The sequence below is a fragment of the Varanus komodoensis genome, unplaced genomic scaffold (genome assembly GCF_004798865.1).
Source record: "Varanus komodoensis strain SLA01 unplaced genomic scaffold, ASM479886v1 scaffold147, whole genome shotgun sequence".
NCBI lineage: Eukaryota > Metazoa > Chordata > Lepidosauria > Squamata > Varanidae > Varanus > Varanus komodoensis.
The window spans coordinates 11-287,765 of record NW_025335429.1 but is presented as its reverse complement, the minus strand read 5'-3'; the positions used below and the strand labels follow the sequence as shown (position 1 = coordinate 287,765).

At 46.1% G+C, this 287,755-nt stretch overlaps 5 protein-coding genes and 1 long non-coding RNA gene across 7 annotated transcripts; 4 read left to right on the top strand and 2 right to left on the bottom strand.

The window, feature by feature from the left end:
- Positions 1 to 27,376: 27,376 nt before the first annotated feature.
- Positions 27,377 to 29,477, bottom strand: LOC123020258 (protein NYNRIN-like). Its single transcript, XM_044423706.1, has 3 exons — positions 29,322 to 29,477; positions 27,847 to 28,640; positions 27,377 to 27,434 (listed from the first exon to the last, which is right to left on the bottom strand). Exons 1-3 carry the CDS (start codon positions 29,475 to 29,477, stop codon positions 27,377 to 27,379), a joined length of 1,008 nt encoding a protein of 335 aa, XP_044279641.1.
- An 18,058-nt stretch (positions 29,478 to 47,535) lies between these two features.
- Positions 47,536 to 51,664, top strand: LOC123020256 (anionic trypsin-1-like). Its single transcript, XM_044423705.1, is given in 4 exon segments — positions 47,536 to 47,735; positions 48,448 to 48,701; positions 50,281 to 50,417; positions 51,515 to 51,664. Coding segments are annotated over 4 exon segments (741 nt in total).
- Positions 51,665 to 51,757: 93 nt separating this feature from the next.
- LOC123020257 lies at positions 51,758 to 57,911 on the bottom strand. The gene is made up of 3 exons (XR_006414036.1): positions 57,749 to 57,911; positions 56,228 to 56,502; positions 51,758 to 52,307 (listed from the first exon to the last, which is right to left on the bottom strand). It is a non-coding gene; the product is annotated as an uncharacterized LOC123020257 (long non-coding RNA).
- LOC123020255 (cationic trypsin-3-like) lies at positions 55,395 to 61,671 on the top strand. Of its 2 annotated transcripts, XM_044423704.1 has the most exons (6): positions 55,395 to 55,434; positions 56,122 to 56,139; positions 56,266 to 56,410; positions 59,006 to 59,259; positions 60,303 to 60,439; positions 61,495 to 61,671. In XM_044423704.1, the coding sequence occupies exons 1-6, from the start codon at positions 55,395 to 55,397 to the stop codon at positions 61,642 to 61,644; spliced, it is 744 nt and encodes a 247-aa protein (XP_044279639.1). In that variant the 3' UTR covers positions 61,645 to 61,671. The 2 variants fall into 2 exon arrangements, with proteins under 2 accessions (XP_044279639.1, XP_044279638.1); XM_044423703.1 differs by lacking the exon at positions 56,122 to 56,139 and having other exon boundaries at positions 56,251 to 56,410.
- Positions 61,672 to 67,431: 5,760 nt separating this feature from the next.
- Positions 67,432 to 88,302, top strand: LOC123020254. The gene is made up of 7 exons (XM_044423702.1): positions 67,432 to 67,487; positions 67,841 to 68,398; positions 77,985 to 78,026; positions 81,561 to 81,893; positions 82,902 to 82,922; positions 85,482 to 85,588; positions 87,736 to 88,302. The coding sequence occupies exons 1-7, from the start codon at positions 67,439 to 67,441 to the stop codon at positions 87,745 to 87,747; spliced, it is 1,122 nt and encodes a 373-aa protein (XP_044279637.1). The 5' UTR covers positions 67,432 to 67,438; the 3' UTR covers positions 87,748 to 88,302.
- Positions 88,303 to 167,970: 79,668 nt separating this feature from the next.
- On the top strand, positions 167,971 to 283,040 carry LOC123020253 (ephrin type-B receptor 5-like). Its single transcript, XM_044423701.1, has 16 exons — positions 167,971 to 168,077; positions 184,714 to 184,778; positions 187,460 to 188,156; positions 233,381 to 233,536; positions 234,106 to 234,444; positions 270,265 to 270,389; positions 272,222 to 272,384; positions 273,299 to 273,413; positions 274,604 to 274,659; positions 274,743 to 274,862; positions 275,933 to 276,180; positions 278,651 to 278,866; positions 279,477 to 279,626; positions 279,748 to 279,941; positions 282,024 to 282,179; positions 282,858 to 283,040. The coding sequence occupies exons 1-16, from the start codon at positions 168,005 to 168,007 to the stop codon at positions 282,964 to 282,966; spliced, it is 2,982 nt and encodes a 993-aa protein (XP_044279636.1). The 5' UTR covers positions 167,971 to 168,004; the 3' UTR covers positions 282,967 to 283,040.
- Positions 283,041 to 287,755: the final 4,715 nt, after the last annotated feature.

The window sequence follows — 287,755 nt, the reverse complement described above, 5'->3', positions numbered from 1 at the left end:
GAATCCTGTTGTAGACGCTGTACCTCCATGCAGGCCTCCGTTTCCGCCCGTTCCGAGCACATTCGGACGGCTGGAGGGCCGCCCGGAGGCCAGGATTTCCTGGATCCACCTTGACAGAGGGGCAAAAGTTGCCCGGAAAAAAGGGCGATGCGCGCACCTAATCCTGTTGTAAACACTGTCCCTCTACGCACGCCTCCGTTTCCGCTCGTTCCGAGCGCGTTTCGACGGTCGAAGGCCCGCCCGGAAGCTGCGCTTTCCCGGCTCCACGATGAAAGATTGTCAAAAGTTGCCCCGAAAAAAGGGCGACGCGCGCGCACCTAGTCTTCTTTGAGAAACTGTCCCTCTGCTCAGGCCTCGGTTTCCGCCCCTTCTGAGCGCGTTCCGTCGGTCGTAGGCCCGTCTGCAGGCCAGGATTTCCTGGCTGCACCGTGACAGAGGGGAAAAAGTTTCCACGATAAGAGGGCGACGCGCGCACGTAGTCCTCTTTGAGATGCTGTCCCTCCGCGCAGGCCTCCGTTTCCACCTGTTCCGAGCGTGAACCTACAGTCAGAGGCCCGCCCAGAGCCCGGAATTTCCCGGCCCCATGCTGACAGAGGGGCAAAAGTAATATAGAACACAGGGCGACGCACACGCACCAAGTCCTCTTTGAGACGCTGCCCCTCCACGCAGGCCTACGTTTCTACCCGTTCCGAACGCGTCCCACTGGTCGGAGGCCTGCCCGGAGTCAGTGATTTCCCGGCCCTACGCTGACAGAGGGGCAAATGTTGCCTCGAAAAGAGGGCGACGCACGAACGTAGTCCTCTTTGAGACGCTGTCCCTCTGCGCAGGCCTCCTTTTCTGCACGTTCGGAGAGAGTTCCGATGGTCGGAGGCCCTCCCAAAGGCTGCAGTTTCCCGTCCCCACCCTGACAGAGGGGCAAAAGTTGTCTCGAAAAAAGGGTGACGCGCGCACTTAGTCCTCTTTGAGACGCTGTCCCTCTGCTCAGGCCTCCGTTTCCGCCAGTTTCGAGCGTGAACCTACAGTCGGAGGCCCCCCCAGAGTACGGGATTTCCCGGCTCCACCGTGACAGATGGGCAAATGTTGCCTCAAAAAGAGGGCAATGGGCGCTCGTAGTCCTGTTTGAGACACTGTCCCTCAGCGCAGGCCTCCGTTTCCGCCCGTTCTGAGTGTGTTCCGACGGTCGGAGGCCCGCCCAGAGCCCAGGATTTACTGGCCCCATGCTGACAGAGGGGCAAAAGTTATCCTGAAAACAGGGCGATGCACGCGCACCAAGCCCTCTTGAGACGCTGTCCCTCCACACAGGACTCCATTTCTGCCCGTTCCGAGCACGTCCCGACGGTCGGAGGCCTGCCTGGAGTCAGTGAATTCCCGGCCCCACCCTGATAGAGGGCCAAAAGTGCCTGAAAAGAGGGCGACACGGACACACCTAATCCTCTTTGAGACGCTGTTCCTCCGCGCAGGCCTCCGTTTCTGCCCCTCCTGAACGCTTCCTACATTCAGAGGCCCGCCCGGAGCCCGGGATTTACCGGCCCCACGCTGACAAAGGGGCAAAAGTTGCCTCGAAAAGAGGGCGACGCACGCACTTAGTCCTGTTTGAGACGCTGTCCCTCCTCGCAGGCCTCCGTTTCCACCCGTTCCGAGCATGACCCTATAGTGGGAGGCCCGTCTGCAGGCCAGGATTTCCCGGCTCCACCATGACAGAGGGGCAAAAGTTGCCTCGAAATAAGGGCGACGCGCGCACCTAGTCCTCTGTGAGAAACTGTCCCTCTGCGCAGACCTCGGTTAACGTCTCTTCCGAGTGCGTTCCATCAGTCGTAGGCCCGTCTGCAGGCCAGGAATTCCCGGCTCCACCATGACAGAGGGGTAAAAGTTGCCTCTAAAAGAAGGCGACGCGCGCACGTAGTCGTCTTTGAGACGCTGTCCCTCCACGCAGGCCTCCGTTTCTGCCCGTTCCGAGCGCGAGCCTACAGTCAAAGGCCCCCCCAGAGGCCGGGATTTCCCGGCTCCACCGTGATGGATGGGCAACAGTTGCCTCGAAAAGGGGGCAACGGGCGCGCCTAGTCCTCTTTGAGATGCTTTCCCTCTGCCCAGGCCTCCGTGTCTGCCTTTTCCGAGTGCGTTCCGACGGTCGGATGTCCGCCCGGTACCCGGGATTTCCCAGACCCATGCTGACAGATGGGCAAAAAAATCCCGAAAACAGGGGGACGCAACGGTCAGCGGCACGTCGCAACGGTCAGCGGCCCACCCGGAGTCAGTGATTTCCCGGCTGCACGTTGACAGAGGGCAAATGTTGCCTCGAAAAGAGGGCGACGCGCGAACACAGTCCTCTTTGAGATGCTGTCCCTCCACGCAGGCCTCCGTTTCCGCCGCTTCCGAGCGTGTTCCGACGGTTGTAGGCCTGTCTGGAGGGCTGGATTTCCCAGCTCCACCGTGACAGAGGGGCAAAAGTTGCCGCGAGAAGAGGGCAACAGGCGCGCGTAGTCCTCTTTGAGACGCTGTCCCTCTGGGCAGGCCTCCGTTTCCGCGCGTTCCGAGCGTGTTCCGACGGTCGGAAGACTGCCAAAGGTTGGGATTTCCCGACTCAAAGCTGAAAGTGAGGCAAAAGTTTCCTCGAAAAGAGGGCAACGAGCGCACGTAGTCCTCTTTGAGATGCTGTCGTTCCGCGCAATACTCCGTTTCCGCAATTACCCTGAAAACTGGGCGAGGCACGCGCACCAATTCCTCTTTGAGACGCTGTCCCTCCACGGAGGCCTCCGTTTCTGCCCGTTCCCAGCGCGTTCTGACGGTCGGAGGCCCACCAGAAAACCAGGATTTCCCGGCCCCACGCTGACAGAGGGGCAAAAGTTACCCGGATTAAGGGCGACGCGGACACCTAATCCTGTTGTAAACGCTGTCCCTCCACGCAGGCCTCCATTTCCGGCGTTCCGAGCGTGTTTCGACGGTCGGAGGCCCACCCAGAAGCCGCAATTTCCCGTTTCCACGAAGACAGGGGTGCAAAAGTTGCCCCGAAAAAAGGGCGAGGCGCGTGCACCTAGTCCTCTTTGAGAAACTGTCCCTCCGCGCAGGCCTCGGGTTGTGCCCCTTCCTAGCGCGTTCCATTGGTCCTAGGCCCATCTGCAGGCCAGGATTTCCCGGCTCCACCATGACAGAGGGGTAAAAGTTGCCGCGAGAAGAGCGCAACGGGCGCACGTAGTCCTCTTTGAGATGCTGTCCCTCTGCGCAGGCCTCCGTTTCCGCCCCTTCTGAGTGTGTTCCAATGGTTGGAGGCCCGCCTGGAGCCCTGGATTTCCCGGCCCCATGCTGACAGAAGGGCAAAGGTAATCCCGAAAACAGGGCGACGCACACGGACCAAGTCCTCTTTAAGACGCTGTCCCTCCACGCAGGCCACTGTTTCTTCCCGTTCCGAGTGCGTTCGGATGGTCGGAGGTCCGCCCGGAGTCAGTGATTTCCCGGCCCCACGCTGACAGTGGGGAAAAAGTTGCCTCTAAAAGAGGGCGACGCGTGAACGTAGTCCTCTTTGAGACGCTGTCCCTCTGCGCAGGGCTCCATTTCTGCACGTTCCGAGCACGTTCCGTTGGTCGGAGGCCGGCCCGAAGGCCGCGATTTCCCGGCCCCGCCCTGAGAAAGGGGCAAAAGTTGCCTCGAAAAGAGCACGACGCGTGCGCATAATCCTCTTTGATACTCTGTCCTTCCGTGCAGGCCTCGGTTTCTGCCCGTTCTGAGCGACTTCCGATGGTCGGAGGCCCCCCTGAAGACCAGGATTTTCGGGCCCCAAGTTGAGAGAGGGGCAAAAGTTGCCCTGAAAATAGGGCAACGAGTGCAAGTAGTCCTCTTTGAGACACTGTCCCTCTGCGCAGGCCTCCATTTCTGCCCGTTCCGAGTGCGTTCCGATGGTCGGAGGCCCACCCGGAGGCCTGGATTTCCCGGCCCCCCCTGACAGAAGGGAAAAGTTGCCCGGAAATGAGGGCGACGCGCGCACCTAATCCTGTTGTAAACGCTGTCCCTCCGCTCAGGCCTCCGTTTCCGCCCATTCCGAGTACGGTCCAACGGTCGGAGGCCCGCCTGGAGACCGGGATTTCCCGGCCCCATGCTGATAGAGGGGCAAAAATTACCCCGAAAGCAGGGCGACGCACGTGCACCAAGTCCTCTTTGAGACGCTATCCCTCCACGCAGGCCTCCGTTTCTGCCCGTTCCCACCGCGTTCCGACGGTCGGAGGCCCGCCCGATAACCGGGATTTCCTGGCTCCACGCTGACCGAGGGGCAAAAGTTACCCGGATTAACGGCGACGTGCACCCCTAATCCTGTTGTATACGCTGTCCCTCCGCGCAGGCCTCCGTTTCCAGCGTGCCGAGCGCGTTTCGACGTTAGGAGGCCCGCCTGGAAGCCTAGATTTCCTGTCGCCACGATGACAGAGGGGCAAAAGTAGCCCCAAAATAAGGGCGACGCGCGTGCACCTAGTCCTCTTTGAGAAACTGTCCCTCATCGCAGGCCTCGGTTTGCACCCCTTACGAGCGCATTCCATCGGTCGTAGGCCCGTCTGCAGTCCAGGATTTCCCGGCTCCACCATGACAGTGGGGTAAAAGTTGCTGCGAAAAGAGGGCGACGCGCGCACGTACTCGCCTTTGAGACGCTGTCCCTCCGCGCAGGCCTCCGATTCCACCGGTTCCGAGCGCGAACCTACAATCTGAGGCCAACCCGGAGGCCGGGATTTTCCGGCTCCACCGTGATTGATGGGCAAAGTTCCCTCGAAAAGAGGGCAACGGGCACGCGTAGTCCTCTTTGAGACGCTGTCCCTCTGCGCAGGCCTCTGTTTCTGCACGTTCCGAGCGCTTTCCGATGGTCCGAGGCCCGCCCGAAGACCGCGATTTCCCGGCCACACCCTGAGAGAGGGGCAATAGTTGCCTCGAACAGAGGGCGAAGCGCGCACTAAGTCCTCTTTCAGACGCTGTCCCTCTGCGCAGGCCTCCGTTTCTGCCCTTTCCGAGCCAGTTCCGATGGTTGGAGGCCCGCCTGAAGACTGGGATTTCCCGGCCCCACTCTGACAGAGGGACAAATGTTGCCCCGAAAACGGGGCGACATGCGCACGTAGTCCTCTTTGAGACGCTGTCCCTCCACGGAGGCCTCCATTTCTGCCCGTTCCCAGCGCGTTCCGACGGTCGGAGGCCCACCAGAAAACCAGGATTTCCCGGCCCCACGCTGACAGAGGGGCAAAAGTTACCCGGATTAAGGGCGACGCGCGCACCTAATCCTGTTGTAGACGCTGTCCCTCCACGCAGGCCTCCATTTCCGGCATTCCAAGTGCGTTTCGACGGTCGGAGGCCCACCCAGAAGCCGACATTTCCCGTCTGCACGAAGACAGGGGTGCAAAAGTTGCCCCGAAAAAAGGGCGAGGCGCGTGCACCTAGTCCTCTTTGAGAAACTGTCCCACCGCGCAGGCCTCGAGGTGTGCCCCTTCCGAGCGCGTTCCGTCGGTCCTAGGCCCATCTGCAGGCCAGGATTTCCCGGCTCCACCATGACAGAGGGGTAAAAGTTGCCGCGAGAAGAGGGCAACAGGCACGCGTAGTCCTCTTTGAGACGCTGTCCCTCTGCGCAGGCCTGCGTTTCCGCCCGTTCCGAGTGTGTTCCAACGGTTGGAGGCCCGCCCGGAGGCCACGATTTCCCGGCCCCACCCTGACAGAGGGGCAAATGTTGCCTCGAAAAGGGGGCGACGCGCGGACTTAGTCCTGTTTGATAAGCTGTCCTTCTGCGCAGGCATCTGTTTCTGCCCGTTCCGAGCCACTTCCAACGGTCGGAGCCCACCCGAAGACCGGGATTTCCTGGCCCCACGCTGAGAGAGGGGCCAAAGTTGCCCAGAAAAAAGGGCGACGCGCGTGCACCAAATCCTCTTTGAGACGCTGTCCCTCCACGCAGGCCTCCGTTTCTACCCGTTCCCAGCGCGTTCCGACGGTCGGAGACCCGCCCAAAAACCGGGATTTCCCGGCCCCACGCTGACAGAGGGGCAAAAGTTACCCCAAAAACTTGGCAACGCACCCGCACTTAGTTCTCTTTGAGCCTAAGTCCCTGCGCGCAGGCATCCGTTTCTGTCCGTTCCAAGCGCATTCCGATGGTTGGAGGGGCGCCCGGAGGCCACGATTTCCCGGCCCAACGCTGACAGAGGGGCAAAATTTACCCCAAAGATAGGGCGAAACGCGCGCACCTAGTCCTCTCTGAGACGTTGTCCCTCCATGCAGGCCTCCGTTTCTCCCATTCCGAGCGCGTTCTGACGGTCGGGGGCCCGCCCGGAGGCCAGGATTTCCCGGCTCCAGCGTGACAGAGGGGTAAAAGTTGTATCGAAAAGAGGGCGACCCGCGCACGTAGTCCTCTTTGAGACACTGTCCCTCCGCACAGGCTTCCGTTTCCGCCTGTTCCAAGCGCGAACGTACAGTCGGAGGACCCACAGAGGCCGGGATTTCCCGGCTCTACCGTGATGTATGGGCAACAGTTGCCTCAAAAACAGGGGAACGGGCGCACATAGTCCTCTTTCAGACGTTGTCCCTCTGCGCAGGCCTCCGTTTCTGCCCGTTCCAAGTGCGTTCCGACGATCGGAAGCCCGCCCGGAGCCTGGGAATTCCCGCCCCATGCTGAGAGAGGGCAAAAGTAATCCCGAAAACAGTCCTACGCACACGCACCAATTCCTCTTTGAGACGCTGTCCCTCCACGCAGGCCACTGTTTTTGCCCGTTCCGAACGCGTTCCGATGGTCGGAGGTCCGCCCGGAGTCAGTGATTTCCCGGCCCCACGCTGACAGTGGGACAAAAGTTGCCTCGAAAAGAGGGCGACACGCGAACGTAGTCCTCTTTGAGACGCGGTCCCTCTGCACAGGCCTCCGTTTCTGCCCGTTCCGAGCCATTTCCGACGGTTGGAGGCCCGCCCGAAGACCGGGATTTCATGGCCCACGCTGAGAGAGGGGCAAAAGTTGCCCCGAAAAGAGGGCAAAGAGCGCAAGTAGTCCTCTTTGAGACACTGTCCCTCTGCGCAGGCCTCGGTTTCCGCACCTTCCGAGGGGGTTCCACCGGGCGTAGGCCAGTCTGCAGGCCAGGATTTCTCGGCCCCACCCTGACAGAGGGGCAAAAGATATCCTGAAAAGGGCGACGCGGACACACCTAGCCCTCTTTGAGACGCTGTCCCTCCACGCAGACCCCCGTTTCCGGCTGTACCGAGCGAATTCCGACGGTCGGAGGCCTGCCAAAAGTCCAGGATTTCCCGGCACCACGCTGACAGAGAAGCAAAAGTTTCCTGAAAAGAAGGCAACACGGACACACCGAGTCCTCTTTGAGAAGCTGCCCCTCTTCGCAGGCCTCTGTTTCCGCCTGTTCCGAGCTCGTTCCAACGGTCGGAGGCCCGCTCGGAGGCCGGGATTTCCCAGCTCCACCATGACAAAGGCGCAAAAGTTGTCCCGAAAAAAGGGCGACACGACCGCACCTAATCCTCTTGGAGATGCTGTCCCTCTGCGTAGGCTTCCGTTTCCACCCGTTCTTAGCGCGTTCCGACGGTAGGAGGCCCGCCCAGAAGCCCCGATTTCCCGGCTCCACGATGACAGAGGGGCTAAAGTTGCCTTGGAAAGAGGGCGACGTACGCGCACCTAGTCCTCTTTGAGACGCTGTCCCTCCAAGCAGGCCTCCATTTCCGCCCGTTCCGAGCGCATTCCGACGGTCGGAGGCCCGCCAGGAGGCAGGGATTTCCCGGCTCCACGATGACAGAGGGGCTAATGTTGCCCTGGAAGGAGGGCGACGGGCACACGTAGTCCTTTTCAGATGCTGTCCTTCCGCGCAGGCCTCCATTTCCGCTCGTTCCGAGTGCGTTCCGACGATCGGAGGCCTGCCTGGAGCCCGGGATTTCCCGGCCCCACGCTGACAGAGTGGCAAAAGTTACCACGAAAACAGGGCGACGCGCGCGCACCTACTCCTCTTTGAGACGCTGTCCCTGCAAGCAGGCCACCATTTCCACCCGTTCCGAGCGCATTCCGATGGTTGGAGACCCGCCAGGATGCAGGGATTTCCCGTCCCCACGCGGACATTGGGGCAAAAGTTGCCTAAAATAGAGGGCGACGCCCGCAAGTAGTCCTCTTTGAGACACTGTCCCTGCAAGCAGGCCACCATTTCCACCCGTTCTGAGCGCATTCCGATGGTTGGAGACCCGCCAGGATGCAGGGATTTCCCGTCCCCACGCGGACATTGGGGCAAAAGTTGCCTAAAATAGAGGGCAACGCCCGCAAGTAGTCCTCTTTGAGACACTGTCCCTCCGCGCAGGCCTCCGTTTCTGCCCGTTCCGAGCGCATTCCGACGGTCGGAGGCCCGCCCAGAGTAAGGGAATTCCCGGCCCCACGCCGACAGAGTTGCAAAAGTGGCCCCGAATAGAGGGCAACGCCGCACGTAGTCCTCTTTGAGACGCTGTCCCTCCACGCAGGCCCCCGTTTATGCCCATTCCGAGCCTGAAGCTACAGTCGGAGGACCCCCTGCAGGCCGGGATTTCCCGGCCCCACGCTGACAGAGGGGCAAAAGTTACCCCGAAAACAGGGCGACGCGCGTGCACCTATTCCTCCTTGAGACACTGCCCCTTCCCGCAGGCCTCCGTTTCTGCCCGTTCCGAGCGCGTTTCGACGGTTAGAGGTCTGCCAAAAGGCCAGGATTTCCCGGCACCACGCTGACAGAGAGGCAAAAGTTTCCTGAAAAGAAGGCAACACGGACACACCTAGTCCTCTTTGCGAAGCTGTCCCTCTGCGCAGGCCTCCGGTTCCGCCCGTTCCGAACTCGTTCCAACGGTCGGAGGCAAGCCCGGAGGCCGGGATTTCCCAGCTCCACCATGACAGAGGGGCAAAAGTTGACCTGAAAAAAGTGCGACAGGCGCGCACCTAGTCCTCTTTGAGATGCTGTCCCTCCGCGTAGGCCTCCGTTTCTGCCAATTCGTAGCTCTTTCCTGCAGTCGGAATCATGCCCGGAGGCCGTGTTTTCCTGGCCCCACCATGAGAGAGCGCCAAAAGTTTCCTGAAAAGCAGGCGACACGCACTCACCTATTCCTCTTTGAGAAGGTGTCCCTCCACGCAGGCCTCCATTTCCGGCCGTTCCAGGCGCGTTCCGAAGGTCGGAGGCCCGCCCGGAGACCTAGATTTCCCAGCCCCACCCAGGCAGAGGGACCAAATTTGCCCGGAAAAAGGGGCGACACACGCACCTAATCCTGTTTTAGATGCTGTCCCTCCACGTAGGCCTCTGTTTCCGCCCGTTCCAAGAGCGTTCCGAGGGTCGGAGGCCCGCCCGGAGCCCGGGATTTCCCGGCCGCACGCTGACAGAGTGGCAAAAGTTATCCCGAAAACAGGGCGACCCGCGCGCACCTAGTCCTCTTTGAGACTCTGTCCCTCCACGCAGGCCTCCATTTCCGCCCGTTCCGAGCGCATTCCGACATTCGGAGGCCTGCCTGGAGGCAGGGAGTTCCCGGCCCCACGCCGAAAGAGGGGCAAAAGTTGCCACGAATAGAGGGCGACGCCCGCACGTAGTCCTCTTTGAGATGCTGTCCCTCCGCGCAGGCCTTCATTTCTGCCCATTCCGAGTGTGTTCCTACATTCAGAGGACTGTCCAGAGGCCAAGATTTCCCGGCCCCAACCTGACAGAGGGCCAAAAGTTGCCTGCAATCAGGGCGATACGGACACACCTAGTCCTCATTGAGAAGCTGTCCCACCATGCAGGTCTCCGTTTCCGCCCCTGCCGAGCACGTTCCGACGGTCGTATGCACGTCTGGAGGCATGTAATTCCCGGCTCCAAAGTGACAGAGGGGCAAAAGTTGCTTCGAAAAGAGGGCCACGTGGGCAAGTAGTCCTCTTTGAGACGCTGTCCCTCCGCGCAGGCCTCCGTTTCTGCCCGTCCCGAGCGCATCGTACAGTCGGAGGCACGCCCGGATGCTGCGATTTTCTGGCCCCACCCTGACAGAGGGCCAAAAGCTTCCTGAAAAGAGGGCGACACAGACACACCTAATCCTGTTTGAGACACTGTCCCTATGCACAGGCCACCATTACCACATGTTCCGAGCGCTCTCCGACGGGCGTTGCCCCGTGTGGAGGCCAGTATTTCCCGGCTCCACCGTGACAGAGGGGCAAAAGTTTCCACGAAAAGAGGGCGACGTGCGCACGTAGTCCTCTTTGAGACCCTGTCCCTCCGCGCAGGCCTCTGTTTATGCCCGTTCCGAGCCAAAAACTAGAGTCGGAGGTTCCCCCGGAGACCGGAATTTCCCGGCCCCACGCTGACAGAGGGACAAAAGTTCCCCTGAAAACAGTGCGACGCACGCACACCAAGTCCTCTTTGAGACGATGTCACTCCACGGAGGCCTCCGTTTCTGCCCGTTCCGAGCGCGTTCTGATGGTCGGAGGCCCACCTGCAGTCAGAGATTTCCTGGCCCTACACTGACAGAGGGGCAAAAGTTGCCTCGAAAAGAGGACCACCCAGACACAACTAGTCATCTTTGCGACGCTGTCCCTCCAGCCAGGCCTCCATTTCTGCCCGTATCGAGCGCGTTCCTACGGTCGGAGGCCCGCCCGGAGGCCGAGGTTTCCCGGCCCCACCCTGAGAGAGGGGCAAAAGTCATCCCGAAAAAGGGCGACGCGGACACACCCAGTCTTCTTTGAGACGCTGTCCCTCCACGCAGGACTCCATTTCCACCTGTACCGAGCGCATTCCGATGGTCGGAGGCCCGCACAAAGGCCAGGATTTCCCGGCCCCTCAATAACAGAGAGGCAAAAGTTTCCTGAAAAGAGGGCAACACGGACACACCTAGTCCTCTTTGAGAAGCTGTTCCTCTGTGCAGGCCTCCGTTTCCGCCCATTCTGAGCTCTTTCCCACATACGGAGGACCGCCCGGAAGCTGGGATTTCCCAGCTCCACCATGACAGAGGGGCAAAAGTTGGCCCGAAAAAACGGCGACACGCATGCACCTAGTCCTTTTTGAAACGCTGTCCCTCCGCGTAGGCTTTCATTTCTGTCCGTCCGAGCTCGTTCCTGCAGTCGGAAGCATGCCCGGAGGCCACGATTTCCCGGCTCCACGATGACAGAAGGGCAAAAGTTGCCCCGAAAAAAGGGCGACGCACACACTTAATCCTCTTTGAGATGCTGTCCCTCTGCGTAGGCCTCCGCTTCTGCCTGTTCCGAGCACGTTCCGACGTTCGGAGGCCTGCCCAAAGACCGGGATTTCCCGGCCCCACCCTGACAGAGGGGCAAAAGTTTCCTGAAAAGAGGGCGACACACACTCACCTAGTCCTCTTTGAGAAGCTGTCCCTCACGCAGGCCTCCATTTCTGCCCATTCCGGGTGCGTTCCGACGGTTGGCGGCCCGCCCCGAAACCTGGATTTCCCAGCCCAACCCTGGCAGAGGGGCAAAAGTTGCCCGGCAAAAAGGGCGACGCGTGCACCTAATCCTTTTGTAGACGCTGTCCCTCCATGTAGGCCTCCTTTTCCGCCCGTTCCGAGCGCGATCCGACAGTCGGAGGCCCACTCGGAAGCTGCGATTTCCCGGCTCCACGCTGACAGAGGGGCAAAAATTACCCCAAAAACTGGGCGACGCACGCGCACCAAGTTGCCCCGAAATAAGGGCGACGCGCGCACATAGTCCTCTTTGAGAAACTGTCCCTCTGCGCAGGCCTCGGTTTCCGCCCCTTCCGAGCGCGTTCCGTCAGTCGTAGGCCCGTCTGCAGGCCAGGATTTCCCGGCTCCACCATGACAGATGGGCAAAAGTTGCCTCGAAAAGAGGGCGAAGCGCACACGTAGTCCTCTTTGAGACCCTGTCCTTCCGCGCAGGCCTCCGTTTCCACCTGTTCCGAGCGCAAAACTACAGTCGGAGGCCCCCCAGAGGCCGGGATTTCCCGGCTCCACCGTGATGGATGGGCAACAGTTGACTCGAAAATAGGCCAACGGGCGCACGTAGGCCTCTTTGAGATGCTGTTCCTCAGGGCAGGCCTCCGTTTCTGCCCGTTCCGAGTGCGTTCCGACAGTCGGATGCAAGCCCGGAGCCCGGGATTTCCCGGCCCCATGCTGACAAAGGGGCAAAAAAATCCCGAAAACAGTGCGACGCATACGCACCAAGTGCTCTTTTAGACGCGGTCCCTCCAAACAGGCCACTGTTTCTGCCCGTTCCGAGCGCGTCGCAACGGTCAGAGGCCGCACGGAGTCAGTGATTTCCCGGCCGCACGCTGACAGGAAGGCAAATGTTGCCTCGAAATGAGGGCGAAGCGCGAACGTAGTCCTCTTTGAGACGCTGTCCCTCTGCGCAGGCCTCCGTTTTTGCACGTTCCGAGCGCGTTCCGATGGTTGGAGGCCCGCCCGAAGGCCGCGATTTCCTGGCCCCACCCTTACAGAGGGGCAAAGTTGCTTCGAAAAGAGGGCGACGCGCGCACTTAGTCCTGTTGTAGACGCTGTCTCTCCACGCAGGCCTCCATTTCCGCCCGTTCTGAGCCCGTTTCGACGGTTGGAGGACCGCACGGAAGCCGCGGTTTTCCGTCTCCACGATGACAGGGGGCAAAAGATGCCCCGAAAAAAGGGCGGCGCACGCACACCAAGTCCTCTTTGAGACGCTGTCCCTCCAAGCATGCAAGTGTTTCTGCCCGTTCCAAACGCGTTCCGATGGGCGGAGGTCCGCCCGGTCTCAGTGATTTCCCGGCCCCACGCTGACAGAGGGGCAACAGTTGCCTCGAAAAGAGGGCGACGCGCGAAGGTAGTCCTCTTTGAGACGCTTTCCCAGGCCTCCATTCCGAGTGTGTCCCAAAGGTCGGAGGCCTGCCAGGAGTCAGTGATTTCCTGGCCGCACGCTGACAGAGGGGCAAAAGTTGCCTCGAAAAGAGGGTGACGCGCGAAGGTAGTCCTCTATGAGACGCTGTCCCTCCGCGCAGGCCTCCGTTTCCGCCCATTCTGAGCGCATTCCGACAGTCGGAGGCCTGCCCGGAGACTGGGATTTCCCGCCCCACATCCTGCCAGTGGGGCGAAAGATGCCCCGAAAAAAGGGCCACGCGCCCACACCTGGTCCTCTTTGAGACGCTCTCCCTCCGCGCAGGCCCCCGTTTCGCCCGTTCCAAGTGCATTCCGACGGTCGGAGGCCCGCCCGGAGGCCGGGATTTCCAGCCCCACCCTGACAGGGGGGCAAAAGTTACCCCGAAAACAGGGCGACGCTCGTGCACCTAGTCCTCCTGAGACGCTGTCCCTTCCCGCAGGCCTCCGTTTCCGCCCGTTTCGAGCACGTTCCGACGGTCGGAGGCCCGCCCGGAGGCAGGGATTTCCAGGCCCCACGCCAACAGATGGGCAAAAGTTGCCTGGAAAAGAGGGCGACGCGCTAACGTAGTCCTCTTTGAGACGCGGTCCTTCTGTACAGGCCTCCGTTACTGCCCGTTCTGAGCGCGTTCCGATGGTCGGAGGCACGCCTATGTTCCGGGTTTTCCCGACCCCGCCCTGACAGGGGGGCAAAAGTGGCCCGGAAAAAAGGGCGACGCGCGCACCTAATCCTGTTGGAGACGCTGTCCCTATGCGCAGGCCTGGGTTTCTGCCAATTCCGAGCGCTTTCCCACGGTCGGAGGCCTGCCCGCAGGCCGGGATTTCCCGGCCGCACATTGACAGAGAGGCAAAATTCGCCCTGAAAACAGGGTGACGTGCGCGCACCTAGTCCTCTTGGAGATGCTGTCCCTACGCACAGGCCTCCGTTTCTGCCCGTTCGGAGCGCGGTCTGACGGTCGGAGGCCCTCCCAGAGGCCGCGATTTCCTGGCCCCACCCTGACAGAGGGGCAAAAGTGGCCCGGAAAAAAGGGCGACAAGCGTAACTAGTCTTGTTCGGGATGCGGTCCCACTGCGCAGGACTCCGTTTCCACCCGTTCCGAGCACGTTCCGACGTTCGGATACCCACCCGGAGGCCGCGATTTCCCAGCCCCACCCTGACAGAGGGGCAAAAGTTCCCTCGAAAAGAGGGCGATGCGCGCACATAGTCCTCTTTGAGACGATATCCCTCCACGCAGACCTCCATTTCTGCCCATTCCGAGCGCGTTCCTACATTCGGAGGCCGGCCCGGAGAATGGGATTTCCCGGCCGCACATTGACAGAGAGGCAAAAGTTTCCCCGAAAACAGGGCAACGCGCGGGCACCTAGTCCTCTTGGAGAAGCTGTCCCTACGCTCAGGCCTCCGTTTCTGCCCGTTCCTAGCGCTGTCTGACGGTCGGAGGCCGCCCGGAGGCCGCGATTTCCCGGCTCCACCCTGACAGATAGGCAAATGTTGCCCCAAAAAAGGGTGACGCGGACACGCCTAGTCTTTTTGGAGACACTTTCGCTTTTTGCAGGCCTCCGTTTCCGCCCGTTCCGAGCGCGTTTCGACGGTCAGAGGCCCACCCGGAGCCTGGGAATTCTCGGCCCAACGATGACAGAGGAGCAAAAGTTACCCCGAAAACAGGGCGACGCACGCGCACCAAGTCATTTTGAGAAGATGTCCCTGCATGCAGGCCTCGGTTTCCGCACCTTCCAAGCGCGTTCCGACGGGAGTAGGCCCGTCTGAAGGCCAGGATTTCCCGGCCCCACACTGACAGTGGGGCAAAAGTTAAACCGAAAAGAGCGACGCGGACACGCCTAGTCCTCTTTGAGACGCTGTCCCTCCACGCAGTCCCCCGTTTCCGCCTGTACCGAGCGCATTCCGACCGTCGGAGGCCCGCCCGGAGGCCGGGATTTCCCAGCTCCACCATGACAGAGGGGCAAAAGTTGTCCCGAAAAAAGGGCGACACGCCCGCAACTAGTCCTCTTTGAGATGCTGTCCCTCCGCGTAGGCCTCCGTTTCCGCCCGTTCCGAGCGCGTTCTGACGGTAGGAGGCCAGGCCGGAAGCCCCGATTTCCCGGCCCCACACTGACAGAGGGGCAAAAGTTGCCTCGAAAAGAGGATGACCCGGACACACCTAGTCCTCTTTGAGACGCTGTCCCACCACGCAGGCCTCCGTTTCCGCCCGTATCGAGCGCGTTCCGACGGTCAGAGGCCCTTCGGAGGCCGAGGTTTCCCGGCCCCACCCTGACAGAGGGGCAAAAGTTATCCCAAAAAAGGGCGACGTGGACACACCCAGTCCTCTTTCAGAAGCTGTCCCTCCATGCAGGCCTCTGTTTCGGCCTGTATCGAGCGCGTTCCAACGCTCGGAGGCCCTTCAGAGGCCAAGGTTCCCGGCCCCACGCTGACAGAGGGGCAAAAGTTTCCTGAAAAGAGGGCAACACGGACACATCTAGTCCTCTTTGAGAAGATGTTCCTCTGCACAGGCCTCCGTTTCCGCCCGTTCCGAGCTCGTTCCCACAGACGGAGGCCCACCCAGAGGCTGGGATTTCCCAGCTCCACCATGACAAAGGGGCAAAAGTTGTCCTGAAAAAAGGGCGACACGCGCGCACCTAGTCCTCTTTGAGACGCTGTCCCTCCGCGTAGGCTTTCTTTTCTGCCCGTTCCGAGCTCGTTCCTGCAGTCGGAAGCATGCCCGGAGGCCGCGATTTCCTGGACCCACCCTGACAGAGGGCCAAAAGTTTCCTGAAAAGAGGGCAACGAGCGCACGTAGTCCTCTTTGAGACACTGTCCCTCTGCGCAGGCCTCCGTTTCTGCCCGTTCCGAGTGCGTTAAGATGGTTGGAGGTCCGCCCGGAGACCTGGATTTCCCAGCCCCACCCTGACAGAGGGGCAAAAGTTGCCCGGAAAAAAGGGCAAACGGCGCACCTAATCCTTTTTTAAACGCTGTCCCTCTACGCAGGCCTCCGTTTCCGCCCGTTCTGAGCGCGTTTCAACGGTCGGAGGCCCGCCCAGAAGCTGCGATTTCCCGGCTCCACGATGACAGATGGGCAAAAGTTGCCCCGAAAAAAGGGCGACGCACACGCCCCTAGTCCTCTTTGAGAAACTGTCCCTCCGCTCAGGCCTCGCTTTCCGTCCCTCCCGAGTGCGTTCCGTCAGTCATAGGCACGTCTGCAGTCCAGGATTTCCTGGATGCACCGTGACAGAGGGGAAAAAGTTTCCTCGATAAGAGGGTGACGCGCGCACGTGGTCCTCTTTGAGACGCTCTCCCTCTGCTCATTCCTCCGTTTCTGCCCGTTCCGAGTGCGTTCCGACGGTCGGAGGCCCGCCAGAAAACCGGGATTTCCCGGCCCCGCGCTGACAGAGGGGCAAAAGTTACCGGGATTAAGGGCAACGCGCGCACCTAATCCTTTTGTACACGCTGTCCCTCCACGCAGTCCTCCGTTTCCGGCGTTCCGAGCGCTTTTCGACAGTCGGAGGCCCGCCGGGAAACCCCGATTTCCTGTCTCCACGATGACAGAGGGGCAAAAGTTGCCCCAAAATACGGGCGATGCGCGTGCACCTAGTCCTCCTTTAGAAACTGTCCCTCCGCACAGGCCTCGGTTTGTCCCCCTTCCGAGCGCGTTCCGTCGGTCTTAGGCCCGTCTGCAGGCCAGGATTTCCCAGCTCCACCATTACAGAGGGGTAAAAGTTGCCTCGAAAAGGGGGCGACGCGCGCACGTAGTCCTCCTTGAGACGCTGCCCCTTCCCGCAGGCCTCCGTTTCTGCCCGTTCCGAGCGCGTTTCGACGGTTAGAGGTCGGCCAAAAGGCCAGGATTTCCCAGCACCACGCTGACAGAGAGGCAAAAGTTTCCAGGAAAGAAGGCAACACGGACACACCTAGTCCTCTTTGAGAAGCTGTCCCTCTGCGCAGACCTCCCTTTCCACCCGTTCCAAACTCGTTCCAACGGTCGGAGGGGCGCCCGGAGGCCGGGATTTCCCAGCTCCACCATGACAGAGGGGCAAAAGTTGACCTGAAAAAAGTGCGACACGCGCGCACCTAGTCCCCTTTGAGATGCTGTCCCTCTGCGTAGGCCTCTGTTTCTGCCCATTCGTAGCTCGTTCCTGCAGTCGGAATCATGCCCGGAGGCCGTGATTTCCTGGCCCCACCCTGAGAGAGGGCCAAAAGTTTCCTGAAAAGCAGGCGACACGCACTCACCTAGTCCTCTTTGAGAAGGTGTCCCTCCACGCAGGCCTCCATTTCCGCCTGTTCGGGCGCGTTCCGACGGTCGGAGGCCCGCCCGGAGACCTAGATTTCCCAACCCCACCCAGGCAGAGGGACAAAAGTTGCCCGGAAAAAAGGGCGACACGCGCACCTAGTCCTGTTTTAGACGCTGTCCCTCCACGTAGGCCTCCGTTTCTGCCCGTTCCAAGAGCGTTCCGAGGGTCTGAGGCCCACCCGGAGCCCGGGATTTCCTGGCCGCACGCTGACAGAGTGGCAAAAGTTACCCCGAAAACAGGGCGACCCGCGTGCACCTAGTCCTCTTTGAGACTTTGTCCCTCCACGCAGGCCTCCATTTCCGCCCGTTCCGAGCGCATTCCGACGTTCGGAGGCCCGCCCGGAGGCAGGGATTTCCCGGCCCCATGCCGACAGAGGGGCAAAAGTTGCCTCGAAAAGAGGGGGACACGCGAACGAAATCCTCTTTGATACGCTGTCCTTCTGCGCAGGCCTCTGTTTCAGCCCGTTCCGAGCCACTTCCAATGGTCGGAGGCCCGCCCGAAGACCGGGATTTCCCGGCCCCACACTGAGAGAGGGGCAAACGTTGCCCCGAAAAGAGGGCAACGAGCGCACGTAGTCCTCTTTGAGACACTGTCCCTCTGCGCAGGCCTCCGTTTCTGCCCGTTACGAGTGCGTTCCGACGTTCGGAGGCCCACCCGGAGCCTGGGATTTCCTGGCCCCATGCTGACAGAGGGGCAAAAGTTACCCCGAAAACAGGGCGATGTACGCACACGAAGTCCTCTTTGAGTCGCTGTCCCTCCGCGCAGGCCTCGGTTTCCGCACCTTCCAAGCGCGTTCCGACGGGAGTAGGCCCGTCTGAAGGCCAGGATTTCCCGGCCCCACACTGACAGTGGGGCAAAAGTTAAACCGAAAAGGGCAACGCGGACACGCCTAGTCCTCTTTGAGACGCTGTCCTTCCACGCAGTCCCCCGTTTCCGCCTGTACCGAGCGCATTCCGACGGTCAGAGGCCCGCCAAAAGGCCAGGATTTCCCAGCACCACGCTGACAGAGAGGCAAAAGTTTCCTGAAAAGAAGACTACACAGACACACCTAGTCCTCTTTGAGAAGCTGTCCCTCTGCGCAGGCCTCCGTTTCCACCCGTTCCAAGGTCGTTCCAACGTTCGGAGGCCCACCCGGAGGCCGGGATTTCCCAGCTCCACCATGACAGAGGGGCAAAAGTTGTCCCGAAAAAAGGGCGACACGCCCGCAACTAGTCCTTTTTGAGATGCTGTCCCTCCGCGTAGGCCTCCGTTACCGCCCGTTCTGAGCGCGTTCTGACGGTAGGAGGCCAGGCCGGAAGCCCCGATTTCCTGGCTCCACAATGACAGAAGGGCTAAAGTTGCCTTGGAAAGAGGGCGATGGGCACACGTAATCCTTTTGAGACGCTGTTCTTCCGCACAGGCCTCCGTTTCCGCCCGTTCCGAATGCGTTCCGACGGTCGGAGGCCTGCCCGGCGCCCGGGATTTCCCGTCCCCACGCTGACAGAGTGGCAACAGTTACCCCGAAAACAGGGCGACGCGCGCGCACCTAGTCCTCTTTGAGACGCTGTCCCTCCAAGCAGGACTCCATTTCCGCCCGTTCTGAGCGCATTCCTATGGTCGGGGACCCGCCAGGAGGCAGGGATTTCCCGGCCCCACCCTGACAGAGGGGCAAAAGTTGCCTCTAATATTATTATTATTATTATTATTATTATTATTATTATTATTATTATTATTATAACATTTCTATGCCGCCCCTTGCCGAAACCCCGGGGCGGCTTACAACACGATAAAATACAATGAAATACAATAGCACATAATAAATTACCATTAAATATAAAAATACAAAAAATACATTGATTTATAAATACAAAATTAAAATTATCAGTATAAAATAAAAATATAGGAGGAGAAAGAGAAGGAAGAAGAAGTTGCCCAGGCCCGATCATATGTTTTAACAATTGAAATGATGTTTAAATAAAAAGGTCTTTACCTGGCACCGAAAAACCAGTAACGACGGTGCCAGGCGGACCTCTTTGGGGAGTGAATTCCATAGGTTGGGCGCCACTGCAGAGAAAGCCCTCCTCCGGGTACTTACTCTCCTAATTTCTTTCATGGAGGGTTCCCGGAGAAGGGACTCTCCCGCAGATCTCAAAGGGCGGTCGGGCATACACGGACATAAGCGCTCGTTCAGGTAGCCAGGACCCAAGCCGTTTAGGGCTTTGTAGGTCATAATCAACACCTTGAATTGGGCCCAGGCTTCAATGGGAAGCCAGTGAAGCTGACGGAGGACTGGAGTCATGTGAGCATAACGCCCCGTCCCCGTCAGCAACCTGGCAGCTCTATTTTGCACCAATTGAAGTGTTCGGACTGTCTTCAGGGGAAGCCCCACGTAAAGCGCGTTACAGAAGTCTAGGCGGGAAGTCACCAGCGCGTGTGTCACCGTCGCCAGGCAGTCGTACTCCAGGTAGGGGCGCAGCTGATTAATCAGCCGAAGCTGAAGGAAGGCGTTCCTCGCTACCGCTGTCACCTGAGCTTCCAAAGAAAGCTCTGGGTCGAGGAGTACTCCTAAGCTGCGGACCTTATCCCTAAGAGGGAGTGTTGCACCATTCAGGACCAGGTCAAATCCACCCTCTCCGAAACCCGATCCGCCAACCAACAGGACCTCCGTCTTGTCTGGGTTGAGTTTCAGTTTATTGGCCCTCATCCATTCCCTTACCTCGGCCAAGCACCGGTTCAGTACAGCCACTGCCTAAACCTGGATTAGTGGAGAATGAGAGGTAAAGCTGGGTATCATCAGCGTATTGATGATTCCGCAGCCCACACCTCCTGATGACCTCTCCCAGCGGTTTCATATAGATGTTAAATAGCAGAGGGGATAGAATGGAGCCCTGTGGTACCCCATGGCATAGCTGCCATGACGTAGAGACATGGTCCCCCAGCACTACCTTCTGGAATCGACCGTCGAGATAGGAGTGGAACCACTGCAAAGCAGTGCCTCCAACCCCCAATCCCGCAAGTCTATCCAGAAGGATACCGTGGTCGATGGTATCGAAAGCCGCCGAGAGGTCCAGAAGAACCAACAGGGATGTACTCCCCCTGTCCTTCTCCCTGCACAGGTCGTCGTACAGGGCGACCAAGGCAGATTCAGTACTGTACCCGGGTCTGAAGCCGGACTGGAAAGGATCCAGATAATCAATTTCATCCAAGAGTGCTTGGAGTTGTCCCGCCACCACTCGCTCCAACACCTTGCCCAGAAACGGGATGTTGGCCACAGGTCTATAGTTAGTGGCCATCTCTGGATCCAGTGACGCTTTCTTCAGGACCGGTCGTATTACCGCCTCCTTTAAAGGGGCAGGCACTCGACCCTCCCTCAGAGAAGCGTTAACCACTTCCAAAATCCAGGTCCCAATCCCGTGCTTGGAGTTATTTATTAACCAAGACGGGCAAGGATCCAAGAGGGCGACGCCCGCAAGTAGTCCTCTTTGAGACGCTATCCTTCCACGCAGGCCCCCGTTTCCGCCCGTACCGAGCGCATTCCGACGGTCGGAGGCCCGCCAAAAGGCCAGGATTTCCCGGCACCAAGCTGACAGAAAGGCAAAAGTTTCCTGAAAAGAAGACTACACGGACAAACCTAGTCCTCTTTGAGAAGCTGTCCCTCTGCGCAGGCCTCCGTTTCCACCCGTTCCGAGGTCGTTCCAACGTTCGGAGGCCCGCCCGGAGGTCGGGATTTCCCAGCTCCACCATGACAGAGGGGCAAAAGTTGCCCCGAAATAAGGGCGACGGGCACGCACCTAGTCCTCTTTGAGAAACTGTCCGTCCGTGCAGGCCTCGGTTTGTGCCCCTTCCGAGCGCGTTCCGTCGGTCGTAGGCCCGTCTGCAGGCCAGGATTTCCCGGCTCCACCGTGACAGAGGGGTAAAAGTTGCCTCGAAAAGAGGGCACGCGCGAACGTAGTCCTCTTTGAGACACTGTCCCTCCGCGCAGGCCTCCGTTTCCGCCCGTTCGGAGAGCGAACCTACAGTCGGAGGCCCCCCCGGAGGCAGGGATTTCCAGGCTCCACCGTGATGGATGGGCAAAAGTTGCCTCGAAAAGAGGGCAACGGGTGCGCGTAGTCCTCTTTGAGACGCTGTCCCTCTGTGCAGGCGTCCATTTCCTCCCGTTCCGAGTGCGTTCCGATGGTTGGAGGCCCGCCTGGAGGCCGGGATTTACCAGCTCCACCATGACAGAGGGGCAAAAGTTCTCCCGATAAAAGGGCGACACGCCCGCACCTAGTCTTCTTTGAGATGCTGTCTGTCTGCGTAGGCCTCCGTTTCCGCCCTTTCCGAGCGCGTTCCGACAGTAGGAGTCCTGCCCGGAAGCCCCGATTTCCGGGCCCCACCCTGACAGTGGGGCAAAAGTTGTCTCGAAAAAAGGGCGACGCGCGCACCTAATCCTGTTGTAGCCGCTGTCCCTCCACGCAGGCCTTCGCTTCCGGCGTTCCGAGCGCTTTTCAATGGTCGGAGGCAAGCCCGGAACCCGCGATTTCCCATCTCCACGATGACATAGGGGCAAAAGTTGCCCCAAAATACGCGCAACGTGCGTGCACCTAGTCCTCCTTTAGAAACTGTCCCTCCGCGCAGGCCTCGGTTTGTGCCCCTTCCAAGCGTGTTCCGTCAGTCGTAGGCCCGTCTGCAGGCCAGGATTTCCCGGCTCCACCGTTACAGAGGGGTAAAAGTTGCCTTGAAAAGAGGGCGACGGGCACACGTAGTCCTCTTTGAGACGCTGTCCCTCCGCGCAGGCCTCCGTTTCCACCCGTTCCGAGCGCGAACCTACAGTCAGAGGCCCCCCCGGAGGCCGGAATTTCCCGGCCCCACCCTGACAGAGGGGCAAAAGCTGCCCCAAAAAGAGGACGACGCGGACACACCCAGTCCTCTTTGAGACGCTGTCCTTCCAGGCAGGCCTCCATTTCCGCCCGTATCGCGCGCATTCCTAAGGTCGGAGATCCGCCCAGGGGCCGCGATTTCCCGGCCCCACCCTGACAGAGGGGCAAAAGTTGCCTGAAAAGAGGGCGACACGGGCACACCTAGTCCTCTTTGAGACGCTGTCCCTCTGCGTAGGCCTCCCTTTCTGCCCATTCCGAGCGCATTCCAATTGTCGAAGGCGCGCCCAAATTCCGGGATTTCCCGGCCCCACCCCGTCAGAGGGGCAAAATTTGCCTTGAAAAGAGGGCGACGCGCGCACTTAGTCCTCCTTGAGATGCTGCCCCTCCGCGCAGGCCACCGTTTCTGCCCGTCTCGAGCTCGTTACTGCAGTCGGAAGCATGCCCAGAGGCCGCGATTTCCCGGCCCCACCCTGACAGAACGGCATAAGTTGCTCTGAAAAGAGGGCCACGCGGACACACCTAGTCCTCTTTGAGATGCTGTCCCTCTTTGCAGACCTCCCTTTCCGCCCGTTCTGAGCACGTTCCGACTGTCGCAGGCCCGCCCGGAGACCGGGATTTCCCAGCCCCACCCTGCAAGAGGGCAAAAGTTGCCCTGAAATCAGGGCCACGCGCGCGCACCTAGTCCTCTTGGAGACGCTGTCCTTCCGCACAGGACTCCATTTCCGCCCGTTCCGAGCGCGTTCCGGCTTTCAGATGCCCGCCCAGAGGCTACAATTTCCCGGCCCCACCCTGACAGAGGGGCAAAAGTTGCCCCGAAAAGAGGGTGACACACGCGCCCCTAGTCCTCTTGGAATCGCTGTCCCTACGCACAGGCCTCCGTTTCCGCATGTTCCGAGCGCATTCCGACATTCAGACGCCCACCCGGAGGCTGGGATTTCCCGGCTCCACCCTGACAGAGGGCAAAAGTTTCCCCAGAAAGAGGGCCACGTGGACAAACCTAGTCCTCTTTGAGACGCTGTCCCCCGCGCAGGCCTCCATATCCGCCCATTCCAAGCGCGTTCTGATGGTCGGAGGCCTGCCCGGAGGCCGCGATTTCCTGGCCCCACACTGACAGAGGGGCAAAAGTTGGCCCGAATAGAGGGCAACGCGGACACACCTAGTCCTCGTTTAGACTCTGTCCCTTCGAGCAGGCCTCCGTTTCCGCCCGTTCCGAGCGCGTTCCGACAGTCAGAGGCCCACCCTGAGGCCTTGATTTTCCGGCCGCACCCTGCCAGAGGGGCAAAAGTTGCCCCGAAAGAGGGCCACGCGGACACCCCTAGTCCTCTTTGAGACGCTGTCCTTCCTCGCAGGCCTCCATTTCCGCCCGTTCCGAGCGCGTTCCGACTGTCGCAGGTCCGCCCGGAGACCGGGATTTCCCAGCCCCACCCTGCAAGAGGGGCAAAAGTTGCCCTGAAAACAGGGTGACGTGCGCGCACCTAGTCCTCTTGGAGACGCTGTCCCTCCACGCAGGACTCCATTTCCCCCCATTCCGAGCGCGTTCCGACGGTCTGAGGCCCGCCCAGGGGCCGCGATTACCCAGCCTCAAACTGACAAAGGGGCAAAAGTTGCCCAGAAAAGAGGGCCACACGGACACACCTAGTCTTCTTGGAGACGCTGTCCCTCCGCGCAGGCCTCCGTTTCCGCCCATTCCAAGCACGTTCCAACGGTCGGAGGCCCGCCCAGAGGCCGGGATATCCCGTCCCCACCCTGACAGAGGGGCAAAAGTTGCCCCAAAAACACGGCGACGCACGCACAGATAGTCCTCTTGGAGACGCTGTCTTTCCGCGAAGGACTCCATTTCCGTCCGTTCCGAGCACGTTCCGAGGGTCGGAGGCCCGCCCAGAGGCCGCAATTTCCCAGCCCCACCCTGCAAAAGGGGCAAAAGTTGCCCTGAAAACAGGGCGATGCACGCGCACCTAGTCCTCTTGGAGACGATGTCCCTCCGCGCAGGTCTCCGTTTCCGCCCGTTCCGAGCGCGTTCCGACGTTCATAGGCCTGCCCAGAGTTTGCCATTTCCCGGCCCCAGCCTGACAGAGGGGCAAACGTTGCCCCGAAAAGAGGGTGATGCTCACGCCCCTTGTCCTCTTGGAATCGCTGTCCCTCCACGCAGGACTCCGTTTCCGCATGTTCCGAGAGCGTTCTGACATTCAGAGGCCTGCCCGGAGGCCGCGATTTCCCGGCCCCACCCTGACAGAAGGGCAAAAGTTGCTCCGAAAAGAGGGCCACGCGGACACACCTAGTCCTCTTTTAGATGCTGTCCCTCCGCGCAGGCCTCCATTTCCGCCCGTTTCGAGCACATTCCGACGGTCGGAGGCCTGCCCGGGGGCCGCGATTTCCCGGCCCCACCCTGACAGAAGGGCAAAAGTTGCTCCGAAAAGAGGGCCACGCTGACACACCTAGTCCTCTTTGAGACGCTGTCCCTCCGCGCAGGCCTCCATTTCCGCCCGTTCCGAGCACGTTCCGACGGTCGGAGCCCTGCTCGGAGGCCGCGATTTCCCGGCCCCACCCTGACAGGGGGGCAAATGTTGCCCCGAAAACAGGGCAATGCACACGTACCTAGTCCTCTTGGAGACGCTGTCCTTCCGCGCAGGCCTCCATTTCTGCCCGTTCCGAGCACGTTCCAACGTTCAGAGGCCTGCCCGGAGGCCGGGATTTCCCGACTCCCAACCTGACACAGGGTTAAAAGTTGCCCCGAAAAAAGGGCGACGCGCGTGCACCTAGTCCTCTTTGAGACACTTTCCTTCCGCGCAGACCTCCTTTTCCGCCCGTTCCGAGCACGTTCCGACGTTCGGAGGCCCACCCGGAGGCTGCGATTTCCCAGCCCCACCGTGACAGAGTGGCAAAAGTTGCCACAAAAGTGGGCAACGCGGACACACCTAGTCCTCTTTGAGATGCTGTCCCTCCTCGCAGGAATCCGTTTCCGCCCATTCTGAGCGCGTTCCGACGTTCGGAAGCCCGCCCGGAGGCTGCGATTTCCTGGCCCCACCCTGACAGCGGGGAAAAAGTTGCCCAGAAAAGACCGCGACGCGGACACACCTAGTCCTCTTTGAGACGCTGTCCCTCCACGCAGCCCTCCATTTTCGCCTGTTCCGACCACGTTCCGACGGTTGGAGGCCTGCCCGGAGGCCGTGATTTCCCGGCCCACACCCTGCACGGCTGCGATTACCTAACCCTGACAGTGGGGAAAAGTTGCCCCGAAAAAAGGGTGACACCCATGTTGTATGCCGCGATTTTATGGACGAGACCAGAGACTGGTTTGAATACCCGAGAGATGTTTATTTCCCTGCAGGAACCACATTCATTAGAATGCGGTCTCGAGCAGGGGGAAAACAGTGTTTTTATACTCTTTTACACTTATGCTTGAATGACAGCGGACAATAGGGGAGCACGAGGGGATCAATGGGAGAAAGTTCATTTGCACATTTATCATGCTAAAGCAAGCAAGCAAAGGTACAAGGGCATAACGTCTGCGGTGATACTGGTAATACTGGAGCGTAGCCTGCTTTGTTCTCAGTCTTGTGTAGCGTGCACATCCGTGTTAGTGTCCTTGTTCTCACGCGAACAGGACGCGAACAGGACACTCTAACAATGCTTATTACTTATTACTTGTGACGAGCCATGCCCTGGCTGCGTGGTTGATTATGAGGGGGGTTACAACATTCCCTACTGGTGTTTTTGGGGAATCGAATCATCGAGACAGTGAGCCGCTGGCGGTTGGCTCTTGTAACCACCACCCTGCCCCAGATATCTGACTTGAAATGCCAGTACTTTTGCAGCGCTAATGTGCTGCTGGACAAGGCGGGTGACCCAACTGAGCAGAAGGGGCCCGAAGACAAGGAGAACTAATACCCCTAAAAGAGGTCCAACGAGGGAAGAGAGCAGGCTTGTCAGCCAGGGGGACCAGTTAAAAAGGCGCTGATACCAGTTGGAACCCCCCTGGTGGTGCCTTTCTCGGTCCTTTAGGCGAGCTTTTACTAGGTCTAGACTGTTACGGATGATACCTGAATGATTTGCATAAAAGCAGCATTTTTCTTCCAAGGCAGCAGATAAGCCGCCTTGTTTCAACAAAAGTAAATCTAGTCCTCTCCTGTTTTGGAGGGCCACCTCAGCGAGGGAGTCAAGGGATCGTTCCAAGAACTTGATGGAGCCATGAAGCTCCTGCAAGTCTTTATCAACTTGTGCAGAGAGGTGGAATATATCTTGGCTGCCTTTTATCAAGGCTCCCACCCTGACAGCCGCTGAGCCTGCGATGCCCAGCCCAGCTAAAAGAGGAGCAAGGAGGGGCCCAGCGTGCTGGACGCGCGAACTCAGGGAAGCAGCCACGGGAGTCATGTCTCCGTCGGTGAGAAAAACCTTCAGAAGCACGAGAGTAAGAATACAAATATCCGACTGAGGAGTTTGTGTAGCCTCAGGACCGGAGGGTTTTTGGAAAAGGGTGGAGGAAATGCACGGGGTAAGGCCAGATCGGCAAGCGAAAAGAGTCCCATTCGGGGCTGCTAGGAGGTAGGGGCTTGCTGTGGGGGTAAGGAGTAAGGTAGCAGCACATCGTGGATCATCGTGGGGCCCATCAGGACCCGTGACACAGGCCTCTTGACCTGAGAACTCCTCTAATGTTATAGAGGGGTGGAGCCCCCATGGGCAAGCGCTCCCATAATTTTCCGAGGAGGAGATCTTAGCAAGGACAGAAAAGGACACATTTACTCCTACTCCCATGTAAAAAGGTGGCTGAGGACTCAGGCATAACCAACAGGTCTCGGTAATGTTTGGGTTGGTCCCATTGAGGACTTCAAAAACTGTGGACACTAATGTAAATGAGCGGCTGGATGAGGGTCGGCTGGCAGCTCGGACCGGAGCATGCTGTGTGTGAACGTCAGGGATGTGGAGAGTGGGGGTCTGAGGGAGGGAGAGCCCGGTTAGGTCCCACCGGGCCCCAGGGTCGTGAGATAACCCGTTTCTGAACCGTGAAAAGTATGCCCGGATCAGGACCATACAGATTCAAGCACAGCCCCCAGGTTTTACCTTTTATCCAAGAATCTTCCCTGCCTCGCTTGACCTTGAGGCTCAGGGGGTTACTTTTGCCGGTCCTCGCACGGCCGGCCTGCATCCTTTTTACCGCGAGCCAAGGATCCTTATCTTGGCCTTCCAACCAGGTAGCAAAAGTCTCACAACCCCATCGGGCGCAGTAGAAGTTGGGCGCGCCACCGCACGCGGGGCTCCTGATGGACAGCCGTAATATTGCTCCTGTGACAGTTTCTTTGCTAATGTATCAGTTCTGTACCCATAACCCCAGACCAGGCATTCCCCCCCCCCCCAGTGTGTCCACTGAAAAGAGGCCCGGGTTGGTCCACCTGGACAGAAAGAGTTGGCAGAGACCTATGCGGAAGTCCGGGGTGGCATTCTGGGTGTGAGTCATGACGGTTGCTACTGGTGGAGAGGCCTGCCAATCAGTCCGCAATGTCCATTCCATGGTAAGTGGCTGGTGTGGGTTCGGCAGGGGGCAGCCTATTGGGCAGGCGAGAAGAATCAGGAAGGCTGCCCAGAAGAAACCCTTTTTAACTTGACCCTCAGAGGGTTTCCGGTTTGGTGTACTGTCCATTTTTCCGAGGAGGCTGGCGAGGCAGGCTTTATCTGAGTCACGTGGATCCAGTGGGGTTTCTTGGCCAGTCTTACCACCGTGGGAGTGGAGAGGATCATCTGGAAGGGTCCTAGCCACCGGGCACCTAGTGTAACAGGGTGAAAGTTCTTTAGCCAGACCCAATCTCCCGGGTTTACACGCGGGGGAGGGTCGACTGCGGGGTCCGGAGCCTCGGTAGTCCCGCCCATGTTAGACTGAACCTTTCAGCGAATATCGTGTCGGACGCGATCGAGGGCCTGCAAGGACTCAAGCAAGTTGTGGTTAGACAACTCAGCGCACTTCTCCTCTGCCAGGCGAGGGAGCAGAGGAGGCGGTCGCCCAAAGACAATTTTGAAGGGGGTGAAACCATTCCTATACGGGGAACATCGCATGCGTAGGAGGGCAAATGGGAGGAGGTCTGTCCAGGGGCCGCCAACTTCAAGGGTGTATTTTGTTAAGGTTTCCTTTAACGTTCTGTTCATCCTCTCTACCTGTCCTGAGCTCTGCAGTCTATACACACAATGCAGCTTCCAATCAATTCCTAGAGACTTGGCTACCATTTTGGAAGTTTGGGCGATGAACGCCGGACCATTATCTGAACCCAGAGCTAGGGGTACACCAAATCTGGGTAAAATTTGATGCAAGAGAGTCCGGGCAACAATCAAGGCTGTCTCCCCCTTCGTAGGGAATGCTTCGACCCACCCAGAATGGGTGTCGATGAAGACCAGTAAATAGCGATACCTACCTCGGGTAGGTTTTACCTCAGTAAAGTCTATTTCCCAGTGCTCTCCCGGCTGGGATCTGCGATGGTGAACGCCCGGGGTGGTGGAGGGCCGGCTAGGGCCAGCGTTAACTCTTGCACAGGAGGCGCACCCGGAGGTTATGGAATCGGCCAGAGTCGATAGTCCGGGCAGGTAGAAACGGGGTCTGAATAGCTGACAGAGTTGGGCCGTTCCCAAATGTGTGGCTCGATGGGTCTGGAGAAGAAGATCCCACCCCAATGCTTGGGGGAGGAAGATCCTTCCATCGGGATGTTTCAACCATCCTGCCTCAGTCTCCGAGCACTGCAACTTCCTGCCCAGCTCGATATCTTCCTGCAAGTAGGTTGGTCAGTCCGGGAGAGCCCGTGACGGCATCTGAACCGAGAGAATTTCGAGAGCCCCTCCTGGTCTCAAGGCAGCCTCCTTTGCGGTTCTATCTGCGAAGTTATTTCCCTGCGAGACCGCCGAGCCATCCCGTTGATGCCCAGGGCAATGAATTATAGCTATTCATTCAGGTAGCCAGAGGGCATCTAGGAGGGACATAATTTCATTTGCATTTTTAATGTCCTTCCCTCCAGAAGTTAGCAGCCCTCGCTCCCGATATAGTGCTCCATGGACATGAGCCGTGGCGAAGGCGTATCAGCTGTCCATATAAATGTTGAGAGCTTTTCCCTTCCCCCACCGGAGGGCCTGTGTCAAGGTGACAAGTTCTGCCTTTTGTGCTGACATGCCATGCCCCAGAGCCTGTGCCCATATTACCTCCAAACTGGTGACCACCGCTGCTCCCGCATATTGAATCCCGTCCTTTACGAAACTGCTCCTGTCTGTAAACAAATTGAGGGCTGGCTGTCCTAGCGGAACGTCCGTCAGATCTGGTCTGGTGCCGGTCAGGGAGTCGAGGACTTCAGCACAATCATGTGTAGGACTCTCGTGTTGATCGTCTGGCAGTAGGGTCGCTGGGTTAAGGACCGCTGTTTTGGAAAAGGTGACCCGCGGGGGGTCTAATAAAAGTACCTGGTACTGAGTCACTCGGGCGTTGGAGATCCACCAATCCGGAGGACTGCGGAGGAGGGTTTCCATGGCGTGCGCCCCAATGACTTGGAGGCCCTGGCCCAGGGTCAGTTTCTTAGCCTCTTTCACCAGGATCACTGTTGCAGCGATTGCTCTCATGCAAGTGGGCCACCCCACCGCCCCTGGGTCTAGTCGTTTCGACAAATATGCAACTGGCCGCCTCCATGGTCCCAAAGTCTGGGTTAAAACTCCTTTTGCTATACCTCGAGCCTCGGCCACGAAGAGTTGGAAGGGTTTCTTAAGGTCGGGTAGGGCTAGAGAAGGGGCCGTGGTAATAGCCTTTTTTAAGAGCCTGGAATGCTGATTGCTCAACCTCAGTCCACATAAGGGAGTCCCCTTTTCCTCACGTGCTAGTATAGAGGGATTTCGCTATCTCGGCAAAGCCGGGGATCCACAGCCGGCAGTACCCTACCGTGCCCAAGAATTCTCTGACTTGTCATTTAGTCGTAGGCGTGGGAATATTCTGGATTGCTCGGACTCGGCTGGCTGACAATGTCCATTTTCCCCCGCTTAGATTGTATCCCAAATAGGTCACCCTCTGACTACAGATCTGTGCCTTCTTTATCGAAACTCGATAACCCATAGAGCCCAGAGCGGCCAGGAGGTCTCGGGTTGCCTGCAGGCACGCAGGTGCGGACTCAGCCGCCAAGAGCAAGTCATCCACATATTGCAAAAGGGTAACCTCGGGGTGGGTTTCCCGGAAAGGGAAAAGGTCTCTACTCAGCGCTTCATCAAAGAGAGTAGGGGAATTCTTGAACCCCTGCGGCAGCTGGGTCCACATAAGTTGACCCGAGAAGCCCTGGTCCGGGTCCATCCATTCAAAGGCGAAAAGGGGCTGGCTCACCGGAGCCAGCGGTATACAAAAGAAAGCGTCTTTTAAATCCAAGACCAAGTACCACTCCCGGTCTGGTGGCAGCTGGCTGAGTAGTGTGTAAGGGTTTGGCACCGTTGGGTGGACAGTCTCTACTCGGGCGTTTATCTCACTCGGGCGTTTACCTCCTGAACTGGCCGGTAGTCTTCGGTACCGGCCTTTTTGAGGGGTAACAGCGGGGTGTTCCATGGCGACCTGCAGGGTACTAAAATTCCTGCTTCCGACAGTCTCTGTATATGTTTACGTATTCCTGACTTTGCCCTGGCTGGAATGGGGTATTGGGGCTTCCGAAACGGGGTGGCCGAACTGTTAACTTGTACTACGACAGGTGGCTGATGAGTCGCCAGCCCCGAAGGGTTGTTTTCGGCCCATACTCCTAGAATCTCTTTTTGGAGCTCTTTTAAAGCTTCAGAGGGGCTTTCTGGCACCTGACTTTCGAAGAAGAGATACTCGTCTTGCAAGGGTACCGTAAGCAGAAGGGCAGCAGGCTGCGGAGAGCCCAGGCTGAGGTGGGTGCCGTCCTCTTGGAAGGACACTGAGGCTCGCAATTTTCTTAGGAGGTCCCGTCCCAGGAGGGGGAAGGGACATTCGGGGATTACCAAGAAGGAATGAGTTATAGTCCCTTTTCCCAGATCAGTCACACGAGCTGAAGTCCAGGGGTACGCCCTGGGTTGCCCCGTTGCCCCTATGATCTGAGTCTTTTCTTCAGTAAGACGGCCGACCCCCTCCTGGAGAACCAGGTGGGATGCCCCAGTGCCTACCAGGAAGGTAGTCGGGCGGCCCCCCACAGTTAAGGTTACCAAGGGCTCTTGGGGGCCCAAATTGACAGAGTCCTGGCCCCTTCAGTCTTCCTCAAGAGTGAGGAGACTGTTTCCCTGTGGGTTCACTTTCTTCTTACGGGGACACTCGCTTTTCCAGTGGCCCATCTCCTTGCAGTAGGCGCATTGATCCTTTTCTAGGCGGGGGCGACCCCCCTTCCTCTGTGGAGCCCCTCGATTCCTGTCGCTAGTTTCCTGCATGGTCGCTAGGACGACTTTGGTTAATTTCTTTGTGCCTGCAACTTCAGGGTCCTCATGATTATTAAAAACCTTCTGAGCTATTTCGACTAGTTCACTGAGATTCTTCCCTTCAAAACCGTCCAGCTTTTGAATCATCCTTCTAATATCTGGGGCCGACTGTGTGACAAAGGCTATGTTAATTGCCCTGGCGTTCTCGGGCGCCTGAGGGTCTATAGGTGTGTATTGCCTATATGCCTCAAGTAGGCGTTCCAAGAAGGCGGCAGGGGATTCCCGGGGGCTCTGAACTACCTCACTCACTTTAGACAAATTGGTGGGTTTCCGAGCTGCTCCGTGGAGACCCTGCAGAAGAAATTGGCAGTACCTGATCAGCGCCCCCTCCCCAGCGACCGTATTTGGATCCCAGTTGGGTCGTTGGGCTGGGAGACTCATTTCCAGAATAACCGGGTCAGTGGTGGGTTGGCCGCCTGTGCCCAGAATCTGCTTCCGAGCCTCAAGGTGAATCCGATCGCGCTCCTCGGAAGTAAAGAGAACTTGCAAGAGCTGCTGGCAGTCATCCCAAGTAGGGCGATGGGTATGAAAAATTGTCTCTAGCAACAAGATCAAGCCTTGTGGTTTTTCAGAGAAAGGAGGATTTTGTAGCTTCCAATTATACAGATCACTTGTGGAAAAAGGGACATAAACCATAAACGGACGGTCCACCCCCTGCGCGGGGGCAAGCTCCCGGAGGGGCAACGGAGTGGAGGGCTCAGGGCCAGGATCGGGGGAGGACGGCGACACCTGTTTGTCACCCTTGCCCCCGGGGCCAGAGGACTTCGGAGGAACAGGTGGACGGGGGCTGTACGGAAGTCCGCTCTGCGTTCGGGACGGACTGGGGGAAGTGTGGGGCGGGCTCCCGGAAGCCTGGAAATTTGGGGCAGAAGGAGGCGGCCGAGTCCATGTGTCCAGAGCGTCCTCCGGCCCCGTCTGATCATCCGTGAGGATGTGGGGCTTTGAGGATGGGGTGAGGGGTGACCTGGCATGGGTCTCTTCACCCTTTTTAACCATAAGGAGAGACGCGCACCAGGATCCTGGGAGTTTCCGTTGACACCATTTAATGTAGCTAGGTTTTGTCTTGGCGATGTCCAGCCACGTCTCTATGTATGGAATCTGATCTGGGTGTCCGGGACTCCCAAGGATAACAGCCTCAACATTCCTAATCAAGATTAAATCAAAAGAGCCCTCTGAGGGCCATCCCACGTCAAAAGTGGTCCACTCTAATTCACAAAGGGTCCAGAGGGTCCCTGGCTTAACGGAGACCCCGAATCCTGAAGCCCTCTTAAAGAAATCAGAAAAGTTATTCAAAAGATACTGCAAAGGGGTGGTCGGGACAGACTGGCCCTGCCCCATTTTCAGGTCCTGTAGAAAGATTACTCAAGTGTCAGATCAACAAAGCCTGGTTAATACACACTCTCAGGGGCAAGAACACCCATCCACGCCCTTGCTTTCAACCATGCCCTGAAGAGGACAGATTGGTGTGGCTGCGTGGGGGGTTCTATTTCCTGAGGAACCCCAAAACCCGCTCTGGGCTACGCTTTTACCTCCCAGGAAGGGGAACACTTTACAATACAAACAGACAAGACAGAAAACACAGAAAGCAACAAGACAAACGGCAAGACGGACAATCTAAACAAGCGCACAAACAGGAACTGCAGCCGGAAGCGACGTCTCACCCCAGACCGGAAAGTAGCCCTTACGCTGCGTCCAGCAGGCTTTTCTTTCCTATACCAGATCTGCAGATATTCAGAACAGATGGAGGGTAACCGCCGTGCGCACTTACCGGTTACTCCTCTCTCAGCAAGTCAGACGTCCCACCGAACCGGGGTAGAGGCATAAAATGCCTATGGGCCTGTCTCTGGTGTCGGGGGGAGGCAAGACCTATAGTCTCAGGATCTCGCTGGGGCCTCCAAATGTTGTGTGCCGTGATTTTACAGACGAGACCAGAGACTGGATTGAATACCCGAGAGATGTTTATTTACCTGCAGGGACCACATTCATCATCATCATCATCATCATCATCATCATCATCATCATCATCATTATTATAACATTTCTATGCCGCCCCTTGCCGAAACCCCGGGGCGGCTTACAACTCGAGAAAATACAATGAAATACAATAGCACATAATAAATTACCATTAAATACAAAATACAAAAAATACATTGGTTTACAAATATAAGATTAAAATTATCAGTATAACTTAAGTAAATAAAAATATAGGAGGAGAAAGAGAAGGAAGAAGTTGCCCTGGCTAGATCATATGTTTTAACAATTCAAATGATGTTTAAATAAAAAGGTCTTTACCTGGCACCGAAAAACCAGTAACGACGGTGCCAGGCGGACCTCTTTGGGGAGTGAATTCCATAGGTTGGGTGCCACCGCAGAGAAAGCCCTCCTCCGGGTACTTACTCTCCTAATTTCTTTCATGGAGGGTTCCCGGAGAAGGGACTCTCCCGCAGATCTCAAAGGGCAGTCGGGCATATACAGACGTAAGCGCTCGTTCAGGTAGCCAGGACCCAAGCCATTTAGGGCTTTATAGGTCATAATCAACACCTTGAATTGGGCCCGGGCTTCAATGGGAAGCCAGTGAAGCTGATGGAGGACTGGAGTCATGTGAGCATAACGCCCCGTCCCTGTCAGCAACCTGGCAGCTCTATTTTGCACCAATTGAAGTGTTCGGACTGTCTTCAGGGGAAGCCCCACGTAAAGCGCGTTACAGAAGTCTAGGCGGGAAGTCACCAGCGCGTGTGTCACCGTCGCCAGGCAGTCGTACTCCAGGTAGGGGCGCAGCTGATTAATCAGCCGAAGCTGAAGGAAGGCGTTCCTCGCCACCGCTGTCACCTGAGCTTCCAAAGAAAGCTCTGGGTCGAGGAGTACTCCTAGGCTGCGGACCTTATCCCTAAGAGGGAGTGTTGCACCATTCAGGACCAGGTCAAATCCACCTTCTCCGAAACCCGATCCGCCAACCAACAGGACCTCCGTCTTGTCTGGATTGAGTTTCAGTTTATTTGCCCTCATCCATTCCCTTACCTCGGCCAAGCACCGGTTCAGCACAGCCACTGCCTCACCTGCATTAGTGGAAAATGAGAGGTAAAGCTGGGTATCATCAGCGTATTGATGATTCCACAGCCCACACCTCCTGATGACCTCTCCCAGCGGTTTCACACAGCTCACCATTTCTGTCCATTCTAAACACATTCCAACGATCAAAACCATGCCAGGACACCTCGTTTTCTGAACCCTAACCCTACCCTGGAACAGATCCCTAACCCTAATTTAGGAGAAAACTTTCACTGAAAAATGGGCGATTTTCAAAAAGTCTTCTTTGAGTAGGTTTTTCTGCACCGCTCACCATTTCTGCCCATTCTAAACACATTCCAACGATCAAAACCATGCCAGGACACCTCGTTTTCTGAACCCTAACCCTACTCTGGTACGCATCCCTAACCCTAATACAGGGGTAAAGTTCCACTGAAAAAAGGGCGATTTTCAAAATGTCTTCTTTGAGTAGCTTTTTCTGCACAGCTCACTATTTCTGCCCATTCTAAACACATTCCAACGATCAAAACCATGCCAGGACACCCGTTTTCTGAACCCTAACCCTACCCCGGTATGCATCCCTAACCCTAACATACGGGAAAAGCTCCACTGAAAATAGGCAATTTTTAAAAATCCCTTGGTGAGTGAATTTTTCTTCACTGCTCAGCATTTCTTCCCGTGCTAATCACATTCCACTCCTCAAATTATTCCAGGACACCTCATTAACCGAACCCTAACCCTACCCTGGTGCACTCCCCTAAACCAAATATAGAGGAAAAGTTCAACTGAAAATTAGACAATTTTTAAAAATTGATCGTTGAGTGCATTTATCTTTGCTGCTTAGCAGTTCTCCCCATGCTAAGCACTTTCCAACCATCAAATTCAATGAAGAACAACTCATTAACTCAACCCTAACCCAAGCCTGGTGCACTCCCCTTACCCTAACATACGGGAAAAGCTCCACTGAAAATAGGCAATTTTTAAAAATCCAGCGGTGAGTGCATTTTTCTTTGCTGATCAGCATTTCTGCCCATACTAAGCACATTCCAATCCTCCAATTCATTCTAGGACACCTCATTAATCGAACCCTAAGCCTAGCCTGCTGCACTCCCCTACCCCTAATAAAGGAGAAAAGTTCTTCTGAAAAGTGGGCAAATTTAAAAATGCATCATTGAGCCCCTTTTTCAGCGTTGCTCAGCATATCTGCCCAAGCTATTCAATGAGGTGTCCTGGAATGAATTTGAAGGTTGAAATATGGTTAGCATGTGCAGAAATGCTGAGCAGTGCTGAAAAAGGAAGTCAATGATGGATTTGAAAAATTTTCAAAGGAACTTTCCCCCTATCTCAGGGTTAGGGGAGGGCACCAGGTGAGGGTTGGGGTTCGGTTAATGAGGTGCCCTGCAATGAATTTGATGATTGGAATGTGATTAGTATGGGCAGATATCCTGAGCATCATGGAAAAATGCACTCAAGGATGGGTTTTCTAAAATTGCTTAATTTTCAGAAGAATAGAACCCTTTTATTATAGTCGGGGGATTGCACCAGGCTAGGGTTAGGGTTCGGTCAATGTGTTGTCCTGGAATGATTTTGATGGTTGGAATGTGTTTAGCATGGGCAGATATGCTGAGCAGAGAAAAAAAATCCACTCAACGATGGATTTTTAAAAATTGCCTACTTTTCGGAGGAACTTTTCTGCTATATTACCGTTAGGGAAGTGCATCAGGATTGGCTTAGGGTTCAGCTAACGAGCTGTCCAGGAATGAATTTAATAGTTGGAATGTGATTAGCATGGGCAGAAATGCTGAGCAGCGCAGAAAAATGCACTCAAGGACGGGTTTCTACAAATTGCCTTTTTTTCAGGGAAACTTTTCCCCTATATTAGGGTTACGGGAGTGAATGAGGCTAGGGTTAGGGTTCTCGTAATGCGGTGTCCTGGATTGAATTTGATGGTTGGAATGTGCTTAGGATGGGCACAAATGCTGAGCAGCAATGAAAAAAGCACTCAACGATGGATTTTTAAAATTATCTACTTTTTAGAGGAAATTTTCTCCTATATTAGTGTTAGGGGAGTGCACCAGGCTAGGGTTAGGTCAACGAGGTGTCCTGCAATGAATTTGATGGTTGGAATGTGATTAGCATGGGCAGAAATGCTGAGAATCCAAGAAAAATGCACTCAACAATGTATGTTTAAAAACTGCCTACCTTTCAGTGAAATATAATCCTTTTATTAGGGTTGGGGGTGTGCTCCAGGATAGGGTTAGGGTTTGGTTAATGTGGTGTCCTGGAATGATTTTGATGGTTGGAATGTGATTAGCATGGGCAGAAACTCTGAGCAGCGCTTACAAAGGCACTCAAGGATGGATTTTTAAAATTGACATTTCATAGGAATTTTTCTCCTATATTAGGGTTGGGGGAGTGCACCAGGCTAGGGTTAGGGTTCGGTAAATAAGGTGTCCTGGAATGAATTTGATGGTTGGAATATCATTAGCATGGGCAGAAATGCTGAGCAGCACAGAAAAATGCATGCAAGATGTATTTTTAAAAATTGCCTACTTTTCAGTGGATGTTAACCCTTATTTTAGGGTTAAGTGAGTGCACCAGGGTATGCTTAGGGTTTGGTGAATGAGGTGTCCTTGAATTATTTTGATGGTTGGAGTGTGTTTTTCATGGGGAGAAATCATGACCAGGGCGAAAATATGCGCTCAAGGATAAATTTTTAAAAATCGCCTTCTTTTCAGTGCAACTTTGCCTTTATATTAGGGTTAGAAGCGTGTGCCAGGGTCGGGTTAGGGTTTTGAAAATGAGGTGTCATGGTATGATTTTGATGGTTGGAATTGGCAGAAATGACGAGCTGTGCCGAAAAAGCTAGTGAAGGAAGGCTTTTCCAAAATCCCCCTTTGCAATGACATTTTACCATTTATTAGGGTTAGGGGAGTGCACCAGGGTAGGATCAGGGCTGTGGTGATGTACCTATGGCACATGTTCCACAGTGGGCATGCAGAACCCTCTCTTTCCTCATGCGAGGCAGGTCACCCCAGCTGCCAGCATTGGATAACAGCACACATCGTGGCCATGCCCATGCTCGGAAAGGCGTAGCAGTGCCAGGCAATGATGTCATGAGCACCGACTCATTAGCCATGACTCATCTGAGCTTTCGCATGGCTGGTCAGTCCGCTGCCATGGGTGTGTGTGTGTGTGTGGTGTGTGTGTGTGTGTGTGTGTGTGTGTGTTTGCTTGGACCAGTTGTGAGTTGCTCTTTCTTAATTAAAACCTAAATATTCAGTTTTTATTGCTGTGTTGGCACTTTGCAATAAATAAGTGGGTTTTGGGTTGCAGTTTGGGCACACGGTTTCTAAAAGGTTCCCCATCACTGATGTAAGTGTTCATGTTTGTGTTCATGCTCTCTCTCTCTCTCTCTCTCACACACACACGCACACACACATACACCCTCTGGAGACAGTTCATTGGCAGTATTCATAGGGAAATTTGGAAGGTCAATTAATTCCTGGCATAGAGTTAACTGTTGGAGAAAGTCTCACATGTCAGATTCTGCATGGCAGCGAAGAGGAAAGAGCGGGGCAGAAGAGAAGAAGGGAGCCATTGCTATGTAATAACCATTGCTTGCTTATGCTGCCCTCCCATTAATTCTGATTGCTTCTTTATGCCAAAGTCAATTGCAACATCAGGAGGCAATGCTGAGAAACTAAAATCTGGAGCTGACAAGCTCCAAAAGATATTTAAGTTGAATACATAAGCTAATTGAGAAATAAAGGTACAGTCTCTGGAAAGTTTCTTTCCCTTCAGGGATAGGTCAAGGTAGTTTGTGTGGAGCTGGGCCAAGTGTCCCCTTTCAACTTTTGTGAGATGATTAAATCCCACAATTTAAAGAAGCACCATTAAGTGGAAGAGAAGTGACAGAAAAATGAGGACTAGGGTAGTGCAGTCTTTAGTAAATTTGAGGTGCCCAGGTTTGTCTTTCTTTTTTGTTCCTTTACTGAAGAAAACAGCTTGCTTCCTGCTTCAAATAGAATATCCCAGTTTTAAAAAATCAGTTATCTCACTTCTGCTAACATGCTTCTATATTCAGGCAATATTGTATTATTCTTATTCTTTTGAAATATTGGCAAGAATCCTTTTAGTGCTCATTGAAAGACTGACCCAAAAGAGGAAAGAAATACAAAGTAGCATGTGGAAAAGAAATGAATATGGTTCTAAAAACAGCGAAGGCAATATTAAATAAATATTACAAATAAATAGATGGGGGTTTTTTGGTAAATCTTTAACACATGTAAGCTTGCACATTCTGCAACCCTCCCAGAGAAGACACCCATGTTCCTGCTTCCGTTCCATCACTGTGTGCATGCAACAACATGTGCTGGGAGGTGGCAGGAAGGGCAGGGAAATCAATGGGCAAAGAGGGCTAATTGTTTTTGTGCCCAAGCGAGCTGCTTGTGCCACCTGATGGGTGAGTCAGCTCCTCTGTGCTCTTCCACCTTGTCTCAGGCCTTTCCCCCCACTTTTGCTATGTGTTTAGAGTGGTTAGCCCCTTAAACATGGACTGTGTGAACCACCCAGAGAGTTTTGGCTGGGGAGTGTTGTAGAAATAAAATTAATAATAATCAATATGCATTAAAAACTAGGATAAAGAGACAACCTCTTCCAATATTATATGCCTTAATCACTTGATGGTGACAGGGTCTACCACAGCACCTAACTGTCTGGTTCTCCAAATTACACAGTGTTCCTACAAGAGAGATCTTGCAGCTTAAACCCATGTGCTGTAAACTGCTCTGAGGTACCTTTTGAGATACAGTCAAGCAACACATGGACTGATCACATAAATACACAGTAAGGCCAAATGGCAAACTTCTTGCTGATAGAGGAACAGGTCTGCAGGCAGAATCATGCGACACAAGCAACAACTGGGCTGTGGATTGCAGCATAATTGTTGTTGTGTGCTGCATGAGTCTGTCTGTGGTCCCTGTTGCTTCACGTTAGGGTGGATATTAAAGTCTCACCAAAGCAGAGGAGTCGCATCGCAAAAACTAGAACACACAAGGGAGCATCTGTTTGCATGCCATTTGCAATTACAAAGATGTGTATAGGTGCAATTTCTCCTTTAAAAAATAGGTATAAGCTACCCAGAAGTACCATCTAGCTCACCACAGGGGAAGGACAGATGGAATGCCCTGTGTGCCTGTCCAGAAAGTAGCTGTGGCTGGGAGGCATCAAGGTCTGTGGTCATTTTCAAATAGATGGGATCTGAGCTAGCAGCCACTGATCAAGAGAGGGCTCTTGGGATTTTGGTGGCCAGCTTGAGGGAAATGAAAGCACAAACTCCATAATAGGCATAATTAGGAAGAGGTTGAAAATGAAACTGCAAATATATCATCTTGCACAAACCTTATACAAATCTTGCTGTGACTGCAGTTAGAATATTGTGTACAGTTCTGGTTACCACATCTGAAAAATGGCATTATTGAGTTGGAAAAACTGCTACTTAAATTATCAAGAGCTTGGAACAACTCTCCTATGAGGAATGGTTACAGAAACTGGGTTTGTTTACCTTAGGAAAGGGTGACTGGGGCAATACATGACAGAGATTTTTAAAATTTTGCATGGTGTGGAGAAAGTGGAGAGTGAGACCACTTCATACCAGATGTAAGGCTCATCCCATGAAACTGACTGATGAGTCTGCAGGACAAATAAAAGGAAGTACTTCTTCACACTGTGCATAGTTAAACTGTGGAATTCATGGCCCCAGGAAGCAGTGGTGGCTGGCTTTAAAAGTGGATTCACCAGTTCAAGAGGAAAAGGCTTTAATTAGCTACTGTCAGAATCTGGGATGCGGGTGGCAAAATAACAGGCACAGGTACCAGGATCCAGGCAACTAAACCAATACCTGAATGACAATCTGTGGGCAAGTCAAACAGGCTGAGTTCAGAGCTGAGGGTAATGGAAGCACGAGGCAAGGTACAGTCCACTAGATAATAATATGGTCCAGGCAGGCCATGAGTCAGTAACCAATGAAGCAATACAAACAGGAAAAGATACCTTGGCATCAGGACAGGAGCTAGGAACAAGGTTCAGCTGCAGGAACTCAATCAGCAACAACCAGGAGGCAAGAGGTACCTCAACAAGTCAGAAGACTATCATTGCTAAGGTAGCTTCTGGAGGGAAGAGCTAGTTCTTATATAACTCTTCCTCAGAAGGCCCTGGCAGCTGTAGGGGATTGACAGAGAAACCCTGCAACTACCAGGGCTGCTATTCTGGTGCTCAGCCAGCAGATGGAGCCCTGTAGCTGCCTCAGATCCTCACAGCTACCAGACTTGTTGGCTATGTGTTACTTGCCCTTATCAAAGACTATCCCTGCATATACTGGTTGCTGAGGAGCTTGGGCAGGTAAAACTGCTGCAGCCATCCAGCTTGAGGAATCCTATGGACAACTGGTTTGCCACTGGACTGGATCCATCATAGCTTTTCTTATGTTCTTATGAATTGGGAAAGTGAAAGGAAGCAACATCTCTTTAATGTCTTTGCACTTTTTTACTCTTCCAGAGTGCCACCTGGAGGTTATACAACAGAACAGCAGGAAAGGAAATTATCCTCATATAGTGCCTAGATCTTGAGTCTGTGATGGAAACAGGTGCAGCCAAAAAACAGCCTGTTTAGAAAAGCTGTAGGATAGAGTTACACAGAGTCTTTGAATTCACAAATCCTGGTGCCTGGGCAGAACAAGTGGTGGGTGGGCAAATCTGGAACACCACTGTGGTGAGACCGGGGAGATAGGTGGTCGAATGAGTGGCAAGAGTTTTCCATTCACTCCAGAGATTGAAGAAGACGGGTGTACTGCTGAGCTGAACCAACAGCAGGGTCCTCTTGCCTCTCAGGTTTGAAACAAGAATTCCAAGTGGCAGAGGGTGTTGCCACAGAACAAAGACTGGCATTAGCAGAATAACTGGGGGATCTGCCAATGTGAAGAACTAAACACAGAACAATTTATTTAACTCAGTCTGAGGTAGAAGGGCCAAATAACCACTCACATGATGGGATGTGGCTAGAAGTGTGTGTGTGGATCATAGAATCATAGAATAGTAGAGCTGGAAGGGGCCAGGAAGGCCACTGGGTCCAACCCCCTGCTGTTGCAGGACATCAGTTTACTCCATCCCACTCAGATGGCTGCCCAGTGTCTTTTTGAATGTCTCTAGTGTGGGAATCTCCTTCATGGATCACTGCCTTGCTGTGGCGAAGGGGTTTGTGTAGCTCAATGAAGCTATGAGCTATGCTGTGCAGGGCCACCCAAGATGGACAGGTCATAGCAGAGAGCTCTGACAAAATGTGATCCACTGGAGAAGTAAATGGCAACCCACTCCAGTATCTTTGCCAGTTCCGGATGTATCTGGTGGTGAAAGGAAAGTCCGATGCTGCAAAGATCTATACTCCATAGGAACCTGGAATGTAAGATCCATGAATCAAGGCAAGCTGGATGTGGTCAAACAAGAGATGACAAGACTGAACATCAACATCTTAGGAATCAGTGAACGAAAATGGACAGGAATGGGGGAATTTAATTTGGATGACCATCAGGTATACTACTGTGGGCAAAAATCCCTCAGAAGAAATGGAGTAGCCTTCATAGTCAATAAAAGAGTAGGAAAAGCAGTACTGGGATACAACCTCCAAAATGACAGAATGATCTCAGTTCGAATCCAAGGAAAACCATTCAACATCACAATAGTCCAAGTCTATGCCCCAACCACTGCTGCTGAAGAGGCTGAAGTTGACCGGTTCTATGAAGGCCTACAACACCTTCTAGAATTAACACCAAAAAATGATGTCCTTATCATCATGGAGGATTGGAATGCTAAAGTAGGAAGCCAAACGATAACCAGAATAACAGGTAAGTTTGGCCTTGGGGTACAAAATGAAGCAGGGCACAGGCTGGTAGAATTTTGTCAAGAGAATACGATGGTCATAGCAAACACTCTTTTCCAACAACCCAAGAGACGACTCTACACATGGACATCACCAGATGGTCACCACAGAAATCAGATTGACTATGTGTTCTGCAGCCAAAGATGGAGAAGCTCTATTCAGTCAGTAAAAACTAGACCAGGAGCTGACTGTGGCTCAGATCATGAGCTTCTTGTTGCAAAATTTAGGCTTAAATTGAAGAAAGTAGGGAAAAGCACTAGACCACTCAGGTATGACCTAAATCATATCCCTGATGAATATAAAGTAGAGGTGACAAATAGATTTAAGGAATTAGTTCTGATAGACAGAGTGCCTGAAGAACTATGGACAGAGGTTCGCAACATTGTACAAGAGGTAGCAACTAAAGCCATCCCAAAGAAAAAAAAATGCAAGAAAGCAAAATGGCTGTCTGAGGAAGCTTTACAAATAGCTGACAAAAGGAGAGAAGTGAAAGGCAAGGGAGAAAGAGAAAGAAACACCCAATTGAATGCAGAATTCCAGAGAATAGCTAGAAGAGATAAGAATGCCTTCTTAAATGAACAGTGCAAAGAAATAGAAGAAAACAATAGAATAGGGGGCACCAGAGATTTCTTTAAGAAAATTGGAGATATAAAGGGAACGTTTCATGCAAAGATGGGCATGATAAAGGACCAAAATGGCAGGGACCTAACAGAGGCAGAAGAGATTAAGAAGAGGTGGCAAGATTACACTGAAGAACTATACAAGAAAGAGCTTAATATCCCTGATAACCACGATGGGGTGATCACTGACCTCGAGCCAGACATCCTGAATGTGAAGTCAAATGGGCCTTAGGAAGTCTGAGCAACAACAAAGCTAGTGGAGGTGACAGTATTCCAGCTGAGCTATTCAAAATCCTAAAAGACGAAGCAGTTAAAGTGCTACACTCAATATGCCAGCAAATTTGGAAAACTCAACAGTGGCTGCAGGATTGGAAAAGGTCAGTTTACATTCCATTCTCAAAGAAGGGCAATGCCAAGGAATGTTCAAACTACTGCACCATTGCACTCATTTCACATGCTAGCAAAGTGATGCTCAAAATCCTACAAGCTAGGCTCCAGCAGTATGTGGACTGCGAACTACCAGAAGTACAGGCAGGATTTCGAAGAGGGAGAGGAACTAGAGATGAAATTGCCAACATGCATTGGATCATGGATAAAGCTAGGGAGTTCCAGAAAAACATCTACTTCTGCTTCATTGACTATGCTAAAGCCTTTGATTGTGTGGATCACAACAAATTGTGGCAAGTTCTTAAAGAGATGGGAGTACCAGATCATCTTATTTGTCTCTTGAGAAACCTATATGCGGGTCAAGAAGCAACAGTGAGAACTGGACACAGAACCACTGATTGGTTCAGAATTGAGAAAGGAGTTTGGCAAGGCTGTACACTGTCTCCCTGCCTATTTAACTTATATGCAGAGCACATCATGAGAAAGGCAGGCCTAGATGAATCACCAGTTGGAATTAAGATTGCTGGGAGAAATATCAACAACCTCAGATATGCAGATGATACCACTCTCATGGCAGAAAGTGAAGAGGAACTAAAGAGCCTCTTGATGCGGGTGAAGGAGGAGAGCGCAAAAGTTGGCTTGAAACTCAACATTAAGAAAACTAAGACCATGGCATCCGGTCCTCTCACTTCCTGGCAAATAGATGGGGAAGAAATGGAGGTAGTGACAGATTTTATTTCCTGGGCTCCAAGATCACCACAGATGGGGACTGCAGCCAAGAAATTAAAAGATGCTTGCTCCTGGGGAGGAAAGCTATGGCAAATCTAGACAGCATACTAAAAAGCAGAGCCATCACTCTGCCAACAAAAGTGCGTATAGTCAAGGCTATGGTTTTCCCAGTTGCAATGTATGGCTGCGAAAGCTGGACCATAAAGAAGGCTGAGCGCCGAAGGATTGAGGCCTTTGAATTGTGGTGCTGGAGGGGACTCCTCCGAGTCCCTTGGACCGCAAGGCGATCAAACCGGTCAGTCCTAGAGGAGATCAACCCTGACTTCTCTTTAGAAGGCCAGATACTGAAGATGAAACTCAAATACTTTGGCCAACTAATGAGAAGGAAGGACTCCCTGGAGAAGAGTCTAATGCTGGGAACAATAGATAGCAAAAGAAGAAGGGGACGGCAGAGGATGAGGTGGCTAGATGGAGTCTCTGAAGCAGTCGGTGTGAGCTTAAGTGGACTCCAGGGGATTATGGAGGACAGGAAGCCTGGAGGAATGTTGTCCGTGGGGTCGTGATGGGTCAGACACAACTTCACAACTAACAACAAGTGTGGGAATTATCACAGAGATATTAGCACAGAAAATGAGAACATGAGGAAGATGGGGTTTGGTCCAGCCTTGTCTGGAGGGTTATGTTTGTATGGAGAAACAGTGAACGCCTACATTTTGGTCCCTGCTCCTGATCTCCTCCTGTCCCTACATTTTCTCTTCAGGATTCCCTTCTAAAATTTTGTTCATGTTACTTGCAACAGTAGTTCTTCAGGGTTAAGTTACTTGCATAGCTTAATGTTTTGTAGCGGAGGGTCATCTTTGCTCTCTTACCCGTGAATCCATGCCAAAGCACAAGATGTCTTTTCTCACTCTGCAGTTTAGGAAGTTGGGGGTTTTTTTATCCATCAAGCATTTATTATTGCTGCTTATTTATCCATCAAACTTTTGTTATTGCTGCTTATTTCTCTAGGTTTTGCCTAGTGAGAATGAGGTCTAAGAAAGCTCTACCTTAACTATCGAATCGGTTTTCAAAAATCGCTTTGCTCTGTCACCACGTAGGTGCCACTGCTTCTCTCCTCCACGAGTCCCTGAGGAGCAGCTCTGTTCAGTGAACCGCTGTGCTCCATCAGCATCATCAAACAGTTCACACAACTTTGGCCCCAGAATATCTCCTGCTCCTTCTTCAGCAGAATTCTATCACTACAAAATGACTATAAAACTAAAGGAAGAGGCATGAATTGAGGACTGTCATTTTTATTATCCAGACATAATACTCTTATACAGTGCCTGTGCCACACTTCTCCACAACCCATCTGGTGTTGTGTGTTATGTTGTTTTCTTTGATTGACATGTGATTATTCGGGATTGTTACCTTTTAGGGGCCTTCCTGCTCATTCTGCTGAGAGGGATCCTGGACTTCTGCCCTAAATGTACCCCTTGAGTTGTACCCCATTACATATGTACCCCATTAATGTACCCCATTACTTATTGAGTATGTAATGTAAGTTTTGGAAGCTGGCCGTCTCTATCCCGCCTGGTCCAAACTAAGAACAAGCTAGGCAGTTTGTCAATTATGTCCATGCTGAAGTTTTCCAGAAGGTTCCAGAGCACATCTAGCACCAGGCTTAGCTGTAGCAGAGACCTGAGAAAACAGAACCAAGAACGGCACATACAGGAAGGCTTCATAATAATCCAAGATGGCAGACATGGACTTAAGGTTCAGCACAGCGGCAGATGGAATGGCACCTCACGCCCAGTTCTTTCCGTTGCTGGACATGCCTCACCTCAGATTCAAGGCCCCTGAAACTGTGTTATCACTCAGGGAACTTGATGTGTGTTTTGGTGGAGCTTATGCAAGGCCCTGGGAAGTGGGCAGCTGCTGGGACCTTGGGTGAGCTGATAAGACCCGAAGGGATGTATAAAATTGGGAGATTCCTTTGCAAAGTCCTGTTCCACTTTAGAACACCACCAGCAGACACCATGAAACTCCTCTTGATCTTCGTCTTCCTGGGAGCAGCAGGTGAGGTTTTCTAAAAATACATTTGATTCTCTTACCTTTCGACATTGGTATTGGACGCTTAGGCATCGAGCACCTTGCACAGCTAAACAACTGTACTCTATCAGGTCCTAGGCTAACTTTGGTTTGTAAACCATTTTTGTTTTTTCTCACCCAAACTTGGTGCACAATCTTTCAATCTACTTATTTGTGCTTATGCCACTAAGTACGGATTACAAGATCAAGTACCACACCATGTTTGTTTTCCTTAAGGAAAGTGAACAATCCACCCAGAAAAAAAACTAATTGGATTTTGTGCAATTATTTTGGCTTTCCTTTCAATTCCTTAGATGATCTGAGCAGGATCATCACCTCACCATCCTTTGAATTTTGCTTTAGACAAGATGGTCTGACAAGAATGGTGTGCGCAGGCACACATCAACCCCATTTGCACGTGACAGTGGCCAATTGTGATTTCCTTAATTTCCCTACAGCTTTCTGGGTCACGTACCACACCAGACGTACTTCCACCTGTTGTTGAGGGTGTAACTTGAGTGGCTCGGGGGGAGATACAACTCTCTCACCCCCAACACACCCCACCACCACCTCCCTCAAGACCATTTGTTGAAACTATTTACTTTTTTACCCCACAAAACAGCTGTAGCAGCAACAGCAACACAAGGTCTATCCTGCAAGAGCTTTTCCAAACAAAGAAGCTGATCTTTTGGCAACCAAACCCGGCATGTAGGCTGGCTTTTATAACCACTGAGGTGCTACACCAGTTTTCCCAGAGGCACTGTTGGGGGGCAGGGCCAGGATGTGGGTGGCCGGGGACAAGACTAGAGTGACTGAGGCAGCAGGACCAGGGCAGGAGAACTTCAGGCAAGATGGACTCCAAAAGCCAGGTTTAACGGTAGGTCCACATCTAAACCCATGTCTGGGCTGTATCACTTCAGACTAAACACAATGACTCACATGTTAGAGTATCGCTGTGTGCAAGAACACTCTAGCGCACAGAAAACTGGAACAGTAGGAAGAAGGCTAGAGGCCTAAAACCCCTTCATCTGGACCACTCAGTTTCTTTGCTATTGTTTAACTGGAGCTTTCAGTCATGTGATCAATTAATCCCAACAGCCGACAGCACAATGTTGCCCAGCCCTCCATTTTTTACCACCTTGCTGGAAGGCGGCCTTCAAGGCATTCTTCCCAACTTCCGTCTTGGCATGTTCCATAACAAACTGATGGAGACACTCCTCTCGGAAGCATGGGCAGAGCAAACAGCCATTGCCCTTCCCAAAAGCTCCAACACAGTTCAAAAACATAAAAATATGATTTAAATGGTTTTGATAGCTAAGGAAACATAATTGAAATGTGAATTTAAAGACGAAGATTTTTAAAAGATATCTACAAATATGCAGACTGACATCAAGGCCATGTCCAATTGTCAATAAGAAAGTGTACCTGATTTTTGGGGTATGCAAGCCATTATGCCATTCTGACTCCTTTTGATTTGTCTGCTCTTGGCAGTTGCTGCCCCTGTGGATGATGATGACAAGATTGTTGGAGGATATGACTGCCTGAGATACTCCGTCCCCTACCAGGTATCACTGAATTCTGGGTACCACTTCTGTGGCGGATCCCTCATCAGTGATCAATGGGTGGTGTCAGCTGCCCATTGCTACAAATCGTGAGTGGATGGAGCTTCTTTCTCTGTGACTATTTTGCACGGTAACCAGTAGGAGAAGCCAACCAAGATGGTACATTTTCTATAGTGTTGGACTATGAATAGCCCTGGGTTAGCAGGTGTTGCAGCATGATGAGGACTAAAGAAGGTTTTTTCTTTGGCTCATGCTTGAATAGGAATGTATCTGATTTGCCCTTTCTGGCTTCAATCCAACTTGAAATGAAGTTGAATCCTGAAAGCTGCACATCCGGAATATACTTGAAAATGTTACAGGAAATTACTCCATACAATAAATTTGGAGATGGAGACAGGAAATCTCCAAATTTGCTATCTGTGAAAAGGCACAGCTTTTGCCAGAGCCTTGATGGGGCTCCGGGAGCCGGGGTTGCCTCCAGATGCAGATCTGGAGGGCTCAGTTTAGCTCTGGGTCTCTCAGATCAATGGCCCCAAGCATTGCAAGTGGGACATGCAGTCTCCGTTGTCAAAGGCCAGTCTCCAATTTGTCTGGTGTGCCACTGGGGCCAGGCACTACTTAGGGTCATGGTAATCTGTGATAGGAACTTGCATGGTTGCAAATTTCCCATTCAAAGAAAAATACCACCCCTTGCTAATTGTGCTGTTGGTGGTTTGATCAGTCCTGTGACAGAAGCAGTAAGGCTTGCTTACCTTGAGATGATACGTTCACTCGAAATTGCATTGCATGGTTGATTTGCAGTCGCATGCAGCTGGTTATCGGAGAGTACAACCTTGCTGTGCTGGAAGGGGATGAGCAGTTCATAAATTCTGCAAAGGTCATTCGCCATGAAGGCTATTCCTCTTGGACCTTGGATAATGACATTATGCTCATCAAGCTGGCAAAACCTGTTACTCCAGCCAAAAATGCTGTACCCATCAATTTGCCTAGACATTGTGTGGCTCCTAGGACCATGTGTCTGATCTCAGGCTGGGGCAACACCCTCAGCGATGGAGGTGAGTCTGGGCAAGTTCTGGACAACCCATCAGCTTATGGCTGCAACCTGCAACCCTCAGGCCTGCAACTGGAGATTGTTCCTGTGCTGACATTCAGCAAGATTTGGTAGCCTCTCTATTGGTGTGCCAAGGATTGCCGTCAAGCACACGTCAGCTGCCAGATGCTGACCATTATTTGGGGCTGTGAAAGCCCCAGTCCAGTCTGTGGCTGCTGTGAAAGAGGCAAATTTCATGATGGGGATTTTTCAGACAATGACACCGAGAAGAAATTTGCCCTTATTGCTAGATCCTTACAAAAATTTGTGGCACCACCACACTTGGAATATCATGGACTGTTCTGATCAAAGCATTTCAAACAGGATGGTGTAGATTTGAAAATGTACAGAAATTGGCAACCAAAATGGTCACAAGGCCAGAGCAATGGGTAACACCAGGACTTTGGGGGGCCATGTTTGCCCTGTCTATGCCCACAGATTGAGGGACACTCACAGAATACCCTGGGGCACTGGCAGCAGGAGAAATAGTGCAGATTGGCTGCAATGAACAACTTTCAAAGTTGTTTTGAGGAAGCAGGAAATTGGGTGGGACCGTGGGGTGTCGGGGGGCAGAGGCTGTCCTGGGGCAGGAGGGGCTGCAATGTGGTCCTGGGATTAGGCCCTCACCTCAGAGGACAGGCTACTATCATGGGCCTCCTTAGCTGAGAAAATAGTGGACGCAGGGAACATGGTAAGACGGAGACAACTAATGCAAAGCATGGAGCAAAGGAAGATGGGAAAAGGCCCTTCTCCCTCCCTCATCATAGTTGACAGCAAGGTCGGCTAAGGCAGATGGCAGTAAGTACTTCTTTGTGTAGCGCATCAAGAAACGATGGGATTTGCTGCCGCAAGATGCAGGGATGGCCCCCGGCAGGGATGACCCTGAGGGGGATTCCATTAAGTGAGGAATCCCAGGCTCCCAGCAATGGGGAGGATTCTGGAATTCCCCCGGATCCCAGCTGCAGGAGAATGCGAGCCAGGGCTGCAGTTGCTCCTGCGCCGCTTGCAAGCTTCCCGTGGGATTGTGCTGGCCCTGTGGGAAGGGAACGGTGCACCAGGTGGGCTTTGGTCTGCTCCAGCAGGACTCTGCTTGGGGGATTATGTTCTTCCCTGTGAAGAGGTGCTCCATGTGCAGGTAGGAGACCCCCGAGCTCGGCTCTGCCAGAAAGAGCGCCTTCTGCACAGAGATCCCTTCCCCGGGAACTGCTGTGTGCGGAGTCTTTCTCAGGGTGGCAGACATGCTCAGGGCCACTTCCAGGGACAATGAGATCCTGGGATTGAGCCCTGGAGAACCTTGCTACTAATTAAGTTGTTTCACCAAGCATAAAAGGGCTGCTTTTGGAGGGCTTTCGTGGCACTCGGCGTGCACTTGGCCACATGTACATCTTTCTGTTTCTTATGCCAGTCCAGACATGGCGTCTGGCGCATACTTTGTCAAATGAGTTACCCACACAGCCGGATAGCTCTTGCTTCCCCCAAACTACTGCATTAATGCAGGCCTCTGGAATTTCTTCATTATATTCCTTTCCATTTTGTCCTTCTAGTAAACTACCCTGACATTCTGCAGTGCCTGGATGCCCCAGTCCTGACTGATGCTGAATGTGAAAATGCTTACCCAGGGCAAATCACTAGCAGTATGATGTGCGTTGGGTACTTAGAGGGAGGCAAAGACTCCTGTCAGGTAAGAGCATTTGCCATTTGAGAAGCGTTTCATTGTGTATGTTGGCTAAGATACCATACAGCCGGGCTGATCAACCCAGCATCAGAGGGCAAGGCAACGTGAGATTCCTGCTGTGGTGGAGATCTGGAATGGAGCAGCAGAAGCACAAAGCATTCAAGGCCCCCCTCCTCTTTGGGGAAGGCTTTCCTGCATCCCCAGAGTCAATACAAGCCTAGCTGGGGAGAACTATCCTGGGCTCTGGGGGAATCCGGGTCCGAGGAAACAGTGGGTCTCCTTGGCACATAACTAACTCCACATGCACTCTGGGCACTCTGAGGCCACGTTTTAAAATGTAAGCCTAATCTGAGTATCCATATGTCTTTGGAGAGAAACATTCCAGCTGCATCTGCTCCAGTAAAACCTTTCACACCACCAATTCAGCTCTAATGAGCTGTAGGACCAACCTTGCCATTTTTTGTTCAGGAATAAAGGTTGATGAAAACCTGAAATTTCACAAGAAAGTAGCTTGCCACTAAACTGGACCTTTGTGATGGGGTTTTGTAGAAGTGTGCAAAAATGAATAAATTTCACAAGCTGCACCCCTGTTTTTAGCAAATATATTTATCTGTAAATTCTCTCATGAAAAAGCCTAGCTTTACCTATTGCAAGATCAGTTTAAAAGCACCTGACCTTTCCACTGTGCATACAAAAGGGCATACCTTGTAAAAATGCATACCAAGTGTGTGTGTGTCTGTGTACTTGTTGAAAAGTAGTTGCAAATGCATGCATGACCGAAAGCATGGATCTCAGGCAGGGTCCTCTGCCATGTGGTAGTCCCCCTGCGCGTCCCATTTATAGGTGCCGTGCATCTCGGCCTGCAGTCCCCAAGAGTGCATCTGAGCTCTTTGATCCCGGCCGCACCTCGCAGCATTCCTGTGGGTGGCAGCTGCTGTTACCACACTTCTTGTCTCCCCGATGCTTCCCGGGGGAGGGTTAGGCAACAGTAAACAAGTGGCGCAAAGGGGCTGGCAGGAATTGAAGAAGTAGCCAAAGCCGGCAACCTGGGGTGTGCCGGAAAGGCCTGCTGTCTTTCACCCACCGTCCTTTCTGTCCCACAGGGCGATTCTGGTGGCCCAGTCGTGTGCAACGGGGAGCTCCAGGGAGTCGTTTCGTGGGGAATTGGGTGTGCCCTGCCTGGGTACCCTGGCGTGTACACCAAAGTCTGCAACTATGTCAAGTGGATCGCTGACACCATTGCTGCTAACTAAAGCAGCCATTTCAGCAATGGGCAGCACTTAATTCTCGTGTAATTCAACTTGCAGGAGACCCTGGATGAAATAAATGGATTCATGTTACCAAACTGTTCTGGTCATTGGTGTTTTTATTGCAGGAGCACTCCAGCTGTGTAGACCGAAGGGCGCCAAATGGCAGGCATACATTGCAGTGGAAGTCTACCTGAAAAGATTTTACAGAATAGGAAGAGATAGTTTCTAACCCATTTCCAACCACACTCTATCTTCTGACAGACTCCTGACCAAAGCCCAAAAAAAAAAATAGGAATGTCCCATGGATGAACCAAACCTGGCCACAGTGGAGTGCAAATCTAGATTCTGAAGTGCATTATTTTCTCCCAGCAGTGTTGGAAGCCCTTGTGCCCGCAGGCCTGTTGTGCCTGACCAGGTCTGATTTTGTGTCGTAATGCCATTTTACTGCTTGGAGCTGGGGAAATGTCACATCTGTCTTCCCTGCATGCCACGAGCAGGAATGGGCAGTCCTTTCTGTTTGTTTGTCCACTTGTCGATCCATTCCCCTTGGTGTTTACATTGGGATAAGGACTCAGAATACACAAGCAGCAGCCTGCAAAGCTACAGCTGCAGTTTTCCTCTTCAAGAAGCTTCAGGAGACGTGTTTCTGAAAAGCAAGCCAGTGGGCAGGATGTGCTGAGGAGCCCTCTCCAATTCCCCTCTGCCCCCCCCCCCATTCTTTTCTAGGCATCTCTCTGAGCTGCCCACGCAGCCTGCACAGCTTGCGCAATCCCAATTTAATGCTTCGGGGGACACTGAACATAAAACATAAGACACCCCCCCACCACCACCACCAAATTGCCTTCTTCACATGTGCATGCATTTTATCAAATCAGAACTTACTTTTTATCCATCACTGCCCCCTCTCCCACATACACTCAAACGCACAGGATTTTAGCTATTATTTAGGGCTGGGAAAAACCCCATCGGAATCCATCCCTCCAAGCATTTGTGGGCTTCACCTTGTGCTCAGCCCGGTTTTCCAAATTTAGCCCAGCTGAGAGGAGGTCCATGAATGCACACCGACCTGGCTTGGAATCCAGCAACCTTCTGCCTCAGCAGCAGTTGCGATGGAAGAGGGGTTAGTTTCTGCAGCGGTCACAAGGGCGCGCTTGCCTGGCAAAACCCTTCTGGCCAGCCTTCTTAGGTACTATTCTTAGGCAATATTCATAGGTATCCCTTCCTGCACTGCTTGTGCAGCATTGGAGACTCAGTTCCTGGTGAGCAGCCCACACACGCTGGGACTCTGTCTCTGGGCGGCTGCAAGGTGGACTGGAGTCTGGGGAGCCAGCCTGGGGATTCCCACCCCAGATGGATTCCGTACTCAACCCCTGTGCTACAGAATGTGGGCTTGGGTTACTCAAGGGGGGGCTCCCTCAAAAGTGGAGGTGGGCAACACCTGCTCCGTGGGCCACAAGCTTCCCCTCGGTGGGACCCCACTGTGCAGGCTCAGCAGACGTAAGCCACAGGAGGATGATCCTTGCCCTGGGATGTGGTGGGATCCATGCTGGGTAGTGGAAACAGTCAACCATCCACGCCGGGGGTGCAAGAAGGAGGGGCTGGCACGTTGTCACCACATCTTGGGTCAGAGGGTAGGCAGCTTAGCAGAGGAAGAGAAGAACTGGCTTAATCTCTTCAGGAAAGGGGGGGGCAGGTCATGTGACTGTACTGCCATTCCAAGTGCAGTGGGAGGAGCAAAGAGACAGTAAGATCTGTCCAAGGAGAGAGGGCCCCTCCGGGTCCCTATGACATTAACCCTTCCCTTCCCACTCGGTTTAGCAGACAGAGCCCTGCAGTGCTAATGTGGGCACGGGTGCACTCACAAGGGTACATATGCCTCACAACTCTGTACTGGCTCACAGACTTCTAAGGTCAGGATAGGGGATCTATATGCAGTGCTGCTCTCCAAATTGTTCTTCCTCTTTCCTCCTGACCATCTCTCACGGCCTACCATGAGTCAAGCCAATTTCCATTGGCCCTGTTCGAGGCAAACATTCTGTTTTTGGACCTGCATGGGCAACCTCCTACCTCCAACTGTCTTTCCTGCAGGGAATCCCTGCCACCCTGCTAGCCTGCTGCCACCTCCCTTTTCGACACGCCTGGCCTGCCCCGAAATGCTCCCACAAACTGTTCTCACCCACCAGTGTCCCATGCATGCATTCATGGCACTGGTGTTCTTGCAAAGAAAGCTGCCTCCCCAAACCATCTGGATTTGGCTCTGAGGACAGCGCGCCTGCACTTCCCCACATCACTCGAGCTGACATGCACCATGAATGCTGACTCCGTGCCCGCACCAGTTCCTCAGCTATCCAGAAGACATAAGATGTCTGCTGTGCTGGTCACCAGCCGGGCTGTCCAGGTCTGCGATATTCCCATGTTTGCTTTTTCTAAGTGCTTCTAACACATCTGAACGGTTGTTACCAAATAATTAACAATTCTGTTGTTCATACACTAGTGTTGTTGCAGCAGAGTCTAATGCGATTTTTCATTGGTGGATGTGGCATATAAACACAAGCAGGTGTAAATGTTTTATTTCCATACACCCGTACTATAAAAATGCAACATGTTCAGGGTTCGCTGCTTATTTTCTTTTTTTAAAATGAAGTGTCAAACATATGGCTACTGCTCTTGATTTAGACATTTCCTGAGGCACTAGCATTTCATTATGGAATTCCTCAAATGCCCAACCTTTCCCAGTCAATGCCACTCCCCTAAAAATGCTTGGAAAATATGGGACAGGACACACAACCTAGTGATGAGTCAAGAGTGCACACAGAATACCTCGTGCAGAAAGCAGTAAAGGCACAATTCATGCACACATGTGTGCACGCACACACACACTATAGCTCTGTGGCTTGCAAAGGGAAAAACAGGAAATTGGAGGAGGGGGAGAGCAAACCATTCCTTGAAATATCTCTGCTAAACAAATGCATTCCATTGTGATTCCTTTCAATAATATGACACTTTTAAATATTGGCAAACTAGCCTTCCTTGTGTTTGAAATTGACAATGTTATGTTAGGGTGCAGTCTAATGCCCAGCAGTCAGTTATAGCCCAGTAGGTAGCAATTACTTCTTTGCAGTCACTTCTAGTTCTTTTGCCAGCTTGGGAAGGCCGTTTTAATCTGTGAATTGATTATTATTACTGCTTATTTAGTTGCTGATTTTGGCATCTTGACAACAAGGCTAAAGAAATCTCTCCCTTGCCTATGGAATCCTGCTTCAGAAAAGGAGCTGGTAGCTGCTCCAGGGGCCATTGCTGCAGCAGCAATGCTCGCACCTAACAGTTTGTCAACCGTGTCACTCCATATTGAGGGGTTCCAGAAGGTTCCAGCGTGTGACTAGCACCAGGCTTAGCTGTAGGAGAGATAACAGAACAGAGAATGGCAGATGGAGGGAGGCTTGATAATAATCCAAGATGGCAGAACAGGGACTTAAGGTTGAGCTCAGCACAGCAGCAGATGGAATGGCACCTCACGCTCTGTTCTTTCTGTTGCTGGACATGCCTCACCTCAGATTCAAGGCCCCTGGAATTGTGTTATCACTCTGGGAACATGATTTGTGCTTTGCTAGAGCTTATTCAAGGCCCTGGGAAGTGGACAACTGGTAGGAGCCGATAAGCTCCAGGGGGATGTATATATTGGGAGAAATTTCTTGCAAATTCCCGTTCCAGTTTAGAACACCACCAGCAGACCATGAAACTAATCTTGATCTTTGCCTTCCTGGGAGCAGCAGGTGAGGTCTTCTAAAAACGTGCTTGATTCTTTTAACAGGGAGTCCTAATATCCAGTATACAGATCCCACAGAATGATGGGAAAATGGCGTGGTTGGGTCCTGAGGTAACAGAATTGCCATTTCAGGCTGCAGATGGGGGAGCAACATTTTCGCAGTGCTTCCCTCATTTAAAACATTGTGCAGTGAGAAAATCAGCACAGCACAGTCTGAATGGAACTGACACCTCTCTCCTATGTCAAAGGAATCTAGTACCTTATTTAGCTAACCCCATTTTTCCCTCTTAGACCCAGGATTAGTTTAGTTTGCAATCCCTCTTTTTCGTTTCCAAACCCTTGCTTACAATCTTGCAACCTGCTCCTATGGGCTTAGCTTCAACACACGCACATTCTACCTCAGGAAAGCTGACTAGGATTCAATTCCGCTTCAAAAATTTGATGTAGGCATAATTTTGATGATACCTCTCCCCCAGTCTCTGTTTCCTTCACTGCTTTTATATTTCTATCTATTTATTTGGCATGATATCTCTATTCATTTAAGTACGTTTGCCATTTGTTCGGGGGATGGGATGGAATGGACTTGAGGGTAAACGCATCTAAAAATGACATGGAGCAGAAAGAGACGGATTCAGCCACCCATAAGAACTAAGAAGCAGCAGTATAGGCCCTCCTGTGGCATGCTTCTGCTTAGTTTGGCTCCCCTTGGACTGTGGGCAACTACTGACTTCAGGCCTTGTCATATTATTGCTGAGAAATCACACTTGCAGTATCCAAGCTATTTTGCAGTTCTTACTCACCCTGATTTCCCTGCTGTCATCAGCCGCTGCCTCTGGAGATGACGACGATAAGATTGTGGGAGGCTATGACTGCAGGAAGAACTCTGTCCCCTACCAGGTATCTCTGAATAATGGGCACCACTTCTGTGGCGGGTCCCTCATCCATGACCGATGGGTGGTGTCAGCAGCTCATTGCTACAAATCGTGAGTGGATGCTAATTTTTCCTCCATTGTGACAGTGTTTGTCCAGTACCCGGTAGATGAGGTCCTCCAAAGTCTCACATTTTTCAACAGAGCTGAATTTCAGAAATAGCATGAACAAGTAGATACCTCCAGGTTACAATGAGATGCAGCATACTCAAGGGTTAGAGATAGGAATACTCAGGACCAGAGAAGTGCACACAAAAGCAGTATATGCTAAGGGACAAATATGAACACCTGAAAAAGTACACACAAAAATATGCATACCAGGCGAATGATACACAAAAAAGAGGTATGCACATTCCTACTGAATGTTTTAAGCAAAATTTGCTAATTGACATGCAAATGGATGGAACTAACTGGATATAAGTAAATGCCATAGTTTTGCCCAATCCCTGTTAAGGACATCCTCCTTTTCACCATGGAGCTAAGCTACCCACATTGCCCCAGTTCATTCTCTTCACCCCACAGACCACAAAAGTTTCATAACTTGGGGCTGGCAACAGAGGAGAATTTTCCCCTGAGATTCTAATGGGGCCTTTTCCTCACATGGTTGAGCCATGTTTGATCAGAACCTCCAACTTCTGGTGAGGTTCTACCCAAACTGATCAGGCAGTTTCTTTTTATTTAATAAATCCAAACTCTACTGACACGTGATTAAAATAATGATTTCTTAGAGAGCACATTAATTGCTGAAAACCTTCCTAAGGGGAAAAGTCTAATGTTGCAGTCCTTGAAGGACTTACTTGGCATTATTCCATTCAATAAACACGAACAGGATTGGAACATAGTCCTTCAGCACTATTTAATACTCCTCTTAATTACTTTGTACAGTTTCTTATACCTTATTTTCTTTCAAGATGCATGAGCAATGTTGACAGGTAACTGCATTTATTAAAATTAATCTTTTGGCCTGATAGTAATATGATTATCTGTGAAAAAATTGGCCAAGCAAATTTCGAGATGCAATTATATTAAAACAATATCATTTGCATACAGGAAAGCCTTGCATGCTTGTGACCTTGCATACCTGTTTGTCTTTCTGAAATCAAGAAAGTTGTATATGCCCATAGCAGCCCATCATGGAATATACATACATACATACATACATATATATATATATATATATATATATATTTCCTAAATAGATAAATAAATTCAGTTCTGTGGATAAGAATATAAAGATGGAGCCATAAGGTATCTGTTCCTTGTACCTCTAAACAAAATTGATCAGGCAAGTATTCATTAGGTGATATTCTGCTAGCTCCTTACACATTGTACAGATGCATCACTTACTCCCAAATTACTCAAAAATACAGTATTGCAGCAATGACAACAGACCTGTTTGATGTCCTCTGCTGAAAAAGCACAGCTTTTGCTGGAGCTAAGATGGGGCCATGGTGTGCCGGGTTATCTCTGAATCCAGGTCTGGAAAGCTGAGTCTAGCTCATAGTCCCTCAGATTAGTGGCCTGAAGTGCACCATAAGGCAAATGCACACTGTAGATCAAACAAAGGCAAAGATCAGTCTGCAAGCATTTATACAAGGCCCATCCAATCCAGATGTTCATGCCACCTGCCAAACACCTGGGAACAACCTATGAGATTATGTTCTCTTCTGCAGATAAAGAAAGACCTCAGCCCTGAGCACACACATCCTAACCTCAAGCCACAAAGCTGCCAGCTTGAACCCAGGCAATAACTTCAGTGGAATTTGAGGCTGGTAATAAGCCCATTTAAAAACTTGTCTGCTGCATGACAGGAGCCAGGCACTGGTTAAGAGCCATGGAAATCTGAGATGGGAACTTGGCGTTGTGCACCAGCACCATACTGTGGCCAGGTGCCTGAATGGAGTATATCTTTGGTAGGAATTCAAGTTCAGACAGTGAAGATGAGATTGTAATGGATTCTCGACAAGCTCCAGTATCGAATCAAAGTCAAGGAATGTCTGGAGAGCAAGAGGAGGAGTTGTTAGTCCAAGCTGATGGGGGTGATATCCAACTGGTCCATGGGAATGAGAAGATAGCACAGCAGGAGGTGAAACTGACAGTCCAGTCTGATGAGAGGCCTGGTCTACCAGTACCCTAACAGGAGGAGCTGGAGTTGGGGACTGGGCAGGTCTCACAGCAGGAGTTAGGCAGTCTGACGTAGAGGCACCTTCCCTGAGGAGGTGATGCTGGTTGCTAGGAGACAGCACAGGTGGGAAATTCAGCTGACTGAGAAACAGGAAGAGCGCAGGAGAGCTAGGTTGCCTGCTAGGGTGAGTGGGCCAAAGGGATATAAATAAATCAAAGATGGAAAGTTTTCAGGGAGGGCTCAACACCTCACTCTGGGTGAACCCAGAGATGCCTAACAACACAGATGTGTAACAATAAAGCCCTGTGAAAAGAAACTCTGGAGCAGCATGTTTACTTGGGAAGAGGACCAGGCCTCGCAATATGGTGCCAATATCCCATTTTTAGATATCCTCTTGTTCAGTGTGGTGTCGGCAGGTTCGATTGGTTCTGCAACAGGAGCTCGACCAATCAGAAGGCTTGTTTACCTTAAGATCAGATGCTGCATTGTGTACTCATTATGTCACTGGATGATTGATTTTGTAGGCGCATGCAAGTGGTGCTCGGAGACCATGATATTTATGAGGAGCAAGGGGATGAGCAGTTCATCCAGGCTGAAAAAATAATTGTCCACCCAGATTATAACCCTATGTACTTGGATAATGATATTATGCTCGTCAAGCTGGCAAAGGGGGCTCAAATTTCCTCACGTGTCTCACCCATCGTCTTGGGCTATGGATGTCCCGCTCCTGGAACTGAGTGCCTGGTCTCAGGCTGGGGCAACACTCTCAGTGAAGGTGGTGAGTATGAGAGAGATTTGGCCAAGCCCTCAACTTGTTTCTCCAGCCTTAGGCCCCCTACCCTGTGACTGGAGAACCTCCAAATGCTGCTATTCTGTGTGCTTTGCTCTATCTTCTGTTGGTGTCTTCTTCTCAAGTGCACATCATCTTCCTAATTATCATTATTGTCAAATTATCATCATCATCATCATTATATTTGATCTACATGTTGGTGCTATGGAGGACGTCTTGATGAAAATGTTGAATCAGTGTCTGTCTGCTGTGAAAAAAGGCAGACATGGCTGGGCATCATGAGGAAAGGAATCAAAAATGACCCTGTCCATACTGTAGTTTATAAACAAGTTTTTACACACACTTGTACACACAACTATGCTTGTTACACTGGGCACGGCTCTGCACACTGCTTCCGTGGCTGGGGAACACGAGCTGGAGCTGTGCTGTGCTCCCGCCCTGCTTGGAGACGTCCCATGGGAGGGCACTGTGGGAACAGCATGGTGGACTGGACAGGCCTTTGCTCTGTTCCAGCATGGCTCGTGCATTCAGGCTCTGAAGAAATGCTTCGTTTGTAGGCAAAGATACACTGGAGCTCAGGCTCGCCTGGAAAAAAACACCCTTCCCCAATCCTTGATGTGCAGGGATGCTTTCTCAGCAGTCATGAAAATGTTTGTTTCATTTATTTTTACCCTGCATATTCCAGCGTAAAACTCCACCACTGTTCTTGTCCTTGTTCTTACTGATGATGATTCCAGAAATGAGGTTTGGTCCTGGCTTTAAATGTAAAAAAGCCGTACTGGATTTTGTGGGGTGGGGGTTAGTACTCAGGGTACATTCAGCCCCACATACACCACAGTGCAGCTTCCTATCTATTTTGGAAGCACCCTAGCAATTTAAGTGCCTCATGGGTATGTGCCAGTGAAGTCCAGAGTGCTCATTGTGTAAAATTATATACACAGAGAGCAAGGCAGCTTTTGTTTCCCTCGCATTACTGGTTTAATGCAGACCTTGAATGTCTTACACACCTCTCCTTTCTCTTTTGCTGCCAGTGTACTGGCCCAAAGTTCTGCAGTGTGTGAAAGTGCCAATCCTAACAGATGCTGAATGCAAAAAAGCTTACCCAGGAAATATCAGCGACAACATGATCTGTCTCGGGTACATAGAGGGTGGCAAAGATGCTTGCCAGGTAAGATCATTGGTCCTCTGCACACTTGGAAGTGATTAACAGTGGACACTCATCTGTCTGGCTTTGTTTGAAAACCATCTCCAGTTATTTAGGAATGACCATAAGGGCCCTGAACTGAAGGGGCAGGAAATATATTTATCTATTACTTAGATTTATATCTCGCCTTTTAATTTTTGAAAGAACTCAAAGCAACTTACATCATTCTCCTCCTGCTGCTGTCAAGCTTATCCCCACGGCAGCAACCCTGTGAGGTATTTGGGCTGAGAGTCTGTGACTGCCCCAAAATCACCCAGTTGGCTCCATGGCTGAGTGCGGACCAGAACCCAAATTGCCTCAGGCCCAGTCCTGTACTCTTAACCACTATAGCACCACTGGCTTTCGTATGGTGGAAGTGTGCCTTGGGCCTGCTGCCACACCTTTCCCTTTTTCTCTGAAGAAACATATTTCCTAAAGATCCACTTGCAAACCTTTGGACATTTGGAGACATCCAGATTGCGAAGTTATCAGGTAGCTTTCTGCTAATCTGTCCCATTCACTGTGAAAACTGTGAAGAATTTTGGCTTTAAACCTGACTTGCTTTTCCTCCATTCTTCTGGCCTAACAAAAGCAACAGAAAAAGTGCATTTGGGATGTGGTGGAGGAACAGATTTCAGTTCATGGTAGAACTTCAGGCAAGCTCTGCCATCTAAAATCACAAACAGCATAATTTTTAAATCAGCAACTGTTCATTTGTTCATTCGTTCGTTAGAGTAGAAGGACAGGGTGGGGCATCATTCATCCATTTAAAGGTAAGAACAAGGAGTATTTAAGCAAGAAAAATACGAGGATAGAAAATCAGGATGCAGACAAGGTGAGGAGAAGAATCCCATGTTTTGCTGAACAATGACAGAAAAGAATGGGTTAAGGGACTGAGAAGAACAGGTGTACATGGAGTACAAGAAATGGCATGTGATGACGGTAAATATAGGTAGCAAAGGTGATGTGGGCCTTTACAAATAAATTCAAAGCAAGCTGCTTGGGAATCTTCTGAAACCACCCTGCTCTTTATCCTACAGGGCGATTCTGGTGGCCCAGTGGCATGTGATGGAGTGCTGCAGGGCATCGTTTCATGGGGAATTGGGTGTGCCCTTCCCGGGTACCCTGGCGTATACACCAAGGTCTGCAAATACGTTAACTGGATCCACGACACCATTGCTGCTAACTAAAGCAGCCACTTCTCCTGTTGCTTCAACAAACGGGAGTCACTTTCTTCTCATGCAGTCATCTTAATGCAGAATATGAAGGAAATAAATAGCTTCAGACTGCCAAAATATTCTGGCTTGTGGTTGTTTTTATTTTAATAATATTCCAGCTTTGTAGGGCAAGCCTACACTGCACATTTGAAATGTGGAATCTTTCCTGGTTTTAGTTTAAGACATTTTGTTCAAGTAGCTCATTTCTAAAAAGTTTGCCCAATGTTTCTAGAGGAATCCCGGTCACCTCCAGAAAGGGTAAATGCAGATTTCCATGGAAGGCACAAAGTGGTACCACACCATAATGTAAATTCAGATTACAAAATGCATTATTTCTGTCAGCAGTGGGAAACTTGGAGCACAACTGTTTGAGTCTGAAACCTGGTTTTACCTTTTAGTGCAAGTTCACTCCATGAGACTAAAGAAATGTTTCATTTGTCTTCATTGGGTGTCATGAGGAAAAAACAGACAGTTTGTTGTTTATTTCATTTTTATACTACCCAATAGTCAAGGGCTTTCTATTATTTCTCTATTTATCCATGCATTCCTCTTTGTGAGTGAATTGAGTCAAACGCTCAGAATATATGAGCAGCAGCCTAGGAAAATCATAGCTGAAGGTTTCCCTCTACTGGAAGCTTGAGGAGCTGTTTTTCTGAAAAGCGGAAAAAAGCTTTTCATGGGTGTCTAAGGGTAGGTTCAATAATGTACCTAGAAAATGGAACTTCCTGTGTATTTATTTATTTCTACACTTTCTGATGGTCAGAGCTCTCTGGATAGTTTACAACAACACACAAAAATACAATATCAAATGCAAACAGCATTGAAAACGTTCTAAAACGGTTATCACACAAACTGTAAACCAAATTAAAACACATATAAAATGATCACAGTAGTCTATATGAATGAATCAGACAACCCATTTTAAGCTGCTAATGAAGCCCCTGTAAACTAATTAGATGCCCTGTGATAGAGGACAGTCTTAACCTGGCACCAAAAAGATATTAAAGTTGGCAACAGGCAGGCTTCAGTGGGAAGGGCATTCCACAAATGGGAGGCAACTACTGAAAAGGCCCTTCTCAGTGTTATTACATGCCTCCTCTAGAGGTAGCAATCAGAGGCCGGCCTCAGCTCTTGTTTGAAGTGTCTGAGTAGGTTATGGTCAGGAGAGGCACAGTAGGTGTAGGTGTATTCCCTATCCCCACAATTTTTAAAAAACGAAACTTTTTAAATATACAAACATGCATTTATATATAACCATAACAATGCGTGTGTGTGTGTGTGTGTGTGTGTGTGTATGAAAATACATCAGTTATCAAAAAATGAAAATAGCAACTATATGTATGCTTCAACAAAAGCAGACTATTGAAATAATTATCAATTCATAGGTGGCATATATACTGAAATATCAAAAGCATAAGGAAGACGCTTAATCTATTGTTATATAGGAGGTGAGTATTTATCCTTCCAGTGTCAGTATTGCAATTTCAATCTTGCAGAATTCATTTATGTTAAGCATTCATCCATTTCCATGTAGCAGATCAATAATTTCAAAGAGTGTGTAGATCAGTGAATCAGTGTGCTGTGACTGCTTCAATACAGAAATTATCCATGTAATAACCCCCTACCCCAAAAGAAGTAACCACTGGATATTTCTAAAACACAAAAGAAGCCTTAGCCACATTTCATCACCAGCAATTTGTTGAATTGGCCAATAGACATGAAACATACGTTCTTCCTGAACAAGGTGATGCAACAGGGAGCCGTGTAACTAATAAGGCAGGCTAGAAATCCAATAAATAAATAAACAAACAGGTACAGCAACACCAAACCAGCAAACCACTGATTAGACAAAATAGGACCATCTAACTCCTTATCCCATTCTGCTTAAAACCCAGCACATCATATCCACTCACCACCATCAAATATGTGCAGATGCTGTTTGTGGACCACTGTCATCCCTCATCAGAAGACTCACCTGTGGAAGAAGAGTTAACCGCCCCAACACAACATGATGCCCCACGCCCTGTGAGGGCACACACAGTAAAGTGTGGCATGTCTGAGTATGTGGGAAGGCTGCTGAGATCCTAGCCCTCAGGAAGTGGGGTGTCTGCCTCAGAAGAGGCTGATTGCCCCCAAATCCCAGGAAATGAGGGCATCACAGGTGATGGGTCCAGTTTGGAGCACTTCAATGATTTGCCAGGCTGCGGCACAGATCTGCTCTGGGACTCCTTATGGGTAGAGGGCCCTCCTGCAGCCGTTGGGAGTTCCGTGGGTTGTTTTGCCCAGCCCCCGTGATTATCTGGGTGTGCTGTCATGTTGTGCAAACACACACCATGGCTGAGAAATACCACCTGATGTGCACGAATCTGTGTTGCATTAACTTCTTGAAGTCTGTCAGCCAAGCCAGCAGTTCAAATTTAATAGTTATATTAATGAATGAAACACGCTGAAAAATGATCTAAGGCCCCACTCGGCTTAAGGTACAGTGGTGCCTCGGCTCACGAACGCCTTGGTTCACAACCAAATCGGGTCATGAACAAAAATTTCATGAAAATTTTGACTTGGGTTGTGAACTCCGCATTGGGTGGCAACCAAGATCACGGCCATCCCCAAGTGGGAAGGTGGCCACGATCGCAGTTGTGTTCGTGCAGGGAAGACATAGAGGAGCTGACAACAGAACTTGCTGAAATTGTCATTGAAGGAGAAAGAAGATACTGATTTCTATCAAACTTGGGATTCTTTTTATTGTTGGCTAGCGAAACGGGACTTCGTATAGATTCAAATATGTTTTTAAGTTATAATAAATAGAAAAAATGTGGGGGCTGACCCAGCAGGTCTAATGTTTCTGATGATTGATGTTGTTTTTAGTTTTTTGTTGTATTAGGGTTATCTAGAATAAAACTTATTAAAAAAAACAGAAGAACTTGCTGAACTCCAGACTGAGCAGCAAAAGGCACTTGCTGAGGAGGATTCCACTGAGGAAGAGGAAGACAGGGAGGAGGTTACCAGTGATGTGGTACAATCCATTATGAAAAAATGGAATGAGTGCCAGGATTTCTTTGAGAAGCACCACCCCAGCATAACTGTAACAAACAGAGTGTTGAATCTAATGAACAATAATGTGGTCTCTCATTTCCGGAGGGTTATGCAGATCAGGAAAAAACAAGTGACTATAGACAGATTTTTCAACAAAATTGATCCTGCAGCTAAGAGACAAAGAAGAGAGGAAACCCCTGACAGAGATCTCTCCAATGTCCTTATGGAGGGGGACTCTCCCTCAAAACAATAACCTCCCCCCCACCTACATTGGTGTTCTCTACTGTACTGTACTTTGTCACTTTGTTGTTCTTTGTCACTTTGTTGTTCTTTGTCACTTTGTTTCAAATTTTTCTGATTAAAAAAAAATTGTTACAGAACGGATTAACCTTATTTACATTGAACTTTAAGGGGTAATTTGACTTGGGTCACAACCAATTTGGGTCACATCAGAGTTGTGGAACGGATTCAGTTCCTGAGCCAAGGTATCACCGTACTAATATTAGTATAGACAGCCCAGTGCAACTTGGGACCAGGCTACCCATTTCAGGAGTGGGCAACACATGGCCACGTGCCTGCCTAGCAATCGCCTGCACAACGACATTTCCTCACATCTCTGGTGCCAATGTACACCACGGCTGCTGATCCCGGCATTACCTGTCAGGCAGGTAGATAGGCACCCTCCATAGTGCACACACATGGGCCAGCTTCTTACCTTCATAGTTCTTCCTTATTTGCATCTGTTTCTCTGGAAGCTATTCTATGATCAGAAGGGGGAGGGATAGCTTGTCCTGGCCGCCTCATCCTGTAGCTTAACTTGCACAAGTGCTTAATTTGTGTCCGTTCTTAACTGGTTGCCCTGACTTTAAGGACACTCAGAGACTAAGGCCCTTCCTCAGCTGGGGCTCTCCCTCCATGAACCTAGGCCTGACTCCACCGCAAGCCTGTCCTAGCTCCGACACTCCCCATCCACAGTTACCCCTGGGAAGCTCCCATGGAAAACTCTCCTTTTGCTGCTGGTGGATCCTGAGCTGTCTGAGAGGGGTGGACTATTCATCTTGGTGCTCCTTTATGCTCTATTGGCTAAGAATTTGAGATTGGCACAAATGTTTTAGATTTGTGCCTTTTGGAGCAGGTGGAGGCGGGACAGAATGAGAGACAGAGAGAGAGAATGAGAGAGAGTTTGCACATACACAAACTAGCATGTCAGGAAGATGTTGGGACACACTATTTTCTTTGTGGAGGGATTTTCGTTTGCAATGGCAAAGCATCCAACCATGTGATCCAATCTGCAATCAGAAGTAGTCCAGCCCAGGAATTGGCTTACAGTGTAGGGGGGAACTTCTAGGGATGCTTCTGCAACTGGAGTCTTAAATTATCTAGTCTTCTTTCCAAAGGTGGTACCAATGTGTTACAAATTCTCCATTTTTGTCCCATTTTCTATTCCTGAGTAAAAATAAATTCTGCATTACTGTTGCACATGTGCAAACCAATAAAATGCTCCAAAGCGGCAATCTTTATGTAACTGTTGGCACCACAGTATCAAGATTGTTTTTGTGAAATGCTTTACTGATGTACATGTGCATATATATGAACTGACAATACACCACACAAAAAGAACGATGAAATTATATAGATGATTGCTTCTACTTTTTGCAGAGGTTTACTTAAGAAAGGACAACACACGTGTCTGTAATGTAGAGAGGAGACAAAGAACTGAAAGAACTGAAAGCCACTAAAAACTCTGCATGTTCCAATTCCAGACTCAATTTTAGACATCCTCCTAGTTAATCTGAAATTTGGAAGGAGCAGAATGCTGAACAGAGCAAATTCTTTGGAAAATAAAAGAATGGAAGTGAGTGAAATGTGTTTAATTTTAGGTATGCTCCTCTACCTGTGTTCCAGGGTACATGTTATTATCTTCAGAAAGATATGTAAATTCTGGTCACTTCACAGAGCAGCATACAAATGGCTGCCAGAGGAAACAACTTCAATGCAGTATTTTCCCTTTCTCATTCTGCTATCTGTGTTCTAAAGAATAATGGCTGGAGGTGGTTCACAGCATCCTTGATACTAAAAATGAGTCATTCTATAGAATTATTCAAATTAAAATATGATGTGTAGCTCAAGATGGAGGCACAATCCAGCACAAGGGCAGGTCAAGCCATGCATTAGGAGGAATACTGGGCTGCGTGACATGCCATTTTCCCTTGGCACACTTCAGTCTGGCTTGTTGAATTTGGGGATGCTTAGACTGAGCATTTCTAGCGCTACCGATCAACCAGAAGGCACTTCACTGCTTTCTCGTCTTTTCTGTCTCCATAGATTTTCAGCATTAAGCAATAAGATGGAAAAAGTGGTGGGAAAACTGAGGAGGTGACAGACGGGAAAGGGCAACCCTTCACACCCCATAAAAGTCTGTGGATGAGGCAGGGTGAATAAAACAAGGTAGCAGGATAAAAGCCTTACCTGGAAGCACCCCAAATGCAATTTCCAGTGCCGTGCAAGTGCCGTATTTGTTTGTTTCATTTTTATACTACCCAATAGCCAAAGCATTTTGAGTGGTTAACAAATACGTGAAGAGGCTATATAAAGGCAGAACTTGTGATAAGCAGCAAGTTTGAGAAAGGCGGGTATAGGAGGTGTGAGTCATTTGGCATCATTTCCTTCATGGGCTGCCTTCGCAGTTCATGCTCTTCATAGCTGGCGCTGGCTATTTTGTACAGATCAAATGATGTCTCGCTTGCACATGCTCCTGTTACAGCTTCTCATTCCTCTGTGTAAGTGGCGGGGTGGGGTGGGATGGAACAGGTAGTAATTTGGAAGTGCTGGAGAGAGACATCATCTCCACCATGATGCCACTGGTGGCGCTCCTTGTGGTGCCAGATGCCCAGCTCCCAGCAGAACCGGCCAGCATGGCCACGAATCATGATTAATTCTCCAGTTTGGCCTGACATACAGGCCAAATCGGAGGGATCAGGTCACAAACTGTGATTTTTAAAAGGAAGCTATATTTTGTTTATATTTTGAGTAGCTGCTAGCTTGTGTTCCTGATACTGAAGTTACAGGGAACAGTTCTCTCACCTTCTAATCCTTTTCTTTTCTTTTCTTTTCTTTTCTTTTCTTTTCTTAGCTCTCTTAGTGCTTAGCCATGGACAACAGAAAGTGCTGCTCTCCCAGATACCCAGGTGGGTGTCACAGCAGATTGGGGGCATGGCCAATATGAACTGCTACCAGAATTTCACAGACCACAGCTGGATGTACTGGTATCAGCAGAAGGCAGCTGACCAGCCACTGAGACTCATTGGTACATTGATTAAAGGGTCAAGCTCCACTTTGGAAGAGGGATTTGATAACAACAAATTTGTGATACAAACTGAGCAGGAGAAGCACTTCTCACTGCAAATAGGCGAGCTGAATCCTGAGGATGCCACCATGTACTTCTGTGCCTCCAGAGACCACAGTGCTGAAAAACTCCAGGAACTTCCTACAAAAAACAGGCCAGAAGTTTGCACGGGGATCAGGAGGCTGAAGACAGATGGAATCTCTAAAGAGCAACCATCACGGGGTCGCCTCACCTGTGGTGAGAACCGGGATTCGCAGTTTACCTATCAGAAACGCAGGCACACACCAGGAAGAAGAGCAATGGGTTCCCCACAGCCCTTTTCTCTGCTCCCATTTCAGACACATTGCCAGCCTTGAAGAGAAAGAAAAGAAAGTGGTAAACGTGTGATCACAGGCTCACCTTGTGAACTGCCCAGAGAGCTTCAGCTATCAGGCAGCAAAGAGATAAAGTAAAAGTTTAAAAAACTCGTAGAGCCAGTGTGACATGGTGGTTCCAGTCCTCACTTGTTTATGGAGCTCACTGGGCGACTTTGGACCAATCAGCCCAACAAACCTCACAGGGTTGTTGTTGTAAGAATAAAATGGAGTCCTGAGTTCTGCAAAAGGCAAAATATAAATACCATATCATCAACAACAACATCATCTTACACGTTACATAAAAATCAGTCTTTAAAAGAAACAAAAAACAGAGCAACGTGCCTCTGACAGCTGGAGACCATGCACCTTTATGCCAACATGGATGCTGCCCAACCAGTACCCATCCCAACCTTAAAATTTACAGGTTTAAAGGTTTTGCATCTGCTTTAAATTACCCATGGTGAAGCATTGCAGAACTGTTTTTTTAGAGGGAGAAAAACAGAAGAGTGAAAAAGAAAAAGAATGTAATTTTGCATTGAATGTAGTTGGGATGCTTCCGATATAGTCTGCCATTTCTGCATAACATCTGGTTTTACAACCCCCTCAGACTTTCAGCAGACATCACCCAAAAACAAGCCTCCTTCGCCAGAAAGGTTCATCCATTGCAGGCATGCCCGTCCCTTTGAGGTCTCCATCCTGTAGTCTTGTGTGACGTGTAGTCCATCCAAGCCTTATTATAACTGCTCACACAGTCATGTGTGCGCAGTCATGTGAGCAGTGCAGCAAATCAGGAGGGGATTTCCCCATGGCTGCAGCTGCTGCCCCACAAACAGGAAAGGCGATTGGTTGAGTATTAGAAAGGATTGCATCACCCTCAATAAAAGCGATTCCCCAAGAGACAATCATCTGGAAAGGCGTGCAAAAGTTGGGTGCTACAAGTGCTAAAGATCAGCAGGCAACGTGGAGCTATTCTGTCCTATAGAAACCTCCTACTTTCACTCTAAAGCAGATTTCTATGGAAGAGCAAATGCCTTCCTCTCAGGTACATGTGGAGCGTGTCACATTAGCACTTTGCAATCACGGAAGGCTTTGCGGGTCAGCACGCCCCAGAACGAAGAGCGCTGCTGGGTCTGCTCGGGGTTCTTCTATTGGGCATTCTGTTCCCACAATGGCCAACTGGAGACTGGGGCAAGTGGCTGGTATTTGTGCCCATCAACTTCGCAACAAGCCTGCTGATTAGCCTGGCCCTAGTCTTTCCATGTGGAAGGTGAGCTCAGTTTGCAATAAGGACTCCGCAGCTTGTCACTTGCACCCCCAGCCACTGCAATACACTTTCTTTATGGTGGCCTTTTGATTGGTTGGTTGGTTTTTGGTTAAAAAAAATCAATCCTTTTCATCCTCATCTATAATTTAATTTTAGATTTTTTTATTATAAAAGTATATAGTTTCTTCACCCATCATAGACCCTAGAAGAGTTTTCTAGCTATAGATATGAGTTTGGCTGGCAGTACGGAGAGGAAACCCAGGGCCCTGTGACTTCCTGAGCAGAGAAGCCCCTAGGAAACGTTGCACCTGCCACCAGGTCTTTGATGGCTCCTGCCACTTCTACTGTTCCCTGGTTTGGTTGACTGTTGGTGAGTCAGAGTTCAGGAAGGAGCTCTTTCTGTATGAGACTAAATCATTGTGGGGACAGCAGGCACGGTGATTCATTTCTTGGGAAGGCCTTTACAAAAACCCTCCCTTCGTTAGTGAATAGGCTTTAGCAGCTCTAACTGTGCAGACTTCTTACATTCTGGACCATTCATAGTTTGGAATAGTTGACCTACGTTAACTCTGACTGCATATGGCATTCATTTATTTTATTGAAAATGTTTGTTCCCAATCCACAGGACTTTCAAAGAGGCTCAAAATATGCTAAATGTCTTTCTCCCCCTTCTCTTTCTGTCCCCATCCATCGCTCTCCATCACTCTGTCTCTCTTCTTCTCTTAAAAGCGAGCAAACGAACTCAAGAAACTTTACAAACAGAATGGAGTGGCCTCTCAGGTGGAACCCACCTGAGGTTGTCAGCATGAAATTCAGTCATGAGTCTTGTTTTACCAACTTCTATAGAAGACCATTTCCTGGCTAATTCAACAGATTACCTGTTTACTGCATTTCTCATGGTGGGACAGGGCTGACTAGAGCCTGGTTTTGCTCATGGAACAAACTGTCACCACAACTCCAAGTGGCTTGCTGAGGGTGGATTTTGACCATCCTCTGTGTGTGTGGCTATCATTACCACAGGAGAAGTATTTAAGCCACCAGAGGATGAGTAGCCATTTAGACCCATTCTTAACTATCACTCCCTTGTCATGACTGTCTTGCCTATTTGAGGAATATTCCATGAGGCTGGAGTGGAGATGCAGCTCCTGGGACATTCTGAGGGGCCAGCTGGAAATAGCATTAGCATGGCTGGTAGCACTGCATTCCAGCAATATCCTGCACTTCGGAAAAGGGACTCGACTCACTGTCCTAGGTAAGTCACTCCCAACAATGCAAAGCATACACAAATTAAGAACAGTCCCTTTATCCAGGGAATGCTGGGAACTTTCCCAGCAGTCTCACCTTAGCTCTAGATAATTTGGAGGAAGCTACAGCAGTTGAACTATTATGTGTGAGTGTAGTTTCTGCTTTTTCCTTCTGAACACCCCCACCCCACTCCTGTGCTTATCCCATCGCTGCAAGTTTGTGCCCTCCACTTTGTTCTCCGGTGCCTTAAGTTTAAATACATACTTCCACTCTTGGAAATATAGAAATGACTTTCAGACCCACATCCTCACCTAGGCTCTCCTACAAAGCCAAAGAATATATTATTTCAAATACTTAGCCCTATAAAAACATCAGTGACAGTATTAGTTAGGATAGGGAGCATAAAAGAGAAAATGAATGGTGTGAGATTTCTTTATTTAAAGATATAAATGGAAAAAGTAGGTCTATCAAAGCAAATAAGAGCACTCTGGCTTCCATAGGGCATACTTAATTTCACTAGATGCGTGATGTAGCTGACAGGTATATATGAGTACAAAAAGCAGAGTCTGTAAGGTGTGGAACCAGAATAAGTAGCAATAGTTCTGCCTGTCAAATTTGCATTTCATTTCTTTTGGCCCCATTTTCTCAGTGCCTCTCTCTCTCAGCTGATAATAACCCTTCAAGTACCTGATGAAGTAGGCTCTAATCCACAAAAATTAAGTCTTAATGAACCTTATTTGTCTTTTAAGTACTTCAAGACTCTTTGCTGCTTTTGCTACAAGGGCTGACCCAGCTGCTTCTCTGGACTGGGTTTGATAGGTCTGCTGAGTGTCTTCCACCATTTCTATCACAGTTATCTTGGAAAAACAGAGAGGGGCTCAGTAGAAATGATGTGAGGTCAAGGGTTTAAATAATGACATTTTGGACAGTGAAGAAATCTTCTGGAAGTAACCAATATTTCGGTCCATTCCTTTTGCATCAGAAGATAACATGTCCCATCCTCTTCTGAAAACTGTTGATGTTCACATTTATCTTGTGCCAGATGAGTTAATTAATGAAAGAACTAATCTGTGAGCTCTTAAATCACCCTGTCTTAATTTATCTGGGAGATTTACTCTTGTAACTCTGTTTGCCACTGTGTCAGACACAATTGTATTTTGGCCATGGAACCAGGTTGATGGTGCTAGGTAAGTTCTTCTAAGATTTTTTAATTCATTTTTAGTGAAGGGGTATGATGCATGAACCCCATCAGGAGGATGAGGTTCTTGGGAGAATGTCCCAGTGTCTGTACCTCAGTTATCAAGAAGCTGAAAACATCCCTCTTTCCCCAAATAAACATTTCAGGATCCAAAGTAAGTAGGAAGGGGCAACTTCAGTTATACTCCGAATCAAACATTGTAAATGACGAGATTGTAATTTCATCTGACAAATAGCCACACAGGCAGCACATGGTTGTTCCAGGGGAACACCCTGGCTCTCTCCCCACATCCCCCAGTGTTTCCATGGTCACTGTATCTTTCCCATCACTTTCCCATCACTCTTGTATTTTTGGTTGGTAACTGAGGAGTCAAGCAGGACTCCCAGGAGGATTCTGTATTTAGCCACAGGATGTACATCACTGGCTCTAATTTTCTTAGTCAGGAAAGTGGGAGAGAGAGAAATGGGGCATGGAGGGGAGGGGGAGAGGTAGCATCCACCCAAGAAAACACCATTCTTTTTCGTTAGTGGCTTTCTTACTGTGCTCCTACTCTGGAGCTCACTTTGGAAAGGGAACTCACCTCACCATACTTGGTAAGAGAAATCCATGCTGTATTGTTTCAGCCAGCATCAAATGTTGTCAGTGGTCTGGCAAAGCCAAGGGATCTGGAATGCAGTCCTTTCTTTGCTTAACGGCCATCTAAAAGAAGGTAGCAATGTGCACATCACTGGACACTTTCCCCAAGAAAATTTGGCATTCTCCTCAAAACTGATTTTGGCTTCCCCTGAGCATCGTTACCCATTTTGCTTGAGGAGAAACCTTCACATTCACTGGGGATGCGGCTGTAGCTAAAATCCAGCAAGAGAAACATGCATATGTGAAGGATAGTCACTCACACACTCACTCAGCTGGTCTTAGCAAAACTGGTTGCACTTCCTCAAAACTCCACAGATGCTTTGCCTGAGGAGCAACTCTTCAGTGCAAAGCTTACCATAAGCAAAATCTCAAATGGTTCACTTGAGTCCTGGGGCAAATGACAAAGGGACACCCATGGTCTTCGTTCTGCACAAGGATTGGCTCCCCACCTCCTGTATACCCCTTATTTCCTCAGCATATGAGTACTGAAGGTTAGGTGCTATGGGGCACAGAGCCCCAGTTCTGCTGACTTTCCATAAAGATAGGAATGGGGGAGATGCAGAGTTCAGCCCAGGAGTGGTGGGGTGGGGTAGAGCTGAATCCTTCTACTGGTTGTGCTTCCCATGCTGCAGTGTAGACCTACCCATCTCCCTTCCTACTTTACAGAGAATCAATGGTCACCCAATTCTGGAAACTGCTGCTGTTGTGCATCGTTTAGCCCTGAATGTATGGACTGACAGCAGCGGGAAATGCCACATGCATTGCGATAGGGATGTTCTGGGAGGCAACACGAAGCAAAGCATTCTGTCTGTGGGGCTAGACCTATGGAGGCCCACTCACACCTCTGCAAATCATCCATCTTACAGTCAACCAGGGGTGTCCATGCATGCTGAACCAGCCTGCCCTAAGAGTTTTACCTCCCCACATGTATGCCAGCCTTCCCCAGCTCCAGTACCCTCCAGCTGTGTTGGACTGCAACTTCTATCATTGGCCGGGAGGCTGGGAATGATGGGAATTGCAGACTGACAGACCTGGAGAGAGCCAGGTTGGAGAAGGCCGCTGGTGTGGTAGCCCATTCCATGCTCGGGGAAAGTGTGACGGCCTCAGCGCAGCTCTAGTTTGCTTACCAGCCTCAAGGAATTACAGCTAAGCGAGAAAGATGCTGTCAGGAAGCAGGTGCCTCCGACGAAGTGGGCTCTGCAACCAAAGACCTGTGACAGGCTGGGAGGAAACAAATGCCACTGCCTTCTCATTCCTTTTCATCTCTTATCGGTGCTGGATAAGTTATGGCAGCAGATGGTGAATCTTCGATGGCAGTAGGTAGAGACGGAAACCATTAGCTTCCTTGTGGGCCATCTCACAGGGTTTCTTTCAAGGGGCAGATGGCTGTGCAAGCACGGGGCAGCTCTACTTTGGAGCTGGGACCAAGCTGGCTGTTTTAGGTAAGGAAGCAGACTAACGAACCTCCATGATGAAAGCAGGTAAATCGAGCGTTCCTTTGGCTTGCTGATGTTACTTTTACAAAACCAGACATGATGTGTGTCCTGTGGTTATTGAGTGGTTGGCATGCTGGAACTTTTTCATTTTAATATGCAATTTAGATCCAAAGTTGACTCCAGAGCTAAATCAATCAGAGAAGGCTTTTGAAATGTACGTTCTTTGAATTTTAGCCCTCTGTGTGCCCACAACTGTATAAGAGGCTAACACGGGCTATTAATAGCTCGGTGGTTGTTATTATTTAGCAGCAAACCCTGTGACAGGGTGTTTAGAAGGCAGGAAATACGGCTGACCCTGGCAAGGATCTCTTGACTCACACACCCTAGGACACTCCTGCCCTACCTGATACCCTTTCCAGCCACCACCAGCAGTCAGGAGTGCTGGGAGTTATAGTTCAAAACATCTGTAAGGCACCAGGTTGAGAGGCCTCTTAGGACAATGGGCAGCCACTGTGGTGGAGTGCTTTGGACTTGCCTGAAAAAACGGGCTGCAAGCAGCTCCCTGCTCTGCCGCAAAGCTCCCTGGGAGAGCGAGTTGCTCACTCCTTCCCCATTCAAGGTCCCTCCTTAGGAGCCTAGCAGAAAGGAAACTAAGTAAGCCCCATGGAAGGAAGGAAGAATGGAAATGTAATACATAAAGCAATGCACAAAAATGTCCTGAGAGAATCCATTTTAATTCAGGCAAACCTCTGCATGGAAGTGTTAGACCAGCGTCTTTGGAGCCCCAGTATTCCTTGCCCCACAGCAGGTTAACAAAATAGCAAAGGAGGAAAAAGCAGGTCGTATCATAGAGGAGTGAGGCTCTCTTTGAGAGAGTTGCCTCCAGCCTTTGTTGAGAAGCCTACCCTTTGGTACAGCAGCTTCACGCTGTGTAGCAACTCCCCATTGAACTTCGGCCAAGGAACTCGGCTGTTTGTTTTAGGTAAGCAGAAGGAACAGAAAGCACAAAGTGAAAGAAGAGGACTGGTCTGCTTTATGAACTTGGGGATGTTTCTTTGGGGCATGGAATCTAGGCTCTTGGGAGGCAATGTCCGTGTGAGACAGGAGAGACAGTGTGAAATAATGGGCAGAGTGTCGGACTTGAAGCAGAGAAATTAGAATCCCTGATCAGCCATGAATCTCACTGAATGGCCACTTATTTTATCTCAGCCTACTTTGCAGGGATGTATTAAGACTAAAATGGAAGCATCTTGAGATCTAGTGCCTTGAGCAACGTTCCCGAACTCTGCTATGGGCAGTTTACCTATTCTATCCTGCAGTGATATTCTCCTGTGTGTCTCTGTCAGATCTAGACTATACTTTCTTGAAAGTTTTAACTCAGTAAGAATTCATCCCAAATGAACAGGGTCTCCTGGAAGGTATGGGTTTGGTCTAAAGATATCATACATTTCTCCACCAGAGCCTGTGCACAGTCCTATAACTCTCAGGTTGAGCACATCTTTGGCGCATTGTTGGTTCCCTTGACCATGCCAATTAGACTGCAGAAAGGATAAAGAATCAGAGGATAAGAGTTATTTTTTGTAAAATGCCGTTTATTCCGGGGCCATTAATTATGGAAACCTAAATATATATCTATATCCTCCTAATTCTTGAAATCTTTCAGGACTGAAAAGGATGACATTTCTGTAGGCTCAAGACATTGTTTTTATAGATAACAATGGGGAGAAACAGCCTCCACTCCTGCATAGTCCCAAAGCACTTTCTAGACCAGGTTTTTTTATAGACTGGTCTTTAATTCTGTGTAACTCTGATAAACTGCATTTTGGACAAGGAACATGACTTATTTACTAGGTAAGAACTGTAAAAATCAGGTCTCCATGAAACATTTACATAACCTGCTTTATGGGTTCAATACACTGGGATGGAAGTTATAACAACAAACCTGCCAGGTGAAACAGAATTATTTAACAGGGAGCTGAGACTGAGAAGCTGGATAGATGAGGTGGCTTTTTTGTAATCCCAGGCTCAGAAATAGTGTGAATAAACTACAGTGGGGGAACAGAACCCTCCTAACACATTTCCAAATCTTTTCTTTAGAGTAGGTTACTTCACATGCTGTGTACTTCTGATCCATTGCACTGTGGTCAAGGAACATGGCTTACTGTACCAGATAAGATTTGTAGAAATTATGCCTCTATCTTGCTTTTATGTAGCTCATTTCAAAGCTGAGAGCCCTTTCCATATGAGCACAGTTACTGCACAGCATCTTTTGTGAAGGTTGCTGTCCTGGAGTTGCTCATCAGAAAGACTCATTTGGAAGTTAGATTCAAAAAAATTAGCAAAGAAAGCCATGCTGGGGTGGTGGGGGTGAGGTCTGCTATTGGGACAAAAGGGTTTGCCCAGGCATACCTAGAAGAGGGGAGTCCATGGAGTCTGCCCCCCATAAATTGGGAAGACTATTGTACAAAGGAAGGATTTTGTGCTGCTTAGAAAATGGGCCAAGGAAGCACAGGGATATGTATAAAGGGGGGCTTTAAAAGTGTTATGTCCTTTATAGACCCTTCCAAAGTGAGGCTTTAGTTCTGTTTGGATAACTGTATTTTATATCATCATCCCTAGTGTTTTTAAGGCTTCTAGGCAGAAACCTAAAAGTGTTCAGGGGAAACTGGATGCACATACACCTTCCAGCTGTCCTAATGTACTAGGAAGAGTGGGGAGATGTTAGAAATGCCCTTTAAAAGGCTTATTTACATGCTATAGCATTTCTGCTTTTTACATGGGTTCTTAGCCATTAGATCCCTCTGTGTGTGTGTGTGTATAGATAGTTCTCTTTGTGTGTGTGGGCTGGGTTAGATGCATCTTGATTCCAGTACATGTGGATGCAAATGCACACACAAAATCCTAGCATACTGCTCCAGGTCCACCACCGCCATTGCCACCCATGTTCCCCAGCCTTGCACTTCAGATGGGAAATATTGCTGAAAGTGTTGGCGCTGCAGCTCTTCTGTGCTAATGTGCAATCGCTGTGAAATTAAGCAGGATGCATTTAGCACCAGGGTGAAGCTAGACATTATCTCAGCATACGTGCACCCCGATGTTTCATTTTCTGAGTCATGGGAATGTGGGACAGGGGCCATTTACCAGTAAGAAAACTGGAAGCAGTGCTTAAACCTCCCCACAAAGACAGGGAGGTTAAACCTCCCCACAAAGACATTTTCCTATTCAAATGCTCTAGGTTGGCCTTTACTTACCTAGAGACCTGTATTGGACCACAAGTGCCATTGTCCCTTATCACTGGCCATACAGGCTGGGAATTTTGGGAGTTATACTCCAACACATCTGGAGCGCACCAGACTGGGGAATGCTGTCCTTAGCCAGCTTTTACTTGATTATTTGAGCCCAAGAGAGACGGAGGATCCTCTAAGAACAGTTAAGAACAGTTTCTGCAGGAAGACTTTGCAGGCCTGGAGAAGGTCTGTGCCCCCTCCTCCTCGCCCGCTCTCCTTTGCAAGTGCCCCTCCCAGCCGTCACAGAGGGGCCACAAGCAGAAATGCTGGACTGGGAATCCTCTGTCCGCTGCTTCACAAGACCATGCAGGATGAGCTGAGCCAATAAATCCATCAGAGCAGGTGGAATGAGAGCCTTCAGCAGTGTGCAACTGCCAGAGTGCAGGTGTGAGGACAGGTGTGACGAACGCACAAGGGGCCCTGTTTCCATTTGCACTGTTTTGGGGGGTATTCCTTTCACTCTTCATGGAGCAAGTTTGCTGACGGGGATGTCACAGTGTGTTCTTCAGATTCGTTGAACTTTGGACAAGGAACACGGCTTACTGTACTAGGTAAGAAAGGTGCAGACCGTGAGCACATTTCTGTGCAGCTGGTATGCTGCCGAAATGATCATCTGTCCGCAGATAACAGGAGAGAGAATCAAGGAAAAATGTAGAGAAATTCTGCTGTTGGGATGGGTTCAGGAGATGAGGCTTGTCAAGCTTTGGGATGGAATTTTTGGGATGGAATTTTTTTGAAGACTCTCGCCTGACACCCCAATGTAGTTAAGGGTGTGGGATCCTTAGCTGAAAGCCTTTGTATAGGAAACTAGACCTTCAACAGAAAAGGTTCTTGGCCTGAGATGCTTGTTTTGGGGGTGCTTCAGAGGATTTCAGGTTTTGGAGGTGTTTGTCTGCAGGGTATTTGACGATGTGTACCTTCTGCAGTCTGGACAAGAAGTGGTCGATTCCCGACACAGGTTTATCACCTCACTGACAACTAGAGCTTTGAGGATGTGGACGGGCAGTGAATCACGGCGGTCAGCATCACCCCTAAAATCAATGCCTAGCAAGTCCCAAAGTCACAGCGATCACTTCCATTATATCGCTGCCCTGCCTCTGGGATGGCAAATCTGGAGAAGGGAGAACCAGTTGGGCCTTGGACCTCTAGTGGCTTTTCCCTGTTCTGGGTCGGTGGGGTGTGGCCCAGACCTCCAAAACTTCTCAGACAAAACCCGCTTTGACTGTCCAAGGAACCTAGTACCAGTGTGAAGGTCCATGCTAAAATGAGGGACATATCAGCTGTTTGCTGCACTGATGAGAGGGAAAATCATTTTCTCACTGCCGTGTACCTTTGTGCTCTGGATATGAGCTGCACTTTGGAAATGGAACTAGACTCACCGTTTTAGGTAGGAGTTTTGCTAAAATTTGGTGGGGAGGGGAAGTTGGTTGCAGGTTTCTTTTAGGATATTCATGGTTTGCAGGGGACTGGGGCAAACTCTGGGCTTTAAAGTAATACTTGGTTTCAAGTCTCAGTGAGTTGTGGATAATGATGTGCAGGATTAAGCTGCAAGGCTGCAGACAGAGGAGGTTTTTCAGAGTCGAGCAGGAGGTTTGCAGGAGTACTCCCTGGTTGTGGTGTGTACATTTATCCCACTTTTGCCTCTGGTGAATCCATTTCACTGTTGCTGATGCTAATTGTTTCCTCTACCTGCAAACTCTGTTTCACCAGAAGTTACTGTGGGGGAAAGATGTGTGTCTACACCAACAAAGATGCCAGATTGGCAGCAAAATTCTTTGCATACCTCCAGGGAATTAAGTCCTATGGAGCTGAATGAGGGTTATTCCTAAGAGAATGTGTACAGAATTGCAGCCTTATCAGTTAAGATACCTGAGTTATCTGAGTGGCGTGGTGTAACTTAGTGTCCTGCAATAGCAGGGGGGTTAGACCCAGTGGTCTTCTGGACCCTTCCAACTCTGCTATTCTTTGAGTCTATAATTCTCAGATGCAAGAAAATGGGACAAACTTGAACTAAAGCCCTCTATTTATATACATACACACACTCTCTCACACACACTGTATTTCTGTGGCTGGCAAATGGAAAAAAATAGGGAATTCTGGAAAAAAGTAAGCCATTCTTTGAAATATCTCCTCTCACACAAAAATAAATTCTATTGTGCTCCCCTTCACTGATATCTGATACTTTTTATTATTAGCAAACTAGCCTTGCTATGCCAGTGTGTGTTTGAAATGGACAGTGGGCACATTCATGAACACAGGGATAAATAAGAAACCTGTGAAGGGAACGGGGCAAGTGAGCTGTCAGAATCTCATGGAAAGCAGGGCATTTCATCACCCTTTAATGTGGCAAGCTGTGCACGGTCAACCCATTCGCGCTGTCAGCATGGGCAAAGTTAATAGGGTATCAGCGAGGTTTCTGGCAAACAAAACAGAACGTTAGGGTGTCGTCTCGTGGCTCTAATCCTTTAAGTTACTAAATATGGATATGGAAACACAGTCCCAATGCCTAGCAGTCAATTATAGCCCTGCAGGCAGCAATCACTTAGTAGTGAGTTCTACATAAGTAAATGGGACTTAGTTCTGAATAAATGTACATCGGATTCAGCTGTACCTCTGTCATTTCTGTGTCCAAAGCAGTCATGACATCAGTAAGGGCTGCGGTCATTTTATTTCTACCAAACCAACTCTGCTGTTCACTCTCTCCAGAAGCAAAGGAAGCCTGGAGAACTCAGAACTTTGTGGTAGGCAGAAGCCATACTTGATTTGCAGAAGGCCCTGTTTGATCCCCGGAGTCATTGATTAAAAGGATCCTAGGCAGATGGGCTCTTCCTTGGGTCTTCCTGGGATCTTGGAGAACCACAGACAGATTAGTGGCAGTGAACTAGATGGGCCCAGAATTCCTCACTGCATTTTCATCAAGTACATATTTATGGAACAGAAAGTATGGTTGACAGTGGAGGTTTGTCTGCAATTTTGTCTTCATAAGATATGAACAAACTGCATCCATCAGCGGTTTTCTGCCTATTAGTACGAAGCAAGATGAAACCAAATTATGAAAATGATGGAAAGGTGATGGTGATGGTAACTTTACAAAAGCAGAGTGAAGCCCCTTCAATGGAAGCTGCATACAAACATTGAGTCTGTAATCACATACAAGTCGTATACATTACATTGGCCTGTGTCACACTGTATGCATCAGGCAAGTTATGAGTTTATCGTCGATGAGGAGCTGCAGCCAATCCTGGCCATGTTTGCATGATAACTCGCTTTCAAACACACTATGTTTGCAGAGCCCCACATAAAGGGCAGCTCCTCACCCCGTTGCCCAAGTTCAAGAGACATCCTTGGACCACGTGGGAAAACAAGGCAGGCAGTTTCACAAGTCTGTTGACGGCAGACTCCAGTGGCACATTAGCAGAAGGGGCAGGAAGAGACTCTTATGGATCCCAGCAAATGCCCCGCAGCCTGCAGACATCCTTGCTGCATTCATACTTTACATTTTGATTAATATTTAAAAGACTACCAGTTGAAAATTAAGAAACTGCTGTGTGCGACAGCCCCTAGAAATGTTCGGAAAGCTCGCAGTGATTTCTAGTGCTGCCAATATACTTTGCCACGTGTGGGCGCATAAATGCACACTGAGAATAAAGTGCAGTTCATATGGCATGACTTCTGCGAGGAATTAACCCATGCAGAGCAGAGTGGGAATGTGCCTGAGCTTCATCTGCTGATCAGGCCTTTTGTGCAAAAGTCTGCAGGACTTTGTGCACAAAGCAATGACCAAGGGATAGAGGTTGAGAGCAAAGACAGCGGATGCGATCCCGCCTACCCCTGGGCATGCTGACTCTTCATTTGAATCGGACTTCTCTAAGGCCGACGCACACATTCATATACATTACCTGCTCTCACAGTGTGTTTCCTCAGCACTTGATGACTGTGTGGACAGCATACCCACTTTGTCAGGAAATACTGTGTTTCAGGTGAGAGAGGGATAATTTGCAATGGCTTGTGCAGGCATGAACATAGTTACCTGATGGCATAAGCAGCAAACAGATATGTGCAAGCTAACCTATTTTGTCTTCCAGGACAAGGAGAATCTAGCAAGCCTCCAAAGGTGACCGTATTTTCCCCATCTGCTTGTGAGCTCCAAAAACATCAGAAAGCCACCATTGTGTGTTTGGTCACTGACTTCTACCCAGATCATGTCAGTGTGACCTGGACTGTGAATGGTGAGGTCAGAACAGAAGGAGTAAGGACAGAGGACTCCAGAAAGGAAGGCACAAAGACCTTCTCACTGATCAGTCGCTTAAGAATTTCCAGCAATGAGTGGCAGAACTCAGGGAATTGGTTCCAATGCAGCGTTGAGTTTTACAATGAGAAAGAAAGTTCATTCTATAACGCCTCCACCACTGGTGTAGGTAAGTGAAAATCAGAAAGTGATGTGCAGAGCTGAGCATATTTAGTGCTAATAAAGTTTTAACTAAGTGATGGTTTCACTGTTACATAATTTCTTGGAAAACAAAATCTTGCACCAGCTTTACCCTAGTTCTATCCCAAGAAAGAAACTGAATATGAATTATACAAATTGATTCAAGTAGCAAGGTTTAGCTTGTTTTCCATTCTTTATTCAACTCTGGCTAGTTATGCATAGGAAATATAAGCGATGTAGTTCATTTGAGCCCTCCTGCCTTCATCCCTAGAAATCTTATTTAGCAGTTCCTCATGCTTTTGAGAGGAATTGCCCTCCAAACTTCAAGGCAGCAACAGAAAATAGCTTTTGAACTAAATACTGTAAGGCAAAACTGGGCACAACTGACCCAACAGGGAGTGCCAACTCTAAATTGGGGGGGGGTCACCCCACGCTCTCTCTCCTGTAACACATACAAACATGTTCATACTTCATACACATCCACATGCAACACACATCCTTTTCACATACGACATAACCATTCTATCTCCCAAGACACACACACACACAAGCACACACTATCATACATAACACACGTTCACGCACACATCCACGTTCAGCCCACAGATGCATTCTGACAGGAAGCACACCCTTTCTCCCTCTCATGCACACATGCTCTCCCACACAGATATACATTCTGTTTCCTCGCACACACCTGCATGCACACACTCATTCACAGAGCACCCTGCAGTTTGGCAAGAAATGTACATTCTGTTGGCTCTAGTGGAAGGCATTTTTCATCCTAATTGTAACACCAGAAGGCAGTATTTGAGGGTGACAGAGGTGGGAAGGGGAAGGGAAACCCTTTGTTCCCCATTGAAGGCCCCAAAATAGGCCCTCACCATGTGACAATACCTGATTGCTGACCAGCTGCAGGTGTTTGTGAAAGGATGCTGGCCGGCCGACCAGCCGGTGGGCTCTTAACCCTAACAAAAGCTTTTCTCCCTTCTCCTTTCAGATGGCAATGGAGACGCGAGAGGTAAGCCAAAATCATCTTGCTCTTTCAAAGCTGATGCGCCACTGAAGGAAATTTAAGTGTGCCTATGTCTCTGATGGCCCTAAGAAAAAACACTCAGAATCCCATCCTGTAGAGTTCTGTGCTTCGCAATAAAATCGCAGATGTGCAGGCCCATGAACTGTAGCACAAAAGAAGACAGGGCATAACATCTGTCCCGTTGAGTTCCTTGGGACAGGGATTACGTGGAAGCCCTTTGTTCTGCTCCAGAAAGTCTGCATCTCACAGGAGCAGAGCTCCCTCCTGGCTGTACACATAAGCACAGCTGCAGACATAACATTTACATTTCTGCCTGCATTTCCTTGCCCACTGCCAGGCTCTGTCGGTCTGTTCAAGATAATGGTTCTCTGTGTTGTTTGCTCCTTATGCAGTGATCAGCCAGGTAATTTTAGACTCTGGACTTAATGGTCTTACTGTATTTCATTTATTACATTTCTATACCGCACAATAGCCAAACCTCTCTGGGCAGTTTACAAAGATTTAATAACTTAAAAATATGGTGTAACATGCATAATATGAAAAACGCTTAGCTATAAGCATAGAAATGGAGCAGACTTCATACCCCCACACATCCAAACAAGATCCCATGTCCCAATTAAAAACCTATCACAAACTGCCAAATGCTTGGGAGGAGAGGAAGATGCTGAAACAGACAGGTCTTGCTGGGTCATATATTCCATAATTTGGGGAGTGCCCCCCAGGGGGCACTTTTTCTTGTTGCTGTCTTGGAAGTCTCCCTTGAAGAAGGCACCTGGAAGAGGGTCTTAGCTTATGAGTATCCTATGCAGAAGAGGCTCTGAGTCAGGTTTTAGGGTCCCAAGCCATGCAAGGCTTTACATGTGAAAACTGGCACCTTGAATTGGGTGAGGAAAGTGCAGGCAGGCAGTGCAAGTGGGCCAGAAACAAAGATATACGTGGGGAATGGGGGGCCTTGGTGCTGTCCATGTGTATTTCTTCAGTTGTGAAGCACACAACTAAGACTACGCTTCCCCCCACCGCTCTAGCAGCCAGCCACACTTCCAAGTCGCGGCTGCATTACTAATACATTACAGCAACAAAACCATTCCCTCATTAAAAGCCTGATCAAACCCTGATTAAAAGAAATATCCTGAGCACATGCCATTTTGCCTTTTAAACTTACTTAAAGCATGGCGGCATTCTGTCTGCAGAAATAGAACAGCGTCTGTTTCTGCCACGCTCTGCATGGTCATTTGTCCCCACCTCCCCATGGGCTGGTGGCCATGAACATCTGCCTTCAGCTGCACCACTGCCTGTGTGTAAAGTTAATGTGTAGTCAGAAGTCTGATTGTGAGACTCCAGCCTAGGACTCCCCTGGGCATTGCCTTCTTCCACTGTTAATTGCATGCGCTTCATTATGGCACATCAGACTACGCAAAGCTCCTGCAAATATACATTCACATGCTTCTTCAGTCAAAAAGGAAAGCGCGTGACTGAGAATCAGGCAGTCCAAAGGACCCTAAACTATGAAAATGAGGGTTGGGAAATGCTGGGACTTTTAGGACTGTTTTCTGTCTAAAAGATATGAGGGTTCTTTAAAAAGTTTCCACACTTTTAAAACTCTATTTATTAAGAATTTCAAAAACAAATTACAGCCCTTTTCTACCCAGAAATGCAATGCATTTTTCCCAGTGTCATACAAACTTTTTAATGCCATCAGCAAAAAGTATGCTAAATATATTTATAAAATATAAAAGTGTGGAAACTTTTTGAAGACCCCTCTTATTGAACCAGTCCTCCTCTTTTTGAAATACCTCTTGTGGTTACCATTGGATGAGCTAAAGGAGGATACGGCCCCAGGATTACTTAAACATGATGAAAAGAATGATAGAGGTCTTTTTAAAAGGTGTTTTGAGCTGGGAAAGAATTTTGGGTGGGCAGAATTTGGAAAACTGTCATTTCTGGGCAGCTGTGGCAGCCATGGATTTGTTTTAATCACACATTTCCTACTCTGAAAAAAGCTGACATTTTTCAGTGGGAGGTGCCAATTCAATGCCAAACTAGACTATGTCCCAGCAGCTTTCTCACTGCAGGTTTGCAACAGCAAGCACATTTTTGAACTTTGAAGGCTGGGTGGTAATGGGCCCATCTAGAACAGAAAACGCCCCCACAGAAAATTAACCTCTGCAGTTTCTCTGCTCTTATGCATTCCCCCACCCACTGCAAGGACATTTCCCCCCACCCACTGCAAGGACTATAGCAGCCTTCCTCAGTTTGGCATCCTCCAGATGTGTTGGAGTGCAACTCCCATCATTCCAATTAAGCTGAGAATCATAGTTGTAGTCTGACACATGTGAAAGGTGCCAGGTTGGAGAAGGCTGGGTTACAAATACACATGTTGGTACAGGCCCTGCATTTCTAAACAAGTTTTTGGTTGTCTGAACAAGTCACGGACTGGTGCCACAAGAGGGTGGTGCATTCATTGGTCCCGCCCATGCGCTAGCCCTGAACAAGACTTGCTGACCACGTGATCATGTGCATTTCTTTTCTGCCCTTGATTTTCAGAGGAATATCTCAGAGAAACCAACTCAGGCAAATTAGTATATATTCTTCTCATTCTCAAGAGTGTGTTGTATGGGGCATTTGTGATGGGGTTGACGCTCAAAGTAAAGGTAATGTACCATGTTAATTCTCCATATTCTGGATGGACTGATTTCTTATGAAAATACAATGTATTCATAATTCAGCCACGAATCAAATCTACTCTTCCTCCCTTAAATGGCATTTGTTAAGGCAATCTAGACCAAATGATGGAGATCCATGACCCCATCACTTTACGTCTTGCAGAGGTAAAAGAAGGAGAGGAATCATAGGGAGGCCTAATCCAGCTGGGGATTAGGAAGCTGAGGGAAGGTACTTTAAACTGAACCACCTGCACAAGTAAAGTTCCCTTAAGAGGGCAGGTTTGAGAAAACAGCCATCTCTGTGTTCCACCAACTTCTTTTAAATTTACAGAGCAAGTGCATCCTTGGGATCTTTAACAGTTGTTAATGGGTCCTCCTAAGTATACACTTTAGCTTTGCAGATATGGCCAGACCAGCAGCATTCAGTGTAAAAGTCCAAGCCTCCAGCAATCACCATATGGTGCACCAGAAGGGAATTGTTCTACCTTCTGCTCCTCTCCAATGTACCTGTACGGGTCAAGCAGCCCCAGGGAAGAAAATAAGAAAGTCCTGTTGAACTGGAGAGACCTGAAAGAATTCTTAAGGATGATCTGTACACAGTTCCACATACTCTGCTCTAATTTCTTTGATGAAGAACTGAAATAGAAATGTGACAAGCAAATTGCAAATTATTTTAGAACAAGCATTTCACCTGAACCCCGCAAAAAGAAACAGGGCCTCTGCACCTTTAAGACCTGTGCAGGAGTGGAATTTCAGTTGATGATTTCCTCTTCTAGAAAGGGAGGCTCATCTTTTACATCCAACGACCCCAATGGGTGGCAAAGCTTGTCCCCATGCTATGACTAGCCCTGCCTGCCCATTTCTGCACATCAAGCTGCTTTTGGAGACAATCCTATGCATGTTTAAGCATAGGAATGCTGGAAATGGTAGGGTTTTTTTCTGTCTTAACATGTATCAGATGGCATCCATAAAGGTGCAAGAGTGCATTTTCTTTTTCTCAGTTGACAACTCTAATTCCAAAAATGTTTATTTATAAGGAAAAGGGCAAATCCATTACTGGGATGCATTAACAGAAGTATTATTTCCAAATCATGAGAAGTGTTAGTTCCTCTATAGACCACACTAGTCAGACCTCTTCTGGAATACTGTGCCCAGTTCTGGGCATCAAGATTCAGGAAAGGTACAGAAAAATTAGAAAGGGTCCAGAGGAGGGCAACAAACATGATCCAGGGTTTGGAAACACTGCCCTGTGAAGAGAGGCTGAGAGAACTGGGCATGTTCAGCCTTGGGAAGAGAAGACTGGGGGGGATGGGGGGACAACATGATATCACTTTTTAAGTACCTGAAAAGCTGTCACAAAGAGGAAAGTCAAGATTTCTTCTCACTCTCATCAGAGTGTAGGACATGGAATAATCAACTCAAGTTGTGACAAACCAGATTCAGGCTAGAGGTCAGGAAAAGCTTCCTCACTGTCAGAGCAATATGACAGTGGAACCACTAGAGAGGTGGTGGGCTCTCTCACACTAGAGATATTCAAGAAGAAACTGGGCAGCCATCTGAGTGGGATGGTGTCAATTGGTGCCCTGCAACAGCAGGGGGTTGTACCAGATGTCCTTCATGGCCCCTTCCAACTCTGCTATTCTATGATTCTATAAAAAGTAGTAATTTTTGTCAAATGTGCCTAATAAATGATTTCCCCATTTTTGTCTCCTGCTTTGCCACTGGGAAGATTCGGGAGGAGTTGTTTTATATTGATTAAACTCAATTTGTGCAAAGGCTTGTGAGAGTTACATCCACTAAAGCAAGAAATATCTGCTTCTACCTGGTTTCAGGGGGTGATCAGTATTAGCGTGACTTCTGCCTGTGAAATAGGGCAGGGCTCTTGCTTTGCCATTCAGGATTGTCAGTAAGGAGCAAGTTCAGCAGAAGCTTGTCCCTACAGAACAAGCCATTCCTGCCCAGGTTTTTCCCACTTTTCAGTTACTAAGCACAGGAAGCCTTCAGTCTTCCTTTGTATCTGGTCCCCTGAATTAGAAAGCTGCCCTTATGGGGAACTTAAATCTTTAATAGACCTGTGCTAAGGTTAGACATTTAGCCTGCATTTCACTGGTGTTCTTTTTATTGTCCCAGGACAGCTGATGCTGTAGAGCTTTATACCTGAGAATATCTCACCTGATTTGAAAGGATCCCAGGAAGAAAGAAAAAGGAAGATACCTCCTTGAAGTGAAAATAGTTGGGCTGAGTCAGTAATATCTTCCTGAGATTAACTCCTGTATTTTAGTAAAAGCGCTGAGCACCATAGAAAGCTTTCCTGTGTTTCTTTTTCATTCTATCATATTTACTTGGAAGTAGGTATGCTTAGGATTTACACACTTTCAATGCAATCCAGCATGTGACGCTCAGAAGTGAGCTCCTGAGAGTTCAATGGGGCTTGCTCCCTGATTGGAAGGTACTGAGTTGCAAATTTAAAGGATGATTGAATAATTTTCAAAGAGAAAGATGTGCAACGCACACCTACACAAGTGTGCTTGGTATGTCCTACTGAACTCAGGGAGATTTGCTTTCAGGTAGTGTGCAAAGTATTGCAGCCCTACAAATGTGTTTAATTATTCCATAATCATAACCAATGAATTTGGAATTGCTTAATGTTGACTGTTGTGCTCTATAATCTTGCTTTGATTCTCTGCGAAGATATCTGTTAAATAAAGTCACAAAGTTTTCTGAATTTCCTGTGTTTCTTTTTATACGTTACGGGGTGGTATGGAATAGTTCAAATCCAGCCAGGCAGTATACCAAGCTTTTATGGGATAAATGCCTTTTTGCAGAAAGAGGATGAGGGTTTTCCTGTTGCCTACAGAAAGGACCACTGATAGTTCAAAATGAGTAAAATCATTCTTAAGTAAAGACATGTCTGGCGTAATAAAACCAAGGCTGTACAGTGACTAGGTGGAAGTTAATATTGTGGGATTTTGCAGGGCTTTCATTCATAGAGTTGCCATAAGTCAGGGATGACTGGATGGAACATCATGACAGCTCTCTATACATTACAATTGTGTAAGTGTAAGACACTCTCACCCCTGAATTCTTTCTTCTGCTCAGCTATTTAGGGCATTAACTCTTTGCTTCTATTTTTATTATATATTTTTTTTGTATTTGCATCCTGCAAGTACTTAGAGCATTAAAGCAGTCATTAAAAATACAAAATCTAACTAGCCAAAGCAACAAGTTAACTTGCACCAAACCCAATCATAATGTAGCAAACCATGCACCTTCTAAAGAAGTAATATCTTGGTGGTGATGGGACTTGGTGTTTATACCTCACCTATCTCTAGTGATTGGGACTCAAGGCAGCTCTCAATATTATTCAGTTAAAATATTCAAAAACTATACAAAGGTTAAGCATGTAATTAAATCAGTTAAATACTAAATCTGAACAACTACCTAGATTTAAAGCACGACAAACAATATAAAGAGTAAAACTAATGTAGTGCAAACTAACAGGTCCACACAGTTCCCAAATGTGCCTGCAGGAACAAGAAGAGTTTTACCGAGTTTCAGAAACCTAACAGGGAAGGTGCCAAGGGGATTCCAGAGCCTTGGAGTAGCCACTGAGAAGGCCCTCTCCTACATTCCTACCAAGTATGCCCATGAGGGTGGTGGGGCCAAGAGAAGCGTCTCCCTAGAAGATCTTGGAGCCTGGGCAGGCTCATACAGGAAAATATGGGTGTTTGGATAGCCCAGATCCAAGCTGGATAGGCCATCACTGCACTTTGAACAGAGCCTGGAAACAGACCGGGGACCAGTGAGATTGTTTCAGTAGAGGAATTGCCTGCCCCCCGTCGCCAGCCCCAAGAGGTCACCTAGCAGCAGTTCTCTGGACCAGCTGGAGCTTCTGAACACTTTTCAGAGGTAGCCCTACGTAGCATGCATTACATGAGATGTAACCAAAGCATATGGCACCATGGCTAATCAGACATGGTTGGTCAAACTCCTGAGACTTGCAAACCCAGCACAAGAAGGTGTTCCCGATAGGAGGAGGCCACCACGAAGAAGACCCAACAACTAACCATTCTAATTTGCCAGAAATGAGTAGGGCTCAAGAAAGACCTCCTCTATTCTTAATACATATGAGAGAACATACATGAGGAAAATCCTTCAGATGCTTGGACTTTAAAAAAAAATACTAATTTAATTAGGGGTTTTGTTTTGTTTTTTGTACATGTTCACAGTAAAATTGCCATCGATTACAAAGATAATTCTCAAACCAAAGGTATTCATTAGACAGATATGAATGAAGTATGAGAGTCCATCTGGTAGTTAAGAGTCAGTTTCATGGTCTTCTTTCTTCTGGTTATGTAGAGCTATAACCAAAAGCATCTTTACACAGTTTGCTGTAAGTAGTTAGAGGGTTCCTTGTCCTGTTTATGCCAGGCAGCTTAGAGCCTGGCTCTGCTTGCATTTGGTCGCTCTGCTACTGTGCCATATACTTGCATGCATGTCCAGTCAGATACTAGACAGAAGCATCAATTCTGCAAATTTACCAGTGTTTGCCATTTGATGATGCATGATCAAAAAGTGTCTTTTGATCATCATGGAGGAAGCTGATGCCAGATCAAAGCCACCCCTTTTCCAGTAACTCCAATGAGATCTAGGCTGAGGAGCTGTATTTTTGAGCTAGCCTGCAATACCATTTAGCCTTTCTCTCTGTTTGCAGAGGACAAAGAATAGTGATGTGCTTTAACTGCATTTGCTGACTTGGACGCCATAGTCAACGCCTGCCAAAAGAATGGTCAGTGGCCATGAGTCCAAGGCACCCAGCTTCTGAGGACACATGCTGCATTCAGGATAAGGATTTCCATTTGGAATTTCACTCTGAACATTGGCCTGAGGGAAAATCTGCCAAGACTTGTACTTTGCAAATTTCGTAAGTAAACTCAAGGGAATAAAGTCGCACTACCAGAACAGCAAATTTCAAAACTCTGAAGGATTGATCAGCTGCACAGACATCACCAGAGACAAGGACCTTTCAGGAGGACCTGCTGAACATGCTAGATCACACCACTAGCTGATTCCAACACCCTGCCTTTGAGAAAAGGAGCAAGGAGTGCTTTCTGAGCACAACAGGATGTGGCTTGACATTTGCTTGCACAACGGTTTCTCTTGAGCAGTGGTTGCAACAACACGTGCTTCATTCTGGTGGAGAGCTGAGATGATCCGTCGCCCTTCTTGCTATGGTTAGAAATAGCAGCATATGTACGTGGCTCACCTCCTCTAGTGGTTTCAGTGCCGGGTACAATCAAACAATCTTTAGTCTCAACCAAACCCTTTGCCTGATGTTGCAGGTGCACCGGTTGTGGCCAACACCTCACATCTCAAATGGAAAGTTTGTGGGTATTTTTGTCTGTCATTCTTGACCTGTTTATCAAAACAGAGTGGAATGAGGACATTTTGGGTTTCTTTCTCCCTTGCTTCATATTGCTGCTACAAAAATGCCCTTTACTACTCTAATCTCAATGATATACGACTTTCTGTTTATACTTTTGAGAAGGTTGTTCTATAGTTGACAAGGCTCTTCTTATGAAAAGTATGCCTTGATCAGGCAGTCTGCTTGAATTTCTTTTTTATTTTTTATTGGGCCTGAAAAGCAGTAGGCCGCATGCTCTCTGGTGCACTGTTTTGACTGCTGCTTGCAGGTTTAGCTAAAACTTAGAGACAACCCCATGCATGGAAATGACGCACACATACATGCAGTCATCCCATTTTATATCTTCCAAGAACCCCATATATGTATATAGGTTATCCCCATTTTAAATGGCCGGACATTCCTGTGAAGGTTAGGCAGAAGGAGAAGGACAGCCAACATCATCTTGTGAGCTCTATATAAGCAAGCAGGGATTTAAACAGGGGCTGTCCCGGGCTGTGGCCAACAAGCTGTGCACTACACCAGATGCTTCTAGGTGTTTTGCTTCTATTCCCAGAAGTCCCTGTCAGTGTGGCCAGTGGTTGGGAATTCTGGGAGCTAACACCCCAAACATTTTCTGCACTACACCACCAGGGCTCCCTTGCTTAACCTTGACCTTTGATGGAGCAAGGTTGTCTTCTGCACTCAGTGTCGAAACCTACACAAGCAACGTGTACACCTTTAAATCAGGCTTGGGCAATGAATGCCCATGGGCAGCATGGAGCCCCCAGACACCAAGGTGCTCCCACCACTTTTTAAAAAATGGACGCTTTATTCAGCAGCTGAGATTGCTGTGAAATCTTTTTGTTTGAACTGAAAACTGTGGGTTCAGATCCCACCTCTGCCTTGTGCTTACTCTTTTGAGCAGTTTATTATTATTTTACTTTTCTATACCACCCGCAGCCAAAGCTCTTCAGGTGATTCACAACATTTCTCGTCTCCCATCCAGGGTTCAACCAGGCCCAACCCTGCTTAGCTTCCACGAATAGGCAGGATCAGGTACTTCAGGCTATACAGTAGCTACAGAAAAGCTCTAGAAAGCTTACCTGCCCTTTCTATGCCTCCCAAAGCAACAATTTTGGGGCAGGGCCCAGGCCAGTTTTGCAAATTACCAAATGTGCCCATAGCATAGAAAGGTAGCCTATCTGTGCTTTAGACATAAGCCAGCCAAAGTTTAATGTGTGCATATTCTGGAGGTAACACTGGGAGGACATGGAGTAGATACTTCACACCCCCACCGCAACCCAACGGTTGGGTTATTATGCCCATTGGCTTCACTGCATGTGTTTGGCTCTTTTTTGCTGTGGTGTCATCTGGCACACTGCTCCGGTGAAGCGACCCTAGCTGTGATTGTTTATGAGCAGGAACACTCAGCAGTACAGCTAAGGAAACGTCTGACAGAGACAAAGCCCTTTCAGCTTCAGCATCCTGGCCGAGCATGCCCTCTTCCAGAGACATACGGTGGTGCCTCGGCTCACGAATGCCTTGGTTCACAACCAAATCGGGTCACGTACTAAAATTTCATGAAAATTTTGACTTGGGTCGCGAACTCCACATTGGGTGGCAACCAAGATCGCAGCCATCTCCCCACCCCCAAGTAGGGAGATGGCCGTGATCGCAGTTGCATTCGTGCAGGGAAGACATGCGTGATCACAGGCACGCTCCTGAGGGAAAGACAGGTGCAATCTCGGCCATCTCCCCGCACCCCAACCAGCATGATCATGGCCATCTCCCCACCCCACCGAGGGGGGAGATGGCCACGATTGCAGTTGCATTTGTGCAGGAAAGACATAGAGGAGCTGACGGCAGAAGAACTTGCTGAACTCCAGACTGAGCAGCAGAAGGCACTTGCTGAGGAGGATTCCACTGAGGAAGAGGAAGACTGGGAGGAGGTTAGCAGTGATGTGATACAATCCATTATGAAAAAATGGAATGAGTGCAGGATTTCTTTGAGAAGCACCAACCCAGCATAACTGTAACAAACAGAGTGTTGAATCTGATGAACAATAACGTGGTCTCTCATTTCCGGAGGGTTATGCAGATCAGGAAAAAACAAGTGACTATAGACAGATATTTCAACAAAATTTACCCTGCAGCTAAGAGACAAAGAAGAGAGAAAACCTCTGAAAGAGATCTCCCCAGTGTCCTTATGGAGGGAGACCCTCCCTCAAAACAATAACCTCCCTCCCCACCTAGGTTAGGGTTCTCCACTGTACCATACAGTACTTTGTTACTTTGTTGTTGTTTGTTACTTTGTTGTTCTTTGTCACTGTGTTTCAAATTTTTCAGATAACCTTATGGGGAAATTTGACTTGGCTCGTGACCAAAAATTGGCTCACAACCACATTTGGAGGGGCCAGAACAGATTAACCTTATTTACATTGAATCTTATGGGGAAATCTGACCTGAGGCACAACCAATGTGGGTCACAACCAGAGTTGTGGAAAGGATTAAGTTCGTGAGCCAAGGTACCACTGTATTTGTTGCATGTCTAACAATAAGGTCTGCACCACCATAGTTTTTATCTGCTCCAGGAACAACCTGGTGGGCCTATAGTAATTGTCCTTAAATCTGAATTGTCTGTCAAGAGCTGCTGGGGTAGAATTTGGAGCCCCTTCATCTCGGTGGGGCTGCTTCCCATGATGTCCCCAGTGATTTAGGTTAAAGATTTCCGGGCCTCTGCTATTTTCAGGGTCCACGCCTACTTTGCCTCTCTAGGATGTTTGTTGTTCTCTCAAACCTGGGAGGACCTGCCAAAACCCTCTTCACTCTGGGGCACATGAGGCAGTTCCCCTGAAGCTCTCCCTCCCACCGAACAGAGTCCCTTCTGGTCTTGAATTGCAAGGGAGTCATGTGCGATGGAGCCACCAGGGAAGTGTTTGGTGGAAGACTCACCATGAATTCAAGTGGGCCCCAATCCTCCTGGCACCTGCTGTGTGGCAATCACAGTGGCAAAGCAACAATACTCCTGCCGTTCCCACTGTGACCAGGCCCAGAGGACTGTACAGTGCAGCTCTTCCTCTGTCCAGTGCAGCCTTTCCCAGACTGTACCTCAGAGAGGTGGGACAGACTTTTTGATAGCCGTCACTTTGAGGGCAATATTGCTAATAGTCTCAGCAGCTTCAGTGCTACAATCTGAATAGCTCTGCTGTGTTGGATTAGCACCAGTGCCCCTTTGGTCACTCTGATGGACAACCCATGCCCAGAGAAAGACAGGGAGATCATGACTCTGAACATTCTCCTGCCTATCTCAGCAGCTCTTGATGCCACCAATCATAGTGTCCTTCTAGCTTAGGCATTGGAGGCATTGATTTTAGGGGTTCTGGTCTGCCTTTGATGGTGGATTCCAGAGTGTGGGTCTGGGAGATTACTGCTTGGCCCCCAGCACTTTGGTTATGGGTCCACACAGAGTTCCATCATGACTCCCATGCTTTTTAGCATCTAAATCTGCCAAACTTGAGAAGCCTCATGGGAGATACTTCTCTAGTCTTCAAACCCCAAACCTCACTCCCTGCACCACTAACACCTGAAGTCACCCTGCTTAGGGAACTGTTCCACAGGAAGCAGGCGTGTGAACAATAGCAAGAAACAAGTTCCTTCATAGCACTAGATTTCTGGGTATGTTCAGATTATCACATGCATCGATCTGAACGGTGCAAACACCTCTTTATTCATTTACATTCATTCCTATCCTTCCCCCAAGAAGCTCAAGATATGGTTACATTCCATTTTAACTATGAGGTAGGTATCTTATCATCTTAAGATATGATGACATCACGAAAAGGCTTCCTCTTTGTCAGAGCAATACGACAGTGGAACCAGCTGCCTACAGAGGTGGTGGGCTCTCCACAGTAGAGATATTCAAAAAGAAACTGGGCAGTCATCTGAATGGGATGGTGTAACGTGGTGTCCTGGTGTCCAACTTGGTGTTGGACCCGATGGCCTTCACGGCCCCTTCCATCTCTATGATTCTATGATCTATAATACTTCTGGGCTCAGCTTTATAACTAAGCTGGCATTAAAGTCCAGCTCCCCTACACTGGACTGTAGTTCCCTGTGAGGGGTTGCATCAAAGGCAGGCATGCTTGGGCACCTGCTGAAAGGCCCACACCTCAGCAGAGGCCCACTGACGCAGACCTCAAAGAGCTCTTCCTCTTCTCCATTGCAATCCGCTCACTCACCCGTCACTCACTCTGCCTGAGAAGGTTCAGGAGATGGCAAGCAGGTGCAATGAGGTGCAGCAGCCACGGCTGGTGACAATGTTGGCAAGAAGAGAGACTTTCTCGGAGAGAGACACCCAAGAACAGTTGGCACAGCATGCCAGCCACCACTTGGCAATGGCTTCTGCTACAAACTGTCTTTTATTGCAACATTATGTGACTACTGATTATAACTTGGGGGGTAATGGACAATTGAGTAAGGCACTGCACCTCCCCCAGAGAGTGCAAAGCTTGAAACATGGGGATAGTGAGCATCCAAGGAGAGTGTCTGGCCAGGCAGACCCCCCCACTACACACACAGAGATGAAAATGAGGGGACCCCCCCCATAAAGGTGTCAGTGGAATGTTTTCCTTTCTTAGTTTCTGCAGGAAGTGGGCAAACAGAAGGAGGACCGTGGCTGGGGGAAAGATCTAAATCTTTCCTACCTGTATGCTGTGATCCTCACCTGCATCAGGTGTGCTTACTTAAAGGTAAAGAATGATGGGGATCAATGGCACACTACATATTAAACTTGGTAGCTAGTCTAGCCTTGGGGTAGTTAATTTTCTGTCTGGGCTTCTGAAATGCCCGCTGCAAGAAATACCTCCTTGGAGCCAGCATTGTCAAGATCCGTTGCTGCATGCAAAAGGGGCAGGTTGCCATCTAGTGGCTATTGGTGGGTATCTGCGGCATGTGGAATCAGTGTGATAAGTATTGCTGCACCTGTCCTTTTTCTTATACCGTGTCCCTGAGCAGGCCAAAAACAGCCTGGGTGGGTTCTGCACATCAGCTGGAGATCTACCACCAGTGAGGGTTCTACTTCTTGCTTGCTTTGTTGGGAGTGCAGTATGCCTTGTTCCTCATGTAGCCCTATGCCAGACAAAAGTTCTAGAATTGCCTTCTGTAACCTGCTGTGTAGTCCAGATGTGTTAGACACCTCCCAGCATCCCCTAAGATCCAACACATCTGAAAGATATATTTTATTTATTTATTTATTTATTAAAACATTTTTATGCCGCCCCATTCGCCGAAGCCTCGGGGCGGCTTACAACAATAAGTTAAAAAATAATTATAACATTAAATTAAAAAATATAAACATTAAGTTAAAAATACAAAAATACCAATATAAAATAAGCTGCCCTGGTCAGATAAAATCCAATAATATTAACAATTAAAATGCCGCTTAAATAAAAAGGTCTTCGCCTGGCGCCGAAAAACAAATAACGACGGCGCCAGGCGGACCTCTCTGGGGAGCACATTCCATAACTTAGGTGCCACCGCAGAGAAAGCCCTCCTCCGAGTACGCACCCTCCTAATTTCTTTCACGGAGGGTTCCCGGAGAAGGGCCTCTCCCGCCGATCTCAAGGGGCAGCTGGGCATATATGGATGTAAGCGCTCCTTCAGGTAACCAGCTTGTAGCTTCAGGTATAAGCTTGTGGAAGGATGCTCTAGGAAATCTTGCCCTCTTCCAACAGATCTTCTTGCCGTGCCTTTTCCAGCTTTATTTCACTTTCCAGTTTCACTCCTGTTTCCATGCAGCAATCCCATCATGCCTCTGGCACTGGCATGCACAATTTCTGCTGGACTGCTGTCCCATGAAGGGCTGCAGAGGTGACTGCCTGTCAAAAGCCCCCAAAATGTCAAAAAACCCACAATTAAAACCATGTGCTCCTCCTGAAATTTGAGGTAATAATCATAGAGATTAAGTTGCAGAATGTAATTTTAAACCAGTCTCCTAAATGACCAAGATTTATTACTGGTTTTAAACTCTGACTCTAAAGAATATTTAGAACACAATCCTATGTATGTTTAGATGGAAGAAGTACTCTAAGCTAGTACTATACTAGGACTTCTTTCTGTCCGAACTAGCATTCTGCCTTCAGCAAAGCAAAGTGTTTCTGTTGATCGCACACAGCGCTCCTCATTTTCCAGAGCAGTAGGACATTAATTTCCCTGGAGCAGGATCCACTTCCTTGGGAAGAAAGAGCACTGGAGGTTTATGGCATTCTTGTGATGTGCTTATTTGCATACTGGCACACTGAAGTAAGCTGCAAGATAGGCTTTGGTCTCCTTTGCTGGCTACCACGACTTCGACTCCAAACAGTTTCTAAATTCCTTTGCTAGTCACTGATACTTTTTAGACTGTAAGCTTCTTGGGGCAGGTGCCTGAAACCCCTTTTCATTGGAAAATGCCGTGCACATAGATTGCACTACATAAATAAGAACAGTGATTAAGAATCAATCAGGTATGTTCAGCTACCTCCTAGAACCCCCAAGTGACCATTGGGCAGGTTAGCAAACCCTCTAACAAAATGACAGTCATTCCTTCAAGGCTGCACAAGGCTGCACTTTCAGTGGTCCTGTGCCTGGTTTGAGGGAATCAGAAGGCAGCAGTGGGAAGCACCTGCTCTGAGGACAAGTTAGAACTGTGCATTTTCGTAATCCCTCAACATTCAGAGGATCTAAGAGGATGTGTGAGCATTTGGGGGGGGGGGGGGCTGAATTCAGCCTTAAAAGAAAAACAATGTATTTTAGTTCCTCTCTTCTCCCCTCCCAGTGTTGCTGAGATCCACTTATGTAGCCTGCTTCTTCCATGCAGGGGAAATGGAACAATGGAGAGGACACAATATAAATGTGTATAATGTATTAAGGAATATTTTCAGTTTTAACATAGAGAAGTCTTTTTTCAGGTGGACTCCAGCCAGCCACATGTCCATGCTTGAACTACAAGGTGCATACGATCCAGTTGTGAAATATTTTCGTGCTAGCTAAGATGATGTATCTATGGCTTCACCAGACCAGTCCCAGCCCCAAAATCTCCCCTCAATAGCCAGAAATAATGAATGGGTTGCCTGTATCACTTTGTACAAGACCAATCAATCTAGGGGTCCATTCTCTTGCAAGAGAGAATCTCTGTGGACCCTCTGAGATGAGCCGCAGCATTCAGGTGGCAATTAATGTGGCCTCTGTTCTGTTCTCAGTGATCACACCAGGAAGGAACCTGACACTTCAAAGCAGAGACTCCTTGCCTCCTCTGCGGCACAGCAGGCAGGAGCAGGCCTTCAGCTGCAGGAAGGGAAAGGAGGATGGTTTCTGTCAAGGGGCCGCATTCACTCAGCACAGTGTGTGGCTCCAGGCACAGTAATATGTCCCTGTGTCCTCAACGGAGAGTTTGGTGATATTCAGGCTGAAATGGTTTCCTGTTTGAGCTCTTGTTGATTTAATGTGGGCTGGCCCAACATTATTTGTGGATCCTGGAGATACTGAATAGGCAAGGATTTCCATCTGTCTTCCAGGAGCATGCCTGTACCAGTAGACACTGGGGTTGGATGTCTCTTTCACTTTGCAATCCAGAACAGTGCTGCCATCTAGTTCCTGTACCACTGCCTGGGGTTCCTGGTGAATGCTTGAAGAACCATCACCTGTAATCCACCAGAAAGAGCAGACTCTTTCAGGACAGGGCTGGAGCCAGACTTCATCACGCAGGTCTAGTCATGCATGGGTGTTCCATTGACTGCTATGGGTCTGTTCTCAGTCTGCCCAATCTGGAATTCAGTTTACACTCAGGACCATTATATTATTATATTTATATGGAAAATGCCGAAAGCTTCTCAGAAATGTCACAGGACTTCATGAAAATATTTTGGCTTTCCTCAAAAGTCCTCAGATATTCCCTGTGAGGTACCTAAATTAACTCTGAATTTAGCTTTCAGTGAAGTTTCACCAGCTAATCTAGTATCGAAGCATATCCAATGAATAATATATTCCTCCCCACAGCACCCTCCACAGTCAATGCTTTCAAGAGAAGCTAATTAACTTTTCACACAGTAATATATTGTCAATGATTGTTTATGGATTCATTGTTTTAGCTTTGTTTAATGATTGATTGCTTTCATTTGTTGCTTCTGCTTTATATCCTCAAATAATTAAAAAGTTTGCAGGGTTTTACTGTTTATGACAGAATGAAAAGTTTCCCTTGCACTCAGAGAGTAAAACTTGCCACCAGAAAAAATCAATTAGACTTTTGCCATTGACTCCAGTGGGAGAAGGATCATTCCTATCATTATGATAGTTCATTAGAAAAAGGTCCTCCCATGCTAACAGACATATTTTTAAAATCAGCTGTGATCATGGGCTTTCAGCCAATCATCAAATTAGGAAAAAGTAGTTTATGCAGCCAAAAAGCCAATTTGAAAAATTTCCTACCATATACAGCAACATTGGAATCTACTGAGAATCATTGCTAGATGGCTCTTACTTTAAGGGATTGTCCCTCTTTTCAGGATACCTTAACTTTGCAGGAAAGAATAGAGTTCCATGCCAGTTCCCTAGACTCACACACAAAACAACCAAAGTATAATGATGTCTTGACAGTTAAAGACAGACAGTAGGCTGAAGTATAATAGTACTGACTGTGCGCATATCCTACTGTGCTCATAATAGCCAATAATCTGAGTGGAACTTCCATGTTCAGGAAAGTATACCTCTGAACACCAGAAGTTGGAAAATAAGAAAGGGAGGGAGGCCTGTTGCCCTCATGCCCTCTCTGAGTTATTCTACTGGTCATTATTAGAAATGGGGCACTGAACAAGATGGACCCTTGGTCTGATCTGACAAGGTTCTTTTTAGGGTCTTATGCTAAGGAGGTTTGGCACGTATTTTCATTACTTCAAATGTTTCCTTGCCCCAAGAGAGTAACGGGACAAAATAAATTAGCAAAAACATCACAATCCCATAAAGCTTCCCATATTCTTAGAAACTGCCATCTGTTTCTGCTGTGTCAGGTTTTCAGTCCTGCAGGTAAGCCATGTGAAATCTTTGTTCTTGATTTCCTTTGATTGCAAAGTTTGGCCATACATTTTACTGAGTTTTTCTTCCAGCAAATGGGCCAATAAAAATCACGGTTCCTGGTGATCTGTGCATTTGCAGTTGCCTCTGAAAGTCCTTTCTCAGGTCCATGAGGCAAGGAATGATGTTTCAATAAATGCCTCCATTGTGAATATCCACCCAAGTTAAGTGCATATTTTCTGTACTAGCAATGCCTACTGGAGAGCCAGGTGAGACTCACATACAATTGCTACCTTTGTCTAGACTGACAAACGTGGAAGAATTTGAAACTGGAGCACCTGCCGCTACGAAGGGGAATTCAGTGGTTACCGTGGATGGCCAGTAACATGTGCACAGACCTTCCGTAACTTCCATGTTAATATTCACACAGAGCAATTTAAGTGCCTCAAATAGTCCACATTCATTATCTCAGTAATTCTCACAGACATCTTGGGAGGTCAGTCTTTAATAGTGTAAGCTTATGCCAGTTTGGACCAAAAAAAACCTACAATGCCTAAAATCCCCAAGTCTTTTTTTCTGTGTAAACTTATATGGGATTGCACCTTAACTCTGTGTTATCCCCAGAGGTACAATTGAGACAGAGAGAAAAAAAGTCATTTGCCTAAGACCACTGAACGAGTCTGAACCAGCCTTTGGCTTGCCTTCTGCACTATGCAAGCTTGGATGTATGGTCCAAAAATCTCCCAACCTATTATCTACTCAAAGCCCCATGTTGCTAATTTACCCAAATGCAGCCCACAAAGGGGTTATACTTACACAAACTGCCTACTGCAAACCAGAGTAAAGCAAGGATGGATCGCATGCATGCCATGAAAACTTCTCTTTGACGTGCTGCTGAGTTTGGAATGCTCCTTCCTTGTCCTTGGTTGTCTACACCTTTGTGAACACATGTCTCTGTTTTCACTGCATTCACATTCCTCTCTTACAGTGACCCCTGGCGAAAACAGCTGAGGTTGCAGACAACGGCACAGCTCTGTCTCTCACAGGGTTTTTTTTTTTTTTTTTTTTTTTTACTGGTCTTTGTTCAGCAGCTTAGGCTATAAACGGAACAGAAAGACAGAAATAAAGAATTCTTTGCACCACTAAGGTTGCCAGCTTTTCTACCAGTCCTGCTCCTGTGCTTTTTAACAGCAGCCCTGCTGCACAGAAATTTAGCTTATGCAGCTTTTCTCTAAGTTTGGAAAAGACCTCTGAAAGGATGGCCAAATGCAAACGAGGACAGAGCTCTTGCACTTTTAATGGCTGCAGGAAAGAGAAAATTTTAGCTGGTGGAACTTGTTGGACAACCTGTACCTGCTAAAATTCTCCCTTCTGCACAATTCTCCCATTGTTTGTTCTGCATTTAGCCACTTTCCCTCAGGATCAGACCAAGGGTTCATTCGCCCCAGTATTGTTTCCAACACCACTCAGCAAGTAGTGTGTGACGGCGACCAACCTCCTCTGTTTGGCCTGTAATATCTAGCATCTGAAGGTTTATGAATATGGAAGTTTCAATTAACTAACCAATGCAGATGATCTTTTCTCCAAGCATTTTTCAAATTCATTTTCAGAGCCATCTACGTTAGTGCCCGTTACTGCATGGAAATGAGTGGTGGGGAAAGTCCTCTTTGTCTCTCAGTATAGCAAGCTGTTGTTAAATGCACAGAAGCAGGGCAAAGGGGGAGAGAGCTGGCAACTTGGTCTCAATCCGAGAAATGTTCCATTAGAAACCTCACTGAAATTAACTGCCTGTGCAGAAGCACTACAATGATAAGACTTGCTTTATTAAAATATCTTTAACCTTTCAGATAAAAAGGAGGGTGTTGGTGCCTTGATTTCCTCCAAGGAAGGGAAGGATAAATATTTAATAAGCAATCTTTGAAAGAGTCAAGGTGGCTAACAGCTTTCTTTTTAAAAAGCAAACTTTCCCAATTTCAAAAATGCCATATATATACTAATTAGCAGAAGCATGGATCAGAGCATCAGAAATCAGAAGTCATCAAGCCAACCCAAAGGCCCTCTGGGAAAAGGCTCTCATTGTCCGTGGTTTAATGAGGAGAGAAAGCCAAAGAGGCCGGCTCAGGGTCTCACCCCACACGGCTCATAGCTCCCTCCATGTCCACTCTGTAACCTTTGGACACCACTGACCTCCTTGTTTCTCAGGCTTTAAGGTGCCATGACAGTAGGAAAAGAGTACCTGGATACTATTTTACAGTTCATGTTGTTGTCTATGGCAATTATATCCCATTTCTTCTCCGAAGAACCCAAGACAATATTCCTGGTCAATATCCTCTGAAGGGCACGAGATTGGGCTAAAGCAGGTATGGTCCAGAGGCTTGGGTCTACAGTTCCCAGCATCCCTCACCATTGCTGGTTAGGACTGATAGGAGTTCTAGACCAAAACATTCAGAAGACCACAGGTTGCTCGCACTTGGCAGAGGGATGGTGACTGGTCCAAGCCACCAATGAAATTCATGGCTAAGTCAGGATTTGCACCTGAGTTTCTCCACTTCTAGTCTTATATGCTAACCACTCTATCACATTCATATCACATCTTTCCATGAAGAAGCTCAGGGTAAGGTAACTTGAGGTTATCCTTTTTTATTCTCATGGCAACTCTGTGAGGCAGGGTTCCAAATACAACACTTTATTGGCTCCCAAAATCCCTCAAACTGGAGTTTGGATTTGCTTACAATACTGTTAAAGCAGTATCTTCTAGCACCAGTTCCCTATCAACATTGTGAAAAACACAACATTTTTAGTGTGTCAGAACATATTCACTGAGCGATTCACCCCAGTTTCTAGACAACATGGCAAGGGATGGTGCTAGCACATGATAGGAGACTGTAGTATTGATGGTATTTTGTAAGCTTTTGCAGAGAATAAAAAGATGGTATGACACATTTCAGATGGACATCTCATCTCCAGCAGAACAGACATCCTATATGACCTAAATGTATGGCCCCAGAAGGGTTATCAGCTGTTCAAGTCACTACTGCAGCTGAGCCCTTAACAGCAACTTGATGCACAGATATTGCCAGATTTCAATCTGTGAAAAGTGTCACCAATTAATGAAGTGGCATCCAGCATAAAAGCAGGCCATGTAATAATTGTTCTGACCAGTTGGTAGCCTTAGATCTATTTGTTTGTATTTACCCAAGACAGTCCTAAATCTATACTGCTTGCCCTGTTTTACCATTTTGCAGAGATTTGGTGAATATTTTCATAAACCTTAATTTTATAAAAATGAGCATGACTATTGTGAATGCACATCTCTGTTGCCTTTCCTTCCCTGCCAGCAGTGGCCCAGCAGGGCATGGGATACTTCCTTCTAACCTGACATTAATAAGAACTACAAATCAGCCTGCAAATAACTAGTGGATTCTGTCTGAATTTGTCTGTAATGAAAAATGAAAACAAATGTCGGATGTACTATCCTTAATCCATAACTAGATTCAAATTGAATGTATTTTCCCATCTGCTTGTTTTCTGCCTTTATCTAGAAAATTAATAACAAAAAAGAAATTGCCAATGTGTAGGCAACATGAATGCTCTTTAGGGTTGGGTCCCAATTTTCAGGAGTTTCTGGATATATTGAGATGTTCCAACAGTGCTTTCCAGTGAGTAAAAGACATTGTACAGCTATTCTTTTGTTTTTCCTTAATGGATATTTTACAGAAAGAAAAAAGGTGGTGGTTGTGAGAAAATGCAGGAGGGTTATAAATTGGAAGACAGAATCATCTGAATTGCTCATAAAACTTCATGAATGAGGCAAGGCAATGGTATTATAAAAACATCCTCTGGAAGCAGTCAAAGATGTTTCAGGGCACAGTTTTATTTATGCTTAGACAAAACAGTCTTACAACTCTCAGCTTTTCCTGGCCAGCTTAACATGTATAGGACTGTGGTTCCAAGAATAATGTGACTGGCTGCAGTTCCCTGTTGAATGCTATGAACCTGGGGTTGATTCTGCAAACTATGAAATTCATCTTTGCATGTTCCTTTGTTCATGGGCATAAGGTTTTTTTTAACTCAGCATGAAGGCAAATGTCTTCACCTGCTAATATTTTCGGATCAGGCAACTATTAAAAGCACAGGAATAAGTCTGTTTTTTTTAAAACAACTGGCAACTCTAACTCAAATTCTCTGCTTTGTTGGCCAGCTCTACTTTCATGCTAATAATCCAAGTCCTTCATTAATAAATCTGGGGAGCAAGAATTTTTAAGACTGTTGAAAATATTACCAGAACCATTTTCTACCTCAGTTGGAAAACGAGCTTGGTGATGGTAATTTTGATTTTTACATTTTTACATGGCTGATAGGGAAATAGTTATACTGACCCTTCCATTCACCACCTCTGTTGAGATCAAATTCACAGCCTCCAGCAACTGCTTTTCATTAAAAGAGAAAATAAAATGGGAAACCGTTAAATAAATATGCTCTGAAATGGAGCCTGGCCCAGCCAGTTTGAGAGAATAAGCCAATAAAGGTCTACTTATAACAGGGTGAGCCAGCCAAGTGCCTTCTAGAGGTTTTGTAGGGTGAACTGCATGATTTCTTGAACTCTGGTCATGCTGGATGAGGTATATGGGAGTTGTAGTCCAAAATATCTAGAAGGCATGTGGTTATTTATCCCATTCTTTAGAGATCTTTCACACTTTTTTCCACTGCCAATCTGTGGCTTTAGCAACAGTCAAATGGCAGGGAATCTGGAGATTGGTATTCTTACACTGCATTTATATCCCACCATTCTCCACTTGGTGGGAATCCAAGATGGTTTGTTGGGTGCTCCTTCTCGCCACTTTAGCTTCAAGACACCAGCTCTGGGAGGTAGGTTAGGCTCCAAATCAGTGCTTGGCTCACAGCCATTCCATGGACTTGATGGCCAAGCAGGGACTGGAACTGAGATCTCCTGAGTCCCAGTCCAGCAGGCTTAACCATTACATTGTCCTGGGTCTTATGCTTTCCCTCACTTTAATTGGAAAAAGACAATTTAAAGAGCTTAGAAAAGGCCTGAGGTCTATTTTATTTTTTTTAAACCTTTTGTTCTGCTTAGTTCCCCTAGGATAAACACACTTTAAGTAACTGTCCTAAGAAAAAAGAGAGGAAAAAATAAGTATTTCCAGGATTTTGCTCTACTCTAGAAAAACATTTGACCAAGATGCTCAGATGCAGAAGAGCTTCAGAAGTATTAAATGGTTGTGTCACTGCTAGAATCTCAGTGGGCCCAGCTCTTCTTACCCTCTACAGTGAGTTGTGCCTACTAAAATGTCTTCTTCCTCTAACACAAAGGCTCAGCCCCACCTTCACCTGATAAATTGCCTGTGAGGTTGCTGCTAGAATGGAAGTAGCTGCGCTACAAAATTTAAAAAAGGTCCAGGTGCATGGCAAAGATGAAGATGATAATACCAGACCGGGAGAGAAAGTGAGGAATCTTGCCTGAGCATGAACAACCCACAGAATATAGGGGGAAGTTGTAATGACTTTCTGACTTAAAACCACGACCAAAAAAATCCATGAGTAGTTGCTAGTAGAAATCCGGGGAAACATTTCTGCGAAACAAAGTAAGAAATGAAAGCCTAGAACTGGAACCACTTGCTGCAACAAAAGGTTCCACTGTTGAGTGTTTCTGTTCAGGATTCCTGATCTCCATCCTGCCCCCATCTGGTTTTCCGTTCACACACACACACACACACACACACACACACACACACACAACAGCCAGTCAGGATTCTCTGCCAACTACTGTTAGTATATGGAGTGATGGTAAGAGTTACACATAAAGGAAGTATTGTAAGTTTTACAACATCAAATAAAGTAGGAGGAGGATCACCTTAAGCTTAACAGTAGCCGGACACAAAGAAATTCAGCTAGTGAAACTCTTCTTGATTCTTTTTCTGTTTAGTAATGCTGCTGTTAAACTCACTGGAGTAGAAATTGTTGAAAAAAGTGAGCGAAAGGAAAAACACAGAATAACAAATAGTAATGGTAATGCATAAGTCTGGATTGTACCAATCACAATTGGATGGATGTGCCTGGGAGAACAAAAGAAGATCCCTTTTTGACAGATTTACTGAAAAGTAAATTTTAGATATCATGTATTTGGAAGACTGTTGTATATCTGATGAGGATATATAACATTGCACATTACTTTTATTATGTAAACCAGGTTTAACTGCAAATTTTAATGCAAATTGCATATTTTCCATTTTTCTAATATAGTAAAAGTAGGGGGAGGTGATGGGACATGAGTGGTCAGTGGGTTAAGGGAGGTGACTTCCATATGAGCAGGAGAGAAAACAATAGTGTATGGTGTGAGTGTTCAGGATGTGGTCAGCATTCCAGACGTAGCCCAGCCAGAGAGAATAAAGCAACCTCAGCAGGGAGAAACTGCTGAGGGAACGGAGAAGTGGAAGGCTTTCCCATGGCCATCCATAGCAAGGAGTAGGGATGGATTAGTTAAGAAGAGAGGCTAAAGCAATAGGAGACACCAGGGCACTTGTGGATTAATATCTGCCTCTATGTTTCAAAGGATTTAGTAAACCTCACAGACCCACATTCATCCCTCCCCATGTCTGAGCTGCAGGTTTCTGTTCCTGAGCCAGGACTGCAGTGTTTAAAAGGGGGTCTTTCCTCCTCTGCAGCTGCAGCAACCCCACAGTGTCTGCTGGCTCTCAGTGCTTTGAATTAATCTGCCACGACTGGGTATTCAGGTATGTACAGAGCCAGCAGCTGTTAATGAACACACCCAGCTGGCCTGCAGATCTTTGCACAGAAGTGTCTGAATATTCTCAGAGTTTCCCACTGATCCAGCAGGCATTCAGGCCCGAGATAAAAGCTGGCATGGATTCCACAGCCAGCAGCACATCTTAACCCGCCCCCCCACACCCCCGTGCGTTTGGAGCATTAGAAAGGAAACATTTTGTGGGGGGTATGGCATATGTGATAAGGCAAGAAGCAAGCATGCACAAAGGGAGATTTGGTGGAAAAAACATTCCAAGTGTCAGGATAATTGAGCAATGAAACAGGGTGCTGCGGAAGATTGTACCTGCCTTAACTGTAGTGTCTTGAGTATAACCATCGGTCAGAAATAGTTGTGTACCACTTTTTAATGAAAATACCTTGGGGCTAATGAATTACTACCCCCCCTCCGCATTGTTCAAAGATAAAACAGGGATACTATTCACTAGTTTTCATACAAGTGATTCTAAGGTAGCCACCCCGGTCTGGTACCCTTCAGATGAGTTGGATTACAACTCCTATTATCCCCAGTCAGCATGGGGCACCAAGCCCCCCACTGCTGTGTGGTCTTTTCCAACTGCTGACCATAGAGCACACAACTGCCCTCATACTGGAATATTATTCTTAACCCCACAAATTATAGTAACAACAAGTAACATCTCTTCAGTGGCATGCTCAAAACGGCTAGGTGGTGTGTGCGAGAGACGAAAGGCTGGAAAGAAAGCAATGCACATTTGGCCCCTACCTGTCTCAGTGCGTGTGCCCAAAATGCTGCACTGCCCCACTCTCCTCTGAGAATCAGGGCCTAGGGGCCCAGTAGCTTTCCCAAAGGCAAAAGAGAGGCAGTGTGTGGAAGAAGTACCGTCTATCTTACAGGCTCAGCAGACAGCTGGACTTTCAGAAACCGAGCTGCTGAAAGCTTTCCTTGCATGGAGATAAAAGGCTCTTTTGTTTGGCATAAGTTAGGATGCTGTGAAAAGTAAAGGAGCAGCAGGCATTGAACAAAACCACCACTGCTGGGTGCTGCCTCAACTCTCCATGCTCAGTGTGTTTGCCTCATGCTTGTCCTGTGCAAGCAATTGGTAGCGTTCCCAAAACTGAAACTGTCACTGCAGCTCTGTAATAAAGGGATGCCACACTGCACTCTGAGTTGCGAAGAGAGACAGAGAAGGCCAGCACTCGGGAACCAACTCCGTGCTTCAACCACCATAGCCATTAACTGGCTTGAAAGCTGTTTTTAAACGTTCAGCTTGCAGTTTTCGGTTTTCTGTGCCTTTAACATGGCATGGGCACCTTTTTTCTGCTAGCCCCGCTCCTTTAAAAGAAGCCTGCTGCATACAGATTTCAGTAGGTGAAGTTTTTTTCTTGGAATGGAGAAAAGTGGTGGTGAGGAATGCTTAAGTTGGGCAACTGGATCTCTGGGGGAGGAGGGTAGTGAAGGAAATGTTTTAACTGTTTAATCTCTGTGACACTGTTAAAGGTTCAGGACCAGGGCTAGTAAAAATGTTGTTACATTATATAAACTGAAAAAAGGGAAGGTATGGCAACTCTGCGCATGGTGGTCTTGCTTCTTGTGAGAAAAGTAACCCCTCTTGGTGCCTGACAAACCTAATGTCCATGGTTCTCTGGGTACAGAAAGTCTACTTCCTGCTACATGGATAAATTGCTTAGCTTAAACATCATTGATGGTGGACTCCCAGATATATCTGCTCCCACAGCAGGGAGCTAGTTAATATCCCATCTTAAAGAGCCAAACACTGTCATCTTGCTGGAAGAATTATGTGGTGCTTATGAGCAGGATTTCTACCACATTGCCTAATATAATAGAGGATGTTAGAATACAGTTGCCATGTGACCAAAAGGATAACAGCTCAACCTGTTCTTGTGTCTTTCACATCAGCTGGGTTTTTAGAAGGCCAGTGAAGCTTTGCCTTTCATTGAGATAAATACTATCAAGTACTGCTCGTGAAAAATGTTTCAGCCCGTTTTTGGATATCCCCTCTCTTCTCCCCACAGTACTGCCTACCCCTTCAGCAGTCCCCTGATCCTCTATGTAGTCTATTTGGGGTACTAGAGAGCTGCTGTGAGAAGGGGGCAAGAAAATCTGCTTCTGTTAGCACGTTGCATGTGCTTAATCTTAATCCAACATACTATCTGCAATTCAATTTCCTATCAAAGGCACCATACAAGGGGGTTGTTTAAAAAGTGGCAGGTCCTCCTGATAGGGAGATCTTGAAGTACATGATTGGCATTTCTTTGGTGACTTGCCAGACTGTGTGCAAAAGTGGCAAACTGGACTGCAGCAAAGATGCCACTCAGAAAGATGCTTCATGCTGATTTTAGAAATGCCATCCTACCACTCCCACCTTGTGCACTGTGCTCTTGGGTATTTAATTGCACCAGTTACACAGAAATCAAATAGGTAACGCCATTTCCAATGCTTCATCCCTATGCCAGAAAAGCTTTGCCTGCAAAATGGATGAGTAGATAGCAGATAGTTGTTAAAGGTACAGACTGGAGTTTGTTAATACAGAGAAGGTCACTCTACTGATGGAATGGAAAAAGCTAAGGAAGGTGAATGTTACCTCTGCCATATGGTCAGAGGAAAGGGCTGAATGGCCAAAGTATTAAATAATGTCTTTTATACAAACTGATCTGAGTGATTATGCTAGAGATATAAAAGGCAGGTGTATATTCAGGCCTTGAGATGTGCAGCCTTGGTTTAGAAATACAGGTATGTACATGTCAAAGTTCCCTTGTCTGGAGGCCAAACATACCTGGCACCAGGTGTGTGAAAAGTTCATGATGCTTGCAAGCCCAGCCCAGCCCAGTGAAAGATAATCATTCAAAGGAGAATGCTCAGAGAAAATCTTATTATTTGTGCCGCATTTTAAAAGGTGAACAAGGCAATTACAGAAAACCTGAGATGAGCTGAAATGGTGTACACTGTGCTTTTTCTTCTGTGTTATTTGAAAAGAATGATGACAAACCTTTCCAGGGAATTTTTAAAGAAGTCTGCAAGCCAGTGGAAAGAGAGTAAAAAGCCTCCTCTCCTTCATCAAACAGGTGTTAGGTGGGATTAAAATTTTTGCTTGCCCTTTCAGAGATCTTCCAGTTTTATGATTCTGTGATGATACAGTGGGTGCTTCCAAATCAAGCTTTCATTATGAAATTACCCTGCCCTGGTTCATAGAATTTTTCAGGTGGGACCAAATGACAGCATCTTCCACTTCTAACCACCTTGTACTTTCTGGCTGCTGCTGCTTTCACCTTTTCACAAAAAAATAAAAAATAAAAAATCATTAAGTAGGAAAAGACTGAAAGTACAGTGACTGTAGACTGGCAGTGCCAGTAGCCCTTTGTCCAGAAACACCCAGCATTAAAAAAAAAAAAAAAAAAACTAGCAAGGTGCTTTGTTTTTAAAGTGACAAGGGCGTGGAGGCATTTAGATTCTGCCAGCCAAATGACAGGAGATGTGTTTAACTTAAATGTTATGTATCCTTTCCTTATGTTTGTTGTAAGCTGCCCTGAGAACCTGTTTGGGAGAAAAGGTGAATTTGAGCTAAAACAAAACATACACATTTAATTTTAAATCTCTGGTTCTTTAAAGCCTCCTATGCTTTAAAGCAGGGGTCTCAAACTCGCGGCCCGTGGGCCAATGGACGGGACGAGCAGGGCACAGGGGAGGGGCCCTGAGGCCTTCAAAGCGCCAGCGGCACCCGGGCCGGCCGCGGGATGAGCGGCCCACCCCACCGCAGTGGTGGAATACTTGATGCGGCCCAGCCTCACCCAGACTCTACTTCCAGCGGCCCCCAGGTAAGTTGAGTTTGAGACCCCTGCTTTAAAGGGACTGGAAAATAAGCTTTTAATGGAATTGCTTACGTGACAGTTTCCATGAGGAAGCTATGGCATATGCAGGGTGTATGCAGCCACTCTTCACTTGGGGGTTATCACAAGTATGTGAGGGTTAACAACCCTTGCTTATTAATACCTCTGCCTTCTCACTTTAAGAACAGACCACCTTGCAAGTTAAATAATTCTCTCATAATCCATGGTTTGTTTTAGAGTAATGTGAGGATTGTTAAACCCTTGCATAATCCATAGTTGCTGGCTCAAATGGATTATGAAAACCATAATCCATTTTGACACGTATAAGGCAACATGGCTCATGGTGGGTTAATAACCTATGAGGAACTATAGTGTGCTAATTTATGTCAGGGGTTCTACTCAAATTTTAGGAAGCATGAGGATGATATGACCATGCTTTTCTTTCAAAACGTAACAATTGAACCTGAAATCTGACCAAGATCTGACATCTCACCCTAGCCTGTTAAGAATCTCTATCCAAAGGTAAATTTGACAACTTGCATTAGTTTAATGTTAATTGGAATATGGTTGAAGTAACTGGCATTCTTACATTTCAACAAACATATAATGCAGATCTGCCCTCTATGATAGTCCTCAAACCAGGGACCTTCTGGGAGATGGACTAGATCCATTCACCCCAAGTGGTCATCCCTGGATCCCTTTCCCTTCATACCTTCAAAACTAGAGACCTCTGGAACCCTAAGTCCTGGCTTCTGGACCTCGGTCTACTTCTGCTGGGAACAGTCCCACTGCACTGCCATAGTGTTGGCCCAACACATTTTGCTGCCTTCAGCAGAACACCAAATGTTACCCCACCCTGTACTAACTGCAACCTTTCAAAAATTCTTACAGTGTCATTTAGACAGCAGTTCTGACCTTCATTCCACTCTTGGCTAAATTTCACCACCTGAAATGTGTCACCTTGCTATATAGCAGGTGTATGACATAATCTGACTTAAATGTTCTGAGCCACCCAGAGAGCTTCAGCTATGGGCAGTATAGAAATGTGATGATAATAATATATAATAGCAGGGCTAGCTCTACACTGCACTCCTACAAACCACTGCTAGGAAATTGTGCTAGTTCATTGTGGAGACCCCAGGGCAAAGGTTACTTCATTCTCTATTTATGGGGCTCCTTCCTGTTGAGAACTAACTTGAAAGTACTGAAATTGTTGCCTTGTTCATACAGATCACAAAGATGCTCCTTGATTTCTTGTATTACACCGATTTTGTCAAATGGGTGCTTTGATAATGGGTGCCTTGGGTGGGAATGTTCTTTTGGATTCTTATGCTGATTTTAGGATGTTGCTACAAATAATATTTAAAGCCATTCTCTGCAAATTTGTATGTAAACATTAAGTTGGTCAGCCAGCTCATGCAAATTATAATGGTTTCTCCTCACTGTGCCAGCTATGTTCACAAGTGACAAGGTTGTGAACTCTTCAGGAAAAAGCACATATTAGCTTCTTATTTTTGAAGGTTTTCACAACAAGGTGACAAACAACACCTCCAGCAAATGTCTGCACATCATGTTGCAGTGGAATGCACATCCACAGAACTCTGTTGAGAAGCTGGCAATGTCACAAGTGATACACTCCAGGATAAGAAGTATTCTTAGTCGTACTTATGAAGATGCCCTGAAAGTACCAAAATCAAACATGTATTTTCTAGTGCTTTAATGATCACTCAGGGATCTTCACTTTAATTAATGCAAATTAACCCCATCCATTTCCTGTTTTAAATGGCTTCTGAGTTCTACTCTTCCATGTTTTTTTAAGGGGCATGGTTTTTGAGTGAGCCATATTTTAGGCGGCTGAGCCTATCACAGCTCAGCACATATTCACTGTACCCTTTGCAGTGGGTGCCATTTTTATTACCTGTTGCTTTTAATTTTTAATTAATTTTTTAAGTAGGGTTAAAATACTTTTTAAGCTATGCATTTTTAAAAAGTTTAAATAGCAAATGGGTGTTAATAGCTCTATAGCTTAAATGCTATAATGCAACATATATTTGTTTTAAAGATTGGTAGGGCCTCATGAAAAACCTTTCCACTCACCACTGCTTTAGCAAGGTGATTAATCATGATGACTGGAAAAGGCTGTTTTTTAATTAATGTTTTTACAAAGTAGCATTTATGGGTAGAGTGCTATTACCTTATAATGCTAATTTAAAATGTTTTTAAATCCCTCTTGTTAGTAATTAAACAAAAATAAAGCTGGAAAAACATTTTAGTACTTCTTAAAAGATTAGGGGGAAAGAAGAAACAAGTGATAAAAACAAATATAAATAATACTCAGTAAGAAAGTGAAGTATCTTAGAACCCACTTTGCTATTTCCCCAACTACACAAATTTATTAGGAGTTACAGAAAATTAGGTATAAGTTGAAGAATTTTTTTTTGCAGCAGGTGGTATTTCCTTTAACCTGTTTATGACCAGCTATAAATGTCTCGGTCAGATTTTGGCACTTCATCTTAAGGAGCAGAAACACTGTAATCTTACTTCAGCTTTTAAAAATGAGAATGATAAGAAATATATTTGCACTTTCAAAAGTTTGATTCTGGTTTGTATAGTATGGATAGCAGAACATCAGAGCAGGACCTGGATGCTTCTTTTCCTCATGTTACTCTATGGCTCACTATTCCTCCCACTGTGCAAAACTGCTAGATGGCTAGTTACAACCAGCTGACTGTAGTGCATCAGATGAAGCGGGATGGAGGTTGGAATGCTGCCAGGGTGCATTGTCTTCTAGTGGCCTTCTTGCACACTAGTATGCACACTCACACTCCCTTCTCTGAGTTACTCCTGTTACTTAGGAGTACAGTTCTTTCCATACCAGCTCAGAGGGGCAGAGAGGGATCCAAGTCTGGATCCTCAACTCTGAGATCAAAACTCTTTTCCCACCTTTGGATCTGTGAATGCAAAGAATCCTGTGATCTTCTAGACAGTATTGGTTATTTGTCTGGCTATTTAAAGTCTGAACTGATGCCAACTGGAGTCACTATCACATACAGACTACTAATTGGCAGTTTCAGTGGAGCCTGGATTTCATGGCTTATTTAGGATATTTTTCTCCCCAGAGACATCCCTCTAATAATTAGTTAAACCTGAACAAAGTGATGGATGAGATCGATGGGCATCACTGAACCTGAGCTTGGGGGGTTTGGTTAATGCACTTAAGATGAATATTATTCATCTGATTGCCTATGTAACCGTCTCAAAGTGCTCATGCAACGCATCTCAGTGGGGTTGTCACTGGATTATCACTTTATTTATTTTGATTTATATCCTAAATCAAAATAAGAGATGAGCACATGTTTTTGCACAAGTACAAAAAAAATTATTTGTACTTGTGCAAGTGTGCACTTCCACACTTTAGCAGTGCCAAATTGCTTGCCCCACCTAGGAAATGCGCTGAGAGGTATCTGCAATCAAGTGCAGTAGACACTAAACAAGGACATTGTACAAGAGTCTGCAAATAAGTATATTTTAAAATTTATGTTGTCTTGACGGCTGTCAAAAAGTGAGCTGTCGAGAAGTCAAAGCCTGTGAATGGATAATTGGTTTGCCTTAGTTGATGCCCATGGATGACCATGATTACAGATAGTAGTATATCTTTCTTTATATAAAATATGAAGGGATATACATCTCTTATGTATCTATTGATGTGCCAAATTTGATGTATTCAAATATTATGTAGGAAAATGATATTTCATGTTTTCTTTTATCTGCATTTTATTTCCATGCTTTTCTTTTTGTTTTGATTGAAATTCACAATATAAATGATGGAAAAAGAAAAAAGAAACTGAAACCTCAAGTGGTTTTTGCTCACAAAAAGGGGACTGTAACAACATCCTTAAAGGTTTTTTTTGAGGTGGGGGTGGATTTGATAACTTTCAGGGTTCTTCTCATATTGTCCAATCTTTCCAAGTCACTTATGGGAGCATGGAAGCTTGATATCTAGTAAGCCCTTTTGTACTCACTATGGCATTTTAAAAGGATTCTGGTTCCTTTTAAAAGGAGTTTCTTGAGGGTGGGAGGTGTGTGTGTGTGTGCGTGAGACAAGAATATATTCAGGTATAAATAGAGATATAACATTATCAGAAATTTTGAAGTCATGGAAACATTCCTATTTTTTTCTGGAGTGGGGGTTAAAAATGAAAATTTTGGTAAAAGGAAAAAATAAATTACAGTGTTTGAACCCTTTATAGATTGAAGTCATCTTTGTTACCTTAGCTGCATTATTACTTGGTTGGGCTCTATTTGCAAAGCACATTCTTTTTTTCCTCAGAAGAACTTGCAGTGTGGAGATGCCTCCATAAAGTAGAAAAAATTATTTAATGGCTAGCTTGCCAGTAAAGTTTGAGCAGTGGTGGGAGTGTATGTATGTGCAACAAACCATCAGATTAGAAGGAATTAAGTGTTAATTTCTACAAGGGTGGTTGTTATTATTAATTACATTTCTATACCGCCCATACCCGAAGCTCTCTCGGCAGTTCACAACATTAAGTCACGCATCCAGATTTTGACCAGGCCCGACCCTGCTTAGCTTACTAGAATAGGCAGGATCAGGCACTTCAGGCTATCTGGAAGGGTTCTCTAAATAAACTAATGCAGTTAAAACAGCTTTCAATTTTTGGAATTCAGATAAATTTAAAGTCTTACCTGTGAAATGCCTAGACATTCAGATCCTTTTTGTTAAACTGTACTTTCTTCCACTCCTCTGATCAGGGCCTAGTCTCCAGAGAGCCTCTGGCTATGGGGTGGCATACTAATGCAATAAATAAATAAATACAATAATTAAATAGTAAAGAAGACAGAAGCAGATCTACCAATTAGCAACCAGCTTGCGTCCATATATGCCCTCCCGCCCCTTGAGATCAGCAACAGATGCCCTTCTCTGGGAACCCTCTGTGAAAGACATTAGGAGGCAAAGTACCCGGAGGAGGGCTTTCTCTGCGGTGGCGCCCCACCTATGGAATGCGCTCCCTAGAGAGGTCCGCCTGGCGCCGTCATTATTTGTTTTTTTGGCGCCAGGCTAAGACCTTTTTATTTAAAACTTATTTTAATTGTTAATTTATGATGTAGGTTTTTTTTTTAAATTAAGCCAAGATGCACCAGGTTTTAATATTTTTATTGTATAATTTTCATATGCTTTTGTTTGTTTTTGTTGTGAGCCACCTCGAGGCTTTGTTGCGATGGGGGCAGCATAGAAATGTTTTAAATAAATAAATAAACTACACGAGCAAGAGGAAGGCTACATGCAAAGAAGAAATGGAAACTTTCCTGCTTCTCCTGTGACAACACCCCCACAAGACAAGTGCACAACTCAGGACCTGGAGAGGTGAGAGGAACCGAAGATGAGTCAGGTTAACAAATCAAACCAAGCCTGAAGAATATCACCACAAAAAAAGGTGATCTAATGTTTTCACAATCACTCATGGCTTTGGTTTCCCTTGGCAGCTCACCTTCGGACAGTTATCAAGATAAACCAAGTCAAAAATAAAGCTTTTGGCCACCTCTCTGTCTCGATATTCATGTGGGGTGTCTGCTGTGCTTTGACTGTAGACACCCCTCAGGACATTGCCTAGGGGAGGCCTGCCATTTCAGATCTGTACACTTTTGCATGTCTGACAGATTTTTTTTTATTTTAATGAAGAAGTCTGGACATGTTTCAGATGCATTTTTTTAAAGGGGGTGATGAACTGGTGATTTCGCCTCCAGTTTACTTGGAAGGGATGTTACCTACTACAAATTGGAATTTGTGCAAAGCAGACTCGAAAAAAAGAAAGAAAAAGGGTTTTCACTTGTCAGGGGCACAGAGCCAGGGCCAGTCTCTCTGCTTTACTGCTTGGGATGTTTGTCACTGGCAGTGGCCTGGGTGAGCTTTGCAAGAGCAGCTAGGTGTTTTTGCCACTTTTGAAAGGTGGCTAACTAGCCGCTTCCCATTACCCATGGCAGGGTGAGTTGCCTGAGTGTGGATGACGCAACAATTCCGTGTGGGTACCGCAACCCCCAAAACATGGGTTGTCAGGGTGCCTTTTTTGCCTATAAACCCTGCAGATAATGGGCCAGATTTGCACAACCTGACAACCCACTTGGCTTGCCAGCCGTGATGGGTTGTTGTCCTATGTGAAACCAGTCAATGTGTGTTGAACTATGCAAGGTTCTTCTGGCCAATAAGTGCATTATTTCCCCAACCCTTTAAAAAGAAAATAGTGAGAGAATAATTGTGTTACTCTTCTATCTCAAAAATGTTGGACTTTCTGCAGTACGAGAAAAGAAGCTGGACTAGGAAAATGCATGAAGATTATTAGTGGGTAACAGCATCATGAACCACCTGTAAAATGTGAATGAATAAGTCACGGTGATCCCACAATAATTTTTTATCTGGAAGTAGTTGGGATCTGCATTCAGAATTGAATTCTGGTGAAAATTTGCTGTGTTCAACAGAAAGTTAGCGTCATACTGCAAAGCCACTACCAAATCAAGATGAGTTTCCTCATCACAACTTTCCAGCCTACACCTAAAAGACTGTATTATCCTGAAAATGCCTACTTACCCATTAAGATCTGGGCAGGAGGTCCTTCTAAAAGAGCCATCCCTCTTGGGGATGGCAAATAGAAGAAGGGCCTTCTTGGTGGCTGCCCGCCCCCGCCCCCATTTATGGAATAGGCTTCCCAGAGATATTTGCCCAGTGCCAACATTATTCTCTTTCTGGCACCAGGTGAAAACCTTTCTCTTTACTAGGTAGTTTAACAACTGATTTTAACTTATTTAATGCTAATGATATACTGTATATGGTTGTCCTCTTAACTCGGCACATTTTAAATGGCCACTATAATATTACTGTTTTATTATGTTTTAATATGATGCTTTTACTGTTTTATTGCTTTTAAGAATTGTGTTTTGATTATTGTTGTAAGTTGCCTAGAGATTCCTGTCAGAATAGTTAGTGGCATACAAGTGTTAAAATAAAACAAATAAACAAATAAAATATTTACCACCTTTAGAGGGATAGCTGAGATCCTCAGCTTGCTGAATGCGGTGCTCCTTATGAAATTCTGCAAGTTGGCTGTTCTTGCAAGGAATGGCAGAATCAGCACAAGGAAGGTCTGAATAAATTTAGCAGAGGGACATGTACTTAGACTTTGGAAACTACAGGCGTTGTGCATGTAGCTGCAGAACACCATATTAAATCAGAATTGTCAGGAATTTTTGCTTCCTAATCTGTAATGACTGGAACTGTTTTTCTCCCCATCCCTTCACAAAAAGTTTGCTGCCTTGATACCTGCTCCCACTTCCCTGTCTCTTGTCACCCATCTTCTCCCTGCCTTGTCTTATTTCTGTAGACGATTCTTGTTCTTCTGCATGCACCCCTGTGCCACGAAGTCTCTTTGTGCCTATCAGGTTCATTCTTTTCCTTTCAGCACTATTCCTCTTGTCTGGCTCACCCCTCCTTTCCAACCCTCATGGGTGGTTTTGTCTCGTTGGTTTGTGTGGTCTGCTCTGCACATTCCAGTCCCTTTTCTCCTCAGGACCTGACATGTTCCCCATAGAAAAGGGGATTTATCACATGGATTATGCTTTTCATTCTGTCTTTTGTTTCCAAAAACCTCTCCCCTCCACTTGTTTTTTCTCCTTGTACTTTGTATACACAAACTCCACAATACACATATCTGGGGGGGGGGGTTGTGGAGTGTCTGATGTATATGATTCTACATGCATTTTAGTCTGCTGTATCCATCTTGTGTACCTTCTTTATAAATCTTACTCACAGATTTGACTTGGCTACCTCAGAGCAGCTTTTTGCACTGCCGTATTCAGAAACAGAATTAAACCCGTGCTTTCCCATACCCTTCACCATTTCACATCTGCATGTGCACACAGAGGGAGAGACAAGATTGGAGGGCAGTGTACCTACAACACCCCCATTTGCCCCCCATGGGTCACTGCATGAGTCCCACGATTCCACTCTCTACCAGCTGTATGCTAAATTTGTTTGCACTGCAAAAAGTGCTCATTGCTGAAGCAGGGTGTGGTAATAAACTGCCAATAACCATCTCTACCTCTCCCTGCCCCATACAACCACACTCAGAGAATGTTATGTTTAACAGATAACTTAATCTTTCCATAAATCTGGTTGTAGCTTTTTACAGAAAAGCTGCAACTCAGAACACAATCAGCAACTTTATATTGTCTGGAGTATATGCGATTAAGAAGGGAATGATGGAAAAGAAACAGCGCTCTCGTATTACTTTTTGCTTACTTTGCTTTGCCAAAGGCAGTTATCATTTATAAAGACCAGTGGGGAGAAGGCTGAAACCTGAAAAGCTCTAGCACACATTACAAAAATAGACAGGCATCTCCTCAAAAGATAAAATGAGGACCCAGACAGAGATTGACCAATAAGAAAATTGGGGCTTTCTTTAGTAAGTGGGATCAATGGGAACATTGCAATGATACATGCTTTTTAAGTGTGTGTGAGGTGGTGGTGGTGGTGATGATGAAGATGAAGAAAAATATCAGTGCAGCTCTGTTTACTTTCCCATCTGAACTTTGGCGACCTGAAGTTTTTGCAAAGTTTGCAGCAATGATGGCAAAGCCTTCATTAAAATGCATGCATAGCCAAATCTAGTGGCAGGATAAATGGAGACATTCAGAGTGCCTTGAAATAAAATCCAAATGAGAGAGCCCCCTCTGCCCGCCCGCCTGCCCTGAGAGCATGGATCAGAGGCGACAGGCCTGGGTGCTGCTGCATCTGTGTACATCTGCGGCTATAGGAACATGGCCCAAACTTCATTCAAAGCAGTAGGCCTTTCAGTCTCTGCTTTCACTTGGAGGAGGAGGAGGAGGGGGATAAGGGGGACCACAAGCCATTCCATTAGCACAGAAGGGGAGAAATATTGCTGTAAACATTGGAGTGAAAGAAGGACATCTCATTTTCCTACCCCTGACACAGTGGTGGAGCCCATTGCTGCTCCTCAATATGGGTCAGCTGCTTCTCTTTGTAGTAAAAAATGGAGCAGAAAAGGGGAATGAGACGTGAAAAAATTTACTACACGTACTGAACCAAAGCACTGATCCTGAGAAGAGCTGAAAGCCTACGGCTCTATTTTAATTACAAAGAGCTCACCCAATTCCCTTTGTCTGAGAAGCTGTTAGGATCAGAGCCTATTTAATATGTGTCAAGCTATCCAGCCGTGAGAGTGTAGTGCAGGGTGGAGGGGAGGCTGCTTGGGGGAGTTTACCATAAATGGCTGTGGCGAAAATCCCACTGAGGGGAATTAAGGGTGTGTGGCAGTGTTGGGGAAGGCTCTGGAAGCAGCATCGTGTTGCTGACACTAGAGTAGCCAGCTTGCAATTTTCAAAATGCCAGGTCTGTGAGCAGCCATAATGGGGCAGAGCCAGGTGAGTGGATCCACCTCACTTTGGCCAGACGGTGGATCTTGGTGAGTTGGGCAGGCCGTGGGACACAGTCTGGTGCACATCAAGATGCTAGGGAAATATGGGGGGAGGGAATCCCTCTTGCTGGAATTTTTAGCAATGCTATAAATACTGCTAGAGCCAGCTTTCTCCTCTACTTCTACTACACCTGAGCTAGAATATAAAATGGGCCTGGTCCACCTTCCATTCATTTCTGTGGAAACTGTGGGTTGCCTTCTGTAGGCATGCTTGTTATTACAGAAGCAAGAAGGCCCCTCCAAGAGCTGTCAGTCCAAAATATGACCAGAGGATGGGGTGAGGGGCAGCTCTGAGAAGTAGGGAGGGATGACAAGAGACGGATTTGGCCAAATAATGCATAGTTAGATGAATAAATAGTTAGGCTTTGCTACTGTTAAGAATGCAGAGTGGGTGTGATTCAGGGCTTAATGAGGATGGAGGCAGGGACAAGAAATCACACAAGGTTTACTTCTGTAACAGGGTAGCCCTATCTTGTCAGAGTTCCCTACAGCTAGGGTTAAGACTTCTATGGGGTGGGGGTGCTAAGTAGCATTAACATCAAGTGCTATGAAACAGTTGCTTCATGCAGCAAATTCCAGAAGGGATGCCATTTTCCTGCCTCCATCTTACTAGTGTTAGAGTTTTAAAACATGCTTTAGGTACAAAAATCTCTAGCATCTGATTTGTATGTTACAGCAAAGGCAGATCTCTGCTATTCCACTGTGGGTCAACCATTCTATTCCTGTTGACAGGATTTCAAATGGGATAAGGGCATGCCTTGCTTAGTCACAACTCCCAAGTGTGTCTTTTACTATGCATTTTCAGACATATAAAGCACCCCCTTAAGCTCCAGAAGAAGGATATTTGGGAATACATGGATATGTTATCTCTTGTCCCCCTATTTTCCTTATAATGCATGAAGTGTTTCAGAGGCTAGTACCAGTCATAACAAAAACCAAAAACACTGGTGCATATGAATAGCATTCTCAGTTCTATGCCACCCATTCAGAAGGTAACCACCATCTCTGCTAGCTGAAGTATATATTGCAGAAGTATCACATGGCTTGATTCTCCTGGGTCTGTACCCCTTTGAAAGTCAAATTGAGAGTTCCATGTTCAAAGACTTACTCATAGCTAAAGAAAACATTCCTACACATAGAAAGCTAGCATGCAAATGGGACAGCTAGGCTGGAAGCTGCTTTCAGATATGTTGGCCTTTTATAAGCAGAGAGTTTAATGTGTGGAATTACCATATTTTAATTCTCTAGCAGGAATGGCATTGTGCATTCTAGGGAGGACTGTACATGTGGTGTTTCTGGACACATATATTTGATTGGTACTCCAACTTTCCACAAGATAAATAGCATTTAAAGCAGCTTATAATTATAAATAAAACTTGATTAAACAGATAATAGCACAAATACATTAAAATACAGTTAAAAACATAATAAAGTGAAAACAGCATTCACTTCACCAGATGTGCTTAGAAGCCAAAGGCCTGCTTAAATACAAAAATTATTGTCTGGCCTCCATTAACAGGAATTTTGACAGCCTAGGAGCTGTCACCAAGAGCATCCTCTTTCACGTTGTACCAAATGTTTCTCTGAAGGCAGTGGCTTTGAAACAAAGGTCTCTCCTAAAGACATGGGCAGGCGTTGTGGAAAAAGGCACTCTTTTAGGTTGCCTGGTCTCAAGCCATATAGAACTTCATAGGTAGTAGCCAACACACTGAGCGCTGCTTGGAAACAGCTTTTGAAGACAGCCTCGCATACTCCAATAGGGCATATGTGACTATGGCAAGATCAGACACCTCCAGGAATGGGCACAATTTGTGCACTAGTCTCACATCGGGTCTAGAACCTGGGTCTCCTGCAACATGCCACATTGGCTCTCCTTTCTGCATTAAGCTTCAGTTTCTTTACCCTCATGTAGCTTAGGTCTTACCTATATTCTTGATGATACTGTGGGTGGGTCCCACATTTGTATGATTGCAGGACTGAATTACAAGGCATGTTTTGTCATCCGTATCTCAATCTTGAAATCAGTGTAATTAACTAATAGCCTGAAAGTGAGCATGTGGATAGTGTATTTCCTTCTCTAGTACATTATTGTGATCCACCTACAACCATCTTTGGTTGTGGACCTGGGTGAAAGAGAAGCAACTTCTGCATAGGCATAAGTTTTGGCAGCTTTTTTGTCAACCTTTGGCAATAGAAAATTGGACTCTTATCCTAGAAAAAACCTTCAAGGTCCTTCAAGAACAAAGCAACCTGTTTCTCAGTTCATCCTAGGTTTTGATGCTACTTGTTAATACATTGTTCTTGTGCAGTCCCATTGATTTTAATGAATCATGTGCAAGGGAAGTTCCTGACAAATTTGTTCCATGTCAGTCTCCATCCCCATCCCCCACCCTGCTCTCTCTCTGCTTTCCACATCAGTTCCCACAATTTCTTGAGCCAGCTCGTTTGAAATGAGATGATCTGACTCTATCAAATTTAGCCACAGATTTTCTCAGCATCTGGGAAGAATTTTGATATTCATGGTTTGAAGAGGGGCTATCAACATATTTCTCCTAGTCACTCTGCTTCACTTTTTTCTGTTTAAACAGCTATATTTTCTGCCCCGCTGAGCCACTTTTGCCTCCACTATGTAAATGTCAAAACAACCAATTGCTGAAGACACAAATTAATCCAAGTTGAAGCTTGACATGGTTCTGTTAGAAGGGCAGAAGCTAGCAAACTTCAGTTCGAAAGCTTATTAACAAAAATACAGTGCTGGAAGTTGACAGCCCTAATTTCAATGAACTTCCATCAAATGCAAAAACCAATTGTTTTTGAAATACTTGGATCTTTAAACAGCCCCTTCCGACCTGGAGTCAGTAGAACAATGTCAGCTAAATTCCAAGTACTGTTTTCCTTGTTTATGCATGCTAATCTGGCCTGTTAATCTGTATTTTCCTTCTTAAATTTTGTTTGTGGCATTGTAATTGCTGTGTTAATTTGCCAGGAGTGCCGTACTTGGAGTATTCTACTTCTTTGTGGAGCAATGGGTAAGATTGCTCTTTGTGGCTTTCCAGTTCTATTCATAGATTCACAGGACCTGGAAAGAAGCCCCATGGAAGTCCAGTAGTTTTCAAATCTTCAACACTGATTTCTAGAAGGAGCCCTAACTGCCTTATTCTGGGGCAAAGAACTATTGTCTTATTGTTTTATCTGACAATAAATATGTCCTATTCTGGTGCGTGCTCTAGGATGTGCATACAATTCAGACCAGACACTGGCCAGACCTTTTGGGCCTCACAGTTGCCCCATGTTAACAAAGAGAGCAGCCTAGAACAGATTCAATGCCTCTTGCGGCTGCCTATTGCAGATGAAGATTGATGGTGTATGCAATCAATTTATTAGAGAGGCTTGTGAACGATTCTGGTAAGTTTCCAAGGAATCCTGGAGTCCCCTGACACAGAGATAGAAAACTACTGACCTAATCTAACTCTAAAAGGCCTTTCCCACAACATCCTTGCCCTCCTCCAGAAAGCTTTCAAGAAAAAAAGACATTCTATGGCCATACAGGGCTGCCATCAGTTTGGGTGAGCGTGGCATTAAGTTTCTAGCCTGAGTGAGTGCCCCACACACTGATACAACTATAGCCTTGAGGGAGCAGTGGAGCTGCCCTGGAATGACTTTACTCCACTGAGCTATTCTGGAGAAGCAGGGAGGCCCTGTGGCCTTGAATTGGTGCCATGTGAGGTCCATGCATATGCAGAGGCTTACTACAATCCTCCGAGAGCCAAGTCCTCCTCCGTTAATAGAAAAGATTCCCTGTTGCAGAAGTTATCCCTCAACACCAGGAGGGTGATGAGAATGGAGCCGGCATTCTTTTCCCTACTCTCCACTCTGTGTTTACTGAACAACAAACTACAGTGCCAGAATCAGACTCTAGTTTGATAAAGCATCAGACCTTGGTTCCAATCTCCACTTCTCCAGCAAGATCACTGGGCAACTTGGGCCAGTCAGGCCAAGCTACCTCACAGGGTTGTTGTGAGGATAACAGAGAGGAAGAATCATGCACACCATCTTGAAAAAGGGTGGGATATAAAACAGCTTCCTTTCAGAGCTGCTGTCTCATATTCCGGCTTCTCTAGCTGCCTTGTTTCATTGCTGGTCTTCCCTGTATCACATTCTCCTGCAATGCTTGTTGAATAAATCTAGTGCTTATTTTCTAATTGGCCCTGTCTGCAGGATAAAACAGCAGTGGGCTGCGGTCAGTGCTCCTAACCATTCTGAAGCTTCAAGCCACAGCTGCAGCTTGGGCCATCTGAACCTGGCAGAAGTGGGTTAGGCAAGGGCTAAACAACTGCCACAGAACCCATGGCCTGTTTTAGGGTTATGTGGTGTCCACAACCCACCCTTGACTGTTCGGTTGTGGCTTGAATGTTGTAGCGCCTGTGGGTGCTGTGGCTCATGGTGGCTTAAATAAATCATGACAACCTGGGATATGACAACAAACCGAGTCACTATACATGCCAGTACAATGAATTGTACCAAATTCTGGAGCATACTTTCTGTAGGTAATGTGCAGTTTGACCTTGAAATACAAGTAATAAAATCCAGATGGCTGCCTTTCTTACAGAAAAGTCACTTTAGGAGGGGGCAATTTGAAGCAAAGATGCCATAAGACATGTGTGTGCCTGTGTGTGTGTGTGTATTTATTTAACTCTTTCCCCAGTCATGTTTTTTTCTTCTGCTGCAGCTCCTGCCACCAGTTGCTTTCCCTCTTGCTGATGTATGGTTACCTTCTGTGCACTGTTTGGTGAGCAAAATACTGCTTTTTTGTTTTGTTTCTGAACAGGCTTGAGCAACAGAGTGTGGGAAAAGCTAAGCTATGCAGAAACTGCATAGGACATGCTAGAAAATACACATGTTTATCAGTTTGTATTTCCTAGGTAACATGGAAAAGTCCTTTTATGGTTAGATAGTCTTTAGTGGGATGTACCAGCTGCCAAAGTCATTCAGTACAGTATAGGGTTCACAAGGACACAACCTCTGGGCTTTTTTATTGTTGGGGGTGCTGGCATAATCTGCCCAACCTTAATCCTCCAAAGTCCTCTTCCCTCCAAGCTTAGCTGCAATTCTCCTGGAAGGTGGGGGTGGGGGGTGAATTTTCTCAGAACCCACATATTGTTCCCTCCACAACTGATCCAAAACAGGGTAGCAAGATTGTTAATGGGGACTGGCTCACGAGAACATATACGCCAGTCTTCTTCCAGCTGCCAGCTGAAGTCTGGGCCCAATTTAAAGTGCTAATATTAACATTCAAAGCCCTTATAAAGTGAATTATTGTTTACTTCATACCCATTTTAGAGCTTTTTCCTTTTGTAATAAGCAAGAACTAAGTCAAAATGGTGCTTATAAAATTGATAGAGCAATAATTATTGACTTTTTGTGTAACTTCTTCCACTTAGTGCCACATGTAATTTTTGTGCAAGGTCCCTTGGTATCTTTTCCTACCTTCCCTTCCTTTTTCATGTTACATTTTCTTGTTTTTCCTCTTTTATTTATAAAAATAAAAATAATTAAATCCCTAAATGGCTTCAGATTATCTGAAGGATTGTTTTTCTCTTTGTTTGCGGATCCTGAGGTCATCTTCAAGGGTCCCTCTCCAGGAGCACCTTCCAAAGGAAGTGTAGTGGATGGCTACCAGGAGGAAGGCCTTCTTGCTTGTGGAACCCAGTTGTGGAATGAGCTCCCCAAAGAGGTGTGCCTAGCACCTACTTCGTAGTCTTTTTGGCACCTTTTTATTTTTCCAGTATTTTAACAGTTTAATATTTTAACTCCAGTCCTCTATCAGCTCCACTGGCTTCCCATCAAAGTCCAGGCTCAATTCAAGGTGCTGGTTATTACCTATAAAGCCCTAAATGGCTTGGGGCCAGGATACCTTAAGGAATGCCTTTTTCCCTATTTGCCCTCCCGCCCCCTGAGATCGGCAACAGAAGCCCTCCTCTGGGAACCATCTATGAAAGAAGTTAGGAGACAGAGTACCTGGAGGAGGGCCTTCTCTGCAGTGGCGCCCTGACTGTGGAATGTGCTCCCCAGAGAGGTCCACCTGGTGCCGTCATTATATGTTTTTCGGCGCCAGGTTAAGACCTTTTTATTTAATCAATATTTTAACATGTTTTAATATTGAATTTAAATATTGTATTTGCAACCAGAGTGGGTCGTTAATTTATTTATGTTGTTAGGCATCCAGAGATGCTGGTAACTGGACGGCATATAAATTTCATAAATAAATAGATAGATAGATAACTTCATTTTTAATATTGCATTTTATTCGGTAATGCTTCTATGCTGATTCAACTGCAATTGCTATGTGTGTGGTTTTTTTTTAAATTGTTTTTTAAAAATATTTCTTAACTGCCTAGACAGCCTCAGCTATTGGACAGTATAAAAATGAATAAATGCATAAATAATACATAAACGCATGGTCAATAATTTTGCGGTGTGCAATTAGCTCTACGGAAGATATGCTCCTGGTGGAGATTAAAGCTGTTAGAACGGGCTTGTTGGTATGGATCAACATAGCTGCACATATTTCTGGACTCCTTTGAGGGGCATGGCTCAGGGGTTATGATGTCATGATGAGTGCCTGCTACACCACTGGCCCTGTAGGCATGCTGTAGTATCATAGCATTACCTGAAAAAGTACAGCCATGCAAATAAACCCTCCCTCCAAATAAAGCTTTAACTGTTGGATGAATCAACTGCAGCCTTAGGCATATAATCAGTGGGAGCTGTTTTAATCTGTGATTATAAATTTAATAGGAGGAGTTGCCAATTATTCTTATGCAGTTGTTTTGCTTCTGGTGTGTTTTAGCAATATGGAGAGAAAAGAAAAAATGAAGGTTTTCCTTCCAAAAAAGGAATGCACCCTTTTGTTGTTAAATTGTGAACTCTCCTACCCTTTCTCCAATACTTCAAAAGTATATATTGCGGTTTTGGTGCATCCATATTCAATTTCTTGCTCTGAAGACAGATGACAAATTGCTTAACAATTATTTATTTTTATTTAATTAACTGACAGTCTTCATTTATAAAGAAACTGCTTCTGGGCTTATAGGTAGAATGGGTTGCCCTTCCCACCAAGCTCTCCTAAGTATTATTACACTTAATAATAATTAGACTTTACCAAGCATGCTTCAAGTGTTCAAAGGGCTTCAGATGCTTCATCTCAGCTGTCACACAGGTATCAGCAGCAGCTTTGTAAGCCTTGGACTGGGGATGGGGTGAGCGGAGAAAGTCGTGCTTTTGGGAGAACCCGTGTGATGCCCTGGTTAAGAGTGTTGCGCTGGGACCTGGGAGAACTCAGCCATGAAGCTCCCTGGGTGACTTTGGGTCAGTCATGGACTCATGGCCTAACCTCCCTCACTGGGCTGCTGTTATGAGGAGAATGAGGAAGAGACCGTTGCATGCTGCAAAGTATAAATATCATAATGTCCAGGAGCAGGGCAGGTGGCATAATTGGCAGGTTTGAGCCAAGCCTTGGCACTCTCGGTTTGGAAATTAACCACAGTGGCGCATCTGCTGAATGCACCTTTCTCTAACGAGAGGGGTGGACTGGATCGTCTTTGAGGGTCCCTTCCCAGCCTGCTGGCGGCAGGGAGCGTGGAAGGCAGGGCTGGGCCTCCGCGTGGAGCTCCGCCTTCAGGACGCTGGGCTGCTCGGCTTCGGGCCGGCGGAGCCGGTGCAAGGCGAGGGGGAAATGCAGGAGCTGCCCTCGCCGGTCTCGTCTCGGAGGGGGATCCTACACGCAGGCTGCAGCTCCCTCCGGCACACTGCGGAGGAGAACGGAGACCCCTCCTTTGTTCCCCCCTTTTGATCCGCGCGGGGGCCCTTTGCAAGGAAAGCGAGCGGTCGAGCGAGAGAAGTTCTAAGAAGAAGCGCAAAAGAGAACCCGCAAGAGCGTCTGCAGAAAGAAATCTCCAAGAAGGCGCTTTCTCAGGATCGAAGGTCGGAACTGCAAGGCATCTCTCAAGCAAAAGGTCTTGAGAAGCCGGAGGAAAAGGGTCCTAGGAGGGGGAAGGCCAGGCGAGAAGGGGGGAACCCGGAACCTCCCGCGTGGGTAAGAGAACTCTCCACCGGGGTTTGCTTTTGGAGCCCCGATAACAAGCTGGCTAGACGACCGGCTTGCATGTTCCTTTCGAGAGGAGCCTCTGTAGAAAGGTTGCTGCTAGCAAGATCCCAGTGAGTGGAGAAAGATCTCTTCCAGAGGATCCCGCAAAACATTGCATGAGCAAAGAGAGAGAGAGAGAGATCTGCACAACAGCAAGAAGAGAGTAGTCGGAAGGAAGCGTTTTCGATATCTTAGCACCACGTCAAATCCACACATCCTCCGCTTTTCCTCTTCGGTGAGCCTCCAGCACCGACAGAGCATCCTCAAGCATCAGCCAGGTGGGTACTTTTCTGGGCAGAGTTGATTTGCCAACTGCTCAATTTCCCTGCCTCCCCACCCCGAAACTTGGGGAAAGGGGTCTGGGTGCGCATTGGAGAAACTGGAACTATGTCACTGGGGCTTGGGAGGTGTCCTGCCCCCCTCTTTTTCCTGCCACAGATTCCCCATTCTTGTGTCAGATGGCTTGTAGAAAGGGGGAGGGAAGTGGCGAGGGGAGGCATAATTGCAAAATCAGGTCATGATTTCAAACTGCTGCACAGCTGGCTCGTGGCTGTTCCACACACAGCATAGAGACAGCCCTTTCTCCGGGTTGGTTTATTGTTGCTGGATACATTTCTGTAACTACAACTGCCTCCCCCCCCCCCCCCAGCTTTTATGAAGAGCATCTGTTGAGCCATGCCTTGCTCCCACTCCTCTTTGAAGGTGATGAAATCTGGGTTGGGAGCATTACCTCCTTTTGGATAAATATTGGGTGGTTGCAATTCATATCCCTTTGTGTGCATGGTAGAAGCTTGGGTGTCTCTACACAAGGGCCCGGGGAGGAACTGGGGTACCCTGAGTTTCAGAGGTGCTCATAAGGTGAACAGAATAAGGCTGCCCTTTGTATATTAGGGCTGTGGGAAGATGGGAGGATTTGTGCCAAGTCCACCTTGTCTTGGCTCTTCGTAGACTTGATCTGTCTGAAATGCAGGGCGCCACATGTAAAAATTAACATACAGTTTTCCCTAAACTCCTTCAAAGAAGAGAAATGTTGCAATATCCAGTCAACTTAGACTGTGGGGAACAGACAATTCTCTCATCTCCAGCCCCAGTACCTTTCATAGGGCTGTTTTGCAGATCCCTTCTGTCTGCTGATGGAAAGAAAAGGCAAGTGGATAAAGGAAACCAGGTTAATCACAACTGAAGCTTCCTCACCTGGAATTCCCCCTCTCCATTTGCCCTGGCAAATCTGCCCAGCCTGAAGGGAAAAAAAATACCTCTTCCGATCAACTCGAGTTGAAACTTGTTAAAAAGCTCCCTTAAATCATAACTCATGTACTCTTCCTACTAAAAAGGCTGGGATGATTCCCTTTCCTCTACTATGTGGGTCTTGGACACAGTGATTAATTTTCCTGTCCTTGCTGCCATTATTCACTGTATTTTTCAAGACAGTGGGACCCACATAGACAAGGACTTCTTATTCCAGCATAAAGCCAGTTCAGTTTGCTGCTATGCTCTTGGCTGCCCAGGCAGGGCTGTGGTGGCCATTGGACTCCTTTAGGTAACTCTGCCGTGAACAGGAGACCCCCACCAGGTGGGAATTGAAGAAATAAAGCTGTTACATCCTTTGTCTGGTCTCAGTGCTCTGTTCTCAATATTAGAGTTGCACATTGCAAACACAGATGCCAGAGTGGAAATTCCCCTTGCTGAGAGAGATTTGCTGTACTCCAGGTTTCAACAGTTTTCCTTCTCTGCTGCTGAAACTTGCAGGATTGGTCCCTGGCAGCAGCTGCCTAGGTAGGACACACCATGGGAGCATAGACGTTTCACATCGATAAAAATGCACTATTTTCGAAGGAAGGCATAAAGCTGGGGTGACTAGTGAGAGCATTATTTCAGAGAGTTGAAGGTGCATTGAAAGAGGGTTTCCTGCTGTATACTCACATTCTACTCTCAGCTAGGTTCTCATATTGTTTCAAAAACCTGCAAAGCCTGTTTGAAACAGAGGTAACAGTGGGATAAAATAAATAGTATGTACTGTGTAGGCAGTGCTGCATGGCTCAAACCATTTTCAGCTCTCAATTTGCATAATTTATACAAACTAGAAACAGCTTAAGCACCTAATCTGTTGTGTGTGAACTAGGCCTGCCTGTGTGAGATTGCAGCCTGAAGTGCAGTAGTGCAGAACATACAGCTACATGCCCTGTGCTGTTCCTTGCATGTTCACCAGCCTGAATGCCAATTGCAGGTCATCTTTTGGAGCCTTAACTGTAAAGCTGGATCTGCAAAATCCTTACATCTGTGGGTTTTAATAGAAAGAACTGGAAAATTGGCAAGAGTTGGGATGCATGTCAGGATTAATCCAATTCAACTGCCTACAGTTCTGACTTAAAACTGTCCCTGAGGTGGTGATGCTCACCCTGCCTCTTATGGAAATCCTACTCCAATGCCAACACAATTGGGCAACCGTCATTCAACAGCCTCTTTGATTGCCTGTTGTTGTTACAGACTGTAACATATCTTCCTGTTGTCCAGCTCTAATTTGGTTTGGTTTTAAGTTGAGCAAGTTGCTTCATGATCTTCTGTCAGTGGGCCTTGGAGGCATTTGTTCTCCTTTTTGGCAGCTTTGAGATATTTGAAAATGACATCATACACCTTTTTATTTGTTCTCCACCTCCCAATTCCTTTGAGTAGTTAAAATATGATGGCTGCAATCTCTTCCTGTTGGTAAATTCTTGTACAAAGTGAACCGAAACCAAATTCTCACCCATCTGTACCAGCCAAATTCAGTAGGTACAGGTATTCCCAACATGAAGAGGACCATGATGTACGTGTCTGCTATATAGCCATCAAAGATGGACAACCTGTGGGAAAACAAAAGGAGCCAACCCTCATTCGATGCAAAGATGGTTGAATACAGAAGGAATCAAAATCAGTCTTTTAAGAGAGAATTACGCAAAGTCATGGGCCTGGATGAGCTTATCTGTCATTTTCTTCTACACACACACACTCCTTTTGCCTTACATATGGAGAACTTTGTGAAATTGGCATATTCTTATAAAAACAAAATGAACTGAAAATTCTTACATATTCCTAAGCAAAGCTCATCAGAAAGCACTGGTGCAGCTGGGTAATTTTGTGGTTTTATGGGGAGCCCTCCTTTTAAAGGCCATGTGTGTTACTGTGCCCACTGTAAATTCCTCTTCGCTCTCACAAGCATCGCCCCGTGCTTTGCCATTGCTTTTGTCTTCCATGTACCTTGCAAAAACAAAAGGAACACAACTATTTGCCAAGCCTGACAACAAGGAACTGTGCATGTGCAATGTTGCATTTTAAACTCACTGAAATCACAGTAGACATTACTAAATTGAATTGAACTTTTCTCTAATTAATGTGTACCCTAGATAAGGTGAAGGAGGCCTGTACAGGGGAAAAAATTCTCAGGAGCTATGCAAGAGAATTACTGGGCCCTTTCACAGTGCCATATACTTCTCATTCATTCCAGCACAAGAGAACTTCCTTGTTAGATTGTGTCTCTTGAATCAAGCTCTCTTTCTCCCCCCCCGCCCCCCAAATAGCACCCAAAATATTCTGCCCAAGTTGGCTGGTAAGATCGCTTCTGTCATATGCAGTGTTCCATCCAGATGAGGCCAAGTTGGAACAATGTTATTGCTCCCCAGGTCTTTCCTGCTGGGCTCCAGTTATGCATCATTGGAGGACGAACTATTTATTAGCAGTGGAGCCCTATTTCTGACTCAAATATAGACTGTGAGTCAGTGGGATGCTTATGCCCTTGATAGAGCCTAACTAGGTACCCCGTTTGTTTTTTCCTTTTCCATCCAATATTTTTGTCATTGTTAAGGGACTTTTATTGTTCAGGCTAAGATGAGACAAAAAAGGGAGCCTTGCTGGATCAAAGGAAAAAGCTATCTAGTCTAGCATCCTCACTATTTCTTGTAGCTGCCTGTGGAGATGCTTCTGTGGAACTTCCAGAAGTTGCACATTAGGAATGCAGTTCTGTTCAGTAGACATCTGGGCCAAAGACTAGCAGTACACTTTGCTGCACAACCTAACATGTAATCTGAGTAGTTTTTGACTAAGGTATTTTAGTTTATTCATGTGTTAGTTTATTGTAGCAAAAACAATAGAATCTTATGTCACCTTAAACACACAAACACTTATTTTGGCAAAAAAAATTTTTGGAGTATATGATGAAGTAGATCTAAGCCTACGCCAGAACATACGTGTTAGTTTTTAAGGTGCCACAAGGTTGCTATTGAAGCACGAAATCCCTTTCAGTTTTCTGTTTCTTACAAATAAAATTGTGGACAAAACTTTAACCACATACTAACAACAATTTGAATGGGCTTCTGGATGCCAGGTAAAATTGCCTTCTGAGCAAGAATTGGTTCACTGTTCCAGCATTCCTGTTTAGTTTTTAGTTCAGTGTTCCAGTTTCTTAAGATGATTTGCAATTTTAATCCTGCCTCTCCCTATAGTATTTATAGAGTATACTGCTTTCTGAAATCAGAGCAGACTTGTCACACACAAATCAGAGATACTGAATTAGCACTGGAGTCAGGACTGATTTTTGTGTAGCACTGTGTGATACCTGGTTCTTAATTTATGCCCCTCTCTCCAACAAATGGCTGCAAATCCTTGCAGTGGTTCCACATGCTGTGGGTATGCTTGAGAACCACTTAGTGTAAGAACTCCTTGAATAGGTTTCTCTGCCAATGCCAGTCACTTCCAGGATTGTGCATCACTTTCCTGAAAGCCCTTCGTGTCATAGAGGTGGTCCTCATGTTGGCTGTTTCACACATTACGATCAGGACTTTATGAACTCTATACTAAAAATGAAAGAGAAAATTTTATTTTATGTATCAAGCTATTCCAAATTCTGTGCCAAGCAAAGCTGAATTCTGCAATCTTATAAATTGCGCAAATGTACATTACAAAATTTATTCTGCACTCTTTGCTATTTTGCATAATATGTTTAGCTTGTGCCAAACTTGAGCAGGTTGAGAACTGGAACCCTTACTGAATCCCTGCCCTCTAGCTGTGGCAAATCTTGGTCCACATAATATCAAGCATAAAACCTAATGGGCTAAAAATTTGCTCAACACTCCCCCAATTGTTAAAGTAGTTGAATTGTATACACTGAAACCATAATTTGCATTTCTGAAGAAATGCTGCACATACACAACCAATTATGGGACTTGGAAGTATTGCCATACAGGAACATTCCCATTGGCTGTCACGTGGAGAGTGTAATGTGAGAATTGGGCTAGAGATCCATTATTTACTAATCCCTTTAATTACCGAGATCCATTATTTACTAATCACTGGGTGCTACGTTCCAACCAGCTATCAAAGAAGGAAATTAGGTGGCTTGCATGTGATTTCTTCTACATAAATCCTTTGTTGACTCCTAGTAATTATTTTCTATCATAGAGTACGTATGCTTGTTTTACCGCTTATTATAACAACCCAAAAGATAGAAGTTAAGCCACCAAGTCTAACAGTTCCTACATATTCTTCATGGATTTCTTGCTGGTTTTTGCTGTTAAGGACCTGCATAACTTAGAACCACTGTATTTGAAGGACTGCCTCCCTGTCCAGTCCCTTCTTCAACAGAGGCCATTTCCCCAGGTGCCCTGCCTGATGCAGTGTGGTATGAAAGCGTCTTTTCATAGCTGGCTCCTGTTTGTGGAATGCCCTCCCCAGTGAGGCTTACTTGGCGCCTACTTCATCATTTCAGAACCGGGCATATACATAGCTGTTTTCCCAGACTCTTTCAAACTATTCTTGCCTGTGTAGTGTAATTCTTCATTATTCAGTTTCTATGCTGTGTCATATGTTATAGCTGTATTCTTGTTACTGCTTTTTAATTTTATGTTTATTTTAAATGAGGTTACCCCAAGAGCATTTTGCTTATAAATGTTGCAGATAAATGTGCTGATTTTCCTAGTAATGCAACCTTGTACAGAAAATGTACTAGTCTTAAAACAAACATTTCTACTTTCACATATCCGTCTCAGTATGGGGAGAAAGAGGAAGAATTTGTGCCAAAAAAACTTACCTGCTTCTGTCTGGTCTCTTAGCGGTGATTCCTACTTGCTATAGGAAACAGGCTGTTAACAAGTTACCACTACTCTGATCACTACTTTAATTGTGTGAAAATTTTAAAGAAGATAATGGAATGATTTTGTTTGAGTCCTCTAGAATTCTTAAAGATTTGCATTTTCCTTATTAATCTGTGGACAGATGCATGCTTAAGGGTTGCTTCAAATATGCCTGTACATATTTTGAACATATTTTGTTCAGTCAGTATTTGAGGACTTTCTGCTGAGTGCTCCTGCAGAGTAGTGAGTTTGTAATGATTTGAGCTGACATGGAAATTCTGTCCATGGCATGCAGTCAACAGTACCTTTCACACACCCATGTGAATCAGCACTCCATCATCTCTTTCAGTGCTCAGTGTAAAGGGGCAGTGGGGCTGTGTGTCTAGCTCTTCCACCAGGGTCGTACAACTCTTTGTCCTTTGTGGAGAGGCTTCCATGGGGCTGGATGCAGAATATCTAAATCCAAAGACTCCTAGATCCCATTGGTCTTGGCACATAGTCTCCTGCTTCTCAGCTATCCATGTGCAGTCTGAGTTTGGTGGGGGGACCCTGCTGCCATTTTAATGGTGCAGTGCCCTTTTGTGTGACTGATATGTGGAGGCCACTTACGGTCTTCCGCAAATGAAATGTGGAAACTTCTCCTCCCCATGTACCCCAAATAATGGGGAAGGGGAGGTTGAAGCATGTGAACCCAGATTTTGGAACAGCCTATTCATAGGGGAATTGAGCAGTTAATATCAGTATGTGAAGGTAGGAAAGTTATTAAAGCGGGCAGGAAGTTTTCTGTACTTATTTGCGAGTCTAAACTTCTAGCAAAATGTACAAATATGTCACATTTTATATCTTGAATCCAAAAGAGAGCTTATTAATGAGTGTGGAATCCTGGTTTGTTCTAATGTAAATATATAAAATTGTCATTATGACCACAGGTTGCTGGGTAATCATTAGAATAAAAGGATAACATCATTTGTGTGTGGAAAAGCTGCTGCTTCTGCTTTGACAAAATGTATAACTTTGCATGTTTGGGACCCTTATAAGCAAAGGTGTGTTTGCCATTTTTACCTGAAGAGGCTGTTCCAAATGGTTTATGTTCCATGTTCATTTGGCTCCTTGCATTACTTTTCATTACTTCCCATTGAAAGGGCCCCAAATACTAGGTTTAATGGCACTCCTGTTGGTGTGTTTTTAACGTCTGGCATATACACAGTTCTCTTAATTACCTGGCTTGCTGCTGAGCTGGATGGCAGGCTGTGATTCCCCGTTCTTGTATACTGTCTGTCATATGTGTTAGTGCTTTTTCATGTAGCGCCAGGCTTTGCTGTTGCTCATTGTTCCTAGCTGTGCAGTGGGGTCTTTCTTGATGGACCAGCTACCAAGCTGTTGCTATGGTAGACCAAGTTATTGTGCCACCTTCCCTATTCTTTGAAATAGGTATAATAGGTATTCGGCTCTTGCTTTGGTAGATCAGGCTATTTCACATCCTATCCTTTCTGTTAAATAGGCATGATTGTGAGATAGGCTGCCCATTAATAATGCCCTTTTTTCTTTCTGTGTGGACTTGTAATAGCTGATTTCAAAGCTTTGTTATTCTTGAAACATGCCTCTGCTGCTATGAATGTAGGAGTTTCAGTCTGGAAAACAAAAACCACATGCATTTATTGAAATCCTCATCTGAAAAGGAATCAGATCTGAGTTCAGTAGGGTCAGAAAACTCCAGGCAAGACTCATTTGGAGCAAGACAGGTTTTACACAGATGGATTTGTCTAGGGGCATTTTCCCAGCAAAGGTAATCTCAGTTGGAGAACTCCTGACTTGGACTACTCTCTTGGCGGCATATGTTCACTTTGAGATGAGATTTCTTGGATTAGAGCCACTGTGTAGAGCAAGGAATTATGCCACAGACCAGGCAGAGGTGGAAAACTACTACTACGTCTTCATCGTCATTTTCTTCCTCCCCTCGCTCCTCTTTATCTCAGGGCACAGTCCTGTGAATTTTTAGGGAAAAGAACATTTTACAACTCTCATCATGCCCCAGTCAGCAGAACTTTTTTTTCTGTCTAAACAGGGATAGGATTGTGCCCTTAAAAAATCCACTTCTTGCAATGTTGAACTCTGTGAAACTGTTGTGTTTGTTCTGCTGTGTTAACTGATTGCACATGAATGCTGAGTTTTAAGACAAGCGTCAACTTAAAAAGCATTTTTAACAGGCCCAGGGCTTTGTCCAATGCTGCTGGAATAAAACAGGGATAGAAAAAGAGCACTTTCCCCATCGAAAGCTTGAAAAGGAGTGCAGCCCAGGAAAAGCCTTGCCATTTGATTCTGCTGTTTGTATGCACAGCCCTTGGACAGCTGGGCTCCTTCTCCCTTGGACTGAGCCATGAATGAAATCTTTTTAATTAGCAAGGTGTAAATGGTTTTGTCTGAGGACTGTTGGAGATTCCAAAGGGACACCTGCTTACCCATTTACACATGTTATGCAGAGGTTTGCTCCCTCCATGGACTATCTCCTTTCCAATAAGACATGCACCTCTTTGTCTAAGGAACTTGGCTGCCTGTAGATTGCTAACTTCATCTGGCTTTTCACATCTTCTCTCCCCCCCCTCCCCCCGGTTATTCTGTGTGCTCCCCATCTGGGAAGGTCACACAGAATTGATTCAGGGCAAGATTGCTCTAACACATTTTTTATGCAGCACCTGCTCATTACACCTTCCCCACCATCCTCCTTGCCTGCTTGCATTTGCCCTGAATGACAGCCGCTCCTGAACCTGCTCTGCCCTTGATACAATACCCTCTTCACCTCTTCTCTACCTCTCCGGGAGCAGAAATCCTTTCTGTGGTAATCATTAATGCACAGCCGAAGGGTCCTGGACCACTCCTGTGCCTCAAGGCTGTAATTAATTAGGAGGGTTGTACATATTCTGAGGTCTGCAGGGTTTAGTTAGTAACTTAATCAACTACAGCATTGTTGATTAATTGGTGGGGACAAATTTTAATTGGTGGGGCCCCAGATCAAGGGCACATTTATTTTGTTGGACAGCTTTGGTTCCAGTATGTTAGGGAATGAGGGAGGAAGAGGAATGGTAATGGTAGCTGTTCAAGTTTCGCACAATATCTTCCTTTGCTTCGCTCTCTCTTTCTCCCTCCCTGCTTTTCATAAGCTACCAGTGGCTTGCAGGAAATTCCACCCAGCCTGTCATCCAGACATACATTAGGTCCCTTCACCTCTTTGGCTTAACAGATCTAATGATTTGGGGACTCCTGAGCCACTCACAAAAATACATCTATACTGAGGTTTTGGTACAACTGAAATAAATAAGAAATTTGATATTGGCTAATCAACTAAAATGTATTTTATTTGTGTACTTGATTAAAGGCTTGGTGAAGAAAGAGCAGGCACATTTTGTTAATGGTCCCCATAATTTTCAAGCAGTAAAAAATTTACAGACAGTATTGCAAGGTTTGGTTTTCCTAAGTGGAGAGAAGAAACAAAATTTTGGCTTCCCTCCAGTATAGTTTTATATACTTTTTGTATGCATTGTTTTGATTGGAGAACTGCATCACAAAACTTGGAGAAATGCGTATTTCAAAGTGTAACTGCATTTTTGTTCACATTTTGTTCCAAAGTGTAAAATTAGGTAAGTTGGTTAAAAGTAAACTAAACAGATTTCTCCTCCACCACTACTTCAATCCCATAAGTATGAAGGGAAAAAGAATTTGAGGATACATTGTAGATCATGCTCGAGGATATTTATGGAACCTGTTTCCCTGTGTTTGTTTACCTGTTGCTCAGATCCTGTGAGATTTACTCAAGCCGATTAGAAACATTTTTACAGTATATCAAACAATGTTTTGAACATACAGTTGTCCCTGACCTTCCTCCTGAAAAGAGTATGTGTACTAGTAAATTAACTAGAACTTGCTTGACAGATTCAGATTTGTGTTTTCCAGAATGGTATCAGGATCAGAAGAGAATTCCTTGGGAATAGGAGGAAGAAGGGACAACTTATGGAAAGGGCAAAGCCTCAGAACAATTGAGCCCATTGATCCTACCCTGCTGGTAGGATTGGCCAGCCTGAAATATATTTTAGTGAATGTCTAGTGCAGACACACCTGAAAACACATCTCCCATATGAGCACTGGAAGGAGCCCTTCTTGTGAGACCACCACCCTCAGAGGTGTGTTTGGTGGTGACCAGAGAGAGAGGACCTTTTTGGTGGCCACTCCCAGACTGTGGAACTGCCTGCCAAGTGAGGCTGGGGTTGCTCCTTTTTTGTGCCCCTTCTGTTGGCAAGCAAATCCCTTTTTATTCAAGCCAGCCTTTCATGTGTAAAAAAGCAGTTATTATTCATATGCAATTTTAATTGTGTTTTAATGTACTTTTTTCATTATTGCTTCGATCATGTTTTATTTGTGATTGTCAGCTGCTCTAGTGCTATTTTTCTCAGTAGAAAGGGAGGATACAGATATAATCAATACATGTATATCCTATAATCTCATTTCAGGCTAAAAATATAAATTCAGCATCCTGAAATATAAGGAGGCTAAACAAAGAGAAATAAAAGAAACATAAAAGACACCAATCAGTCTTCCAGTTTTTCAGATTGCACAGACATAAGAAAGGCTGTGCTGGATCAGACCAACATCCATTTAGTCCAGCATTCTGTTTGCTCATTAACCAACCAGTTGGGTCAGGCTGGTCAATTAGAATAAAACAACAGGACATGTTATTGGTGGTAAGAATGAGCGGGGCCTTGGTTTGCTCAAGAAATCAGTGCCAATTGCGAGTACCCACCTATATTGCAACTCCTCTTGGGAGTTCTCTTATGTTGAGCTGGTGCTGGGCTTAGGAAATGGGCACTGAAGTGCTTGTTTTTGTTTCCAAAACCTACCTCTAAAAGAATAAAATTAGCACAACCAAGTAAGGTTGCTTGAGGGGACGTTTCTTTGTGACTTGGACTGCATCTGTGCCATGTGCATTTTACTTTGAACTGTGCTGACAGGAAAGCTATATTATGTAAAAAGAATGTGCAGGGAGAGAAAACAAAGGGATGCTGTAAGCTGAAATAGCCCCCTTCAGAGGAAACAAGAGGAGAAGGTAATTCAGGGTTGTTCTATGCTACTTTTGCTTCCTTTTCTATTCCATATGTGCTTAGCTGTTATGTCCATGTTCACGGTGGGCCTATCCAGCCATGGAGCCAGGCACCAAAGCATGACCTGGTCCCTGGGGCTGCTGCTATGATTTCCATGTATTCCCCACTACCCGCCTCTTCCTTGGGAAGGATTCTGCCATGTTTTGCTGCAAACTATGGTTACTGGTATGGTTACTGGTAACCACAGTTTACCAACAATTGTGAGACCAAAGCCCACTTAGGTTTCATCCTTTGGATTACAGACAAGCTATGATTTGTGGTGTCTGTAGAGTTGACTGTTCCAAGAAATGACAAAATCTGGGAGTCAATGAATCTGATGGGAAAGGAAAAGATAGGGAAAGAAGGCCTGTGAGGGTGCTTGTGATAGCCAAAACATGGTTTGGCAATTGATTGCATGACATCTGAACTGAGCCATGTCTTATTCAAGGAAGCATAAGACATTTACTGGGCTTGAGTGGGTGTGAGAAACATTTTTAACAATCAGCATAACTTTACTGCCCTCATTTGCAACTCTACCTCTTTCCCATCCCTTGCACATTTGCTGCTTTACTAACTCTGAGCTCTTTTTAAAGTACGTTGTTCCAAAATGTGGTTACAATCCTGGGCACACTGGTCTTTATGTGCAAGCACTGTTGAAGTCAGCTGGATTTAAGCCAAAGGAACCATGCCTCAAGGTACACAGCCCATGAAAGCATTGCTGGTTGGCACCTGTACAGTTCCAGTGCCTTAATATGCTCTTTGTCCAATGCTTCAGCAAATTCTATCATTTGGGAGAGCAACACAGGATGCCAGTTAACAGAACGTGCTATGAGCCGGGAAGCTCACTTTTGCCATAAACTCACTAGGTGGTCTTGGGTAAGCCATTATGCTTTCAGAAATCCCTGTCGGTAATACTGAGATAAATTAACCTAGAATCATTAGTAGCCAGCAAATGGTCTGGAAGGCTCCCGTACAGTTCCACTGCTGAAGCGGAGCAGGTCAGGACCATTCTAGTAGTCTGCTTAGATTGTGTGCTATGAGTTCCTTAAAGGAAGACTGTCCAAATAACTATTTAGATCCATTCCATTCCGGTTTCAGACCTGCTTATTCATAGTATTTATAATCAGGTTTCAGACCTTATTATGAGATGGAAACTGCCTTGGTCTCCTTGGTTGGAGAATGGGTTCAGGGAGTGCCATCCTGTTGGTTCTCTTGGACCTCTTGGTGGTTTTCAGTACAATGGTATCTTTCTGAATCATTTGTCTGGGTGATGTTAAAATTGTTCTAGTCTTTCGTGGAGGAGCAGCCTCAGAAAGTAGGTGCAGCAAGGTTTCATATTAACCCTCGTGCCTTTTAACATTTACACAAAACCTGTGTGGAGTTTGGGCTGAAGTGTCATTAGTGTGAGGATAATACTCAGTTCTACCTCTTGTTTCCACCTATACATCCCAGGGAGACTGGAGGGTTTTTTGGGGTAGATGAAGGTAAACAAGCTGAAACGTAATCCAGGCAGGACAGGGGTACTGTTGGTTGGGAAATTAAGTGTACCTCTGTAGTGTTTACAACTGGTCTTGAATGGGATGCTACCTCCTGCAAATGTGTGTTGCCTGGGACTTCTCCTGGACTCTGTGCTATCTGCAGGGAGCCCATCCAGGAGTGTGTATTACCAGCTTTGACTAGCATGGCAGCTGTACTCCTAGCTGGAAAGGACGGATCTTGCCTCAGTTGTCCAGACTTGTGACATCTAGGCTGGACTATTGCATTGTGCACCAGGCATGGCTTCGAAGACCTTCTGGAAACTTCACCCCATGTCGAATGTGGGTGAGGTGATCATATATTTTAATGTCTATACTATGCCAGTGGCACTGGTTACCTGTGAAATTGTGAGCCTAATTTAAAGTGCTAGTTTTGACTTTTAAAACCTTGAATAGTTTGGGACCAAATTTCTTGAAGGACCTCTTTCACCTATAGCAGCCTGCCTACACTTCAGAATCAGCAAGGGAGGACAACCTTTGAAGGCAGTTAGATGAACAACTACCTAAGAGAGGGACTTTTCAGCAGTGTTCCTCCATTTCTGGAATAGGAAACTGCAGGGGGTCTTCAAGGGCCCATCAGCACAAGCTTTTAGGAGGGCTTACTTTTCTTTCCTTGATTACATTTTATCAGACTGAGTTATAGTTGCAATTGTGCTTGTAGGTTTAGTCTTACACTGGAGTTTGTTATTTTTTAGAATGGATGCCATTTTTATTACCACATCAGTTTTCCTATGCAGATTTTATTGTGGCTTGCCATCTTGGGAAGGATTCTGCCTAGAAAGATTGTAAATAAATATTAGAACTCCTTTTTTATTGTGCTGCGCTTCCTGCTTCATTTTAAAAGATTTCTTCCAGGCCATTCCTTGATTCAAACCTCTAGCTATAAGCAACTACAACTATTTGCTTCCATATCCAGGGCAAGAACTCATACAGCAGACTGGGACTATTGGGCAGACAGACCTCAGTTTCCTGCCTGCCTTCCATCCTTCTGTCCTTTCTACCTTCTGAGGTTCAAAGCAAAATAAATCTGTAGGTGGCTGTTCCCTGAGAGGTTGCTTGAATCCCCACTGCTGGCTGGGCTGCTGTGATGTCACGCTACATTTGAAAAAGTTCTAATTACTGAGGCGTTTTGTTTTGTTTTGTTTTGTTTTGTTTTGTTTTGTTTTGTTTTGTTTTGTTTGGTGAGGGTATTTTGTTCACTGTCCTGGAACACATTTATATGGATGGAGGGTGGTATAACATTATTTTAAAATACATAAAATTAACATAAACATGGCTTTTGAAAAAGGAGACAATAATTGGGTAGGGAGAAGACCTTATACAGTGGCCTAAAAAGTGTAGTCTGCTGGGAACCATGTCTGTAAACAACTGGAGTTAGGAGAAGGGTGGATGGAAGGAGACCTGGGGCCAGTTGGAGGGAGTGCAAGATGGCAAATGAAGATCAGGTTGGAAGGAAAAGCAGTGGCAGGCCCAGGAGATAATAGTGGGCATGCTATTTGTGGTGACTGGAGATCTGAGGAGGCCAAGCTCGTGATTTAGGAGGAAAACCTTTTTGACTGCTCGCCTGTTGTATCTTTGTTAAATCATGCATGCTTCTTAGTCCCCAGAAATGTTGCTGATGAATTAGGAGTTTGGAGAAGAGCAACAGAAGCTATTAACAGCTGCAGAGGATTGATGAGGCACACCGCTGAAGGAATGGCAGAGACTGGCTACACAAGAGACTTAGTAGAGAGATGGCTTACATGTGTCTGGAGAATGTAAGATGATGGAGAAGGAGATATTTTTTTCCCCACTGGATGGAACGCTTTTGCTAGCCATGTCTGACTGCCTCTTTTTTTCTTTCCACATTTTTTCCTGAAATAAAAAGGAGGTGTACTTCATGCTTTCACCACCAAAAGTTGCCTTTTGGTGCAGCTTTGGCCATATAGCGGCTGCCCCTCCATTAGTACCACAATGCAACAGGAACCTGTGGTTCCTAAGAGACATGGGAAGGAGCAGCACATGCCCTGGCAGAGTGGGGCAAGTCAACTGAGCTTGCTTCAGAGAGCTCTGCTCATCTGGCCCATTCTGGATATGTGCCTTGCTGCTCCTTTACAGTTTTTTCAGGAACCTGGTGCACATTCCATGGACTACAGCACTTCTGGAAGGCACCGTGTTGGGGAAAACAGGGTGGGCATATCCACTTTGATTTTGATTTTTTACTAGAGCCTCTACATCTGTCAGCAAGTGCCAGTTCCACTTAGAATTAAAGGATTCTGAGCACAGGATTCCATCCTGGGTACCAAAATGGAACAGAATTCACAGTCCTTCCACACAAACACTTCCAAGTACGTCTCCTCTCCCAGCAGCCTTCTTCTTTTTGGTAGCACAATTTAGTATAGGAGAGGGTTGTTCTGTTGCTGCTCTTGTTAAGCAGATGGGAGTCAGAAATGTTCGCTATTATATTGCAAATCATTCAGAAGATACCCATCCATAGCTGCAGCCATCTCAGCGGAAGCTGACAAGACCAGATCAGTCTCTTGTGCAAGGATGCAGCATGCAGCCTTCTCTGTGGGTCAGCCTTTCCGCAGCTTTACAGCATTTCACACTGGAATTCCTGGACTAAGCAGCATCGAGATAAAAAACCAGGGCTGCTGAGGTGAGCCACTTTTGGGCTGGAGGGAATCATAGGTCCCCCTTGCAAGGTTTAGTTCAGTCTTAGGTGCACATATTCATACAGAGATTTGTCTCCATTCGGCTTGAAGGGAGGATGTGGGGGAATCTGAAAAAGATGTCAACTGTACAGATTTCCCTCCCGCTCACCTCTGAAACACACCCTTGGGCTCCTAGGAATCTAATAAAGAGCTCATTAGTATCTGCAGAAGGTTTCTGTCCCTACAGAACATTTGTCTGGACTCGTCCCGATCTTGCTGTGAATCAACACAGACCTGCCCATGGGGGTAGCTCTGTGCCTGTTTTTCTTATTTTAAGTGTAACCTCTTGGTTTTCATTCCAAATATGGCTGATGAGAGGACAAACGGGTCCCCAACAGTTCCCATGAAATATAGATGAACTTGTGATTGTGCAGGAAGCAAGATGGGCTTCAGGATTTATGCGTTACTGCTTCCAGCTCCAGCGCTAAAAATATCCCAAACACATATCAGAAAGTGACATTACAAAGCTGAAATATTTATTTGACATTCTTGCACACCAGCCTTGGTTGCTTTTTTTTAATACTTGATTGCACTTGCCTCCAACTTTGGGGTGCAGCCTGGAGGCAACATCTCACTGGAAAGAAGACTCTGGAAGAGCACGATGAAGGCCTCCTGGGGCCTTAATGATCTGTCCCTAGAAGGGAGCTTTCTCCCAGGTCTGTCCTATTTAAGTGATCGGGGGTAAGCCCTATTGAGCAGATGGCCCTCCTCCAGTGATCATGTTGTATATTCACTGTACCAGCTTTTAGAGCTGTTGGACTCTCCTCATCTCCAGATGACAATGTTATCTTTACTATCTTTCTGCATCAGGTAAAGACTGTCCTCTGTTGCAGGGCATTTAATTAATTACTGGGACCTGCTGGTTGTTAGATAGGGTTTAACAGGGTCTTCTAAACATATAATTTTATTTTTCTGTTTTTACTGACTTTTAAATGCTTCATCGGTAACTTTTATGATGTTTTAATATGTTTCAGTGGTATATTTCATATTGTTTTTAAATATGCTGTTGTGAACCACCCAGAGAGCTTCTGCTGTTGGAGGTATAGAAATTAAATGAATAAATAAATGAAAATTGAAATTTAACCCCCCATTTATTTAAATGCCCTAACAGGAGAAACTCAGTTCTCCGTTGTAGATGCAGTCACACTGGTCCATATTCTCAGTCTGGAAGAGAGTTCTTTCAAGTAACATTGTCCCGTAGACCAGAATGTTGTTAGTTGCAGTTTACTACTCCAAGGCAGGATCATATTTCCAGGAAAAGATAGTTTGTTCAGGTGCCCAGTGGAAGACTTAATCATAAAGCCAGTTTACTATGCAAAACTTAAGTGGGAAAATCACTTTGTATTGCCAAAAATGGATGGATGATTTAATCCTTATTCTGGCTTGCATTTGTGTATGCAATATGCTGCAATACCTTTTCTGTGCCTGACAGCTTCACTGTTTTGAACTTTCTTATCAATAGGGGTATGAAAGACTGAGAGGGGCAGGAAGGAAGTCTCGCAGGTTCCCCAGCTTTCCAGCTGGAAGAGCAGCAGCTCTTATGTGATTCATAACACTTATCTGAGACCCATTTCCGTGACACACAGGTAGCCATATGTGCTTTAAGAAGCAGAGCAGAGACAGCCTTTCTTAACCATCTTGGAAGGGAAGGGATAAGAATGAATGTGGAGGTGCATTGAGAGTGGCAGCCATCACTGGCCCTTTCTGAAAGTACAACTGCGTGATATGTAGAGATAGAAGGTTTGTTTAAAAAAAAAAATGGACAGAGTGGGTAAAAGATATTCCTCCCTCCACCTGCAGTTTTCAAAAATCCTTGGAGAAAAATGTTTTCTTTGATTTTTCTCTCCCTGCCCCCATTTTCTGTGCTTCCTCCTGGCCTTCAACTCTCTGGTGATGATGTATGACATCAGGAAGCAGGAACAGAGCCAAGACTTCCAGGGGATGGAATTAGAGAGGGTGAACAGTGGGTCTTTCTTCTTCCTTTGAAATCTGGAAGGGAAACTTGGGGCTGGAGCTGTCTCATCCATTTTGCCACAGTTCAGCTATATGGACATATTTCCATCCTCCTCTACAACCTTACTTTTTGGTGAGCATCTCATTTGTGTATATGTTGTCCAGGCTTTGTGACCAGAAGTGGGAATAAACTGCAAGAAGCCAGTGAGAAAGCAACCTAAAAAACAAATTCAAAGACCTTGTGTGCATCAAAATAAGCAGACCTCCCCCCATTAATGTCCTTTGTTTCTTTATCCCCTCGCGGTTAATTACCATGCTTTACTGGCCTCCACTGTTGAGTATTCAGAACAGGGTGGAAATGACTGAAGTTTCTAACCCCACAGAACAAAAATGGCATGGTGCCATTCACAGAAGTGTGCCTATTGCACCATCCCCAGATACTTCCCACCTTTTCTGTCATGTTTCTTGTTTGTTCTTGTATGCCTTAATTCTCTTCCCACTTAAAAAGTCATATTTCTATCTAAAGTTACTTTCCCTTTGTCTGTTCAAAAGTCAGTTGATGAAAATCAGTTCATGGGTGTAAGAGGAAGTAGTTGTTTTCTGGATTTTTACTGAAAGAAAGACTGGATTACTCTATCTAGGCATCTGAAGCAGGAAGGGAATGAGACAAAAAAGCATGTTCCTTGGCCTGTGGTGGGTGGACTTGGTGCTTTGGGCCATCTGGAAGCTTCTGGTTCTTTGCCTCCGATACGCCATGCCTTGCTTTTTTCTCACTGCTGGGAAAGCCTTTTTCAGGAGTAGATAGTTTACCTCTCTCTCTCTGGAAAAGGGCCCACTGTGCAAAGTTGCATATGGTGGGGGTGTTTTTAAGTGATGGCAATTAAAAACAAAGATTTTTTGTTAAATCCTTTGTAATCCTGCCTCCATGAGGCTTGGCTGATAGAGGCATGTATATCACTTTGTAAACTTGCCGATACAAGTATACATGTGAGACATGGATTTATCACCTCGTTTCTTTTGTCTGGAAATAGCTTATTTGAGATGCTTGTCAAATATTGTCCCTTGCCAAAACTTTTACCCTGTCCTTAACTTAATGGCCCATCCATTGCTTTGAAGTGATAAACTCTGGCAGTGTAGACTCTTTCATCTTACAAGGAACCACAGTTGGAGAATCTTGTCAGCATATTGTCTAGCTTCAAAAGAAGGAGTAGACTATGGGAGTCTTGTTAACATTGGCTGGAGCCGAATTAGTGTGTTGAATTAGTTCAGTCTCCTTGAAGCTAATTGGGCCAGCAATACGCCTTAGGGAAGAAGGAGGCTCCACCTCCTTCCCTAGCATCTCATCAAACAAGGGAGAATTTAATCCATGGGAAAGGAGCAACTTCTAGCCATGAGAAACTGTGTTAGATATTGGGGTGAGGCTGCAAACACACATTTGGCATAAAAATCATGGGTTATGAAACTATTCCTCCAAATATACTCCCCCCACCCTACTTCTATGGTTGTTTATGACCATGAATTGCAGGCTTCTCATTAACATCTCTTCTGTGCCATTTTGTTTTCAGGCTTGGCATGCGATCTTAGCTGAAGATCCCACTATGTGAGATGTGTAGCCAATCAGAATTGGTTATGTACAATGATGTAGTGGGACATTGGTACCCTCTGGCCACAGCCCTGGCTTTTTATTAGCAGAGACATTGGTACCTTCTGGTGTACCAACATGTCCCCACCAGCAATTCCTAGGTCTCAACATGCTCTGAAGGGAGGTTCAAACCTCCACATCCCTTTGTATTGAAATGTGTGTGCATATGTACATATCTGCAGCCCCTGAATTGATAGTGGATACCGCTTTGGAGCTGAAAAATAGGTTTACTTCTGGCAAAGAAATGCAAAGAATGTGCAAAGGACAGAAAAGCCATGCTGGATCAGGCCAAAGGTCCATCTTGTCCAGCACTTCGTATGTATGTGCTATGTGCCATCAAGTCATTTCCGACTTACAGCAAGCCTGTGAATGAAAGCCTTCTAAAATAACCTGTCCATGGCAGCTGCATCCAGCTCTTCCAAGTTCAAGGCTGTGGCTTCCTTTTTGGATTCAATCCATCTCCTGTTAGGTCTTCCTTTTTGTCTTCTGCCTTCAGCACTCCCTAACCTGACTGTCTTCTCCAGTGTCGCTTGTCTTTTTATGATGTAGGCCAGCCTCAGTTTTGTTACTGTTGCTTTCAGAGAAAGTTCTAGCTTGCTTTGATTTAGGACCCACTTGTTTGTCATTCTGTCATTCCAGAGTATTCACAGCATTCTCCTCCAATACCATGTTTTCAAACGTATCAATTCTTGTTGGTTTTCACCCATACGTTGTGATTGTGAATACAATGGTTTTCATGATCTTGACCTCTGTCTCCAGTGAAATGTCCTTAGACTTGATGATCTTTTCTAGTTCCTTCACTGTTGCCCATCCAAGTCTCAGTCTTCTTTGAATTTCTTGGCTACTGTCTCCCTTTGAATTGAGGACTCAGCCAAGGTTTGTGCAATCTTTCACAATTTGAGTGTCTTCATTATTGACAGTGAAGTTCTGTAATTCTTCTGCGGACATGATTTTTTTATTTTCTTAATATTTAGCTACAATCCTGTTTTTGTACTTTCATCAGGAGTTGTTTCAAGTCATTGCTGCTTCCTGCCCACAGTATGGTTTTATCTGCGTATCTTAAATTAGTGATGCTTCTTCTGCCAGTTTTCACTCCTTCCTCCAATTCTAATTGAATTTTCCTTAAGACATATTTTGCATATGGATCGAACAGATAGGGAGATAAAATACATCTTTGTCTGACACCTCTGCCTAAGGGAAACCATTCTGTTTCTCTATTCTCTTAACTGTAGCTTCTTGTCCATGATACAGGTTATGCATTGGGACAGTGGCTACTAATGAGTGCTGAGGCACTCCCATTTCTTTCAGGACCATCCATAGCTTCTCATGTTCCACAGTCAAAGGTTTTGCTGTAGTCTGTAAAGCACAGACTGATCTTATTGCGACACTCATTAGTAGCCAACATATATTTGCAATATGATCTTTAGTGCTTCTTACTTTTCAAAATCCAGCTTGAACATCAGGCATTTTTCACTCCATATAGGTAGCATTCTTTGTTGCAACACTTTGAGTATCATTTTACTTGCATGGGAGAATAATGCAATGGTTCTATGGTTGCTGCACTCTTTTGCCTCTCCTTTCTTTGGTATTGGAATCTATATTGAACGATTCTAGTCTGTGGGCCACTGTTTTGTTTTTTCATATTTGTTGACATATTTTTGTTGAGATTTGGAATGATTTCATTTTCTGCAGCTTGAGTAGTTAGTTCTTTTGGTATCCTATCTATTCCAGGTGCTTTATTCTTTGCAAATGTTTTCAGAGCAGCTTTCATGTTGCTTTCTAATACTTCAGGCTCTTCATAGGATTCTGCTTCAAAGTAGTCTGTCAGAATTTCATCTCTTCTCTATAGGTCTTCCGTATATTCTTTCCATCTTTACTTTTTCCTGGTCAGATGGTATGTTCTCTTGTTTGTCTTTTAGCATTCCTACTTTTGCTTTGAATTTCCCTTTGACTTCTTGGATCTTCTGGAAGAGGTTTCTTGATTTTTCCCCTTTTGTTGCTCTCTTCTGTTTCTTTGCATTGATCATTGTAATAGTTCCTTTTATCTCTACATGATAGTTGCTGAAAAGTTGTGTTCTGGTTTCTGACCCTATTTCTGCCACATTTTATTTTTTTTCTCACCTTAGCAATTTTAAGTTCTTTTCTTTATGGTTGCTACAGGAGTTGTCTTTTGGCATTTTTCCCTAATAATGTCTGTGGTTTCAGTGTAGTTCATCTGGCTTACAGTCAATTAAGTTGAGCAGTGCAAATATCTTCCTTATGTGGACATTAAATTCTTCAGGGATGTTTTGGCACTGTGTTTCTGTTGATGATCTTTTTAAGCTTGCCTTGGATTTTTGAAGTTACTACCACAGTATTTGAAATGGTCACTACCACAGTCTGCTCCTGGTCTTGCTTTGGCAGTAAGAATACAGCTTCTGCACCTTCTGCTTCCAGTGATATAATCTGTTTGGGTTCTGTATTGGCCATCTGATGAAGTCCATGTATGCAATTGTCTGAGTAGCTGCTTGAAGTATGTGTTTGCAGTGAACAGGTCATAACATTCTGCAAGTTGTTCTCCTTCATTTCTTACCCCTAGGCCAAATTTTCCTATAATGTTTTATTCTGCTTCGTTTCCTGGTTTTGCATTCCTATCATCTAGGATTACCAGTATGTCTTATTTTCATATGGTATTAATTCTTCTTGAACACCTGCATTAATATATTTGATGTTTTCTTCATCAGAATCACAGTAGCAGACTTGCTACCCACAGGAGTATACTAGCATTGCACCTCTGGTAAAGGAGGTGGCGTATAGCCAGCAAGGCTAGTAGCCACTGATAGCCCCCTCCTCCTCCTGCATGAATCTTTCCATTCCCCTTTTAAAGCCATCTAGGGTGGTGGCCTGCACTATTTTCTGTGACAGCAAATTTAACTATATGTTTAACTATATGTTGTGCAAAGAGAAGGTTAAGAGGAATTCAGGTCATCACATCATGTGAGAAAAATGTGTTTCACTGACTATGTTCACCCATCATGGCCAACTGTGATTTATGCCAGGAGTAGCTACTTGTGTTCTTCAACCTGCAGCTTGCATTAACCCCAGCCAGCACAGTCAATGGTGAGGCATGTTGGGAACTAGAGGCCAAACAAACTGGGACATGTTGCCCACCCCTGGATTATGCTAACCGTAGTTAAGAACCTGTAGCAAGGTTTGAACTTCCAGGAGTGCAACCATGTTTTAGAGCTGCTTGTTTAGCTTTAGTTTTCCATCTTTTCATTGTTCTTCATTTTTTTAAAATTTAGGTTGCAAGCCTAATAAGGTAATAACCCCAGAAACAGAAATTATGTCCCTTCCGTCATCCACAAAGCAAGCCATTAAACTTTTTACATATTTTAGAATTTTATTTGTCATTTGTTATTTGTGGCATCATAGATTTCTGTTCTATGATCCTTGAATTGCGAAGTGAGAACTCGTAAGGTAGAAAGGAAAGCAATGCATTTTGAAAAATAAATATTGAAAGTGTAGTGTTCATGAAATAAATGTTTTCCTGCCACTTTTTTTTTTTTTTTGGAAGGTACCTATATGTGTGTGAGATTATATTAAAACATGGTCTTTGGATAAATCTGGAGCACAGAGATCTATGAAAGTGATCCTTACTGCATTCCTGCTCCATCTGTGCTGAAGCAGGTTTTGGGAGAGGGCCCAGTAGGAACCATGCATCCCTGGCTGTTCCCAGTGTCCTGTTCCAGTGCATCATCTCTGTTGCAAACAGACAGCTGTTTATTCAGGGTATGTTCTTCCAGCGGAGTGTCTGGCAATCATTCTCTTTATTTCTATTCTGCCCAACAGCCAGAGCTGTGTAGGCAGTTCGCACATGTTCCAGCCCCAAAATACAGTATAACAGAAATGTCATACAAACGTCAGAAACAAATTTAAACAGTTTAAAAACAGTTACAGGAGGATGCCAAGAGCTAATAAAACAACTGCTATTAATCTGCCCATCTTATGCCTTCAAATGTCTCAGAGCAGAGAAAGGTTTTAACCTGGCACAGAAAAGATGAGAGCGTAGCTGCCTGGCAGACCTCACTGAAGAGAGCACATTCCGCAGACTCTCTTCTCAAGCCATCTATGGAAAGGACCTTTCCTGCATCTGCTAGGAGTAGCTTCCTTGCCAGGGGCTTCAACAAGAGTGTTTCTGAGCATGTGCAAATTTACTTTTTCTTCAGGGTGCTTGCTTTGGTGAAGAGGATGTTTGCAGAGGAAGCTTTAGTTGTTGGGACAGCCTGCCTATCAAGTGGGGCATTGAGCTCAGAGATGCTGGGCTTTATGAGAAATGGCCTGGGGTTCAGATGGCAGGGAGACAGGCAGGCAGCCTCTCGAATGAGAGGGACGTACATGCAATGAGACAGCAAGCACACGAATGGGAAGAATGGCTCGGCTGGAGATCCCCCCCCCCCCCACCGGCTTTGCATCTTCCCATTTGGCAACTGGCCAAGAGAATAACATTCTGTTTGAGCCACAACCGTTCTGGTATGCTCAGGCACAACAGAAACCTCAAAAGGCCCAAGCCAGGCCCATGGCATGTTTTTGCCAGCCACCTTACAGTCTCTGTGTGATTTCTACACAGACTACAGGAAGCCTGCCATAAATTTATATACCAAAGAAAGAAGAAGCGCTCTCTTGCTCAGCCATGCAATTAAGTTCTGAGTTAGGCGCTGGAGAAATATTACATGGAGATACAATCTCCCGTATCAAGTAATTAAAACACACTACTCAAACCGCCAAAGCACCCATGAGGTTATATCCTGCCAAGTGAGAGTACTAGTACAACACTTCTAAAAGTCCCAGTCATTTTAAATAACTCAGGATGATGATGATGTAGCAATTGATGATGAGAAGATAAAGGAATGTCGTCTAACTGAACAATTCATTCAAAATAATTAAAAGCTCTTTATCAGCCAACACACGTCTGGAGTCTGTCTGCCCATCACCATTCACGCTTTACACACTGTGTGCTTTAGTGCATCTGAATTTCCAGCATCAGAGTGTGTGGTTAAGTGGAGAAGTTTGTGTTGGCAGGGTTCGAATCCTTGATGAGAGAGACAAAATTGCTCAATTGCCTTGTGCAAGCTATTCTCTGAAGAATTTCCCTGTTAATTAGTATTTTGTAAGTTTAAAGAGAGAGATGGCGATCTGTGTACAAAACCATCACCATGGTGGTTGTCATCAAATAATATTTTGAAATGGTTCTTTATTTAAACAGTAATTATCAATATTGTGTTACAGTCATAGCTTGCTTTTTTCCTCTTGTGAGAAACTCAAGACAGTACACATAGTCCTCCTCTTTTTCTCTATTTTATCCTCACAGCAGTCCTGTGAGGTAGGTTAGGCTGAGAATCAGTGACTGACCCTAAGTCACCCAGTGAGCTTCATGGCCAAGATGGGGACCAGAACTTGAGCCCCAGCTCAGCACTCTAACTATGTTGTTGGCTGTACTGGCAAATAATGAAGAGTGTAGGTAATTATATCACTTTAAGCAACCCACTGTCTCCCAGAAGCTGTTGAAGGTTTTCTTCCTCACACTCATGGAATTAATGTTGATCCCTCTGTACTTAGGACCTCTGCTTGTGGCTTCATGCAGCCTTGTGTTTGGCGATGGTTGTAGATACAGCAAAGGTCCAGTGAGAGGCCCGAGGACAAAAGGGAGAGGCTGCTGGAAGACAGGGCTGTCCAGGGTGCCTTGCCTTGTGGGTCCTAGATAAGGTCTGAAGGAGCATGATGCTGAAGCTAAGCGGGTCTCGAGCTGGGCACTGCACAGACAGGAGGCTCCCTGGGAATCCAGTGCTTGCCACTTTGTGCCCCCCTGTGTGAGCAAGGGAGGATGTAGATTCAATGCCTGTGTACGCCAAGTGTGCCACAGGGGTGACCCTGACTTTGGCAGAGCAAGGGGTCCCCACAGCTGCTGCTGCAGTTCAGTGATTCAAAAAGACGGGCTGCCTCTGGCTTTCAGGGATGCACAGTCACTTCGTCAGATGGAGGCTGGTGTTCTAAGTGAAAAGCTGGTGTGTACCTATATCAGTACACATATTTATCTATTAGATTAAAATAATGTGTCCTGATACTATGAAATGCAGGAAATTGCAGTGGATTTTCAGTATCCCCATGAGGAGTCCAGATGTATGCAAGTTAAGTGAAAGTTTCACAGTATGATCTCACAGATGGATCATATTATCTTGCTAAGTATATAGTGCAAATTTTACACCTGTAGTGGGGGAGGGGGGAAACCAGAGTTTGTGTAGAGACCAATTTGAACAAAATAAAATTTGCTGATTAAATTCCTTTTGCTTAATTCCGTGCTGATGAGGTTTTTGTTTGTTTGTTTGTCTGAAGCTTGTGACTTGCAACTTAGCAGGAGATTGAAATGTGTTCTTAATAATGTCTCAATGTTGTCAATTTGTCCATTTATTTAAAAATACGTGATTCTTCTGTGTAGACAGTGGAAAATTAGTGTTCACAGGACAATCCAAGCAAACACAAAGCCATCGTTGGCTTCATGTAATATTTGACTTTATTTGACTGCCTGTCATCCAGAAGGCTGCTTGTTTTAACCTGTCAGTTGACTGGCATCCTGGCAGCATTCACAGTACTAATAAGATCTCTATATCTTAAATATTCTAGAATATGTCAGCTGCTTAGAAAGTAGGATGATTTTTCTGAGATTCTGTAGACATATTTAATATATTTAATATATAGGTATTGCCTCACTGGGAAAGAGTAGAACTTCCTTCTTTTCTAGTAAGCCTCTTTTCCTTGGGTTTTCGATACCGATCAATTTTCTATCATGGCACCATTTGGAATTTTCTTTCACTTGAAACCCAGGCAAACAAAGAAGCAAACTCTGAAATACTTTAATTTTTCATCTGCCTTTTCCCTAATCGTTGCTTTGTTCCTCCTCTCCCCCAGTCTATCTCTGGTTCAGCTTCAAGTTCTTCTGTTACTTCCATGCCTCTTCTCGCTTGCCTCATGTTGTGTCTTTTATATGGTGAGACTGAAGACCAGACCCTGTGCAGTCCTTCTGTGTGTAGCACCGAGCTGCTGCCAGTGCTTTTAAATGAAACATGGATGATTATGACGTCCCCCACACCGTTATCTGCATCAGAAGCAGGTGGTGCTGTATGAAGAAAATTAGAGAAGTGATATGTTAAGAGCATATGTGCAGATGTAGTAGCTTCTGGCCTGTTTCCAGGCCTAATTCAGATTGGTTTTGAATTACAGGACATGGAGCATCCTAAGGGCCAGATTACAGGAAGGATTTTCTTCTCCGCTCCTTTTCTTCCACATCCTCAGTTTAGCTTCAGAGGCCCTCCTCCTACCAAATGGGGCAAAGTGGGTGGCTATGAGTGACACAGCCTTTTCAGGGGGGCAGCCGAGTTGCCTTTCCCAGAGAAGTTCGCCTGGTGCTGTCGATGAAGTTTTTTTGGCACCAGGTGAAGATTTTCCCAGACGTCTTAAATTGTAATTTTAATCTTAAATCGTGACTTTCTGATGGCCTTAATTTAAGATTTGTGAGAGAACACATTCATCTATTCTTATTTTTGCTTCATCTGTTTTGATTTATACCCCGCTCTTATTTGGAAACAATACTGATAAAACTGGAGCTGTTGTACTTTAGGCCCATCATGAGAAGGCAAGATTCACTGCAGAAGACGATCCTGCTAGGGAAAGTCAAAGGTGGAAGAAGAAGTCCACCAACTATGGGATGGATCCATTCCATAATGGAACCAAATTTGAATTTACAAACCTTGAGTTTATAGAAGCTGAGCAGGTCTACCAAGGATAAGACATTTTGGAGGACATTTATTCATGGGGTCATCATACATTGAAGATGACTTGATGGTAAATAATAAGAACAACAGCCCACCTTTTTTTGTTTGCAAGAAACTCAGGTTCTTCCTCTTCTCCATCTTATCCTCACAGCACCCCCTATGAGGTAGGTTAGGCTAAGAATCATTGACTAGCCGAAAGACATCCTGTGTTTCATGGTCCAGTGGGACTAGAACCCGGATCTTCCAATGCTCAGTCCAACACTCTAACTACTATATCACACTGGCTTTGATGATCAGCATTAACGCTTGGACTTGGAAATAGACTGGAAACCCAAGCAGCTGGCTCAGTTAAACATTCCATTTCAAAATCAGCCAATAATCATCTAATTGGTATAAAATTTAAACCAAATTAGCAATACAATGGTAAAATAAGCCAGATAAATTAAGATTAAATGAGCAGCAGCATGTAATGAAACGGTCCCAGGACCAGCCTTTGTTATGGATCCTGTAATCCTTCATTGTATTGGGATGCCTTTTCTTGGGTGGCAGTTTGGTCACCCAGAGAGGGAACCCTGGAAGTCAAGTTTTGTGATGTGGCTGGTGCCCTCCATTGAAGCCTTCACAACACCCTGTCAGATCTGTAGTTCCCAAAAGCTACTCTGGGGACAGGTGTGCAGAAATGTGCAGTCACCTCTCATATGAGAATAAAATATGTAGGTTTAGAGCATTCTAGCTTCAGGACAAAGGAAAGAAAGTATTTCTTGGGTTCAGCTTAGGATAAACAGTGCTTATTAACTCATGGAATTTCACTGCAAGGTGTGGTGATTCCTACTAGTTTAGATTACTTTGAAAGAGGCTTTTATTTTTTTAAAAAATGCCTAAGGATTATCCATTTGGTCCTTTATCTGTTTCAGGGCACATAGCCCTGAAATCCCAAAAGAAGAGGAGGGGCTCCCATGTAGGAGAAGATGAAGAAGGATGTAGCATGAGAGTTTGATTGATTTCATGGTACCAGAGACCCATTTAATTGTGTTAGAATAATCACTCGGGAAATAGATTGAAAATTGGCCAGAGCCGTGATGCAGGGCATGAGACATAGCATGGGAATGGTGGCTTTCCCCCCTCCCCCATCCACACTTTCACATTCCTGAAGAAATATATTTGCACAGTTAAGTGGAATAGCCAGAAAGAAGCCACCAGAATTTTGTGCAGATACGCAGGGTGGGTGAATAGAGCTTGCTTCATGTTATGAAATAACCACAGTTTTGTCCACTGGGACCCTCAAAGCAGTGCATAATTTAAAACAGTAGATACACTAAAATTACATAAAAGAAAAAACAGAAACAAAACATAATTTAACAGAGGAGAATATAATCTATCAAAGAAGTACACCTGTAATACATGTGGGAAGTACACCTGTAATACATGTAATGTGTGAGACAAATATAGACTTTAAGAGTTTTTTCCTATGTGTTGCTACCAATTTAGTTCCAGATTGTTGTCACACCAGGTTTGGTATTACTGTTACATGTATACCCTGCCTTTCTTTCTCTTGTGAGGAATCCAAGGTAGAGTACAAAGTTTTCTTCTGAATTTTATCCTCACAACAACAACCCCGTAAGGTAGTTTAGGCTGAGAGTTTGTGGCTGGTCCAGAATTACCCAGTGAGCTTCATTGCTGAGTGGGGACTTGAACCCAGATCCTCCAAGTCCTTGTCCAACACTCTAATCACTATGGCATACTACATCTGTGAGCAAGTGTGGAATACATACATGGCCAGGAGGAAAGTAACCTTTTAAAGAAACATTACTCCTGATCATTTGCTGTGCCTTTGCTTGATGAGGACATAATCCCGCATCTGCCCAGTTTATATGTGACCTCACAGTTGGAAACCTTTGTTATAGATCTCCATGCCAATGAAGTGGATCTGGATTTGTATTCCTTTGCTATTTTCATATTACAAAAGTCCCTGGTAACTTTCTGACTTGGTCTGAGCTAAAGCCAGAAGTTTCTAGTTTTGGTTTCTGATACAGGGTGCTGAAAGCTGGGTTTTGACAGTATGCAGGGTAAACTGTCTGTCTGTGGAAGAATTGCTTTAAGGTGGAGGCATAATTTGCTGGAAGACATTGCTTACTAATTTAGATTAAGTGTACCCCACCTTTCACACTGACGGCTTCCTGGTGGAGGCAAGAGCATCAAAGTGCCTAACTACTTGTCCGTTGCCCTGGCATGGTGGAGCATGGGGGAAGGGGGATGCTTGGTTGGGGCTCCCTAGGAGGAGCAGAGGTCTCAATTCTACATAGCAAGCAGCTCAGCAACTGGAAAGGGTGCTGATCAGTGGGATGCCTGCCTTGCACTGTGCTTGGAAGCCCAGCATGAGGAGGCTGTCGTGCCCTATGCTCCACGTTCCCAGTCCTGCTCTTGATGTGAGAATGGACAGGGTTGCTTTGGAGATACAGTGGTACCTCAGCTCACGAACGCCTCAGTTCACGACCAAATCGGGTCACGAACAAAACTTTAAGAAAAATTTTGACTCAGGTCACTCTGCACTGGGTGGCAACTGCAATCACGGCCGTCTCCCCACCCCACCCCGAGTGGGGAGATGGCCGTGATCATGCTGGGGGCGGTAGGGAGATGGCCAAGATTGCTCCCGGCTTTCCTGCACGGGCGCAACCACGATCTTGGCCATCTCTCCCCCAGCATGATTGCGCCTGTCTCCCCCCCCCACTACACACTTGTGTTTGCGCCCATCTCTCCCCCTCCCAGTGCCCCCATGATTGCACCCGTCTCTCCCCCGCCCTCCACAGTGCGCCGGGATGACATGCGCGTGCAGGGATGATGGGTACGGTCATGCTGAGGGGGGCGGGGAGATGGCTGCGCTCGTGCTCAGAGTGTGGGGGGGGGGATGGCCACGATCTTTGTTATACTTCGTCACTTTGCTTCACATTTTTCTGATTAAAAAACAGTTACAGAACGTATTAACCTTATTTACCTTGAACCTTATGGTCACGACCAGATTCTTGGAACGGATTAAGTTCATGAGCCAAGGTACCACTGTACATACATTTCCAAAGGAATATATAACCATAAGTGCAATGGAGAACTTTAGCCCTTTTAATTCATGTAGGTTTTTAGAGGGATAATTTAAGCACATTCTTAAATCTCTTCTGGCAAAATAAACAAGTAAACTTACCTTTGGTTAGATTGTGCGCAACAATGTTATTTACTTATTTCTGAAATGCCATAATTCTCAAATAAAAAGCTGCACTGAGTTGCTAACTAGAGGTCATTCTCACACAAACATGGACACCCGTGTGTATTTGCTTACAGAATTGTCCTGGTGAGGTACAAGTCCATGCCTTGATTTTTTAAAAATATATTTATTCATTTTGCTGTGATGAAATTAATTTTGCATTTTCATTACTTCCCCTGCCCGTTTTCTGAAAGCCAGGTGGGTAAAACTGGTTGTATGGTCATTTATGATCAACATAGATGGGAGCGAATGTCTCCCCCCTCCCCCTATGATTCAGTTTAATTTTGCTCATTTCTTAGCTTTTTGTTGTGTGTGAAACAGTAGTTGTAGGTTTAAAATGAATTTGAGTTAGTTGTTGAACAAACCAACTAAACAAGTCAGAATTTGTAGTTTATTTGTTTAGCACTTGACTTCAGCTGATTTCACTTTCTGATTTATATATAGTGGCAAGCTAGGAATCCTGGAAAATGAAACTGAATTCTGGCTTATTTTTCCTCCTGGCCTCACGGAGGGAGAAGGCATAGGAGATGGTGCAAGCCCAAGGTTTCACTTGGATTTCATTCCACTTTAGCTTGTAACACCAAATCAGGATTCCGTGTCACTCATTGTATAAAAAGTGGGGGGAAAGTTTTCATCTGTTGCACACATTAAAGGATACGCATTTCATGATGTGTGAAGCTATCCTGAATAGATGAACAGCATGTGGCTATGAATTTGTAGAAACTGACATTCTTTACCTTGGCAGTATTTTCAGGAATTATGTGGATTTGTTTGTGCCTAGAACAGTGAGCAAATTTTGGACAAAGCAACATTTTAAAGCAGATTTAGACATTCTTGTTCCAGGGGAGTTTGAGGGATGCAAAAGGCATTTCATTTGGCACTTCTTACGGGAGTGGGTGTGCCTGCATCTCACCCATCCTATTTGAGGAAGACTGTGGGCACATGGTTTATTCATTTATTTAAAGTTTTTTATATGCTGTCCCAGTACTACAAGTCTCTGGACGGACCCCATGTGTATGGGGTGCTGGGCTAGATGGACCTTTGGACTGATCCAGCATGGCTATTTTATGTTCTTATGTTCTTAGAGTCTGATGAACATGGGGATAAAGTGAATAGCAAAACGTCTTGTGAATTGAAGATAGCTTGACTTTTCCTCTTGGATTAGTGCTTCTTCACTGGATATGGTAGCTGGTCTGGCCTAGAGCCTTGGTCACAGAAACCAGCTGTTTTGTGGGGCAAAGTTAATAAGCACTGGGTGGAGGCCCCATAGAGGGAAGCAAAGTCTGAGAAAATTCCTCTCACCCCTAATTTGGGAGGATTTAAGGTTGTAAAAAACACCTGAGGATGCTATAAATCCAGCCACTTTCTTGCAGCACTGGCTTGTTTGGTCAGATCTGTGTGTGTGTATATGCATGTGTGCATACATACATATTCATGCACACATGAATGCACATGCACATACATGATTTCTGATTCATAGTCATAAATCTTGATTTGCATCAGCCAAAGGCCTTAGCATATAAAATAAAAATATACAGCAATAAAAGCACATAAAATTCATTTAATTAAAATTGTCTGAATTGCACTCTGTAATTTATAATAGCTACTGATACCAACATTATTACATACATTATACATATTCTTTCAAACTTTATAAACATTAGAGTTCGGATACAATAGTGGATATTATTTTGATTTCTGATTCTTCTATTTGTTCATTTCTTTTACTGTCCAATAACTGAAGTTCTCTGTGTGGCATACACATAAAAATATAAGGACAAGTCAGATGAAAGCAAACTAAAACCAGCAGCTATTTGGAGAAAGAAAAGCAATAAAAGCACTTGGAGCAACCGTCAATGATTCACCAATTTTTGAAATTAGTTTTTAGGCCCAGAAAATGTGTGCAATTGTCTTCATAATTGTGTAATTTTCTTTTTCGTCATTCTTTTGGTGATGTACTTACAACTGTCCAACATATGTAGTCTTCCCTGGTTGACTTTAGTTGTATTGCCTTTGTCCTCCACTACATCTGTGTATCTTTTCCCTCCGTTTACCTCTTAGTCATTTGTCAGTCCAAAAAAAGTACAAATTTGAGAGAAACTTAAAAAAAAAAAAAACACACACACACACAACCCCACACACAGCTCTTAGAGATGGTAAAATGGGACAGAGCTAATGGGGTGGTAGAAACACCAGTGGGACTTAACCCCACAGCCCACCCCAAATGGCTCCATCCATTCAGCTGCCTTCATAGACTTTTTTTTTGGAGGGGGGAGCCCTGGTAACAACAGTGATATGTTTTAAGAAAAGGGGGTGCATTAATATCTCCCATTTGTGGAGTAGATGGAGACCTGGGAAAGTGTCAGAAATGGGGAGGGCAGTGAGAACCATGAATTCAGCACTTGAATCTTAGGGAATCATATTGCTAAACAGAAGATCTTGTCTCCACCCCTTTTCAGTGCACTGCTTTTTCCAATCACATGTGATTTGCAATTAGCAACTTGGCAACTGCATTCAAATTAGCCTGTATATGCTCTCATCGTGCCAGTCTTCATCTGTGTTACCAACTGCAACTTGCTGTGTTTGACAGCTGAAACTTACAAGGGCATCAGCCTGGCAAGACTACAAACATTGAACAACTAGTTCACCTCTGAAATACTGTGTTAAAGAAGTACCAATACATTTGTTCTCATTTCTGTGACCCTGACTGCATGTTCCTTGGGCTCCAATTATTTTATTTTATTTTATTTTATTTTATTTTATTTTATTTTATTTTATTTTATTTTATTTATTTTTAAACAGCAAATAGAAAGGGCTACCAGCTGAAAGACCAAGGGGTAAGGCAGGGGAAAAATGCACAGTGAGCCTGATTGTCTATTGGGCACACCATGGGCTGTTCTGTGAACAATCTCCCCCCCTCCCCTTTGTTCAGGATGGCTTCGCCTGTTGTGTGAACTGGCCACGCACACTAATCCTGGGCTGGTCTTCAGAAAAAGCAGCACCACATGTTTGTCCATCTGAGAGTGCCCAGGAATTCTTTACTTGCATCTCCTGGCTTATAAAAGGCAGGTGGTTGGCTGACTGCTCCATTGCACCTTTTTGGGTTTCTTGTCGTTTCTTAAAAAAACAGAGTGCAGTGAAAATAAGATTGGGATTTCCAAGTGGCCCAAGGGATTGTTGCTTAGCAGATGCGATGGCTTTACTTTTTTCCTCTTGGTCCCTCTATTCAGATGCTCTTTACACAACAGAATCATACGATACCTCCCAGATGCAGGGTACAAATTATGTGGCTTTGGGGCTCCTGAAGGGAGATGTTTGCAATTTGGTTTCCACCTACCCACACTTCCAAGCTAGTGGTGATTTGTAAAGAAAGCTCTTTCTATGGTTGATTTTCTGAGATGATGGCTTTGGGGAGCTCCCTGTCTCACCTTAGCAACTTCATTATGCTTCAAACGTTGCATGTCACATACAGTTTTCCTGGGGACGGCAGGCCAGGAGTGACAGACTGCATGCAGGTTAGGTCAAGTCAGAACTTTTGTGATGAAAACATTTTGTCAGCATCCCAAAGCAAACCTCAGGCACACCCTGCAACATTGGGAATTGCCAGGAAATATGTTTTGGTTACGGACATGTATACAGTGTGTCTAGGTTTGTGGGACGTACTTTATATATTTACTAGAACACCCAGACCCACAAACTAGAGTTTGCGGCAGAAGAAATAAACTCAGAATGAAAGAATTCTGAGCTCAGGAATTTGATCTGAGTGCCAGAAGTGAAATCAGTTCTGCACAAAAACTCACTCCTGGTTAGTCCAAGAGTTCTTCATTTCAGCAGTCTAATGTACAGCACAGTGTGCTGCAGGAGTCATTTTGATGCTGCTTTTGTTAGATGTCAATTAGATGTCAATTAGATGTCAGAAATCCTTGCCAGTCTGTTACAAGTCATTCAGACATCTGCCAGCATATCTCGATCTACCTTCTGCCCCCGCCCCCCGCCATGCATATTGTATGTGTACGTGGGTATCTGCTGCTGAAAAGGAAAACAAGGGGCACATTGGCATTGTGCACCTGGCAATTCGGCACCAAACCTTGCTGTTTGTTCATTTATTACTTCATGTGTTATGCCCCTCCCACCATGCTCTTCCTCCAAGGAGCCCCTGGTGGTGTACATTCCTCTGCTACCTCCACTGATCAGCCTTGGGAGGCAGGTTAGGCTGAGAGTCGGTGACTGGCTCAAAGTCACCCAGGGAGCTCCATGGCTCAGTGTGGACTAGAACTCAGATCTCAGTCCAACACTCGAAGTGCTCAAGGATCCTGGCCGTCAAGACCAGTGCAGCTCACCTGCCACTTGCCTGACAGTCCCCTTGTTCTTGCATTCCCACACAAATACAGATGATTGATTAAGATACATGTGAGTTATGCTTATAGTGGTGAGGGACAAGATGCACAAAGTCTACATTTTTAAAAAAGAAAGTATGCCAGATATTGCTGTTTGCCTAATCTCAGAGCTCAGAAATGAGGGACAGCAACCCCAGCGATGTGGAATATTTGATTCCAGACAAATTCAGACATGCATGGACTTCTTCACAACCATATTTCAGAGACTTATTTTGAGGGGCTAGCAGAGGACTGGGAAATGGTTTGTTGGTGCTCTTGACAAGATTCTGCTCCCATCAACTGCCTTTCTTGAGTTTCATTTAAAGGAGGACAGGATATATCACATGTGTTATGTTATTTTTCAATAAAATAATAAAGGAGAGGTGACGCAGGCATCTGGGTAGTGTCCCCAGTCACAAAGATCAGAAAGCAAACATGAGTGAGAAGCTTTAGAGGTGGTGAAGAGTCTTGTCGGATGTGCTCTGCCTTTTTGTCATTAAGAGCCCTCTTTGGTGTGCTGGCCTGGCAAGTTTTGCTGCACGCCTCACTTTGGCTAGGGCTTGTTCACGGTGCAAAGAATGACATCACCCTTCAGTCAGTTCAGGAACTACTGTGGGCTTGACTCCTCATGTGGCCTGGTTTATTTATCTGGAGACAGTCTTCAGGCAAAGAAGACCGTACTTGAGTGCAGGAGGGCATTGGGGTGGGGAGCTGCCTTGTCTGTGTCAGAGCCTCTTCTGGGGAGAAGCTGTCATTGTGCTATCAGAGATGGACCACGGACTCCACTTCCCTATCGCATTAAGGCTGTGCCTGCAGTGGCTCTTGGATTCCACTGATCTTTCCATCCTGGAAGGGATGGAAAGAGTGCCATCGTGTGCCTTCCAGCCCACAGGAAGGCTTGTGCCATGTCCATGGGTATAACTTAGCTCATGCCTCTCCCGTCTAAGATCCTCCTTTGTCCCTTCTTGTCATCATTTGTGGCTTTGGTTGTGGGTAAGCAAGAGTCTGAAATCAGCAGAAACTAACTTACAGTCCTTCTCCCCCTCCCCCACTGTCTAAATCAAAACCAGCTTTTTGGATTAGTCATAATTTATTTAAGAAAGGAAGGCAGGCAGCAAGGAGGGGGGGAGTAATTTTCCAGTCTAATCCAGCCTGACAAAAGCACAGATGTTGTGGAAGAAAAGAGCGATTCAGATTGGCTTGGGCAGAGCAGGTGAATTTTGCAGGAGGGTCAAAAGAGCTGGGTAAGATAGGCAGGGATTGATACATAAGTGTGAGTGAGTGAATGAATAGGGTCCCCAACCCTTTTGGACTCAACAGCCACACTTGGGAATTTGAGAAACTGGAGTACGGCCACAAAGTCCTGAATCAGTGGATTATCGCTTTGGTATCTGCCTGTTACATCTGTGGACCTTAAGTGGGGTCTTATTCCGCAAAAACGTATGTGTCTCTTGGCCTCTACAATGTCGCTTTAATAAGAGATTATCTCATTTGGCTAATTGCTAGTAATGCAATACAGCTCCTGCACCCTTTAAACATATGTTTTGGCAATGTCCAGTAGTTGTGTCTTTTGGGGAACAGATTATTGCACAGGTAAATTTTGTACTGGAGCATTCTTTAAGGTTCACTGATGTACAGCCTCCATGAAATCATTTACCTGCTTTATGGAAATAAAGACATGGAAGGGGGAATGGATTGAGGGTGTTACAATGCTTTTGTGAACAAGTTGCATACAGACGTCAGCTTCAGATGGATACTTACTTGGAGATTCTATCTAGGAATAGAATGACGCATCGCAACAAAATGGGGTTGCCTTTCAAAATGGCAGCTAGTTCTAACTGCTTCTCCAGTGGGAGGACAGGAAAGCACTGAACATAATGACAGCAGCAGTGTCTAAGGTTGGTTATACTACCCCATAGGGAAAGGGGAAGGCTTCACACAGGGCTGCCATTTTTGGAAGAAGTCCCCATATTTGTTAAAGTGTAGTTCTACCCTTAGCATCTCCTTTAAGTATTTCAAAGCAACTCCAGTACTGTGGATGACCCTGCCGTTCGGTGGGCGTTGGCCTCTTGGCTCCCGTGAATTCTGTGATTGCCTCTCTCGTGTTCCTTTTCATTCCTTACCCAAATCTCATCCTTGTCACCCCAGTGGAAAAATGCTTACCTGCACAGAGATGGCCAGAGATTCCTTCCGTTGCAAGAAGGAATAAGAGAAAGTGATGAGCGGTTGCAGTACAGGCAACTTTGCCAGTACAACTCTGCCTGCCAGTTCCTAGAGTACAAGCAATAGGGAGGAAACTATCTTGGCACCCTTCTTGTGGTTTTCCCAGAAGCATCTGGCTGACCACTAAATGAAATGGGTTGCTGGGTTATGTATATGGGCAGCATTCCTCCTCCAGATGCCTTAGACTTCAACTTCCATCAACCCCAGCCAGCATGGCTAATAGCAGTGCTGGGAGTTGTAGTCAAAGCATCTAGAAGACTATGGTTTGCTAAAGATTATATAGGGCTGCTCTTGTGTTTTGCTTCTTTTTCTGATCTGTGTAAGATGGGTTGAAATGTTACTATTAAAGGCTGTTCAGAAAGACAGGTATTTTATTATTTACAGCTCTCATAATATTCTCTGTGGCTTTACTTAGATGGCCTGTAAATGGTTCAAGCAATGGATCTCTTATTTTTCTTGGAGAGAGCGCCTGGCAGGCTAATGTTTCCGCACCCCACTTGCTCAATTTACTCCAGCAAATCCCCTTTCCCTAGCTATTTGTAAAACTTCCACGTTGTGCACATCTGTATAGAAATACATTTTAAAGCTGTGCTTTCTATATTCTATATTCACATTTCACCTTTTCTCATGCATAAATGCTTTTAGCAATCCTAGAATCCAAGTCCATATTCATTCTGTGGAGTAAGACTATATTGAAAATTGTTTCCTAACCCTAGGAAATCTTGTGAGCTGTTGTCCAGTAAGCAGGGTCGGAAATACTAATTGAATTCTCAGCACCCTTGTGCAAAATACAATTCCCAGGATTCATTGTGGGAAACCCTGACAGCTACTCTGGTGTAAAAGCAATTGATGGTTGTGGACTGAGCCCAATTTTTAGAGTGTGACTATCCAGGTTTTCTGCTTTTTTTATGGTAAGTCAACTGGTATGATGAGCCCTGAGGGGTGCATGACACATTATTTTTGTTATGCCTGAACAATATTTTATAGATATCTATAAATTATAATACAGGCATATGAAAAATAAATGAGTTTTCAAATTCCTGGACACTGCAGGTGTGTATGTGCCCAGAAGCTAGCACTGGCTCTGGCTTCTTCTTGTGAATGTAAGTGCAAAGCAAATGTTATTTTTTCAGAAACACGAAGCAACTCTGAGCGAGCCTATGCCTGGAATGTCATGAAGCAGCCCGGTAATTACACAGCCAGATTGTATCAGAACAAAATTAATTTAAGTACATGCCCTCCAAACACTTGAGAGCTGAAAATAGTCTGTGGCCAAAGTTAAATTCTCATGTCTTCCGTCACAAGGAGATGTGCAGCCCTTCATTGGGGATGGCGCACGAATATCCTGGTGGTGAAGAGACTGGGGAGGAACCCACTTGCTGGACTGTGTCTGAGGAGTCACATTCCAGTTGAGAGCGAGGCACCAGATTGTCAATACCTCTTCCATAAAGAGGAGCAAAGTCAATCCCTAATTTTGCTCCACTTAAAGAGGGAGGTGTAGATTCTCAGTAAGTGCAGTCAGTCACTCAGTAGCCAATCTGAGGAGATTTGGAAGGGTCAGGTTTGCAAAGTCAGCAAAGTTTGCCCAAGGTGAGTCAAAGACTGCAGCTCCTTCAAGAGCTTTGATATGATCAAAGCTTTTAATGAGGCAAGGAAATCCAGATTGCTCAAGGGCCATGCTTCCTCCACCTTGGCCTTTCTTAAGAAATGTAGATTTTGGACAAATGATTAACAGGATCAGCTAAGATTACAAAGGTTACAAGTCAATATAGGAGAAAAGCTGATCAAAAGAAGAAGAATTAGGGGGCTGCTCTACATGAGAGGACCCCTCCTGGGTCAGACCAGATCATTCTGTACCCAACCATCTCCATCTAGAATCAAGCTGCAATAGGTGCTTGTGCAAAGCAGCCTAATCCATCATCATCTAGCAGCTGATATTCACTGGTTTATTGTGGCTGAATAATAAACCATGGAGTCAGTGATAGGTCTGCTTTGTGTCTGTCCTGAAATTGATGTCCCCCTGCTTATAAGGAACTGAAGGAAATTATATAAGGAATTAGAAGATGCATTGAGGAAGTCCTAATAATGGCTTGCAAAATCTCAGGAGAGATGTCCGAAGTGCCAGCTGAATTGTGAAGGGCATGCAAAGGCAGGCGTGTGTGTGGGTGTGCACACTGTAATTCTTGGGGAGCTCAGAAAATAAAGAGGTGGATGTCCTGTAATTCCTCTCCTCTCCTCTCCTCTCCTCTCCTCACCAAAAGCAAGTTTCAAGCCTGCTGAACATTCCCATTTGTCAGGAGGCAGCTCTTCAGCCCCCTCTGGATGGTGTTTTTTGTTTGTTTGTGTTTAGCAGAGAGTACATGTATAGGGCATAGTCTGATGGGATGTCTCGTGTGGGTCTCATTAAAATAAATGGGAATCGCTCCAAACAGCATTAGTCCTTTTCAGTGGGGGGCAAATGTTAAAGAACTTCCCATTGGGCTGTGGATACAGTTTAATTGTGGTGGGGGAAAGGGAATACCAGCCAGAAAAAATGTAGATTCCCTAAACTCAGCATCACATTCTTGACAAGTTACTAGAACAAGCAAAGTAGAACTTAATATCTGGTACTTAGAACAAATAATTAAAATGCGTTTATGAGGAGAATGACTTGATTACAGTCCATTAAAAGAACAAATTATACCACATAAACATTCTTTGGCCATACAGTTCTGTTCCTCAATTAAGTAGCTGGTTTCTTGGCGATACCAGTTGACTTGGTACTTGAAGATGACCTGCTTGGAGGGCATGATATAATGGTTTCTTTTCTGTTGCTGTCTTGTTTATTGCAGTGCTCCTTTTCATCTGGAGTTGCTTGCGCATTGGTGGCTGCAGACTCTTGGCCCTTCCTATCCAGTTGGGACATCTGTGGGCACAATTGTAACTGAAGGAAGATGGTGGGTGCTCTGGAGAAGCTACGAGGATCCTAAGACCATCATAAGGATGAAGAGACGAGCCACGAGAATGATTTGGCTGCGGCTGACTTGCCTCATTGGTCTCACATCTTGTCTAGAAGGTAAATGCTATGTGGTGATAATGATGAACTCAATGTATGCATCATTTCCCACCACAAAAAGTAGTCCTGAAGTGATTTATGCACTGACATAAATCCTGATATGCATAATTAATATTACAGGGGAAAAAATCCAAATGCTGCATAATATATACAATAATACAGTGAAAAAGAAATACCATAATGGATAACCCAAATATGAGACATTGATGTAATATGAGAAAGTATTCACCCTGCCTTTACTACCTAGAATGAGCAACACAAATCAGCCCACAAGAAAGACTAATGACCAAGGGCTTTTCTGCACAAGGTATCAATTATGTGGTTGTGAACCTACATTTACCGAAGTTTGTGTGCCCTTTACATGATGTCGTCATGCCACCAGCCCCTCTCTTGTTGTCCTGTCCTGTGCTTTTCAGCCATTTTCAGGACTTTTTAAAGAAGGGTATATTCTAGGATGGTGTCATTATTTGCTATGGAAACCTTGTGTAAAGTCTGTCTTCTGCTTCATTCCACATTGCCACCTTGTGTTGTATAATAGAACATAGGAACAGAGAAAGGCATGTAGGAAAATCCCTGGGGATGGGGGCGACTTGTGTAAAAGGATGCACTGAAAAGAACGCTCAGTAAATCAAGTTACATACCTCAAGTAGAGAAACCCCAAATGCCTAGAAAAATAAGTATACGCAGTTCTCCAGTTACGAATTTCTGAGTTAAAAACATTTCCTCCTTAAAAACAAGCAATCCCAGAAGTCTTGCCTTGTCCTTGAGTGGCAAGTGGGCACCCGTGGGCCCTGAGGAAGGGAAGGGAAGGGAAGGGAGGGGAAGGGAGGGGAAGGGAGGGGAAGGGAGGGGAAGGGAAGGGAAAACGTGGCAAGTGGCAAAGTCAAAACGAGTTTTTTTTCATGCTCTCCATGCTCATGAACAACTAGCGTGTCCAAGCCAGTGTGTTTCAGATCACTTGGAGTTAGTGTTGTCTTCTGTAACTTTGTACTGCATCTGGTTTGTAACCATGCCTCCAAGGCGTAAATCAGATGCAAGTGCAGGTGATGCATCAAAGAAAAGAAAACAATCATAGTCAAAACTAAAGCAGAAATAAAAAGTGATCAGAGAAAGGTAAGATGCCCTTGGTCACTGGGAAAGCTTTAGGCTTTAGTCATTCAACAGTTGGATTCCCTCTCTACCTCTCTCTCCAGTAGCTGGAGTTACTTTATTATTACTGTATTATTATCATCATTATTAAAATTCTGTATTGTGTTTATGATGTTTTAGTGTATATGGAAGTGTTTCTTAAGTGTTTTATATGCTTTTTATATATCTGATCAGGCTTGCATACAAATTCAACTTAAAGATGATCGCAGAGATGGAACTCCTTAACACAGAGACTGGGTGTACATTTTTGTCCAATGCTAAAAATATGTCACTAACTAGGTTCACACAACATGATGATTTCTGGGGGCTTATAAGCCACAGCTGGCTTGTCATGTTATCAGAACTCAGCAGCATGGCTTGTGAACCACTAAGCCTGAATTCACACAAGCCAAGCAGCCACCCCTGGTTTATGAGCTACTGGTTAGTGTTGGTGCCAGGTGAGCTTCATTGGGGAGAGTGTGCAGAGAGAGGGCTCAGTTGAGACAGGGAGTCTTCTCAGAAGGATATTTCTGATTGTGAGGAGGAAGTCGAGGGGCAGATGACTCTGCGGGTTCAAGGGTACCTAGTGAAGTTCCTTCAGAACTAAGGGGAGAGATGCAGGGGAAGTGACCAACCCTGCAAAGAAATGACAGGTGAAATGAGCAGACCAGTTAAGAAGCACCCAGCTTTCCTGCTGTCTGCTCTCAAATAGCAGGGCTGAGGGAGCAAGGGAGGGAACTTCTCTTTACATGGGCAGATGCTTCTCCTACATCTCAAGAAGATTCTTAATGTAATCTAACCAGTCAAGTTCTAATAAAAATTCTCATATAAGTCTGCTGGAGTGTTAAAGCAGGAGAGCTGCTCACAACAGAGTGTTCTGTTGTCTTTTGTATAATGATTATTTGTTAATCAGCACTTGGTTGTAGTAGTGTTTGCAAAGGTAGCCAAAGATTCTTGCTTAACTGCTTCTGTTGGCCTGAAAATGTTTCTTTAATTACTGGTTGGTGACTACTCACTATTTCACATGCCACATGCTTGGTGAGCTGGAGAGGAGTGTTGAAAATGGCCTGCTGAGGAGACAGCAGTCTCAGGGTTTTCAGCTTCTGGAAAGGAAGGAGACTTTGGAGGCTCCAGGCACACGCTGTTTTGCTTTGCTGTGGGAATTGATGGAATTGATGCTGGTTGTCATCTTCCCCACTGCTTAACGTATTATTAATAAACAGAGATGATAAAAACATGCTAATGGACTCCATCCATCTCTACTTATAAAGACCCTGTAAGAATCTGTTCCTGAAATTTCCTGCCATTCAGGGAAAACAGGAACCTAAAGCAAAACAACACTCAGCTTTTTTGAACCTTGTAAGATATTTGAATTAGTTGGGATAGAAATAGTAGGAGGTAACAAAAGAGAAAATCTGTCTTTCCTTGCTTAAGATTAAAGCTTCTGGTATATTTAGTATACAGGGTAAAGCCCCTCAAAGAAATTACAGAGCTTGAAAGATTCAATGATAAAAATACCAGATGGACATTTATTTTTAAAACTGTATCAGTAACAAGGGTTTTAATATAATGGTATGAATTCTCAGGCCACTGAGGACATTCTATTTATGATTGCAATGTTAGGTTTACATTCCTGGGAACTGTCTGCCTTTTATATCTTGAACAGCAACAGTTGTGATCTGCTGAAAAAAAATGAATGTACCTGTAGCAGTACTAACTTAAATCATTTGCTAAGTAGTAGCTGAAACCAGATCAGACACTGGTATCATTATTTAGATTGTTGGGCAAAGCTCATTCAGCTTTCAACAAAATGGTAGTTTCTTTGATCATAAGGGAGCTGTGCCTGTGTACCTAAATGAAAGAAAACTTAGGTCTGGTTCAAAGTTGGAGAACCTTTCCTTTTCTGTCTTGCTATCCGACAGCTGAGACTCTCTGGGCAGTTCACAATTAAAATTACAAAATACAATATTAAGTGTTTTTTAAATCGCAATATAAAATGAAAATAATAATCAAACAAAATCTAGCAACAATGCAAAGTTCACTTTGAGGGTAAGATTGAAAGGAGGAAGAGAAGGATTATGTAAGCCACCTTGAGTTCCTTGAAGGAAAAAAGGTGGGGTAGAAATCCAATCCATAAATGCGGTTCAAAATGCAGTCAGACATTTATATCAACAAAAACTGAAAGACTAAATGCCTGGGAAAATGAGAAGGGCTTCATCTGGCATCAACAAGAGCACAACATAGGTGCCAGGTGGACCTCTCTGGGGCACTTGGTCTACAGCCAGGGTGCCACAACAGAAGATGCCCTTTTCTTAGTAGGCAGCCATCTCACTCCCTGCAGTAGGAGCTCTTGGAGAAAGACTGCTGAAAACTACCTTCAAGTATGGGCAGGCATATGTAACAAGAGGCATTCCTTCAGGGAGCTTCTTCCCTTCAGGTATTCTGCAGGATTGCATTATTAATGTATGAGTACTGGGAGCCTAGAACATGCGGACTAAATGCCATATGGTTTGCATAAGATTTCAGCAAAAGAACAGGATGGACTGGATGTGAGCTATGTTGGGTATACAATGGCATTTGCACCTGCCAGCCTTTGTGCTTTTGATGCCCATTAAAGAACCTGATGATTGGGCAGGGTTTGGCACTCATGTCCTAAATACCTGGCTTTGAGCAATTTGGGGAGGAGAGGACTTCCATGATGTGGCCCTCACTTTCAAGCCTGGCTCAAGACTGAAACTGGTTTCACCTGTATTCTCCTTAACTGGCTCCACCTGTATCCTCCTTACATACTCCTTAACTTTTCCTTTGGACTCAGTGGCAAATAACGATAATTACAGGAAAATACAATGTAAGCCACAGATATTCATGTTGACTGACCAAAGTGAAAGGGGCAATGAGGGAGGAGAAGAGAAACCTTTTAAAGGGAGGAGGGGAACTTGGCGGAGCATTTAGAAATGGGCTGTGTGTGTCAGGAAAGTATCTTCTGAAAAAGAAGGTTTTTAATTAATTATTTACTGGGAATTTCAAATTCAAAACCCAAACCTAAAAAAGTAAAACAAAAATGCTACCTTTTAAACATGAGATTTGAGTGCTTCTGTTTCAGTGAACATGTAAATACTATGTACCCCATCAGAATATACATTTGTCAAAGGCAGCTGCACATACACTTCAACAAAAACAGCCCAACTATCCATGCATTTGTCAATTAGTAAATTAGCCTGAAAACCATCTGTTCAAAAATAAAATATGTTATCAAGTCACCCACCCACTGTGTTACTGCAGATGGCTGTTTGTCCTTCCAGTGTTGTAGCATTTTTCTTCTAGCTGTCAAAAGAGCACAGAGATTCCATTTATGTTGACCTTGTAATAAGTTCAATGAGAGAGGGAGATTGGTAAGAAGAACATGCGCATCTCTAAATACTGAAGAACTTTCCATCACAAAATTTATCCAAATTATTCAAATTCAAAAAGGAAGTGGCTACTGGACTGAAACGTATCAGTAAGAGAAGTGTTAACTGTGTTGCACCTCCAATGACTGACCAATTTACCTAAACTCTTACTAAGAAGTTGGTATGGGATCCAGTATATTGAGACATCAATTTTTTTTGCCGGATTAAGCATAATCCAAGATCTGAAATAGATCCCTTCTGAAATAGATGCCAATGAAGCACTCCATTGATTGGGCAAACCGGGGTGAGCGAATTCATTATTCCATTTTTGGTCATGATCCATTGTTTCATACTTGTTCACCAAAATATTTATAGACATGGATTGTGGGTCAGGGTCGCTGTCCAGCTTCAATCAGTACAAAGGGGGCTCTCAAACTATAAAAGCAGCAGGGCTGGACATGTGGGATTACAATTTAGCCATTGCTGGCAAACCTGATTTAGCCTGTAAAACAGAGAACGGTAAGACCTACAAGCTGATCAGATTGAAAACCAGCCTGCTTTTGGTGGGGATATTTTGGAAGCATTCCTACCAGGCTTTTTTAGCACGTTCTTACAGTTGGGGCATCTCATTCCTGGAGGGAAAGTGCCATTTAAGCTACAGAAAGCTTGATGATGTTGAATCATCCGGAGGGAGAGTGGGGAAAAATGGACAGGGAAGAGCAGAGCTGTATGTGTGCATTTGCATGTGCATATGTGTTTGTGCATGTGTGTACTGGGGAACAGAGGCAGAAGAGGAATTACCAGGGAGAGTTGGAGATGGAAGGGCAGAGGTGTCAGGAGGTGTCCTGTTGCTGGGCTAAGGAAAATCCCTGTGGCTACATGTGCTCACTGACCTGAAGCATTTTGTGATTGAATGCTCATCTTTCTCTCACACATGAAAGCCTCTGGAAAAAGACAGGTCAGAAAGCGGGGGGGGGGGGGCGCGGAGGAAGAACCTGGGATGAGTGAAAATACGAGCTGTGAGTAGGTTGGAGGAGAAAGGGAAAAGCACCAGCAAGGAAGACGGGAGAGTTGGCTGGCTGAAGAGAAAATGGAGGTAAAGCATAGTGTTGCTCCTTCAGTGCTAGGCGTCTGGTCCCAAATCGCCATCCTTTGTTCATTCACTTTTTACAAGTCATCCAGATGATGCAGTCATCAAAACCTTCATTTATTTCCCTCCTGTTCTTCTTCCATTTTATTGGAGAATTCATTTACTTCATTTAAAAGCAAAAATGGAAGAGCAGCAGAAGCTCAACTGGTTTAGCTCAATACTCGGTATTTCAGTCCTGCCCCTTTGTCCTGTATCTGTAGCCCCAGTTTCTCACCCTCTCCCCCAGTTTCTTGTTGTGCTGAAGGGCAAGTATTGTAAGCAATTCCCAGTAGTCCCTTAAACTCAGAGTGGAAGAGCGGGTGGCAACTTTGTGGTGCACTGAGCTGAAGAGTTTTGCAAACCATGGAGATGCCTCATTGCAAAATGCTCTGGAGCACAGTTCCAAGTGAGAGCGATTATGCAGTTGCAAAAGAAAAGGATCGATGATGCGAGTTGGGAAGAGGTGAAGTTACCATCTTTCACTGGGTACAAAAATCATCTCCACATAAATGACAAAACATGCATATTTTTACAGCTGAATGCACGCACCAGTGTAGCATTGTTGGGAATGAGTGGTGCATATAGATGAAGGTGGTTAAGCTTCTATCCTCTAAATAGGGAAGCAGCCACTGGGCAAGGACTGGAACCCTGCAGCACTGTTTATGGCAGGGAAACCAGCCACCGAGATGTGCAGAGGCAGCTCACAACGGACAGCAGCACACTTGCATTTATGCAGCTGATGGAACCACATGTGGCGTTGGCTATTTATGTCTTTCCATAGTCATGCTTAAGAAGCAGCGTGGCCCTTTCCTATCTTATCTTAAGGAGGACTCTCAGTGGGAGATTACATTACCACATCTTGAACAGCAGCATCCTGAGAGAAGGGAAACTTTTAGCCTCCCTAGAGTCAAAGTGGGCAAGGAAGCTCCTGTGCTCTCCACCCAGTAGGAGTATTTGATTTGTACTCTGTAGCTGTTTGTAAATTCTGTCTCCATTCAAGATGCTTAGGAGACTGTTTGCATCACCATAGCAAGAAAATACATTTGATTGTGTTTGATTGTATATTTATTCCCTCTCCTGTAAGCCACCTTGAGAAGGTTTCATCCTTGAAGGCAACCTAAAAATAAGCCTGAATAAATAAATGACATTTGACTGAAAACAGACGTGTGATACATTTTCAAATAAATAGCAGGATTCTTCCTAAGCACAATGACTGTGCAGAATCCCATGTGTTTTTTAGGAACAGATCTCCCTTGGGCCTCGCTGCTTCCAGTGCTTTGGCCAGGGCCCTTTTGCCAGATCAGTAGGTCTTACCCAGCTTTTTCGCTGTGGCGTCTCTTGGAGGGCACAGGGATGTCATTTGCCTGTATGATTGTATTTCACTTGTTCTGTGGCACACAGAAGCTCCCAGTTTGATCTTGCTTTGGAACTGATACCACAACAGAAGTCCACGGACTGGGGGAAGACTGTGCCCTTCACATTGATACCTTACTCTTCCTTCAAGGACTGCAGGGCACTGCTTTCCAGGGGCTGTCCCTTTATCCTGGCAACTATCAGCTGAGAAAAGATAGGTGGAGTGAAAATGAACAACTTTGCATCATCCAATAAGTTTCATGGCAGAGTAGGGATTAGTCATGCAGTCTATTCCAGTCTGTGCTACTTTAGCATGGTTTCAGTCAGAAGTCCATCCAAGCCTATTCCCCCATTATTCTGCTCCTTTTAATAACATTTCTCATACACTGTAGTATAATTTTTTTTCAAATCCACTAAAAATCACATTCTAATAAATATTTAAATGTGCCTTTTAAAAGTCTGTTTTCTCTCAATTTTGGTGCTTTTCCTGAGCCAAGATCGATGCAGAAGTGCAAAGGCTGGTGGAAAACCACCTTCTGATCTGCACATTGGTAGAGAAGGTGTGGGTTAGATTAGTTCACACTGGAATACACAACGCAATAATTCACACTGGAATCCCTCAAGCATCCTGGTGCCTCAGAATGAATATACTTCAACTACACATTCCAGGGACGGTGTGGGAGGGGAAGCAGCTTCACAGCATTCCTTAACATATGCTTTTGGCCTTATTCTTTAAATGAATTACAACTTTTTCTTAAGGATATTCTTTGCTCACAGAAGAATAACATTCGATATTCATTGCTGAAATAAATCATTTTAAAAATTACAATTCCATTCCCCTTCTGGGGTGAAATAGTTGAAATTAAATTGGAAAAAAGGTAATACTTATTTTGTATTGCTTTTCTCTGAGAAGCCAACTCATGGTAGACAAAATATTGCAGTAAATTACTGCACACAGGGTTGACTTTACAGTATATTCTGTAGAACTTGTATTTGAAAGATCATTAAAAATCATGTTGGGAAAATCAAATATATCAGAGCGATGCTTGATCAGATCCTGAAGGCTGCAGGGAAGCAGCTGGTTACTGGAACTGGAAGAGCTTAGCAGTTTGGAAAATTAGTTTTGCAGACTCAAATCGAAGTTGTATGGCATGATTATGGGAATGAATGACTCTTTTTAGGGCAGTAGAAAAAGTAGTAACCATATATAAGCTTGAAGAGGAAATTATATGTAGATTATTTGGAAAAACTGGACATGGAAATTGTTTTGAAATACATTAAAACAGGAATGGACTTAGGCACAAGAACGGACACAGCAGTTAAGAACTCATTCTATTTTTCAAAGCCGAAGGATTCAACCCTGAAGTATTGTTCTGTTTTGTGCAAAGGTTGTAGCAGTATCAGCCAGTTGGTTCCAGATGCAGGTATTAGTTGTAGTTAAAATGCATGTGAACAGGGCTGAAAATTTATTTCAATCCTTAGATGTCAATTGCATAACATTTCAGGATGTGAATGCACAACGAAATGAAATATTTGGGTGCCTGGGGTTTTCTACTAGCCTTATATCCTAATGTCATGCTAACATGCAGAACTTTTAATTTCTGAGTTGTACATTTTAAAAATAAATAGTTCGTTCCACTTGGCAGCTTGCTTTGGGTTACGGTTGTTGCAGCTCTTCTCCCTACCCCTCCCTTTGCTAGTTCCTTTTTTTCCCCTTCCCCTCAATTCTTGGTCTAGAGAAGCATGAAGATAGGTTTCCATGTGCAGATCAGCCCCACTGCTCATGTGTACACGGGAAGAGAGAAGATACCCACATCTCGGCTGGCGTATGCCTTTGCTTAATCTGCACCTTGCTTTGGGTAAATGTTGTGGATGCAGTTGCATGCTTGATGGCAAACACAGACTGGGGAAGCTGGGGCCCCCACCTCTCCACTGGTATAGGCACAATTTGTAGGGAAGATCAGTGAGCATGACCAGTGGCACTCTCGCTGCTTCTTTCCCCCTGCTCTGTGGTGCTTGCTATGATGAATGTGTGTGGGAAGCCTGGGTGAGAAGGGAAGAAGTCATTGGGGAGTGGAAGGGATGCTTCTGGGGAAGGGTCACACTTTCTGCTCCTCACTGCTCCCTGGTAAATAGCACCCATGGTGCTTTGTAGCCCAGGCTCCCAGTCATGCCAGCAAACGTGCAAATGTGCATTTGCTGCTGAGCATCTTGTTCCAGCCTATAACAACAGGGAATTGTACTCATTCTTGACATTGCACCTCGCTGTGGGGTTTGTAAAGTACAGAGCTTTGGGAAGAGAAGAGACTGGGAGAACCATCTACCAAATATGACTGCCCCCTTGCTTGTTAGCATGGCATGCAAGGAAACCACAGGGAAGGTGATAGGGTTGTACAGAGTCCACTTTCCCTGGTGGACAGAATGAGATTTCATCACTCGCTGGCCTGAAATATCCGTATGAGAGATTTTCAGGAAAAAACACAGATGCCTTTTGACTTGTTTGTCTGATCATCCCTTGCCTCTTCCTCCTTTGCCCCCCTTCTCACACACACCGGGCAAGGTTCAACCTTTGTTAATGCAGCCCAGCACCATTTGGGAGCTGCTAAATTGAACATGGCCACTCAGCCAAAGTACTGCAGCTGGGTGCTTGACCCTCCTCGTCAAGGCAGGAAGCACAAACACGTTTTGGAGCCTTTGGTGGGGCAAAGATACAGGGCTGGTGAGCCATGTTTAGCTTGGCAAGTGACAAGCTGTGGGAAGCATGTGTGACAAACCAAACTGCTATTTACAAGGCTATGAATAAAACTAAATACGAACATAGCACGAGAACATCAGAAGAGCCAGGCTGGTCCATTTAGTCTCCTCACACAGTGGCCAGTCCAGCTGCCTGCAGGATCCCACAAGCAGAACATGAATGGCACAGTCCCCTCCTGTCCAAGTTCCTCAGCACCCTGTATGTATAAGGCATACTGCCTCTCCTACTGGTGGTAGGACAGAGCTGGCAGGGTGAGTAGCTACTGCAAGCTTCCTCCTCCACAACCCTGTCCAACCCTCTCTTAAGGGCTCTCCAGACCTGTGACTATCACTACATGGTGTGGAAGTGAATTCCATAGTTTAACTATGTGATGTTTGAAGAGGTGCTTCCTTTCACCTTCCCTATAATATGGAAGTGTGTGTGCAAATGCTCATAATAGCTTACTCAGATATTATTACTACTTGAATAAAAAGGGGTGCTAATAGCAATGATGCTTCAGCATGCACCACTTTGCAAAGAGGCTCCTGTTTCTCTTTCAGCTTAACAAGTTATCAAATGCATGGCCAGGTGTCCCCCCCAGCAGCCTTCCTTGGCTAAGCAAGACCATCCTTGGGGAAACTTTGAAGAGGCCTAAATTTAAGAAATTAGAAATGCACCAAAATCTGTGAACAAGATCCTTTCAGCTTTTCTGGATGCTCTGCAGAAAAGGTCCTCAGAGCAGAAATCCTGTAATACCAACTTTGGTGGGCATTTTGGGATTGAAATAGGAAGGCATACAAAATGGGATGGTCTCTCTGCACTGCAGCGTAATAAAGGGATGTGAGGAGAATGGGAGGACCCCCCCCCCCTTGTGAAGAAGGAGCGTGAGGATCAACATGCATTCTGTCAGGAGGAACACACATTTCCTGCTGTGACAGTGGCTACTGTGGACAGCTGCCAGCCCCCTGGGAGCCCAACTCAAAGGCCTCTCTCTCATTTCACCCTCATCAGTGTCAGGGCAGGCATTTCATTTTCGGTAAATGAACATGGTAGGTGCCTGACATGGATGTGAGCCAAGTGCCAACTCTGCTCCCTTTGCAAATTGCCACCACCCGCTTCGAATGTAAGCCCGGTCCATGCTGGGCATGGGGAAGTCAGCAACAGCCTTGGAGGACTGCAGTGGTAGCACTGAGCAGGCGGGAGCCCCCTGAACCCTGCCTGGTGGGAGCGCTGGACCAAGAGTCTGCTGGAGCCCGCATTGGCGCTGCTTACACGGTACCTTGGCTCCCCCAATTCCCCTGAGTGCAAACATATCTTCTTCATTCATTCAACTTTTCATCTTCTGAAGGCTGAACTTCCCTGGCTTTGGAATCGGTCACTCTGGGCCAGGGCATCTCATTCATTCCTCTGCAGATCTGGCGTACTTAAATCTAAATAGCTTCAGCTTGAACGTCTTGAGCAGCATTAACGATCTGCATAGGCACTTTGTCTCCATTTACACGGTCAAGTCAGGATTCTCCTAGCCCCTGTACTGAGATTTTAACTCCCTGGGGCCTGTGGGGAGGTGGCTGAGATGGGAAGAACTCTTGTGCCTGCTTGTGCACCTTTTGATCAGTGTGAAGAGGCCTCTCGGCATGCCTTCAGACAGCAAGCCAGGAACAAAGGTTCACAGGGGGACCACTGGAAAATATGTACAAGCTGGAGTTTACCCCTTGCTCTTCCATTTCACGTGTAACCCTGATGAAAACGAGGACTGCCGAGTACAATCCTTCCCTTAATTGCTTCATATAGCTGGTTGCTGCTTTCCCCCTTTGTATCCAATGTAGACTATAAGCTGCACAAGGTTATTCTATATTCAGTTACCTCCCCTGAAAGTATGCTACACACTTTCGGGAACAATCCTACCTACAACTCCAAGCATTCCCAGCCAAATGGTGGCACTTGAAGGACTTTTTTCTGTCTAAATGTGTATAGGATTGCACCCAAAATTATTGTGAGTACCCAAACATGTTTTGAAATGCTCCGATAATCCCATATTTGACCATTCTGTGTTGGCCATCTGAGTCGCAATGGCACTGTCCTGCTCCTCTGTACAGTAAAAAGGCATTGTTTGACTTTTCGGTTTGACATGGTGCTGAGCCTGATCCTAACTCCCAGATATAAACTGTGTTAGTACCACAGCAAAATGTACATTTGACTCATTCAGTCAAGTGGCAACATCAAGGTGACCTTGCCTGGCCTGAGTTGTTTGGAAGGGCTGAATGGGGGCCTTTTACCCAAATTCTAGCCACATTTGAGTGGCTGACAAAATAAAAATAAAAATATGCATGATCTGTTTTAAAGCAGATCGATAGGCAGTGCTCAATAGCAGCAATTATACAGGATGCTGAGGTTAATGTCGCTATTAGATGTGAGGAAGAGAAGAATCCATATCAGAATAATTTCCTCTAATTGCGAACATATGCCTGTCCAGTTTGGAAGCAAAGCAGGGCCACCCAAAAGTACAGTAGCATGTATGCTTTCCTGGGGGAATCCCTAGCAGTGCAGACTGTGTCTTAAAAGAATAGAAAATATAAAGTAATCAGGAAACCCAATACCTAGGACTTACATTGAGTTGCTGGTAACTGAGTTTGTATAAATAATACAGAATCACAGTAACTCACCCCATTGTCTGAAGGTGGAACTTCCAAGTTTCAGGTTTACATTGAATAGGAATTCCTGTTCTTTCCACTACCTTTTGTTTGTATTTTCTATGATTCTGTATGAGCCACTCTCACTTTTGCTGTGGAGGATGGGAGGACCATTGGAATTGGCCCATTCAGGCACCTAATGGCTTATAGTTGGGGCTGGCAGATTAGGAGCTACTGGTAGATTTCTGTGAGGCTCTTAATTGATTGTAACTAGTTTTGTTTTGTTTCAGAATTGAGATCTGAGCACTTCATGCAGAATATTTCTTTGCCGGTTTTTCTGCTATATAACCTTTAGGTGGCATTGTGATAAAGCAGATTAGTGTGAATTCACATGTGAAGAAAGCAATTTCTTTCACTTTTACAGTGAAATATTGCATTTTTCCTCTTGTAAAAAAAAAAAACTTGCAAAAATTGCTCTTTCAATATGGAAACAAAACTTTGTGTGAGGGGAGGGGGGGTAAAGCACACATAAACAACCTTGAGGAAGAAATGAACGGTGCACAATAAACACCTCTTATAGAAAAGTCCTGAACGATATGCACAAGATTGGCAAGGATTGAAGGCTACCAGTTACACAATACTGGCAATTCCCCTGTTCTAAATTAAACAGCTGTAATGAAAGTTTCTGCAGAGGGTGAGAATAATTTTTTGTGTGATACTGTGAGTTCTATTCACTTCTGGCACTCAAATCAAATTCCTGTGCTCAAGATACGTATCTATTGCACCTGGCATCCCTTGATAGATCTTACAAGTCTTAGTAGAAAACAAAGATCTTGCAAGCCTGAAATCTAGCTATGCCTAGTTTATAGTAACATTTGGTGGGTGGGAGGGGAGAGAATTTGGGTTTGGGGGAAATAGATGCTCTGAGGTTACCCACCCCCTCCATGTGCTATACTTCGTAAAGGTAAGTTTTAAAATGAAGGAAAGGAAAAAGAACATCTTCTCCCTTTCCCCCTTCTCTGGAACACACACACACAGAGCCAGTATATTCCTCACATTTAGCGTTGCAGCTAGCCCTCAGATTGAGCCCTTTTGCCATATATAACTGAGCAGGGTTAAACCTTGGGATAAGAGGGGGGAGAATCCTTCCCCCTTTTCTCCTGAGCCTCCGTCATTTTCAAGAAACATTACTATGAAGACAAGCCTCTTGCTTCAGCTTACATAAGAGTCCTGAGCAGAACCACTTGTGTTAAGAGGCGAGTTCATGCTGCAGTGTTTTACTGCAGGACTCCACCTGTGTTTTAGTAAGGCCATTTCCTCACATCCATTTTGGCTAGAGGGGCGGGACAGAACAGCAGTAAAGAAATAAATCTCAACACACTGGAGCTTCCCATCAGGGCAAGGATATGCAGATGAAGGTCTGACTGAGTGGTTTCCAGAAAGGGGCTGTGGCACAGAGTTAAAAACCTGCATTCTGGAAGGCAGCTGAGTGGAAGGGGAGCACAACGGATCATTCACTGCAGACCCCGGCTCTGCTCAACAGAGGAGACATGTTAGCCCTACACCATGCGGTCTCCTGTCTGCACTGGAAAACATCGCTGATGGGAAAAGCTCATCTATAATCAGGGAGTGAGTGGCATGGCCCCCACTGGTGGGGGACTCCATGGGGAGAACAGCGTGCTGCTTTTGGGGATCTGCAGTGGTTGTTCCACTAAGTCAGTTTCACCTGATCAGCCAAATATGATGATACTTCTCTTGACAACCTCCCGACAACCTCCCCCATCCTGCCCTTCCCTGCCCACCCCATTTTTGCTCTCCCTTGTAGACTAATCAGGATGTTTTTGACAACTTCCAGACATGGCTGGTAGGCTGAGTACACCTTGCTGGAAGATGCATAATGTAGCCCCAAATTCAGGGGAAGAGCCTCGGGGATAATGGGTAGAATTGGACATGTTGGAGGCAGAGTTTAGTGGAAGCTGGGGATTGCCTTTGATCAGAGATGTGGAGCCTGTGTGAAGCTAAGAGCAAGGCCTTGTCCCTTGGTGTTAGGCCTTTACCCCAGGCAATGCAGGCTTGAATTGCTACATAGAGGCTTCCCCTTCCTCCCACCCCATCTAAATAGTGGAACATTTTACTGGGCCTCTGTCCTCAACATGGATGTAGCATTTGCAGGAGTCGCATATGCTTATCCTTTTCTCTGCCATCTTGTGCCTTGGCTGCTTAAATATTCCCTGTTACAGGAGGGAAACCCTGTCAGCTTCAGGCCATGAGTATTTGCTTGCCTGTGAAATATTCATGCTTTTAAAAAAGGAAAGGAAAGAAAGAAATTACCTGGCTCACTGGAGACAAACCATCTGGGGTGCGCTGTGCTTGCCAGCAGGGCAGGACAAAGGCCACTAACTCAAATTTTTCTTTTCCCCCACTTTTCCTCTCTAAAAATCCGCCTCCAGATTTAAAAATAAAATGGTCACACTTGAGCAAGCTTACTTTGTGGACTGGATGGTACCCTGAAGGATTAACTTCCATCTGTGCCTCGAAATCCCACAGCGAGCCCTTCAGGACACATGATGCTTTTTAAGCGGAGTAAAGATGCCTTGGCTCAGAGATGAGCTGCTTCCCTCTGGGCTGTCCAAGGTTCTGCCATGCCTCAGAGCCCTCTTTGCAGCTGGGCCTGCAGAAGAGCTGCTCCTGCCCCCCAACCAGCTTGCTCTCATCCTACGGGGCTGGAAATGAAGGCAAAACGTGACAGGGGGAACCTGTACCTGCTGCTGCCTCAACTGGCTCTCTCTGGAGGTCACTTCACACATGAGCTGGTTTGGGTGCTGATCAAAAAATGAAAATTGGCACGTCACGAATGTGTCTCTTCATTGTCATCATTTGCAGTACCTTTTTGTGTGTTCTCGGCTCATGCATAATCCTTACAAGAGGCCCGGAAGTTCAGCATTATAACCTCCATATTTCAGGGAAAGAACCTGGTTGACTTATTCAAGGTTTCCTGGTGAGTTGATGACTGAGTCAAGATTTGGATAGGGTTTCCCAACTCACAGCTCTTTCCTATTGCGCCAAGCCGGCTTTGACTACCCTGTGCTGCTGTGCAGCTTTTGACATACCACACCAGTTCTACAATCTAGATGGGCAGACTTCGTTTCTTCTCTGATCATGCATTAGATTGGATGAAAAGGTAGTTGTCAATGCATTGGCCTGTCTTCAGAGGGTCACACTACATATTTTAAACTTTCTTATGCAAAAATAAGTGCAGGGAACTGGGCCAAATTAGAAACCCTATCATGGAAGGTAAGGAGCTTTAATAGTTTGCTCCTCACTATAGTCTTAATCTTGATCAGGCCTGCCATTCCTTCAATTTACATTGCTAAAAAGTTTTGCTTGCTTCAGTGGTCTGGAAACTAACTTTTAGCAAAATAAATGTGGGCCCCCATTCTGGGTCAGGATCACAGCAGGGGGCAAAAGGGGGTTTGAAATTGGTTTGTGATGCCTACTTGCTTTGTATGAATGGGAAATTTGTGCAAACCTCCCCAAATTAGCACAATTGTTATCAATTTTATCTGTAGACTAAAGTAGGGCTGATTCAGTATTCTGAGGAAATTTGTGTGAATTGATTTGGAAAGGAGAGATATACAAATATTTGATAATTTGTATATTTTTGGAAGATGGGTGCTTGTGCTTGGGATGGTAAACTGTGTGTGTATGATTTGTGAGAAAAAACAAAAATATCTTTCTTTGCTGGAGAAATATTAAAGGCCAACTACCTCCATGCCAGGGGCTTGCTTAGGTTTGGTTCTGTTCAGCTTACTTTTGAGTAAAGGACAAATAAATTGTAGCTACCTACATTTAACATGTAGTTTGACACTTAAGAATCTGTTAGCTTGAGGAAAATGTGCTTTCTTTGGGAGCAAATTTGTACTAATTGCTTTTTTGAAACAAGTTCTTGTATAGAAGCCGGAATTAAACTGATGATAGCACGTTACACATGACATTCCTAAGCTATGAAGTATCTCTAGGCATCAAAAGAATTCACGTAAATGAGAATCATGCCAGAAGATTTGCAATAAATCACTCGACATACCAGCAAACATATTCACAATTCACACAATCTGAATTTCATATTTGATAGCTAGTAGGGGTTGTGGCTAAGTAGTCATATTAGCCCCCAACAAATGACAAGGGATGGGGAAGAAAAGTATAGATAGGAGTAACTATTATATAGGGAACCATCGCAAGGTTATAACTTTGGTTATTCTATTTTTTTAAACAGAAATTCTTTTGGATACAACAGGAGAGACGTCTGAGATTGGCTGGACTGCCCATCCTCCTGACGGGGTGAGTACTTGTGAAAAGATCTGCACACTCAGAGCATGGCTCCATGTTGCACTGTGAAGAGCTGCCTCTGGGAGCTAAGAATTTGGAGGTTGTCCTGAGGAAGCTGGAAGGGATTACTGAGCTGTTGGGTGACATTCTCTGTTAACCCGTCCTTTATTCCTGAGGGTCTTGGGAGGGGTATCTTCTTCGGCTGTGCTCCCCTGGCACCAGCCCCACTTTACCTTCCCATAAGAGAAGGCAGGACCCACTTCATTAGAGACCCAGGGAAAGAGGTTGTTGTTGGTCTGATCCTTTGGCTTTTGTTGCCACTTGGATTTCCAATGTGGCACACATGGGTACCAATGTGCCCATGGGCACATCAGACACATGGACTCCTGGCATATGCCAAGCTCTCTGACCCTCCTGTTTTTTATTTCTTACTTTTTAAATGCTACTGTAAAAACCAAAACAAACCCCCAGGCTGGTATGTTGCAAGTGAAGGGTTGCTGTCCAGCAGCATCTGCATTTGGAGTCAAAAGAGTGGTTTTGTTTGAGAATTCTTCCTTGTGTTTAGTTTCTCAAGCAGGCTACTTTTCTTTTAATCTCAACAGCTTGGTTTCTGAGAAACAAGTTTTCTCTGACCAGCCATGCCCACCCAGGGCAGCCATTTTATGAACAGGCAAGCCCTTTCCATGGACACCATTTTGTGAGAGTATCCATGACACTCTCTCAAAATGTCAACTGTGCCCACTGACGCAAGAAGGTCAGAGACCCCTGGGCTATGTCGTACGATCATGTTTGTTTAAGGTCTGATCTTCCTACCTGACTTCAAAGTGGCCTTATGACCATGGGTTCCAGTGGGGCTTATAGGATTCTTCTTTCAGTCCCTTCCTTCCTATGGCAGACACAAAGGGGATTAGATCCCCACTTTCTCAGCCTGGCTGGCTGGGCTCCTCCACTCTGCAGCTTTGGTGGCTACAGTCTAAATGAGGAGAATGTTTGTCCTCCTCTGCCCATATGCTGCAGCGTTCTGAGCCTGACAGTTTCTCTTTTCAGCTGAGATGGTCACACAGCAGAATTGCTGCATAATGCCTTCCGGCGCAACTCACAACACACTGCTTACCTTGCTGTCTAATTGATCCGGAGCCCGAAGCAGGAGGAGCAGAGACAACTGGCTACTAAAGGAAACTACAAATAAGCACAGGTTAAAAATGGAGCAGAAGAGAATGGTGGCAGTGGCTCTACAATCTAGGGAAAGCTCTCATATTCTTACCGGCAGGAGCCTGCTTTCCGTATGGCAGCATTGCACTAGAGGAGTTATAACCGCAGCTAGCCTCTTAGCAAGAAGATTTTGGAGGTTCAGCACTTTCCCCCACAGCAGTTCTAGAGCCATTTTGCCTAGGCTGATTTTAAATGCTTAAAACACTGACCAGAACCAGATGTTGAAATATGGAGTAGATTAAAAAACAACAACAACCACCTCTGGTTAAATTTAACTGAACGCTCAGTTAAACTGGATTGAATTCATTGTCTAATACACTCTTGGAGCACAGGTTGCTAAGTGTTGAGCAGATGAGTTCTTTCTAACCTGATGCACCTGCAAAGTGGGTTTTGGCTCTTATCAAATAATGTTTATTTGTTTTTAAAGTGTTATAAGGCTCTTTTCTTGAGGTGTTCCTTCTGCAACTAATAAAGCTTTGACTCTGGAACTCACACAGCCTGAAAACCCACTCACTTTCTGAAGTGCTCTTTTATTAGCTACCCAGGGCCTCCGTGCTTTCCACTTCCCCAGAGTCTGAAAACTCTTCAGTCATTTGAGTTACTCAACTAATCAAATTTGTATCCATTTTAGCCTTATAACAAGGTAGATCAGACTAGGGAAGAGTGGCTTTTTCTGGCCACAAAAGAGCCTTCTCTCTGGTCTTAGTCCAATGTACCTCATTTGCTCTCAGTTTAGACAGGAGGTGCAAATGGTGTACTGGCAGCTCCCCCTCCCTATGCCTTCTGTGATGGCAGCACTTCCTGCCTTATATCTGGTTAAGATCAGAGATATGCAAGGGAATCACTTCCCTTATCTCTGATGAGAGAGCAGAGATAAGGTGCAGACCCATTGGGAGTGATCCTGCCTGGAGCCTCCTCCCTTTCCCAGCAAACCTGGAGCTTTACCGTAGATTAAGAGAGCATACATAAAATCTAGAGTGATTTGAATTTTTGTGAGGTTTGATATTCGTGTCAAATGTAGCATGTTCAACATCAGAAAAGCTATTCTTGAAGATCTAAGTGAGCCCAGCAGTGTTTCATTGCTTTTCATCCAAATCCTGGAATCACTTTTTAATGAAGGGCAGCACAGAAGCAGTTTAACAGTAAAATAATTGGAGGTAAAAAAGCAGTGCAGAGACCCCCAAAGGCTATTTTTGACGGTCCCGAGAACCTGAGCAGTCCTTGAGCTAGTTCAGGGCAGGAAAGTTCCCTGATGCTGGGTGTGAGGGAGCTGTGCAGTCTTTGACCCTGAGAAGCCCCTATCCATGTCCAGGGTAATGTTTAGACCAAATGCCTTTTTATACTCTCTGTTAGACCTGCTCCAACAGCCTGTGCCCTCCTTGACTGTCCCTAGAGCTAGGAGCAACTGTTTAGCAGTTGTGTGAAAGCTGGAAAAATAGTTGCCTCTTGGTTATTTCTTCCCCAACCCCTGCTCCCTACAGTGGGATGAGGTGAGCGTCTTGGATGATAGAAAGCACCTGATCCGAACCTTTGAGGTCTGCAATGTTGCTGATCCGGGGCAGAATAACTGGCTGCGGACTCACTTCATAGAGAGGCGTGGCGCTCGCCGTGTTCATGTCCGCCTCCGCTTTTCTGTCCGCGACTGTGCCAGCATGAGGACTGTGGCCTCTTCCTGCAAGGAAACCTTCACTCTTTACTATCATGAATCGGACGCCGCTGTGGCCACTCCCGAGTATCCCGAGTGGCACGAGGGACCATGGACCAAGGTGGATACAATTGCCGCTGATGAGAGCTTCTCCCAGGTGGACAGCACTGGGAAGGTGGTGAAGATGAATGTGAAAGTGCGCAGCTTTGGGCCGCTCACCAAGAGAGGCTTCTACTTGGCCTTCCAGGACTCGGGAGCCTGCATGTCCCTGGTGGCTGTTCAGGTTTTCTTCTACAAGTGCCCCACAGTGGTGAAGGGCTTTGCCTCTTTCCCGGAGACATTTGCAGGAGGCGAGAGGACTTCCCTGGTGGAGGCACCTGGGACCTGCGTGGCTGATGCAGAGGAAGCCAGCAGTACTGGCCCCTCGGGGGTGAGGCTGCACTGCAACGGGGAAGGCGAGTGGATGGTAGCCATTGGGAGGTGTGCCTGCCGTGCCGGCTACGAGCCTGCGGATGAAGAGCGGCTCTGTACAGGTGAGGAAAGGATGCCTGCCATTTTTCAGGCCCTGCCTCCTGGAGGAATTCCTAGATGAGACCAGTATTTTCCAGTGGTGGGCAGGGGCTGGCGTGTGTCAGGGCTCTTGAGTGCGCAAATACCCATCCACAGAGGGGACTGTGGTGTCTGTTCACGATCCACCTCTTGCACCCTGACTCCTTCCAGTAAGACTCTTCTGGGCAGCAGGTAAACTAGGCATGTCTCCAGGCTGAGTCCATTGGAACCATTTGAGCCACTCCCAGTGCAGAACTGAGGCTGCTGTTCTCTGTGAATATCTGACCAGTTTGCAGTAAAGCCGCAGAAAATCACCCTTTTGCAATAACATTTTAGAAGCTTTTTTCCCAATATTCATCTTATGTGACACTGCAAAAGAATGAGAGGGAAAACAACAGGACAAGCCTCCATTTTATAAAAAGCTTTCTTGCCTGGTTAGCTCAAGGTGATTCTTCTAAGCATTCATGATCAGGCAAGCAGCAATTTTACAAGCTTGCTATATGTTCTGATTCACTGATCTTTAGCCAGTGCTGAAAATCCCTCAGTGGTGTGGCGTTCTGGTGTTTTATTCCAATGGTGCTGTGCCCATTGTTTGGTGATAGAGAAAGGAAAGCTAATTGAAAAGAAGGAATACCTTAGGCCAAAAAGGCAAAAAAAAATGTGCAAGGTGATCAAAATAAAAGCGAATTCTTTATTACCAGTTTTGATTAAAGTGAACTAATTTGCTTTATGTTGTTGGTAATTACTGCCTTACAATTGTGTTGCTTTTCCAGCCCAGTTGTGCATTTATGGGCACTGAGTTGTGGCCATGGAGCAGTGTTCCAGTAGGACCATTGCTGGAACACATTTTAGAACCTCACATCTAAAACACTCTGGAAGCCTATATGTACAGTTACCAGACTTTTTCGGAACCCAGTGATTCCTACTTAATAGGACTAGTGTGTTTTGCAGGTATCCAGGTGTCTACAGACAAGTGTAGTTATTCTGGGCCTTTTTACAAGTGTAGATATTCTGGGCCTTTGAATGACTAACATTTGGAGTAACCCAGAAACCTCCAGTTTCATGGAAGTAAAAAATAGCAACAGTGTCTTCTGTAAAACAGAGGAAATACATTTCTTATCATCTCTGGTGCAAATGAGAGGAGGAGGAGGAGGAGGAGGAGGAGGAGAAGAACCTACCTCTTCTGAATGCTTCATGCATGCCAAAGGGCATAGGAGGGGAGAGGCTGGTGGCAGCCACAAATAATGCTGGACTAATTCGCCAGTCCTACACTTTTGGACCTCTCACTATCAGAAACTTTTCTGATTTGAATCCAATGGATTAAAGAGGTCTTCTGGTCCTCATTACCCCATTTTATCACACTCTTTCCCCTTTTTCTCATTAATAGCATCTGAAGTGACTGGAAGCGACTACTGCTGTGCCCACCAAATTAACAGCCAAGGCGTCTTTGCTCAGCTGTTTCCTCAGTGTGGCTCCAATAGAAAGCAGCAGCTGTTAAACAATGTATTTGCAGTATCTGGGTCCAGAGTGCAGGAGAAGCCAATTACAAGGACCTGGCTTCATTGTGGTGGGAACAACCACCTGCTTTTCCAGCATGACAGCTTTAATCTTCAGCCACTCCACAGACCTTAAAAGACAGCTCAGGCTCTCTTCTTCATTCTAGGCATTCCATATTTCTTAGAAATTCATCTTAATGTCAAAAACTGCCATTGCATAATGTAGCATTTACAGTCCTCATTACACTTTCTCTCTGGGACTGTTTGGCTGTGGCTGGCAGGCTGTGAGCTGCCATACCTAAAGCTGGGTTGGGGGTGCAGGGGTGGAGGTGAGCTTTCCAGCCCAGCATCCTTGGAATCAGCTGCAGGGGGCTTTGACTGGAAGAGCTGGAGGGACTGGGAAGAGTGGAGCTGCAGCCTGCATGGAAGCAGGAGCAAAGTGCAGGAGGGAGGAGAGGTACTGTGATGAGTGCAGTTGTCTCTCAGGTGCATCCACAGAGGGTGGAAACCATGCAGGGCTGCTTGTGCTGATCTTTGGACCCAGCCAGTGCTCTGGGTGCCCAGTGTGATGGGGCCCTGTGTGTAGAGGGGGGGTGTCTTGTTTCAAGTCCTGGCATCTGCATCATTGGGGTTCCCACTCAACCAGAGTTCAAACTTGCTTCAAAAGTTCTTTTAGTGGGAACCCCAGTTAAATCAAGCTGCAGTGGATGGTCGTGTCACTTGCAGTTACACCTAGGAGGGGGGACTCATGTCCCAGAGGAAAAGAGCTGGAGGGAGTATGCAGACCCCCAGCTCACTCCAAAGGGGGGACATTTTGTGTGCACAAAGGCAGAATGACTTTGCCGAACAAAAAGTAATGTGCTCGCCTGATCTGGGGGCAGGAATGATTTTCTGCAGTGCTTGTGATGCATATAAATGAACATTCAGCCAGTGTGCTGGGCCTGAGACCCTGCAAAACCACTGGGGGCAGCTTAAAGATCGTCCAAGTGTTACTTTTAATATACATACAATGGGTTGAGGGAGGCAGATTTGCAATTTTAGGAACACCTTCCTTCGCAGCACATTTAAATTTTTGCTTTTGCTCTTGAGAAACTTGGAGAAAATAGGGGTGTTGGTTGCCAACGTCTTCTGAACTTTAATCATGTCAGGAATGCCATATCTCATCTCTGTCTAGCCTTTTAGCTGGAATGTTTCCTGTTTGACTTGAGGTGTGAAATACTTGAAAGATGTTTATGGAGTGGTGGGAATTATTCTTTCTTTAAAGGAGCAGTTTCTCTGTGCTGTGCATCAGAATCATGCTTTCTAACAAAGAAATAACCTCTCCCTGCAAATGATCCAGTGAGGTGGCAGGGAGAACATTTCCCCAGTGCTCATGTATGGGAATACCAATGAAACATACAATGCAGAAACTATAAATTTCTGAAGTTAATTGTCCTCTGTTCCCACTTTTTACTTGCCCCATTAGTTTCACCACCTGAAAATCTGATTGTCTGTCCTGGGGAAAACAGCTCAGGTAAAAGGTGTACTATGCAGAGTTCTAGGGAAATGATTGTTTGAACATATACAAGGGGTTTTTTTTTTTTTGCGGGGGGGGGTGCATGGGTGGAATGATGTCACGCCTCCCAGTTGCTGTTTTCAGATCTGAAAACCGAGAATCAGAATGTGTTTCCTAGTCCTGTCACGCTGGACATGCATCACGTAGGACAGGATAACTTCAGTAGAGCACAATCTGATCTGGTATTTCTGGGGGCACAGAAAGTCAGTTGACAGAGAAAGAAAGCATTTTCATGAATTTATTTTACAGTATTTAAAAGCTGTCCTATAACATTTTTGAACATAGTGATGAAAAATCCTTCAAAAGGGGAGGTGAATTTGACATTGCTGGAAACATTGCAGCTCATACATAATTACAATAGCATCCACTTTTGAGCAGATGGATGTGATTTGTAGAAGCCTCTCTTGATATGCAGATTGACTAAATTAATGTTTTAAGGATTTGGCTGATCTTTGCCTGCTGAATGGATGGAAGCAAAGTCAATCCAACCCCATCTCTTTGGCAGAAATGTGGCATACCCCCAGGACCCCACAATCAGTTCTGGATGTTTTATACCTATGCATTAACTCTTGTGGCCTCGGGTTTATTGATTGCCAGTGTGAAGCAGTGCTCTGACTGCAGTGCTGTACGCCCACTGAATTCCCATTGTGGATAGTGGGATTTGCTTCTGAGTGTGCTTTCACAGAGCAGTCCTCTGTTCATATGACCAAAGCTTTGTTACTTTTTTGCCAGTGGCACTTTGCCTGTATCCCCAAGAGCACTTGAGAATGACAAGCATCCTTGCACAGAGGCAGGGTTTTGTTTCCAAGGACAACTCGGCAGCCCTTTGTCGCTGCCTGGTTCCATCTTGGCTGATTCCTGCCCAAAGAGTTTGTTAGGGAATGCTCAAGTCTAAGTGCTAAACCCCATGGAGTAATAAAGGAGGACATGTATGGTGCAGGGTGTGAATAGCAGTGATTTTCAGTGATGAACATGCCATTGAGTAGAGTAGCAATAGAACTGAAAGGGCTCTGCAAGGCCATTGAGTCCAGCCCCCTTCTCTGTGGTCACCCATGTAGTCACCCATCTGGCCTACTCCTTTCCAGCTTAGCAAAGATGACTTGACATGCTAGGTAGATGTATATTATACTTGTTAAAGGTTACTGTTCTTAAAAGGCAAGTGGGTTGCCAAGACTGCCCTCAGTTCAAAAACAAACACATGGCAATCAAAGGCATAGTTTGTTTCATAACTGGATGATGATATCTGTATATGGTGCACAATAATTAAGATCTCTGTTGCATTACTTAAGAGTGACTTTTGTGAAATCTAATGTTGTACTGGAGCTGCACTGGAAAAAATGCTTCTGTAGCTTTGTGTCCAAAACACATGATGCTGCATGAGGGAATTTGCAGAAATACCAGGACACAGTTTGCCAATTTCCGGTGGGAGCTTCCATTTTGCAGAACTCCTTTGCCAGCTAAGGTGCATTGTCCTTGCTTGTCTTTGGGGAGAATCCAGACATGTTTGTTTCAGCAAGCCCTTAACCTCCCCATGAGAGTTGAATATGATTTGGCTTTGATTTCTTAAACTATGTTTTGTTTATTTTTTTTAATTAACTGTTATAATTTGCCATGCTGAAAATAACACTATGGTGATGCACAAAAATAATCAAGACTTTGGTTAGAGGACAAAGACTGCAACTTGAACAACTCTTAACATCTTGCATGGTTGTTTTTGTGAAAAGTGGATGCACATTGTACTTTAAATAAAACAGAACTATAAGGGCACACTTCTAGGATAGCTGGCTGGGGGGATGTAGGCCTTCTTTCTGTATAAACATGCATGAGGGTGTATTAAAATGCTGAAAAGGAGGCTTTTGTGCCCACTAGCAGAGATGTGTCGGGCAAAGGAGGAGGCCAGCTGCCTTCCGCCAACTTGCAGCATTCCCTTGGGCCTCCCTAGTCATGTCCGCCTTGTCAAAACAGTGTGTTTGGATGGGAGTGGGGAGCTTTGCCTGGGGAGTAGGGCGTGAGCTGAAGGAATGCTGTTCCCTACCACGCTCCTTTGCTTACATTTCTGAACCTAAGGTGGGTTAATAGGAAATGGGCCTAACAACCCATTCCCATGTGTCACTCAGCTGTCAAGAACCCAATTTGCAACTTTAAAAAAAATCCTTTTATTCTTTCCCTCCTCTTTGCTTTTTCATTTCAGAACAGATTGTGCCCATAGTTCTGCATTTCAACTCAGGGCAGCATTGACCTTTCTTAGCCCAATATCAGATGCTTTCTGCTCTGCTCCCCCCCCCCATTCCCCATCTATCTCTGTTTTATATCAGTGCCCCCCATTGCTCTGTTATATTGTTTCCAACCCAAGCCACATTCTCTGTTAATTTGATATAGAACAGTGTTAGCTTGAAAGAGCATCCACATTTCCCTCCTTTCATATAAATAAAAGAACAGATTCCATCTTCCTGGCAGCTGCTCCTGAAAAGGCTAACAGTTTGCTTCCCTTGTTTCTTTATTTAAAAAACTTCAGTCTCTTAGTGAAGTTTTCAAGGGCAAAGATGTAAAATGTCCTGATCTTTGGGATCCTCCTTAAAAAGAAAAGAAAATGAGAAGAGCCTTTGTTGTTAATGATTTTCACTTTTCAGCCTTGCATTTTGTAATCTCCCCTGCACTTCCCAACCTGTTACTTGTCTGGCTGATTGGATGTACTCACAGACTCACCAGTTAGCACCTGCATTATCAGACTTTTGGCATTACCCCACAAGTGTGTCCCAAACATGATTTAACTTCAGATCAGGAAGAAAACACATGTTTCTTAAGTTGTTCATTGTATTCTCAGGCTCAGTCTTGAGTTGGCACCAAACTCTATGTGAGCACAATCAGGAGTTACTGCCAAAAGCTGCATCCTCTTGTGGGGTCCTCCCATTTCTCCTCCATAACATTTAGAACAACTCACAATATTCCCTTAATATTAAATTGCGCATCTCTCCCTCCCAATCAAGGTCACTAACTGTGATTGGCAGCAAGCCAAGCCCCACCCCAAAAGATTTAGTGATGTCAGCTCAGAAGTTTTGGTGTGTGTTCTCATAATCTGGACTCTTTTTGGCTATCCAGCACAGCCCCTCATGACGATGTAGATGAATGTGCAGCCTAGGGCTCCCCATGTTTTCTTGGAAGTAAGCCCTGCTTTGCTTAAGGGACCTTACTTTCAAGACTGGATTAATTGAAACCGGCAACTTAAAGCACTGCTTTAAATCTGATTACTAAAACATATTAATTTGCAAGTGAGTGCAGCAGTTTACAGAAACAAGGAGAGGATCTTCCCAGATGGGTCCTCACCTGTTTCTAGAAGCCATGACAGCTTTTATATGATAAAAATGTGGAAGAATATAAGAACTGGATGCTGCCTGCTCTATAATGTCTTGCTCTATAAGACATTCTGTGGGCTCCAGCTGCTCTCTCCTATATTGTCTTTCTGCCTGAAGACCTTTGCCTTGATTGGCTGCACTTGACTACCAAATCAGTGCAAAAGGATAGCAATCCTGTGTAGCCTATGTCTTTGCCCAGGTGACTTTAGTCAGAGAAAGATAGGAAAAGGAAGCTACCTTGGCTTGAATGAGACCACATTGTTTTCTGGACCTCAGTACTACCCACCTCAGTTCACATGGCTTTCAGGGTTACAGACAGAGGCCTTTGCCAGCCCTTACAGCGACATGGCAAGGATTGAACTTTAAGCTTTGTTCTGTGCAAAAAAGGTTCTCCTACAGAGCTAAGACAAAGCCCAAAATTTCAGAAATAGATTGCTGGTGGCTGATTGCATGGGAAATAACCATTTTCTTGTCAAGAAACACTTAAATCAATCCCCATCTTTGATTGGTGTGTAACTCGATGTTTATGAGTGTAACGGGGCCATTAATTCATTTTTATGAAACTGTAAATGTAAGTTTGGCATGTTTTGATTATTTATCACATTTCAATAACCAGGGTAGCCGGAGCTCCGTAGGAAGAACCAGCAGCAAGGTAAAGACCAAAAAATGCTATCACAGATTTAAAGCAATAACAGGGGAGGACAAAATCCTATAGAGGTGTTCAAAACCCTACAAAACCAGAACTTGACATCCTCCAAGCTCCTCTCACTCTGCAGGTGCTTCAGAGTGGGAGGGATGGAGGCTGAGGCACCCCGAGAATGAGTCCTATCTCGGTGGTGCAAGTTTCCTCCCCCCTCCCCACTGGGGTGCCCCAAAAGCCCATCTCTGATGTGCTCATGATCTTAGAGAAGCTGTGTGTGCGTGTGTGGCTTTTTCTGTAGCAAGCAATCCTACCACCATCTAGAAACTGCCTAGTGAGTACAGGATCGCTCTATTTAGAACATAAAAGCGAGTGAGAATGACCTGGCTCTGAAAAAAACTACCAGAAGAGCTCCTTTGGGGAGGGCATTCCAACAACAGGGTTGTGAATCAGATTTTGTTGCAATGGCTTTTGCAACCCTTATTGTTAAAAATGTAATTATTTTTAGATGAGAAATTTAGTATTCAACTGACTTAAATAAAAAGCTGATCAAAATCGGTTTTAAAAGCCAGCCCTTATTTCCATCACTCCACAATTTACATGATTCATCATGATCTTAATTAATTGGGTGCAGGGTTGGAGTTAGGCACAGGGCTACAGCTGACAGCACAAGATGGTGGATGTTTATCCAGTTGAAGGTCCCACTGTGTTCAGAAGTACTTACTTCTAGTTAAATATTTATAGCACAATCTTATCTGTGCTCACTCAAACATTCTACTGCAGCCAGTGGGGGTTACTCCCTAGCAAGTGTGCTTAGGTTTGTTGCTTAAGGGCACAATCCTATGCATGTTTAGACAAAAAAAGTCCTGCACCTCCAGCTTTCTCTAGCCAGCTAATCATGGCTGGTTGGTGCGTGCTAGGAGTTGTAAGGCTTTTTTTCTGTCTAAATACGTCTAAGATTATGCCTTAAATTAATATATTCAGAAGGCTACATCACAGAGAAAGTCAATGCACAGTTTTTCACATTGCTGATACCTATTCCTATGTTAGGGTAAATGACTCACTTTCCAGGTTACATATTAAAATTGCATACATGAGCTTGGCGGAACTGAAGGCAAAACAAAACAATGATTGGCAAGTGTCCATGCTTGACTGCCACACCAAGAGTGAGAAGCATATGCACAACCAATGTGGATCAAATCATCTTTAAATTAAAACAAGATTCAAAAATAGGGAGGCATCTTTTCTGTGAGTTTAAATCAATCCTAAACTCAGTGGTTTTCTAGGAAATATCAGTTTCTCATTCAGCAGTTCTACCAGTGTCACCAGCATGATTGCATTCTTAAAAGCCATAGGAAAATGACTCATAAGAAGCTGCTTCTGCTTGAGAAGAAATGTTTGTGTCAAAGAACCTGTTAAGGTCTAGGTTACGGTTGAGTATAATTTTGTTTTACTTGAGAGTAGCATACATGGCTCCAATTTGCAAGAGAACTGGCACACACTAAGAAAGGGGGATTCACACTGCTGCCTTTATTTACCTCACAAATTTCCACTCCCCTTTGTGGGACTTATAAAATGAAAACTGTCTTTTGACTCCAATTGAGTTTTTTCTTTTTTAATCCCTGCACTGGAAAGGGAAACTTTCAGAAATCAAATGGATGGGGTGATTTAATCTTCCCCTCCTGCTGTGCACTGGTCCCAATCCCAGTCAGGGTTGCATGCTCTTACTTAGGGGTGATATAGACTCAGCTGCTTAATTACTGTAATGTGTGGTGTTGACTCTTGGATTATAGCAGACAGGGTTCTGTAAGTCTTTCAGGACACAAGACTAGCGGCATCTGGCTTTGTGTTAGTCTAAAATTAAAGGACTATGACCTCCTAGCACCAGATTTAACATGTATAGATGGTATTGGCAAAGAAACAGACTTCCAGTTTTGCACTCCTACATTCAGGGCATAGAATGTGGGGTGGGGGAAAGAACTCAAGATGGGATTGAAGTTTTCAATGGAAGCCCCTACTTTCTGCCTTGTGTTGGGAGTTAGGAAATAGTGTGTCTGCTCTTCACTGCTTATCAAAAATACACACTAAAAATTTGTGTTCTGTGATCTCCGAATTGGTAAGTTTACCATACTTGGTAAACTGATACTGACATTCACCAAATGTGCAGACATGCTGCTTTACTGCTCCTGAGACTCCTTCCTGAGCCCTCACGTCATGAAGCACCTTTTCCTGGCCATTTAAGGCTGTAAAGCAACAGAAGCAATTGTCAAGCCACCATGGGCAAATCTAGACCTTCCAGCTAAGGCAAATCACTCAAGCTGGAGGCTGGAGAAACTGGAACCTAAACAGCAACAAACCTAAGTTATTGTTGGGCTGACTTGGCAAAGGTCAAAGATCCTTACTTAGCCACCGACCGTTGGGAGGGTACATACTGCTTGTCAGCTGCAGAAAGTATTTCTTGCTTGCAGGGAAATGCTCCAAGGCATGGGTACCCACAGTCCATGGTAAGTATTCTGTAATGCCAGCTCCTTAGGCCCTAAGTCAGGCTTTTGGGTTTAAGACAACCAGTCCTCCCTCAGCCCCACTCTTTCTAGAGTAGCTTAATGAGTGTCCCAATATAATGAAAGAGACACTCATTAAGGAGGCTTACTATGAGAGAAAGTCTGTTGGGGAAGAGTCTTGACTCATCCCAGTTTGAAAGATGACCCAGTTGTGACTTTGCACTCAGAATATACATATTGTGAGCCTGACATCATTGCAAAATTATTCTGGAATAACAGGCAAGAAAGAGAGATGTGTCTGGTGGTTTCTTCTGTTTGACAGTGCTGCAGCAAGCATATTCCAGGTTATGGAGTGGAGGGCTTTGTGGCATACCTTTGGTCTGAGTACACTCAGGAATTGAGACACTGCTTGTTCTTTCCTGTGAGAACTTGCCAGATACCTGTATTGCCTGAAACCATTGTCTTACCATTTGCTATACTTGGGAAAACCTGCTAATGCACTTCCATGCCCAACTCACGTCTGTGTTCTCATTTCTGGAGTGCACAAGTCATAATTAAGCAGGTGCACCTTGTGCCAGAAGCAATCTGAGTGCATCCACTTCAGTTCCCCAACATTGGTCACACTCATGCCAAACCCTGACCAATAATGCTGTGACAATTGTGGGGACATTGTCATGGCAGAACTGCCATAGAAGTATATGGTGGCTTTGCAGTGTGTCGGCAGCATGGAATGTCTGTACTTTTGTTTCACAATTTAATTACAGCATCATCCATAACTTCCTGGATTATCATTGTCCTTGTTTTCAAACTGTGTTCCTCGCATGAATGCACTGGGCATGAAAGGGGGGAAAGACCAGAACAGCAGGGGCCTCCTTCATGCTGAAGGCACTGAAGAATTGTGGCTTGAGTGCATTCTTCCTGAATCCAAGACTGAGGGAACATTGGTAGCAGAAAAGAATGTGCAGGTATGAGCCTAAAGCTGGGTAGGCAGGCTCAGACCATATATTCTCCAAGGGTGGTCCCAGGCAGCGGACTCCTAGTGCTGTTAAATCATTAATTTTCCACTGTAAGCCCCAAGTAGAATGCAACTGGCTTGCTACACTGAAGGCATTGTGCTTCTGCCTGTGCATCCCACTATGTTTCACTCACAGCAGTATCGTCAGTGTTACTCCTCTGTATTATTTAAGGGTCATGGTTTTGACACGTATAGTGATTTACTGGGCAGCTGAACCCACAGCTCAGCACACATTCACGATGCTGTTCCCAGTGAGTGCTAACTTTATCTCCCATAGTTTTAAAATCAGCCTTTTGATTAGCACTAAAATACTTTTCCAGCCTGCAATTTGAAATACTATTTTAAAAATATATTGAACTCTCAGAAAATTTATAGCATTATGCTCCTATAATTCAATATAGCTTTTTTAAAGACAGGGCATGGGAGAAGCTCAAAGCTACCATTTTGAGATTGAACCTATCAGAACCTTTTTCCAGCATTGGAATCACGCTTTTTGAAAAAGTGGAGGGGTAGCACCAACGGCATTTCCCATGGGGAGATTTCTTCTCTTGTCAGTCCCTCTGTGGGAAGAAAGAAAAAACAGAAGCGTCATACAACTGGACAATGTGACCCTCCCAGCAAATGGGAGTGAACCAGCTATGGCATTCCACAGGGAAAGCCCCCTCTGGAAGCAACCTAAGTCCAACACCCCCTGTCCAGAAATCAACCCAGGATAAATAAAATAAAAGGCACACTTAGATTCTCACTCCTCTACAAATGGCATCTGTATGTGTATCTATCTGCATCTGCAATGCATACATACAATATACAGATCCATAGACATATCCTCTACTGCAGTTAGAAACAATTGAGTTATCTAAAACAATTTCAGGTATGGGAATGTATTTTGATTGTAAATGTAGTAAAATATCATGAATAGATAGAAGCAGCTATCATGGACAGATGCTAATGTCAGTCTCCACCAATCCATCATGTCTCTGTGTGAGCAAGGAACACCGTCCTAGATGAAATGATGGAAATAGGGCTGGGCTTGGTCCTCACAGGCAGCCAGGAGTCACCAGAGGTAGAGATGATGTCAGCTCATGATCATCCCCAGCTCATTGTTTGCCTCAGACATAAATGACTGGTGGCCATTCATTCTATAGTAATCTGCCCTTCTGTCTGTGACACACGTTCCTCGCAGGACCCCTGTCCTGTCTAGCACCAGTGGTGTCCACATGGGGCCTTTAGCAGCCCCACTCCAGTGTCCTCAAGGCAATGCATCTGTCTGCTTGCTTGGAGGAGCCAACCGTGCTGCATTACCAAGCCCACGTGGGCACTGCAACTGCTCTTGCTCCTGTAAAATCCTCATCACCAGGGCCTGCTCTTCAGTCTGGGCTGCTGGCCTCCGAGTCACATGGTCTTGGCAGACACAGCTTGTATTCTTCACCCTTCCTTTGGGAGCAGACTGGCTGCCCACGATCACACTGCCTGCTTCTGGCCCACTGACCTACCAGCTGCTGCTTCAGGAACTTGAGACTGTTTGCCACTTCTCCCTGCCCAGTTCCACATCCTGAAGCCCCATCTCTGCAGTAATTAGAAATTCTGACCTTTTGCAGACCCAGATGTGCAGAGAGGTGCAATATCTGCCCATGCACAGCACACACAGACATTTATTTATTTGTTTCATTTCTAAACCGCCAAACAGCTGAAGCTTTCAGATATGCACTGCACTTCCCAGGGGTCCCTGCGGTACATGAGCCTTCCCATCTTTCATCACAGCGATGAATGCTTTGCTGGCCACTGTATAGAGAAAAGCCTGTTTTAAACTTCTGCAGTTGAAGGAATTATTGGAGTTGGCATTCAGCTAGATTTGGGAGAAACAGAGTTGCTAGAAGTCATTAAAGTTTTCTGACCTCCACTTGAAAGGCATATTCATTCTGCTCCTGTTTTCATTTATGACCTACTTTTCCTTTGGCTTGAACAGGGAAAGCGCCCATTTCTATGTGCATTTTTCAAAACTGGGCACTTTCCCCCAATTGACTAAAGCATGGAAATAAAATACCATGTTTTGAATGCAACTGCAGGTTGGAGAATTGATGAGTTTTTTCTGAAAACTGTACTCCTGTTTGAGGTCATCAATAGGTTGTGTTCTGATAATTTGTACACAGAAATTATTGCATGTTCCTTCATTTAGCATAATTAAAAAACAAACTGATGTGTATGTTATACATTGCTGCCTGCTCCCCCATCAAACTGAATGGACAAGTAGCAGATCAAAAATTCTTACACATTGTCAAAGGGGTGTTTCACTTGGAAAGTTTGGAACCAGGTGAGAGCTGAACATTCCCATCTGATGGAGGAGTGATAGCAGATGCAGAGGAACACTATTAAATATAATGTTCTGTTCCTGCCTGCCCAAGACAGACTTTACTCATTCTTCCCTGCATGTATTGCTAGACATAGAAGATTGTTTGGTCTTTCCATTTTGGTCTACTTCCCTGGCAAAGCAGTTGTTAAGCCTAAATGCTTTCAGCCATATTAGCTCTGTCTGTACTGCTTGGCAGTTTAACGCACTGTAAGACTGGCCAAGGGAAAAGGAGAAAAGGATTAAACTGCAAGGGGAGCTTACGAGAGGAGAAAACAGATGCAGTAGTTTGAATTCCACCTTGGAAATAAATATCTCAAAATGGGTGAATATATATTGAAATCATTTTCACATTACTTAAGGTGCCTGCTTTTACCCTGAGTATCCTAAGCCCTTCCTCTTCCACAAGGAAGCTAAAAGCTGATTCACTTGTTATCTTCAAGTAGATCTTGAAGACTGGGAATACTGTGACCAAGGAATTAGATTCCACTCAAGCAACTTGTTGCACCCTCTGTGAAGGCCTAGCTAGAGCAGTGGCACTTCAGAAGGTTGACTAGGCAAAGGTAATAACCATAGTAAAGATGTAGAGTTAACAGATGGGTGTTAAGGGCACTGGGGGTTATGGATGGAGAGGAAGCAGCCAGGGATCATGAATTTCAGCAAAGTCTCCATTAAATAGGCTAAGTCCTTGGGTGGCTCCAGTGAAGGCCACACCTAGCTCAATGTTTGCTTTCCCTTTGCAGATGGTTGTATGAGAAACCCAAAGCTGGATGGTTTTTGTTTTAAATCTGCTCGTTATAGGAGCAAGGAGCAATCAGCTCTCAAATGCCAAATCTTCCTGATCCACCCCTGATATATACTTATTTCATGCTGTATTTTACATTGTTTTAAATTATAGTGAACCACCCTGAGTGCTTTAGCTATTGGGCATTATAAAATACTAAATAAATTTTTTAAATGTCAGAAGATTTTTAAAAACATGAAAGGAATGAAGAAGAAGCAAGACGACAAAACTCTTTTCTTCCAGTGTGAACTGATCACCTATTCTTTTAGAGTTAAGTATCTCATCCTTTAGTCTAGTTTAGGACTGTGTGAGAAGTTTATGAAGAGAGCAAAAATCTGACTGATTTTCTTGACTTCACCCCATGGATTCCATCCCATCAATTATGATGTCATATGAACCGAGCCAACATGCAGTCTTAATCTATGTAATGTTTTGTTTTCTTTTTAAAGCTGCCAGAGTTTGTGCAAAATTTGAGGGTCTGTTCTGTAGTTCTTGCAAATTTACATAAATTGTGGAATAGCACCCTAACTTTTGCATTAATCTGAAATTAATGTCAGAAAATTCACGGTAAGGTGTGCATATGCAGCAAGACCCTCTATATTTTCATGTTGAATGCTAAAATAACAACATCCAAATAAGAGCAACTTAACTCTTAACAAAACATCCCTAATTTGTGCCGCTTTACACAATTTGCAAAATTTGCACAATTTTACTAGAAATATGCAGGTTCTAGCTACAAATCTGCATATTTCAAACCCAAAACACCATTGCCAACTTGGCCTGCTTTTGGCCATTGTATAGGAAATGTATTAAAAGCTGGTTGAGCTCAAATGGAGTGTGTTTTCCAGCATCATACAGCCATATCCTAGTTTGGCTAATCAAGCTGTTTTTATAAAACACTGGAAATAATTTGGTTCTTTCTAAGCTCTTAACATCTCCCCCCATCCATTCATGAGCTGCCTTCACTTCCACACATCACTGCTCTTTGCTGCTGGTGCTGTTGCTAGCAGGGCAGTGAGCTTCTTAACTAGCAATGTTACAAGCAATGTACAAAGGAAGAGCTCTACCTGCTACCACACTGGCCAGGTAAAGGAACAGGAAGTGGATGGGTGAGTGAAAGATTTGCAAGAATGGGGAGGAAAGAAGGAGCTGATCTGTGGCCCTGATGTCAGTCTGAACTGCCAAAGAATGGAGGGGCTGTGGTGTTTGTAAGAGACTGGAGTCAGCACTGTACATTACCAGAGTGACACTAAAATTGCAAATTCCTCCAATGCTCTATGCTGTATTAGAGCTACTTGAGTATGAGTTACTGAACTAAGTGAGAGGCTTACTGCCAAAGTTCATTGGAAATTTTATATCAGTATGTGAAGTCACCTTCTCTGCAGCTTCTCACCATGAGCACCTCTGTCCTCTCAGTTCTCTTCCCCCTTTTCTGACTCCTCTCTCTGACTTTCCCTTCTCCTTCCTCTGAACCACTTCCTTTTTCAAGTTTCATTCCTAGCCCTCTTTCCACAGCTTAGCCCTGTCTCAAGCTCTGACTTAGTTGTTCCATAGGTCCCTCCACTGGCTCTTTAGGATTTCTGGTTGCCCCAACCTTCTTTAGGGTTCAAATAGTCCAGCTGATGGTGTCCAGAGTTTGTTCAGCCTTGCTCTTGGTCATTAAGGCAGCTTGCCCAATCACTGTCACCACCACGAACACCTCCCTTAATGGATTGCATCATAGATTTTAATAACAGCTCACATTATTCAACTATTATGTCTGAATACCAAGCTGCGTAGAGAGCACTGGACTACATGAAAGCTCCCGCCTCCCCATCAAGTCCCTGCTTCTGTCCTCTCTGTTCAGACCTTCTTGGTCTTAAGGGGCTTCATGTGAGTGGGATCCCTGCTTTATCATGGACTGAGAGTGTGGGGCTGGTACATGCAAAGATCTTGGGGCTGTATTTCTTGTTGTGGCAAGATGCATGAGCAAGGCTATTAAGAAACAATGAAATAGAAGAACCATTTGGACTACTCTACCGATGGAGCAAAATCCCATGGAGCCACTAGACTGTACCATATTGGTGCCTGTTCTAAAACTGAAGGTGTGAATGCTTCCTTGTCTACCAAAGGTGTCTGCACAAGGGAAACTGGTGTGTTGGATTCTGGCCTTCCTCCTCAACATGCTAACAAATGTTGCAGAGAGATGTATGGCTTTGTTTTGAGTAGAACCATTCACACACATGAAGCCTGCTGCTGCCTGAACGATACAGCCCAAGGAAAGCTGTACTGTGCCACTCCATATCTGTAGGTTGTAATATAGGGCCATGGCAGATTTCTTTGGTTTTGCAGCTGCCTGTGGCAAATGGTCAGACAGTCTTTCCTCAGTCGCAGCATTGCTTATGCTAGACCTCAGCACCATCACGTACCTGCTGAGCTTTTCATCAGCTAAGGAGCCTTTTTATCAAGAGCTGGTGCTGCCAGGTTGCTTCTTTCTTAAAGTGTGACCTGACCGGTAGAAGGTGCAGTGTTTGCCACCCTGCAAGGTCCTGTGTGAGATACGTCCGTGTGATGCTGCAAAGGCCCCCAGAGAGCTCTTTTGTTCACTTTTAACATGCTCTGCTGTACCACCTCCTTGCCCCATCACAAGTACCATTCCCACTCCTGGAAAATGGCATGTCCTCTTAAGCAAAGTTGGCCAAGACCGCACAAAACTAGGGCTATCCCTGAATAGAGGTGAGAACAAAATGATGTGGACAATTGTTCTCTACATTTACAAAGCCTGTGTGATTTCTGGCAAGAGAGTTGTAGTTACTGACTACAACACTGGGATATGTGCCTGTTTGCTAGTAGTGTAACATCATTTATCAATGGTGACTAAACAACTCAAGTGACTTTAAACAGTTCTCCACTGTGCAGATATATCATATTGCTCCTGTTAATTAAATACCAGAAGTCCAACAATTTGGCCTTCTCCTAACCTCTGACTAGCCCAAGCTGTTTGCAGCAAGGGAGGTGGTGCTGTGTTGGATCACTTAGTCATTCCTCTGCAGAAATGTAACAGAATTACTTGCCATCAGAGGAGGCTGTTCCTTCATGTCTCTGCATGAGTTTCTGTTCAACACTTGTCTCTTTTATGTTACGCCTAGATCAGTGACTCATGCAGAAGTATAGAGGGTCAACTCCACTAAAGGTAGGCCGTTCTTACTGTCAGACACTCAATATGTAAGCCTTTTGTGGGTCTAAGAATGAAATGTTCTTCCAGTTTTAATTCAGCAAAAGAGCATGCCTTGGTTATCAGGAGTTTGGAGAACAAGGGACTCTGTACTATAGCTCACAGCAAAACAAAGCTGTTGTATATGCAAATCCTTTGTTCAGCTGCTTTTTTTACCCTAAATGGAACACAGACCAGATGCGAAGTACAGAATTACTGGTTTGAGTCTCCAGGCTCTGCATTCGTTGCAATCATGCTAGCATTGTAGTGGCAGATTGAATGTGGGTACTTCAGCTAACACAGACTTTATATCAGTTGGTAAGACGTTATCCTTTTTAAAGCTCCAAGTTATTATAGGGGTTTTTGCATCCCCCTGTTTCATTATAAATCAATGCTTTTAGCTGTAGATTTCCCTCCCCCATTCCTTGTTTGTTAAAGAAACCTGTTAAACAATGACGCAAATTCCTGAAAATTGAAATCTATGTAAAACAAAACAGTATAACCTCAAAACTACCTAGATTGTGATGTGTACAACTTGCAGGTATCCATATTGTCTCATGGGTTGACGTAAGAATTTTTTCAGTGTTCCTCACTTGTCTGGCCAAGAGTGATTACTAAAGTCTCCCATGGTACCATTTCTGCTTTTGTACTTGGAAAACTAAGGCATCCAAGACCTTATCTAAAAGAGATTTTATCTTCACCTGTTCTTTCAGTGTTCAAAAAGATCTGCCTGGGCAGATGTAAAATGCGGCCTCAGGGTGATCATATGCTCTTTAACAACTTTATTGCAAAACACAGCTGTAAACATAATCACTCATTAAGTTCCCAAACACGTGTAAAATGGTGCTCTTGGGGGCAAGTAAAGAAATTACAGGCTTCACAGCTGGAGTGGATTACCTGGCCAGCCTCCTCCTCTAACGTGTGTTAAGCAGCTAGCTAGATAGAGAAGCTACCTTCACCCCTTCAAAGCATCTGCATCAGGTACAACCCAGAATCCTTCTGAATGCTCTACTGGGATTGTGCATCATTAAAGAGCTGCAACCCTTCATCCCAGGGGTTATGCAGTCTCAGTCAAAAGCTGCAGCCCAACACAGCAAAAAGATTTTGTAGGGTTGTATGTGTACCCTATGCACCCAGGAAATCCAAATTCTAAACCAAGTAAAGCTATGAGTAATAGAAATTATGCAAATTGATCAAACTTCTCTGAGCTTGCCCAATTTATTCTAGGGTTTCTTTTGCGGGGGGGGGGGTGCATCTCATAATTTGTTCTATTCAAAGAACTGTGGAGGACACTGAAGCCTCACCTGTTGAAAACCTTAATAATTTTGTATATGCCTGCTCCACACTATGAGAAAAGAACAACATACAGGCTCGATTTCTCCATTTACCATTACAACAATTCCATCAGAGAAGTCTGGCTAATTGAAATACCCAAGGCTACCCAGCTGGCTCGGTGGGAATTTGAATTCTGGTTTCCTTTTCTTAAGGCTGACCACACACTAGAGAGAGAAACGTTTAGTTGGTAATCAGTTGTATCATGGCATAATGACTACAAACTTACTTTTTTAAAATTAAAGATAAGATTTTCCAGAAGTTGAAATCTGTAGCCTTTATATTCTGAGCTTCAGTAGTTTCTTGCTTAGGATGGTCCGTCATGTCATCAGAAGCCTGCTGTGGTTTTTCAGTGTGGTACCTTTGAATTTAAGAAAGAGCAAAGAGAAGCAACGGTCTGTTCTATGGTTTCTGTGCGCCAGCATGGTTTCTCTGGTCATCTGAATCCAGTCCTGGCTTGTAGCTACCACAGAGTCACCTGGAAAGAGCAGCAGCTGTTCATTGACTTTCAGGTGCAGTGGCTAAGGAGACATGTGCCTAACATGGGAGGATGGAGCAAGCACGGTGGAAACTACGCTAGTGTAGAAAGCATGCCATGCACATGCAGGCTAAGAGTTTTAAAAATGCACACAGTGACAAGCAGGCAGATTGCTTGCTGCGACTTGTGAACCCAGTCATACTGTAAATACATAAAATTTTAAATAGCCTGCCCAATGTTGGGTAACAGTATAACCAAAATAATCGCAAGTTATGGCATGCTGCAAGCCTTCAGAATGCTCCTGGCAGCTTTTCCTGATAGATAGATCTAGTTCTCCTGAGATTAAAGATTTTGCCCTTAAAATAAAACGGCTTTGCCCTTTGCTTAGCCCCACCTTACTGTGAAGGAGCATTGGGAAAATGGCAAGGCAGCAAAAATGTTGAGATGACAATTCCAATCACTCATTTTAAAATAAACATTTGTACATATATTTTTAAGAAGGCAAAACAAGCCCCTTGGTAACAGAACGGAATTTATGACAGGAATAATTTGCCGCTGGGAAGTCTTCGCCTATTAAATTACTCGAACCTCCTGTGCAGTGCTCTGCATAGGCGGGTGTACCCTCACGTGCATGTACACCAAATATTCTCGGCTGCTGTACGTGCCCACTGCCCCCTTTCAGTCCTTCAGACTTCATTAATCCAATCTTTTTCTCATTACCTCTTTCCCCGAGTGGCTCTTCCTTTCCCTTCATTGCTTCCCTCTCCTGGCTTTATATTCTCAGTAAATCCACTCTTCTCTCTTTCCTCAAAATCCTGTTTTACATTCATCCTCCCCTCCCCTCACTCCCATTTGTTCCAACTCAGCTAGCCCTTACTGTATGCCACACCAATTTTTTTAAAAACGAATGTTCTTCTTTTTATAGGTGCAACAAGTTACAGCAGCCATAGCCTGACAGAATAAGTGGTTCATAAATCAAATTAAAATTCCCTCCTCTCCAAGGCATATTACTTTATCCTATAAAGTGTCAGAGTAGTAGCTCTCTGTGTTCCCCTCAACATTTAATTCCCATCCTTGCCTATTGCTAAGCTTCTGTCAAGGCCAGGCCTTGGACCGTCAGGCATTTCTGAACCTAGACCTGGAGTAAGTCTTCTCCAAATGTTTTGACCTGCAACTCCCATGGCTCCTCATCACTGGTTATACTGACTAGGGCTGCTGAAAGTCGTGGCCATCCAGATGTTTTGGCTACCAGTTGCCTGCTTCTGAGCTTGAACCCCAGAAAGAAGGATTCTGGGGCAAGCAGAAGGTACTGCTGTGCTGACTAAAGATGAGTAAATGGTCAGGCTTTTAATACTCATATCAGAGCTGGCCAGCCAAGAAGTTCCTTTCTTCCTGCCAATTGGAAGGGCTGTTGTTGCATAGCTCTATACCTCTCTGTGCCTGGGAAAGGCTCAAAGAGTTGAGCCAGGCTAGCTTGCAAAGTTAATCTCTCTCAGGCTATCTCAAAATGGTAGACCTACAGCTCTCGTAACATGAGATGCAAGCTCCAGAGTCTTTGACCCCTCTCACAAGCCAACCGTTTCACTCCAGCTACTCCTTTTATTCTGTTTAGTATCCTTTTGTCAGGATGGCAAACTACTCTTGAGATGGTTTTATTTATTTTTATTTAGCGTATGGCAATGATGCAAGTTAGTCAGGAGTCTTCAGTGTTACCACATAGTAGAAGTTTGGCTGCAAGTGCTAGTTCATTCTGTTCATGCTTATCCTGTGTGCCCTGCAGGGGGTGAACTAGCTCTACGCACATGCAGACTAGCTGGCATTTGAATTTTTTCGGAACATCCTGGCTTCTTCCATAGATCCCGCCTCACATCTGGGCAGGTCCAGTGTCAGCTCCCCACTCCTCCTCATGAACACAGCTAGCCCTTTTCCCACCAAAGGGGTACCTATTTATCTACTCACAATATCGCATGCTTTCAAACTGCTGGGTGGGCAGACTAGAGGCTAGTGACGGGCATTTACTCCATCACATGGTGCAGGGCTTGAACTGCCGGAGGATCAACCATTTCTGGTCGGCACAACCAGCGTCATTAAGCCACTACTTCACCGTGCCTCCTCTTGAGATGGTGATATTGTTGGAAGAACAAGGAAACACAAGTTGCCTCACACTGCCTATGCCTCAGCCATTTTTGCTCTTTGTTCAAATAAGAACTTTCGTTCTGGTACTGAAGTATAATGCATACATAAATACATACCTCTCCTGCCCACCCACCAGGCAATAAAAAAAGGAGACGTCCTTTCAGAAGCTGCTGTACTTATACACCTGTATGGAGAAGAGTAGAATATATATTGAATGGATGCTGAAAGATGACCCCAAAAATACGCCATACAGTTCACTGCCCTCTGCTTTAGCTATCTGCACAAATGATAGTTTAGACTTGGCTTCAGTTACATGGCTGTGTAAAAACATGTGAAGAAGTAATGCAAGCACTGGTCCTCAATCATTCCTGAGACGTGAGAACCAAGACCAGCTTGGTTCAGCATCTCCGCCTCTGGCTTTGTGTGCTACTTCCAGGAGCACCGCTTTGCATCTAGGAGTGGAAAGTTCCATTTTCTCAACACACTTGTTGAAGATGCACATCTGCCTGAGCTTGTAAGCCTCAGCATCTAGAAGGCATCTTGTGAGGAATGGATTTCAACAGCATGAGAACAGCTGCTCTCTGCTTATGATGCAGTACAGGTAAGAATGACCTTGTTGGAACAATCAAATCCATCAAATCCAACATCATTCCTTTTAGAAGCAAAGTCAGGTGGTGACTACTGTAGAAATGGAGCCAAACTGAGGCTCCTGAGAAACAAAAGGGAGCTGTTTGCATGCTCACAGGAACCCAGATGTACACAAAAATAAGATAAAAATGGGGGAGAGGAATTGGGAGTGGAAAGGAAATCCCCGTGAAGATTTGTTACTTACTCAATCAACACCGAAAGTAGAGTGTTGGTAGAAACAATTGAAAAGCAAGGGAGGGGAAATGGAGTGGAGCATATTGGATGAGGGTATGGCTGGCTAAGCTGGCTTCTTGAACAGAAGCACACCTCTTAGAGGAAAAGACTGTGCCACAACAGTTCACTGAAATTCCCATTTGTGGTGTTTCTAACAGTGATCGACCAGTTTTTTTCTGGAAGGTCAAAGCAGGCCAAAAAGGTGATGGTCTTTTCCTGTGTTTTGTTCTTAGCATCTTGTAATCAAAGATAAATTGTCTCTGAGTACAGAAGTACCATCTTAAACTATCATGGCTGTTTGTTATTGATAAGCCTAAACTTTTTGTAAGCTCTTTAAAAGGATTAAAAAATAATAATAATTCAAGGAAGGGTGCTTCCAAGTGGAGCATTTTACCAAGCAACAGGCATTGTGCAGATACTTCATAATTTCTTCTTTAGAGGATTATTGTTGGAAAAAAAAGAACATAGAAGAAATAGTAGGAAAAATGGGAACGTCCACAAGCAGAAGTCAACGGTACCTGCCATCCCACTTAAAATTCTGTGAATAAGACGAGGGTGATTGCAGGATTATAGCCTTATCTGAAGCACCATAATACAACATTACATTAATATCCTGTGATACTGAGGAAGTGTAAATGGAAGAACTCGTTGCTAAGACATGTGATGCTAGTCCAGATTGCTATGAAATAACCAGGTTCATGGAAGCAAGGTGAATTTTCTGTTATTTGTTTTGATACATGGTGTCACGGCATCTCTGACTTGCAGCATCCCTGCCAATGAATGGCCCTCCACCATGTCCTTTCCTTGCTCAGCTCTTGGAAACACTCTCAGCCTTTCTTGCTTTTCTTCTTCCAACAAGTATCTGTTAGCACATGCAGAGCTTTACCTAAGGGCAGTATATGTTTGATAACTAAAGATTTTGAGCAAGCAGCATTGGCAGTTCAGCTTGCTGTGTGTTAGCTCTCGGAGCCATTTGGTAGCTGTCGTTGGAAGGAGGAAGCCTGCTGAAATGAATATTAGGAGCGGTTTCTGCAACAAAGTTCTTATGTTCTTATCTGAGGCCTTGCTTCTTTGCAATTTGGCTGGCTTTTCCAGACTCCTTGAGAAGAAGTGTTGGGGTTTATAACTGGGACTTCACGAGGGCCGATTTTGGTCAGTTGAAGGCCAGAGTGGGGAAAGTATCCTGGGAGAGGGTGCTGGAAGGCAAGGGAGCTCAGGAGGGGTGGATGGCACGCAGAAGGGAGGTCTTGGAGGCACAAACCTTGATGATACTAGTTAGGAAGGTGGGGAGGTGAAGGAGAGTGCCGCCGTGGATGCGAAAAGAGGTGGTAAGAGGGATTAGATGTAAGAGGAACCTCTGTAGGAAATGGGCACTGGGGCAAGTAGACAAAAGGGTATACCAGGAGGAGGAGGCCCAATGCAGAAGGATTCTTCTCAAGGCCAAGGCTGATTGTGAGCTGAGACTTGCAAAGAATATCAGGAGCAAGAAAAAGGGCTTCTGTCAACATGTAAATAGCAAGAAGGGGTGACAGGTGGTGGGACCACTTAATAAGGAAGAAGGGGATTTGGTGACTGATGTGGAGAAATAGGCACAGATATTAATAGTGTGTTCTCTGTGTTCTCTCCAGAGCAGGATGGGGGAAATCTACACAGGGGACTGGATGAGGCTGGGGATTTAGGGGCACAGATTAGAATCACCCCCCCCCCAGAAGTCAAGGAGCTCCTCAGGGCACTGAATGTTACAAAGGCACCGGGCCCTGATGGGTTACACCTGAGGGTACTTCAGGAATTGGCAGGGGTACTCTTGTGCTCATTGGGCTCCATTTCTGAGGTCTCTTGGAGAATGGATGAGGTTCCAGAGGACTGGAGAGTGGCATCAGTGGGCCCAATTTTCAAAAAGGGTAGTAGAAGGGACATGGGGAATTGCAGACCAGTTAGCCTTATGTCCATTCTAGGAAAGACAATGGAAAGGCTCATAATAGCGAGAGATCTAGTAACCCTTGATAGGGAAGGGGGATTGGCTGCCATGCAACATGGCTTCCTCAAAAACAGGTCCTTCCAGACAAACCTTGTGGAATTCTATGACAAGATTTCAAGGTGGCTAGGCAGAGGGGACATGGTGGATGTGGTTTACCTGGATTTCAGCAAGGCCTTTGACAAAGTGCCACAGGATATCCTGGCTTAGAAATTGAGGAGTTCTGGGATAGTACTGTCTGATGGATTAGGGCATGGTTGACAAACTGAAGGCAGAGGGTAACTATTAGTGGGGAATCACTGGGATGGCAGCCCAGTGGAAAAGATGTTAGATAAACCACTATACTACCAACAAGCAGCAGCTTAAACAAAGCCAGAAATGAAACGAAACAAGACGAAAAATAAAATAAAATTAATATAACGGTGACTGCTAATGAATCAGTACTACTCAGGGTGGCGGGGAGATCAGGGCATGAGGAACCTAAAATCCTGGAAGAAATTCAATGGAGAGTTTTGCAAGCTGTTCTACAAAGCTCTTGCACACAAAGAACTGCTATTTTTATTACATGGGAAGCAACAGTTTAGAATTTTTTTTTTGCAACTACAGGATTTCTCTGTGATGTTTCTCCACGAGGCAATTCTCTGTGAAAGTTAAAATAAATAATGTTATAAGAACGATTTATGAGCTTGGCAGGCAAGCTAAGCCAATGAGGAACGGAAGGAAGCAATCCGGACCATGCCTGGGGACATCCTTTTTGGCACTGGACAGCCCACTGCTGAATAAACACTGGGTAGGCTTATGATTCAACAGCACTTAAGCATCTGTTACAAAACCGATGCAAGCCAAAGACACATAGGATGGGCTTGAGTGAACCGGAGTATGGGCAAGCACACAGGAAAGGTCTTAAAAGTCCATATTAATCTACATCTTAGCCTTAGGGAAGGGTGGTCTACTTATTAGTACATTGCATGCCACTCAGTGATTATAATCATCCACAACTTATCCTGCTTATGGAATATGTAGAGAGTGGATTTCCATTTAACTCAGCCATTCAACATTTTGTATACATGTCTGTTTCGTTAGTCCATCATTCCATTTCTGATGACTCTTTTGATTATCAAGACAGCAGAATGAAACCTGAATGAAACCTGGACACATATTCAGGGCACAATTCTACATTCCAGGCTGAAATACTGTATCAGTTGCTACACTCATTTTCCAAGGAAGAAATAAAAATGCAAAGTTAGTGCAATATAATGCACTAACTTGTTGATGATGGAGATATCAAATGAAAGTTGGTGTGCATATTCAAGGCATCATTTCATTTTTTAAAGTTATTTTTTCTTGAAAAAAGGAAAAATCAATCAACAGCCACCCCCACTGCATTCCCCATGCACATAGGTATTTAATGAAGTAGCAGTATTGCGATGCAAAATACAAAAGTTCAATACAAGATGAGCTTTCTGTTGAAGTTTGAGGCCTCACTGGAACTCAGTGCAGATTCATGTCACATGTTATAGAAACATAGAAACAGAGCAAGTCAGACGGATCCTCCTGGGCCATCTAGTCTGACCCCCAGCTCCAGCCAGCTCTGTTCATGACATGCCTACCATGTGTATGTCCAGCCTATCCTTGAACACTCTCACCAATTCCATACCAAGCCTATTCCATACCAAGGGGCCCTAACTTCCTGGCATCCAAATTGAACCTTGGTTCCCTGAGCTTTGCTCCATTGGAACACATCCTGCCCTCCTCTGCAAGAGAAAACAGGTCTCTGCCCATCTCTCTGTGACACCCCCTCACGTACCTATATGTCACCAGCAGGTCCCCTCAGAGTCTCCTCTTTTCCAACCTGAAAAGACCCAGTTCCCTCAGTCTTGCCTCATATGGATTTCCCTGCAATCCATCCACCATCCTTGTGGCCCTATGCTGCACCAATCTAACCTGAATATATCCTTCCTGTAATGTGGAGCACGACTGAACACAATACTCTGGTTGTGGGCGCACCACAGTCGTGTAGAGTGGTAGTAATACCTCTGTTGATCTAGAAGCCATGCTTCTGGCTATGGAGCCAAGGGTGCGGTTCGCCCTCTTGACCGCCATGTCACACTGCTGACTCATGTTTAACCTGCAGTCAACCAGCACCCCGAGGTCCCTTTCACAAGTGCTGCTCTCCAGCCACTTGTTCCCTAGCCTCTACTTATGACACCCATTCCTATGCCCCAAGTGCAAGACCTTTAACTTATCCACACTGAACGCCATCCTGTTGTCCCCTGCCCACTTCCATTGTCTGTCCATATCCTTCCTTTTTCAGATGCAGTTTGAGCAATCATAATTCCTACCTTACTGAAAAAGTCACTTTAAAATGTAGATTCTTTACTACTTTGAAATTGCACTCACAGATTCCATAAAACTGATTTGTTGTGAGATGACTCATTCCATAACACTGATGTTTTTCGTATTTCAAAGTTCTCTTATAACCAGCCAAACTATAAGATCTCATTTCTAAATAAGGTTGTGAGACTTTCCATTGCTGTTATTTATATAATACTGTTGGTATATATCAGCAAAGGTAGGTCCAGCTGACAGGTAAACGGCAGTATTAAATCAAAACCAAGTGCCATGCCAACCATGAGTGTGCACTCGAGATTGTGCCGCTGCCTGATTCAGTCGGAGGCTGTGCTTCTGCTTCATTGACCAAGACGGCTATTTTTTACTTTCCCTTGCAGGCTAATATTATTTAGGCATTTGTAGGTCATGTGTGTGAGGTGTTTTCCTTACATTTCCGGACTCACCTTTCAAGATCTCCAATTAGGCTCCCTACTGTGAAGGTTATTGTAACTGCCATCAGCGTTTGCTGCATCAGGCAGAGTTTTACTTGCTGCTTCCCCATCTCACAACTTTCAGCCAGTGCAATCGGCCTTTTCAACTTCTGGTTTGCTGGGGGCCCAGTTCTTATTGAACAAGTTATTCTCTGTTTGGTTAAGTCCTCTTCAGATGGGAGGTGGGGACTCAGGTTATACCATGCCTCCCGACAGAAAAGTGATTCCCGAACGCAGAAAATGAGCACCTTTGGGAGAAAGCTAGACTAGACCCTTTCTCCTTGTTTTTTGTAAACAAGGGTTTTTTTCCCCTTTCAGTTAGTCTTCCTGAATTGAAGCAGGAGGTTAACCAGGTCAGGAAGAGCTAGACCTCAGAGCCCTTTACCTAGTATTTTCAAGTCCGTTATATTGTTGTAGGCTACAGATTCAGCACCAGCAAACTTTTTTGTTTGGGGTTTGGTTTTTGAGGGGAACTATGCCCTGGCATTTGCATTTCATGGGATTCTTCTGCGGGGCTGGTATCCAGAGAACAGCTTGCCAAGTGAGATGCTCTGCTTTTGTTTCTGTTTGAAACACAGTCCACTATGCTGTATTACAGTCTGCTTTTGAAACTCCTCTCTTATTCACAAGCAGTTGCCTTATAGCATGAAGAGGCGGTACTGTTTGAGAAATACAAGCCCAAATTCCTCTTGGTTGGGTGCACAGAACTAATTGCATGTTGGCCTTTTGGATCCTGGCTTGGTTATTTTTGTCCTGGTCGTTGCCTGTGTTGATCAGCTATTCTTTTGCATTTATTTTTAAATCGTTTGCATATAATACTAATTGTGCACTGTTCAGAAATTGAATATAACACAGGCCTTGTCTACAGAGTGCTTGATGCTAGCAAAGGGATGCTGAGTCTTGTTAAATGCCCCTGCTCTATTCCAGATTGGCCGAAGACCTTTTCATTCTTGTCTTCTCTGTCCCATCCCTTGAGTTTCACAGTTTCTCTCAGTGTGTTTTGTTTCCAGACCTTTCTGTGGCCGGTTTTGCTCTCATTTTCTCCTTTTGCTATTCCCACCCCAGCTTCCTACAGTGGCTTGTCCCCCACTTTCATGGCCTTTTTCTGTCACATTGTAGGGGATTTAAAGATGTGCCGTACAATTCTGAGCATGATTACATGGCTGTGAGGCTTACTCCCAGGTAGGTTATATCAGGTGATGGCACCACTGCCCCGTCTGCCTCTGTGTGCACCCAGAAAAGTGGGATATAGGAGAAAAAATGAGCCTCAGTATGGATCCACTTCCCTCCTCTATTCTGTCTTTATTATATCATAATCAGCTGGAAGTTGATTGGAAGGAGAAAGTTTTTGATTAAGCCCACTAAATCCCATCTAGTAGGTCCTCCCCGCCTTTTCTGGCTTAAGCTTTCTCTGCAGCTTTTGATGGCAATGGAATCCTTGCAGAAAAGAAAAGTAAAATTGGTCTAAAGATTTTGTACTGCTATATGGCATCTTAATGAGCCCATGAGCATCCAGCCATTTCACTCCTCTTACCTTGTCTCTACAAAGTCACCTGTTGACATTTAGATTGGTTCTTCCTATGATGTAGGGGTTTTTTTCCCTCTTCAGCACCATCCAGGATGGGTGAACCCCACTTAAACATTTCAAACATTTCAATTCTTTTCTGCAAGGATTCTTTTAACAAGACTTAACAAAAATTTGTATTTTCTTGAAATTCCTAAATTGAGGAAGAATGCTCGATTTAACTTTACACAAAATCCTGGTGATAGCCTAAGGGAATGTGGAACCCCCTTCTCATACTGTTTTGGGAATTTTTTTCAACCCTCTTTTGGCTACACCTGAAATTCCTCTGAAGTTTTGGAAGGAACAAAACACCTTCACATTTGCTTTGAATTATTCTTTACTGGAAATCTGGCAACATTCTCCTAAGTTTAACCTGAGGGGGAACCCTTGCCAAATTGTGAAACCCGAAGTTCAACCTCAAATTGTTCAAAATGTTGTTCTGAGGTTACTTCCTAATGGAGGGCTCTCAACACTACAGATTGGAAAGCACTGGGCAATTCTTTTTTAATGGATGTTGTGTGATCAGTAAGTTGGAAGAAAGCAGTTGGAAAGCGACAGGAGGATTGTGGGTGGAAGATTGTTTGTTTCTGTATCACCCCATAGCAAAAGCTCTCTGGATTCTTCCCCCACCCTTGGTAAAATTCCAAGAATATGTGACAGGGTAATGGTGGTATAAAAGCCAGCATCCTGAACCCTGGCTTCTTTTGGTTGTGCTGGCTGCCAGCTCTTATAACCAGTAGTTAGACAGGAATCTGTCCTGGCTGTGTAGTGAATCTAATCCATCCAGAAGGGTATATATTCACAATATCCCAGGTTCGCAGACCACCAACTAAGGTCAGAGCAGGCCATCACTTGGTCTGAGAGACGGAGCCTCAAACTCCCTTTCCCCCAGTTTGTGTCTTTCTGTCTCTTGGCTTCTCCTGTTCCTTATCTCTGCATCTCATTCTGCAGTTCTCTACTCCATGTGTTTCCTCGAACTGCCTGCCTGCCTGCCTTTCCTCCTGTTGCCACCTCATCATGGTGTTACCTTTTGTTTTCCACCCTCCTTTTCCCCATCCATCCCTGTTGCTCCTTCCTTTGTAGTGCACCCTGGGAGCCACTTGATGGGTGTAAAGGAGAAGGGAGAGGAGAAAAGTGGGTCAGTGTCTCTGAGCATGATCTGTGCCCAAGTGAACTGTAGTGGCAGCCTGACACCATGCCAAGCAGTGAAGAGGAAAAAAGACCCAGACAGAGCAGAAGGGAGGCACTACCAACCCAGACTTAATGGGAAGAGGCAGCTTTCCGTGCCCCCTGAGGCAGTGCAGCTCTGACCTCAGCTTTGCAAGGGCTCATCCTATATTTTTGTCTAGCCTTGTGTGTGTGGTCAAATGGTGCTTCTCCAGTGGTTATTGCTACAGGTTGCCATCTGTTAAGAATACTAAGGACACACGCACACATGCTCTGCCTCAGTGGAACGGAGAAAAGTCCGTCACCCTTCTATTTCCAACCACAGCCAGATGGCTTTGCATGTTCCTAGGCAGTACATGAAGGAGCCAGTCCTTCCACAAATCCCCACCCTTTGAGTAGGAAAGGACACACCTGTCAATTTCACTGTTCGTTCGTTCATTTTCCCAATTTTAAGTCTGGATTTTCTCAAACCTTTAGAATTTTCCTGAATTGTTTTTTCTCGAATTAAATCTGCCCTAGTAAATGCAGTACTGTAATCATTTTGTTTAGTATACACATTTTTGTACATCATTGTTCTAACATACTGAAATTTTCATGTTTTCTAATATATGTCTTCTTGATCTTAGGACTCTGTTACAGGAATTACTTTCAAAACACAAATGATTTTCAGTTTACACTGCCGTTTAAAAGGGCAAAATTAAGTTCATACCAAAATGTGAACTGAACAATTTCTTCCCCTTGTCTGTCTTTGACTACTTGTTGTTTTCTGACTGCTTTGACTACTAAATATTCACTAATTCCTCTGACTACTGAAATGTGACCAGGCCCTGTCCATAAATGTTCTACCATAATTTCATAACCATAAGGGCTTGTCACTTGCCTTTTAAAGGACGAAAAACTAGATTCCTAAGAAATTGAAACCTACCACTAGTGGCACTTCCAAGAACTTCTCTGTGCTGCCATTGAATTGCAGCACATACACAGTCCTGCCTACAGCCCCTTGTGTTTGCATGTTTAAACAGAAAACCTTCTGCACTTCCCATCATGCTCCAGCCTGTATGGCTGCCTAGTGGGATGCAGCGAGTTGTAGCATTCTTTCCCCCTGTCTGACACGCTCACAATTGGCTCTTTAATTGTTTCCACCTGGCTAGCAAAACCACATGTTGAGAGTCCAGTTCTCATCTCCATCTTGCCCAGGTTCCTCAGGTACAGGATACCTGAGAGCAGAGGAGGACAGAGCACAGAAGAACATGCTGGGGATTTTGGCAACTTCCTGACAGCTGGTTCCCCCCTCAGTTTCCCCAGAAATAGGAGGAGAGGCGATCTTGATGCTTGGACTGAGACTGCTCCTTTGACTTGGATTAAGGCCTCCTTATAAATATAGGCCAGTTATGACTTGCATTTGATGGGAAGGAGCCCGGAAATAGAGTAAAACATATAAAAAGCAGAGCAAAGGGGAGGCTGAGAAGAAAAGGCTTTTGTGATTTTGTATGGTCAGAAAGGGAGGTAGGGGGCCAAAGGTTAACCAAGCTTGGCTCCCTTCACACTCACCCAAATTAAAAATAGTGCTCAGTGGTGCTCAATACGATCCCTGGAGATGGGAAAAGAAAGATCTACAGTTAGGGACAGCGACCACAAATGCTGCTGTGAATGTCCTTGTATTATGAACTTGATGTGCTGATGGAGTAAGTGAGGCTGCTTTCTGAAGCAGCTTGATGAATTCTGGAGAGGAAACTGGTCTTTACAGTGTGCAGGGCTTAAGCGGTTTAGGGCTTTATAGGTCACAGCCAGCATTTTGAATTATGCCTAGCAAGCTAAAGGGAGCAAGGCTAGTGCTGTATAAAGACTGGATTTTTACAAGCAAAATTTCAGGGCCCCTGTAGCAGACATTTTCAGTGTTGGTACAAACCCTAGGGTACGGTTCCCTCTTTCTTTTTTGCTATCTTGTGTTGGTCCATAATCTTTTGGGCTGAAAAGGGTGGTACCATTATCTTAGGCGCTGGAGAATTCAGGGCACTGAAAACTCCCTAGGCACACACAGAGCTTTTCCTCCTGTGCTGCCAGTCCACCCCTGCCCCACCCCCCCTTGACTGAGGTGGGAACTGAAAAATGCAAGTTGCTTGAAATTTTAGGTCACAGTGATTTTTCTCCAATTATCTTTTCATTAAGAAGGTGGGGGAGGGTCTGAACATCTGTGAAACTCATTTAATCTGTGCAAATCAGCTTTACGTGTGCTATGATTTCATTTTGCTATTTTTCTTCTTGTCTACCTAGCAAAGATTGAGCAGGGAACCAGGAGGAACAGAAATAAGGGTTTCTTTCCAATGCATCCTCCTTTAAAAAATTCTAGCTTGAGAAATCTACAGCATATTCTAAATTATTTCTGACTTCTGTAAGGATAAGCCATCATCTCACCATCCTAGTTTGGCCGGGTTTTTCCCATTCAATATTTGTGCAAGCACCCAGCTACACTATGCAGTATTCTTAAAAATACATAAACTGGTTCCTGCTCAGGTCCACAATTTTGATTAAAATAAAATAGGATGTGGAGGTAAATAATAACTCATTCCACCGCCTGGGTAGAGTAAGAGATGCTCCCCAATTCTCCATTAGTTTGTACTGATGTCTTGGCTTTTTAGGGCATATACTTAAGGGCAGTAAGAGAAATCTCACTTATGGCACATTTCAGATGATATCTGTGTATTATCTATGGCTGTCACCCCATTAGAACATCCAAACTGAGAAATCGTGTTTTTAAATCAGTGAGATCTGCATAAAGTTTACATTAATAACTTTAGAATAACAGTCATTCTAAAAAATACCCATGTTTTCTACCTTTAAAAAAATCTGTTTGGAGAAGATACTTTTGCAATATTCATTTTCTCCCATGACAGAGGTTGTGGGACTGTCACATGTAAGATGAGATCAGCAGCCCACTATCTGGGGAAAGCCTTTATTAAAAATGACCTATGCTACAATTGTTGTGGTGGTGGTTTTTCAAATTGCTTCTCAGTGAATTTGGGACCTCTTTTTTTTTTTTTTGATTAAAGTATGATTGATTGATTGATTGATTGATTGATTGAGCAGCCCTCAGTTGCTAGATACACTGGAGACATGCACTCTTTCTATCAGGAACAACTAGATGCTACAATCAACATGGGCTGCTGTCGGAAACAGTAGTTCTCCATTAAGTTCCTTTTCCCCTAATTGGAATGCTTCGACTACTGACATTATTATGTTGAGTTTTATTCCACCCTCTCCCCTGCCCCACACCTCATCAGCTGCTGTTGACAGTGCTGGAGAGGAACAAAACTTCAGCATGGTGCTATCAAGGCACTAGATAGTTAATGCTGCATGTTACGGCGGCGGCAGGTGGGGGGACAGACTCAACAAGGGGTTACCATTTTTTGGAGGCTTTGTATTTCTCGTAAAATTTGCCCCTGTTGCTCTTGAGAGCCATTATCTCTCTGCTCCCTTTCATCTGATGCCTAGCTGCTCTGCATGATTTTTCCCCTCCCTTCCAAACATGACCATACTTAGAGCTGCCAGGCATATGGATTTGCCCTACTTTTCCCTCATTTCCACTAACATTTGTCAGACTTTGAGAACTGCATCTGAATATTACAGAAATGAGTCTGAGCTGGGAGAAGGATGGCGGTACTTCTATCAGCCAAGCATAGCAAGTTTTTGCTGTAGCCTTGGACACATTGCCGTGGGTGTTGTCATGCATAGCATGAGAGCAGAGAGTATCAGACCAGACATTTTAAAAACCTGGCTGGGGGAAAAAATAAATAATTGTCATTTAGTGTCATTTTAAACATTTGTTAGCTGCCTTCCCTTCGCCTGCTCAGGGCTATGCACCATAACAAAGCAATCTAAAAGCAAGTTAAACCTGCTTATAAATTACACTAAAACAAAGCAAAGCAGCTGCTAAGTGTTCATTAAGGGCTGGAACCCTTTAAAGGTCAGAAAGTGCATAGACTAGGAATTGTCCACAGAGAGAAACATCCAGAAAGAATGAGAGAAATGTGTGTCAGAATAATAACTCCCATTTCCTCCAGGAGCAATGCCAGCCACGATCAGAACTGGCAGCAGGTGAATATCCCAAAATATGCTGACCCCGCATAGAGAATGGCAGCTCAGGCTGCTATAGCTCAGGAGGAATTGCCTCATCTCTTGAAGCCTTGGGAGGTTTGGATGCATCCTGCAGTTGTCCAGGTTGCAAGGTGGGAGCTTTGCCTGTGTAAGGCATGTGGACAAGTTGAAGCTGGGACCCCAAGCATGCTATGAAGAAGGTCAGCAAGTCGAAGGGATAGGCAGCCCCGAATCCTGGCTCTCCTCCTCCAGGCAAGAGAGGAGAAGGAAGGCTGAGATGGGCTGGCCAACAAGGAGAAATTGCACAAGCAAAAGATTTATCTGCTTGTTTATTTGTCTGCAAGACTACAGGAAAACCCCCGAGGGTGGAAGCTGAATTGTACATGCAGCCTTTTGCGCATGCACTTGCTGTGCAGTGGGCTGGGTGGGAATTCTATGCCTGCTTGCAAGTCCTCAAAGTTGAAGCGGAGCGACAAGTTAGTTACGAGCCGAGCTTGCATACTAAATTCTGGTGGGTGGGTCTTTTATTCCAGGGGGGTGGATTTATGTCCATGGGGAGGATTACTCTTCTGGAAATGTCACATACAGTAGCGTATGGACAACAGAGCCTCGCTTTCATCTCATGCATAATTCTTCATCTGTTGGTGAGTGCCTGGAGGCAAACGCAGCTGCTCTCTTCTTGCTTTTTCCCATTACATGTAACGTCATCAAGCCCCTCCCCACCTCCTTTCACACAGCCATGTATCACAGCTTGCTTTCTCAGCATCACGAAGGACACACCAGTACCAAATTGCCTAATACCTTCTGGGGGAGTCTTCCCCTCCCCTCCCTGAAACATGCCTGAAGATAATTCAACTGGGAAATGGCCAACTGGTGCCCTGCAGGCCATTTTATGTGGCGCCCGGTGTTCTTATCAAAACAGTTTTCAGGTCACGAGGAAGAGAAATCCCACATTTGCATATTAAATGTCCATTTTCAGATTGTGTTCATAATATGCAAATATATGCATTATTATGGGTTGGACATCCTTGAATCCTCCGAGAGGGTGAGAGAGAGGGATGACTTGTCTCTGGCTCAGAGAGAGACTGAGAGCAAAGGAAGTGAAAGAGCTGGGAGTTTCTAGGTAGAGTTATTTGAAACTGGTGAACAGAATTTTTGAAAGGAGTAGGAAGGCTGGTTCTCTGGGAGTCCACAGTCATGACATAGTTTCCTGTGGTATATGTTCCATTTCTCTTTTTTCACATGGTTGTCTCTGGTAAGTTTTCAGAAGCAACGCAAAAGTGAGTTGCAGTTATAAGTGGAAGTCCAAGCTACATGTGTACTGTTTTAATAAACACAGTGGTCCATTTACAGTCAAACCTCAACTTTTGCGGGTCTAACTTTCATGGATTTCATTATTCACAAATTTGCCATCAATAATTAAATGGGAATTTTTTGGAGTTTTGCGGCCTTCTGCAGAAAATCATCACCATGCCGAGGAAGTGAAAGGGGAGAGGGGGAGCCCTCCAAAACATGCCTTAGGGCTAATGGGGCAGGGGTGGGGGGAATCTAGTTAATTGATTAATTAATTAAAATGTTTTCTTGTCCCCACCCACCGAGAGAGGGAAATCCCTCTGGCATTTCCTTGGTGCAAAGAGGAGGCACTGGGGAGTGAATGGGAGGGCAGGAATAAGAACAGAAGGATGCAAGAAATGATGAAGGGGAGTCCTGCTGGATCAGACCGAGGTTTCAGGTATCCAAGTGTGACAAGGTAAAGGAGGGAGGGGCAGGTTTTGCTTCTTCCCAGCCTGAAATGCTTGTGTTGATTTTTTCATTTTATTTTTTTAAGAAGCCCTCCGCAGTGAAATGGGAAAGTCGCTTAAAACATATGATCTCCATTCTAAGGCCCAGTGGATACATTGCTGTACAGGAGTCACTTACCTGGAGTCCATTCTTATTGTATCTCCCATAGCATCTGCAGGGTGCCACATGGCTTTGCCAAATAACATCTAGTACGCATAGGAAATTTAGTTTTCGCTTGCAAAACATACAAACGTGCCGCGTTCTAAATGGCCAGATAGGTGTTTGTGTTCGTTTCTCCATTTATTCAGTCTCCCCATCATCTGAATGAGGCCGTCTTTAGACCATGGAGGAAATGTGCACAAATTTTGCATTCAGTCCCTGCTTGATCTGTGCATTTTCCCCATCCGTGCAGAGTAAGCAGTAATCACAAATGGAAATGGGGCATGAATTGATGTCCAGACTTCCTGGTGCTTGCCTACATCACTTGTTTGCCCATCTCTATCCTTGTAGCAGCATCTACCTTCTTCGATGGGAATATGCTTAAAAGTAGCTGCTTGTGTGATACTTGTGATGAGTAACCAGGTAATCAGATGAAGATGCTGTACCAACATTTATTAATCGATTTATTTATTATATTTATATCCTGCCTTTTTTCCTTCCAAGGAACTGAAGGCAGCTTACATAGTTTTCCTCCTCCTCCTCTCAATCTTATCAACAACCCTGTGAGGTAGGTTGGGCTGAGACTCTGTGATTGGCCCAAAATCCCCCAATTGGCTCCATGGTTGAGGGGGACTAGAACCCAGATTGCCTGAGTCCCAGTCCCATGCTCTTAACTACTACACCATCCTTGCTCACTTTAGTAGTTCTTGGCTGTGAATGCAGACCAGGGTCTTCAAAGTTGAGGCTTAGTCCATGCCCACTTGATCCCTACCATTTTTGGTTGATATTCAGGAGACAAATTTCCTTTGTAACTAACTATAAATGCTTCCATATGTGGAGCATTTTTAGTCTCTGCCTTCTCTAAAAGAAACGATCTTTCAGTGGTTCCTGGGGAAGCCCTCGTTAGATCCAGTTGATTTAAGTAATTGCCAGCCAGTCCCTAATGTACTTTTTTCTGGATGAGGTGATTGACTAGATTGTGTCCTTGAACCTCCATCTCTCCAGTTTCAGTGAATATGTAGGTCGAAACTGTCCTGGTGTACAATCTATATCTATCAACAGAAAGGAGGTGTGTGACCTGTATATGGCAGAGTATGAAGGGTTGGTGGCAGTGAGCTGACATTGCTGGTGAATCACTTTGGAATGGGGCTTAGTCTGCTCTTCTCTTTCTCTGTCACAAGGCTCAATATCAGCCCACTGCAACCCAGAAATTCATCCTGCAGCTTTTGGTTTGTCAGTTCTTGCTCTCCAACCATTTTTTTTGTAGAACTTACTGAGAGCTTGCAGATGAGATTTGAGACTTGTAGACAATTGTTCAGGGGGAAATTGTGTGGGAGAAAGGTGTGGAGAATTTATAACTACAGGTGGAATCCCAAGGTTGCAACTTGTCAACGTGACTGTCAAGTAACAAATGTTGGATGAGATTCTGACCAGTAAATTGACTTCCTTCCTGAAGTGACTTGCTTGCTGATTATCAAATTCCAGAGTTGTTGTTTGTCTGGCACTCAAACCTTCCCATGTATCTGAAAGAAAATTGGTATCAGTGCAAGTGAACACTATTTATAGGAACACTTTTTCCAGCAGAACAGCCTTTGTAATGCCTTTCACGGATCCATGGTACCCCCTGTGCGGAACTCTAGAAGCAAAGGAGCTGCATTCTTAACTTCAAAAATGCAGGCGGCCAATAAGAGTAATCCAAATAGTAGCCATAGCACAATTCTTTGATTACAGTCAAGAAGCAGGTTAGCTTGCTTCTGTGAAACTTAAAATGTACCTTATGACTTGTGGATGATCCTGCTAGAGATGCTATACTACTGCTGCTATTTACGTTATTCCCTGGCTTGTTTGTTACGATGCGTTGTGAGTTACTTGTTGTGTGGATAAATTTAACAAGTTTCTTATTAGCCAGTAATGCTCCGGTTAAAAAGGATTTTCACTTTAGCTATTTTCAGTGGGCAGCCTGGAAATATTTCAGTGAGCCGTGGGCCATTGACTTTGTGGCATGGTGGTTAGAGTGCTGAACTGCCGATTTGGGAGACCCAGGTTCTGGGAGATCCAGGTTCTAGTTCCCACTTGGCCATGAAGCTCACTGGGTGACTTCAGCCCAGTCACTCAATTTCTGCCTAACCTACTTTACAGGGTTGTTGTGAGGATGAAACAGTGGAGAAAGTTGTGTAAGCCACCATAGGTTCCTTGCAATAGGACGAAAGACAGGGAATAAATGTAAATATTGATTATGAGAATGATGGTGTCACTTTCACATTCATTGTGTTATGAAACAGCATCAGGGAATGCTGTAAGTGCAAAAGCTGATGAATAGCTATGTTTTCCCCTCCTTTTTTGTCTAAGAGGTGCAGAGAAGGTCCATCCCTATGGGAATTCACAGAGGTGGAATGTATAAGCATCCCTAACTATAACTACCTGAAAATCTTAACTTTTTATACCAGAAGTGATTGAGGATTCTCCACTACTTTTCTGAGGCTGGTGGCAGCAGGTGACAATTTTATCATCAAAGAACTGAATATGTATAAGAAAAACTATCCTTTTTCATGGTGGCTCATTTCTCATTTTATCTCGAGTGACATCAAATAATTGCAGGCTTACAAGCCTCTACAGAATCTGCAAAAGCTGTGCACAGAGAAAAGGAACATGGATGCTGCGGGCAATTACGCAATTCTTGCACCTTCAACTCTGTGAAAAACTTTAATCTGTCCTTAGAGGAGCTGTGGAGGCGTCATGGTCACGTCTAACATGAAATGTAATGGATGCATTTCCACCTAATGACCACCTAAATGCCACATCTGGCACATTTCTTCCTGTCTTCTGTCTCTCTACTGGCCTCACACTAGTGTAGATGTTCACTGAGATATATAGATATATATAGTTTTTCTGATTACTGCTTTGACCTGTAAAGCACTTAATAGACTGGGTAAGGTGATCTGAAGGAGCATGTTAGAGTGGGAAGGAGGAGGTTGTGCTAGCCACCTTTAGGTCAGAAATGCAGGGAAATAAATAAAAAACAAGAGGCCAAGAGAAATGTTTGCCTAGGGGGCAATGTAAACATTTTTGAACTGCTTTGTTGTTAGTTCACCACTGATCCTGCAGTGATGTTGAGAGAGGTGGCTGTGAAAATTTCTCTCACATTTCCTCAACCATTCTTATTCAATGGACTAGAAAAGAAATGGCTTTCAAAAAGAAAAAGAAAGTGGAAAAAAATTTGGATGAATTCTTCCAGGTTGCCTGTGCTTTCCTTACTTCAGAGGTGGTCAAGAAGCACACACAAATGCATTGTACAGTCTTTTCTCTGGCAGCCTGTGGCATTCTTGGCTTCCCACACATCAATAAAAACACCACGTGATTCCTCCTATAAGGCTTTGTTCAGATCATGCAGCCTGGGAAGCTGCAGAACAATGGAGATGTATAATAGGCCTGAGCACAGAGTACCCACAGGCAGCACAAATATAAATGACCAAATAACCTGAGAATGAAGCAGAACAATCAAAGTGTCTTCCTTTCAAGAAATTAGAGAGCAGGGTTTGGCCAAACGCTAGTTGCATCTCTTCCTTTGAGCTGTACGCAGTACTGTCTCCCCTCAAATTTACTTTGTGGTATATGCAAAATGGGGGCCCTTTTCCAGTACTTGCAGTGGCACCACAAGAAAGAAAGAAAGAAAGAAAGAAAGAAAGAAAGAAAGAAAGACAGACAGACAGACAGACAGACAGACAGACAGACAGACAGACAGACAGACATGGTGCTACAACATGTGGCGAGAGATAATTGTCCCCCATTTTTTCTGCCCACAAATAGGGTGGGGAATATCAACAGGCTGTTTACACCCAGCTCTAATTTATATACATATGTTGGGGGTGGGATTGTGGGTACCAGTGATGTTAGAGGGAATTGTAATGCAGAAAGTACCGATGGTGTTGACTGACTTACTATTGGTCATTCACACAGCACGGACAACATTGTATCGGCAGGCGAATTAATACATGTCTTTATTCAAGCCAGACTGGGGTCTTTTGATGAATTGTTCCTCAACAATTTCCACTGATAATCTGCCTTTACTTTGGCCTGGTTTGTTCAGGAATGGTTACCTGAAGGTCATCTTGGGAGTGTCTTGGAAGGCTGAAGGGTCCTACTGCTGCTTTTTGAATATTGCAGCTTCTAATCTTGGATTTGTGTCCATTTATTATTTTGCACAGAGACTGGCCTGTTTGTCCTACTTAGGGCATTGCTTGCAGACATTGGAAGAGGAGCAGGTGTACAAACCCCCAAAGTTGTGGATGATGCTATTCGGTTCTGTCATAGTGTTGCCAGAGCAGATAGGGAGACATAGTTGACACCTGGGTCTGTCAAAGGTTCTTGTTTCTGTCTGTGTTACTCTTTTGCAATATCTGCTGCTGCTGGTGAATATCCTCTTTAGGCTGGGCAGCTGTCTGTAAGTGAGTACACTACCACCCAAGGCTGTGAGCGGGGAGTGTTCCTGTCCAGGATGGATTGTAGCACTTCTCTGATAAGTCTGAGTGGCTTGTGCTGGGCATGGAAGGTGACAACAAGTGGTGTTCTCTTTCTCTCTCTCCTGGGTCTGTCTGTCTAATAGATTAGTCCTGCATGCCGGTCCGGCCCTCTGGGTGGGTGTGTCAGTCTGAGAAATGCCAGATTTAAATCCTTAAGTTGTGAGTCTGTCTGACAAGTCTGAACATATACAGCTATATCATAAGTGTTGGCAGTAGACAGGGGGTTTTATGGAGTGTTCTGGATGGAAGCTGGAAACAGGTAAGTAGGTGTCGCAGACTGTAGGCTTCTGAAATAAGGTGGTGCTCCATGTGTCTATTATATACTGGCATGGTAGTGTTCAGAATGTACGAACTGTTCAGGCTCTGGCAGAAGGCACTGAGATCCTGGTGGAACTTTGTCAGCACAAAAGCAGCAGGATTTTGTGGCCAGGTTTTGTGTGCTGTAACACCAGCAGCAATGGCATTCCTGAAGGACTGTAGTCCACCTTTGTGGGGGAAGTTGGTGTAAAAGCTCCATGTCAGCTCGGGTGTTGTTTCCTGGGAGATTGTCAATGGATTGTAGTCTCCTAGGTGGCACCCTGTATGTGTCTGTGAGTATTGATGGCATAAGGTCTGAGTAGAATCTATATAACCAGAAACTCCAACTTTGATAGTTTCAAAAACTGGAAAAATGCGAAGCTGAGAGAAGCCAAAACAGACATAGGTTTCCATTGCTTGCATCAATGTTTATTGGAAAGAAGCTGCTTTGAGAGCCTGAATTGCTTACTCAGTGGCAGGCCCATTATTAAATACAGGAAAATGGTTTCCTGCTAAGCCTTTCTCTTCTCCCCCTAGTCATGCTTCCCTCACCCACCTGTTAACCTTAGGCTTGCCAGGTCTCCCAAAGTTCATACCTGGCAGGACAGGAAGATACGAATTTTATTATTATGTTATACCCAACCCTTTTTCCTTTCAAGGAACTCAGGGGGCCTATATAATTCTCTGCATCTCACTCTTATGCTCATAACAGCAACCCTGTGAGGTAGGTTGGGCTGAGAGCCTGTGACTGGCCCAAAGTCACCCAGTTGGCTCCATGGCTGAGCGGGGACTAGAGCTCACTGGAGTCCTAGTAACGTCCTCTTACCCACTACTCTACACTGGCTCACAATGGGACCTGGCAGTTAGCGTGAAGGTGGAGCCAAATGGCTCCTGTGGAGTTCATGGAAGGACCCCCAGTAAATGAGGACTGAGCTTGATGGACATGGGAGGACAAAGCAACTAACAAAAGTTCTTGATGGGCCAAGAAAAATATAGCCTGCCCCACTGGTTCTGGCCTCTTATCCATGATTACAGGTCTCTCCTTGGATCCCCTGAGAAAGGGGCGAAAACTGTGAAACTTTAGGGTGAGACCCAGCCTCTTTAGCCACTCCCATCAGCCTCTCACAGCTGAGGAAACATCAGCTGAATCATGCCCTGAGTCCATAGGTGGGTTATGCTGTTTCAGTGCTTCTCATTCCTTGGACTAGTTCTTTGGCATCATTCAGTCCTCATCTTCATGGCACCCAGCTCCCGGGAGTCCCATTTGAGGTCGTTCACGTTCATCCCTGTGGTTTGCTACCACAGGGTTGCTGAGGAGCTATCTTGGTTTGATAGACAGAGAAAAAAGGTACGAAACAAGAATACAAGAAGACTCCTGTTGGATCCTATTTAGCTCAGTGTCTTGTTTCCCACTGTGGCCAGCCAGCTGCCCTTGGAAGTCTGCAAGTAAGACAGGGGTGCAAAAGCACCCCTCTCTCTTTGCTTCTCCAGCAACTGGTGTACTTTGGCACACTGCCTCTGATACTGCAGATGTCATCTAGCCATCAGGACTGGTAGCCACAGATAGCCTTATCTTCCATGAATTTGTCCAAGTAGTAGTAGTAATAAAATTTCTAAACCACTCAATATCTGAACCTCACTGGGCAACTTAGAACAATTAAGTTGGCCATTACCATGCACTGTTAAACAAATTCAATGGTTCAAGAATACACTTTTGTCTGTCCTGAATGTCCCATCTTTCAGCTTCATGGGATGACCTCAGCCTGTCAGTTAAACTGAATGAAGGTAACAGCATGGAAAAAGCATGGTGAGAATCTATGCACAAGCTCTCAATTAGCCTGTGACTGCAAACACTGTTTTGTAACCCCGGTATTTTTAATTGTACATTATCTTGGACACATTTTTAATGAAGTGATGCATAAACAAACAACTCCAGAAAAAGTTAGATCTGCATTGACTCAGGACGCTTCCTTCATTCTAAGTTGTGTGCCGCCTGGGAACTTGGGAAGCAGGTGTTTGGTTATACCTAAATTGCCAGCATATTAGGGGAGCTAATTACTCCACAAAATGTGTAAAGCTTTACTAGCTGCTGACTCTAGAAAATGTATTTATTTTATTTTATTTTTCATTCCTGTTTTTCTAGTCCTTTCTCCCACATCCCAGCCTCACCAACCATGTTTCAGTTCTGAAAAAAAGGAAAATATATACAGCAGCTTGCTGGAAGAAAATGAAAGGTTGATCATTTGCCAGCAGCTACATTTGCCAAACTGGTACTCTAAGGCACTGGTGGGGGGGGGGGGGGGTCACACAAACCAGCAAGCCCAAGCCAAAGTGTAGGGCCTTGGCATAATTTTAATGGGGCATAAAATGTCTTACTGCTTATAAATACTGACCTTCTGAACTCTGGTGCCTATTTTGAATCTATCTTTTTCCATCATGGAACCAAAAATGGTTTATTAGTGTAGCATTACATTACATGTATATCCCACCTCTTTTCCTCTGGCAGAGAACCCAAAGTGGCTTACATCACTCTCCTGCACTTCCATTTTTGTTCCCACAGCAACAACAATAACCCTGGAAGGTAGATGATGCTGCGAGTCTGTGCCTGGCCCAAAGTCACCCAGTGAGCTTCATGGTTGAGTGAGGACTAGAACTTGGATCTTCCAATGCAGCACTCTAACCATGGCACCACAATGGTTCTCAAAGGACCAGGGGACACACAGGTTCTACTGAGATTTGAGCTTGGCTGCTGGCTTCAAAGTCCAGGGTGCTAAGCTTTCCACCATGCAACTGCATTGCTTATGCCTGATCCTGCCTAATCTTGGAAACAAAGCAGGGTCAGGCCTGGTTGAAATCTGGATGGGTAACTTGACTCCTGCATGAGGAAACAGTTGGACCTGATGACTTGCTAGGGCTCTTCCAACTGTATGACTCTATAAGGAAGAATGTGCTGTATGTCTAGGGAGAGACATACCCATCCACTGCACAATCCTATCTTGAACTTTTGTTTTCTGGATACTTGTAGGCCAAAACAGCAGTGGGGTCACAACTCCCATCAGCCCCAGCCAGCACAGCCAATGGTGGGAGATCATGGGAGTGGTAGACCAAATGTCTGGAGGACCACAAATCGCTCTCCCCATTAGAAGGACTTGACAGTATTTAAATCTTGCACGTGCATTACATATGTTGATCGGAAACAATTATAAGTGCATCTAATTGTTACAGATTGTCCGAAAAGAAAATGTTTGTCTTCATGTCCAGAGTTCCTCAGGCTCCCCAGTTCATGAGCAGTGGGCAGGCACCCACACTTAGAATCATATGGGCAAAGACTCTTGGCTATTAGATGAACTTTATTTGCTTTATTCAAGGCACAGCATTGCTGAGGAATAAAATGCACAGGTCCCGTGCTTCTGCCAGAAGCTTGTATGCCCTCCTTTGGAATACCCAAGCCAGCTTGCAGGTTGCATATTAAAATTACTTCCATGAGCTTCCAGGAAACAAGCAGCATACTCAGAGGGCAATAATTCTCAAATAACAAAGCAGAGTCTGCAGCAAAACGCCTGTGAAATGCTTCCTGCTGAGCAGCATCTTTCCATATTCATTTGAGGATGACGTAGAAGAGTCTTCAGCTGTTTAACTGGCTGAAGGCCTCCTTTCATGGGAATTGTCCCGTCTCACATTGTCACTCTCCAAATATACCTTCACTCCGTGCCTGCGTGACTGAAGGGAAGAAAGCTTTTTGAGTTCTTCATCACAATCACCTCTGCAAGGGCAGCTAGAATAGATTCTCTTTAGCAAACAGTCTCCTTTGCTAAAGTAAACTGTGATTACACAAGACGAAAGGAACTTGTGTGCTCAAAAGAAACTCCAAACTAGAAAAGGCTGGTTTCAGGTCAGAGCTGGGTCAGCAGGTCACCTAGGCTTTTAATATCAAGTGGAATCTGACTATGGGGCAAAAGACTTTCAATCCAGATGTGCTCTTCACATGGGTAACTTTATTGAAAATGAGCTGGAAGTTCTTTGTATAATTTTGCTGGGGTGGCAGAGAGGTTGACTTGAAGGTGCGTGTTTTTTATACCTCCCCATTTTTTGCTCTTTTTTGTATCGTGGACCTTTTGGTAAAAGCAAGCACACCTGAGCTTTGCTCTGTTTTTCTTTCATCTACAAGGGTATTGTACTTTGGGGGAGTGGTCTTCAGCCTTTCCAGATCCAGGGCCTCAGTGGTGCCTCTTGGGCTGGTCTGTGGATGCGAAGTCCAGGGCCCATCAGTTCTGGAGACCCCCTGACCACCCAGAGAGTGACAGGTGGTGGGGTCTGTGGCAAACAAGCCAAGCATCAACACCTGGGCTGCCATGGACATGCCCAGGCCACTGGAACTGGCTCTGCTTGCCACAGAGTTGTTCTTTTCCTCTTATTTTTAAAATAATTCTAGACACGTTATGGTTATGGATGCCCATTTTATTACCTTTACTTCAAAAGTATATTGTCCTTTTCTGTCCCCAAGGGGGGCATATTCTCAAGCAAACAGTTTTTATATCAGGACAGTAGAATATATTTATATCAGGACACCCCCCCCCACTTTATTCCAGGAGGCATGATGGATGTTATTTAAAGAAGTTTAAAAAATAAAACTGCACATCCTCAGAGTCTCTCAATCTGGATTGACAAACAGGGGCTTTTGGTTTGTGTTTTTGCTGTAACATGGTGAGCAGGGAGGGAAATGTAAATTGTGTGCTTCACACCAAAAGTTGTATTCAAAACCATCTAAAGAGAAGTAGGCCAGGGTCTAAATTGCCCAAGCTGCTTGCTTTAACACTAACCTTGTAAATCATTTATCGTATGCATCATGTTTACTTCAACTAGATCTCACAGTTCAGATCCGACTATGGTTCTCTCCCTGCCTTCCTTATCCCGTGGTGTCACTGTCTTGCATTTCACCTCCTCTGGCCCACCTGAAGCCGGGCCATGGCCTACCAGCAGAAGGTTAACAGACTGGAGCTGCCGTATGCCGTTTGAACAGTCCAGTCATCTGTTGTGCTCATCTCACCTTGGACAATGGAGCCAGCAAGGTGAAAGGATAGTTGTTGCCCTTTCTGGTTTAACAGGTGTCCCTCTTCCCCCTCTCTTCATCTTTAGCTTGCACCATTGGCACCTTCAAGGCATCGGTGGGAGATGCCCCATGCAGCCCTTGTCCTGCCCACAGTTACTCTTCCACGCCAGGCTCCAGTGAATGTGCCTGCCTGACCCGATACTACCGTTCTTCTTCGGACAATTCTGATGCCCCCTGTACCAGTAAGTAAAAATGAAGGACATTACATGGGATTGCCTTTCCCCTCTTTTCGTGGGTGCTGTTTCCTTCAAGGCTGTTCCTCCCATGCTTCTCTCCTTCTCCTCCCTCCTGGTCTGGGCCAGCTTCCTTTTCCTCAACGTCCTCCATGACTCCTTCCCTCTTCTGTTTACTCCCTCCCTTCCGGCCCTATTCACCTGAAGCTCCCATTTCCATCCATGTTCCTTTGCAAAGCTCATTTCCCCATGGGATGTTCTTAAAGAAGATACAGCTCAAAGGTAATGTATGATTCCTCTTCTAGATACTTCTGGCTTTTTCAGTGTAATTAGCCTGTCTTTTTGAAGGAAGAGGTCTCCAGAGAGCAAACGCTTTTCATCTCTGTTTGAGGCACAGAATTATGAGTATAGAACTGTATCCTTCTGATGCCACGGAGGCAAAATTTTTCTTGAAGTGGGCAGGGAACAATAAACATTCTTGGGGTTTTGTTTTGCTCCTGCCTTCCTGTCTTGTGCTCCTCGCGGTCTCTGTTTCCCACAGTCTTATTCTGTGTTTTGTTTGGTTTTATTTCTTGCAGGCACCCCATCCGCCCCCCGCGACCTCAGCTATGAGATCATTGGATCGAATGTTCTCTTGACTTGGCGCCTCCCAAAGGACCTGGGTGGGCGAAAGGATGTTTTCTTCAATGTCCTCTGCAAAGTGTGCCCAACCGGGTCACCAGGGCCTTGTGTGCGTTGTGGGGACAGTGTCCAGTTTGAGCCACGCCAAGTGGGGCTGACAGAGAGCCGGGTGCAAGTCTCCAACCTCCTGGCTCGTGTGCAGTATACCTTTGAGATCCAGGCGGTCAACCTCGTGACTGAGCTGAGCCCAGATTCTCCACAGTACGCTGCCATCAATGTTAGCACCAGCCAGTCAGGTGAGCGTCCTCTGGTGGATCCAGTTCTTTATTTTATTTTGCTCTTTTAACTTCCTGCCCTTGTTCCACTTTTCTGCTGGCATCCAGAGGTGTCCCTGCCACAAGCCAAGCAGCATGCGGCAGTGTCTCAGAAATTAAGTGCAGCAGTGTAGGAGACAGCCAGTCTGACTCACGCCACAAAGTCTGTCAGAAAACTTTTCTACACAAACCACAGGAAAATGAACGATGCTCTTGTGCAGTTTTCATTCCTTTATATGGAGTGCACAAGAAAATGTTTTGGCAGATGGTGTCCAATTAGTGTGCAGTGGCTACAAATCATGAAGTCCCTGGTTTGAATCCCACCTCTCCAAATGGAATATGACAAATATCTCAAGCTCAGACAAACTATGGCCAAGTCCTGACCTTCCTTAGAGGGCTGTTGTAAGCAGTAAGATAAAGTGTATGAAGCTGAGATGAGCCAAACTGGGAGTGCAGGGGGAGAGCACAAAATGAAATTCGCCTCGATTCACCCCAATTTCACCTTGAATGACCACCTTGTGTAGCTCTTTGGAAACAGAACCCTGCAGAACCAAGCTACTACTTACCTGTTGTCCCATGGGCCAGCAGAGAATGGGAACGGAGGGCACATCACCCAGATGCCTATGTAGTTCTGCAGCCTGGGCAATTAGGCCAGTGCTTCCAGCTGCCCACATTGTTCTGGGAGGTTGGCCAAAGGGAAGGAGTGTCCTTGCACAGCTTAATCCAGCACATGGACAACTTTGTCATGGGATGCTGCGTGCTGCTTGCAGCACTGGAAGGGAGGGAGTGTTGTTTGGTTGCCTAGGCCATTGAGCGATTTTCACTGCCCCCCTAAGCCTTTCATAACTTGTATGTTTAGGCAAATTGGGTGATGCGTCTTACCTTCCCACACTTAGCTGAGAGGTGCTTATAACAGTGGAAGATGGGGGACAACACTCAAGGGGCAGTTCTCCTGGCTCAGCTGCATACCGTACAATGACAACTCATGCTCCTGTCCTCCAAATTTGACAAATGGGGAGGAGCCTATCTCTCTTGTCTGTAAACAGATCTGTGAAATTAGGGCTAATGTTTTAACTCTGCTCCTAAGCTGAGGAATTTGAACACTCGAAAATCCTCCATTGGCACTAAACATGACAAGGGTCATGCCATTTGGAATGACTTCCTCAGGCACCCAAAATGTGCCACCTCTACTGGTGTTATCCCATGAAGTCCTCCAGCCACCAGTAGTCTGTTTCTGTCCCTAATACCTTGACACTTCATTTCACATTTTCAAGAGTTCACAGCAATTCACATGTATTATCCAGATCAGACCGCTACCTGGTGCCCCAGGTGTGTTGGGCTGCAATTCCCATGGCTGTTAGTTGGGAAGAGCTGTCTAAATGTAGTCCTTGCAACAGCCTGTTAAGGTAGCCTAGTGCCATAACCTCCCATATTACAGATAGAGAGTATGAAGCAGAGAGAAGATATCTTGCCAAAGGCCACCTAGTCAGCTCATGGTAGAGGTAACATTTGAGCAAACATTTGAGGTTTCTTGATTCATAGCTCAGTGCTCTCCCCTTGGCCTCCCACAACAGCCACTGGGTTTTTCCACTCATTCTCTCTTGGCAAAGCTCAGCAAAAGTCTTGTGTTGCTGGTGGAGATGTCACCAGAAGCAGGAGTTGGTCTGGAGGAATGGAAAACATAGCCACCCACAGGGTCAGATGTGCAGGAGCTCCATCATGACAATCTCCTGTCAGGCTTGGGCAGGAGCTTCTGTGCACTGAGCCTGATACATGAATAAAGAGCAGTTGGGCACCTTCTTAAATTCACTGGCTTTATCCGCACAGCAGCCTTCCCTACCGCTCATACAATAGTGCTGTGCCAAAGCATCTGTGGTGGGGTGGAGGGAGTAAGGATGCTGTGAATATCTTTGGTCTCCTGTCCCCAGAGAAAAAGCTGCATTTTTACTTTGTGAATAAGTATTATGCACTTTTTTGCCAGGCTCCCAAGAAGTCTCCATAACAGTTTTAATAATGCAGTCTGATATCCCCATAAATCACTTGCACATGCAATGTTAAGCAGTGATTCTGCGCTTCATTGCAGCATGATGCACAATTAAACCTTGCGGAGGCAAACCCTCACACTTCAGTAGGTATTGCATGCCAATCTGGTATTTGAGAAAATAAAGGGCTCTCTGTAGCTGCTTCTAATAATCGCCATCATTCAATCAATTGATATGTCTGGCTAGTTCTACATGCTGACTAATGTCATAAATGTCCAAATGCTCTGTTTGCTAGCTCTGTATATAAAAAGGTCAAATCCCTTCTCTCTGTCTGTCTGTCTCGCTTTCTAACGAAAATGACTGTTCAATTTGTGTTAGCGTAGTGGTTATAAGGCATACAGAAGTAACTACAACAAATTATCCTAGAATGCTCTTTCTGCTATTTAAATTTGAATACATGCTGTAGTTGGCCTTTAAACCTTGCAAAGTCTCTTGTGTCCATCTGCCACTAAAATGCGAGATGACATTCCTGGATTGTGCATGCAGTGCACAGAAATGATTTGGATTGGCACTGTAGTTCTGCCCACACTTTCAAACGGGAACTATAATTTCCAGTTAAACTTACTTGGAACACTACTAGGAAGTAATCAACAGGGTAGATCTACTTTGCAGATCTGCTCTTGCCAAGTGTGCCAGGCATGCCACACCTGCTTGCAAGAAGGTGTAATGCTCTGAGACTATGAAGGGACAGGTTTTATTCATCTGAAGTGAAAAAGTGCCACAAAGATGGAAATATATCACTCAGAAATGTTTTTCCTGGAGGTGCTGCCCATCTCCTGCTTATCACTGTTACTTTATATAACCTTCTGTTACCTTTCAGTTCCTTTTCTCTCTCAACTTTCTCATTTACCTTTCCTTTGTCACAGTTGCTTTCCTTCATCTCTGTGCCGCATTTTGTCTTGTCTCTTCCTTTCCCTGCATCTTTTCAGTTCCCATCAATTTCTGTCCTTGGCAATCCATCTCTCTCAGAGTCTTAAAGCAAATGTTATAGCAATGTACCAGTCTGTCTGTCTCTGAAAAAAAGCATACGAGAGACAGACAAAAGGTAAAACTATGTGAATTACTAGTCTGCCTGAATTTTTGCAGGTCAGTCTCTAGGTCTGGACAAGCCAGAAACCTTTCTGAAATGTCAAAAAGTAAAAGCAGTTAATCCTGAATTTCAGTGGTGGACACAGCAGCCTAAAAATGCCAAAGACCAGGGTTGCAGTGCAGATGTCGGTGGTTTAGGCAAAATGATTGCAGCTGGAACAGGGGGAATGAGGATGGCATAAAAAGGTTCTCAGCGACATTGAAAAAGCTGCTCTAGAGAGGATTTGCACCTCTTCAAGTGTGGATTGCAACTTAGCTATCAGAAGTGTGGATTGCAACTTAGCTATCAGAATTTCAGAATTCTTTGAATGTTATGACACAGTTCCCAGCAGTTTACACATATTAAATGTGCAATACTTCTGAGAGAATTTTGAAAGAGTACATGCATATATGCACAGAAAGAAAATATATTTTTTAAATACAAATTTTGCAAGAAAATGAATATTTAGATGCATATTTTGAAAACTCCCTCATATAAAGGGAAGGTAGGTATCTATAGTAGTATAATACTATTATTAGACCAACCAAAAGATCACAAAAAATGTGTGCACTTTCAAGATCTGCAGAACTCTTGATCAGGGCAAGATGTTGCAAAAAGGGAGTGGGGATGGGGGGAACTGTGGCAATGCTGAAATCCTGGTGTTGGCGTCAGGGGAAGTTCACTGCCAAGGACCTAAGCACCCACTTCACCCACCTCCTCTGGCTTGTCTCGCTGCGTAGGACGCAATGTACAGTGACTGGCAGCAAGCTTGCACCACTTTCCTTGTTTCTGTTTAGTTCCTGCTTTGGCTAAGGGAAACACTGCACAGATTAGTGATGGCAGTAATTTACACCTGTTCAGAACGATCCCCCAGGAGCCACTTTTTTTCCCTATGCAATTACCTGCAAAGGTAGGGAAAGCCTTCCAAAGGAGGGGTCAGGATGGTCCATTCTGTAGCCTGGATTACTCAGGAGTGCCCTCTAGCTGTGAGCTGAAGAGCAAGAAATGATCAGTGGTCTCTTTCATTAGTCTTGTAGAAATAGGGATGAAGAGGTGGTCTGCGCTCAGCCAGCTAGACTTCTCAGTCCCACCACACCATTGGGGCCTGTGCAGTGCAAGGGAGTGGGGGAAGGTTGCCATGGACAGCACAGATGGTAGGCATTTCTCTGCTGCTTTAGGTATGCAGTGTGTCTGTTGAGCAGTCGTTTGAGCAGAAGATGCAAAAAAAGATTGAAGCGTATGAATTTTTGATGATTATTTATGTACCATGGCTTACAGAAGTATTCACCCCCCTGGACTTTCCCACACTTTGGTGTGTTACAATCTGGAATTGAAATGGGTTTAAGTAGCCTTGTTTCCACTTGACATACACAAGATGTTCAACACTGGGAAATTTCACAGTCTTTTTTATAGTGGCACAGAAGTTAAGTGAACACAACCAAACTGGCCCTCATTGGTTGCATCACCATTCAGTCCCCTGAATCCATACTTGGTAGAAGCACCTTTGGCTGCAGTTGCAGCTGTGAGACTTCTTGGGTAAGTCCCTCTCAGCTTTGTGGATCTGGATCCAGCAGTGTTTGCCCATGCTTCTGGGCAAAACTGCTCTGACTCTTTCAGCTTAGATGGAGGCTGCCGGTGACTGGCAGCTTGTAAGTCTTGTCTCAGACTGAGGTTTGGACATTGATTGCAACGATCAAAGACCTTCAGTTTCTTGTTCTTAAACCACTCCAGTGTTATTTCAGTTGCATGTTTAGGGTCACTGCCCTGCTGGAAGAGGAACCTGCACCCAGTAACTGGACCCTTCCGGATCACAACAGGCTTTCCTCTAGAATTGTCCTGAACCCTTGGGCTCTACCCATCTTGCCCTCAGTCCTGACCATCTTCTTCACAATGCAATGCCATGCTTCTCTCAGTGTAGTGAGCACAATTGGCTTTTTGGGGCACATAATCCTTTGCAGCAAGGCCAAAATGTTCAATTTGGGTTTCATGAGACCAAAGAACTCATGGTTAAGCCATATTCTTTCCATTTTGTAACAATGGATTTCACTTCTATATAGCTTCCATATAGCCTGAAGTGCCTGATCCTACCTAATCTTGGAAGCTAAGTAGGGTCAAGCCTGGCAGAATTCTGGATGGGTGGCTTAAATGTTGTGAACTGCCTGGAGAGCTTTGGGTACATGCGATATAGAAATGCAGTGTAATAATTAGAGGATGCTCCAGGGGATCGTCACATGTTAGCTGTTTCTTTCTTTCTTTTTTTAATAATCTGGCCCTGGCTGGTTCTTCTGTACAACTTTATCCTAGACCAACTTTGTCTTTCATCTTCATGATGTGATAATTATCCATGATTATCTGGACCCATTTCAGTCTGGCTTCAGACCCGGGTATGGTACTGAATCTGCCTTGGTCGCCCTGTACAATGACCTGTGCAGGGAGAAAGACAGGGGGAGTGCATCCCTGTTGGTTCTCCTGGACCTCTCAGCGGCTTTCGATACCATCGACCATGGTATCCTTCTGGATAGGCTAGCGGGATCGGGGGTCGGAGGCACTGCTTTGCAGTGGTTCCGCTCCTATCTCAATGGCCGATTCCAGAAGGTGATGCTGGGGGACTATGGCTCTGTGCCATGGCAGCTATGCCATGGAGTTCCGCAGGGGTCCATCTTGTCCCCCTTGCTATTTAACATCTACATGAAACCTCTGGGGGAGGTCATCAGGAGGTGTGGGCTGCGGAATCATCAGTATGCTGATGATACCCAGCTCTACCTCTCGTTCTCTACCAATCCAGGTGAGGCAGTGGCTGTACTGAACCGGTGTCTGGCTGAGGTAATGGGCTGGATGAGGGCCAATAAACTGAAGCTCAATCCAGACAAGACGGAGGTCCTGTTGGTTGGCAGATCGGGCTTCGGGGAAGGGAACCTGAACCTAGTCCTGAATGGGGTTGCACTCCCTCTTAGGGACAAGGTCCACAGCTTGGGAGTGCTCCTCGACCCAGAGCTTTCACTGGAAGCTCAGGTGACAGCGGTGGTGAGGAGCGCTTTCTTTCGGCTTCGGCTGATCCATCAGCTGCGTCCCTACCTGGAGAATGACTGCCTGGCAACAGTGACACACGCGTTGGTGACTTCCCGACTTGACTTCTGTAACGCACTCTACGTGGGGCTGCCCTTGAAGACGGTCCGGCTACTTCAGTTGGTTCAAAATATTGCTGCCAGGCTGCTGACAGGGACTGGGCGTTATGTTCACATGACTCCAGTTCTCCGCCAGCTTCACTGGCTCCCCATTGAAGTCCGGGCCCAATTCAAGGTGTTGGTTATGACCTATAAAGCCCTTAACAGCTTGGGTCCTGGTTACCTGAAGAAACACTTACGTCCAGATATGCCCGCCCGCCCCTTGAGATCAGCGGGAGAGGCCCTTCTTCGGGAACCCTCTGTGAAGGATATTAGGAGGGTAGGTACTCGGAGGAAGGCTTTCTCTGCGGTGGCGCCCAATCTATGGAATGCGCTCCCCAGAGAGGTCTGCCTGGTGCTGTCGTTACTTATTTTTCGGCGCCAGGTGAAGACCTTTTTATTCAAACATTATTTGAATTGTTAATATTATTTATTTATTTTTCGGGCCAGGTCAACTCATATTGTTTTATACTGTGCTTATTTGTTTATTATTGTGAGCCGCCCCAAGGCTTCAGCGAATGGGGCGGCATAGACGCCTTCTAAATAAATAAATAATATAATATATAAAATAAAATAAAATAAAAATGTGGTTTGTTTAGATGTGCTCTCCAGCAAACTCTGGACTCTTCCAGAAACAGGTGTATTTGATCTGAAATTGATCTGGAATTGACAGACTGCATTCAACTGTTTACACCAACTTCTGGAGACACTGAGTTCAATGAGCTCTTAATTAGGGATATTCCAACAAAATGGGTAAATAGTTTACACAACCATCAAGTGGCACATTGTTCTTGTTTACTTAATTTTTGTGCTACAATAAAAATGCTTTGCACCTTAACAGTGTTTGGTATCTTCTGTACTTCACGTGGTAACACTGAAATTGAATCATTTCCCACAACAAAATGTGGAAAAGCCAAGCGGTGGGGCATGAATACTTCCACAAGGGGCTGTAGCTTCTCAGATCCACGAAGCTTCTGTGGCTTGATCCAGTCTCCCTGGCCACTGAGGGGAAGGGGAAGTCCTGTGGCCACTGCACCCACTGGCACACCTTGCATGGCCCAAACTTGCCCACCAGCCAAAGCTGTTGTTTGAATGTGAGGATTCCTCACCTCTGCGAGTGAGTGCCTTGTCCATTCTGTTCCAGTGCCCCTGCATTGTGGTTGTTGCCTCCTGCTTTTTCCGGGTTGACCATCCTGTTCAGAAGGAACGGGTTCTTTTCTTCTTGAACTTGGCAGGGTGAGGAGGGCAAGTAACTAGTAGTGAGACTGCAGTTGTACTCTTTCTGGGAATGGCCAGACATGGGCACCCCTTCAGCTCATCTCAGATTCAGGAATCCCCCAAAACAGTATTTATAGTAGCTGCTGCTATTTTTACAGTGCAGTCCTAGGCGTGTCTACTCAGAAGTAAGTTCTGAGTTCAGTGGGCTACTTCCAGGTAAGTGTGCCTAGCATTGCACCGGTCTTATAATCTGTACTGGTTGGAAGTTAAAATCAGTTGTAGTTTCTGGCTTGTTAAGCTTGTGCTTTTTATCATTTAAAAATACTATGCAATGCAAATTACTGTTTTTAACTGGCGTGCTCAGTGTAGCATGTAACTGGGTGATCTGTGTTCTGTGGTGAGGGTGTGCGTCCTCTGTTGAGCTCTTCCTGCTAGTGTGTAGACTGGATTTTTGGGGAGCAAGCCTGGTTGGCTGGATGTGATGTTTATGCTTCAACTGTATTTGTTCTTGAGCTTTTCCTGCTGGTGTGTGAAGACTGAATGGTGTGTATGTGTAGATGTTGTACTCATGGGTCATGTTTCCATTACATGTAAAAAGTTGACTATTTTTAATTTACTTGCAATCTCATGTACACTTAGCAGGAGATAATTCCATTGTAATTGCTGATTTTCTCCCTCCCTCTTTCTGTCTGTCTGTCTTTCTTCCTTCCTTCCTTCCTTCCTTCCTTCCTTTCTTTCTTTCTTTCTTTCTTTCTTTCTTTCTTTCTTTCTTTCTTTCTTTCGGGATATGGGTTGGAGAGGCTATTACAATTGAGGCTACAAGCATACACTCACGTGTGGGAACATGTTTCCGAGGAGGCATGGTCATGGGCTCGAGATGGATTAGGGGAGGAAGTGTCTGCAGACATTCAGATAAGGCCTCAGCAAGTGACAGAATGGCTGTAGGCTTCACCTGGAGCTGCTGGGAGAAGAAAGGCAGACAGGCTTGATCTCTTTTTGGAGATATAAAGTCCACCTGTTTCTCAGAAATGACGCACAAAGTCTGCTTTAGCAGTGGAAACAGCAACTAGGAGGACTGTATATTAACGACGACAGAGATGGCTTTAGATGCCATACTGCAGACGCTGCCCTCCCCCCACCCCCTTTCCATCTCAAGAGTGATTCTGCAGGCACCATGACTTCAACATCACGTCAGCTTTTTCTCCCTCCCACATCTTGCCTGTTGAAGTGATCTGAGGATCTCTAACCCGTGCACATATTTTGTGATTTGGTTGGCCTAATAAAGATTTGGGAACATTAAGAAAGATAATAGGCATCATATGCACATTAAAAAGATGTATTTGGTGACAATTTGAAAAACTGTAGAAGAGGGAATTACAGAGTACAAATGCGTATGGGTCAGAAAAAAGAAATATATTACCATCCCTAGATTAATGTTGGAAACAAGGAGTGTTGCAGCCCTTGCTGCTGATCAAATCAAGGCACCTTGGGGTCCCAGAGCAGTCCTCTGGGCCTCCCTGCATGGCCACAGCCACTGCCCTGGCCCCACTCTGTTCCCTCCAGCCCTGCTCACCCCTGGAATGCGACCCTGGAGAGCTGCTTCCCAGTGGAGTTCACTCCTGTTGTAAACTGCAAAATAGCAGTGCACTTGAAGAACATTTATCAGAGACTCTTTTTCATTTATTATACTATATACTATGTGATCAACACAGGGCAAATTACAGAAGCATCACTGTCCCTGCATTCACCCTAAAACTGTGAACATGCACAGTCTTGAGGGTACTTGAGAAGGCCCTGCCGCTTCTGCTTTTTCCTGCTCAAAAGCAAAGGCAGGTGAAGGGAGGCGGTGCTTTTTCCCCACTGAGAAATACAGCAGGACTCCAAGTCCCTGCAAGTTTGGTGGGGAAATGATGGTGTGCTTGCAGTTCTCACTAAAGAATTGTTTTGTGCAATGCTGTATTTCCCCTAAGAAATGAGATATTGGAATGAAGGTTTGAGCCCAACCTCAGTATTCAAGCTTCCGAAAGAAGAAGAAAGGTGTTCAGCGAGCTGAAATACCTGCCTTGAATACTGAAGTGACCTTGGTGTGCACATTCAGAAGATCATAGTATCTTTCCAGTCCAGCTTCAACTTGTCCTTTGTACCTTCTTGGCAGAGTAGGGGTAGGAGGTGGGCATAAAAATGTGGAGTAAGATTCTAATGCAGTAAGTGAAGCAAAATCTCTTGATTATACTTTTAAGTAATGATGTTAATAAGAACTGATTAAGTAAGATTACAGTAAATGCTAATATGTTGCAATTCATCATAACTATTCCTCATATAAATGTGAGTATTATGAGAGGATTGGCCACACCAGGAGCCAAACATGACTTTTGTGTTTTCTAGCATGAAGTGCCTTTAGTCACAAGCTGGCAGTAGAGGCTAATCTGGAGTTGGCTTTGGGGCAAGGAGCTCTGTGAAGCAGGCAAGAGGAGAATGCCAGATGCCCAGTATGTATACTAGGCATGGCCAATCCTGGTTGTTCATCCCTGTGCCCTTCAAACAGCTCGGGGACTGGAGCACACTGTGTCTTAGCTGATTAGGGTAGGTCCCAGCCTTTGACCATGCTGTTCCCGGTCCGAGGCTTCTACCCCATGACTTGCACCGTGGTTCTGCATTCCCATTTCTGGTGTTATTATCTGGTTCAGAAGAAAATGAGCGCGGGGCTTCTCATCCTGCCGGTAGCAGGTCCATCTTTCCATGTCCCGTGTCTGTTTCACAGGGTGGGAAATAGCTTAGTTCCTCAAGGGAGCTTTGGCTGGCTCCTTCGGCTGCATGAGAGAAGCAAACCTCTCATTCTGCAGAGAAATCTCAGGAGACCAGGAGAGCTGACAGCTTGCTCTCCCGAGCAGCACTGCCTGTTGGCCGGTTATTGTGGCCACGTTCTTCTTTGTGTGTGTCTTGCCTCCGCCCCTATTCTCTTCCCCGCGATCATTAGGAGTGAGCTTGAGATGAGCTGTCCTCGATTCGTAGTGACAGCTCACGCTAACGAGGCCTCTGTTCTTCCATCACAGGGTCCCAGCTCAGCCCCTCCCACCTCCAACTATTTGTCCCCCTTGGCAGCTTTTCATTTTAGCTTAACTCTCTTCACTCCCCCATTATGCATACATTTGAGAGGACTTGCTTGGCCTCAGTCGGGCAAGATAAAGAAGTGGGGCGGGAGGACGTGGGAAGACAGGAAGAGGAAAACCTTTCTGAATGAATGGCTAAGTCAGCCTACTGGATGTCGGAGTAAAAAGTCCACATACTTGTCTGGCATTATTTTTCCAACTGTGACTGCGCATATACTCATGGAAAGCAACATCGCTGCCCTGTTTGCCTCCAGCCTCCGATATTTAAATTATGGATAATTGGATAATTGCCACTGATACACCTATCATTATCAGTTGGCATTCCCAGTTACTTGAAAATAGAAGATAAAACATTTGCAGCAATAGTTTGATTGTCTTTGATGTTAAATCAAAGAAAGTCACCATGAGGTGAACTTAGATGGCCTTTCTCAAAATCAGAACACTAACCCTTGGGAACTTCATGTTCTCTGTTTGCAGAGCAGCAAGCAGCCTTTTGCTTAATGGGATCACAAACGCAACCTAGCCCTATTCTAAGTATGTTATTCTAGTTTTTAAAGCCTATAACTTGGTATTCACAGCACGTGTTGTGGTTATGAATTCTGTAACTTAATTATTTTTTCTGTGAAGAGCTTTTTGTTTTTCTAGTTTGAGCCTATTTCCAGTCTGTTTTGAAAGGGACACCTCAAGTTCTAGTATCATTATAGAAGAACACCACTGTAATATTTTGACACCAATCATAATTTTACAAGCTGCTGTCATGTTTTCTTGTCTTTTCCAAATGAGAATGCCTTCAGTGTTTTAACCTTCCCCTGCAGGGCAGGTGCTCCAATCCCTTGATACTTGGGTTTGGCTTTTTCTATCCCTTTTCTCCCTCTGCAGTATCTTTTTGGAAAGAGAAATTCCAGAGCTGAAGACAATGTTCTGTTTCTGGCTGTATCCAGGGCTGGCTGCAGACATTCTGCTGTCTGGTGTTGAACACCAAATGGCATCCCTCATCCACCCTGATGAAAGTGCCTAGTACCCAAATGCACACAAGTTATTTTTGCAGACAAGAAAGAAAATCCCACCTCTGCCCAACTTTGAAGTAAAAATACAATGATCACAAATTAAATAACTAGCAATTTGCTGTTCTTTCATGGCATCCCACATTAGCCGTATCACCTTGCCTAATGGTGGGGCCAGCCCGGGCAGGACTGTACCTTTATGCAGATGGTAGAGCAAATTCCTTTGCTCTGTGGTGGAAAAGAGGCAGCTCAAGGAAAGAGTCAGCGGATTTGGACGTTCTTGTGTCTCTTATTTCACCCAGGATGGGTTGATTTAAATCAAGACAATTTCAGTCCATCATTGAAGTCATGATAATCTTTTTTCATATATTTCCTTATCAGTGCTGCAAGTCTGAGTACTAAAACCTGTTAATTTACAACTGCATAAAATATTTTGAACTCAGGGTTTCCTTCTTCACAACTAGCCTTTACATCTCTTTGCCCCACTATATGCATCCATCCTTTTTTTTTTTTTGTCAATAGAGAGAATGTCTTTCAAATGTTACTATATCAGGTTTCTTTCTTACAGTCCATGCTTATGATAGCTTATGAGATTTAGGCTTCAATCGTGCATGCACAGCTCACTTGGGGTATGCATCATTGAAAACAATGAGATTTACTTCAGAGTAGACATGTATAGAACATTAGTTGGGACTAGAGCAGAATGGGAGGCATCTTGTGTTCGAGATGGCCTACCCGTCATAGTCAGTGGTGAGGGAGGTTGAGAAATATAGGTCAAAACACCTGGAGGGAATCCAGTGACCCACCCCTGAAATATAGGAACTGATGGAGAGGACCAATTTGTCTTCTTTCAGTGTTTCTCCCATTTGGTTCATTCTGCCTCGGCCCAGATACACTATCACAAAACCAAAGTAGCAAAGGAAAATGAAATGCACATGCTTAGGAATGGAGAAGAAATTATTTTGGTTCATATTGTAATACGCAGTGCTTAATTTGCACTTCCCAAATTAATATGCAAACCAGAACAGTTACCTTAATTTTTGTACTTCTGTGAATTTTAAAGTGGAATTCTCCAACCAAAACATGATGTCTAGTAATGTATACATGAGGGAAAATTGCAAAAATGCATATATTATGGAGAATAGCATAGCAAAAGGCATATAGTGGGGGAAATGCTTGTCAGAAAAAAGGAGACAATTAGAAGAATTACACAATGGGTACAAAACTCACACATCTTTTTGTATTTGAAAGCACATACAATTTTTATGTGAACCTAAAAAAGTGAAGATAGATAAAGAAACAGGATGGAAAAAACTTGTGCCGGATAAATATGGATGTTACCGAAAGGAAAAGAAAGATCCCTGCTCATTGCCAGTAGATTTTGACTAGGCAGACTAAAGCCAGGTGAAAATGAAATGCCTGAATTTGGTGGATTGTAAATATTTGTGATAGGTCAATTGTGGGGAATCCAACCTATAACCTTACTAGAGAATGATCTGCAGAGCAAAAAATGACTTTTCTTTCTGAATATGGTTGAAGCCCCATCGGTGAGGATGTTCAAGGATAGGCTGGACATGCACATGGCAGGCATGTCATGAGCAGAGCTGGCTGGAGCTGGGGGTCAGACTAGATGGCCTGGGAGGCCCCTTCTGACTTGCTCTGTTTCTATGTATTTGAGAAATAACCAAAGTGGTTCCTTTCTTTACACAGGAATGCCTCCATGCTTCCTTCAGTCACTGAATCTAATAGATTCAGAGGCATCGACAGAGGCATCAATTCATTGATTCATCAGAACTGATTGAGAAGTAGCATTATCAAACTTATATTTAGACTATTTAACATTAATCTTATTACTGTTTAAGAAAAGCTTTAAATTTCTAATGTTTAAATTGCTAAAATTAAAAAAAATAAAATAAAAACCCAGTCATTTATTATTTCATATATTAGTTTTAAATCTTCATTTTTGTATCTGCCTATTTTTACCCTTCCCTGTAACCTTTCACAAGCCCCACCCAGTGATGACTCTGGTGACCTTGTTCTGGGTGTTGCCTGCAGAAGAAAGTTGCACGGGCCTCAAGAGAAAGATGCAACATATTGATTAAAGTTGGCCTGTTAATCGTAATAAAATAGCATTCAGCCTTGTAAAGTTTAAAAATATCCACAATCGCAGTGCCCTGGCATGTCGCACAGGATGTACCAGAAGGATCAGCGTTGCTTCTCTGAGCTGTTGGCCCCCACATCTTCCCTGAGAAACTTTGTATGTACAGAGGCTAAAAACTGAGGCAACCAACATAAACAGCCTTTGTTTCCAGTTGATTTCAGTAACATATACTGTATATTTTTACCTAGAAATGACTAATCTCTGTGTGCAAGAAGCTGTTGGGGGTGTCTTTGTTTTAATGTGGGGAGCCTCCATACATTTATCTCTGTAGTCAATATTATATTGCCTTTCCTGGCAGAGAAAGACAAACCTTTAGATCGAGAGTGGGTAACTTGTGGACTTAACAGCCATTGTGGCCTATGACATCCATAACTCCTCGCATTGATTCTGCTGGTTGGGGCTGATGGGAGTGGTGGGCACAAACTCCTGGAGGGCAGTAACTTCTCCATCTGACCACTTGACTTTTAAGGTGGTCAGTCTGCTACACACAAACATAGTCTTCATCTCTGCTAAACAGAGGACTGCCACTGAATTCCTTCTCCCCACTCTCAACTCCCAGTAGTAATTACTGTATCTCATATCCTGGTCTTGAGCTGTGGGTTCCCCCCCCCCCATCCCACTAAGGACAGCCAAAGGAAAGCATACAACATAAAGACATCAGAGCATAGGTTAAATTGAACAAGAAGATAATGAAGTGGAGGAGGGAATTACACATGCCTACAATTTTTGTGGCAACCCCCTGGTTTCTTGTAGTATTTAATTCCTCCTATAGACAAGAAGAAATGAGTGTAAATGACTGGAAGGTAAATTTGCTGTAAACGAGGTTGGCTTGTGTTAAACACTGATGACTGAGTGCCACATTTGTGTATGCAGTTGTGTTTCAAATTGAAACTGGCTTGTGTATGGGAAATACGGGATTGCCCTTCTGCAGGCTGTTTCCATTCTCTGTGAGTATACTCACATGAGCCCTGCCTTTCCAAGTATCTTTTCAGGCTGGTGCTTCATTCAAACATTCACACATGCAATTACACATTTCTAAAAATATAATGTGGGAAATGGTTCTCTGTGGTTATGCGCACAAGAAGCAAGCATAGAAATGCTTCTCACATTTAAGGCCGCATACTTTGAGAAAGGGTGATAGGGCAGTTGTGGGGAATCAATCCTATAACCTTACTAGAGAATAATTTGCAGAGCAAAGAATGACTTTCTTTCTGAAAAAGCTGCCACGGATGTTTACTAATGTGAAAGCATGGCCAGGCTGCCTTGTACCTGCCAGAAGACAGACAGCCCACACGTTCCACACGCTTGAGTTGGAGTGATGGGATTTGGAGGGGCCATAAGTACAGGAACTGCCAAGGTGTGATGAGAATTTCTGCTTGAGGCAGTGACATTCACAGGCGTTAGTGCCAAAGGGTCATTAGGCAGACTTAACAAGGCTGAGGAGATGCAGTCAAAGAGGAGATTTCCAGGACTGTGTGTGACCCTGAGATTATTGACTGCGCAGGCAAATGGAAACTTTGGTTTAGAGGGAAATTGATTTAGGTTATTTCTCTTGCTGCAAGAAGTACATCAGTTACATTCAGCTGAAAGAACAAACCAAGGATATGCCTGAGGAGGGCATGGGGTTTGCATGTGATAATGCACATTCAAAAGCCATCCATGCTGCAACACGCCTGCACAATCTGTGGCCCACTAAGCCAAGTGTAACCTTTTTGCCCTCAATGCTGGCTTGCCAGACGCCTCTCAATTCCCCATCTCGCCCCTACTTCACTGTCTAAGGCAGCTGTCAAAAAGCTGAGCTTTTTCAAGCCCCTAGTGGCTAGCAGGCAACAGATGCTTGGTCAGGTGACAAGCAGGCCTGCACAGCTATCTATATGCTATACCCCCCTTCTTTCTTTCTTTCTTTCTTTCTTTCTTTCTTTCTTTCTTTCTTTCTTTCTAGATAAAGCACCACCACAGGGATGGCCTGCCTGACCCAAACCTGTTGAAATGAGATGAGAAGTAAGGAGCACTGACTCTGCTCATGAGCATGTTTGCAGTACTGTTAAAACAGCCGCAGTGCATCCCCTCCCAAAAAGATCACCTGGGGGATGCAACCCTGAATTCCCACTTTCATCTAGTATGGTCTCCCAAAATCATTTCTGCATCAGTCTTAGAAAAGTCTTCCCTCTTCATTCAGACAAACAGCAAATAAGTTTGTACAACTGGATAGAAATCATACAAGATTACACGTTCAGGAAATAGCCTTCCTTATTAAAAGTGACAGCAACACTGTGCAGAGAAAATTATGTGACAGAGAGAGGAGCTGTAGCACAGCAAACCCGTGACCTGGAGTCTGCAGAGGTTTAGCTCAGGAGCAGTGGCACTGCCTCTTTCCCGTTGATGATAACCGGACTTCAGGCACTTCCAGAAAGGGAAAGGCAGCACTGGGTTGAATGGACACTGGATCTAATTCCCAAATGCTAATTTTGGCCACTGCACAAATAGAATTACCCTCCCCCCCTTCTGGCCCGAGTGTGCATCCCTGTCCATCCTTAAAAACGCCACAGTTTCTGCTTTCTCCACTGCAGAGATTTCATTCAGAATTTGTTTCATTCCTAGTGTTTGTTGGTTTACTGCTTATGCTGGTCCATCTGGACAATTCCTTGCCTGCTCTGGCAGATGGTACAGCATCATCCATCTTCATCTGAACACCTGTGGAAGGCAGGGGAATTGACAGGCATGAACTGAGAAGCTCAGTTTTGACAATGATGATGGGACAGAACTGTAACCAGAGCCTGGCTTAGCACCTGGTAATGTTTACCTACCTGTACTGTGTGTATCAGGCTGCTCGAGGTGCAGATGTACAGAGGGGAGAACTGCATGTTACACAGAAAATGGTGTCACCATGTGGGGTCCTTCCTTGTAATGTGCAGGAACTCTACTTTGTGAGACAGCATTATCACATCGTGCCAATGACCGCCTGTGATGTAAACCAGGGGTAAAGAAAAGATGCAAACAGATCACCTCAGCACTGGTTTTGTCATTACTTAGCACTGAAGGAGTTTCAACCAGGGAGAGCAAAGACAAACATAAGCGAGTGAGGCATAAAACTTAGTTTTTAAAAACAGAAATCAGACCCCTACTGTTCAACAACAACAAAACTCATATAGCAGAAGAAACAAGGTGGAACTAATCAATAATAGTAGTAGTAGTAGCAACAGTAATAGACTTCAGTTGTAATTGTTCTAAGTTGCCTTCTGTTTCTTGACTGTCACACCTGGTGGATTTATATCATGTTCTGTATCCCCAGTTTGACAAACAGCAGAGACTGCTCATTGAGAGCCTGCTCCCACTGCCATTTTCAAGACACGCTGATCCTTGTAGATTGTTTGTGGCAGCAAATTATCTAAGTGTTATTAGGCACAGAGCTAGTGTGTCTTCCCCTATAAACCTCATTAGAAGAGAGCAAAAGTTGGAGCAGTGACAAATTGTCATGCTTGGTATTCAGGAGGTGTGGCGTGCTGCGCAAGATGAATTCTGGAGCCAGTGCCCTGCACTGCAGCGTTGATCTCCCTTCTGCAAAACAGGGAAACAAATTGACATGAGGGCCCGACGTGGTTGTGTCTGTCTGACTGCAAATCCATGGGTTGGTTGCTGGTCAAATGTGGGCCTATGTGCAACTGGTCTGCATATTCACATTCATACATCCAATGTGCAAGGAATTCTCACACTGGATGTGTGCCAGGTATGATGTTTGTGTTACAGCCCCTCATGTTACAGCCTGGCACGTTGATCAGGAGTGCTGTGCCCCAGGCATAATCATTTAGTGATGGTACCAGGACCAGACAGAAGCTGGAAATTATAGTGGAGTAAACCTGCCCCTCAAACACTTAGCTTTTTCTGGCCCCAAACATTTCGTTTCAGTCTTGTTTTCACCTTCCTTTTCTTTGTTCAGATGGTCTGTTCTTCTTTGTTCTTCAGCTGTGACCTTCAGAAGTTTGGGATTGCAGTTCCCATCACCTTTAGCCAGCTTAGGAATGTTGGGAGTTGTAGTCCAAGACATCTTGAGGGTACCATGTTGCCCACCCCATTCTTTCTAAATCAGTCAAATGGTTGATCATGTGGTGAACTGTGTCTTAATGGACATCTTTGTAATGTATAACTACAGATGTTATATATGGAGATGTCAACTGACTTTTCCCCTCACCCTGCCCAGTTCGGTTCAAGTGCTTACCTCAACATTGTGGAGTTGGGATGTGCAGTGCCTCAGTTGTAGTGTCAGAAGAACCTAGAGAGGGAATGCTGTTAGCTTTGGTCAGATGTCCTGTGTAGACCACCACCTTCGAGTACAAGGGTGGTGGTTTTAATACATGACTCTGCAAAATCTAATTCAGGACATGCTTTGACCTGTGGACACAACTTTCAACCTCTGAACCCCTTGTTTTCTGCTTTTCAGGCATGTATGTGTTTTTTTAGGTAGCTGCCATTAGTGGTATCATGCTATTTACACCACGTTTCCATGCATGATAACGCTCAAAGTGATTTATAATATACTATTATTACTACCACTATCAGCATTTGTATACTGCCCCAGAAATGAAACTCTCTGGGTGGTTCACAACAGGATCTTATAAATGATATGACAACCATAAACATTATCTATCAAAAATACACTTCAGCATTACAGGAAGAATTCATCAATTGAGGAAGAAAGGATTCCTGCCACTATCCACAATTCAACATTTCAGTAAAATATTCTCTAATGTCGTTTATCAGCAGCATGATATCAAAGTTCAGATGCGCGTGTATTGAAATGCAGAATATAAATTGTATAGATAAAAATTCCTCCTTTTTTTTTTTTTTTTTTTTTTTTGGAAATACGGTGCTGATGGTGACGGGCCCACTTCCTCCCCCTCCTCCAGTCCTTCCCCTTGATCGGCCTTCCCCACTGGCGGTGCAGGGTGGTGTGTCCTGAAAGCCCCTGGTCTCAGCTGCTGCCTGCCCATGCCTTGCCCTGAAACCAAGTTTCCACTGTCTTTCACCAGCAGCTCGTTTCATTCAAGAGCTCCATGGTAAAACATATTTCCAAAGAAAGGGCAGGGTCTGAAGCAAGCTTGTCCAAAGTTAAAAGTCACAGAGAACCTGTTTATAAACCTGAGCTACCAGGAAACCTGCTTTTTTACCTGCATGTCTTTCTAGTTTATAAGAATATTTGGCAAAAGGGTTGTATTCAAAAGCAAACTAAAGGGCCTTCTAAGGTCTCCCATTCCACTTGGGTAAGCTGGGATAAAATCATGGATTAATTTGGAACCATGTCTAATCCAAAGTAAGTCCATTGAGTCTAGGGGGACTGAATCCCAAATAAATATTCCTCAAAGAAACAAAACTGGGGGAAGGGCCATTTCATGAGCCCATTCTTTCTAAAATTACTGGGTCATTTTTACAAGTATTTGGCTGAATTACTGTTTCTTTAATAATAAAATGCAATAGAAGATCAGGCAGTCATTGTTTCTTCAGACTTTCCCACACTTAAGTTAATTTCATTCCATTTTCATGTAAGTTTGTGGGGTTCTTAAAATGTCTGCATGTTTCACATGGGGTTTTGTGGACTGCTATGCAAATTTCCTTTAGTATATGAATTTTTGCAAGCATTCCTTAAGTAATTGAAGTAACTTTCTTGGATATGCTAATTTTGTACAGAGTTTCTGACCATAGTGTAGCACTACAAATTTGAAAAGTTTAAATATTGAAGTGTAACTGCATTTCAGTTAACTTACTGGTTCATTAAGTGTGAAGTAGGTAAATTCACATTAAAACAGCAAACATTTTTCCTTCTTCCAAATTTGCATTTTTCTAATGAGTTAGTCACATTTTTCATCTTCTGTCTAGTTGCCATAATTGAACATCCAAAACAATCATATCACTTAGCTGCAGTTCTTTCACATTCTACTTTTATTCATAACAGATTTTAATTTTCAGTCATATGGATGTTTCTTTTAACATAATAACAGATCTTGGCAGCAGGGCACTAGTTGTAACTATCTAGCCACTGGTTACAGAAAGTCAACATGAACCTGACCAATCAGGTTTGGCCTACTATAATATAATAGAGGACAACTGAGGACAGTTTAAATGAATGAGCAAACATTTTGCAAGGAGTGCTGGAAAAACTGACAAAAAGCAGAGCGTTTCTCAGCATTGCTGCAAATCTTTAGGGAATTAGTAGCTTCAGTTCAGCCATAGCCAATATAGTTGCTAGTCCAGATGTATAAAACAGTTGTTTTTTCTCTTACTGAATCAGTCTCTGTGAATGAGATAAAAAAAGAGAAAAGTACAAAAATGTTTTAATTAAGAAACAACTTACTGGAAATGCTTAGTGTCCAGTATGTTTTTCCTTCTTTCCTGTCTTTATTTTCCATCTCCCTATTTTCTTCCTCCTCTATATAAAAAACATCTCTGTGTGTACACACACCTTCCTGCTTTCAGTATTATTTATTCATTTATTTATGTACTTTTTTAGTTTGCCAGTAACTGAAGTTCTCAGGCTATGTACAGGTAAATTAAAAAGATAAAATAGAAAATCACAATAGAACAGTCATAATACAAACTCACAAGATAAAATAGACCAAATAAGCTTCTGTATAGCCTGAAGTTCCTGATCCTGCATAATCTTGGAAGCTAAACAGGGTTGAACCTGGTTGAAAACTGGATGGGTGACTTATCTTGTGGACTTCACAGAGAGCGTCGGTTACTAACAGTATAAAAATGTAATGTAATGTAGTAGTAGTAATACCATCAGCAAAAACAGTGCAGTGCAAATGTCTAAACTTGGGATAGGGTTTATATAAATACATAAAACCCCCAAGCTCCTGTGGTTTTAAACAAGAGAAAAAAGATGTGGGAAGAACGCAAGTTTTAGAGCCATTGGTAAATCTCTGCTGTCAAAGCTTGACTGAGCAAAGAATTATGTGTCATTGAGAAGTTATTCTGCTCCTTTCCCCCAGCAAATACTCATCCAGTAAAAATGATTGTGCCATCTCAACAGTTCGGAAATAAAAGAAGTTTAGAAGGAAACTGTAAGTTCTGCCCCCTTGAATTGCCTAATATCAGTAGATGCTGCTATTCTAAAGTTTCTATCAGTTACGTATAGCCACTCTTTTCTTTTCCTTTTGCATGAGAAGAGTAATTTGTAGAGATGAATAGATCTGTTCCACTCCAGGACTGTTCCATCGGGTGGTTTCTGTCCTGTGTTCCAGGCCAACTTCTTTCTGATACAGAGTGAAGAATTCCTTCAATTAATTTAGGAATTGGTGCGTGCACTATTTGCTGAAACTTTCCGTTCTTCTTCATGGTCTCTGTCCATCACACATATGGGTTCTCGTACCTGCACAGAGCCTTGTTTGGGAAACCTAATCTTCCATAGCTGAGGGATGTTGTAAGGCATCCTATTTGTGTCTTTTTCTTGAGCAGGTGTCTGGCAGGTGCAAGCAAATGTTTGTGTGTCTCCTCATCATGTTGCATCTTTTTTGCATGGTGCTTCATCAATATGAATTCCTTGGTTATTGGATATGCAGAACTGCTCAGATTACATAGTTCAGCCTTCCATAGCCTGGCATCCATGAGGTATGTTGCACTACAAGTCCCATCTTCTCTAGCTGGTTTGTGGTCCAACATGTCTGGAGGGCCACAGGTAGTTTGGGAATGCTGACACAGCTGTTGGCAAATAGAAACTAGCCCAGTTTTTGACCTTCTGTTTCTTTAGTCCTGAAATGCATCAGGCTGATTTTGATGGTTGGTCTGAAGACTTGCTCATTTTAAGCTAGTTTTTAATGAATTATTTTAGCAGTTAATTCATTTGAAGTATATTGTCAGTTGCCTCATGTTGTTGGGAGAAGCGAGGCATCCACTCTTTCATTTGTTTAAATAAATGGAATGAATGAATGTTGGGAAAGAGTAAAGTGAACAGAGTGTCTCTGGAGCACACGGAAAGGGAGAAGACATACCCATTGGCAAGATGGAGCCTGATGCATTCTTGTGCTCATACTAAATTAATCCTCAATATGTAGAGGAGTCCATATATTTCCTGACCAACATTGCTCTGTGCTGGAAAGGTGACCTATAACCATGTGGCACTCATATTTCTTGTCTGCCTTTGTCCCTTGTGTGTCATTTATTTATTTAAAATATTTCTAGGCCACCTTTCAGGGCAGGAAGCATCCCAAAGAAACATAACATTCCTATCATAAAAAGTGGGTAAGGTAATAAAACAGCAAATGGTCATAAAAATGACAAAACACCCCATTTTTCTTTACGAAACAACATTAAAAGAATTTGCTAGGGTTTTAGTGCAACTAGATAGGCTTCTGGGACCAGAGTGTCGCATTTTGGCACAACACATCTCATGAACTGAGGGGTACACCCTTAAGTAGAGGGGAAAGCAGGTTGGTAGAGGCTCAGGTGTGGAGCCTTTAGGCATGGTACAAGAGAACCACCGGAAGACTCGTACAAGTTGACTCGGGAGCAGGTTAGGAACACTGGAAGCTTGTACTGAACCAGGCCACTGGTCCATCTGGCTCAGTACTCTCTGCACTGCCTGACAGCACGTCTCCTTGATTTTCGACAAGGGTTTTTCCAAGCCATATGTGGAGATGCTAGGAATTGTATTTGGGACCTTCTGAACACAAGTGTATGCCCCACCACTGACGTACAGCCCTTCCTCTACAGCTGTAGAGAATCAGTTACAAAATCTCCTCTGTGCCGAGACTGCGTTTTCCTACATCCCTTTCTTTGTACTTGCTACTTCTTTCCTACTCTTTTCTAGCTGTACTCCTCCCTCCCCTGCATGTACACGCACTTTGCCGGTATAGGTAGTCTCTGGGTTATGTATGAGTTCCATTTCTGAGAAAATGGAAATATGTCTTTTAGTCAAATTTGCACGTAACTCAGATCACATATTGTTGCCCCTCCACATTTGCAGGGTTGGGGGCACAGGACCCCCATGAAAGTGGAAAAAGTGTAAATACCTCCCTTCCACCACACACCCAAACTCACTAGTGCCACCTGTTTGCTGCAAGGAAATGCCAGAGAGATTTCTCCCTCCGGATGGAAAGGACAGGAAGGCATGCTTTGGAGGCCTCCCTTTCTCCCCTTTCACTTCCTCTCTCTCTGAAGTAATGAGGATTTTCTGCAGTGATTTAAAAAATTAATAGGCTTTATGGCACTCAGGGACTGTGTGTGTATGGGGGTGGGGGGAGAACAATCAAGTGGCCCTTAGACATTGGCTGCATTCATACAACAAGCAAGCCTGTGTGGCTACCATGGTTCATTTTTTAAAATGATACTCTATCTGACAAATGGTTAGCTGGTTTCTGTGTTATCATGGTTTCCATCCTTGCTGTTCAGACCTCCTGCTGTTGGCACATACTCTATCAGTTACTGTGTGGAAAGTGAATCCCAAGATGCATCACTCACTGCCTAATTTGTCTGTCTCTTGCAAATTGGTCTACACATAGAGGCTAGATGGCTGGAGCAGTTCCTGTAGTTGATGCTCTTTCAGGAGACTTAGTGGTAGTTGCACATCAAGACTGTGAAAGCCATGATCCTTGCTTCAGACTACGTAACAAGCCATGGGTGGTATGGAGAAACCATAGAGCAAACTGTTGTTCTTATTGTGGTCTCTAAAGACCAAACTTAACCATAGTGAAATACCACAACTGGGTTCAGACAACGCAACAGACCAACAATGGTAAAAGAAAAACCACCATGGCTTGTCATGTTGTCTGAACCCAGCCAATGTCTGAGGGGGCCGAAAGACAGTTTGGGTTCTCAGCTCTGAGACTAGAGAGCTGCAAATCTCTACAGCTGATGCAGAGAAAACTGCATTGGCCATTCTCTGAAGTCAAGGTAGCACCTTGCAGTGGAGCTAAAAGGGGCATTTCATGGTCGAGGCAGGCATGTACAGGAAATGAGGTATCCTGAAGCCACTCCAGCCTCCTCCTGGTCCTGTCCTGAAACGCTGTTGCTAGATAGCCAAAAATGGGAGGAGCAGGGAGAACCCTTAAGCCTTTGCATTTGGAGGCATACACTCATTTCCATACAAATACACCCTTAAAAAATTAAAACCATTGTACAATTATACCAGATGAAGTAATATTTATGCATTGTTTCAAAACATTTATATCTTGCCTTTTCTGCTGGGAGCTTAGGATTGCTTAACAACAAAAACCCTGCAGTTTAAAATGGGAAAACCTAGTGTCCTCTTCCGGTTGGTAAACAAACCATAGTTTTTCTAGTTGGTTGTAAAGACAGTCTGTGGTTTGCTGTGAAAAGGGGGGTTGTGGTGGGGCAAGGAGAAGGGACCCCCCCCAAAAAAAAAGCTGATTCTTTTGATGCTTAACCATGGTTGGATGTCACATCCAAGCTAAGCTTTTCTATTAGTGTAAGGTGACCTGAAAGGCATTTTCATTCTAGTTTTCTGTTCTGTGAGCTTTGAAAGGTGAGCCACCTTTGCTGATTAGAAGGCTGACTCTTCTTACTAATGCAGATACGCACATGTGAAGGACATCATATTTTGAATGCTCTCCCACATAGAAAGCTTGTTCCTGCAGATAGTAAACTACCACATCACAGAGATACAGTTGGTGCCGCAAATATAACAGTCTGAGGTGGGGAGAGCCAGAATTCTCAGCCTTCTGTAAAGATTCCAGGGGTTCCAATTTTGGTTTGCAAGCCAACATGGTATATAGAAGCCATATTTTTCCTAGGTTGGATTTAACAGCAGTGGATCTATGGATTTCTCCAAAAGATAAGTAGTGCAGGATGGTGTGAGGGGCAGGAGAGGAAGGAGCATGTGAGCTCATCCACCATTCATGTAGTCCAATTTGAATTAATTCAAGTGCCTTCGTGCAAGCTCACCCTGCGTGCACACATTCATCAAACACACCTCAGACCAGAAACTCCATGAGCCAGGGACTTGTTCTTCTGCTATTCAAATGCGACACACATTATAACAATAAAAGCAGAGTGGTTTCTGTCTTGACAAAAAATTATTTTCCTTTTTTCTTTAATATTCCTTGAGATTGTGAGGACTTGTAAGAGCAAGGTGTATGTAGAGCATTTCAGTCTGCTCATTTCCCTCGTATTTGTTTCTGAAATTGTTTTCTGATTGCCTAAGCTGGTTAAAGCCTCTGATTTGTTTCTCCCTGAATAATTCCTTCTTGTTTATTATGAAAAAAAAACCACACACTAGCCTCAATCCAGTCCTTTTATGTTTCTCAGTGTGGAGAAGAAAGCTGGAGCCTTGGTAAATATCTGGCAAAGCAAGAAAGTCACCCAGCTGGCCGAGGTGTTCACAGGTTTCACACTGGCTCTAGTTTGCCAGGTAGTCCAACCTTAATTTTTATCATGCATGCAGCTCCATTGATCACGGTCTCCAGAATTTTCTGGGAGACATCATGCAAGCACTGGGAGGTGATATAATCAAATTTTTCTTCACTGATTCTACCTTGGATGTGCTCATTCTCTATCAATATGAGTTTTGTTACAGCTGGTAAATGTTAGATTGGTGGTTTCACACAGTTTTCCAGAGAATCCTGTGGTTTGTTTGAGTTTTATTGTTACCTGAAAGAAAACTTGCAACACACAGCAAACTATCTATTCACACAGAGCAGTCTTCCCCAACCCAGTACTCTCCAGGTGGGTTGGATTGCAGCTCCCAGCTGTCACTGCCAGCCTGCTGGCTGGGGTGGTACATTTGCTAGTCCAAACAAGCTAGAGGGCACTACATCAGGAATGGCTGCTACAGAGCAACATCCAGGCCCACAAAGTCTAGGATGGCCACCAGCATGAATTGGAAGCCTTCTGCAGAACATGCTTGATGGCCCCTATAGACGTATGCAGAGTTTTGTGGGGTTTCTGCAGGACCCCTTCAGCAGATAGGGAACACTGCCCATATTGACCTGAGGATAGACATTTTGAAAGCTGCTGTGTTAGACTATCCCAGGAGGCTGGCAATGTGTTCTTAAACATTTTCAGGTCCAGCACAACCTTTCTAAACTACCAGTACACGATTTGGCTGCAGGTCAGTGCTGAGGGTTAGGGCCATGGGCTTTTCTGTAGCACACCAGTCATGCAGTGTGGTGCATCTTCTCTGTCCAGTCTCCATCCCATTCAGGTCTGTGTGGCCACTGGTATTTATCTATAGGTTTCTAGCATTTGCTCTTTTCTTAGCATGCTGATTTTTAACATTTCTTCTGCTGTGCTGAGACAGGCTCACCTTTCCACCAAGCAATGGTTTGGGGAAGGCTGGTAGGGGGCAGCTTAGGGAAACCCTGTTGTTTCCCCAGCTGAGACAGATTTCCTTTCTCTGCTTGTAACATCAGACATTGAAAATAAAAGGTACTGCAAAGAAAGAAACCCCCTGCTGCATAGCCAGTGATGTAAACACGTAAGACTGTAAGAAGATCCTTGTGGAATCGCACATGGATTGCAATGATTTCAAGCAGCGAGAGGAGACTCAGACAATTTCTCTAGCATTCAGCACATTTCTTCAAAAGGTGCCACAATAACTCCTCTTGTACTCCCCTGACCTGGATGCTAAAAATGCTCCCTTTCCCTGCAGCCCCTTCAAAACAGGGACCATCTTTCTCTTAGGCTGCCACCAGCTCTGCACCATTTTATTTTGAGCTATGTCAGAAGCCATGGACTCCCTGAGGAAATCAGTGAATGTCTGAAGAAAACCCCCGTGGAGCATGAAAACCAGGCAGACAGGAAGACAAAACAGGAAACAGAAATCTAGACCATGGCACACGGAAACACTAGAAGCATTTTGCATGTGCGATGACGTTTACACAGTGCCTATTCCACTGAGAACATGAATACAGCACCTGGAGCTCTGAGCGTAACCTAAGAAGACCCAGATGCAAGTCCGCATTGAGGCATGAAGTTCTTGAATAACCCTGGCTCAATCGCTGTCTCTCAGCTTAGCCTACTTCACAGGGCTGTAGTGCACATAAGGGGTGGGAAAGAAACACACCAGGGATGCTGGGCTGAGCTTATTGGAGAAAGGCTAGGTTCCCAATATCATCGGCAGACTCTAGCCTGCTTACAATAAATAAATTATTAAGAACATTACAACAATCTGTTAAATAGATTGCAATCAGAAATAACCAGGCAGTTCAAGGAATCTGAATGACCAGTGATACTTCACAGTTATATACAGCATTTCAAGTGCTTGGCTCTTGCTAGAACAGGCCTTACTCACTTTTTATAGACAGTTCTGGAGCTGAAATAGAATGGTTATTGCTGCTTCATTTTATTTATAATATTACTTGGTTGCCTTTCTGTGCAGAAGTCCCCCCAAATGGAGTACAAAAATAAAACATACAACACTGATATAATATGAAGAATGATAAAAGCACAAAGAAAAAAAGCAATCATGCCTGGAGAAGGTCAGAGTTAAATAATATGTTTTCAAGGCCTTCTTAAAAGCCTGAAATGTTGAGCATAGCAGGTGACCTGACATCTTAATCCAGAGATGTGGGACCACTCAAATGTCATTGGCCACCTAACTGTTTTCCCAGGTGGGCAAAGGAGAAAGGCCTCTTGCTGATCTTAAACCAATGGCAACTTGATGTGGATGGTTTTGGTCCCACACTGTCAAAATCAGCACCCTGAATTGGTCTTGGAAACACTCGATAACCCATGTTGCTGGTGTACTGCAGGCATTATGTTCTCAGACCACTGTGTCGCGCGCCCCCCCCCCCCCACACACACACGGTCATTCTGTACCAGCTGAAGTTTCTGCACTGTCTTCAAAGGCATCCCCACATGGAGCATGTTATAGTAGTCCAGCACAGGCATCCCTAGGCCGTGGATACTGAGGCAAGATCAGCCTCTCCATAGGTGTATGAGCCTGAGTTGGTACACACACAGTCTTGGACACTCCAGACTATACACTCGGTCTTTTAATGGGAGTGCACCCCCTTTGAGGACTGATTGTAGGCATCCATCCAAAGCAGTTGATTTCCCGATCCTCAGTTCCTCTGACTTTTGTGAATTAAGTGGCAGCTTGTTTACCCTTATTCACCCCTCCCTGGAATGTACACATGAAAACGAGACAGAGCAGAATATCAGCCACATACTGCTGACTTTCCCCAGAGGTTTCATGTAGTCGTTAAAAAGCATGGGGGACAGGACGGGACCTTGTGGCACCCCATAGGCAAATGGCCATGGGGTGGAAGAGAAGTCCCCCCACACCTCCTTCTGAGACTGCCTCTCCAGCAAAGACTAGAACCACTTGAAAGATGTGCCTCCCGAGCTTGGTCCAGAAGGATGCCCCGGTTGACGGCATGGCAGACGTAAGATCTGAAATACAGATGTGCCCGTGCTCTTGGCCACTGTTCTGCACCAGCTCTCAGAAGCAAATGTAATGACATACAGTCCAGGGAAAAGAGGGAACAAGCAGGCTCAGTCAGCTTAATCCTCAGGAGCCTCCTCAAATTAGAGAAGGGATACACATATTCACACAAGAGGTGATTTAGTTTATATATGAGTTTAAAACCTCAGTGGCCAGGATGCTGATCTGAATTACGAAGAGCCTTTGTCCTAATGTAAATATTCCGCTTTACAGAGGATCAGCTGTTCACATAAATACAAGATACAAAATTATTTCAACTACTTGACAGCATACAATGAGATTTTTAATGGGATTTTATTGTTGATTGTGCAAGATTGTTGGGTGTTTCTATATGCAAATAGTTTTACATTACATTTGTCCTATTGCATTTATGGGGGTTTCAGTTTTTGGAAAGCATCCAGAGAACGTTTGCTATTGAACAGTATAGAAAAGTAATAAATGCAATGAAAGGCAATTTAAGCTTGTTGTGTGTGAAAATTCCCAAAGCCCTGCAAGGTTTGTGAGAACCCTGCAAGTTTGGGCAAATGTTCACTTTCCCTAAGCTGTGAGAGTCCCACAGTGAGAACATGCGGCAGCTGAAGAAAGAAGCTTTAGGGTGCAGATACCTGATTTACTGCTGCCTCTGCTGAACATGAATGCAGTGGAATGCCCAAATGTTGCGCATCTTTCCTGTGCAGCAAGGCCCGAGTTTGTTTGTTTGTTTATTTATTTAAATATTTATATGCCATCCTGTTGTGAAAGCCTCAGGACAGCTTGCATAAATGAAATAACATAAAATATAACATGAATAAATTACCAACCCACACTGGCTGCAGTTAGAAACATATAGGAGACAATATTAAAACTTACTAAAATATTGCTGAAATAAAAAGGTCTTAACCTGAGTTGACTTCGCCTCTGGAGAGACAGCCCAAGAAAGACGAGGGGGATGCGGGAGTGCCCTGTTTTGATGCAGAACAGTGTGTCTCCTGGAACGGACAGTCCAGCCTTTGCGGTCAGTGAGGGACACCGCAGAGCAGGGTTCGGCCGGGTGGCCTGGTAAAGCTGCTTTTAAGAGGGATTGTGTTGGCCTGCCCTGTGAACCCCACAGCCCACTTGCGTATCTGCACTGTGGCAAAAGACCGCTAATCACTACTGGGATACACTCCCCCTTGGTCAGTTACACACAAGTCTGCAGCTAGTGTAAAAGTCACTAGCAGATTTGCATGTTTAGTTGCCACCCATGGCAGAGCCCAGACATGCACAAACTGAAGTTGTACCTGCTGTTTTAGGCTTTTATCCTCAGAGGGAGGGACTTCGGAGGACAGGATATGGGAAATGAGGGGCTGGGATCTGGGGCAAGCCCCTCTGTGCTTTGCCTGGGAGCTCCTGCTCCTCGCCGCTCCAATGTGTCCGTCAGGCTTTACTGGGAGGTTCCAGATGCAGCCAAGCTCCTTCTCTTGGCTCGGCAAGGACCGTCCTCAGCCCAGCTTGCCCCCTTAAGATCTCCCTTGTTTCCCATGCTCGCAGTTGCCCTGAGCCTAGAGAACCAGGTACCCCCACTGCTACACCTGTGCGTCCGTGCTGCTCCAAGCTAATGAATGCTGACAGTCGTGAGCCATTCGCTCCTCTTTTGCCCTCCTGAGCAGATCAAGGCTTCTCATTATAGTAAAGCAGACAAACCAGGCCGACTTTGTGATCCAGCAGCGGTATTGCCGAGATCGTTAGCAAAAGACAGCCTGTCTGGTTAATGAGCCAGCTAATGAGAGAGAGAAAGCACTGCTCAAGTCAAGAAGTTGAATCCAAACTGAATCCCCCTCCTCTCTTCCCAGTCAAGTGGAGTTTGTGCCAACTGTGGGCGCAGCAGCTGGAGTTTTGGGCAGTGCTCAGTTGGCACCAGGCCGTGGGGCTTCCTCAGTTTCACACCTCCCCTCTGGCCCTGCCTGCTCAACAGTGTCTCCCCCTGCACTACAAATGGTCTGCTTCTCCCCAGCTCCTTTGTAAGAGTCCCAGACATGGCAGCAGGTTAAACTTACGAATATCAGGACCCAGACTCCTTAATCCAAGTACTAACCAATGTCCGTTCCGAATCCAAGCCAATAGGAGGCAAGCACAAACCAGGAGTCAAGAGCCAGAAAGGCCACACAAGGAGAGGGTAGCTTTGGAACAGAAGCAGGAGTAGAAGCAAGGCCTAGTGGCAGGGACAGCAGCCAAGGGTTCACAGCAGGGTTCAGGAACAGGTGGAGGTCCAGAGTGCAGGGCTTGCAGCCAAGATTTCCTGTAGCAACAGGAAGCACCACAACAAGCCACTACCTTCCTTGTTGACGCAGCTTCTGGAAGGATGAGCTGGTTCTTATATAGCTCTTCCCTTAGGCGATGAGGGCAGGGCCATTGGGCGGCAGCAGGGAAGGGCAGAATGCCCGGTCTAGGGCACAAGCTCAAACTGTGACCAGAGCTTACTATGGATCAGAGGCTAGGGGCAAGCCAGCAGTTCTGGGTCAAAGGCACGGAGGAGAGCAGTCCTGACGATGTCGGTCTGCCTGGGCCTTGTAGCCAACTTTTGCTGCTTCTAGGTGGTGCTTGAGTTCTTGGTGAACTTTCTGGAAGTGGATGACATTGTCATTGGCAGAAGGAATGAGGGCTGTGGCCGGGCACATGGATGGTCTTGAGGGTGGTTGCCTGAGTTGGCATAAAAAGTACTATGCCTGGTGGAGGTGTGGCAGGTGTTGTTGTAAGCAAATTCTGCCTTGAGTAGAAGGTCAACCCAGTCCTCTTGGTGATACTGGAGGAAGTAGCGGAGGTACTGCTTCAAAACCTGATTGACCCGTTCTGTTTGTCCATTTGTCTGTGGGTGGTAGGCTGACAACAACCTCCTCTGGATGTCCAGGAGTTCTAGGAAGGTGGCCCAGAAGCAGGAGGTGAACTGAGGCCCTCTTTTGGAAAGAACTACGTCAGGTAGACCATGGAGGCAGAGGATGTGAATGAGGAACAGGTGGGCTGTCTGTGACATGTTAGGAATTGGAAGAGGAATGAAATGGGCCATCTTGGCAAGCAGGTCTACTGCTACCAGGATGGCAGTGTAATCCTGGGATGAGGGCAAGTCCACAATGAAATCTAGAGACACTACAGACCATGGCTTGGAGGGTGTTGGGAGAGGTTGTAGGAGACCTTGAGGTCTTTGGCAAGGGACCTTGACCCTTGCACAGGTCTCAGAAGAATTTGAGACATCAGGTCACAGGGTTGGCCACCAGAAGGCTCTGGAAATGAGCTTGAGTGTCTTTGAGTACCCCCAGTGGCCTGCTGTGCATGAGTCATGATACTGTTGGAGCATCTACACTCTAAGGGTACCCTCAGGGACATAAAGCCGGCCCTGAAGGTATAAGCAGCCATCTTGCAGAGTCAGGACCCAGGGATTGTTGGGCTGGTTAGGGTCTTGCAGTCTGGGGCCTGCAAATGGATCAGCAGGCAGAGCTTGGTGGATCTGGGAAATGAAGTCTTGTTCCATAGTTCCATGGAGGAAATTGGCAGGGGTAATTAGAGGGGCAAGGACTGTACTGCTTTCTGTAGCCAGCTTGTCCTTATGGGGCAAGGTGCCAGCTTTCCTGTTCTTGGTACCTGGCCTGTAGGTGATCCAAAAATCAAACTGAGAAAAGAACAGGGCCCAACAGGCTTGACGCGATCGAAGGGACATCATGGACTGGAAATGCTCTAGGTTCTGATGATCCATGAGCACCTGGATGGGGTGCACTGCTCCTTCTAAGAGATGTTGCTATTCCGCAAACACCACTTTAATTGCCAACAGTTCTTTGTCCCATGTGTCGTAATTTTTCTCTGCTAGGGTCAATTAACATGAGTAGTAGGCAACGAAGGGGAGATTAGGGTCTGGGTGTCGTAACACAGGGGCGAAGGTGAAGGCTTTCTTTAGCTGGATGAAGGCAGTTTGTGCAGCAGGGTTGTGTGGAACCAACCTGCTTTTTCAGCAAGGCTGTGATAGGGGCAATGATGTGTGAGAACCCCGGATGGAGCACCGATAGAAGTTTGCGAAGCCCACAGATGCCAAGCCACCCTTGGCATCCTTGGGCAGTTCCCACTCTAAAACTGCTTGGACCTTCTGGAGTCTGGTTGAAGAGACAGTGTACCCTAGGAAGTCCATTGACTCTTGGTCAAAGGTGCTTTTCTCCAGCTTGGCATACACGGCGTAGAGACGATGTTCCTGTAGCCACTGCAGGACCGCAGGACATGCTGATGATGTTCTTCTGGGTTCTTTGAAAAAAAAATCAGGATGTCGTCCAAGTAAATGACCACAGAACAGTCTAGCACATGGGTCCTCAAACTAAGGCCCATGGGCCGGATGCAGCCTGCCATGCCCTTTCAACCGGTCCGCCCCACAGGTTTTGCACTCGCTGGGTGTGCATGCAGCTTGCTCGTGAGGAGGTCATTTTGGAAATGCTTGGAGAAAACAATCTCCACGTGAGCAAGGCGGAGCCTTGCCATGTGTGCGCCCAGCGCCGGCTTGCTCACGAGGAGGTTGTTTTGGACTCGCTCAGAGAAAACGGTCTCGCAAGCAAGCCGGCACCTCACTCCGTGCCCCTCCATCCGTGCCCTGCATCCATGTGCGCCCCACCCCCACACTGGCCTGCACCCCCTGCCAGCACCACCTTGGCGGCCTGCAGCCTCTGTTGGCACCTGTCAACTGGCCCCCTGTCCAGAAAGTTTGAGGACCCCTGGTCTAGCGTGTCCTAAAAAAACATCAGTGACGAAGTGCTGGAAGGTAGCAGGGACGCTGGACAGGCTAAAAGGCATAACCCTCTATTCACGATGACCATAGTGCATCCAAAATGCTGTCTTCCATTCACCTCCTTTCCATGTTCTCACCGGGTCGTATGCCCCCTGCAGGTCTATCTTGGTAAAGACACAGGCTCCCTGCAGCTGCTCAAAAAGTTCTGGAATTAGTGGGAAAAGGCATTGGTTCTTTAGGGTACGAGTAACCTGGTTTCAATTTTCGATAATCTATGCAAGGATGCAGACTGCCTTGACAAAAAAAGATGGGGGGCCCTGCTGGTGACAAGGATGGCCTAATGAAGTCCCGGGCCAAGTTGTCCTGAGGGTATTCACGAAGGGCCTTTAGCTCTGGGACGGAGAATGCATAGATACGCCCAAAAGAAATCTCAGCCCCAGGTTGCAGGTCTGTGAGACAGTCATAGGGGCAGTGAGGTGGTAGAGGCTCTGCCTCCTTTTTTTCAAAAACATCAGCTAGATCACTGTACTGAGCTAGGAGGGTAACGTCAGTTTGGGAGACAGATTTAGGTGCCTCTGTCGCAGTGCCATGGAGCACTAGCTTTGATATCTCTGGGCCTGGAGGGTTCTGTAGTTCCTTGGCATCTGAAAACTGCTGAGACCTGAAAATAAACTTTTTTGTCATACAGGAAGTCAAAAGTGAGGGATCTCTGGCTCCACATAATGGCAGGGTCGTGTTTCATGAGACAGGACATGCCCAGGATCTCTGGGGTAGCAATCAGTGTGGGGTAGCAATCAGGACATAGGTCATCACCTTCTGATGGCCTGAGGCAGCCAGCCCAACCAGAGGGCTGGTTTGATGGGTGACAGGACCCGATACCAGTTGGGACCCATTGAGGCCTTCCACAATGACTGGGGTGTTTTTTGCTTGACAGGGGATGTGGTGTTTCCTGGCAAAGTCTTTGTCTGTGAAATTAGAGGAGGCCCCAGAGTCTATCATGGCCACTACCTGAAGGAGTTCCCCATGGGGCAGGAGGAACCAGACTGGGATGAGGAAATGGGGGTTAGATGTTTCAGTCCCCAGAGCATTTTCCCCTAACATTTCTAGGGTGGTCTGTTTCCATGGAGGGTTTTCTTGGAAAGGCAGGTGGCCACAAAGTGTTCCTCTTGGCCACAATAGAGGCAGAGACTGATAGTCCACCGCCATCGCTTTTCCACCTGTGCCAGGCAGCGCCGGGAACCATTGACTTCCATAGACTCAGGCCTGGATTCAGAAATCTCATGCTCCAGTGGCCTTACAGGGATAGGTTTGGGTCAGTCACATTCCTGTCGCCATTCTGCATTTCTCTCAGCAAGCCGAGTGTCAATAGCAATGCTTCGGGCTATTAATGCTGCTAAGGAAGAGGGTGGATCAGTTGTGACCAGTTCATCTTTAATTTCTTGCCAAAAATGGAAGCACAGTGCTGGTTTGTTCCACAAGGTGTCACTGGCAAGACATAGAAACTTTGCAGCATATTCAGCCACTGAACGGTGTCCCTGTGAAATCCGCCTGCCTTTCAGCGCAGCTATGAATCTTTCTGGTTCCCCAAGATAAGGGTCATCCCATTCTAGCAGGGGAGACACCCAGGCTGGAGCTGTGCCAGAGAACAGGCTCACAAACGCGGCCACGTGGAGCAGGACAAGCCTCGGGGCATGTTCAAAAGAGCGGATTGCATTGATTTAGAAAGCCTTGTAGTTCCTTGCTGTTCCCACCAAAGTGTGATGGCAAGGGAGGTGCTGGGGCTCGCCGAGGCGGAGGCGGCGGCGACGCAGCAGGAAGGGGCTGCTTGCAGGGCGAGCAGTTCAGCCTGCAAGGTGACTGCTTGGTTCTGCAAGGTTTGCAGAATGCCGTCTATCTCAGCGTTCACGCTGAATCGCTGGATGGGGCGTAGAAGGGCCACAGCAAACTGAGGGCTGGGCCGCGGGTGGTGGCAGCAGGGAAGGGCAGAACACCGCATCCAGGGCACGAGCTCAAGCTGAGTCGGGACTTACTATGGGCCAGAGGCTAGGGGCAAGTCAGCAGGTCCAGGTCAAAGGCACGGAGGAGAGCAGTCCAATTTTGCATACAGAGAGAGAGAGCAGTACAGTTCCAGGGTCTACTCAGAGGAGAGACATTGCTGCGACGGTTGTAACAGGCTGGAGCGAGGCAGGGTCTACCAAGAGGAAAGAGAGGGAGAGCAGAAAAGGGCGCAGGCTGGAATGATGCAGAAATAAGCTGGAACAAGACAGGTGCGACGGGGACCAGGGCTTGAACACAGCAGGAACAAACGGGAGCAAGGCGTAGCGATGCAGGGACTAGAGCACAAGGAATCACCAGGACAACTCGTGCTGCTGTGGCCAGAAGCAGCAGTGCAGGGAAGCCTTTTCTGCTGGTCTTCGGGGTCTCCAGCTGCACTGCAGAATTGCTCCACAAATGTTTCCCGCAATTGCCCACAAAGGTGTTCCTGGTTCTGGAAGCACTTGCAGGGTCGCTCAGGCCCTGGTCCTGACACAGGCTCCCAGGTGCTGCTCATAAGGACCCTGATCATTGCAGTAGGCTGTGGGTCCAGTCCTGCAGCTAGCAGGGCCGTTATTCTGGCCTTTGGCCAGAAGATGGAGCCCCAAAGCTGCCTCAAATCCTGACACACTTGGCTTACCTTGGGGCTTGCTGGCCTTGGTATTTCAGCCAAAATTTTTGACCCATCCTCCCAGCTCAGATTCAAACTGTGACGTTACCACCTTGGAATGCTGTGTTTTGGGAGTTGCAGGCCCAGTCCTCCAAATGACAACAGGAAACATTAAAAGGCAAGCAGGTGCTTTCCTGTCCATTTCTGCTCCTCCCCCTCCTGCTCCATTCCCTAATTCTTTCCTGGCTCACGTTGTCTTCCTTTCTTCATTGCAGTCCCTTCTGCAGTTCCGATGATGCACCAGGTGAGTCGCACAACTAGCAGCATCACTTTGTCCTGGCCGCAGCCCGACCAACCCAATGGGATCATTTTGGACTATCAGCTTCGCTATTTTGACAAGGTTCGTGGTGGGTAGGGCGAGGATCTGTCTTTGGTGGGAATGCGTGGGCTGGCAGCGGGGTGGGGGAGTTGGACCTGTGCTACACGAGTCAGATCAAGTGACAATAAACTTCTCTACACTAGGCAGTTATGGTATGCTCATTGTTTTCTACTCATGGTTGTTCACTGATGCTTTCATTTAATGTTGTGACCCTCCATTTCACTTTGGACAAGTTTTTTAGGGTAGGGAAAATGCAGTATTGCTTCTGATGATGAAAGAAAAGCTGTTTCTACATATGTAGTTTGCTATAGGACAGTGTCACCTTGATGTGACTACAGCAGAAAAGCAGGAAAAAAACCTCCTTGTTTAGTGCTTGGATCTCAGTTATTCAGCAAAACTGAAATAGATACAGCAGATTAACATCCCCAGGAAGAAAATCCTGATGTGAAGAAACCAGGGTTAAAAATTAGGACTCGGCCGTTGTCTTTCCCTTGTAAGATTTTCCATGCTTGTAGTCTATACTATACACAAATTGAATTAGACTGTCATGACTTTCCATCGAGAAACCCTTTGGGACTTTAAAGGTGGGTTAAATGTATCTGACTAAGTATTTACAAAACTATAGTTCCCAGGATTTCTTGCTGGGGAAATGTGGATGTAAGAGCAGTTCAGGTTTGGGATGTAAATCGCTTGTTCCCAGGAAGTGGTGTGTGAGCTTGTCACTAAAGCAGTGAGGCCTCATTGTCTCAGGGATCATGTTCCTAAGTCACCTCAGTGGGGTGGAAGCTCCTGCCAGTGGCTTCTTCCCATATCATCCAGAAATAGAAGACAGTGGAAAGGCCCCACTGGAGCATCTTCCATCTGAACAGCCTCTTTTCCTGAGCAGGGCAGTGGCGGTGTGGAAGGAGCTTCGTGGCGAACTCTTTCCATGTGTTGACTTCAGGCTTTCTGTGCCACCAGAGACAGTAGAAGGCAGTTGCATTCCCTGTGCTGACATAATGTGGGAACAGGCCCTTAAGGAAAGGAGACAAAGGCGATGCCCACTTTCTTGCAGGAATCCATGCAGTTAGGTGGGAGAGTTACCCATTTGCTGCAGAATTTAGTAATGGCAGCTTAGGTCTCTTTTCTTCCACTATCAGTTTTTATTTTTCTGCTAGCACCTGCCACCTCTTCAGGATAGTGTCAGAAGTCCAAGGTGTGGCATCAGGTTAAACACCAGGATCCAAACATCTTAATCCCGAGTATGAACCCAAGTCCAATCTGACTTCCAAGCCAGTAGTAGATAAGCACAAACCAGGAGTCAAGAGGCAGAAAGTCCACACAAGGAGAGGGTAGCTTAAGAGCAGAGGCAGGAGCAGAAGCAAGGCCCAGAGGTAAGAACAGCAGCCAAGGGTTCAGAGCAAAATCCAGGAATAAGAACAGGAGCAGGTGGAGGTGCAGAGTGCAGGGTTCACAGCCAAGGATTCACATAGCAATGGGAAGCACCACAACAATTCAGGAAGTGCTCATCGTCAAGGCAGCTTCTGGAGGGAAGAGCCAGTTCTTATATCGCTCTCCCTTTAGGGCTCCCAGCTGGTGCTGGTAAGGACCCTGTCGGCTGCAGCAAGCCATGGGTCCGGTCCTGTGACTACCAGGGCTGTCATTCTGGCCTGTGGCCAGAAGGTGGAGCCCTGAAGCAGCCTCAGATCCTGGCAGATGGCCGCAGCAGAAGCTTTTGCCAAGCCCTGGCTTTGGAGCAGACACGGGGAGGTCGGGGAGAGCTGTCTAGACTAGACAGGCACTGCTAGAGGGTTTGCTGAGGAGTGGGGAGAGCAGTTGTGTTGATCAGCATGTCTTGCCTAACCACTTCCCAGTCAGAAGACGAGGACAATTCGTTCACCCTCACCAGTGAGACTAACATGGCCACTATCTCCAATCTGAGCCCAGGGAAGATCTATGCCTTCCAGGTGCGAGCCCGGACAGCAGTGGGTTATGGGCCATACAGTGGAAAGATGTATTTCCAGACCCTGGTGGGAGGTGAGTGCTACACCTTCGTGAGCTTGTGAACCTAGAGTTACCCGTGCCCTTTTCTCCTGTTCTTACCCCCCAATCTGTTGGCTTTCTCTTGTTCTGACCACTTGCTCATGCGCTGTCAACTTTCACAACATCGGCTAACACGTTTGATTGTGCATGGTTCAGCGTTGCCTTGTTCAGTCCTCGCAGGCCCTTTTGCACCCACGGCACAAGCCCCCAAAAAGCCCACCTGCGCAGGCAGCAACCTCATTTCAGGGAGGCATGTACAGGGGAGGGTTCCGATGGGCAACCATGTCCACTGGCAGGAGGTCGGATATTTTCCCCCGGCAGCCAAATATCCTCAGCTGCTCCTGCAAGTGGCTGCAGGTGCCCAAGTCCCAGTGTGGAAGTGGCTCTGATGTTGAAGGGAGGGAAGCAACCCAGGGCAAAGGAAATTGATAGGAGAGCAGGTAGTAGGGTGCTGGGTAGGCTTCAGTCAGGAGGCGTCATGTGCCTGGTGTGTTTGCTTTTGGTCCCTTCCACCCACCCAGGGACGAGGGCCTTGCGAAGACAGATGCACATGTGGGCAGGCAATAGAGCCAGGCCCAACAGAGCTTGGAGCTGGACAGGCAGTGTCAGAGTGGCGTGTTGGCCAGGCAGCAACCTGGTCAGGAAGCCTTTATGGCCCTGCCTGACATGGGGAAGACAGTGGGCTTCCTTTATGGGTGGAGTCATGGCAGAGCCCAAGTGCACTGCATAGCCAAAGTCCCTTCTGCCCTACTGTCCCGGGTGGCTCATCACAGCCAAGTAACAGAGGGAGAGCCAAACGCCCCTGGTTCTAGGCCTGAGCACCTGTCAACAGGTTGGAAAGGTGTGTGCAGGTGGCAACAAGGGAGATCTTTGAATGAGAAGAAAGCTTAGACCGTTTCTTTTGACAGGCGAACGCTCTGAGATGGTCCAGGATCGATTGCCACTTATCGTAGGTTCGGCGCTTGGTGGATTGGCCTTCCTCGTAATTGCTGCTATCGCCATCCTTGCCATTGTCTTCAAGAGGTGAGTTTTCCATTTCCACCCAGTAGAGATCTTGGTGCATCAGCTTGTACCAACTTCACGTGGATGAAGGTACCCAACACAATTTAAAACAAGTCTGCTCTCTGCTCTTCTGGAGTGTGTGTGTGTGTGTGTTCTGGATTTCTGCTAGCAGAGCACTTATAATCTCTTCCTTCTATGAATGACATGCAAGGGAGATCTGAAGTCTGATAACCTGATGCATGTATCATTCTTCTCTTACCTCACGCTCAGGTCTGCCCATAACTGGATGAATGCAGCCTGAGAAATTAGACAATCCTGAGTCCAGGGGTCCTCCATTTTCAGGATATTGCTGCTACTAACATGTTTAAAAGACACTGCAGAATAACTAAGGGAAAGAATAAAATAGCAGAAGAGAACAAGCAGGCTAGGAAAACTTTGAGAGCAGAGCCAAATAGTTCCTGACTACAGTGGGAATGTGATCCTGTTTTGCTTCTAGTCCCCAAACCCTCATATTCAGTCTAGCTTAGAGGCCTCCTAAGCACACAGAATCTCCAACTGGATAAATTTGATCCTTTTGAAACTGGAATTTGGAATGCACAGCACTCTGGCCAGTACCTTCAAAGTCATGTCCATTAGTGAATACATCACTGAACTGGAATCGTGAGACATTCTGTTGTCAGAAATTCTCTTTCAGATATAATGGGCTTCATGTTACTGAATATCACATTTGCATAAAGACCAAAGTTCTGGTAGCGGAAGGCATATGTCAGAACAGCTTCAGTTATTATTTGGTCATCAGAGAAACTCCCAGTGGATCTGATTCATCTGGTATTCACGAGCATCATAAGAGCCCTGCTGGGTTAGGCCGAGTGTCACTGCAGTTCAGCTTGGTAGTTCCATTAATGGACATCAAAGCACGTGGCCACTACTGCGAGAGCTCAGAATCACAGGGTGGGGAGGAATTTCAAAGGAAATCTAGTCCCGCCACCCACTGACACCAGATGCAGAGGTCCGGTTGTTAGGAAACTTTTGCCCCCCAAATTTGAACGCCCCCAACACCTTGCCTTGCCAGGTAGGCGCTCCAGCTCTTGACTACAGTGGTTTCCCTTTTCTGCCCCTGTTAACTCACTATGTAGTAGCCTTCTTGGGGTGCTGGGTATGGGGAAATCCTCCTTTAAAAACAATCTTTTTCGCCTTTTCTGCCTCCACAGTAAGAGGCGAGAGACACCCTACACAGACCGCCTGCAACAGTACATCAGCACACGGGGTAAGTAACGGCGCACCTCTGCCCATTTCCACAATGTCCTGTCTTTGTGTGGCCGACTCTGGAGTCTCTCTCTTCCCTCACAGGTCTTGGAGTCAAGTATTACATTGATCCCTCCACCTATGAAGACCCGAATGAAGCTATCCGGGAATTCGCCAAGGAAATTGATGTGTCTTTCGTCAAGATAGAGGAAGTCATTGGCTCGGGTAAGGAGGGGACTGTTTCCCACTTCACCCACTCGACTCGAGCAGAGTCCGAACGCCCTCTTCAGTTTAGACCTGGCCCGCTTCTCCCCATTGCAGCATTCAGTTGCACTCCAGTTCTCCTGCCCATGTGCATCTCACCCGGGTCCTTCTCTGCCACAGCTCATTTCAGCATCTTCACAGAACAGGGAGACGTCCCCAGGCCTGGAATTCTACCTTGCAGTCCTTAGAGAGAGATGGGGAGGACTCCTTTGCTGCACCCCGTTCCTCCAGCAGTCTAGCCACTCTTGCCTGGGCTTGGGCAGGAGGATGCCGCATTCACAGGTGCACCTGAAGGAACACCAAGTCCCTTTCCCCGTGGCTCTGTGAAATGCGTGGAAGGGCAGGCCATTGGTGGCATAGCAAAGCAGGAGTGCGACAGGGGTGGGCAACGTCATGCCCTCCAGATATTTTTCCGCTTACCACCCCCATCAGCCCTCGCTGTAGGCCATGTTACCTCGGGCTGGTGGGAGTTGTAGGCCCAAACACCTATCCCTCCAGCACAGTTCCGATGCACAGCCAAAGGGGCCTTCTTCAGGCAAGCACCTGGGAACTGTTGTGTGCACCAAGGCTTTTGCTCAGCCCACGTGCGCTTTACTCCCTTCCCTCCTTCCTGGCAATGGTACAGTCACCCTTTATGGGTCTAGGAGCTGCCGCACCGCACGGTCTTCATTTGCCACAGCCCCAGATTCTTCTTGTATCCTGCAAAACTTGCCTGAGACCTCAGCGAAAGCAGCCCACAGACTTCTGGTTGGGTCCTGCTTTGTCGTGGTTGGAGAGTTTGGCCTAAATCTGCTTGGCCAACCGCTCCTCTCAACCTACCTCTGCAAAGGAGTTTGTGAAGACTGATTGAAGGGAATTGAGTCCTCTGCCCTGAGTTTCCTGGTCTCTGTATACGTCAAAGCGAGCAAAGCCCCAAATCTCAAAGTGCAGAGGGCACTGGTGCCCTCGTCTGATAACCTGAACGAGTCCAGAGCAGGGGCTTGCTTCTTCTCCACCTGATGGGGTTTCTTTTGCACCCCTTACCACCACAGGAGAGTTTGGCGAGGTGTGCTTTGGACGCCTGAAGCCTCCAGGGAAGCGAGAATACACCGTGGCTATAAAGACCCTGAAGGCCGGGTACACAGACGAGCAGCGCCGGGAATTCCTGAGCGAGGCCAGCATCATGGGGCAGTTTGAGCACCCGAACGTCATACGCCTGGAGGGGGTGGTCACCAAGAGCCGCCCCGTCATGATCGTCACAGAGTTCATGGAGAATGGCTCTCTGGACTCCTTCCTTCGGGTACAGCAACAAGCACTCCCTTTCCCTACAACCTTAGTCAAAGAGCACAGCATTATTCATCGGAAGTCAGTCACGTGGTTTCAGCCCCTGAGGCAGAAAACCCTACAAGCACCACCCTTCCTTTCCTAGCAGTAAAAATACAACAAATTAATAATTTCAGAACGACCCAGATAGGCTGTCTGAGGCAGCTGCTTTAGACCTTAAAAGAGAGCGTGAGAGAGGACGTATTTAAAGGATCCTGCCTTGTGCCTGTCTTCTAAGGACACTCATATTTGTAAAGATATTTGTGTGAACAAGAAAGGAAAGTATTTGATTTCATGAAAAAAGCCTCAGGCAGAAAGAGTAAAGGGAGGCGGCAGGAGGGAAAGCCCATGTGGGTAGAAGGCCAGCTAATCCAGGGGAAGCAAGTGCAACTGAGAGCATCAAGGCCCGAGCTTCTGTTTTAGGGGGTTCCGTTTTTCTCCACCTGCATGTAAAACAGCATCTTCAAAATAACTCTCTGGGCAGTGGACTGCAGTCCATGAAGGCACTGTGGTTCTTGCACATGAAGCAGCACGAAGCCCTGATCCTCCTCGCATGGCCATTGCCCTTTTCTAGCCCGGTGCAACCCCTGGGTGTCCAGGGGAAGGTGCATCACCCGGAATCTGGCCACGTGGGTCGTGCCCAGAGCAGATGCACTCCGGCAAAATGACTGCAGAGCCAAGAAGCGCCAGACACACCCAGGCAAGCCTCATAGGCATATATTGCCTTGCCCCAATTCAGGCATGTGCAAGCAGGGTACCTCCCCACCCCCTTCCCTCCCCCCCAGGTAAGAGGCCCCAGAGGGAGCAGCAGATGGGGGAAGGCCAGTGCGTTCCCCATGATCCCTGCACAGCCACTGCACCTGCTACTGCTCTGCCTTGTGCCGGGACATCGGTGCCTGCACTGACTTAGGGCCCAGTGTCACCTGGCTGGGCAGGCCCACTCCGGAAAGCCGGGGACAGGGGTGCTGTTAGGCTACAGTGGCTCTGGGCTTCCATAGTTCTCTACAACTAAATTTGTGTAAGACTACAGAAACTTAAAGGGCTGAAGATTCTGTGCAACTCAGAAGGCCAGTCTGTTACAGAGTCTGTGGACTAGATGCTTAGAAATGTAAGCTTGTCTGATTCTGCAGCACGTTCCTCTAATACCATTTTCTGCAGGTGGACAGGAGCACAGCATTGGAGTTCCTCTTGGCAGGTGGAGAGATGCTTCCATCCCATCCAAACTGTCTCTAGGCAGCTCCAGGGGATACCTCTCCAAGCATGTTCAGGACTGAAATCTAGCTTTATTCTTTCTGGCCAGAGTAGAAAAGGGTAGAGCAGACAGAAGGCTGAGGGACAAGCCTCTATTGCTCTTTTCCACCAAAATAAAGGTTTCTGAAATAGACTTATGCATTCCTTTCAGTCACATTAAAAAACCACTCAATCAATGTACCCTGGAACGCTGGCCTTCAGTTGTGGGTCTGGACCCACTGCAGCTTCCAGCCCTGCCCGTGGTGGATGAGAACAGCTGCACTGTCGTCATACAGATATGTGATTAAAAGTGAATGCATGAGCTCTGAAATGCCAGGTTGGAAAAAGCTAAAAACTCCTCCCACTGAAAAACCTTTTTGAGCCCTTGGAATTACTGGCATTTGGCTTTAAGTTGAAGCAATGTGTCAGTACCCTCTGTAAAACTGCCATTCTCAAACCTGCGTTGAAATAACCCCGTCTGATCTGCAGAGATGGAGTGATGGAGAAATAGCCATGAAGGAATTTAAACAATTAGCAGTAACGCTGATGTGGTGTGAGCATCCTCATTCAGTTACAAAATCAGCTGGTGGGAAGATGTCAAGACTGAACCCTTACCAGATTTAAGCATGCATATATATATATATATATGGGGGGGGGGGGGGGGGGGGGGGGGGGGGGGGGGCAGAGAGTTGGGTTCTGGGAATACCCCTTCTAGTTAAAATTCCATTAAAAACATCCAGCAGTGCTTTAGCAATAACAGCAGAAAAGATTTATAGAAATCACCTGGCAATCCATTTTGGATTTTAAATTATAAATCATTCCATCTGTTCTTCAAATACTGGATTTTCTAACAACAGTTTCTTCCAAGGTCACATTTTGCGTACTGAAGCCAGTAACATATTGGATCCCCTGAACTGTATGGTTGGTGACAGAAATGCATAAATTCACAACCAACTTCTTGTTGAGTATCGAGTACGTGGCCCCTTCCCTTTTTTTACTAGAAGGAACTCATGTGCATTGTCTTGCTTTAACAGCTTGGCTAAAAGCTTATAACCTTTATGTCTCTTTGAGCAACGCTGTCAGCCTTGCCATAGCCTGTCAACTAAGCGTCTTGCCAGCCTTGGCCAACCACCCACAGGTCCTGATCCTGTCCTGTTGCTTGCATTTCCCATTACTGTGTCTCTGAAGCCCGTCTCTCTTGTGTGTGCCGTTCACAGCAAAAGGAAGGGCAGTTCAGCGTGCTGCAGCTAGTGGGAATGCTGCGAGGCATTGCTGCAGGCATGCGCTACCTCTCCGATATGAATTACGTCCACCGGGACTTGGCTGCCCGCAATATCCTGGTCAACAGCAACCTGGTTTGCAAGGTGTCAGATTTCGGCCTGTCAAGGTTTTTGGAAGATGACGCTTCGAATCCAACTTACACGGGAGCCTTGGTGAGTTCTTGCTGGGAATGGTCAAGCTGGCAAGTTGTCCTCTAGGGGGCAGTGTGTGTCCAGCCAAGGACAGCTGGTTAAGAAACTCTGGGGTTTCCTTCCACATAAAATGATCTCCAAAGCAAATCCATAGGCTGAGAAGTGCCCAAAGCAGCTGGCAGTGGCTTAGCACACCCCTTGGTTGCCCTCAATTTGTGTGTAACTATGCATAAAGAAACTCATCACTGGATTGGCACGTGACCGGGCCTTTCATTTTGCACTAAATTAAATTTGCCCTGGCGACTGGCAGGACAGGGTTTTGTGTTTTCCTTGTACTAGCCAGTAAATGCCCATCCCAGTTAAAAATACACTTGTCTCAGAGGAGAAACCAGCTTTCCTTTTTGAGCCTGAAGCTCTGCTGAAAACTTACAGTCCCACCTTTTCCAAAGTTCGCCCCATGGCAAGAGGGCATGTGTGTTTCGAGGGCAAAGGAAGTACCACCAAAGTGCTGCAGCCAGTCTGGCAATGTTGCTTGCCTTTACTCCAAGATGAGTAAATGGGACTTCAGTGCCCTAGTTTGGGGTTGATGGCTGTTTCCTGCTGACCACATTTCTTTCTCTCTCTTCTCTAGGGTGGCAAGATCCCCATACGGTGGACTGCCCCAGAGGCTATCCAGTATCGCAAGTTCACATCCTCCAGCGATGTCTGGAGCTATGGCATTGTGATGTGGGAGGTCATGTCCTATGGCGAGAGGCCCTACTGGGACATGTCCAATCAGGATGTACGTTCTCACGTGGAGCACAGTCCTCTGCCCTGTGCCCCAGCCCAGCTGACTGCTGGGGGGAGACATTCTCGCATGCCCTGTGGAACTCTCTCTCGGTACATCTCTTTCTTCCTTGCAGGTGATCAATGCTATCGACCAGGACTATCGCCTGCCGCCTCCCCCAGATTGCCCCACCGTCTTGCACTTGCTGATGCTGGACTGTTGGCAGAAGGAACGGGTCCAGAGGCCCAAATTTGAGCAGATTGTGAATGCCCTGGACAAGATGATCCGCAAGCCGTCGGCCCTCAAAGCTATTGGCACAGGGAACAGCAGGTGGGTCGAGGCCTTGGGATGGGAGCAGTTTGGGGTGTGCCCATGAGCAGGAGGGATGGGGCAGGCATCATGCCTTCAGATGGGGGCTGGCTAATATCTTCTCCACTGTTGGGCCTGGATTTTGGAGCCTCCTTTGAGCAAAAACAGGTTTGCATTAAGCAACTTGGAGTATATAATTTACAGGCATGTTCTCAAAGAAAAGATGAAGACGCTTATCCTCATGATAGCTTGAAAAAAAGCTTATATATTTATAAGCAGAAAAAAGTCACACTGATGGAGCACTTTTCCAAAGCACTTCATGTGCCATGAATGCACTTAGTCCTTACAACAATCCTGCAAGGTCACTTCATTGTTGGAGAGAGATCAGACCAGGGATTTGCTGGCTCATAGCCGGTTCTCTTTGCTGCTGCATGATGCCAGCTCTCTCGCTGCTATGCTCTGTCCCTGCAGTGCAGGATTCTCATCCTGGGCTTGTCAAGCAAGCCAGCAGCATGCAGGCCGCCTGGGGCTCTGCTGGTATTTACCAGGATGCTGAACAAGTGGTTTGTGGATTGAGCAAGGTGTGGCTGGTAGGCTGGGTCCCAGACTCTGATGCCTGGAAGTGGAGAGGCAAAGCGGACCTCTTTGTGCAGGAGGGGAAGGCTGTGGGGAGGGGGGAAACTTCTCAGGCAAAGACTCTTGGGAAACTCCTGGGTTCCCATCTGCCTTTCTCAGCTGTGCAGAGCCAGATGCTTGGTGTCAGCAGAGGAGGTCCCTGGGGGTATATTCGGCCAGGATTAGATGGCTTCCGGACTGAGCAAGGAAGTGCATCCTGTTGGCACAGAGGGATTTTCCCACGGGTGTCTCAGGCAGGGGAGGGAAGAACCCTCCACTGTGCATGTGTCATTAAAACTGAGCCAGTGCAGAAAGAAGCCTTTAGTGGCCGGCCAGATTGTAGAAGGAGATAAAGCTGAAAATGTGGGGAACTGGAAACACAGTGGGGGCCTGCAGGCCTTCTCTGGCTGTGAGGTTCGGGTTTCCTTGGGACTGGTGTGCCCCACCTTCCCATTTTGAGGAATTGCTTGTCTCCTGTGATAGAGCAAGGCATCTTCTGCCTTTTTTTGTGAACGGAGGAATAGTTTCTTTGACAAGTTCAGAGTGGGAGGAGCCATTTATAGTGCTCAGAGATCGGAGGTGCCTGGTGCTCTTTCTTCATGCAAACATGGTCTGCCCCGGAGTTGGCGATTTGCCGCTTGGCCCTTTTCCCCATGCTTCCAGGAAACCTTAGGAGGATTTGAAGTAGTCATCTAGGTATGCCAAATCCTGGGGAAGAGTGCCTGTGGAACTCGTTGAAAGCCAGGCCAATTTTCTCCGCTGGGTTAAAAAGGTACCTTTTAAACTGCCCTGGGCCTTCCACTGCCCCCCAGGAGGCTTTTTTGCAGGCAAATGAAAGTGAAGCTCTGCAGATGCAGCCAGCCTTCTCCCTGTGTCCCCCCCACCCCAGGCTGAACTGGCGGCCCAGAGCTTCCCAAGCTGTGCTCCGCCAGCCCCAGCAGCAACCCGAGTGGAGCCAGAGCGGCCTTTGTTGGCACGGGGCAGTGCCTGGCCCTTGCCCTTGCCAAGCTGGGAGAAAAGCAAAAGCAGTGGTGGCTCGTCTGCCTAAGCAGGGAAGCGTTTGCAAATAAACAAAGGCTCAGCACATGCAGACTGCAAAAGGGAAGAAGCCCGTGTGCAAACCACTTAGTTGTAGTGAGGGTAAGGTAGGCTCCAAAGCTCAGGACCCTGCACATCCTTGCTCCTTGCCCATAATGCCATACTGCGAGGTCTTTTCGAGCCTCCACGGGAACAAAGCAAAAGGTAGAAAATTCTGGCACAAGCCCAAATCAGACCCTGTATGGCTGTCCAGTTGGGCTGGTTTTGCTGCAATCAGCACGTGATGCGCAAAGGGGGCGCCCTAAGCTCTCCGGGATACGTGCTCAACATACGGTGCAGGCTGGCTGCAGCTCCCCAACATGCATCCTTAGCACATGTGGACATGCATCACCACTGCCAGAGCAGTCGTTTCCTTCTGCTCATCTCGGATCTCTTGGCTTTTCCTGACAGAGCATCCCAGCACCTGCTGAGCAACTCGCCCCCCGATTTCCCGTCGCTCACCAATGCCCACGAGTGGCTGGATGCCATTAAGATGGCTCGCTACAAGGAGAACTTCGACCAGGCTGGCCTCACCACGTTTGATGTCATCTCGCGCATGACTCTGGAGTAAGTGCAGTATGAGCTGTGGCCACCTGAGCTCTCTGATGTATGAGGATGAGTCAAGTGCACTCGGCAACATTCTTTGTGGCTTGCTGCAAAGCTGGGTGCTTGCCTGGAAAAGATCGTGCAGGAGGAAGATCCAAGGGGATGAGGGCTTGGGGGCAAGATGTACAAGCAAGCAGTTCAGAAGCATCCTTGTGGCCAGACGAGGCCAAACGGGCCCTTGGAGGTGACTGACCATCACGCATTAAAGTGGTTGCTGGGAAGCGCTCTTTTAAAGTATGCTCCTGCCTCGTGTAGGACAGATCCTGCTTGTAGACAGCTAAGCCAGGCTAGACTGGAGCACTTCCCCAGATGCACTGGCTTTCTTAGTTCAGCAAGATCCCTTTCACTTTTGAAGTTTAAAAAAGTGGGTTAGTTTTAAATGATAGGCAGCATGCATGGAAAGAGTTCAAACATTTGTGATACCAAAGCTGTTCAGTTCAGCTCAATGGAGAGTCCAGTTTCTTAGTGTCCCATGGTTGGCCCTTCCTCCTTGGGATTTAATAATTTGGGGGGCAGTTTCTGTGGCTCGGTGAGTCTGTCATAGGGTGGTCAGCTTGGGGAAGGGGCCATTCAAGAGCATCATTGAATCTCTCTGCAGATCACAGGGGGCCATCATTTCTCCCTCCCTCTCCTTCACAGAGACATCCAGCGCATTGGCATCAGCTTGGTTGGCCACCAGAAGAAGATTCTCAACAGCATCCAACTGATGCGGGTTCACCTCAATCAGCTTGAACCTGTGGAGGTCTGACATTGAGAAGAGACACCACCCTGTCCTCACCCCCTTAAAGTTGCTGGAGGTGGACACGAGCCTTTGGTTGCAAAAAGGACACAAGAGAAGTAACTTTCAGACTCGTTGGAGGATGCATGAAACGCTGCCCTCCAGTTCACAGAGCCGAACCCTCGGGGATGGGTAGGGGTGGGTGGGGAGCGGGCTTGATCATTTACTGAAATCATAACATGAGACACTATGAATCCTGTGGCATGTGGAGAGGGTGGAATTGTACATTGGGGCGGGGTGGGTTAGTGCACCAGGTCGAGCAGAAAGATCACTTTGGCGCTGGAGATGCTCCCACTGCCGATTCGTGCCAGCATGCGGGGCCAAGCCCAGGAGAGGGATGTCCCTGGGTGCACGGGGGGCTGGCAGCCTCTCCAAGGCCCCCTCAAGCCAAATCAGGCTAAATCACATTCAGACACAAGCCAGGCGACTGTGATGCTGCAGGACGTCCCTCCAAAACATTTGTTCCACCACCGGAGAAGACCAACAAGTGCCAGCAGCCCTTCTCAGGCAGAGTGGCCTGCCCGGCGCCCCTGCAAAGCAGCTGAAGCGAGAGGATGCGGGCACTGCCCCTGCCAGTGGATTTTGGGCATGGCTTGGATGGCTGCCGTGTGACCCACGATCTGACCCATGGGGCAGAATCCACTGGAACCATCTTCCCTGCGCTGAAGAGTTGAATAGGGCCCATGTTCACTGGGGAGGTGGTGGAGGGCCCTTTGGATCTTCAGCCTGACACCAAACCCCTCTGGGCCAGCAGTAGATAATCTGAGTTGGTCTCCTGAGGAGGGAGCCAGAATGGCAACTTCTTGGTTACCCAGTCCGGGTCCCGAAGTGAGACCCTCTGCAGACCGGAAGATCCCTTCTGTGCCATTTGCAAATGGACAGTCAGCCCAGCGGAAACAAAATAAAGCATTTGACAGAGACCAAGGCGTGCGCACAAGGCTTTGTTAGAGGGGACAATACTGGCCTTCCAAAGGCTAGAAGAGAGTCAAGCCAGGCTGTTGAACCGAGTTTAGCACCATTGGTGTTGTGAGGCCCCATATGGAACACAGTCAGCTTGAAACGTAGAATATTTCAGGAAAACTGCATAGCCACCGGCTCTCAGGGAAGGTGCGGGTGCAAGTTTCCCAGGAGCATGAGCCCTTCTCCAGCACCATGTGAGGGTGTTTTCCATGACCAGATGCCATTTGGGAGGGTGCAGAGGAGGTGGTTGTGGGTTCTCTGCCAGAAGGGGCAGGATTTTCCTTTAGGGCATTGCGCGGAATGTCCAGATGTGGAGGAAATCCGCCTCCACACAATGTCCATGCAGCATGAAGGTCTAACTTCCCCCCTCCCTGAATCTGCACTCAGGATTGGTCACTTAAGGCGATCCCACCATCTGCGTAGCTCTTGAGCTTTCAGACATTCAGATGCTGCAGCCGTAAATATTCACCAGCCTCCCTCCTGACATGTTTCTTAGCACTTTAATGTGTTGCTGCATATGAGGCGGATGGATCCTCCCTCATCCCACTGTTGGTGTGCATGGGAAAGGGCTGGAGTGTGTCTGCGTACAGAAGTCTGAGGTTTCTCTGATTTGTCCTCGCCCCCCTGTCAGATGATTGCGTACAAATTGTCAGGGGAGGAAGGTATCTGGTACAGGAAAGAGGGCTTGGCACACAAGCTACGTTAGAGGTAAACAGGCTGCCTCTTTCACAGCCACAGGCCCTGCAGGCCTCGGTGGGGCAGGGAAAGGCCTGCCTCGTCTTGGGATGCTCACCAGTTTTTGGAGATACGGGCTGTGACCGGTGCCCATCAAGCACAATTCATGGAAGGACACGGACAGCACAGCGATTGGTGAGAATTCAGGAAGGCACTGGCAATACATAATGCAGAAAGAACTCCTAGAAAATAAGACAGCACAGACACCGCTGGTGTATTTTAGCCCCTCCACCACTGGGCAAAGTGCAGCTTGACAAGGCTGTGTGGGGCAGTCGCTTCCCTGGGGGAGCGCTTGGCATCCCATCCCCCACATGGCCCTCCCTGCGCAATGTGTGAGTGCAAGGAAGGTCCCTCGGCCCTCCCGACACCCCCCCCCCCCCCCTGGGAAGCTGATCAGAAAAAGTGAGGATGCCTGCCAGCGCTGTCCGGGGAGGGGTGACCTCACGGCCATTTCTGCAGTCTGTAGTGGCAAGCACGGAAAGGGGCCAAAAGGCCCTCCAGGGAGGCCTGAGCCATGGAGCAGGCCCATTTCAGGTGTGGGGGGCAACCTGGATCCAAAAGGGGTCTGGCAAGATTCTTTCCGCCCTCCTCACATGAGGACATTCGGGGACGTGTCCCTTTGCCTCTTCCCCACCGCCACAAAAAACTGTTGCTGGATTTCTACAGCTCCCTGAACCGCAAATGTGCCACTCATTCCACATGAGGGAAGGTTTTCACATCACTCATCGAAGTGTTTCCCCCTCAGCTTTTCCCTGTTGGTCCTGCCTGTTGTTGAGTTTTGCACTTTTCATACTGTGAACACTCCAGTCGTAGGCAGTGCCGATTTGATACAACATTAGTGTAATAATTATTATTATTGAGGTGGGTGACACAGTTCTTCAGTGCATTTTTATCCTCACAATCCTGTGAGGTATCTGAGGCTGGGAGCCCACAGTCGCCCCGAGAGCTCTCCCAGATCCGCAACGCCCCACTCCAGCCATCCCCGCCTTGGGGGATATGACCACCTTTGAAATGGTCTAAAGGGGAATGCTCTAAATTTTCACAGCACAAGTTCAGACCCTTCAACTCACCCCAAAAACATATTGAATGTAATCTGCCTTGACACAGGTGTGGGGAGTAGTAGAGGTATGCCGTACTTCTTAGGAGGGTCCTTGCCCAATTTTCAAAGTTTTGCCAGCACTACCAGTAATGTCGCCTCAATTTCTGCTCGGATGAAAAATTGTGGTGCAGTTTTCCTCACTACTTGGCAGGGTGATACATACGACCAGCTGACAATATGACAAATTCATATGCACATGGCAATCTGTTTCCGCTAGTCAGGTATGTAGCCATGTCAATATTAAGCACAAAAAATTGAGGGCCTGGGCAGAAAAGGAAGTTTAATCAACCAAGCACAAAACAACAAGCGAAAATGCACAAGCAGAAAAATGAGGGATGTGGGACAGAACCTGTTTCTTGACCTGCCCCACAAACCACAATGCAGCTCCCTGCTCAATCCTCCTGCAGAGAAGCTGGAGGGCACTGAGGAAGTATCGCGGGGGGGGGGGGGGCATTCCCTGCCACAGTCCGAAAACGTTTTGAATTGGCAAGGCTTGACTCTACATGCAGATGTGTGTGGGGGGGGGGGATTTTTGTGACCATGTAAGCTGGCTGGCAAGCCCTCTTTGCAATCCCCAAGGAAGCACCCACGAGATGCTCCTCCAAGGACTCCCACAGTAACCTGGAATGGACATCCGTGGCCTCCCCTTGAAAAAAGGAAATAACCTTTTAGTGGCCCGCTTTGTGCAGAAAACTGCGCTCCTTCTGTCTGTCCCCCCAAATGCCCCCTTGGCACAAATGGGGCCGGCAAAGGTAAAGGCTGGGCAGGTGGGGCCTGTGGCCCCAACCAGCAGACCCACATGTGCCAGTGCTTCGCACAGGGTGCCAGGGACTGTTTCCCTCCTGCACCGCTTCCTGGGGACCCGAGGCAGGCAGCTCCTTGCACGCCACATGCGTGGCACTGGGAGGACTTTTCCATCCCTCTGCTCTGCTGTGTGATCTCCTCTTTCTTTGGGGCCGCACAGGATGCATGTTCTGAAAAGCAAAGCAAATGAAACCCGCCCTTTGCAAGCACTTGGGGAACCCAGGTGGGGGGGGGAGTGTGACAAGTGCCCTCAGCAACAGAAGCTGTCCCAGGTGTGGGTGCCTGGGAGGCACAAGCGCCCCATGACAAAAAGCCCAGGTGGGATTCATCCCATCCTCCCCCTTGCCACAGGCTCTCGAGGGTTTGTACGCAGAATTACGGGGTCCATGGAACCCCTCCAGTTGCCTCTAACCCCGAGTTCCTTGTATTTGGGGAGTGGGAAGCTCTGGGGAAACCCTGCAGAGAGCCCAGCTGCCTGACCATGCCGAGCAGCCTGCCTCCGCTAGGGACTTCTCCACTCTGGCAGAATTGGGGGGGGGGGGGGTCCTCAGGTAGCCACAACAGATCCAACAGCAACATCCCATGAAGGGACACTGGGGAACTTGGATGTGCATCCTGTGGATGCAAAGATCAGGACTGCAAATTAGATTTCGCCATTAGACAAGGGAAAAAAGGAAGTCTTCTGAAAAAGTAGTGAAGCTTCAGTGAGCACGGAAGTACCCCTGACCAGACTGGGCGGGGGAAGCCTCTTGCAGTGCCAGCTCCGAGGAGTTGCCCATTAGCCAGCCTCTCTGCCTCGAGGACCACATGGTTCTGCAGGGTTCCCTCGGCTGACCCAGCTCAGGCAGACCAAGCAGCCGGGCAAGGGCAGGCCGGGGCTTGGAAGATCCCAGGTGCTGTGCCACATTCAGGCCAGGCAGTAGCTCCCACATAAGCAGCAGCCCCCAAGTCAGTTCCTGCATCTGTTGTTCAGCCTTGGGACAGCCTGTCGCTGCTGGATAGAGATGGGAATTGTCCCCCAGTCTGTGCAGTGGGACTTGAGGGCTCCTCCAGGCATTCTTCCTTCTCAGAGAAGGTGTAGATAACAGCATGGGCGTTGGTCCTCTTGACCCCACTTGTGAGGTTTGTGGAAGATACAGTAGCTCTGAGTGGAGGAGAAGA

Bases quoted from the DNA above. Each gene is read 5' to 3' on its own strand.
- LOC123020254 (XM_044423702.1), top strand. From the start codon at position 67,439: ATGATGTCTCGCTTGCACATGCTCCTGTTACAGCTTCTCATTCCTCTG. The intron at 67,488-67,840 runs GTAAGTGGCGGG...TTCTTTTCTTAG, and splicing joins ACAGCTTCTCATTCCTCTGT to CTCTCTTAGTGCTTAGCCAT. The intron at 82,923-85,481 runs GTAAGCCAAAAT...CTTGATTTTCAG, and splicing joins TGGCAATGGAGACGCGAGAG to AGGAATATCTCAGAGAAACC.
- LOC123020255 (XM_044423704.1), top strand. From the start codon at position 55,395: ATGAAACTAATCTTGATCTTTGCCTTCCTGGGAGCAGCAG. The intron at 59,260-60,302 runs GTGAGTATGAGA...TTTTGCTGCCAG, and splicing joins CAACACTCTCAGTGAAGGTG to TGTACTGGCCCAAAGTTCTG. The intron at 60,440-61,494 runs GTAAGATCATTG...TTTATCCTACAG, and splicing joins GTGGCAAAGATGCTTGCCAG to GGCGATTCTGGTGGCCCAGT.
- LOC123020258 (XM_044423706.1), bottom strand. From the start codon at position 29,477: ATGAGAGCAATCGCTGCAACAGTGATCCTGGTGAAAGAGGCTAAGAAA. The intron at 28,641-29,321 runs GTACTTTTATTA...ACCTACTTGCAG, and splicing joins CCCGAGTGACTCAGTACCAG to GAAGATATCGAGCTGGGCAG. The intron at 27,435-27,846 runs GTGCGCTGAGTT...CCTGCCCAATAG, and splicing joins CCTCGCCTGGCAGAGGAGAA to GCTGCCCCCTGCCGAACCCA.
- LOC123020253 (XM_044423701.1), top strand. From the start codon at position 168,005: ATGAAGAGACGAGCCACGAGAATGATTTGGCTGCGGCTGACTTGCCTC. The intron at 188,157-233,380 runs GTGAGGAAAGGA...CTTCATCTTTAG, and splicing joins TGAAGAGCGGCTCTGTACAG to CTTGCACCATTGGCACCTTC. The intron at 282,180-282,857 runs GTAAGTGCAGTA...TCTCCTTCACAG, and splicing joins ATCTCGCGCATGACTCTGGA to AGACATCCAGCGCATTGGCA.